Source organism: Pantherophis guttatus, chromosome 8 (genome assembly GCF_059756535.1).
Source record: "Pantherophis guttatus breed Tessera chromosome 8, ASM5975653v1, whole genome shotgun sequence".
Classification (NCBI taxonomy): domain Eukaryota; kingdom Metazoa; phylum Chordata; class Lepidosauria; order Squamata; family Colubridae; genus Pantherophis; species Pantherophis guttatus.
Window position 1 is genome coordinate 58,277,153 of NC_142070.1, and position 214,209 is coordinate 58,491,361.

A 214,209-nucleotide genomic window follows, 5' to 3' on the forward strand; every position below is an offset into this window, starting at 1 on the left:
CTAAACAATTGGGCAAACATTTCAATTTAAAAATATTAGGAAAAGTAAACAAGTATTTAGGAGTCCAAATTGATAAAACGGATAAGGGTTTCAAATTGTCCCAGAAAGATAAAATTATAGAACTCATACAAAAGTGTAATATGGTTAACTCAAAAATTTGTGAAACTCCCATGTCAACTGATTTTTATAGAAATGTGCATAATGAATACGAGCCATTCAAAGATAACACTTTATATCGATCAATTATTGGATCCTTATTATACATATCTAATTGGACTAGGCCTGATATCACCCTTGCCGTAAATTTGTTATCAAGACATGTAAGCAATCCTAACTTATACCATTGGGAAGGGATCAAGAGAATTTTGAGATACTTGAAATCTAGCATTAATGTATGTCTATACTTAGAACCATTCATTTCTGAAAAACCAACGTTGACCTGCTACGCTGATGCAGACTGGGCTGCTGATTCAAAAAGCAGAAAAAGTACCTCTGGATATGTTTTTCTTATAAACGGTTGTACGGTGCACTGGTACACTGGCAAACAGAACTTAATTGCCACCTCTACAGCAGAAGCCGAGTACGTTTGTTTATCCAAAGCGGTCAATAATCTAACCTGGTTCGATGATTTGTTATCTAATGTATGGGATGAACCTATTTATCCAATTATCATCAATGAAGATAATAAAGCAGCAATAGACATATCAGCTTCCGAGGCAATAGGCCAACGATCTCAACATATCGATATCAAGTATAAACATGTAAGGCAACTGTCAAGTATAGGGTTCATTAAAGCTGTTCATTGCGATACTAATGAACAAATTGCTGACATCCTCACTAAGCCATTAGCAACCAAACAACATGTATATTTGACTTCTAAGCTTAATGTACATATATAATCTTAATAACCCACCATTGGTTAGGTATTTTAGAGGGGGATTTGTTACAATTGAAAATATCTAACCTGCTCTCTGTAAATATGTGTGCTTGTATATATATGTCATTGTGTGATGTCATTGTGTCCCTTGTCATTGGTTATTACTTACCATTCACCCCGCCTCCTCTGTATATAAGCCTTCTCTTATCTCAGACTGTGAGCTGTCTAAAAAGTGTTCCTGAGGAAGATGAGAAATAAACATTACTGATACAAGAAAGTCTACAGTCTCTTATATTGGGCCTAACCAGAAAAACCAAACTAGCAACAAATTTTAAAGAAAAAGATTAAATTTACACCACAGGTTTTTTTTGTTGGGAATAGTTACGGATTGTACTGTAATAGAAACTAAGCTGGTTTTGAATTTAATAACAGCTGCCAGGTTACTGGTGGCATAGTATTGGAAGAAGGAAGATCCACCTACTATTGAGGAATGGACACTAAAAGTCGTGCATTTGGCAGAGATGGCAAAAATTTCAGCATATCTTAAAGACCATTCAAACGAAAGATACATAACGGAATGGAGAAGATGGATTGACTATATTCAAAACAAGTATCAGACTAAGAAGATTCATATAGCTTATGAGTGAAACATTTTTAACTTTTAGCTTATGTTTATAGTGTTTTGAGTTATAAGGAGTTAAAGACCTAGAAAGAATTTGAAGTCAACAATTTGTTAGCATATTTTAGTTTTATGTTTGTGGATGCTATACCCTGTGCTTGTTCTGGGAAGTCAAGGGAGGGGGTGGGGGGAAGGTTGAGGGGGGATGGATGGGAGGGCAAGGGGGGAGGGAAGGGTTGAGGGGGGAAAGGCGGGGGGGGGAAATATTTGTATTTCTTATAAAACTTTTCAATAAAAAAAAAAACTTAAAACTAAAGAAGCTAGGACCTAAATTCATAGGCCCTTTTCCCATAGAGAAGATAATTAAATGCACAATGCAATTTATACTCCCTTGACTGCTAGGGAAAGTGCATCCAATCTTTCACAGTAGCTTGTTAAAGCCGGCAGTAGGCTCCCTAATCAGGCCAGTAGATTGGGCAGCCCTGTCATGCAGGGGGAGATGCATTATGAGGTGAAGAAGATTTTAAATTCAAGGCTGCACAGGGGTCGGTTACAATACCTTGTACATTGGAAGGGGAACCCCCTTTCTGAGGCCACATTGGTCAAGAGTTGGGAAGTAAAGGCAGACAGGTTGATTAAACAGTTTCATTATGATTTCCCTCAAAAGCCTAAGGGGACTCTGGGGGGAGAAAGAGGGGGTTGAGGTGAGACTTAACTAATTTCTTCTGTGTGTCTTGCAGGAAATCCTCTTCAACTGAGGGGGGAGGGCAGCCTGTAAACCCCGAAGCTGACCTGGCTGAAGCCATCTTGGAGTTTCAGTGTTGCCACACTAGAGCAAGGAATAGGGAGGGGGGGATTAGAGATAGCTGGGATTGTGTAGTCAAAATAAAATACTTTCTCCTGGGAACCAAGAACATTCTCACACCTGGCCGGAGGAAGGAGGAGTGATATCACCAGACCAGTGGATGCTGCATTGATTGGACCATGTGACTGATTATTTGGGACTGGGGGGAAAACTTTTACTTTTAATTAGGTGAAAACCAAGAGGCCCTTCAGAGTTGGCTTTCACCAGATACGTGCCAATTTGATATTTCCAATAAAGATATTCTTTGAGGAATCTATCTGCCTTGGAGTTCTTGCTTGCAATGGATATATTACTAGCTGCTACACCAGAGACATGACCAGGAAGCCCCCAGATCCCCAGAGAATACCGGGACCTGGCAGAAGTGTTCAGTGAGGAACAATGTAATGCCCTCCCACCTCATCACCCCACAGACTGTGCCATAGAGTTCGTACCAGGGGCCAAACTGCTCAAACCAAAGATGTACTCCATGACCCCAAAAGAGATGACTGAATTAAGGTAATACATCAACACTAACCTGGCCTGAGGATTTATACAACCTGCCAAATCCAGAATCCAACCCTTTGTCATCCAAGCCGACACCAGCAACTTGGCTGTCATGGCAGTCCTTCTCCAGAAAAATGCCAACGGTGATTTGCAACCCTGCGCATACACCTCCCAAAAACTGATGGAGACCGATGGCTGTGTTGCACAAAAGCTCTTTTGAGCACTACCATTTTTTGCCCCATCACATACATCTTTTGAACCAGCCTTAGTCATAAGAACCCCAAACAGCTATTTCTCTGGGTTTATGTAAATCAAGCTTCTTAAGGGGCCTTTTTGGCTTAGCAGGAAAACATTTGAGAACATTCTTAGAGAAAGATGAAAATACAAATATTTGTAAAAGCAATAGTTTTAGTCCTAGAAACATTCTTCTTCCCCTACATTAACTGCTGTTTACTTTTCCCCATGTTATGACTCTTCTGCATTTTAAAATGTAACATTTTGATAATGAATTTTAGTATCCTCCCCCAGAAGAAACAAACTACAAGACACTATTGGAAGAAATATCCTTCTGGGTTCAGTTCCAAATGGGGAAAAAGACACTGGATTCACGGAAGTTGCTTGGAAAGAAGGTTTATTGATGAACAGGATCACATGGCTTGAGATCCTGAGCAGATTTATATAGCTTGAGTTCCTGAGCAGAAAAAAGGACCGAGATGCTGAGAGTGCCTTGGTTTTATGCCCTCTGTTGGGCTTTGAATTTGAGCTTGTATTCTGATTAGTTGTCAGACTGCCATGGGGCCATGCAGGGGCAATTCTGTAGTTTCTCCTGAGTCCCAAGCTTGGTGGAGCCTTGCTGGATGATGCAATCTCCCCAGGTGCCATGTGGTGAGTTCTGTTGCTAGATGGGTAGAGGGCTAATCCTATCTTCCTTGGATCTTGGTTGAGGGCATTTACCTATGCATAGACCTAGCTATCTCTTTATCTCTTCAGTGTGGATATCTGCTGTGGGCTATTGAGGGTGGTGGGGGCTATTAAGAGTGAGTCTGTTTTCTGCCTAAAAACATGTTTCTACATTTCTTATCCAGGGAAATAAAATATTCTGCCTTTTTAATATTTCCTAGAATATTTCATTTTCCTAGGAGAGGGTGGGTACTAACTTCCTACAACACAAAGCAGAATTAAAACCGGAGTGACAAGTCTCCACCGGTGACCATTCAATGAGACAGAATCTGAGTCAAGCTGGTGCTGTCCAACTTCAAGTGAAGCTTTTCCCTTGAGCCAATAGAAATGCATATCAGGCTTCTCTGCAAGTGTGTCTTTACAAGTGTGAGCCAGTAAGCCAGCAGAGAAAAATAGGAGGAGGAGGGGCAGGAGCAGGAACCGCATGAAAGCTACACTGCTGCCAGAAGTGAAGGAGGCAGAAAGTTCAGCTGTTGCTGCTTTTCAGAATCTTTTACTAAGATGCCCTTTCAAAACAGTTCTTCCTGGACAAGGAAACAGAAACTGATTTTGACAGGGGTGGTAGTGGTGCTTTTGGGCACCATGACTGTTTTTGTGGTTTTGGGACTGCTCAGGGTTGGAAGGAAGAAGACCCCCACTGCAGAAGAACAGCAGTGGAAAGGCAGAGGGACCACTGAACACCTGGTGGAAATTGTCCTGGGAAGATGTTACAACTTCATTACTACAATAAATTCTGAACTCAGGTGAGTGGCAGGATATTCTTGCAAAAACTGAAAGCAGGACTGATCCAAAGGGTATGCAAAAAGGAAATAAGTAGGAAAAGGAAATGTCTGAAGCTTTTTTTCCAGAAAAATATTTTCTAGCAGTTGGAAATAATTTTATTCCGAAATGTATCATACTTAGGCTTGTTATTTTCTTCTGAGGAGTGCTCTATTTTATTACAAAAACATATTTAATAAAATAATATAAAAATGTATGTTCTGCCTTCAAATGCATCTGCATCCTTCAGGGCTGATCATATCAGAATTTCAATTATCCCAGCAAACTATTTCAATTAATGGAAAATCCATATACATAGACATTTTCACATTTCTTCCACAGCAAGTAGTATAGGCATGTCTGTTGTCTCTAACATTAGAAATAATACCTGACAATTGATTACCTTCTCTGAAAATCCCCCCCCCTTTTTTTTCTGAAAATTCCAGCTATGTCTGAAATGGTGCAGGATCTCCTGCTTGAGTAAGGGGTTGGACTAGAAGACCTCCAAGATCCTTTCCAACTCTGTTATTCTGTTCTGTTTAAAATTACCTATTACTAGAGCAAAATCAGAAGGAGAAAGGAGAGTTTATTAGTACGAGTGAGGGATACCTCTGTCATATTCCCACTTAACCTTCCTTTCTCTTGAACTACAAAGCCAAAGTGTTGCAACCTTGCTCCAGCAGCTTGACCCTTTGATTGTTTCTTTCACAATCCTCTGAATGTGGCATGTTCCAAAAAGCATACCTTTTCTCTGATAAGAGTGATTCATGGGTGCTCGTGGTTCTGGTGTTACAAACTAAGGATTTGTTTTAGCATGCTATGGCATTTCAGACTGGAAACGAGACATTTCAATGACTTCTTGAGGAGTGGAAGGTGTAATATATAAGATGGCTAATGAAGGGGTGTAATACAAGAGAGCGATGAGGACAGATCGATCTGAGAGGTGATCTTCAAAAATAAGATTGCATTAATTGTTCAAACTATAGGTAATCCTCAATTTACAACCACAATTGAGCCCAAAATTTATGTTGCTAAGTAAGATAGTTAAGTGAATTTTGCCCCAATTTACAACCTTTCTCGCCACAGTCATTGCAGCTATTAGGTTAGTCATACAGTTGTTAAATGAATTCGGCTTCCCCATTGACTTTACTTGTCAGAAAGTTGTCGTAAATATGAATCAATTGCCAAGCATTCAAATGTTGATCACGTGACTATGGGGATGCTTCAATGATCATGTGAAAAATGGTCATAAATCACTTTTTCCAGTATTGTTGTAAGTCTGAATGGTCACTAAATGTACTGTTGTAAGTCAAGGACTACCTGTAGATTATCTCTGTGTTTCAGGTATGAATTTGGAGAGAGAAAAATTCTGGAGCTTAATGATTTTACTTTGTCTTGAATCATGGATTTGCATTTCAGGGCTCTCTCTATAAAGTTTACTCAGAAGTAAATCTAATTATATTCTGTTGGGTTTCCTGCCCACTAATGCAAACAGAATTGTAGTTCTAGTAGGAATATTAACTCATGAGTAAACCTTGTGTGCCTCGTTGTTAAGTAAATATCCCATGGTTATAAAAAAAAAGTCCTGTTAATTTACATTAAAGGAAATCAGGATTTTAAATCAGGAAACAGAGAAATGTGATTGAATTTGGAAATGCATGGCTGATTGAATTAGACACTATTTTTTAAAACTGGTTTGTAATTATTAATGCAATGGAGGTGGTAATCTGCAAAACTCAATGGTAAAGGAATGTATTGTTATCTTTGTGTAAGCAAAATGCTTCCGGAATTTTATCAAGGCATTGCAATTTTAGTGCATTAGTGTGAGCTTGAAAGGGAGATGTTATTGCTCTAAAATGAGTCAATTCTTCAAAATAAATGTAACTCTTAACAGAGTAGCACTATTTCTTTCTAGGCTCATTTGGAAATCAGAAAAAGTTCCAAACCTTACTTAAATACTATTCCCTGAGAGCAACTTCTAAATGCATACCATTTTAAAATTGCCTTTAATTTTTCTTGAAATTGTTGAATTCTTTAGAGAATCATACTCTTAGAGGATTTGAGGAGATATATTAATATTAATCCACATCCTTTTCTTTCTGGGTTGCTAATGGTTTTAAATGATAACTGATCTTTTCTATAAAGACAAACACATCAAAGTTTGATCATACTACTTTAAACAGAGAGATGCTACATTCATGTTCACTCTCATTCCAAAGTATTTCTTCCATATTTTTGTGAAGTGTACTCATCCTGTATTTATGGATTAATTTTCTTTTTAAATCCAGTTTATACAAATCAGCATTTGTTGTGTCAAGGAGGCAGGCTAGATTGGGAACTATATACTATTCAGCCTCCATTTCTTCATCTCTTAGGCATTATTTCTGTTTCTGTAATATTTAAATTTTGTAAGTCATTAACTGGTGGAGTGGTTGTGCTAGTCTCACATTCAGACTTTCAAAAATTATAGGTTGATAAATTGTTATTATTTTTGTTAATGTTAATGCCATATGTCTATTTTTATTATGTTTATAAATAGGTGGTTTAATCCCATATACATATAGTAAAATTGTAAGATAGATGGCAAATGCTACATAAATCTGGTTATAAAATAGAATAGAATAACAGAGTTGGAAGGGACCTTGGAAGTCTTCTAGTCCAACCCCCTGCCCAGGCAGGAAACCCTGCACCACTTCAGACAAATGGTTATCCAATATCTTCTTTAAAATTTCCAGTGTTGGGGCATTCACAATTCCTGCAGTCAAGTTGTTCTACTTATTAATTGTTCTAACTGTCAGGAAATTTCTCCTTAGTTCTAAATTGCTTCTCTCCTTGATTAGTTTCCACCCATTGCTTCTTCTTCTACCCTCAGGTGCTTTGGAAAATAGTTTGACTCCCTCTTCTTTGTGGCAACCCCTGAGATATTGGAACACTGCTATCATGTCTCCCCTAGTCCTTCTCTTCATCAAACAAGACATACCCAGTTCCTGCAACCATTCTTCATGTTTTAACCTCCAGTCCCCTAATCATCTTTGTTGCTCTTCTCTGCACTCTTTCTAGAGTCTCAACATCTTTTTTACATCGTGGCGACCAAAACTGAATGCAATATTCCAAGTGTGGCCTTACCAAGGCATTATAAAGTGGTATTAACACTTCACGTGATCTTGATTCTATCCCTCTGTTTATGCAGTCCAGAACTGTGTTGGCTTTTTTTGGCACCTGCTGCACACTGCTGGCTCATACAGATAGTCTTCAAAATATAACTGTAATGGAACCTGCCCATTACAGTGGCATGTCACAATGGTCGTTAGGTGAAGTATCTCACCTTCTCACATCTGTTCTCCCTAATGAAGCATTAAACATCTAGGTTATTAAGTGGAGCAAGGGATGCTACATTTAGGTCACTGCTATGTGGCCCAGTAACCTGAATGTTTTGCTGCCTTAACAGGATCTACACAATGATTCTGAGTGCTTCAGAAAGCATCTGCAGCACTGTGCAGATTGTCGAGCCCAAAATCCTCCGAAATGGTGGAGTCGGGAGAAACACATGAGGAGATATAGATACGCACACGATAGGTGGTGGTGACACGGTAGGCAGGCGGTCGATCCTGGGACTGCCAGACACCAGGTGTAGGACAGGACCTGAGGGGCTGCGGAATGAAACCGGACAGAATGGAGCGCGCAAACGAAACCAAGATGCGCTACGCCCGCCAGAGCAAACTGCTGGGAAGCTGACAGCCCGGAGAGAAGGGGCCGGAGCAGAAGTAATCCAGCTGAGGGCGTTCGCCCAATTACACTAAACTACGGAAGGGAGGGGTAATAAACCTACGGAAGGGAGGAGTAATAAAAGGTGCTATGAGGCGAACGCTCGTAGCGCCAATTTTGATACGCTTGGGCTCAGTGTCTTTTTGATGTTACAGTCAGCATTAAACCAGCATTGCCTCTTATCTACATGCTTGCTGTGTTTTCTTGTTGTTTTTGATTGATTTGAGAGATAGAGCTGAGAGAGAACTCTTTAAGGCAACAAAATGAAGTAGTTTGTCAGGCAGCCACCATTTTGTCCCCACCAACAAGTGGGTGGCAGCCACATTCAAATCACCTCTGTGCAGCCCAGGAACATGTGGCCTACCCTTTCCCAACATAAGCTCCAGAGGATTTCAAAAGGAAAGTGCAGTGGTTGATGGGCATGTGAGGAACAGGCCCAACCATTGAGTGATCTCAGATTGGGATGCGGGGGGGGGGGAGGGGAAGGTGGAGGTGCTGCAGCAGCTTTGTGGTTGGTTGTAAGGACAAATGACTGCAGGGGTGCTGCAGCCACTGTAAATTTGAAACAGGGTCATAGGTAATTTTGGGGTGTCTAATTTTGAATGTTTGTTAAGTAATCTGTTGTACAGTAGAACCTCTGGTCATGAACGCTTCTGACCACTGCCAAATCGGGTTCTGACCAAAAAATTCACATTTTTTTTTCATGGCCGATTTCCCCTTCTGCATCATTTTTTTGTAAGCACCAATTTCCAAAATTAGGTACAAGTCACAACCAAATTGGGTTGTGACCAAAGTAATGGAACAAATTATGGTCGTGACCAGAGGTTCTACTGTATCTCAAGGACTACCTGTAAGCCAACATGCTATCTTTGTCTTTTCTTCATTCAGGAAAACAAAACAGCTAGTTCTTGCTTAACAGTGGCAGTTGGGACCAAAATTTCTGTTGCCAAGCGATACGGTTGTAAAATGTTGTGTGACCACACAGCTCAGAAATGGCAATTTCAGCAGTCCTGATTGCCATTGTTAAACAAGGATTGTACAGGTTGTTAAGTGGGGATTTCTTAATCAAAGACCACCTCCATGTCAAAATAAGTGACAAAATCAGAAAGAGATCACTACCACACTTTAAACTGAGTTTTTAAGGTGAATGTTGAACTGTATAAATGTTTGACCTACATTACACCATGTTTTAGATGTTGGGAGAAAGAGCTGATTTCTTGCTTAATCACATATGCTTAACCCCATTCCTGCTAAAAGAGTAATAAATTGTGTGCAATCTTTTTGAAATTAGAGCACGTAAAAAGTTACTAGGAATATATGTTCTGATTCTGAGAAACTGAAATTTCTCTTTGTTCTGAAAATAGGTTTAAGCTTCTTGTCCCCTCTCTTTTAATTACAGTGTATTTATTAAGACCCCTATTAACTTTATATTTTCTATACATTGACATATTCATTCTTTCCTTTTTTACATTTCACCCCTATTATTCTTCTCCATTATTCCTATTCCTATTCTCCAGCCACTTATATCATTTGTGCCAGATTATATACTATTCCGTATCCTCTTTTTCTTTAAGCTCTTTTGTTAATTTATCCATCTCGGTGCACTCTAAGATTTTTTTTATCAACTCTTCTTTTGTTGGTATATTTTCTTTTTTCCAATTTTGTGCGTATACTATACGGGCAGCTGTTATAATGTGTAAGATCAAATATTTTATTTCCTTGGAGTATTTTTCCATAAATATCCCTAATAAGAATGTCTCTGGACTTCCAGTTTGATGTCGCGGTGAGACAGTTGGGGAAATAGCGGGCTCTGATGAGCCCTGCGAAAACCCCGACTGCCGAACCGCCGCCGATGGGTCTTCGGACCGGAACCATCCTGCAGGGACGGGGATGCAAGAGAGGTGCCTTGGATGACCAGAGGAACAGGCAAGTTCCTCAGAGGTCAGAGGGAGCTCTCTGTGAGTCGTTGGTGGGGGGCGGCAGCCATGGCGGCTGCCACGAAGCTGGGACAAACCGGGCAAATGATGTGAAGGAGGAAAGCGGAAAAGAGTGATGCCTTTTGAAGCCGGGTGAGTGACAACCAACCCAGGCTTGAAACAACGTTTGGAGTAATGGCTTTTTTTTTTTGTAAGACCCCTAGCCTTAAATCAGCAGCTGCGGAGCTAAGGGGCATAGAAGATTTTAAGATGAAATTTTTAAAAGAAAAGAAAAAGACCCAATTGAAAATTGATATTTGAATAGACTAAATTTGAAAAATAAACATTGAGACTTGGTTCAAAATTGAACAACTTTAAAATTTGAATTAGACTTTTAAAGAAAAGAAGATAAAGAAGAATTATTACTTTTAAAACACAGAAGGAGAGAATTGGGCTGGAATGTTATATAATTGAAACAAAATGGTGATTTGCATGACTAAAGGAAATTGTGGATTGTAGAGGGACACCTTCTGGTCTAAAAAGAAACATTGTAACTGGCTTCTTGTTTGGGAACATTGTGAATACTTCAGATAACAATTGGGATTTTGGAGATGGAGCTGTTTTTTCTTTGTCTGCAGATGATTTGACTTTGTTGAAAAAAAAGGGAAAGTATGATGGAACTCTTATAATTGGACTAATTGGCGCAGGAACAAAAGAAGTTAAATGGCGCAGGAACAAAAGAAGAAAATTGATGTGATTTGTTTGAAATAGAAGTAAGAAAAAGAACTAAATTGATATATGGAGAATTAAATTGTGAACATTGAAACTGAAATGGAATTATGTTACAGACAAGGAAATGAGGAATGATATACACACGGCTGGAAAAAAGAAGATAGAAACAATGTGATTAAAAATAAAGCAATGTATAGATGGATAGTAATAATAAAAAGGAGGTTTTTATAGATTAATAAAAATGAATATGAATATGAGAAGAATTTGATATAATATGTAAAAAACTGAAATAAAGAAAAAAGTAAGAATATGAGAGGAATAGAATATATTAACAGAAATTTACTAATTTATATAAGGAAGGGTTTGAAGTAAGATCTAAGCCTCAATGTTAAATTGTTATAAAGATAATAATGATAATGTGATTGAATATTAACAAGTAATGTATTGATGGTAAAATTAAAAAGGGTGATTATGCTGGGATAAGCAGCAAACTAAGATGATTATGCTGGGATAGACAGCAAAACATAGAGAATTATACTGGGTATAACAGTTAAATATAAAGAAAATTATGCTGGGTTTGACAGCAAAAATGATGATTATACTAGGAATAACAGTAAAACCTAAGAAGAATATGCTGTGATTAACATCCAAAAGAGGATGAGTAAGAGGAAGATTATATACTGGGATAAACTTTTAGAAATAAAGATGACCATGTGGAATTTATTTTTTATTTTATTTTATTTCAAATTTATATACCACACCTTCTCCCGAGGGACTCAGGGCGGTGTACAGCCAGATAAAAACATACAATACAAACATTAAAAACAATTAAAATAATATATATTTATTTTGGCCCAATTTAAAAAGACAAACCAATTAAAATATTTAAAAATATGTTAAGCCAGCCCGGCTTGCTGAAAAAAGAAAGTTTTAAGGGCACGGCGGAAGGCACCGAGGTCTTGGATTCTCCTTATCTCTGGGGGCAGCTGGTTCCATAAGGTAGGTGCCCCCACAGAGAAGGCCCTCCCCCTGGGGGTCACCAGCCTACATTGTTTGGCTGATGGCACCCCGAGGAGGCCCTCTCTGTGGGAGCGCACGGGTCGATGGGAGTCTCTTGAAGATAACTAGGTCCTATGCCATGGAGCGCTTTAAAGGTGGTAACCAACACCTTGAAGCACATTCGGAAGACCACTGGGAGCCAGTGCAGCTCACACAGGAGCGGTGTTGTGTGGGAGCGCCATGCAGCTCCCGTAATTACCCGCGCGGCCACATTCTGGACCAGTTGGAGCCTCCGAGTGCTCTTCAAGGGAAGCCCCATGTAGAGAGCATTGCAGTAGTCCAGGCGAGAGGTGACGAGGGCATGAGTGACTGTGCACATGGAATCCCGATCAAGAAAGGGTCTCAACTGGCGAATCAGGCGAACCTGACAAAAGGTCCCCCTGGCTACAGCCGTCAGATGTTCCTCCAAGGACAGCTGTGTATCCAGGAGGACTCCCAGATTGCGTGCCCTCTCCGAGGGGGCCAAAGACTCGCCCCCAATAGTCAGCGATGGAGTCAGCTGACTATATCGGGATGCCGGGAACCACAGCCACTCAGTCTTGGAAGGGTTGAGCCTGAGCCTGTTCCTCCCCATCCAGATCCGCACAGCCTCCACGCACTGAGACATCACTTCAAGGGCATTGTTGGGGTGGCCTGGGGTGAAGATGTACAGCTGGGTGTCATCAGCGTACTGGTGGTACTTCACCCCAAAGCCACGGATGATCTCACCCAGCGACTTCACATAAATGTTGAACAGAAGGGGTGAGAGGACTGACCCCTGAGGCATTCCACAAGTGAGAGGCCTCAAGGTCGACCTCTGCCCCCCTGCCAACACAGACTGCGACCGGTCAGAGAGAAAGGAGGAGAACCACCATAACACAGTGCCCCCCATCCCCAACTTTTCCAACCGGTGCAGCATGATACCATGGTTGATGATATCAAAAGCCGCTGAGAGGTCTAACAGGGCTAGAACAGAGGAGCAACCCCTGTCCCGAGCCCTCCAGAGATCATCTACCAATGCGACCAATGCCATTTCCGTGCTGTGCCCAGGCCTGAAACCCGACTGAAACAGATCTAGATAAGACGTTTCCTCCAGGAATTGCGGAAACTGTCGCACGACCACACTCTCAACAACCTTCGCCACGAAGCGAAGGTTGGAGACAGGACGGTAGTTGGCCAATACTGCCGGGTCCAGGGAGGGCTTCTTGAGGAGAGGCCTCACCACCGCCTCTTTCAAGGCAGTGAGGAAGTGGCCCTCACTCAATGAAGCGTTAATAATTCCCTGGAGCCAGCCTCGTGTAACCTCCCGGGAAGCCAGTACTAACCAGGGTCCAATAAACATGTGGCCACACTGAGTCTCCCCAAGATCCTGTCCACGTCATCTGGAGTCACAGAGTCAAACTCTTCCCAGATAACATTCTCAAGACTGTTCCTCATCACCCTGCCTGAAACTACCCAGTCAGAGTCCAAATCCCCCCAGATCTGAGCGATTTTGTCATACAGATATTGTCCGAAATCCTCAGCCCTGCCTTCCAGGGGGTCCTCCCGCACTCCCGGATGGAGCAGGGAGTGGGTCACCCTGAACAGGGCGGCCGGACGATTCTCTGATGATGCAATAAGAGCAAAAAAGTAATTAAACTTTGCTGCTTTTATCACCACTAGGTAGGTCTTAATATGCGACCTTACCAGTGTTCGGTCAGATTCAGGGAGACTGGCCCTCCAACTGCTCTCCAGGCGTCTTTTCTGGCGCTTCATCTCCCTCAGCTCCTCGGTAAACCAAGGAGCCATGAGGGATCGGCACCAGGTCAGAGGCCGCAGAGGCACGACTCGATCCAAGGCCCCACCAGCCGCCCAATCCCAGGCAGCCCCCAGGTCCTCGGTCAAGTCATGTGCCAGATCCTCAGGAAGTGGCCCAAGTTCCATCTGGAACCTATCAGGATCCATCAGGCGCCTGGGGCGGACCCATCTTATTGGCTCCGCCTCCCTGCGGCGGGGTGTAGCGGTTCGAAGGTCCAGGCGAAGGAGTGAGTGATCTGACCATGACAAGGGTTCCATGCCTATATCCCCTATAACAAGACCACTCAACCACTGGCCAGAGACAAAAATCAAGTCCAGAGTGTGATCCCCCTGTGGGTGGGGCCATGAACTAGCTGGGTCAGGTCCATGGCCATCATGGAAGCCATTAACTCCCGAGCCGTCTCGGACGTTTCACCAATGGACGGCAAGTTGAAATCACCCATGACCATAAGCCTGGGTGTATCAACTGCCATCGTGGCTATCACGTCGAGGAGCTCAGGCAGGGCCATTGCTACATGGCAGGGAGCCAGGTACGCAAGCAACAAGCCCATCTGAACCCAATGACCCCATCTCACAAAGAGGGATTCACATCTGGCAGTCTGTGGCACAGTGGTCTCCCTCAGACCAAGACCTTCGTTAATAATAACCGCCCCCCCACCCCTCCCCTGGGCCCTTGGCTGATGGAATGCTCTGAAGCCTGGTGGGCACATCTCAACCAGGGGGACCCCTCCCTCCGGGCCCAACCATATCTCCGTAATACCCGCCAGGTCCGCTCCTCCCTCCTGTATAAAATCATGGATGAGGGGGGCCTTATTTACCACGGACCTGGCATTGCACAGCATCAGCCGAAGGCCCAGATCCTGAGTATCTGAGCCACCTAGTATCCGAGAGGAGCCTTGGGGACCGGGGCGCGCAATAGCTCTCAAACAGCGAGTGCGCTCCCCCAACACATGATGTGGTCTCCTGCTCCTGCCATATCTGCCCCTCCCATCCACCATGCTAATGGTAGAACCCTCATTGGTATAGTCCTCCATCCCCTCCCCAATTCCTCGTCCAGCACCCTCCAAACCATTACCCCGTGCTGGGCTCAGCTCCGACCTTAGTGGATTTCCCCCCCATCCCCTTTGGTTGTCCTCCCAGTTCCCCTTAAAAGATTGTTAAAAACTCCCCTCCCCGAACCTTTTAAAATCTTATTAAAAAACTTCCCCAAAAAACCCCACAAACCCTTCCTCGTGCCATGCCATCTCTCAGGATTCCAAAATCCGTCATCGAGATAGGTCCTCGATAAAGTGGAGGGCCAAACCTGCAAGAGGGGGGAATCTCGCAGGGCAAGGAGTTCAGACACTGAATACATCAAATCGTTAGGGGTGAGAAAAGTCCATGGTCGGGAGACCACCATGATGTTATAATACAGGGGGAAAAGTTCCAGTCCATGGCACAGACAACCGGACTCCATTGTCCTCTCACAGCAGTGGAGAGGGAGATATATGCCATTAATTGATACTAATAATGAAATGATTATGTTGTGATTAAAAGGGTTAAGATGAGATAAATAGTAAAATGAAGATGATAAATGCTAACAGTTAAAATACTGCATAAATATTTTGTTGATTTATATCTTTAAGATATATCCATCCATGTTAAAAGGAAAAAGAAATTGAAATGATACTGAATTAAGGATTTTAAGATTAGTGTAATGGGTTTAAGAATTTTTTCTGCTTTCAGATAGAATTTATGGCAATAATGTTAGAGAAAATTAAGTTGTGTTATTTGAAAACTAAGATTTGTGGTGAAATAATAGAAGGTAATTGATTTGTGTAAAATGATATAAGTTAGGGAATTTTTTTTTCTTTTTTTCTTTTTTTTATGGTAATTAGCGGGGATTCGGGAAAAGCTTTTGTTAAAGAGGAATTAGTAATTGTACCTACTTATGACTGGATCAATGGCTCATTCTGAAAAGATTTTTGTATGTTTATGTGTTTTTTAAAAATAATGTTCAAAAAAAAGGCATGTCTCTGGTTTTCCGCTCATAGGTTGTTCTATTATTTTCTCTAGCCATTCTTTAATTTTAGCCCAGAACTTCTTTGAAGCTGGACATGTCCACCAAAGGTGGTAGTATGTTCCGTAGCTCTTGTTATATTTCCAACACACTGGAGATTTACTCGGAAACATCTTTGCAAGTCTAGCCGGGGGTAGATGCCATCTATGAAACATCTTCAACTGGTTTTCCTTGTATGCTGTGGACATTGTTAGTTTTGTATTTATTTCCCACATTTTTTCCCATTTCTCCAATTCTATTGTGTGGTTAAAGTTTTTTGCCCATTTAATCATTGTATCCTTAACTATTTCTTCTTCCATTTTATATTGCAGCAAAAATTTGTATATTCTACTGATTAATTTCTCCTCCGTCCCTTGTGTAATTTTGTCCAATTCATTTTGTTCAGTGTGTATTGCATTTAATTTTGTGTCTTCTTTATATTTTGACCAAATTTGCGTATATGTCCACCAATCAATTTCGCTATTTAGATCTTGTTCCAATTCCTGTTTTGTTTTCAGATTTCCTTGTTCTTTTAATATATTTCTATATCTTATTATTTTGTCCCACTCAGTTAAATTTGGATGTTTTAATGTTTCTGTAGGTGAAATCCAAATTGGTATTTTTGTATAATGTTGTTTTTTAATCTTGATCCAAATTTGTAGCAATGCATTCCTTAGTATGTGTCTTCTAAAGTAGCCATGTATTTTATATTTTTCGTCCCAAAGGAATGCATGCCATCCCACTTGCAAGTTGTGCCCTTCAATCACTAATGTTCTTTTGTCCCTTAACTCCATCCATTCTTTCAGCCAGGTTATACAAGATGCTTGGTAATATATTTCTCATTCTGGGAGTACTACTACTCCTCTATCTTTTGTGTCTTGCAATGTTTTTAATCTAATTCTCGGTCTTTTTACAATCTGCACATTTTCATTGCTTGTTTCTACTCTGCACAACTCTCTTCTAAGCCTTAACTTTTTGACAATAGCCAATATGTTGCTTTTCTTACTTTTAACCAGTAACTTCCAGCTGTTTGCAGCTATATCTATTCTTAAAAGAGATCCACATAAAATACATTTCTCCCATAGTCCTACAAAAAGGAATTCATAGGAGCATAGGTGGGAAGAGACCCTGGAAGTGTTCTAATACAATTCTGTCCTTAACTTTGACAGCATTCACATTTCTGTTGCAGGAAAAACTATCTATTGCTGACATAGTCAATTGTAGACATTTTTAATAATAACTTAAATGATTTTTTTCTACCAGCATTTATGATTATCATTTTTTATCTTCAGTACTATGAATTCATCATTTTCTCACCATTAGCATTGTAATATAATAAACATTGACTGATTTGAACCTTAGGTGAAGAGAACACAAAATCACCATGATTTCTGAAGCTTTTTTGTCACAAAACATAATCTTGCTGAACTTCAGCATCATCAGGATGTCTAGCAGTGGTAATTTCTTCATGTACCAGTATTACAGGAGGAATATCTCATGATCCATCCACCAATCTCCATTCTCCTTTCATTATTTTTCCTTGATTTTTTCAAGTCCAGGAGAAGGTCAATACTGCACGTTCTGGAATAATTCAAAGGCGGTGTTTGTGTAGAGAAAAAGGCTCCTTTGTTCTATTTCCTGACTTGCTTCAGATGTTAAAGACTCTGAGTCATACATTCTTAGCCAAGTTCCTCTAGTATTCTGACCTTCTCTCCATTTTATTTTTCTCTGTGTGACACTCAGCATTTCAAATATGTCTAGACTCTTCAAAAGATTTTGTTGCACTGAAAAAATACCACTGAGTCACTTGCTTTTTAAGTTAGAAAATATGTTTTTCATTGTTCCAATTGTTTGTATTTAAATTCAGCATAAGATGTATGCTAACATACTTTAGTATACCACACCCATGTTGAACTACCTTTGCTTCTGAAAGGTAGTTTCTGTAGTCAAACAAGACCAAGTAATAAGCCTTCTAGATTCTGGATTTTACCATATTTATGTTTTGAAGATCCTCTACAATCTCTCTCTCTTGGGCTGTCTGTGTTTGGAAGACAGACTGATATAACTCCCTGCTCTGCACTGCTTTTAGACTGGCCAACCATTGAAAGGTTCTCTCTGTCTATGAAACAGACTAGCCATAGAAATACTGTACTCTAACCCAGTAGTGGGATATAGATAATTTAACAACTGGTTCTTTGCCCTAATGACCATTTTAAGTATAAAAAAATAATATACCAAAAGGGTTAGCGCAAGGGAGTCAAACTCGCAGCCTGCAGGCTGGATGCGTCATGCATTGGCCATGCCCATCTCCAATTTAGCGAAGGGGGGAAAAGTAATGATACATCATGTGATGATGTGACGACACAAGTTTGACACTCCTGGGTTAGGCTTAGGGCCTGAATATTTTTTGATCACCCTAGAACTTTGAAACAGATTCCTGTATGTGGCTCAGTTGGCTTCCTTTCTCGCTGAGTTCCAGGTACAAAGTTTTTCTTTTGTTTTGCTTTTCAAAATTTGTCACTGCTTTGTGAGTTTCTTCTATTTTCCTGGCTGGTTATTTGGGTTACATTTGATATGATGATACTCTGCACACTTTTTTTTTATTGGAGCTGAAGTAGTAGAGCTCCCAGATTAAATTCATTAATTTGGACCCTGTAATGAAATCAAAATATGTCTGCAAGTGTTGCTAACTAGGCCAGAAGTGCATTTTGCCAATGCTGGAACAGCTGCACTGGTTTCACCTGACTAATTTCTCTAACATAGAGATAGACAACCTGCTTTACTCCAGGTGCTTTGGATTACAATTCTCAGAATCCATGACATTGCTCACATTGGCTGGAGTTAATGGGATTTGTAGTACAAAATATGAGGAGGTGCAATATGCTTTATGTGCACTGCACAAATCACACTACCTTTCTTGCATTGCTTGAGTGGACAAATAATTCAAAGCCATCTCCATGTTTACAAAACCAATTCCTGAAAAGGATTGTATAGAAAACATCCTGATTGGCAGAAGCTATTGATCCCTCAACCCATATGAGAGGAATTGCAATCAGAGATGAAATGAAGACAATCAGAAATATACAAACTGAGTCCTAGATGAAAGATTGGATTCAGAATTCATTTGTTGCTTTTAAGGATACTGTCTTATTAGTTCTCTTATGTCAGAGGAATTTTAAAATGCTTCACTGACAGGTCTATAATTCTCAATTATTTGAGTAAAGGTCAACTTTTCTCCTCTGCCTTGGATTTGGACTCTACTTTTCTGATAGAATTCTGGAGTCACAGGAGGCAGGAGCTCTTTCCCAGAGAGCAAAAAGACAGTGGAGCTTGGAATGTCAGATGGGCAGGAAGAGAGCAAGGTTGGACTCTCCTTAGCAATTCACAGGGTCTATTTATAATTATTGCAGATAATTGCTTTAGTCTGGTAAGATGTTTGTTTGTTTGTAAGTGAATAAGAATAAAGGAACTACTCAGGAGTAATTCCACATGTCATTCTTAGTTCTTTGGGCCAGACATTTTTTCATCCATTGTTCAGTCAGACAATCTTCATTTAGCAGTTGAAGGAGTTCATCCAGGGGTGGGATTCAAAAATTTTAGCAACCGGTTCTCTGCCTGGTTGCTGGGTCGGCGTGGCCATGGTGGGTGTGGCCAACTCAGCCTCCTGCACCATGGTGAGAGGGCATTTTTGCCTTCCCCAGGCTCTGGACGTTTTCCTCAAGCCTCTGGGAGGGCAAAAACAGCCTCCCCCGGGCTCTGGAGGCCCTCCAGAGGCTAGAAATGGGCCCGTTTCTGGACTTCCGGAACTTCCAAGAGGCCAATTTTCAGAGCCTCCGTGTGGGCCCTGCACTTACCTGGCATCCAAAACGGGCCACAGGGAAACTCCTGGGAGGGGAGGGGCATGGTGGGTGGGGCCAGCCAGTCCTTGCAACTACTGGTTTGGCAAACCAGATGCAAAATTAGCATCCGGTTCACCCAAACTGGTCCGAACCAGCTGAATCCCACCCGAGTTCATTCTCAAAGCACTTATAGTACTGGCTTGTAAGGCCATCTGGGTCTGGGGCTTTACCTGATTTCATTTTTTTAATGGCTTTTGATATCTCAAGAGTAGTTATTGGGTCACTCATAAATTGTCTCTGGATTTGTGATAGTTTAGGCAGCTATTGTCTTAAAATATATTCATCTGTTTTTGACATATCTAACTCCTGTCTTCTATACAAATTTGAATAGAAGTTATGAAAGGACTTCTCAATGAGTTCATTATCTGCTGCCTTCACAATTTTTTTCAATCATTATCTTTTCCCTTTTCTTTCTTAATTTGTATGCCAACCATCTCCCTGGTGTCAGGGTTTCAAGTAATGCACCCATAGAAAGCAGAACTCTGAGTCAGGCAAATTCCTCAAAGAACAATTTATTGGATACATCATATTGGCACAACTGGTGAAAGACGACTCTGAAAGTTCCTGCAGCTTTCACCCAATAAAAAGTAAAAGTTTCCCCTTTCCCTCAAGTCACTGGTCACACTGTCCAATCAAGGTCCTGGCCGGTTGCTTGGTTATTTCACTCCTCCCCTGGCCAGCCACCTGTCAGAATGTTCTTGGTTCCCACAGGAAAAATTTCTTGTTTTGGCTACAAAACCCCATCTCAGTTCTCCTTTGGTTGGGGAACTGGGGCAAGCATTTGGTCACTTGGTGGCCTTGTTGGCCATAGCAAAAGCATTTGATGGACTGCCTGAAGGTTCCCCTTGGTTGCTGTTCAGCTTGGCGGGGGTTGGACAATGGCCGGAACGACTCCTGGTCTACTTTTTCAAGGAAGGGCACAACTCAGAGCTGCTTCACACATGTGTCTGCTGAGGAATCCCTGACTACATCCATGAGTAGTACCAATGACCCAGATGGGACCGTCTGAAGAAGTACCCCACATGACACCTTGGGGAGATTGGATTGGACACTCAACCTGGGTTCTTGGGGAGAGGGATTTGGGGATGCTTTCAATATGTAATTTTTATGCCTATTGCCTCAGACTTTGCTTTTCTTTCACTGCATTCAGTTCATACTCAGTAAAAGTACCTTTCTCTACAAACATGGAGTTGGGGTTTTTCTTTCTTGAATTTTGAATGGAGGCACACCTGACAGGGCCATAGTTGTTGATGTGAGCCCACACCTGGTTCAGGAAGAACGCCAGTTTATCCGGGTCCCCTTCGAAGGTGGCTTTAATCTGTGGCAAATGGGCCAGGCGGTGAGGTTGAGGAGCAGGCGCAAGAACTGGCAGTGGTGGTGGCAGTGCAGGAGTCCACTACACTTGGATCCAACCATGACCGGGGTAGTATGCCCATCTGGGAGGTGCCTGCAATCCCAGCTGGTGGTGTGGATGGCCAGGTGGGCTCCCTCCCTGCATTGCCTTGGCAAACTTCACCACAGCCCAGGGCTGGACTGCACTGATGAGGCTGGCAGAGGGCTGGCAGCTTGAGCCATGGGAGTGGAGGGGAGGGAGGGAATCTCAAGGTTGGCTGGCTCAGGATCACCCTGGTCCACTTGACCCTGCTCCACTTGACCTGCTCCAGGCTCTCAAGGCTCAACCTGTCAAACCACTCCAGCAGGCCTTCTAAGGTTTGGCTACAGACTGCTGTTCGATACCTCCAGTCCCCAGACGTGTCCAACTCTAGAGGTCCCTTCACCCTCCATTGGTGAATGGTGGTCATTGATTCCCATGTTAAAGTCATAGAGAGGTCTCTCACCAGCCCATAAATCAAGCTCCGGCATCTGAAATCCTCCTCTACCTTGTACAGGTCCCCGGTGGTTGGCCATTCTGTGCTGACCTTCAGCCAAGTTGCCATTTGAAAGGTGTTTTCAGCCACTGCTTCCACCACCCACTGGCTTTCAGTGGGGTCTGCAAGGTGTCCAGGAAGGGCAGCACCAGTGCCTTTGACTTCCTCCCCTTGCTTTTACATCTCTACAATCTACCCTGAGTCTTTGCTGCTCTTTTGATAGATTGGGTGAGCAGCCGTGGTTCAGGATTCCAGAGAGCAGCTCCAATTAGAGCTGAAAGCAGAGTTGGCTTGATATCAGCATTCCAAGTAATGCACCCATAGAAAGCAGAACTCTGAGTCAGGCAAATTCTTCAAAGAACAATTTATTGGATACATCGTATTGGCATAACTGGTGAAAGCTGACTCTGAAAGTTCCTGTGGCTTTCACTTAATTAAAAAATAAACATTTCACCTTTCTCCCAATCATTGGTCATGCTGCCCAATCAAGGTGCTGGCCAGTTGCTTGGTTACTTCACTCCTCCCCGGCCAGCCACCTGTTGGAATGTCCTTGGTTCTCACAAGAAACTTTTCTTGTCTTGGCTACAAATCCCATCTAACTATTTCTCCCTTCCCTGCCCCTTCTGCTTTGCGGCAACCCTGAAACCTCCAAGACAGCCTCAGCCAGGCTCACTTCAGGGTTGACACCTAGTTTTTGTCTTTGTTTTGCGTAGTTCAATTTTTATTTCTAGTACCATAAAAATAGACAGTTATTGCTGTAACAGCTTAATTTGATGTAAAGTTTTAAGATTCATATGTGTCTTTTGCAATTCAATTTCTTTCTGTCTGAAATTATCCAGTATCCTTTGTGTCCTTTCCTGGGATTTTTTTTCTTCTCTAAATGCTTGTACTGTATAAAATAGCCCCTCATGGCCACTTTTCTAATATCCCATACAGTCATTAAACTTGTCCCTTTACCTAGATTATTATCAAAGTATTCACATAGTTTCTTTTTACAGTCTCTTACAATCCTTTCCTTTTGCAAAATAGATTCATTTAGTTTCCATCTAAAGCTCATCTTAAAACCTCTTAAAACCAAAAGCACAGGATTATGATCAGAAAAAGATTTGGCTAAAATATCCATTTTTGAAATTTTATTTGCAAGATTTTTAGATGTCCATATCATGTCAATCCTTGAAAAAGATTTATGTCTTTCTGAGAAAAAGGTATATTCTCTGGCATCACCATTTTTATATCTCCATGAATCTAATAATACTAGATTATTCATCATCTCGGAAAAAAAAATGGTAATTGTGAGGGTTTAATCCCCTTAGTGAATGTTCTATCCAGCTCTGGTGTTGTCATTCCATTTCAATCCCCAAACATAAGCCAGTTTTCATACAAAAAGTACTGATCCACTAAATTCAAAAAATTGCTTTTATCATCATTTGGCCTGTACATGCCAACTACTATTGATTTTATTCTATTAAGTTCAGCTTTCACTACTACAAAGCTACCATATTCATCTGCTATAAGTAGCTTAGATTTAAATTGAGGTTTTATATATAGGATAACTCCATTAATCTTTTTTACACCCGCAGATATAAATTCCTTCCCTAGTCGTTAATTTATCAAATATTTCTTATCTTGTTCCTTTATGTGTGTTACTTGAAAACAAGCTATGTCAACATTAATTTTCCTCAGGTATTGAAATATTTTTTACTCTTAGATGGGGCATTTGCCCCATTAATATTCCATGAAATGGACTAATCTCTATCTTGACAAAGTAATAGGTACTTTTAGGTACTACAGCGATCCCCCACTAGCTTCTTTTCTATATCTATTTCTTCAACTGGCTCTATAATTAATTTGTGTCTAATCAAAAAATCCTTGGCTTTTTTTTATAGAGTTCAGTCTAAATCTTTGCTCTTGGTAAATAATACTCCTTTCAGTTTGTCCCAATGGAATAAAATTTTTCTCTGCTTCAAAATGTCAGTAAGGAAAGCATAAGAATGAGTTTCCCTTTTTCTCAAAATTCTAACCAGAATTTCCTTCAAAACTATTATATCCATATTCTCCATTGTCAGTTTATGTTTAAAATGGCAATCCAAAACATGATCTCTTGTTATTCTTCTTGAAAAATGGACTATCACATCCTTGGTAACTTTCTTTTGGCGGCAAACCTGGAGTTTACTCTATAAGTCTTATATAAATCTATATCAATATTTCTTCCTCTTTCTTAGTTAGCTGAGCCAAAGTCTTCACCATCCTTAGTGTAATACCTTCTGATTGTTCAGGAATTCCTCAAAATCTTAATTGGAATTCTTTAATCTGAGCTTCCAAACTTGTTATCCCATCCAGTTCAGCTTCACATAAAGAACTTGTCTTTTCCAATTTGTGTTCCATAATATCCACTCTACCTTTCACCTATTTCATATCTCCCTTTATACATTGGATTTCCTCCTGGAGTTCCCTTGCTAAAGCATTGAACTTTGATTCAAGCTTTGTTCCAATGGATTGGATCAACTCATGTGTCTTAGTTATATATTCATCAATAAAAGGCCTTAGGAGTTCTATATCTCTGGATAATCTTTCAAGTCGCTCTGTCTTCTTATGGGTGGCCATGGATAGAGCACTACTGAAATTTTTAGATTTAAAGTTTTGAAATTTAAATTTTAAAGTTAAAAGTTTTAGAGTTATAGGTTTGTAGCATAGACTCCACTGGGTTTAATAATACTAGTGAAATGTTAGAAGGAATTAGAAGTAGTATAGTCTTTTAGCTTCCTCTTTTGGTTAAAGAAAAAAAAAGCCAAAAAACTTAAGTTCAGCCTTTTATTTGAACCCCACACCAATCATCCAATCAAAAGCAGTTAAAATAGAAACTGTTTAACCCCCTCCTCATAGCAAGCATTAATCTCCATTCAGACCAGTCTTATTTTAAACTCAAGAATAAAGTTCTGTACTGTAGAGTTGTCTAATAGTATAAAATCCTCTGGAAAATTTAAGTCAAAAATTTCAAAAATAGTTTTAGAAATAGTTTCCACAATACTTTAGGTTCTAGTGGTTTCCATCTTCTTTATATTGGCTTAGATAGTCCAGCTCCTCCCTCCTCTCCATCTTAAAGTCACAAAGCCTCAACAATGACGATAGTTCCACAAAATAGGAAATGGCAAGCTGCAACTAGAGAAAGACTGTTTCAGTATGAAAGGTAAATATGCAGAAAAAACTAATGCCTAAGAAGCAGTGGCACCCTTTATTGTCCATTGAAAGTGGTGATTCTTCCACAGTGAACTTGCTTGGTTGACCCTGGCTGCGGTGGTCCTAAGGTAAGCGGGTAAGACATCCCCCCCCAAAAAGAAAATAAGACTGCTCTTATTTTGGGGAAACATGGTATATAGAGCAGAGTTATCAATCACCTGAAATTGAGGCTAGTTTAGCAAATCATTTATGGGTAATGGACCTCTTTACATGAAGTTCAACAGAACATTTGATTTAAACATTGAGGTTGTTATGTCTAGGCATGATTTCTGCTGTCTGCTGTAAAGCAACTTTGTTGTCAAGTCTTCCAAACATCAGTTCTTAAGCACAGTAAGTTTGGTTTCTGGAACATAGAGATATTTCACTATCCTTGTATGAAGTCTGACACTCTCAAACTGCCAGATTAAACAGATTTCAAGAGACAAGAATTGGGTATGTCTGGTGAAAAGAAGGACTAGGGGTGACATGATAGCAGCATTCCAATATTTAAGGGGCTGTCACAAAAAAGAGGGGGTCAGTCTATTCTCCAAAGCACCTAAAGGCAGGACATGAAGCAATGAATGGAAACTAATCAAGGAGAGAACCAACATAGAATTAAGGAGAAATTTCCTAAGGGTGAGAACAATTAATCACTGGAATAGCTTGCTTTCAGAAGTTGGAAATTTTAAAGAGATTTGACAGTCCGACATATGAAATGATTATAGGGTCTACTGTTTGAGCAAGGAGTTGGACTAGAAAACCTCCAAGGCAACTTCCAACTCAGTTATTCTCTTATTTTGGTCTCAATATGCCACCAATACTGGTACTTCTAATAAAGGCCTCTGAGATGCAAGAAAATGCCCAGGATAATGATACCGGGATGTTGGTGGATTTTGACATTTTTTAGAGGGACACAGACTTCATTTATCATGTAATTTTGATTGATTTGGTTCTTGTGAACATGAAGAAGATATGTGATACCAAATAAAGATGTTTAATAAGTTGCTGACAAATTCTATATTTGCATCCTGACATATTCCAAAAGTGAAGCATTTTTGAAATAAAATCTGAGAGGTCAAATGATGATGGTGACGATGAAGATGACATTGGGGATCAGAAGAATGGGTCCTTCAATTACATGTCTTTGACACAGCCATTTGGTACCATTGTGATTTAACAACAATGAAGCTATATTGCAGCCATTCTTTAAACTCCATGTTTGTCTCTCTCTGCAGAAATAAAGATTGTCTCAGAGTATGGAAACTATTTGAACAGGCTTTTCTCTACAAGGACCCATGCAGCATGACCAAAGAAGATTACCAGCCTCTAATGGACCTGGCAAGATATTCCATACCATGCAACAAGGTGTGTTGTGCCAGTAGATTTCCAGAAAAAGGATTATATCTGGGGTTCCCAGTTTGCTATGGCTTCAAAAAAATACATTAAATTGTTTTGTTTTTCAAGGACTAATTAAAAGAAGAAACTGTCCATTATTCACAAGTGTCTGATAAATGTGAAAGTACTTTATCAGAGTGATTGTGATGTGCAGTTAAAGTTCAACTGGTTTTTATATCCATATGAAACTTTGATCTTCCCATTGCAGTCATCATCTTGCCCATATCCCATGGACTCCTCTGTAAGTGATTGAAATATATGTCCTAGCATTAGATCATCAGCTTCTATAGAAGACCAGTGATTTTCAACTCAGGCAGCAAAATATCCTGAATGTACTCCTAAGAAGTATTTACAGGAATATTTGCAATCTCTGGCAAAATGCAGTATATGTGCAATTGTTAGGAAAATGTCAAGGTTCTGACTGACAAACCCAACCAAGTCAGCACTCCGAGACAATCAGACTTCTCAAAGAACTGTTTTATTGAGTACATCATTTTGGCACGCATGAAAGCAAAACCAACTCTAACTATTTCCCGTGATTTTTGTATAACTAAGAAATAGATATCTCCCTCCCTCCTTGTCACAGGTCACATTGTCCAAGCATCTCCTTCTAGTCTTTGGCCAGCACCTGTTGAGATGGTTCCCATAGGATGATGAGATGTTATTGTCTGGTCTGACATTCCAAACCTCTCCCTCTCCCCATACTGTGTGGCAAGCTGAGAAACAAAAAGATGGCTGTGGCAGCATGAATCCATTTTGAAATTGATAGTTGGACCCACCTAGAAAGTGAGAAGCACCTGGAAAACATTAAGCACACATACATTAATGGAGTTCAGGGATTCCTAAGTCCCTAGGGAGGGTCTTTGGATTTCTGAATGTATTTCTTGTGAAACTTCTTTGTTAATCTGTCTGCCTTCATATTCTGTGCTTTTATCTGTCTAGCTTCTGACATTGGGTATCCCTTGCAATGGACTAAGTACTGAGGTTTTCCTTGTACAACCTAGAATCCAGGACCCTTTTAGTGTTTCTCCCCTTCTACTACCATTGGACCTGGAGCTATTGTTGCTACTAGCTTTAGATCTGAACCTACCACTGGCTAAAGTAGACTGCAGTGGAACATCGGATGCACTTTTCCCAGTAGGGTGGCAACTTTAACTCTACTTTAACTGGGTTTATGATTTTCACTATGGGGAAAGGTTCTATAAACTTTGGACCCAGCTTTTGGCAGGGCAATTTCAGTTTCAGATACTTGGTGGATAAATACACTTTCTCTCCTATGTGAAATGGTTTCTGGGGTGACCATCTCTTATCTACCATGTTTCCCTGAATATACGACATGTCCTGAAAATAAGGCCAAGCCTGATTTTTGGGGTGGGCGTAAATATACTCTCTCCCCTGAAAATAAGCCCTAGTGAAGGGATGGGTGTGGCCAGCATAGGAGATAGCCCTTCCCTTCTCCCATCATCTCAGGGCTTCTCGGCCCCTTAATGGGATCAGCTGAGGCGATCTGGCTGCCATTCAAGAAACAGCTGATTCACGGGTGCTGCTCAGGCCCCCGCCTCCAGCAAGAACAGCCGCTTTTACTGGCAATTGTGGTTGCAAAAGAAGCGGAGGCCAAGCGACCCACCCCACATGCCTCGTGTTCTCCTTAACTAATGGTGACAATCACAGGAGGTAATTCCGTCCACAGAACAGGAAAGGAAGGCATGGAAATCCATACACCTGGGATATTGGAAGAAGCCCTGTGAGGAGACACCACTGCTGATGTGCAGGAAATCTGCACATTTCCTGCATATTGGCAGCACACTCCCTTTTTAATATTGGACTTTGTTTTACTTTAGCTTTTAATTGATCAAATCTGGGGGACTTTTTTAGAAGTCTTTGTGCAGGAGGGAAAGGAAAAGGAACTTCCCTTTTTAGAAAATCCAGACTACGTGGCAGGATGGCTTCAAAGAAGCAGGAAGGGAAGGCAGCAGGGGGGGGATCCCCCACACATAAACAAGAAACGCAGCTTCCCTCTGCACAGCAGTTACAGACCCAGAAAAAAGAATTTGATGTGGGAGATTTAAAACAATTTATTTCTAAAACTTTGGATGATAAATTTCTAAAATCTCAACAGGAGATAGATGATAAACTTCAAAAATCACATCAGGAATTTATGCAGGAAATTAATGAAGTTAAAGATATGGTGAAACAGAATCAAAATAAGGTGACCAAAAAAATATCAGAAGTGGCGTCTGGCCTGGCAGAATTTATTGGGAAAGTTGATTTTAAAGTTGAAGAATTTAAATCAGAAGTGAATGTCAAGATGAAAGACAATGATTATAAAATTGATGAAGTTGACAATAAAATGCAGAGAATTGAAGATGAGATTGTTATGATACAATTCCGGGCGATGGAATTCGCCATACGGCTTCGGGGAATTCGAGAGGGGGAGAGACAGGATTTGAGACAAGTTTGTTCTGAAGCCTTGGCCAAGATTCTACAAGTTAATCCTGATGTGGTATTTCACAAAATAGATAAAATCTACAGAGTGAACTTTTGGGTGGCCAGACAAAGACAACTGCCTAGAGATGTGGTCATATACTTTACAGATAGAGGAATTAGAAATGATATCCTGCAAAAATCTTTTCATACTTCTGTACAAGTGGGGGGTTCACGACTTGAAATCTTTAAAGAATTACCTCCTAAAATGCTGAAAGCCAGAAAAGAATTTGGTTTTCTTGTTAAGGAACTGAGAAATTTACAGATACCCTTCCGGTGGGACGCACCAGCTGGGATAATTTTTAGATATAAGGGAGAAGGATATCGGTTGAATACCGTGGAGAAGGCACAACACTTTTACACTACTATTCTTAAGGAAAGAACACCATCTCCACGTACATCCACAGTTTTGGAGATTAAAGAGAGTGAAGAGAGGCAATTGCAAGAACAGTCCAAGCAGGAATTAGAAGTAGTGCAAGGTGCAGAAGGAGGTTTTCTGAGTGAGCCCTTGTTTGATTCTTCTCCAATTTTGGACTTGATTCAGTTGACTGAAGTTAAAGATCAACGTATAACTAGAGCTCAATCTAAGCTACTTAAACAAAAGCAACAACAACAACAGGAAAGACAAGACAAGAAGGCAGTTAAGAGTACTGTACAAGAGAGTGGAGCTATGGGAGGAGCGAGATCGAAGCTTTCGGATGATCTTCAAGCATTTTGCTCTGTGCTCCAGAAAGAGGCTGATGACCTTTAAGTGTTTATCTTGGAATGTCAATGGGTTGAACTCAGCACAGAAAAGGAAGAAACTATTTACATATTTGAAACAATTTAATAATGATATAATATGTTTACAAGAAACGCATATTACAACTCAAGATCAAAAATATTTGATAAACTCAAAACTAGGAGCACATTTTATATCTTCAACTTCGCAGAAAAAGAATGGTGTGGTTATTTATGTAAATAAAAAGTTAACAGCTAAAGTTATAGAAGCAGATCAAGATGGTAGGTTTGTAGCAATTGAATTGTTTACAGCAAATGGCCAAATTCTTTTGATTGGAATTTATGCTCCCAATCAACAACAGGACTATTTTTATAAGATGTTACATACTAAAATATTGCAATGGGACTATAGATCTATTTTAATTATGGGAGACTGGAACGGAGTAATTGATTCTAAACTAGATAAAAAGAGTTTGGCAAAGTCTAGAATTAGACTACCACAGACTTTTTTTGATATGAAAGAAGATATGGAACTAAAAGATGTTTGGAGAATACATAACCCAAAAGAATTGGATTACACTTTCTTTTCCGATAGACATAGATCCTTTTCTAGGATTGATTTTATCCTGTTGTCAAATGATCTACTTGTTAAGACAAAAAGAACAAAGATTTTTCCAAGAACTTTGACTGACCATAGCCCTGTATGGATAGAAATTGAGATGGATAAGGTTGAGAGACGTTCTTGGAGATTAAATGAGAACTTGTTTAGATATGAAAAAAATACAATAGAACTTAAAAAGCATTTGAAAGAATTTTTTGAAACAAATTTGAATAAAGGTACCCCAATTGAAATTGTTTGGGACGCAAGTAAAGCTTATATGAGAGGGGTACTTATCTACATGAACTCTAAACATAGACTGTTCCGACAAAAGAAAAGATCTGAATTGGAAACGGAAATAAAGAACAAAGAACAGTTACTTATTAAAAACCCAACAGATGAAAGAATACGAAGTGCTATAAAACTTTTGAAAGACCAATTTCAAATGCTTATGGCGGAACAAGTTGCAACAAACTTACAATATGCGAAGCATAATACATTTTGCAACGCTAACAAACCGGGCAGATGGTTGGCTTACACATTGAGGAAAAAACAAAGTATACGGACTATTGATAGTATTGATATTGGAGGGAAAGAAATTTTTCAACAAAAATTAATTAAAGAAGCTTTTGTGGACTATTATACCAAACTATATGCCAAAGAGGAGGTGCAGAATGGACTTATAGAAAAATATTTAAATGACAAGAGAGTTACAAAAATTACTGATCAACAAAAGAAAAGAATGAATTACCCTATAACAGAGGAGGAGATAATAGCAGCAATTAAACAGTTAAAAACAGCTAAAGCTCCTGGTACAGATGGTTTGACCGCAGTGTATTACAAAACTTTACAAGCTGAAATGGTGGGACAACTTAGAGATTTATTTTGCAATATTCAACAAGGGGGTAAAATACCCCCATCATGGACAACTGCTTATATATCTTTGATACCAAAAGAACAAGTTGGTCCTAAAAAACCAGAGAATTATAGACCAATATCTCTTTTGAATACAGACTATAAAATCTATGCGAAAGTATTAGCCAACAGGTTGATGCCAGTAATCCAAAAGGTGATTCATGAGGATCAAGCGGGATTTATTGAGGGCAGATATATGAAGGATAATGTAAGGCAAGTAATAGATTTATTGGAATATCTTGATAAGAATAAACAGATTCCTGCAGTGCTGGTTTTTTTGGATGCAGAGAAGGCCTTTGATAGAGTGGATTGGAATTTTCTACTAAAGACTTTAAAAAAGATGGACTTTGGGGACCAATTTATACAGGCGATTTCAGCAATTTATCAAGAGCAAAAGGCACAGATTATTATTAATGGAAGTCTGACGACAGTGTTTAAAATTGAAAAAGGAACAAGACAGGGATGTCCGTTGTCCCCACTTTTATTTATTTTAACATTGGAAGTCTTGCTAAATACAATACGGGACTCTAAAATTTTGAAAGGCATAATGATAAGGCAAGAGGATTATAGAATAAAGGCATTTGCAGATGATCTGGTTGTTACCCTATCACAACCAATGGAATCAACAATCCTGATGAAGGACATTATACAAGACTATGGTAGAGTTTCAGGTTTTAGACTGAATTCAAAAAAGACTAAAATGATAGTTAAAAATATGACACAAGATCGTAAACATGAGCTTGAAAGGAGGGCAGGTTTTGAAATTGTACCTAAGGTAAAATATCTTGGAGTTCAGGTTGCAGAATCAAACATGAAATTGTTTCAAAATAATTATGAGGTGTTGTGGCGAGAGGTTCAGAAAGACATGGAGACTTGGAAAAAGCTGCAACTGTCTTTACTTGGAAGAATAGCAGCAGTTAAGATGAACATTTTGCCAAGATTTCTGTTTTTGTTTCAAATGATTCCGGTGCTTAAAAGTGATAAACAACTGAAAGTTTGGCAGTCTGGTGTGAATAAGTTTGTCTGGAACGAGAAGAAGCCGAGAGTGAAATTGAAAATTATGCAAGATGTTCCAGAAAGAGGAGGCCTTAAACTCCCAAACCTACAGTTATATTATGATGCAGCAGCTTTAACTTTAACAAGTGATTGGTTTGGAAGTAAAAAGACTGGAATATTGAATGCAGAAAGTTTTGATCTTGAATTTGGATGGCATGCTTATTTATTTTACGACGATAAAGTAGATAAAGTATTTAAAAGTCATATACTTAGAGACTCTTTGATGAGAGTTTGGAAGAAGCACCGACTCAAATGGGATTACAAAATACCGCTATGGCTGGATCTTGGTCATACTTTGTGGAATACAAATATAATGTCACTCGGGGGGTTTTTATATAAAGAGGTTCTTTTCACAGATGCGGGCAGATGGCAGCTGAAGACATTACAGACACTGTTGGATGAAGGGTTTAATTTAACTTGGTTACAATATAATCAACTACAACTGAGATGGAAAGAGGACCAAAAAACTGGTATTATGTTGCATGAGGAAGAATTGGTTAGACATATAAGAGAGAAAGGTCCAATGCATATTAAAAGGCTTTATAATGTTTTGTTAGAAAGAGATTCAGAAACGGAATTAGTTAAAGATTGTATGATTAAGTGGGCACAGAATTTTGAAGAACCAGTGATGCTGGAAACTTGGGAAAAAATTTGGGTTCAGAATGTTAAATTTACACAGTCGCAAAACCTGAGAGAAAATTTTTATAAAATGTTTTATAGATGGCATTTAGATCCTAAAAAGTTGTCATGTATGTACCCTAATGTTCAGCCAAAATGTTGGAGATGCGAATGTTTGGATGCTACGTATTATCATGTTTGGTGGACCTGTAGGAAAGTTAAGGCTTTTTGGATAAAAATTTGGTGGGTCATGCAGAATGTTTTGAGGAAAAAAATTCAATTTTCTCCACAGTTGTTTTTATTGGGTATAGTTAAGGGTTTTACACGGGGTGAAACAAAACTGATATTGTATATGATAACAGCAGCAAGATTGTTGATAGGTAAATACTGGAAGAATGAAGCTTTGCCCACTATCGAGGAATGGACTTTGAAGATGGCTAGTTTTGCAGAGATGGCGAAGATTTCAGCATATTTAAAAGACTGTTCACAAGAGACTTATGAATGGGAATGGAAAAGGTGGATAGAATATGTTCAGAACAAATACCAAACTAGAAAGTATCAAATAGCTTTTATTTGAAAATAATGTATTAGAAATATTTTAATGTAAAGAGACAAAGAGGAAAAATTATACAGGGGGAGGGATGGGTTCAAGCTTATATATCAGTGTCATTAGTTATGAGTACATAATAGGGAAGTCTGGGGGGGAGGGTTAGGGAGGGTTAGGGAGGATGGGAAGTTTGGGGAGGGGGGGTGAAAAAAGGGGTGAAAATGTAATTGTAAAACTTTTGCAATAAAAAAATAATAATAATAATAACACCTGCCCAAAAATAAGGCCAAGGCCTTATTTCGGGGGGGGGGGTATCAAAAGAAAATAAGACCCTGTCTTATTTTTGGGGAAACATGGTACTTGCACTTTCTGAGTCTCCGTTGACTTAACCAGTGCTTGTTTCACATTCCCCCAAGTATTTTGTGAAGAACCCACCCACTCATGAGTCCATTTTGAAGTTGACAGAAGAAATGTATAGGGCAGGAGTCTGCAGTCTTAAACAGTCAAAAAGCCATTTGGACCCATTTCCCACAGAAAAGAAAACATCGGGAGCCACAAAACCCTTCCGTGCCTGACTATTTCTTGAGCAGCCACAAAACTAGCATATGTAGTTGAATTAAACATTCTGTTTTCTTCTGAAACTTTTCTTTTCTTGGATTTATCCATGGTTGGCCTACCGGGGGTTGAAAAGCTCAGTAAATCGCATGCCAGCAGGTGTCTCACATTGGTGGTTGTGATGCATATTTTGAGTGATAGGGAGCCACAGCAGAGGGGTGAGAGAGCCACATGCGGCTCCAGAGCCACGGGTTGCTGACCCCTGGTATAGGGGAAAATGCCAATAGCTATGGATCCAGTATATTTATTGATACATCTATTTATTTATCTTTGAAATGGACATGCTACTCTTTAAAGAACATTTTTCCCATGACAATTTTGGAAGAAAAATTCTAATTTTTTTCAAGATGAAAAGTAAACAGCAGAAACAAATTTTGGAAAAGCTCAATCAATACAAAACATTTTTTAAAAAGAAGTGTGAGCATACTGTATAAAAACATTTGGTTAATGCTGAAAAATGACAAATGTTTGTTCCTCTTATTTGCAGTCCTTATTTTGGAGCAAAACATATGACCTGGCACATCATTACACGAAAACAAATCATGATTTCCTCACCTTAGAAGATACTTTGCTAGGCTACATAGCAGATGGGATTACCTGGTGTGGAAATCCCTCTGATTCAGGTAGAAAAAGCAGAATTCTTACCTCAATACATGGTTGGAGGGATGGTGGGAGGAAGAAATTGTACAGCATTTGGCTCTTAAAAAATGACTGGAAAGAGAATTAACCCCATGAAACTAAGAGGATTATTTCACTGAAAATGTCAATGAAAATACAGCTTTTATTTAGTCTATAAATGCCTTTTAAACAAAGCATTTGTTCCAATTTAAGGATAAAAGAGAACTGTGGTGGATCCCATGGGACATTTATAAAAGGAGGTAACATTAAATGTTAATATATCTCATCCTTTCTACATTATATTTATGTCCAAACATCTTTCTTTTAGGAGTCAATTATGAATCTTGTCCAAAGTGGACTGAGTGTGAAAATAATCCCAGTTCAGTTTATTGGAAATTGGCCTCTAAAATGGTATGTTTTACTTATCTCTTTTCAGCCCCGATGCTAAGTGTGCATAATGTATCAGTGTTATATACTTTAATGCAATGAACCCAAATCACCAATCTAGAAAATAACTCCTATTGATCATTAAATATGGGTAGTTTCATTTTCTCATTGGGAGAAATAGATTTTTTTTAGTGGACTCAAGGTGCTGATACTGAAAGCTGTGCTGAACAGGCTTGTGTTCTGCAGGGTCTCCATCTAGATCTGCTTGGGGGCTAATTAATGATTCTGCATTAAGAAATAGGGTCTGGTATGCTTGCACCCCAACAGCAGCAATTCTATTTTCCACCAGTTCAGTTTTTAAGTTTTCTTCAGCACTCAATAGCTGCAAACTAGCTAATTAGTGTACAGTTAGTCCTCAATTTACAACCATTCAGTTAGCAACAGTTACAACAACACCAACAAAATTAAGGTACCATCTCATACTTTCAACCATTGAAAGTATGAGGTGGTAGCACCCCTGCAGTCACAAAATTCAGGTGCTTGGCAACTGGCATGTACGGTATTTACAATAGTTGCAATATTCCAGGATCATGTCGTTACAATTTAGACCTTTTCAGCCAGCCACTGTGAAGCAAAATCAGTGGGGTGAGCTGGATTCGTTTAAAGGCTTTATTTAACAACAGTGATTCACATAACCATGGCAAAAAAAAGTTGTAAAATATGGTGCAACTCATGTTGCTTAGTGACTCCCTTGGTTTAGTAACAGAAATTCTGGCCCCAATTGTGATTGCAAGTCAAAGACTACCTGTATTGATGCGATGATCTGTATCCACCGGAGGGTAAAAAGTGTCAGGATAAGCAGCCACAACTATGCAATTGAAGTTCTGCTCCTCTTTATCATGCATCAAGTTATGTAAAAAGAGGCAGAGCTTCAACTGTGTAGAGCTTCAATCAAGCCTTGATATTTTCAATCATTTTGGTATCATTCTGATATTTTCAAACATATTGGTATTTTTTACTCTTCCCTGGATGCTGCTGCCTGCTGACATTGTGACAAAGCTGTTGAAGTTGAGTTACAATCAGAGCCAATAGGCATGGGTGGTATAAAAATATTAGTGATAAATAAATATATAAAGCACAGAACTAAAATGGAACCCAGCAATCATGCAGAGGGAGAAGTATTATTTTTGCATCCACAAAAACAATAAATGGGGCAGGTTTGCAAAAACAAAAACCCACTCTACTGAATTGTCCTCTCTCTTCCCCCATTTTGACATTCTAACTCTTCATTATGTAAACATTATCCTCAATTTACACCCATAAGTGAGCCCACAATTTCTGTCATAAGTCATGACAGTTGTAAAACAGGTCACCATGTGACCAGACCTGATTTTACAACTAGATTAGATTAGATTAGATTAGATTAGATTAGATTAAACAGAGTTGGAAGGGACCTTGTAGGTCATCTAGTTAGCAAATGCCATGGCCATTGTTTGCTATGAGGTGGTTTTTGCCAGAAATCAGAACTATATGAATGCAGCCAATTGCCAAGTGCCATAATGTGACTGTGTGGGGTAGGGGAGGGCAGACATGAGAACTTCAAATTGGTTGTAAGTACCATGTTTTCCTGAAAACAAGATCCGGTCTTATTTTCTTTTTGGCCCCAAAATAAGCACCAAGTCTTATTTTGGGGGGATATCTTACCCACTTACGTTAGGATCACTGCAGCCATGCCTTCGATGCCCCAACATGTATGTGCCGCTGCCCGACTTCTGCAGCCACTCGCGGCTAGATGCCATGTGGCTCATTGCACCACTGCTACCACTTGCAGCAGGATGCCGCGAGGTTCATTGTGCCACTGTCGCTGCTTGCGGCAGGAAGCTATGTGGTGTGTTGTGCTGTCGCGTTTGTGAGCAGCAGCACTGGCATGATGAGCCTTGCAGCATTCTGCTGCAAGCAGGGGCACCAGTGAGATGAACCTCATGGCATTCTGCTGTGAGCGACTGCACCAGCGCAATGCACCAGGTGGCATCTGGCTGTGAGCAGTGGCACTTGCACAATGCCGTGATGCAGCATCCAACTGCAAATGGCCACAAGCGGCTGCAGTAGAAGTCGGGCAGTGGTGCGACAGGTGTCAGGACATGGAAGGCCTAGCTGTGGTGGTCCTAAGGTAAGCGGGTATGGTGTGTGGGGGGCAGCTCCAACCCACACCCCTGCCCTAGCTTGATTTTTACGCATGCGCCTCACCCCACCTCCAACAACCAGATCCTGGTCGGGGCTTAACTAGGGCTTTTTTGGGGGGCAAGGCTTATATTAGGGGCAGGTGTGAAAATCAGGTTAGGGCTTGTTTTTGGGATAGGTTGTATTTTGAGGGAAACACAGTAGATTTTAGGGATCCATTGTAACTTTGAACAATTGTTAAGCAACCAATCATAAGTTGAGGACTATCTGTATTTGTTGGATTTATTATTACAATTACCATTAAAGTTTTTCCTCTTCCATGAATTTTGTGAAAAACTGAAACCATTTTCAGACAGCTTTGATCTAGGTGGGCATGTCTTTTTATGAGTACATATTTTTGAAATTGTGGCAGGGAAATTAATCCTGTAGAAATAAGGGGTTCAAACATCTATTGTATTTTTGGAAACACAAAATAGTAACCAAATATAAAATAGATGGTAGTAAGAAATTATGTTCCTCCTTGTTTTAGTTTGCAGAAACATCCTGTGGAACAGTCCAAGTGATGCTCAATGGGTCAACAGCGACTGGAGCATTTAGAAAAAGCAGGTATTCTCTTTCCTTTCATGTGCTTAAAATGTTCCTAAAATAAACAAAGAAAGTTCTTCACTATTTATTTGTGGATATTTCTGACCAAGCATCTATATGTTAGCCATTGGTATCTGCAAGATATGGAATAAAGATGGCAGCCACAATGATATGATTGAAGTATTACTGTAGGAGATGACCAGGCTGAGCCCGAGGAGGGGTCAAATGCATCAGGAATCCCTTCATGCCCATAAGAGGTCTACTGTAAGTTCTATCTTGAATTCCTTATCTACCACCAAATTGCTTTGACTGTTAGTAGTTCAGACTCTTGAAGAGAGTTTAAGATTGCAATAAATCATTGTATCCATTTGAACTGCCTGGATCTCCTGATATCTCTGGTGCTTGACAACTATCAATTTTAATCTGCATCTCACACATGACACACATTAAAGAGGGTGGAGCTTTAATTGCACCATTGTGCTACCATCTTGATTTTTTCAACTGTACCCTTGCAGATACCCCAAGGGCCAGTATGGCTTTTCTAGCACTGGACTAGCAAGTGGGCTGTGGCTTCCAGTTCTCAGCCTGGTTGATGATAAATGATAAGTTCTGATGCATTTCAAAAATGATTTGCCTTTTCCCTTGGAAGGAAAAGAAAAAAGAAAGAAGTGAAAGAATGAAGAAACCAAAAAAGTAAAGGATTTTTTTTTAAAAAAGGAGAGCAAAAACATAGCTCAATTTACCATTTACTTCAGTAGCAGCCACCATGGGTGTGCAGGTCCCAAGTAGGTTCCTTCCGCTGAAATACTCTTGAAAATAAAGCCCCTCCTTTTAACCTTTTAAGCCCCAACCTTTTAAGGTGTCAAAACAAATGCAAGGCCTTCTTAATAATAATAATAAAAAAAACAGTGTTAATATTTATTTATTTATTAAATTCATTGGCTGGCCATCTTACCACAAGATAACTCTAGGAGGCTTACAATCATAATAATATTTGCATGAAAATTCATCACAGCATGGTTAAGAGGATAGATCCGTGATGGCGAACCTATGGCATGCATGCTGGAAGTAGTAAACAGAGCCATCTCTCCAGGCACGTAGAGCCATCGCCCGTTGCTCTTCTGGGTTCTGGCATGCCAGCCAGCTGGTCTTCACGCACGTGGGAGCACCAGAAACCAAAAGAGCAGTTGCGCAGTGTGCATTCAACAAAAATTCAACAAAGTCCTTTTTGGTTATGTCATCTTGTGGTTCCTTTTCTTTTCTTCCTGGTTTTCTTTGTGAACTTGTCCCCATGGCTGAGAATTTTATTATGAATAGCAGACAAGGCTCATCCACCATTCACTGAGTATGGAAAGCACAGATCCACCTATTGAAGAGTCAGAATGTATAAGGATCCAGAAAGATCAAATTAGGTCTTTTTTTTCCTCTTCTGAAAATAGAAGTATACATCCAGTAACAAAGGAGTTATATTTTAACATTTTGGCCTGATATATTTGTTTAACTGAAGCAGTAGGCATGAGCTTAAATGGACTCCAGAGGATGGTAGAGGACAGGAAGGCCTGGAGGAATGTTGTCCATGGGGTCGCAATGGGTTGGACATGACTTCGCAACTAACAACAACAAAATTTGTTTAACCAAGAAAAAGTTTTGAATGTGTTTTTCTGCTTCTGCTCTTTTAGCATTTTTGGCAGTGTTGAAATTGTTAACTTAAACCCAGAGAAAGTTTCCAAGATGCAGATTTGGCTAATGCATGACATTGGTGGACTTCAGAGGTATGTATGGTTAGCCCGTGCAGAATATAGCACTGCTTTATTGCCAGATGTCAGCACTTCAACCTGAATTTACTCTAGTGCTGACATAAGAAGGAGAAGAGGGGGCAGCTGGCAAGAGGACGCTTGACTTCTCACCTACTTATTTTCCCTGAAGATAATATCCCCTAGGAGATGAGATGGGAGGGGGGACATTCCTGGGAGCTGAAGTAGTAGATATGGGGAGAGTGATTTGGAAGAGGGCCAATGAGACTCAGAGAATTGGGGAACGGAAAAGGAAGGTTTGGGGTCAGGAAGTCAGTATTGGCTACGCCACAATCGGGGACAGGTTGTTGTGCTTAATAAAATGAAAGATTTCTTCAAAGACTATTTGTTGGAAATGCAATTTATTTTATTTGAGACGACATCGAAACCTGACACCACCATTCTGGATAACACATATAGGCAGCTATATAAATTTAATAAATAAAACAGTGTATATCAAAATGACTTCTTGTGTCTCTTGAATGTTTCCCTAAAAATGAGTCCTTCATCCTTAGATGTAGTGACCTGTCTTTAGAAATATAGTGGAAACATCATTTAAAAAGAATTTTCATTTCATTTATTTATTTATTAAATTTATTGACTGCCCATCTTAACACAGATTATTGGTTATACATTCATACCTACCCATTACACTTTCCTTTTAGCATAAGCAACATCATTAAAATAGAAAATAGGGAATGATGAACAACATGCCACCCCAAATTAAAGGCAAGAGATAAGAAAAAAAGAAAAGGAAATAGAACTGCATTTACTGTAGCTGACCCCAATACCACCAACAGGCTACCCTTTATCTTCCTAACGTCGCAAATAAGCCTCACTTCCATCACTACAATGGACATTTTCTTCTTAAATTTCTCACCTCCCTCCTTCTCTGGATTTCCTTCATTCCATCTAGTGGTGGGATTCAGCCGCTTCACACTGGTTCAGCTGAACCGATTGTTAATGTTGTGTGCAGTTCGGTGAACTGGCTGAATCACCATGCTTGGGTCAGCATCACAGCTCACTCTCCCCTCCCAGCCACTACTCAGCTTGCCTGACCTCACCTGAGGCCATTTTGGTATCTCAGCACTCCTCTACCACCCCCCTCCCCCCTCCGAGAAAGCAACATCTGCACAGGCAAAAGCACAAGGCAGCTCTGACAAGGCACTCAGAGGGAGGGGCTGCAGCTACTAAACAGGTGGCCAAGCTAAGTGCCTGAAGGACCCCATCTGTCACCAAGTGCCTCAGTGGGTGGTGAGCGAGTCCTTGGCTGGGCTCCTCAGCAGATAACGGTCTTTGCGGGGGCCGATCTAGCGCCCAGAGCTGGCTCTGCCCTAAGGAGGCCACGGGCATCATTGGGGCTCCTGCAAAGAAAAGTTCAGGTCCAGTTTCCACACGGCACCATGATCCATGAGCTGCTGCTGGCACTGTATGGCTACCCAGGTGGCCTCTTCATGGGCGGTGGCCTGCAGGTGGATGCCCCTCCCCCCTCCCCTCCCAGCCAGTCCTCACCTGGCCTGAGAAGATAAGGCCAACATCAGGGGAGGGAGATCAGTTCTGGGCCCACTGCACTCAGCCAAAGGGCCGTCTTGGGGTGGGGGGGAAACATGGTGAAGCTCAGCTGTCTTTCGGGCCTGGCTCTGGGAGGGAAGCCCAAGAAAAAGTGCCTGATCCAGGCACATAGCACCCCAGTGTGGCACTCTCCCCGAGCCCACCTGCTTGTCCACCACCCGGAAGCGGCGAGTACCCCCATCGTGGGTTGGATGCGGGACCTGAGGTGGAGGGGAGGGTGACAGCCAAGACCTGAGCCCAAAAGGAGGCCAAGCCCTGCAATGTCACCCCCAAGGCAAATGCAGCAGGTCCAGAGGGGGTCTCCCACTATGCTGCTTTCCACATTTAAGTTTGGAACTGCTAGATGCTGTCCTCTTCTCCCTCCCCCTCCCCGCTGCTGGGTGATCCTGTGTGAAGAAGGGGGTGGCCACTAGCAAAGAGGGGAGAGTGCAAGGTTGGTGCTTCTGGGACAAGGAGACCTGGGAAGCATCTGGGTCCGGCTCACCTGGCCTCTCTTCTGTGTGTGCTTCCACTGCTGTTCCAGAGGGCTATCTCAGGAGTGAGGGGGAATAAAGAGGCCAGCCAATTAGCTAAAGGTTCACTTCCTTGCTTTGCTCTCCTGCCTCCACTCTTGCAAGTTTTGCTGCCTTTTCTCTTCCCACCCGGCCTTCCCGATCTTTGAGACTGCGGCTCCCTAAATGGGAAAGATGGCTGTGAAAGGAAAAGAAGCCAGGTGAGCCAGACCCAGACACTTCCCAGGTCCCCTCATCCCAGAAGCACCAACATCGCACTCTCCCCTCTCTGCTAGCGGCCATCTCCTTCTTCACACGGGATTGCCTGGCAGCAGGGAGGGAGAGGGAGAAGGGGGTGGTGGCAGCCACTAGTAGAGAGGGGAGAGTGCGAGGTTGCTGCTACTGGGATGAGGGGAGCCTCTTCCTTTCGCAACCACATGTGCTGCCACTGCCGTTCCAGAGGGCTGCCTCGGGAGCGAGGGGTAAGAAAGAAGCCAGCCGGCAGGCCTAAGGTTCACTCACTTGCTTTGCTCTCCTGCCTCTGCTCTTGCAAGTTTCACCTCCTTTTCTCTTCTTACATGGCCCTCCCGATCTTTGAGACTGTGGCTCCCTAAATGGGAAAGCTGGCCGAGAGGAAGAGAAGCCAGGTGAGCTGGACCCAGATGCTTCCTGGGTCCCCTTGTCCCAGAAGCACCAACATCGCACTCTCCTCTCTCTCTGCTAGCAGCCACCCCCTTCTTCACACGGGATCACCCAGCAGTGGGAAGGGAGAGGGAGAAGGGGGAATATTCCCCATATTTACAATATTTGGATATGTCAAAGCTTCTATTGTTGAAAGCCACATCGGTATGTTCAAATAATGTTTTTCTTTCACTCTCTCCCACACTAATAACAAGCCATTTCTTACATAATGTCTCTGGAAATATCCATGTATCCTTTGTTTCCCATTCCATAGGAAAGCGTGTCAACCTAGTTGTAAATCATGTCCCTCCAAAGTCTTGTGCTTTTCAATAAAATCCATTCCTTAATCCAAGTTAACACTGCCGCTTGGTAATATAGTTCCCAGTTCGGTAGTCCAAACCCACCTCTAGTTCTTGCATCTTGTAGCATTTTTATATTAATTCTTGCTCTTTTTCCTTGCCATACATATTTCCATATTATTCTCTTCAAATTTTCAAAGTACTTTTTCTCCAATTTTATGGTATCATTTGAAAGAGAAATAACAGTTTTGGTAATATGTTCATCTTTATTAATGCTATTATTCCCATTAATGATATTTGCAGATTTCTTAATTTCTCCAAGTCTGTTTCAATTTGTTTTTTCAATTTATAGTAATTATCTTCCTTGATAGTTATACATCTTGATGTTAAATGAATACCTAAATATTTCACTTTCTTCACTATTTGAATGTCCAGTTTCTCCATTATTTCCTTTTTTAAAATTTTCTCTCATATTTTTTACTAATATTTTTGTTTTATCCTTATTGGTTTTCAATCCTGCTACTTCTCCATATTCTTCTATTTGCTCAAGCAGCTTTGGGGCTGTCTCTATTGGATCTTCCATAATAAACACCAAATCATCCACAAATGCTTGCAATTTATATTCCTCTTTTTAAATTTTCATTCCTTTTATATCCTTGTCCTGTCTCACTTTTCTATTTAAAATCTCTAGTATCAAGATGAATAACAGTGGCGATAATGGGCAACCCTGTCTTGTTCCTTTTCTAATATCCACTTTTCCTGTCATTTCACCATTTACCATCACCTTTGCCGATTGATCTTTGTATATGGTTTTAATCATATTTATAAATCTATCCCCAAAGTCCATCATTTTTAACTGTATTGTCATAAATTGCCAATTCACGTTATCAAACGCTTTCTGTGCATCTAAAAACAGCAACGCTATTTGCTTCTCTGAATGTGCTTCATAATATTCCAAAGTATTTAATATAATCTGCATATTGTCTCTAATCTGCCTTTTTGGTAAGAAACCATTTTGGTCCAAATGTATAAACTCATTTAAGAGTTTTTTCAATCTTTCAGCCATAATTGATACAAAAATTTTATTATCCGCATTTAATAGGGATATTGGCCTATAATTCTATACTTGTTGTAAATCCGACTCTTCTTTTGGTATCAAGGTTATATATGCCTCCATCCATGAGTCTGGAATTTTGGCTTTTAGTAGTAATTCATTAAATACCTGCAACATCACATTACTTAATACATCTTGTAGCATTTTATATATCTCTGCTAGTAATCCATCCGGACCTGGTGTTTTCCCATTCTTTTGTCTTTTAATTCCCTCTACTAACTCCATCATTGATATTCTTTCTTCTAACATTTTTTAAAAAAATTTCTGGAATCTTATGTATTTTGGCTTTTTCTAAGTATTGTTCTATTTTTTCCTCTGCAACTATCTCTTGTTTATACAGTCCATTATAATATTTCTCAATTATTCTTTTCTTTTCCTCATTTTTGTAACATACATTTCCATCTTGGTCTAATAATGGACTTATTAGCTTCTTTTCTTTCTCTTTTTTCATTTTATATGCTAGCCACCGTCCTGGTTTATTTGCATTTTCAAAAAAGTTTTGCTTTGTAGATTTTATTTTGTTTGCTAACTCTTTATTTTCCATTAAATTCAACTTGTGTTTTTTCAAGTCCATCAGATTCTTAATCTTTTTATCTTGTGTATTTTTCTGTAACTCCATCTTCTTGTACTCCTCCTTTAATTTCTTATGCATTTGTTTATTTTGCTTATTCCGTTTTCCTAAATATGTCATTGTCAATATATGCTTTCTTAGTGTCCCACACATTTTGTAGTGATGTATCTTCAAGGGTGAAATCTAAAATTTGTTACTACCAATAGTAACAAATGAGGGCGTGGCTTGGGTAATGTGAGTGGGTGGGCATGGCCAACTTTTTTTTTTAACTTTTAAAAGCATTTTTTCTACAACCTTAAGAGTTTGCAGAAAAAATGCTTTTAGAAGCCTCTGACGATCAAGCACTCAGCTGGGATCGTCAGAGGCTTTTAAAGGCTTTTTTTTTTTCTACAACCTCTTTGGCCGAAGAGTTTGCAGAAAAAAATGCTTTTAGAAGCCTCTGATGATCAAGCAACTCAGCTGGGATTGCCAGAGGCTTTTAAAGGCATTTTTTTTCCTACAACCTCTTTGGCTGAAGAGGTTGTAGAAAAAATGCTTTTAAAAGCCTCTGACGATCCCAGCTGAGCCGCACAAGCATCAGAGGCTTTTTTTTTACTTTTTTTCGGCCAAAGAGGTTGTGGAAAAAATGCTTTTAAAAGTAAAAAAAAAACAGCCTCTGATGATCACATGACTCAACTGGGCATTGGGGGGGGCGGCGCAGGGATTTTTGCTACCGATTCTCCAAACCACCCACCTGGATCGGGCGATCCGGTCCGAACCAGGAGCATTTCACCCCTGTGTATCTTCTTTCCTCTTCTCTTTAAAGAAAAAAGTCAATTCTTTTTCCATGTATTTTTGAAAGCTCTTTTCACTTAATATTTTTGATTTAATGTCCATCTCATTTTTTTCTTGCATCCCTTCCATGTCATTGTTATTGGATTGTGGTCTGCCCATGTACATGTTTCTATATCAATCTTTTGTATTTTAGATATTAATTCTGTTGACATCCACATCATATCTATTCTTGACCACGACAAGTGTCTATTTGAATAGAATGTGTACTGCTTTTCTTTTGGGTATCTTTATCTCCATGCATCTTGCAAACTTAATTCATCTATCATTGTAAAAAATGTTTTTGGAAGAGTCTTTTTTAATTTCTTGTTCACTTTTGTGGATTTGTAATCCAATTCATTATCTATAATCGCATTGAAATCCCCCGTTATACATAAGTCTTCATATTCATATTCTATTATTTTTTTATGCAATTTCACATAGAATTCTTCTTGGTTATCATTTGGGGCATATATTGCCACTAATAATATTTTATTTTGGTTCATTCTTATTTCAACCATTAATATTTTTTTTTTATTTTTTATTTTATTTTGAATTTGTATACCGCCCTTCTCCCTGAGGACTCAGGGCGGTGAACAGCCAAGTAAAAACATCAAATACAAATATTAAAATACAGTTAAAATATACATATATAAATTTGGCCCCATTAATTAAAAACAATAAACAAAACCCTTCCTTCCTCATCTTCAAAGATTTACTTAGATTAGATTTTTTTTTTTAAATTTGATTTATATGCCGCCCTTCTCCGAAGACTCAGGGCGGCTTACAATGTGCTCAGCAATAGCCTTCATCCTTTTGTATATTTATACAAAGTCAGCTTATTGCCCCCACAACTGGGTCCTCAATTTACCTACCTTAGAAAGGATGGAAGGCTGAGTCAACCTTGAGCCTTGGCGAGATTCGAACCCTGCAGTAATTGCAGGCAGCTGGTCTTAATAACCAGCTTAATAACAGGGTGCCTTAAACCCCTGTACTACCAAGGCTCTTATTGTCTTTTTAATGTATAGTGCTACCCCTTTTTTACTTTTATTAGCAAGCGTTGTATATAATGTTCCCAATTTTGTCTGCTCCAACAACTGTTTATGTTGTTTCCTAATGTGAACTTCTTCTAAGCATATGATCTCTAGTTTTAGTTTTTCTAATTTGTTAAATATTCCTCTTCTTTTTATTACTGAGTTTAGTCCATTTATGTTTATTGATATTATTTTTAATTCTTCTTCCATATTTTACTTATTTGTTTGCTTAGTTTATTTATTTTTATTTATTTATTATTATATTTCTATACCGCCTTTCTCCCGTAAGACTCAAGGCGGTGTACAACCAAGAAGAATATAGACATACAAACATCATAAAATTGCTAATTAAATTATTACTTAGTTTGGTAATTAAATAAACCCAGAATTAGATAACATTTAAAAATCATTCATATGTTCATATGTTTAGCCCCGCCTGTTGGAACATCAGGTCTTGAGGGCATGGCGGAAAGCAAGGAGATTAGGGATATTCCGTAGCTCCGGGGGCAGTTCATTCCAAAGGGTTGGAGCCATCACAGAGAAGGCCCTTCCCCTGGGAGTTGCCAGTCAGCATAATTTGATTGACGGTACCCTGAGTAGTCCCTCCCTGTGAGAACGAACTGGTCGGTGGGAGGCTATTGGTGGCAAAAGACGGTCTCGTAGGTACCCAGGTCTTAAGCCATGGAGCACTTTAAAGGTGATGACTAACACCTTGAATCGCACCTGGAAGACCACCGGGAGCCAGTGCAGCTCGCGCAGGAGAGGTGTTACGTGGGCGCAACGAGTTGTGCCCATAATCACCCGCGCGGCTACATTCTGGACCAGCTGGAGCCTCCGGGTGCTTTTCAAGGGGAGCCCCATGTAGAGAGCATTACAGTAGTCCATACGGAGGTGACTAGGGCATGAGTGACTGTGCGTAAGGCATCCTGATCCAGAAAGGACGCAATTGGCGGATCAGGCGAACCTGATAACAGGCCCCCCTGGCCATGGCCGTTATGTGCTCTTCTAAAGATAGCCGTGAATCCAGGAGGACACCCAAGTTGCGAGCCCTCTCTGTGGGAAGTAAGGTCTCATCCCCAATTGTCAGTGATGGTACCAGCTGACTATGCCGGGACGCCGGAAGCCACAGCCCCTCGGTCTTGGAGGGGTTGAGTCTGAGCTTGTTTCTCCCCATCCAAATCCGCATGGCCTCCAGGCAACAGGACATCACAGCAAGGGCATCATTGGGGTGGTCCGGGGTGGAGATGTATAGTTGTGTGTCATCAGCATACTGATGAACACTCACCCCGAAACCACGGATGATCTCGCCTAGTGGTTTTACATAAATGTTGAACAGAAGGAGTGAGAGGACTGACCCCTGTGGCACCCCACAAATAAGGTGCCTCGAGGTCGACCTCTGCCCCCCTGCCAACACAAACTGCGAACGGTCAGAGAGGAAGGAGGAGAACCACCGAAGCACGGTGCCCCCTATTCCTAACCTCTCCAGCCGGTGCAGTAAGATACCATGGTCGATGGTATCAAAAGCCACTGAGAGATCTAATAGGACCAGGACAGAGGAACAACCTCTGTCCCGAGCTCTCCAGAGATCATCAACCAATGCAACCAATGCCATTTCTGTGCTGTATCGTGGCCTGAAGCCCGACTGGTACGGATCCAGATAGACAGCTTCATCCAGGTTTCGGGGTAGTTGTCGTGCCACCACACTCTCAACAACCTTCACAATGAAGCGAAGATTGGAGACTGGACGATAATTTGATAATATATTTGATAATATATATATTCCAGGGAAGGCTTCTTGAGGAGGGGCTTCACAACCGCCTCTTTCAAGGTGGTGGGAAAGACACCCTCACTCAGAGAAGCATTTATAATCCCCTGGAGCCAGCCTCGTGTAACCTCCCGGGAGGCCAGTACCAACCAGGAGGGACACGGGTCCAATAAACATGTGGCAGCACTAAGCTTGCCCAGAATCCTGTCCACATCTTCAGGAGCCACAGAGTCAAACTCTTCCCAGATAACACTCTCAGGACCTACCCCTGTCTCCTCCCCTGGATCTACCCAATCAGAGTCCAGGCCTTCCCGAATCTGAGCGATTTTATCATGCAGGAATTGCACAAAATCCTCAGCTCGACTCTGTAAGGGGTCTTCACGCACCCCTACCTGGAGCAGGGAGCGAGTCACCCTAAACAGCGCAGCTGGGCGGTTCTCTGCAGATGCAATAAGAGTGGAGAAGTAGCTAGACTTCGCCGCTTTTATCGCCACTAGGTAGGTCTTAATATAAGTTCTCACCTGTGTTCGGTCAGATTCAGATCGGCTTGTCCTCCAATTGCTCTCCAGGCGTCTTTTCCGACGCTTCATCTCTCTCAGCTCCTCAGAGAACCAAGGAGCTAGTCGAGATTGGCATCGGGTCAGAGGCCGTAAAGGCACGACACGATCCAAGGCCCCAGTAAACGCCCTTTCCCAGGCCACCACTAGGTCCTCAGTCAAGTCGTGAGCCAGAGTCTCAGGAAATGGCCCAAGCTCCGTCAGGAACCTCTCGGGGTCCATCAGGCGCCTGGGACGGAACCACTTGGTTGGTTCCATCTCCCTGCGGTTGGTGAAAGTGACTTGAAAGTCCATGTGAAGGAGAGAATGATCAGACCATGACAAGGGCTTGATGTCTAGATCCCCTATTCTTAGATCATTCAGCCACTGATCCGAGACAAAAATCAAGTCCAGAGTGTGATTCCCCAAGTGGGTGGCGCCTTGAACTACTTGGGTCAGTTCCATGGCCATCATGGAAGCCATGAACTCCCGAGCCACCTCCGACATCTCAGCAGCAGATGGCAGGTTAAAATCCCCCGTGACAATAAGTCTGGGGGTTTCCACCGCCACCCTGGCTATAATGTCAAGCAGCTCAGGCAGGACCGCCGTCACGTGGCAGGGAGCCAGGTACGTGATCAGTAGGCCCATCTGTATCCCCTGACCCCACTTCACAAGGAGGGACTCACATCCAGCTATCTGAGGAACAGTGGCCTCCCTCAGGCAAAGACCTTCTCTAATAATTGCTGCCACTCCCCCTTCCCTGAGCCCTTGGCTGATGGAAGGCATGGAAACCTGGCGGGCACATTTCCACAAGGGGAACTCCTCCCTCCTGGCCTAACCAGGTCTCTGTAATCCCTGCCAGGTCAGCACCCCCCTCTGAAATAAGATCGTGAATGAGGGGGGCTTTATTTACCACTGACCTGGCATTACATAACATCAGCCGTAGACTCAGGGCCTGAGACTCTGAACAACCTGGGAAACGAGTAATGCTTTGGGGGTCGGAGTGCGCAATCGCTTGGAAACAGCAAGTGCGCACTCCCGAAACATAATATGGCCCCCTGCTACCATCATATCTGCCCCTCCCACTTATTATACTAATGCCCATTGTTTCGTCGCCCTGTATCCTTGTCAAATTTCTGTCCCTGTCCTCCCCGCCATGATCATCAGACCCATTACCCCATTCAGTGGATTTATGGATCCCCCCAGATCCATTCCCACAATCCCTCCCAGAACCCCTTGAAATAGAAGTTAAAAATTTATCTAAAAAAACCCAAAGCCGTCGGTTTTTTGCAAACCACCTCTCGGGGTTCCAAAACCCGTCCTCAAGGGCAGCCCTCGATAACTGAGAGGGCCAGACATGTGAGAGGGGGGAATCTCGCAGTGCAAGAAGCTCCGCAGTTGAATACATCAAAGATAGGAGCGAGCTGAAGGAGATGCAGGATCATTAAGACAGGTAAATTAAAATAAGGGAGGGAATAGATGTTAAAGGAAGACCAGTATGTTACAAGTGTCAATACATTGGAACATCATCGCCCTCTCACGACGATGGGAAGTCTTATGGTTGTAGTAAGTCCATCCAAAAAAGGAGGTGGGGGTAGAAGTCTCAAAGGGTCGCTCTCTCATGGTGACCAAACCAGTATCATACAAACAAAGAGAAGGTTATCTATCTCCCCATAATCCAAGACTCTCGATGTCTGTATCTCCTCCAGTCCTGACACCAGCGATGGCCGAGGATTAGATCAAAGAAAAGTAAGGTGGAACCACTGGACAGAGTACATAGGATTGAATGATCAGGGTAATTTTGGAGGATAGGTGTTTAAATAAAGCTGCAGATCGATCCAAGATTGCAAGTTAATGTTGAGTGGTCATAATAGATCTAGATCAAATAAGGGGAGAGAGGGACAGTCGAGGGGGAGAATAAGTCACCATCCCCAGTTTGTAATCATCAGTCCCTATCCCACTACTTTGCTCTTCAGGTTATTTAGCTTATTAGTTTAATAAGTCCCCCAGTGTTTCAAGAAAGGGGAGTGTCCAGATCCCCCAGAGGTTGAAGGGATCCTAATATTTGCAGCCTTTGCAGCATTGCTCTCTCCTCTACTAACGAGGGCTTCCTCGCAGCCTCCAGGTGTTGCCGGTGCCGTCGCTGTCATTAGCACTATTCCTCTCGCCATTATGGTAACCCCCCTTGTCGTAGCCATCATCGCCGCCGTGTTGCCATCCGCAGCGTCTATTAGCCCAGGCATCATTGTCAGCACCATTTCCATTGCGTCACTGTCTCCCCCGTCTCACCAACCATTTCATCAGCCATATCAGCCTCAGTGGCCGACCCGGTCTTGACAGCCAGGCTTTGATGTTGACGTCCTCCGCGCCACCCTCAACCTTCCCACCGACGATCAGCTGATCTTCGGGCTCGGCTCGGGTTTTATCCTTGGGCTCCATCCACGGCTCTATCGAGCCGACAATACCTCAGCTGGCTGGGAGGGGGGTCTATGGATGTTTAATTGACCCCCACACTCTTGAAAATGCCGAAACATCTCCCTCTTAGCCTCGGAGCTTCAGCTTGGAGCTGCCATTTTGATTTGCAACCATTAACGGTCCTCTAGGTTGATCTAGTCACTCTTATTTCCATTTGTTCTTTTGCCTTCTTCATTCTTGCTTCCTCTCTTATTGCCCTTTCTTCTTGTTCTTTGGTTGTCTCTTTTAGTTGCTCTCTTTTCTCTTCCTGGTAGCCTGCTCCTCCTCCTTCTCTCCTCTATATATTGTTGATAGAATAATTCTGCCTTTTCTACTGTATCTAATCTGTGTCTTTGTTCTTGCCAGTTCACTGAAATTCCTTCTGTTACCAACCATCTAAAACTCACTTCTTTTTTAATCAAGCATTTTGTCTTGGTATTCTTTTCTTAAATCTCTAACCCTTCTTGGGACTTGTTTTAACACCATTATCTCTCTACCTTTATATTTTATCATCGTGTTCCTCATAAACTGCAAAAACTCTGTTCTCGTGTTCCTCATAAACTGTTCGTCATGTTCCTCATAAACTGCAAACTCTGTTCTCAGTGGGGTGTTTTGGTAAATCTGACCTGTATTTCTCTGGGTAGATTATTTTTCATTGCGTATCTTTTATGTACTCTAAAACTTTCATCTATCCCATTTAATATCTTTTCTGCGCTCTCTTCCATTGTTTCTACTAGTATTCCAGCAATTTTTTCGGGTAAATTCTCTCCTTTTTCTTCTTCTATGTTTTAGAATCTTAAATAATAATCAGCCTTATCCATTTCCAGAGATATAATTGTTCTTTCCTGATTTTTGTCTATTGTAGTGAGTCTATAGTTCATCTCCTCCACCTTTTTCTCTGTTGAGTCTGCTTTCTCTTCCACTACTTTCAATTGTTGTTCATTTTCCCCATCATTTCTTTCATCTCTTTTACTTCTTCTTCTACTTCGTTTATTCATTCCTTAAGATCTTCATGCATTGCCTGCAAAATACTTTTTAATTCCATGTTAGTTTTCTCTTGTGTTGTTTTTTGTGCTGTGGAGCTAGATACTGTTGTTATTGATGGTGATGATAAGTATGCTATTAGTTTCTTCATCTTGATCTTTGTTTTTAAACCACATAATTTATAATCCAAATATCGAGTATAGATATAATTCACATTTGTTATTTTAGTGTCCACAAATCTTCAGGTTCTTGTTACCCTAATCCATTTAGTTGAAGGCAATGGTAGAAAATACCCAACAAGATATTCCACACAAAGAAAAGAGGCGTCTACCAAAAAGAAAAAGAAAAAAGAAAAAAGGAAGAGAGAGAGAGAGAAAAAGAAAAGAAAATCCCAAAAATGGAAAATTTAAAAAAGAATGAAAAGGGGAGCAAAAAAGAAGGAAAAAATAAGCACAAAAAATAAAAATGATAAAAAACAAAAAATAAAAATTAACAAAGTACTTAATCCCAAAAATTTCCAATGTTAGGAAAAAATCCAAAAATCCACAGTCATAAATCCCCCCCCCCCCCAAAAAAGTAAAAAAGAATAATAAAGCAGTGGGTAATAAACAATAAGGCTAAAACAGTAAAGTATTTAATCTATTATGCACTGGTGACTTTTTTCTTTCTTCTTACTCCCACCAAGTCAGAAGGTATTTATCTTCAGAGTCTATTTCACAGTTTATAAACATTTGTTCAAGGTCATTCTTTATTCTTTTACTCTGTTGATTTTCCAATATTCCCTTTTACACCACTAGATGGCACTAGATGACTCTGCATTCTCTCCCATTGATCATAAGTCTGTTTAGTTCGACATAGATCTTTCCACTATAAATTTTAACTTCAAAGTTCATCCATATTTAACAAAAACAAAAAACACTCTACCCAATCTGCTTTCCATTTATTTCCAAATCAATTTTCATATTTCTTAAAAATTGTCTTTTATTTTCTGGCCACCACTCTTTCACTGCTAGCACTGGAAATGGAGAGGTAGCCAAACGTCTGCTTCCTCCCCTTTCACTTTTGCTGTTCTTCTTCAGCTATAATTCTTTTTTAAAAATCAGGGAGTATAGTAAAAATAGGAGTCTTGTTTCCAAGACAATAGATTCAATCTCACCCAGATGATCTAGCTCACTTTCTTCTTTCTTTGTGCACGGCTGCCCCAGCTTTAAGACAGCTCCCAATGGCTGTCTTTCCAGTCATTGAGTCAAAGACTCTTCCCCGTCGCTACAGGGAATTTGCAACTTCCCTGTTCATACCAGCCCATATCCCCATTCTTCACCATCCCTACGAGACGGTTACGGTCCTTTCTGGACATTGGCTGGAATGTTGACTCTTTTCCGGAGCTCCAAAGTTTGTTGTATCACTGCAATGCTGGCCCCGCCCCCTCTCCAAAATTTTCATTGCTAAGCAAGATTTAAGTGAGTTTTGCTCTGTTTTGTGATTTTTCCTTGCTAAGTGATGTTCAGTAGTAGTAAATAAATAGAGAGGGAAATTGTATCTTATTGAGGCCTTTGAGGTGAGTGGCCAGGAGGCAGGGATGGGCATGGTGAGTGACATTGAGTTGGCCATGCCCGCCCAGTCACATGACCACCCAGCCATGCCTACCCAGCTGGTCATTAGGGCAGAGAACCGGTTGTTAAATTATTTGAATCCCATCACTTATTCCATAAGAGTTGAGAGTTCAATCCTAGTTAGCAGCAGATGTTTCTCTCCTACGGCACAAAGAAAAAATTATCTGCTGCAAACTCTCCATGGTACCAAGAACAGCATCTGGCAAGTAAACACTCAGCTCCACTCAGTTGCTTGACTCTACCCTGAATTAAGAGATTACAGGGTGATAAAAAAAAAGAGTTATTGTCAGTATTTGTTTACCGGTATGAGCACACACATGCTCACAACACTTATTATTTAAGAATCACTTTTTATGCAGGTTGCCTTGTAACAATGTCTGTGCCAATTTAAACTCTCCAGCAAACTATTGTTTATTTTGAGTCAATCTCCACTTTGTAAAAAATCTAGATTGATTTTTATTGCATTCTTAGCTTCTACCATTAGAGGACTCTGTCCCCCATGAATACACTAGACCTTGCTCATCTTAAAATGCAGCAGTGATTTACAGTATAGGTTGATAGCACAGTTAGCCAGATGTTTAGCTTGGATTTAGCTTTTTTTTTTCACCTATCTGGTGCATCCCAAGGACCTTGGATAGGCAGAGGTTGTTATTTATTAAGGGTATATAATTATATAAATATAATATATTTATATTATATATAAATATGTAATTATAGAAATAATTAATAAATATAAAATATAAATATATAAAACAATATAAACAACAATATATTTAATAAATATAAATAATATAAATAATATTAAAAATAATAGAAAATAATTAATTATATATAAACTCAATCCAGCTCAATATCACTGAAAAAGAAAACCAAGGAAAAAAACAGGATGGATGCATAAAGAACTCTCTGACCAACTGAAGAAAAAAAGATAAGTACAAAAAATGGAAAGAGGGACAAATAACTAAAGCAGAATACTGACAAATAGCCTGAATCTGCAAAGATGACGTTAGAAAAGCTAAGGCTCAGAACAAAGTAAGACTTGCAACAAATGTCAAAAGCAATTTTAAAAAGTGTTTTCAACATGTATAAAACAAGAAAAAAGTCAAAGAAACAATCAGTTCACTAATGGCAAGGAAGTAAGGTAGATAAAATGAGGACCCAGACTGTGGGTGCAATAAGCTGAGTTTGTATAAATATACAAAAGTATGAAGGCTATTGCTTAACGCATTGTAAGCCACCCTGAGTCTCCGGAGAAGGGGGGCATATAAATCAACCCCCCCCAAAAGTAAAGGACAGTAGAGAGATATCAGAACTGTTTAATTCATTCTTTGCATCTATCTTCATGCAAAAAGGAAATACAAACCAGTTTACCAAAAACAAAACTGTAAAAAGACCCTAGGAATGCAAATTAAAATAAGCAAAAATAAGGAAAGAGAACATCTAGATGGATTGAAAACTCAAGGTCCTGACTGATTACATCCCAGGGTTTTGAAGGAACTGGCAGATGTAATCTCAGAACCTTTCAACACCATCTTTCAAAGTTCTTGGAGTGCTGGGGAACTACATGAGGACTGAAAAAAAAACTGATGAACTCCATCAAAAAAAGAAAAAAAAGGGGGGGGGACACAGATCCAGGAAATTACAGCCGGACATCAATACCTGGGAAGATCTTGGAAAAAATATTCAAGCAACAAATCTGCAAATACTTAGAAGCAAATGAAGTTATAACTAGAAGCCAACATGGGTTTGTCAAAAACAGATCATGCCAAACAAATCTTATTTCATTCTTTGACAAAGTGACTAAATTAGTGGATCAGTGAAATGCTGTGGACATAGTAAACTTAGATTTCAGTAAGACATGTGACAAAGACCACAATCTACTTCTTGGTAAGCTAAAAATACGTGGGATAGGCAGCATCACCAACAGATGGATTTGTAGCTAGCTAACAAACCGTACTCAACATGTAGTCCTCAAAGGAACTACATCCACATGGAAGAAAGAAAGCAGTAAGGTATCCCAAGGTTCCATTCTAGGCCTAGTACTTTTTAATATCTTCATAAATGATCCAGATGAAGGAATAGAAGGGCAACTCATCAAATTTACAAATGATCCCAAGCTAACAGGAATAGCGAACATCTCAGGTTCAAAATCCAAAAGGATCTTGACAGACTTGAACACTGGGCCTTATCTAAGAAAATGAAATTCAATGTAGATAAAAATAAGGTTGTACAACTTGGGCAAGATAAACCTGTACAAGTACAGATTAGGTCAAATTTAGCTCAATGCCAATGCCAGACAGATCTTGGAGCCCAAGTGGACAATCACTTAAATATGAACAATAGTGTGCAGCAGCAGCCAAAAAAGCCAATGCAGTCCTAGGCTGCATTAATAGAGGGATAAAATCAAGACCATGTAAAGTTTTAGAACCACTTAACAAAGCCTTAGTATGACCACACTTGGAATACTGCATCCAGTTTTGGTTACCACAATATAAAAGAGATGTTGAGACTCTGGAAAGAGTACAAAGAGCCACAAAGATGATTGGGGGCTAAAGGCTAAGACATATGAAGAATTGTTGCAGGAATTGGGTATGTCTAGTCCAGTGAAAAAAAAGACTAGGGGTGGACATGATAGCAGTGTCACAGTATTTGAGGGGCTGCCACAAAAATGAGGGGGTCAACCTATTTTCCAAAGCACCAGAAGGCAAGATAAAAATCAATGGATGGAAACTAATCTAGGAGAGAAGCAACTTAGAATTAAGGATAAATTTCCTAACAGTGAGAACAATCAATAGCTTGCCTTCAGAAGTTGTGGGTGCCCCATCACTGGAGGCTTTCAGGAAGAGGTTGGACAGCCATTTGTGTCACGGTTCCAAGTAACAACCCCAACAAAGTAAGACTCCGAGACAGGCATTTCCCCAAATTTCCATTTTATTAGAGATATTATATTGGCACATCTGGGAAAACCCAAATCTGAAAGTCCCCAGGGTTTTCCACACCTAAAGGAAAGTCAAAGTCCCTTCCCTTGCACCCACATGTCCATCACATGGTCCAATCAGGTTACCATCCCGACTTGAGTTGTTTCCAAATCACGCCTCTCCAGGTGCAGGCTGAATGTCTATGACTCCCAGGGGAAAGAATGTTGTTATGGTTATACATCTCACCCCGTCTCCATCCAACCCCCTCCCCGTTTCCCACAGCATGTCCATCCACCAAGTATGGCAACCCTGAAGATCCAAAGAAAAAGATGGCCTCCAGGGCTGACAATTTGTCTGAAATACTCAGGCAGGGAGTTGGACTAGATGACCTCCAAGTTCCATCCAACTTTTATTCTATGTTCTATGTTCTATATATATAATTAATAATATATACAGGTATATTATTATGTATGGATAATCTACAATTAAATTCATAGTGTAAGACTGGTGGAAATTTAACAATTCAAGTACTAAGCAAGGACTTAAAAAGAATTAAGATAGTGCCCAAGAATATAGGTAGTTCAAAGTAGGATGGTTATTGTAAAATTAGGGTGTTCAGGTTTGATAAATGCAATATTTCCAGATGTGAAAGCCTTTTAGATGATTGGATCGGTCTGAGGGCATCATTGCATATTGGTATAACAGCAGATTTCTTTTTCCATCAGTGTTCAGCTTTGATTTGCAAGTCCCAATATTTTGTAATTTTTTCCAATTGTTTTTCCTCAATCATCAACCACCAATGAACCAAACTTCTTTCCTTTAAGTCACTTATATCAGACCTGAACAAAATGCCTGTTTGTTTGGATCTTAAAGTCTCATAAGATCTTAGCTTGTTAATTTTCCAAAACTTGCTCAGCTTGATGGTTCCAGCAGCTTTATTACATTCAAATACAAATCTTCTGCAAAGTATTCAATGAATAATTCTGGCAACCAGAGGTGGGTTTCAGCAGGTTCTGATCAGTTCCAGAGAACTGGTAGTGGAAATTTTGAGTAGTTCGGAGAACCGGTAGTAAAAATTCTGACTGGCCCCACCCCCATCTATTTTCTGCCTCCCAAGTCCCAGCTGATTGGGAGGAAATGGGGATTTTGCAGTAACCTTCCCCTGGATTAGGGTGGGAATGGAGATTTTACAGTATCCTTCCCCTGGATTGGGGTGGGAATGGAAATTTTACAGTATCCTTTCCCTGGAATGGGGTGGGAATGGAGATTTTACAGTATCCTTCCCCTGCCATGCCCACCAAGCCACACCCACAGACCTGGTAGTAAAAAATTTTGAAACCCACCACTGCTGGTAACTACTGTAAATCATGATGCTGCTTGTAGTCAGTTTGTGAAATATTGCAGGATCCAATCTGGGTCAGTCAGTGGGACTAAAGGCTTAGTCTTCGCAGCTTTTGGACTTGTGCTGGAGCCCCTCCTCAAGGAACTTCTCTCTAGAAAGCACACACTCTGCTACAAAGAAATTTCCTGTGGATGGGCTCCAGCACAATTCCAAAAAATAAACCTCTGGTATTGCTGACTGACCCAGATTGGATCTTGCAATACTGTCCTGGGACACGTATATTCACTTTCATTTGTGAAATATTGCTGCAGCTACTGATCAATTGTTTCATCATTTTTTCTACAAAGACATTTGCTAGTTGTTTTATTATTGGTTTTTCAAAATATAAAATACAAAAAAAAATAGTGGAAAACTAAGAAGAGGGGGAGGGAAAACAAAAGAAATATAGTGTAAAGGGAGAAAAGTTAAGAAAAAGGCACCAATTTCCTACTCTCTTTAGCACAGTAGAAGATAACATTATGACCACAATGTTTTGCTTTTACACAACAGTATGTACAAGCCATTTCTGTATCAATTAGCCTATCTAGTTAACAAAAAGACAAGGCTCTGAAAGGGGGTAGCCTTTCCACTGTACTAAATAACATAACCTCCTCTTGTACAGTCTAGAATTCAGAATTCGTTTTACTTCATAATGGGTCTCTCCTTGCACTGCGATGGGATCTGGGGCTTCGCAAGCTACTGACCTTAGCTCCGAGCCTATTACCAACTTTAATAGACTACTGGGGAAAACCTGGGTGCCATATATTCCAATACAAATGAAACTGATCAGATTAAACATTATTACTACATTCAATCAACTTATGTATATCTAATAACAATACACATCTATATTAGGTTACAGTCTATCATACAGTCTCCATCTATATCTATTTCTTGGATGTCCAATTTAAGTGTTCCTCCCACCTCTACCCTCTTCCACTGCGTAGTTTCTAAAATTTCTACCGAGGCCCTTGCCTCCATTTCAAACATATCTTCCAACACTCTTAATATGTTTCCGCCCTGGTTTAATTCATCAATCACTATTATTTTAATTGTTATCTCCTCTTTGTCTTCTTCCTTCTTCCTTTCTTCTTTTGACTCCTCCCTTTCCTGGGCATCTTGGTCTGTATTCATCATCCCTTGTATAGTATTTTCCATTTTTTTCCATAATGTCCTTAAATCCATTATCCATAATGTCTTTTGTATTTTGAAAAGTAAATCCATCTCCTGCACAATTCCACTCCTTTCTCCTTCTTAAGTATCTTATTTTATTTTTTAAAGAAAGTTGATTTTTATCCAACAGTCCAAAAACTATTTATTTAGTCTTTGAATTACCCTTCAAGGAATACACTAGTTCCAGTTCTTTATGTCTCATAGGTTAACACTCAGTTCCATTTGAGTAGTCCCAGAGGTTATCAAAAGCCCCTTTATGATTGCAAATTCAATCCTCTAATATAATGTTCAAATGTCTCTTTGGTTGAATCACTTCCTTGTCGTTTCCCTTTTTGTCAGCAGGTGGCACTCTCCACTTAACTTTCAGTTTACTAGTCCAGCATCATTTTGATTACACAACAAATGTAAAAGCAGAATAAGTTTTGTACATAGATAATTCCAATATTTAAAAATGCCTTTCCAGTGCCGCTTCTTCCCAGTTTAGGAGTCAATTTTCTGTTTATTTCAAAATCTGTTATTTATTCTGTACCTTTCATTTCCAGTTAGGTATTTCTTCAGGGCACCCCAAAATGCTTAGGTGCCACTTTAACAAATAGTTCTGGGCAAATGGTTCTGAATTATTTCTTGGGGTAAAATTTAAAACAAAGGAAAAATCCTCTCCCCCAGTTCCACCATGGCTCACCTTCTTCTCTCCAGCACCAGTCTTAGCTTTTATTCTTTGGTTGTCCCAGCTTTGTAGTGGCCATCATTAGGCTGCTTCTTCTACTTGCCGTGGCTGAGAGGGAAAAAAAGACCCCTATGTGAAATGGCTTCTGTGGGGATTGCCTTTTGTCTGCCTGCTCTTTTTGCATTTCAGTGGATTTGGTGAGTGCCTGTTTCACATTCCCCCAAGACTCCTGCAGGGAGTCTACCCATTTAGTCAGGCTTACTGAGGAAGGGGGCTCCTGAGGGAACTCAGGCATTGGGACAAACTCCACCTTGTGACCACCTTGAAAGGCATGAAACCCATGCTGCTATGTACAGTGTTGTTGTATGCCACCTCAGCGAAAGGTAGCAGATCAGCCCAATTGGTTTGTTGGCAGTTTACATAACACCTCAAGTACTGCTCTATCATTGCATTCGCACATTCTGCCAATCCATTAGTACTCAGATGAAAAGCTGAGCTAAACCCCTGGGAAGACCCAATTGATTTTACAAACTCCCTCCAGAATTTGTCCATAAACTGGATTATCCGATCAGATATGATCCTCTTTGGAACTCCATACAGTCGATAAATGTGCTTCAGGAACAGCTTAGCCAGTTTATGGGCTGAAGGGAGGCCACAGTAGGCAAAGAAGTGAGCCTGTTTGGAAAAAAATCACTATCCAAATTATGGTGTCTCCTCCACTTTCTGGGAGTTCCATGATAAAGTCCATTGCTATTTCCTCCCATGGTTGTGACAGTTCAGCCACTTGTAATAATCCTGGGGTTTTCCCAGGTCTTTTCTTCATCACTGCACATGTCACAGTTTTTTACATAGCTTTCAATGTCCTTTTTCATTACTGGCCACCAAAATTGTCTTCGCACCAGATGCCATGTCTTTAGGAATCCAAAGTAGCTGGCATGCTTGGAGTTGTGGCTTCTTTGCAGAACTTGGACCAGGAGGGTGCTCGGGATGGACAATTTTGAACCTTTCCATGCCAATCCATTTTAGGAGGTCAGGAGTTGTTGGTTGTTCCTGAACTAGGGGTCGGTTTGCAGCTTGGCTCTCAGCTTTTGAGTTAGAATTTATCCCGGCTCATTCGATCGCCTCCGAGTCTGATGCTTCATAGTGACTTGTGCTGCCTTCTGGGGGATGGGAATGATGGCATTGACCATCTCTTCATGGTTACTCTTGTACTGGGGCATTTGGGACAAGGCATCCACTAGGAAGTTTTTCCCTCCTGGGATATATTTCAATGTGAAGTTGAATCAGTTAAAATATTGCATCCATTGAACTTGTTTGGGAGAGAGCTTCTGAGGGGTCCTAAGGGCCTCCAGATTTTTGTGATCAGTCCATACTTCAAATGGCACTTGGCTACCTTCTAGGAAGTGCCGCCAGGTTAATAATGTCCAACAGACTGTGAAAGCCTCTTTCTCCCACACTGCCCACCTTCTTTCAGTGTCAGCGAGTTTTCTGGAGGTGTAGGCACATGGTTGGAGGTTCCCCTCCTTGTTCTTCTAGAGGAGGACTGCCCTATGGCTACATCATTGGCATCTGCCTGAATGATGAATGGCTCCTCGGGGTTTGGGTGCTGTGGGACCAGTTCCTCTGCGAATAGCCATTTGAGTTTTTTAAATGCTCCCTGGCACTCCATGGTCCACTCTAGCAGCTGGTTGGGTCGTGGTCCCCCCCTATTTCCTTGTTTTTAGCAGTTTGGTGATGGGCAAGGCTGTTTTGGTGAAAGAGGGGATGAACTATCAGTAGAAGTTTGCGAACCCTAAAAAGCTCTGCAGTTGCTTGTGGGTTTTGCGGGGATGGCAAAGGGGTGGATAGTTTCACTTACCATTGGGTCATTTTTACCCTCATCATCACTGTCATAGGGGGAAGGCTGCTGGTCCCTCTGAACCAGAGTTCCCTCTCCCTCACATGAAGACCTTGACTGCCTGGCACACCAAGACTGACTTCCATGGTGGCTTTTTTGGCTTAGACGATGTGGCTGGGGTTGCTCTCAACTGGGATGCTGGTGCCAGGCACTCAGTGGCTTTATGGCCCTGCTGGCCTCATCGGAAGCACTTGATGGGGGCTTGGGCTGGAGTTGGAGGAGGGTAAGTGGGCAGAGTGATGACAGGTTGGTGACTGAACTGGCAACCCTCTTGCGTCTGCTTGGGCTTCATTTTGGGTTCACTGTGTTTCTTACACTGCTTGAGCTCGAGGTCCATCGCTATGGCCATCTTGTACCAGTCATACATTCACTTGAGGACCCCTCAGTAAATGCAGGCCTGGGTAGTAATTCTCAGTCCAGGCCCTACTTAAAGTAGTACACCAATAGTTGATCCAGTCAATCTCTCAGTTTGTTGACTACTCTGCAGAACTTCCACATATACTCCTTTGCCAGATGGCCTCTCTGCTTTAGGTCTCAGATTTCAGCTTCTGCTTGCAAGACTTGGGATTCATCCTCAAATCTGGCTCTCAGCTCCCCCACGAAGGCTTTGACTTTCTCCAACACTGGCACATCTTCATTGTGGAGTTTCATCATCCACTCTGCAGCTTCCCCTCTAGGTTGGTGGTCACGGCATTCACCATTGCCACATGCTGGGGTGTAGCAGTCCAGGTGGATACACACCTAGTTGAGGAAGAACACCAATTTTTCTGGGTCTCTGTCAAACGTGGTCTTCATGGGTAGTGGGGTCTGCCAGCCATGGAGGAGGAGAGGGTGCTCATGGCCTGGGGAACCTGCCTTCCCCCAGATAGTAAGGTCATGGTGGATACCCGTGGCATCCAGAAGGAGGCTGAGGTTGCCCTGCTAGACCTGCTGCCAGTTGCTGCCTTGGGGGGCTCTGCCTTCAGCTTGGACTCGTTGCCCTGGTTGGTTGGGAAGGTGGGCTCTGCCTTCAGCTTGGACTCATTGCCCTGGCTGGTTAGGAAGGTGGGCTGGCTGCTCATGCCATCAGGATTGGGCTCTGACTCTGGTGGGTCAGCAGCAGCTGAGCTGGTCAAGCCACTGTCACCATGGACGACCCAATTCAGCACATCGGTTCTACTCCTTGGATCTCCATGTGGTCAAACCTCTCTCTCAGCAGTTCTAGTGATGGGCTGTGAAGGGCAGTCAGGTACTTCCATTCTCTGTGCTCATCCCACTCGGTGGTTCTCTTTGCTTTCCATCTTGGGATGAGAGTGGCCAGCGACTGAGGGCACCTCAGGAGAAATTCCCCTTCAGTGACCTTTGGCATACACTTTCACCCCGCACCCACCTCTGCTTGGTAAAGGTCCTCAGTGACTAGGGCTTCCTCCTGCATTGCTGGCTTCTCAATCTTTTCCACATGAACCTTTGGCCTGGCCCCAGTGGAAGGGCCTCCTCACCAGAGCAACTTGCCTGCAGTGTGACCCCAGGAAGCACTAGGTTTAGTGGTTGCTTCCCCCGTCTTCTCCATCTTTGATCTTCCCTTTTCCACCCATCCGGTGTTGTTGGAAGGACAGTCGGGTCTCAGGACCCTGGGGTAGGTTTATGAGATTTGATTTAAAGTCAAGGTTCCAACTAACAAACTCAAGCAAATCAGAACTCTGAGACTTGGCTCCTTCTCAAAGGTCTTCTTTAATGAGTACATCATATCGGCACAGCTTCAATGCAAAACCAACTCTAAATTTTTCCCGCAGTTACAGTATAATTAAACTAGGAAATAACCCCATCCCCAAGTGTCACAGATCACATTGGCCAATTGGGTTGATTGGCGAGCTCTTCAGGCAATCCTTCCCCAACCTTATCTGTTGCCAGTAGAGATGACCTTGGTTCTCATGAGAAAACTCCTTGTTGTGTCTAATAATGCATTCCAACCTCCTTCCCTCTTTCTCCTCTGTGTGGAACTGAGGAACAGAAAGATGGCTGTAGCCAGGTTCAGTTCAAAGTTGACACAAAAACAAAATCAAAATTTCATTTTTTTTTCATTGCAAGCACAAAATCTAGAAGCAACTTCAGAATAGAAACAAAGTTAGATATATTCTTCTTTGGATAAAAGAATTAATTTGACCATCTCTGTTTCGCTTTGCTGTGAGGAATAATATATGCTTCCGTTAACTCATTAAACTTTATCATAATTTATATTTATAAAATCCTCTATATTATTTCAATTTTTTTTAACCCTAAACAGGAGAAAATACTTGTTTTAGTTTTGATATTTTATTAATTTTAAAAAAGTACTCAAATATTATATATAAAGGAGAAAAAAGAAGAACCCAGAACCCAAAACACAATATTACATTAGGACTTTCATTCAATTATATATCTATCACACCAATATAAGTCCAATTAACTCCAATTAGCTCATTGAATTCAAGTCTCTTCCTTGAGTTTCTCCTCATTGAATGGATCTTTTTCTTCTCTTATTTTCAAATTTAATCAATAGTATTTTGCAACTTTGGGAATTATTCAGCATTATGGAAAAAGACAGAGGACATACATTTCCAGACTCATTTTATACATACAAAAACTATCTTAAAGCTTTGTATCAAACTTGTAAAAGTCCATCCTAACTAATTAAGTCATTAAATTTAAGTCACTCCCTCAAACTTATCATCATAGAATGAAGTTTTTTTGTTCTCAGGGGAGTCTATCAAGTCTTTTTTATTCAAGATGTTCTCAGTCTAATTTATATCTATGAAAAAATTTTCCCAAAGTTTTTCTGTTAAATGTTGTAAATTAACTTGGAGCAAATCCTTGAAGATTAAAGCTTCCTTCTTTAACATGACTATCATATCTTTTTTTCTCAAAGTAGTCTCAACCTTGTTAGTATCCATGAAGAAAAAGTCCCAGATTTGACCTCTTGAGAGTTGTGAATTTACTTGACACTCTTGTTTCAGTTGCACTGGGAGGATTATATTCATCATCATAAAAAAATCTAATAACAGTTAGGTTATTTACAATGTCCAGCATTTGTAGAGTTGACACAGTGAGTTGATAATTTCTACACCTAGTTGTGTCTCTTGTTCTTTTTTAATATCCTGTGTATAATTAATATCTTCTATTTTATTTATGAAAAGAGCAATTTTCTGTGTGGACTTATCAAAGATTTTCTTAATGGCAGACTCCAGCTCAGAGTTAAACATCTTCGTAGCTCCCTCTGGTGGTCAAAAATGTTATTTATTTATTTATTTTTCCTTTTTCTAACCAATCAGAGTTCATGAAAATCGGCAAATTTCAATCACCCACAACAAAACAGTACAGGGATACAAATTATTTAAAAAATAGTAGATTAAAATCACAACTTTTATCCTTGTTGCAATATTTTCAGGATCAGACTCAATAAAGATAATAGAAGTTAGAGCTTTAAATATATTTCTTTTTAATTATGATAGGCATTCTATATTCACTGAATATTCAAGGTAGAAGCGACGAGAATGGTGAGGGTGGCTCCTTATATATACAAGGGGTGGAGCTAGGAATGGGAGTGGTAAGTTATGAATACATTAAAGTCCAAAGAATAAGTTAACCTCTGATGTTCCATATATACATTATTTACACATTGGAGAATAAGGCATTTACATCTGACAAATCCCCCTCTAAATGCCGGTTCGTTACACAACACCAATTACATTCTGATTCAGGACAATATAATACATATAATTTAGAAGTTAAATATTTGTGTTGTTTAGAAGGTAAGGGTTTTGTTAATATGTCAGCTAATTGTTCAGAAGTATCGCAATGTATTGCTTTAATGAATCCGTCTTGAGACAGTTGTCTCACATGCTTAAACTTTATATCAATATGCCTGGACCTTTGTCCAATTGCATCGGATCTGGATATTTCAATGGCCGCTTTATTGTCTTCATGCATAATAAATGGTAAAGTGGGTTTCAGCATTAAACAAAAATCTAATGTACCCTTCAGATATCTTAGAATTCTTTTGACAGCTTCCCAATGATACAAGGTTGGTTTACTAACATATCTTGACAATAGATTGAGAGGTAATGCAATATCTGGCCTAGTCCAATTAGATATATAAAGGAGTGAACCTATAACTGATCTGTAAAATGTGTTGTCTTTAAACTCAGGGGAAGATTCATCAGTGTTTCTAAGAAAATCAGTTTGCATAGGGGTGTCACAGGTTTTGGCATTATTTAAGTTACATTTGTTTAGGAGTTCGATGATTTTATCTTTCTGTGTAAGTTTGAATCCCCTTTTAGTTTTGTTAATTTGCACACCAAGGTATTTATTCACTTTACCCAGAGATTTCAGTGAGAAGTGTTCATTTAACTTATTTACAAAGATTTCCCTGCTCTCTTTATGCTTTCCAATGTATAAAATATCGTCCACGTAAATTAATACAAATTCAATATGATCATTACTCTTTTTTACAAAGAAACAATTATCAGCAGTGGTGGCGTTGAAATCCATGGTCTTAAGTACTTTTACCAAGCAATCGTACCATCTTTTGCCGGATTGCTTTAATCCGTACAGACTCTTATTTAATAACCAAATTTCGTTCTTATTAGTGTATTGACTGTGTGGTGCTCTTACATATATTTCCTTATCTAATTTTGCATGTAAGTATGCGGTCTGTATGTCATATTGGAATACGTCCAGATTGAGTGCAGATGCTACTACAAGGGCTGTTTTGACACTCTCTGTTCTCACTGTGGGTGAATATGTATCAGTATAGTCTTCTGGATATTTTTGTGCATAGCCTTGTGCAACTAGTCTAGCCTTGTATAAGGTATTGCCTCCTTCTAAGTTCTTAATTTTATAAATCCACCTGGTACCTATAATTGTTTTATCCTTAGGTGCGATCGCAGGTGTGAATACATTTAATCCTTGTAAACTTTCCATCTCTTTTTCCATAGCTAGTTCCCATTTTTCTCTTTCTTCATGTGGAAGTTTCAATACTTCTTCATATGTATTAGGTGTTATTTGTTCTCCATTCATATGCATTATGTAATCTTTGTATTTATTTGGTATTTGGTTTCTATTGTTTCTAATAGTTCTTTCAGGCTTGCTATGGTTATCATGCAAATATCTAGCTTCCTTTTTTGTTAATGTGTCTGTCTTTATTTTATGCTGACTATTAGTCCAAGTTTTGGTTTTGTTCTTACTTTTGTTAATATTTTGATTTTCTGTTGTTCCTTCCTCGCAAGATATCGTATCTTTACATTTATTAGGAAATATTTCATTAAGGTGCAATTTTGACCAATTGGCCTGTTCATGGAACACAGCTGTTCTGGATACTATAAATTTGTTATTACTATCAATAAATCTGTACCCTTTGGTTCCAGTTTCGTATCCCATGAATCTTAATCTCCTGGATACGTTTTCTCCCTTTCTCCTCAATTGTTTAGGTATGTGTACGTCTGCAGTGACTCCAAATATGTGCATGTGTGATAATTTGGGTTTTCTATTGTACATCACCTCATATGGTGTCTTATTCACAATACTGGACCAGGTTCTATTTTGAGTGTAATTCGAATAATGTAATGCCTCTGACCAAAATTGTTTGCCTAAACCAGCATCCTCTAATGTGCACCTAATCATGGTTTGTAGTGTGGAATTTTTCCTCTCTGCAACTCCATTTTGAAATGCAGAAAAAGGATTGGACGTGAAATGTAACATTCCTCTATCCTTTAACCATTGGGAGAATTCTTTAGACATGAACTCACATCCCCTATCTGTCATAATTTGCTTTATTCTGATATTATGTTGTGTTTCTATACGTTTGTAGAATTCCTTAAATTTCTGAAATGTTTCATCCTTGTGCTTTAATGTGTAAACAAAACCATATCGGCTGTAGTCATCCACTATTGTTAGGAAGTAACGTTTTCTATAGGTAATTGAGGGACTTAATGGACCAACTAAGTCCATATGTACCAAATCAAAAATATTGTTAGTTGATCTGTTAGATTTTTTTGGTCTGGGACTGGTTTTTAGTTTGGTGGATTTACATACTGAGCATTCCAAATAATTTTCACAATTTTTTATTTTGACACCTTCTGCGTGTTCAGTCATTTTTTGTACTACAGGAAAGCTTGCATGTCCTAACTTCCTGTGTAAGATGTGAGCACACTCATCATGAATTGGTTTACCTATTTTTGGTTTCTTTTCCTTGTATGTATTTTTGTGATCATGAGTTATTCTACACTCATCATTGTCACTGTTACTGACATTTTCATCATCTGCTTCAATATAATCTTCCATATTTGAATCAATGTTATGTAAACATCTTTCTTTAGTTATCAGATAGGGTAGACCTCCTTTTATCATTACAGTACCTACATTTGTTTTGTTCTTTTCTATAGTTGCTTTCCCTTTTGAGAAAACTATATTGATATCAGATTCTCTGCTTAATTTTATGGCACTTAGTATGTTGTGAGGTATTTCTGGGATTAATAATACCCCCTCTATTTTCCCTAGACCAGGCAAGGTCACATTTCCTTTGCCTAGTACTTGAACCTTTTCTTGATTAGCTACCTTTATCACAAACTTATCTTCTATAAATGAAGATAATATACTTTTGTTGTTGGTGGTGTGATTTGTTGCACCAGAATCAATAAGCCAATTGTTATTCTCATCCTGCTGTGTTCTGGTGCTGTCTTGTTTATTTAGCCCATTCAGTGACCCAGATTTCCTCTCTTTTGAATTTTCTCTACCCCCTCTACCTTCTTTGTAATTTGGTGGACTTCTATATTTGTGTCTATCTGTGGAAGATTGTCTGTAATTATATTTGCTCCTATATTCTGGCCTATGTCTCTCTCTTGAGACTTTGGGACAGTCTCTTCTACTATGTTCCCTGGATCCACAATTGTAGCATCTAAAGGCCTCATTATGTTTATCTTGAAAGACTACTTTCCTAAAAGGTTTGTGGTCTGTTTGGTTACTGGATCGATTTTTTCTTGAATTGTCTTCTGCTATCAATTTGTTAGATAGACTTTCTATGGATAAATATCCCAAATTAATGGTATCTAAGTGTGACATAAAGCTATCCCATGATGGATCAAGTGAATTGATAATAACACTTTTCATTGTTTGATCTGAAATCACTTCCCCCCTCAATTGTAGCTCAGCTCTTATTTTGTTTAGATTTATCAAATGCTCACTTATAGAAACCCCTGGTTTTACTCTAGAGGAAAAGAAATCCTTAGACATTCTTGTGGTTGTAGCTACGCTATCGCTGTGAAATAGATTAAACATGCATTGAATTATTTCTGATACAGTTAGGTTTGGTTTGATGCTATGATACATTGCAGGAGACACGCTAGATATTATTATGAAAAATGCTCTATGATGTAAACAATCTATTTTTAAAGTCCAAGGTCTTCTTGGAGGGCTAGTTATAAAGAATAGTAAATTTTCTTTCATGAAAATAACCTGTAGCTGTTGATACCACTCTTGTAAATTAATGCCATCAATTCTAAGTTTTGGGAAGTCACTGGGTAAGTTACCTACATTATTCTGTTCATTACTTACAACCTGGGGCAGTCCGTGATCTCTCAAGTGCAGGAAATTACAGAACGGCATTGGGATGCTTGCAATGAGTCTGCGCGGTTCTCTGGCCAGTTCAAGTCCTTCTGGGTCGTCTACGTAGTTTCGCACATGCGCGTTGCTCATTTCTTCTTTGGTGGCGTCGTGGAAGGTTCTCTCCCTTTCAGCTCTCTCGATCCGCTCCTCCTCAGATGAGTCGGTCTCTGGCTCGGTTTTTGGGGTTCTGGTGGTGGCGACGGTTCTTTTCTTCTTTTTGTGTGCGTTGGTATTCGATCTTGTCTGTGGTGTAGGGCGAAATCGGCATGGCTCTCTGGGCTCGGGCGTCGTCGCTTTCGAAGTCAGGATGGGAGCGTGCAGGTCTTGAGTCGCCGGTTTGATTTCTTGCTTCTTCGTAGATGTCTTGGTAATTTTTAGTCTTGGCCCAAAAGCAGCAAAAAGTGTTTTCATTGCTGATTTTACTTGAGATTTTGTTAAATCGTCTTCACTTTCTGATTTTGGATCATCTGAAGAGTTTGAGACTTCTTTCTCACTTTCTTCGTCTGATAGTGTTTTTCGCGCCAGAAATTTTGAACTGAGCGTTTTGATTGGCTCTGCTCCATTCTCTTTTGAAGTTCGTTGAAACCAAGATGGCTGCCATTCAAAATTTCGCGCGGGATCACATCTTTTCTTTTTAACAACTATTTTCTCAGTAGTCATCTCACTTACGGTTTTTTGATCTTTGGGTTTTTCTTTAATGACGTTTTTCTCTCTCGCTGCTCCGCTGTTCTTCAGCATCTCCTGGAGGTCCGCGATGAGACTTTCATCATTCTTTTGGCTTTTTAGTATCTTTAATATCTCTGACCTGAGTTCGTTATTTTCTATTTCGATTTCTTTCTGGTCATTATTTTCACTCATTAGTTCTTCTTCTTCAGTGGTGTATTCTTCGGATTCTCTCGAAATCGCATTGGTGGATTCGTTGATCATCTCTTGATCAGTTTCTATTTCTTTGCTGTAGGCCCTGGTGTTGGGCCTATCTTTCTTGGACATTTTTAATTACTTATTGAGTCAATTAACCATCCTCTGCTACCAGATTGTTGCAATATTTTCAGGATCAGACTCAATAAAGATAATAGAAGTTAGAGCTTTAAATATATTTCTTTTTAATTATGATAGGCATTCTATATTCACTGAATATTCAAGGTAGAAGCGACGAGAATGGTGAGGGTGGCTCCTTATATATACAAGGGGTGGAGCTAGGAATGGGAGTGGTAAGTTATGAATACATTAAAGTCCAAAGAATAAGTTAACCTCTGATGTTCCATATATACATTATTTACACATTGGAGAATAAGGCATTTACATCTGACAATCCTTATATTTCAAGTGAGAAAATTCTCCATGCTTCCTTCTTTTGACTGCCTTTAACAACTCTCTTCCTTGTTTAACAATAAAGAAGACTCAAAAATGGTGTTCAGATCTTCAAAAAGGAATTATAGGCTGTAACTAAAGAGAGCCTCTTTTAGCCAATAGAGATAATAGTCTCATGAATTGATTAAGAAATGAAGGGCACAGCTTATTGTCTATTTGAAAAATAAATTCCAAATGACTGTTTTATCCAACAACTTGATTTCAATCCCACCCCCCAGCTTCAGCTCATCAGCTATTTTGAAAACTTGGCTTCTAAAACTATTTGCAGACTGTTGCTGTTATTGGAGGATCTTGAGGAATGATTCTGAGACTCTCCTTAACACTGGGGAGTAAAACAAACAAAAGGAAGCCTATTCCTTCTGTTGTTAAGTTGGAAAAATGACAATCCAGAGAGAGGAGATTCTCTGGGCTTGTCTGCTGCTGGCCAAGTCTTTACCTGAAGGAGGAGATGGCAAAGCTTCTTGAGCTGCTGAAATAAAATCTTCAGTTTCTTCTTATTATTATTATTTCAAGGACAAAGTAATTCTGAGACATTAAAAAAAAAAAGGGGGGGGGGGCAAAACCAGGAAGAAAAATGGATGGCTGAGAAAAGGAATTAAGATTCTGTAAGGTCCCAGAAGTTTCCCTGAGCCACTGAGATGCCAAAGAGAGTGAGACTCAAGATGAGGCTTGCAAAAATAACAGCTTTTTATTCTTTGGCCAAAACAAAAGAGCTGGGTGATACTATTTCCAAAACACAAACAAAAGCATGTAAGGAATAGCCACACCCCTGCAAGAGTGGGTCAGAGTATTATATATATTTTACCCCATTAGAAACAAAGTTTACCCAATCAGAGACAAAGGTTCATTACCAATGTGGTCTTTAAAGCATTCTTTGTTCAGGCTCCTGTCTCTGTCCACCTTATCTATGGAGAATTCCTATAGCCTTATGTATTCAGCAGAATGCTTTCAGGATTCAGAATTTATGAGGCAGGAAAACTCCCTACTCTGGTTCCTTTATCTATGGGGCCTGATATTCTTGGGTAATAGTTTCTTCTATATTTTCAAGGATGTGCCTAGCTTTTGAAGCCAAAAACAGAAACGAGACACAGAAGCAAGATAACAAACTTTGCACTAATGCCAACCAGTATCAAGGCTACAATAAGCTAGAATTAGTTCCTAACAACTAATTTCTGACAGTATACAATAATATAAGCAGAAGCCAATAACAAAGCTTAATTCCTAATAAATGATTTCTAATAATTATATATTAGCAAAAGCAATTCATAATAAAAGCAAATAGTCAATATTAGTTTGATTCATATACTCCTTCATTCCCCCCATTTGTATTTTGACTGGATGCTTCCTGTCAACAATGAAGTAGGGGAGCATATTCTTTGGGGATGGTGTTAAGAACCATGATATTAGCTGGGGTACCAGGCAGTGGTGGGTTCCTCCCAGTTCCGCCCGGTTCCGCTGAGCCGGTAGCAGTGACAATATGATGTCACCAAACCGGTTCTGCCCCCCGCCCCCCCAGGGGTGGTAGAGGTCACCGAAGAGGTGTTGACAGTCATCCCAGTGATAGGAGATGTAACCATAAACTGGATTAGAGGGATGAAACAGGGGAGGAGAAGGAGACTTCCAAAGGCTAAGAAGATAAAAAACCCAATCCTTTTCCAGTCAGAGAAGATACTACCAAATCAGTTGAATTCAACTACCCCAGTCCAAGTATGCACTGGGACATCGGCAGTTTTTTCCCATCCTGGCAGCAATCTCCTCTATAAGTTTTTCTGGACCATCTATCTGAAAACAACAATTTGAGATAACATTTTCCACACACACCTTCTTCTGTTGGTAACAAAAGTTGTAAAGCAAGTCTATTTTGATAAAGTGCTGTTTTAAACTGAGTCTGCTATTTAGCTATTAAAGTTAAACCAATAGCAGCTTCATTAGTTATTATTTCAAGAACAGGCTGTAACTTTATAAGTCTATTCAGCATATAAATGGGAGTTCTATAACCTCACATTCCATCTTCTGCCCAGGTGGCTGGTCCATATACCTGAATTCTGGAGGCCACTCATTGTAGATCTGTGGCTTTATGTGTTACTTTCACATAAACAGGTACACCCAGTGTGACACCTTGTTGCATGGACAGTAGGGGGGAAAATACACATGCTCCATACCAACGGCTAGGCAATTACACATAGGGAAACTTTCCACATATCCAATATAAGCCATCTGTAGCATGCCAGTTAAGAATTTCATTACCGGACTTCCGGTTGGTGCCACGGGGATACAGACGGGGAAATGGCGAGCTCAGTGGAGCTCTGCCAAAACCCCGTCTGCCAAGCTGCCGCCGACAGGTCTTCGGACCTCCCCTGTCTTGAAGGGACAGGGGGACAAGAAGGGACCCCTTGGGCGGCCGAGAGGAATGGGCAGGTTCCTTGGGGCTGGAGGCTTTCCCTTCACGCCGGCGGCAGTGGAACGACAGCCATGGCGGCTGTCCCGAAACCGCAGCAACCGGGAACAAAGATCGTGCTGGAGGAGAGGAGGAGAAGCGGAGAAGAACAGGGAGCTTGTATGCCGGGTGAGTTTAACAATTGCCCAGGCAGGACCTGCCCCCAGATGTGGATTGCAACAAGTACGCCCCTGTTTTAATAGCGGCTAACAACTACTGGGGCTAAAAGACAAAGGACCTGTTTGATAGAAAGCACTTATTATGACTGTGGAAATGGCTTAGTTACAATTTTTTAAACTATTTTTATTTTTATTTTTCCTGTGGATACATGAAGCTAGATTTTGTGGAGTGAGACTGGATTATATCTGGGAGAGAGGAAGGAGAAGAGGAAACAACTATGTAAAGACAAAAGACAAACGGTGATGGATAAAATGGCTCCTAGCTCTGAAGTGAAAGTATGAATCCCAGACTATTTGTTAATTGAAAAGAGAAACTATGTTGCTTGTTACTTGTACTGAATTGACACTGAGAAAAGACTTAGAGACCTTGGTTTCTGATACATAATCTGTTCACTGGAGGATTTATGGAAGATTTGAAAGAAGAAATTAAATGGAATAATGGAAACTGAACTAAATAAAAGTGATTATAAGAAAAAGGTGTGGCAACAAAAGGAAGACATGATGATACCATATATGGAATAGTTCCAGAATTAACTTTGCAGAACTTATAACTTTGATGACATTGAAAGGGAAAAGAAATACATTTGGACAGATTGGAGGGGAAAAAAACAATGGAATAAATCAAGTAACAAGATAACAAAATATCACATTTTGATTCAAATGGATGTAATGGTTATTGGGTGAATGATTAATATTAGGAGATACTTTTATTTCTTCTCCATGCTTTCTTTTTATTTCTTATCTTTCTTTTTTCTCTTTGTTTTACTCTTTTCTCATCTGCTTTTTTTCCCCCTCTTTATTTTTTCTCTCTTTTAGAGAGAGAAAATTAAACAATATAATTGTTTATTTTTTTTGTTATTTTTAAACTCCCCTTTCTCTTTTTACTGATGTCTCTATTACTTCCTTATTTTTTATTGTAATTACTATTGTTATTATTTTCCCACCTTGTTTATATATATATATATATATATATATATATATATATATATATATATATATATATATATATATATATATATATATATATATATATATAAATACACAAATAATTTAATTAAGAAATAAGAGCACAAATGATCTAAGAAAAATACGATCTCTGGAGGCTTTAACTTTTTCTTAAACTTTGAATTTTCCATAGATTCAACAATTTAGAAGAAAAGGTTTTTTAAGACATTGGAAGATATTTGTTAAAATATATTTTTATTTTAAATTAGAAATATGGAGGAGAATAAATGGAAAAACAATATGGGTAATACATTGTGAAGTAATTTGAAGCTAACAGATTGAATAAGAGAAGTTGGAAGGGAGGAAAATGCAAGCAAGATAATAATTAAAACAAAATGTTATTAATCAATTAAATATGTGAAATTAGGAGTAATGTGAAATATGATTTTGGAAATTAGCTAAAGTAGAGTTTTGCTCCAGGTTAATAAATATGGTAGGAGTGGAGGAAGGTATTATATTAGAAAACAGTTGAAACAAAGCTTGGAATTAGTTAAAAATTAAAATAAGAGTTAGGAGTGGAGATAAGCATGAGCTGGAAAACAGTGAAAGCAATGCTGTGGACCAGCCAATAAACAGAGTTAGGAGTGGAGGAAAGCATACGCTGGGTAACAGTTTATATGAACTGTGAACCAGTTAAAAATAAAAAGGTAGGAGTGGAGGAGACTATACCTGGGGATCAATTGAAATATAATTGTGAACCAGTTAAAAATAAGGGTAGGAGCGGAGGAAAATATGCACTAGAAGACAGTTAAAGTAAAGCTGCGAACCAATTAATATATAGGTTAGGAGTGGAGGAAAGCATATATTGGGTAACAGCTAAAGCTAAACTGTGAACTAGCCAAAAAATATAAAGTTAGGAGTGGAGGAGACTATATCTGGGAAACAATTGAAATATAGTTGTGAACCAGTTAAAAATAAAGGTGGGAGTGGAGGAAAGCACTGCTGGAAAGCAACTATTTAAGTTGCAAACCAGTTATAAAATAAATATAGGAGGAGTAAAGGAGATAAGGTTGGTGTGTAGTTAAAATCATACTGTGAACCAGCCAAAATAATTTAAGGTCAGGAGTGGAGGTAAGTCTTGCTGGAAAGCAGCAGATCAAGATGTGAACCAGCTAAAAAATAAAATTAGGAGGAAGTGGAAAAAACTTTACAGGAGAATAATAATATAACTGTGAACCAGTTAAATAACCAGATTGGAGTTATATAAACTATGAATTAGCCAAAATAATTTTAATAGTATAAGAGAATAACTATAGAGTAACTAAATCAAAATAAAATACTTTGGAACTACAGAGCGAAATGTTGATTGATTTTGTAAAAATTCTAAGAGAAAAGGGAAATAAATTTTTGATAAGATTTGGATATTAGTTGTGATCAAGAAGAGGTGAAATATAGATTTGGCGTAATGGGTCTTAAATTGAGAAATGTATATGAAATATTGATTGTTTAAAATGATAGAGATTTAGAATGGTGTTTATAGTCTAGAATGTTGGGCGAAATAATTGAATGATAAATGTTTAGAATAAGATTTTTTTTCTTTTTTCTTTTTTTTTTAAAAAAGAGGTAATTGGATAAAAATGGGAACAAAATTGATTGTGGGAATCTTAATAATTGTACTTATTATATGACGGAACAAGCACCTGCTCTAAAAAGATGTATTTTATGTTTTGTGTTTTGAAAAATAAAAAAAAATTGGGAAAAAAAAAGAATTTCATTACCCACATCCGTCCATAACCCACTCAGTCAAGGTGCATTTTCAAATGGGTTACTAGGTTGTGTAAATCCAGACTAAAAGGTTACATTAAGCAAAGAAAAGACCCTTGCTTGTAATATATGGTCTTTCAGATTAATCGTTGCATTATATTCTCCTACTATTAGTTCTTCTCATAAGAAAATTATAACCAGGACTTCCGGCGGTGACGTCATTGCAAAGTGGGAGAGGAAACAAAGTGTCGTCCCCGAAATCCCAAATATTCTCTGCTAGGAGCTCTTTATGAGCAGTTCCAATCCCAGAGAGATTGGAAAACAAAAGGGGAAGGTCTGAAGACCTTGGGGTGAACAGCAATCGACCGGGAGAACAAAGACAAACCTCTTAATCCAGTGGAGAAAGAGTCAGCCTCCAGGGCAGACCAAAAGCGATGGCGGCCGCATAGTGGGGAAGCAGAAAGTGAAAACAGCTTCGGATGGTGGCCGAGGAGAATCCGGAAGGAGAGATGAAAGTTTGCTGATCAGAGGCATGAGAGGAGAAAGCTGTTTGATTGATAACTAAACCCAAATAATGCCTAATATTTCCTAAATTTCTGATTTTAGATTTGGTTTGTAACTGTTTAACAATATCTATGGCTTCTTTGTCAGTTTTAGTTATTATGGCTATATCATCTGTAAACAATAACAAAAATGATACTAACCCGTTATTCTCTCTTTTAAAGAGACACTTATCCGCTACACCTTCATGAAAACCGATCTTATTTAGCTCTTTAACTATACATTGGTTCCACTCAAACCCTGATTGTTTCAAACCATAAAGGCTTTTATTTAACTTCCAACAATCAGTGTGATTTTGTGTTTCAACTCCTAAAGGCTTCCTCATATAGATGGTGTGTCTCAATGGAGCATGTAAGTATGCTATCTCTACATCTATATGGTTTATACTATATTTATGCTTAGCCGCCCACACTAGCATTGTTCTTAAAGTACTAGCACGTAAACTAGGAGCAAAAACTTAATCGAAATCCTTTTCGGTCTGAGAAAAACCTTGAGCTACAAGGCGAGCTTTATGGGTTACTGTCCTATCTATGCTTTTCTTAATTTTGTAAACCCATCTACAACCTATTAATTTTTCACCAGGTGGCAATTTCACAGTTTCGTAAACACCTAACTTAATTAAAGAATTAATTTCCTTACTCATTGCCTCCTTCCAAGCCTTCTGCTCCTTTTCAGGATAAAGCTTGATATCTTCATAACTTGAAGGTTCAATGTTAATCTGGCAAACTACGGTTGCTTTATAATGATCAGGTGGATGCCTTTCCCTAGTAGATCTCCTAGGTAAAACAGGACTTTCATCAGATGGTTCATCTGACTCCTCCCCTAAAACTACCTCATCTAAACCTACTTCCTGTTCTTCATCCTTGATAGAGTATTTTACATCATCTAAATCCTCAGGAATATTATCAGGAATATGATGCTCTATACTAACAGTATTATTATCATGTCTATAATCTGCATGCTCTAGTTTATCCCATCCTTCGTGCTCTAGAAATTTAGCACTTGCACTACAGTAAACACTAGTAGTTCCCTGTGCCCAAAATCTAAAAGATCTATGATTTGATTCATAGCCAACAAAAAACATTTTTCTGGCTCTCTGTTGATCTTTTTTCCTTAAATTAGATGGAATATGTACCCAAGCTGGGGTTCCAAATGTGTGTAGTAACTAAGATTTGGTTTCCTCCCATGCCATAAGGTGAATGGTATTTCAACTGTAGAGGAATGAGCCACGTTGTTTAACACATGGTTAGCACACATAACAGCCTCACCCCATAAATTTTCAGGCAAACCAGAATCTGCCAACATAGTTCTAGTCATGGCTTGTAATGTTTGATCTCTTCTCTTGATATACAAATTGTGCTCTGGTCTGTACGGAGCAGACCGTTTATGCTGGATCCCTGCATCCTGTAAAAACTTTTCCAACCTTTGGTTGGTAAATTCTGTACCATTATCAGTCACTAAGCATTTAACCTTAAATTTCTGTTTCCTTTCCACAAAACGTAGCCAGTTGTTAATATGCTGGAATGTTTCACTTTTTGTTTTCATTAGATAACAGAATCCGTATCTTGAATAATGGTCTACTATGCTCAGAATATAGCAGGCACTTCCTATGCTGAGTTTTTTGGGTCCAATTAGGTCTACAAACACTACTTCTAATGGCTTTTTTGTTTTAAAACCATTAACACGGTTTGCTGGTGTTACCCTACTTTTTTGCTGACTACAGGCATTGCAATTTAGATATTTACTACATGCTTGTAATTTTATCCCTTCAGATAACTGAACTGTTTTCTTTAACATTCTGAAATTTAAATGCCCAAGTCTCCGGTGTAACAGATGAATACATTCATCATGTGGTTTAACATTCTTATAAACAGATAATAATAATAATAATAATAATAATAATAATAATAATAATAATAATAATAATAATAATAATAATAATAATTTTATTTCTATACCGCCCTTCTCCCGAAGGACTCAGGGCGGTGTACAGCCAATTTAAAAACACAAAACACAACAATGATTAAAAATTAAAATAATTAAATAGATTTGGCCAATTTAAAACCCCAAAAATTTAAAATACCCCAATTTAAAATTATTATGTTGATAGCCCGGCCTGGCGGAACAACAGGGTCTTCAGTGCGCAGCGAAACACCCGGAGGTCGGAGATCTTATGTATTTCCGGGGGCAGTTCATTCCACAGGGCTGGGGCTTCCACAGAGAAGGCCCTCCCCCTGGGTATCGCCAGCCGACATAACTTGGCTGATGGCACCCTGAGGAGACCCTCTCTGTGGGAGCGGACTGGTCGGTGGGAGGCTATTGATGGCAGAAGACGGTCTCGAAGGTACCCGGGTCCTATGTGATGGGTATAGACTTAGACTTAGCCACCAATACTGGGTTATCCCTTAAAACAAATAAATCATTTTCTAAACTTGCAGTAACAACCTTGCCATCTTTCTCAATAAAACACTTATCCTTTTTAAATGTTACTGTAAACCCAGATTGCAATAATGATTTAACAGATAATAAATTGAATTTTAACCCAGGAATATATAGCATAGGCAATGGTTTATTGCTAAATGACCAACGAGCAACACCCTCTCCTTAACAACACCTAGCTACCTTAACTTTCCAGCCATTAGCTAGTTTAACATGTTGGTTACTCTTCTCCATTTTAACAAAAACTTTTCTATTCCTAGAAATAGACTGAGAAGCACCACTGTCAACAACCCAACAATCCTGGTTAACATCAGTAGTTGAACTGGATATAGCTAAATTACAATCCCTCTTGGGTCTAGTATTGTCTCTAACAGACATTTTCTTATTCTTACAATACTTAGCTATATGCCCTATAGCCCCACAAGCAAAACAATGTTTTACAAAATAGGCAGTTGAATACATTTTTTCTTCTTTTGGTTGTTGCAGTCTCAACTGATCCCTTTCTTTTCTTCTTTTGGATTCTTCTAATAACCTACTGGTTATGCCAGCCAATGTCAGTTCATCTTTGGACAAAACCTCTAACGAAGAAACATAGTCATCATAACTATCATCCAATGAAGAAAGAATTATATAAACTTGTTGTAGTTCTGAGAAAATAAGTTCCTTTTCATGCAGCTCCTGGAAAATTCTGGTCATGGATTCCAAATGAGCCATCATATCTCCACCTTTAAGAAGATGTTGTTTAAATAATCTCCGTGTGAGATAAATATGAGCACCCACAGAGTCACGAACATATAGTCAACTTGGTCCAACACCTAGCAGCAGACTCTTCGCCACGAATATGGACAAGCTGCTGGTCACCCAGTGTTAGTCCAATAATGCAAAGAGCTCGTTCATTGTCTCTGTTAATCTTGGCTATTTTCTTCGCATCTTCTTCATCAGCAGGATTCCATGCTGTTACATCCAGTGGATTATTAACTATGTCCCACAGTCCTTCTTTACGCAAAAGTAGATTACATTTTGCAGACCAGGATACATAGTGTCAGCGTTCCAAATTAGGCTCTCTTCCAGCGCTGACATAACAAGATGAACTTTTACCTAGTTTTGTATGTACAGATAGTGTTTCCTGGGAGACGAAGGTGGGGGCTACATTCCTGTGAAAAGAACGTGCCGGGAGGTAGAGATGGATTTGCATGATGGCCAATGGGACATTGGGGTTGGAGAGCAGAAGAGGAGGGGGTTGGAAGGAGGGGCCAGTTTGGCTGCAAAAATGAAATCAGGATTGTCGGCTTTTTATGTTCTTAAATAAAAATGTTTCATTAGAGAGATTGCGCTTGAAAATGAAACTCATTTAACCTGACACATAGTTTGTTCCATCCAGCCGGGTTATCATGGAAAAATTTGCTGCTTGTTCTAGTGGCATCTTCACTTGGATTGTATATCACAAACACAGTTTGTTCTATTCACATTAACTCTCAGTTTAGCTTTTAACAATGCTAGTTAGTTCTGGTTGGCTCTGGGCCCATAACCAATGTTAAGGATATTGGTGTTGTGTTACCAACCAGCAGAGTAAATGCACAAGGAAACGTTGCTGAGAGCAATGAATAAGAGATATGCAAACTGGTTTATCAAAAGCTTACTTTATAGTAGAAAAAACAGTCTCATAGTCTTTAAACAAATTCCAAGTCTTTGCCAGGAAAATAAGTCCAGTAGTTACAGATATCTTCTTACCAAACAAACATTAGTTGGTTAGAATAACAAACTCACTCTGGTTCACAAACCATGATGGTAACAGATCCATCCAACGATGATTACACAATGGTTGCAATTCCACACACACTATGGTAGCTTATCATACTCTGATAGCATATCACATCAGCTTCATACACAATGGCAGCATATCATAGCAGCAACTGAACACGTTACAATACCTTGCTTAAATACTCTCACAACCAGTGATTACCTAATTACAGCATGACTCAGCATTAAAGTCACATAATACATTTACAGATTAAAGTTACAGTACACATATATTGCCTGGATAACTTGTTAGGCTCAAACCATATCCTAACAGAGAAGGAAAGGCGGCGACTAAAAGGAAACAGAGCGCAGAATGAATTGGAGAAGATGTTAGTGCGAAAGAAGAAAGATCCCATAAGGTGGATTTAAATAGGCTGAGAGGATAACTGGAACAGAGATAAGAACTTAAAAATAAAAAGAAGTGGAGAGGGTGCCAGAAGAAAAGAAGAGAGGGGAAAATATATTGGAAAATATTCTAAGGGACTTACAATATTGGAAAAAACATTTAAGGATTAATAACTGATTAGTGAGTGACAATATAAATATAAACTGTGCAATTATAATAACAGAAATATAAATTCAAAAATACAAGTAAGTGGACAGGGGAAAAAACATTAATTACTGTTATGAGAGATAAAGATACTAAGAGAGACTGTCTTGGAAGACTGTGGATATAGTAAATAGGAATTACAGAGATACATGTATAAACATAATTAGAGAGTATTGGTTATATGATATTGTGGAAAAATTTTACCCGAGGCTTAAAAATGTCAAACATGGCAACAGTAGTTAAAACAGGGAAAAAACCAGCTACAATTCCCACTCCAATAGCTGTCTCCCCATCAAACCAAAGAACAATGGAAAACATGTTGGGGAAAGACAAAGAGAAAACAGATTTGACAGCAAACAATATGCAGAGTATGGTGCAGATGATACAGGAAATATTAATGAAAACACAAGAGAAAATTGCTGATAATCATGAAGAGGAAAAAATATTCTTAAAGAAATTAAGAATGAAATAGGACAGGTAAAAGAAGATATTAAAAATATGAACGATAAAATAGAGACCATACAACAAGCAATGTTGGAGAATGACCAAAGAATAAAAAAAATGGAAACAAAAATGGACCAAATAGATGTCAAAATAAAAATGGTGGAACAGAAGTCATTACAACTAAATAAGGAGCTGTCAGACTCAATTGCGTTTTTAGAAATGGAGAAAGCTTCATATTTCCTACGGTTCCAAAATATCGCGGAAGAGAAAGAGGAGGATTTGGGAGAAAAAATGGCAGAAATTTTGGCAAAATTAACACAAAGAAACAATAAGGGGACAGATAGACGAAATTTACCGTGTGCACACCAACTATATATGAAGACACAGGCTGGCAAGGGAAGTACCTGTAAGATTTACAAAAAAAGCAGTGAGAGATGAAATTTATAAGAAATCAAGAGAAGAAACATTAACATACAAAGGTAAAGAAATTATAATTTTGAAGCAGATACCACGAAGAATCCGGAATCAACGACAACAATACCAATTTTTGACAACTCAACTGACCAAATATAAAATGATGTTTAGATGGTTAATACCACATGACATACTTATTACATGGCAAGACAGAAAATACAGAGTGGGCATGGTAGAGAAAGCACAAGAATTTTATAAACGTTGTCTTTCACAGGAAGAAGAACAAGAAATCAAGGAAGAATCAGAGAACAAAAGCCAGGAGGAAGATCAAATAGAAGAAATGGAAAGAGAAAGAGAAATAAGAAAAATACAGGACAAAGAACAAGAAGAAAAAGAGGGAGCAAGAGGGAGAATAAAAAGAGAGACAAGAAACACCAAAAACCAACTTCAGTAAGAAATGGCAGAGGCAATAAATCTCTTCTCTGTGAACATAAATGGTTTGAATGCACCAAAAAAAAAGAACACAAATTTTTACTAAATTAAAAAAACTTGAAACGGACATAATATGCCTTCAAGAGGCACACATTAAAAAAGGATACCAGAAACTATTAGAGAACCCAAAATTAGGAAGACTATATACATCACTAATACAAAAGAAAAAAAGAGGAATTTCTATATATGTAAAAGAAAGAATAAAATCAAAATTAATTCATTCAGACGAAGAAGGTAGAATGTCAAGAGCCTTGGTGGTGCAGCGGACTAAAGTGCTGTTAAGTAGCACTTAGCTGCCAGCTGCCTGCAATTACTGCGAGTTCAAATCTCACTAGGCTCAAGGTTGACTCAGCCTTCCATCCTTCCGAGGTAGATAAAATGAGGACCCGGATTGTGGGGGCAATAAGCGGACTTTGTATATAAAAGAACACCGCTTAGGGGGGGCCAAAAGCCCTACTAAGCAGGTATATACAAAAGTATGAAGGCTATTGCTTAATGCATTGTAAGCCACCCTGAGTCTCCGGAGAAGGGCGGCATATAAATCAAACAAACAAACAAACAAACAAATAAATAAATAAATAAATAAATAAATAAATAAATAAATAAATAAATGTTAATGGTAGAATTAGAAATCGAACAAAAACAACTGTTATTAATAGTAATATATGCTCCCAATAAAAATCAACACGAATTTTTTTTTAAAATGCACAATAAAATAATAGAACTAGGATATGATAATATTTGTTTAATTGGGGACTATAACACAATAGTGGATATAAAAAAAGATTACAAGAGTAATAAAAAATAAAATAAAAAAAGAAAGATATATTACCAAAAGAATTCTTGAATATGACAACAGAACTAAAATTGCGAGATGTATGGAGAAAAATGCATAGTGAAGAGAGCCAATATACATTTTATTCACACCCACTCAATTCTGGTCCAGGATTGATATGGTTTGGATGACAGTGGAAATATGGACATGAGTGGAAGAAGTAGAAATAGGAGTAAACGAGTGGGCAGACCATAACCCAATAACTATAAAATGGAAAAGACAAAAAGATCTAAAAGATGGACATTGAATCAAAATATATGCAAAGACAAAGAATACAAACAGATATTGGAAAAGGAGTTGAAGATATTCTTTAGGGTGAATAAAAAAAAAGATACATCAATACAAAACCTTTGGGACATGCTAAAGGCATACATCCGTGGACTGACAATGGCTTATAACGTAAGGAAGAAGAAACAAAGGAAATGTCAACAAGAAAAAGTACAGGAAGAACTTAAAAAGTTAGAAAGAAAATTACAGGAAGATCCCCAAAATAAAAAAAATAAAAGAGGAATGGAATATAGTTAGACATAAAATAAATTTAACAATCCAAAAGGAAATAGTGCAGAAAATAAAGATGTCAAAACAAAAAAATTTTGAACATGCGAATAAAATGGGTAGATGGTTGGCCTATAAATTAAAAAAAGAAAAAGATAAAAGAATGATATATCAATTGAAAGATGAAAATGGAATAACCCAACACAAAAGGGAGGACAAAAAGGAAATTATACAAAAGTTTTTCTCAAATCTGTCAGGAAGAGATAGCAGAAGAAAAAGTTAAGGGAGGGAACAAATATAGAGGGAACAAACTTGTGTAAAATTGTGGAGGAACAACAGGAAATACTAAATAGACCGATAACTGAAACAGAATTTGATATGGCAATGAAAAAACAACAAAACAACAAAACACCGGGCCCGGACGGACTCCCAGTAGAGTTATATAAAAACACTCAAGAAATGCTGGGGGGGATGATGTTGGAAATATTCAATGAGGCTCTAGAACAGGCAAATATACCTAAAACATGGACAGAAGCAATAATCACCCTTATTCCCAAAGAGGATACAGATCATTAACAAATATAGAACTACAGACCAATATCATTGTTAAATACTGATTACAAGATATTTATGTCAATCATAGCTGAAAGAACAAAAAAAATCTTGAACAAACATATACATTCAGATCAAAATGGTTTCCTGCCAGGTGGACCAATTAAAAACAATACGAGAACAATAATAAATACCCTAGAGTTTTATGAAGTACATCCAGAAAAACAAGCTTCACTGGTTTTCCTTGATGCCCAAAGCATTTGATAATATGAACTGGAAATTTATTGAACTGAAATTTATTGAATTTATTGAATATGAACTGGAAATCAATTGAAACTTATGGAATTTGGGACTAAATTTGAAAATATGATTGGAAAAATTTACACAAAACAAACGGCGAGGGTAATCATGAATGTGACAGGGAAATTCGATATAACAAAAGGGGTGAGACAAGGATGCCCACTTTCTCCACTACTATTTATATGAACTTTAGAAACACTTTTGAAGAGAATTAGAGAGGATCAAGAAATAAAAGGGTTAAAGATAAAGACAGAAGAATATAAGCTTCAGGCTTTTGCTGATGATCTGGTGTTTATAATGGAGAAACCATTAGAATCAGGCCCAAAATTGATTAAAAAAAAATAGAAGAATTTGGCGAAGTAGTGGGACTTAAAATTAATAAAAATAATTCTAAATTATTAACTAAAAATCTTACAAAGATACAAGAGAAGGAATTAGAATGCAGTACAAAAATTCAAATAACCAAGAAAATAAAATACTAATAAAATACTAGGGATTTGGCTTACTGCAAGATGCTCCTCAATTAAGGAAGACAATTATGACAAATTACTACTGCAAATTAAAAAAGATTTAGATAATTGGAAAAATTTACAAATTTCATTTATGGGAAGGATCGCTATGATCAAAATGAATATTTTGCCCAAAATACTATTTCTCTTCCAAGTTATACCAGTAAATTTGAGAAGACTTTCTTTGAAACATTAAATAGAACAATTACCAAATTTATATGGCAAGGAAAAAGACCAAGAATTAGATTAAAAACATTGCAAGACACAAAAGATAGAGGAGGAGTAGCACTCCCAGATTGGGAAATATATTATCAAGCATCTTGTATAACCTGGCTGAAAGAATGGATGGAGTTAAGGGACAAAAGAACATTAGTGATTGAAGGGCACAACTTGCAAGTGGGATGGCATGCATTCCTTTGGGACGAAAGAATAAAATATATGGCTACTTTAGAAGACACATACTAAGGAAAGCATTGCTACAAATTTGGATCAAGATTAAAAAAAAAATTACACAAAAATACCAATTTGGATTTCACCTACAGAAACATTAAAACATCCAAATTTACTGAGTGGGACAAGATAATAAGATATAGAAATATATTAAAAGAACAAGGAAATCTGAAAACAAAACAGGATTTGGAACAAGATCTAAATAGAGAAATCGATTGGGGGACATATACGCAAATTCGGTCAAAATATAAAGAAGATACAAAATTAAATGCAATACACACTGAACAAAATGAATTGGATAAAATTATACAAGGGACGGAGGAGAAATTAATCAGTAGAATATACAATTTTTTGCTGCAATATAAAATGGAAGAAGAAATAGTTAAGGATACAATGATTAAATGGGCAAAAAACTTTAACCACACAATAGAATTGGAGAAATGGGAAAAATGCGGCCAATAAATACAAAACTAACAATGTCCACGGCATACAAGGAAAACCAGTTGATGATGTTTCATAGATGGCATCTACATACTTGCAAAGATGTTTCTGAGTAAATCTCCAGTGTGTTGGAAATGTAAGAAGAGCTATGGAACATACTACCACCTTTGGTGGACATGTCCAGTTGCAAAGAGTTCTGGGTTAAAATTAAAGAATGGCTAGAGAAAATAATAGAACAACCTATGAGCGGAAAACCAGAGACATTCTTATTAGGGATATTTACGGAAAAATACTCCAAGGAAATAAAATATTTGATCTTACACATTATAACAGCTGCCTGTATAGTATACGCACAAAATTGGAAAAAAGAAAATATACCAACAGAAGAAGAGTTGATAAAAAAAATCTTAAGAGTGTGCCGAGATGGATAAATTAACAAAAGAGTTTAAAGAAAAAGAGGATACGGAATATTATATAATCTGGCACAAATGGTATAAGTGGCTGGAGAATAGGAATAGGAATAACAGAGAAGAAAAATAGGGGTGAAATGTAAAAAAGGAAAGAATGAATATGTCAATGTATAGAAAATATAAAGTTAATAGGCATCTTAATAAATACACTGTAATTAAAAGAGAGGGGACAAGAAGAAACTGGAATAATATAAAGGGAAAAGGGAGAAAATGTAAATACTAGAAGATCATCACGAAATAGCTGTTAAGAGAGTATATATATAAATGTTGTATGTCTTGTAATGTCATTTTATGTTATAATAAAAAATTAAAAATTAAAAAAAAAGAAAATTATAACCATTGCATTAAATCAAAACATCCTATATCTTCAGGGATTATGATATCGCTATTTCCTAGAACTACTGTGTACAAGGCAGGTTGATCTGGTTAAATGCTCCAATTCTTACACATTTAATCTACCAAGTCTTCCACTATTACTATATCACAAGGTTCTTCACAAGGACATACTGGTCCATGATCACAACAATGGTAACAACAACAATATTCAGTGAAACAATTACAATCACAGAACCAACACATCTTGTAGGGTGCTTAAGTCCCACAGTTTATTTTGGGATCTTCAGATGGAATAACAGAGGGCATCACTCAGGCAGGAAAAATCAAAAAGTTGGTACTCCTGCAACGAGAAAAATCACAAACAAAACCCATGCATACCACAATGACCACATAAGTTTTTGGTAATGTTTATTTTCAGCGGGTCTTCTCCAGGAACTACTTTCCACTCTTTAAGTTTGTCAACTGGTTCTTTTACTTGTGTGTAGTAGGTCCACCTTTTGTTGTTGTCCAGACTGCTGTTTCAGTGGTCAACAGAAGTTGGTAGGACCTGTCCTGGGCTTGCCTAAGTTTTTCCTCACGTCAGCTTTTTATCAGGACCCAATCACCAGGCTGGAACTTACGGACAGCAAATTTGTGAGGTAGGATTTGAGCTAGTAGTAGTCTTTTGTTTCTGAGGCAAGATAAAGGAGAGTATATGGTATACAGTTCTTTACAAAATATATTTAATTTCATATTGGCTTTGGCTTTTTTGACTTCTCCTAACCCGTATGGGGAATGGGATCTGGGGACACAAGTCCGGAGGGAGTTGGTGTATGGCTGCCCTTCACTACCGGTTTCCATCAATTTTAAGATTATTTCAACTGGTCGGCCTTCGTGAGAGGACGGTTGGGCCAAGAAATTTCTGGGTGTCAAATGGCATGTATCTCCCCTCCACTGCTGTGAGAAGGCAATGGAGTCCGGTTGCTTGTGCCATGGATTGGAACTTTTCCCCTGTGGACTTATAACATCATGGTGGTCTCCCGACCATGGACTATTTTCACCCCTAATGATCAGATGTATTCAGTGTCTGAGCTCCTTACCCTGCAAGACTTCCCCCTCTCACAGGTTTGGCCCTCCACTCTATCGAGGGCCTATCTTGATGACGGATTTTGGAATCCTGAGAGATGGCATGTTGCGAGGAGAGGGCTGTGGTGTTTTTTGGGGAAGTTTTTAAACAAGATTTTAAAGGGTTCTGGGAAGGGGGTGGGTTGTGTGGGTATGGGGGAGAACCCACAGGGGAGGGGGCTTGGTCCGGCTGAGGAGCGCGGCATGGGAGGTGCGGGAATCAGGGTCAAGGAGGGGGTTTGAGCTTGTGTTGTTGATGGACATTATATCAGTACTGTGGGTGGGAGGGGCAGATATGGCAGGAACGGGGGGTCATATCATGTTATGGGAGTGCGCGCTTGCTGTCTTCGAGCGGTCGTGCGCTCCGGCCTCCAACGCTTCTCTCGTTCCCCAGGTTGCACAGACCCTCAGGCCCTGGGCCTTCGGCTGATGCTATGCAACGTCAGGTCCGTGGTAAATAAAGCTCCTGTCAGGTTTGTGATCTTGTTCAGGAGGGGGGAGCGGACCTGGCGGGTATTACGGAGACCTGGTTGGGCCAGGAGGGGGTCCCCCTTGTTGAAATGTGCCCAACCGGTTTTCGTGCATTTCATCAGCCGATGTCACAGGGGAGGGGAGGGGGTGGCGGTTGTTATTAAAGAAGGTCTTGGTCCAAGGGAGGCCACTATTCCTCAGACGGCCGGATGTGAGTCCCTCCTTGTGAAGTGGGGTCATGGGGTGCAGATGGGCTTGTTGGTTACATACCTGGCTTCCTGCCACGTGGCAGTGACCCTGCCCGAGCTGCTCAATGTTATAGCCATGGTGGCAGTTGATACCCCCAGGCTTATGGTCATGGGGGATTTTAACCTGCCATCTGTCGGTGAGGCATCTGAGGTGGCTCGGGAGTTCATGGCTTCCATGACAGCAATGGATCTGACCCAGTTAGTTCATGGCCCTACTCACACGGGGGGAAAGACACTGGTCTTGGTTTTTGTCTCTGGTCAGTGGTTGAGTGATTTTGAGATGGGGATATAGCGATCAAGCCCTTGTCATGGTCGGATCACTCCCTCCTTCGCTTTGACCTTCGAACCTCCACACCCCACCACAGGGACCGATGAGGTGGTTCCGTCCCAGGTGCCTGATGGATCCGGATAGGTTCCAGACGGAGCTTGGGCCATTTCCTGAGGCTCTGGCTCATGGCTCGACTGAAGACCTAGTGGCCGCCTGGGATAGGGCGGCCGCTGGAGCTTTGGACTGGGTCGTGCTTTTGCGGCCTCTGACCTGGCACCAGTCTCACCTGGCTCCTTGGTTCACCGAGGAGCTGAGGGAGATGAAGCGCTGGAAAAGATGCCTGGAGAGCAGTTGGAGGGCCAGCCATTCTGAATCCAACCGAACACTGGTAAGGTCTCATATTAAGACCTAACTGGTGGCGATAAAAGTGGCAAAATACAATTATTTTTCCGCTCTTATTGCATCATCTGATAATTGCCCAGCTGCCCTATTTAAGGTGACCTGCTCCCTGCTCCACCAGAAAGCGCGGGAGGACCCCTTGGAGGGTAGCGCCGAGGACTTTGTACAGTATCTGTATGACAAAATCACTCAGATTCGGGAACATTTGGACTCTGACTGGGTAGATTCAGGGGGGATGATGGAGGCAGGTCTTGAGAATATTATCTGGGGAGAGTTTGATTCTGTGACTCCCGAAGATGTGGACAGGATACTGGGCAGACTGAATGCGGCCACATGTTTATTGGACCGGTGTCCCTCCTGGTTGGTGCTGGCCTCCCGGGAGGTTACACGAGGCTGGCTCCAGGAGATTATTAATGCTTCTTTTTTTTAAATTTATTTATTTATTTATTTTTTAATTTGATTTATATGCCGCCCTTCTCCGAAGACTCAGGGCGGCTTACAATGTGCTCAGCAATAGCCTTCATCCTTTTGTATATTTATACAAAGTCAGCTTATTGCTCCCACAAACTGGGTCCTCATTTCACCTACCTTAGAAAGGATGGAAGGCTGAGTCAACCTTGAGCCTTGGCGAGATTTGAACCCTGCAGTAATTGCAGGCAGCTGGTCTTAATAACCAGCTTAATAACAGGGTGCCTTAAACCCCTGTACTACCAAGTCTCTTGAGTGAGGGTGTCTTCCCTGCCGCCTTGAAGGAGGCAATGTGAGGCCTCTCCTCAAGAAGCCTTCTCTGGACCTGGCAGTGTTGGCTAATTATCGTCCAGTCTCCAACCTTCGCTTTGTTGCGAAGGTTGTTGAGAGTGTGGTAGCGCGACAGCTTCCTCAGTACCTGGATGAATCAGCTTATCTAGATCCGTTCCAGTCGGGCTTCAGGCCTGGGTACAGCATGGAAACGGCATTGGTTGCATTGGTGGATGATCTCTGGAGGGCTCGGGACAGGGGGTGCTCCTCTGTCCTGGTCCTGTTAGATCTCTCAGCGGCTTTTGATACCATCGACTGCACCGGTTGGAAGAGTTGGGGGTAGGAGGCACTGTACTACGGTGGTTCTCCTCCTTTCTCTCCAACTGGTCGCAGTCTGTGTTGACAGGGGGGCAGATGTCGACCCCGAGGCCCCTTATATGTGGGGTGCCACAAGGATCGGTCCTCTTGCCCCTTTTGTTCAACATTTATGTAAAGCTGCTGGGCGAGATCATCCATGGTTTCGGGGTGGAGTACCACCAGTATGCTGATGACACCCAGCTGTACATCTCCACCCCAGACCACCCTTGAAGTGATGTCCCAGTGCCTGGAGGCCGTACAGATCTGGATGGGGAGAAACAGGCTCAGGCTCAACCCATCCAAGACCGAGTGGCTGTGGTTTCCAACGTCCCGATATAGTCAGCTGGTGCCATCGCTGACTATTGGGGGCAAATCATTGGCCCCCACGGAAAGGGCTCGCAACTTGGGTGTCTTTAGAAGAGCATTTGATGGCCATGACCGGGAGGATTTTTCATCAGGTTTGCCTGATCCGCCAGTTGCGTCCCTTTCTAGATCGGGACTCCTTACGCACGGTCACTCATGCCCTTGTCACCTCCCGTCTGGACTATTGTAACACTCTCTACATGGGGCTCCCCTTGAGGAGCACTCGGAGGCTCCAACTGGTGCAGAGTGCGGCCGCGCGGGTGGTGACGGGAGCGATGTGGCGCTCCCATGTAACGCCTCTCCTGCGCGAGCTGCACTGGCTCCCGGTGGTCTTCCGAGTGCGCTTCAAGGTTTTGGTTATCACCTTTAGAGTGCTCCATGGCTTAGGACCTGGTTATTTACGGGACCGCCTGCTACCACCAATAGCCTCCCACCGACCAGTACGCTCCCATAGAGAGGGGCTCCTCCAAGTGCCGTCGGCCAAACAATGTCGACTGGTGGCCCCCAGGGGGAGAGCCTTCTCTGTGGGGGCACCTACTATCTGGAACGAGCTCCCCCCCCGAGATACGGAGGATCCCGGATCTGTGTACCTTCCGTCGCGCACTCAAGACTTTTTTATTTCATCAAGCTGGCCTGACCTAAGTTTTTTCCCCTTTTTAAATGGAAATTTTAAATTTAGTTTTAAATTATTGGGGTTTTAAATGCAGCCAAATTATTTAATTCGTTTTATTCTATTTTAAATTTTGTATTTATATGTTTTATTCTATGGCTGTTCACCGCCCTGAGTCCTTCAGGAGTAGGGCGGTATACAAATTCAATAAAATAAATAAATAAATAAATAAAAACAAAGCTTAAGAACTATATGTTTATATGACTACTAATATTATTGTAAAGTGACAGAAGATGTATGGAACCAGTGATGTCATATCTATGTCCAATGTTTTTTAAATTTTGTATTATTAATAAAAAACTTTTTATATTAAAAAAAAGAAAGAAACCTCAAACATTTCCAGAAAAAAAAAATCAAAATTGTATTCAGAGCAGAAAAGAAAATATATCCGCATAGCTTTTATATGCAGATGAAAGAGACCAAAACAGTGAAAGGCCAGGCTGCAAGAGCAGGTCACCCATTTGCCCGGCCTTTCTCAGACAGGCTTGGAGGGGGGGGAGAAAAATGGTTAAAATGAGCAGAAAAACTGCATTCCCTCCTTTCCTGCTTCTCTCGCTCTTTCAAGGCAAAATATCCTCGAATTAATAACCAGTGAGGACAGGAAAAAATTTAAAAGACTACACAGAAATCTCATTCCCTTTCTCCACTCAGCATACTTTTGACAAAATAAGTTTCTTTATTTCTTTTCCTTGCAAACACTTGCTATTGCCTTTCCTCTTACTTCACAACAACAACAACAAACATCTTGCAACTTACTGTTTCTTTCTACGAAAGGGAATCAAAGTACATTCACACCAGCTTTTACCATCAACATACTCACATTTGCAAACTGCAGTCAGACTGCAATTGGACTGCTTGTGTACACCAATTTCACATGCAAAAATCCCATTTCATGCTTTCTCCATGCAAAGCAAGAGAAAGGGAGGTGGCTTAGAAAAGAGGGCAGCATGGAAAAAACAAAAATAGAGTAATGAGGAAAAGGTGAACCTTCAAAAAAAAAAAAGACACAGAGGGAGAATCTAAAGCATATTTACAGCAACCTCTTTTGTATTCTGAAATTGTATAAAACTTCTGGTGGGCCCTTTGTTATTAGAATAGAATAGAATAGAATAGAATAGAATAGAATAGAATAGAATAGAATAGAATAGAATAGAATAGAATAGAATTTTTTATTGGCCAAGTGTGATTGGACACACAAGGAATTTGTCTTGGTGCATATGCTCTCGGTATACATAAAAGAAAAGATACGTTCATCAAGAATCATAAGGTACAACACTTAATGATAGTCATAGGGTACAAATAAGCAATATAAATTGTAAGGATACAAGCAACAAAGTTAAAGTCATACAGTCATAAGTGGAAGGAGATGGGTGATGGGAACGATGAGAAGATTAATAGTGCAGTCTTAGTAAATAGTTTCACAGTGTTGAGGGAATTATTTGTTTAGCAGAGTGATGGCATTTGGGATCTATAGTTTTTTCATGCATTGCTCTTTAGTTTTTCCTGTTTCTTGTTTTGGATCTCGACCCTCCCTCCCCCATCCCCCAGACGAGCCTGATTTTACATTTTCTTTAATTGTAATGATGATACTGCGAAACCCCTTCCAAATATGCTATCTATATGTGCAATGTGGTATAAGAAGAAAAAAAAAAAGCTTGCTATAAAAAAAAAACCCCTCTGTGTACTGATGCCTCTTTTGGTCTGCTTAAATGGTGGATGCTGGGGGCAAGACTGATTATGCTGATTTGGGTGTTTAGGACTGAGGTTACCTTGAAAACACTAGAGTGATTTTTAAACTATTGGAAAAATATTTATTCAGGCATCAGGCATCACGTTTTTATTTTCTGGAAGGATTTAGCACAGAGACAATATATACCTGGAACTAACATGTGATGGGCTTCTATTACCAGGGAATCTTGCACAGGACATTCCATTGCACAATTGAGAGAGATCTTGGAAAACCGAAATATAAGTGTCTCCTGCGAAGACAATTACAGGTAATTTCTGTGCAGCAGAATAATAAAAATTACAGAAATAATGCGACATTATCATCTTCAAAAACCTCAACACAGTTTCTGCCTTATCACTTAATAGATATTATTGTTATTTTAATCAAGTATCAATCATTGTAATTTTTAAGGATACTGTTTAAACTAGAGTTAATATAATAAAAGAAAAGGAATGAATTGATAAAGGTTATATCCATGGCTCCCTCCTCATAAGTCAACCTTTCCAGAGGTTACAATAAAACTTATAAAAATGATTCCATTATATAGTTATAATGTGAACATATGCAGAATCAGATAAGCAAAATATAGATTGAGAATCAGAGCTTTTGTAAACAGCTTTTTCATCAGTTTATTAAAGTGGCGTTATCAAGATCAAAAATTAAAGATTCAAATGTATTTTTGAACAATGTGTCTCAAACTAGAAGCTTCCAATCACATAAAGAATAAAAGGATGATTTGGGAGGAAAGGGACAGCCAAATAAATCACTATTCATACAAATCATTCAAAGATAGTGTGACCCCAAACTAAACCTTGTATGCAGTGAACTCTCTATTGATGTGATGGAAAGACGTACCATATTTTTCAGTCTATAAGACACACTTCTCCCCCGAAAAAAGTGGGTGGAAATGTCTGTACGTCTTATAAAATGAATGTTGCTGAAACCCTGCCCACCTGCCAGCACCCACCCTTCGGCCGTTTTCGGCCTCCACATGCCCCATTTTCAGCCTCTGCATGCCCCATTTTTGGCCTCCATGCACACCATTTTTGGCCTCTGCACACCTTGTTTTTGGCTTCTGTGTATCCCATTTTCAGCCCATTCCAGGCAGAAAGGAATTGCCACTGCCGCTGATTGCCGCCTATCACCGCCAATTGCCAGCAATAGGCAGAGGTGATCCCCACTGCCTGGAACAGGCTTAAAACAGTATGCACGGAGGCTGAAAACATGATGCACGGAGGCGGTGATAGGCAGCAGCAATCCCCTCAGCCTGGAACAGCTGATTGGCGGTATTCTGGGAGGCCTATCCAGCCACCAATCAGCTGCTAGTGCTAAATCAGGCTGCCATAACATGCTGAAGCTGACCAGGATGTTTGCTGTTTGCTGCAAGGACACTAGCCAGATGAATATCGATGGGAGGCAGAGGCAGATTTTTTTTTCTTGTTTTCCTCTCCAAGAGCTAGGTGCATCTTATGGTCTGGAATGTCTTATAGTGCAAAAAATATGGTAATTAATTTTATGTCTTTGGTGAAGGCTTAATGCTACATTCAAAAGTAGTTTGAATTATTTTTCTCATGCAAAGTAGTAGGTTTTCCTGATTGTTCTGTATTTTTTCTTTGTTTCTTGTTTGCTCTTTGTCTATTAAAGTGGAAATTTTGACAAAATTAAACTTTCATAAACTGTGTTCAGTAAGGGTGCCTAAAGTGTTATTTAGGCACCCTTACTGAACACAGTTTATGAAGGTTTAATTCTACTTATATCAATAACTAGAAACTCTTCTACTATTACATATACATTGATAAATTAGATCTATACATCTTCTGGATGGATGTAGACCTGCCATATTTATTTATTTTATTTTATTTATTAAATTTGCCACGGTATATGTGGATTTATATGTATATTTTATTACTGTTTTACAACAGGCCGGCACAGTTACTTCAGTGTACGAGAAACCCCAACCACACCGCCTGCACAGTTTGTTCCTAAAATCATGGTATTGTTGTTAACTAAATATAATATGGAATGGAGTATAGCATATAATTTATAAAGCAGAAACTAGAGAAGTAGAAGATAGTAATAAGAAAAATCTTAGCTAATATTTGGTTTGCATTTGTATAGGGATATTGCATATGCTGTGTGCATTTACAAAATAAGAAGGAAATGGTTAGAAGTGATTTATATCTTTCAAAAAATAATCAAAATATTCTTATCAGAGGCCACTTCAAAATCTGAGGGCTATGTCTATCAGAGATCAGAGCCACCACAAGTCTTCCATTTGATAATATGACTCGTTGCCATCTAAATCAATTAACATCTGAGTTTATTTATTTATTTATTTAATTTATATACTGCCCTTCTCCCAAAGGACTCAGAGCGGTGAACAACCGTAATAAAAACAATGTACAAAATAGAATTTAAAAGCAGATTAAAATAATTAAATCATAGGCCGAATTTAAAACTCTCATTTTAAAACCAATTTTAAAACCCCATTAAAACCAAATTAAAATCATTTATCCCATCAGAGGGGCTTGCTGGAATAACAGGGTCTTCACTGCACAACGGAAGGCGCGGAGGTCGGGGATCCTTCGTATGTCCGGGGGTAATTCATTCCAGAGGGCAGGGGCCCCCACAGAGAAGGCTCTCCCTCTGGGGGTCACCAGTCTACATTGTTTGGCTGACGGCACCCTGAGGAGGCCCTCTCTGTGGGAGCGTATTGGTCAGTGGGAGGCAATCGGTGGCAGAATGCGGTCTTGTAGATAGCCAGATCCTAAGCCATGGAGCGTTTTAAAGATGGTAACCAACACCTTGAAGCACACCCAGAAGACCACTGGGAGACAGTGCAGCTCATGCAAGAGGGGTGTTACATGGGAGCAATGGGTCACCTCCATTATTACTCGCGCAGCTACATTCTGGACCAGTTGGAGCCTCCGGGTGCTCCTCAAGGGGAGCCCCATGTAGAGAGCGTTACAATAGTCCAGATGGGAAGTGACAAGAGCATGAGTGACTGTGTGCAAGGCATCCCGATCCAGAAAGGGGCGCAACTGGAAAATCAGGCGAACCTGATAAAAAGCCCCCCTGGCCACGGCCGTCATATGATCATCCGTGAGTCCAGGAGGACGCCCAAGTTGTGAGCCCTCTCTGAGGGGGTAAGATCTCATCCCCAATAGTCAGCGATGGTGTGAGCTGGCTATATCGGGATGCCAGAAACCACAGCCACTCAGTCTTGGAAGGGTTGAGTCTGAGCCTGTTCCTCCCCATCCAGATCCGCACGGCCTCCAGGCAATGGGACATCATGTCAAGGGCATCATTGGGGTGGCCTGGGGTTGAAATGTACAACTGTGTGTCATCGGCATACAGTTGATACTTCACCCCAAAGCCACAGATGATCTCGCCCAGCGGCTTCACATAAATGTTAAACAGGAGGGGCGAGAGAACCAATCCCTGTGGCACCCCACAAGTGAGGAACCTTGAGGTCAACCTCTGCCCTCCCATCAACACAGACTGCATATGGTCAGAGAGGAAGGAGGAGAACCACTGTAAAACGGTGCCCCCCACTCCCAACCCCTCTAGCCAACGCAGCATGATACCATGATCGATGGTATCAAAAGCTGCTGAGAGGTCTAGGAGGACCAGAACAGAGGAGCAACCCCTGTCCTGAGCCCTCCAGAGATCATCAACCAATGCGATCAATGCCATTTCCATGCTGTAACCCGCCCTGAAGCCCGACTGGCACTGATCTAGATAGACAGCTTCATCCAGGAATCGAGGAAGTTGCCTCACCACCACACTCTCGACAACCTTCGCCGTGAAGCGAAGGTTGGAGACAGGATGATAATTAGCTAAAACAGCCAGGTCCAGGGAAGGCTTCTTGAGGAGGGGCCTCACCACCGCCTCTTTCAGGGCAGCTGGGAAGACACCCACACCCAGCAAAGCGTTGGTAATCTCCTGAAACCAGCCTCGTGTAACCTCCTGGGAGGCCAGTACCAACCAGGAGGGACACGGGTCTAGTAAACATGTGGTAGCGTTAAGCCTCCCCAAAATCCTGTCCATGTCCTCAGGAGTCACAGGGTCAAACTCCTCCCAGATAACAGTCTCAAGACTTGCCTCCGTCATCCCGTCTGAAACTATCCAATCAGAGTCCAGGCTGTGCCGAATCTGAGCGATTTTATCATGCAGATACTGCCCAAAATCCTCAGCTCTACCCTGCAAGGGGTCCTCCCTCGCTCCCACCTGGAGTAGAGAGTGGGTCATCCTGAACAGGGCGGCTGGGCGGTTCTCTGCAGATGCAATAAGAGTGGAAAAATAGTTAGATTTTGCCACTCTTATTGCCACTAGGTAGGTCTTGATTCGGCACGGCTGGTCCTCCAATCGCTCTCTAGGCGTCTTTTCTGGTGCTTCATCTCTCTCAGCTCCTCGGAGAACCAAGGAGCCAATTGAGAATGGCACTGGGTCAGAGGTCGCAAAGGCGCGATGCGGTCCAAGGCTCCGGCGGCTGCCCTATCCCAGGCGGCCGCCAGCTCCTCAGCCAAAGCTGTGGGAGCCTCTGGGAATGGCCCAAGCTCTGTCAGGAACCTCTCGGGGTCCATCAGGCACCTGGGAGGGCACCACCTGGTCGGTTCCATCTCCGTGCAGCGAGGGGGAGCAGTACGAAAGTCCAGCTGAAGGAGTGAATGATCTGTCCATGACAAGGGCTTGATGACTAGATCCCCTATTGTGAGATCATTCAGCCACTGACCAGAGACAAAAATCAAGTCTAGTGTGTGTCCCCCTATGTGGGTAGGGTCATGAACTAACTGGGTCAGGTCCATGGCCATCATGGAAGCCATGAACTCCTGAGCCACTTCCGACGTTTCACCAACGGATGGCAGGTTGAAATCCCCCATGACCATAAGCCTGGGGGTATCCACCGCCACCCCGGCTGTTACGTTGAGCAGCTCAGGCAGGGCAGCTGCCACGCGGCAGGGAGCCAGGTACATGGTCAGCAAACCCTTCTGCACCCCATGACCCCGCTTCACAAAGAGGGTCTCACAGCCAGCTATCTGAGGAACAGTGGCCTCCCTTGGACTAAGACTTTCTTTAATAATCACCGCTACCCCTCCGCCCCTCCCCTGGGCTGATGAAATGCGTGGAAGCCTGGTGGGCACATCTCCACGAGGGGAACCCCCCCTCGTGGCCCAGCCAGGTCTGCACCCCCCTCTTGAACTAAATCATGAATGAGGGGGGCTTTATTAGTCACAGACCTGGCATTGCACAACAACAACCGAAGGCCCGGGCCCTAAGACTCTGCACAACCTGGAATACAAGAAGCGCCTTGGGGGCCGGAGCATGCCATCGCTCGCAACCAGCGAATGCGTACTCCCTGTACATGATACGGCCCCCTGCGCCCACCATATCTGCCCCTCCCACTCACTGTTTTGATGGAATGGCCCTTCGTCTCATCCCTATCTAACCCCCTCCCTCTCTCCTCCCGCCATGACCCTCAGACCCACTCTGCCACTCTGTGGTTCTACAGACCCCCCCAGGTCCTTCCCACCCCTTCCTAAAACTCCGTAAAAACTTTGTATATGTATTAATCAAAAATCCCCTCACTTTCCTTTTTGCTGCAAGCTCAGCTTTTGATTCTGAGGGACCATGATGAAAATAGGCTGCCTTTCATCTGTGGACATCAGTAGTTGGATCTTAGGAGACTCCTGACTTTTTGCCCCTGGGATATCTGCAGAGGACATTCTGACACAAAAAAGTCTAAGGTTGCACATAAAAAATTCTCTGCCTCCTAATACAGCCAGTAACCACAACGACCTTGGGAGAGGGGGAAAAACAATGGCCAATGATGGGGGCCATATTTTAGAAAAGAACATACATTATCAAGTGGCAGTAAAAACTGGAGTCCTACTAGACAATTACTTAAATATGAGCCATATTTGTGTGCGGCTGCCAAAAAAGCCAATGCAGTCCTAGGCTGCATTAACAGAGGGTTAGAATCAAGATCATGCGAAGTGTTAGTACCGGTTTATAAGGCCTTAGTAAGATCACACTTCGAATACTGCATCCAGTTCTGGTCACTACAATATAAAAAAGTTGTTGACACTCTGAAAAAGTGTAGACAACAGCCACAAAGCTGATTAGGGGGCTGGAGGCTAAAACATATGAAGAAAGGTTGCAGGAATTGGGTATGTCTAGTCTAGTGGAAGGAAGGACTCAGAGTGTTCCAATATTTGAGGGGCTGCCACAAAGAAGAGTGGGTCAACCTATTTTCAAAAGCATTAGAAGGCAAGACAAGAAGCAATGGATAGAAATTAATCAAGGAGTGAAGCAACCTAGAATTAAGGAGAAATTTCCTAACAGTGAGAACAATTATCCAGTGGAATGGGTTGCCTTTAGAAGTTGTGGGTCTCCATCAGTGGAGGCTATTAAGTAGAGACTGGGGAGCCACTTCCCTGGAATGGTATAGGGCAGTGATGGCGAACCTTTTAGGGACCGAGTGCCCAAACTGCAACCCAAAACCCACTTATTTATCACAAAGTGCCAATATGGCAATTTAACCTGAATAATGAGGTTTTGTGAGGAATTTCAATCACTCTTTCACAACTTGACTTCTCCCTGGTGGCACTGGATTTCTTTAACAGCACAACTCAGGAATGATGGGAGTGTAGTACAGTAGCCTCTTCCTTCCTTCCTTCCTTCCTTCCTTCCTTCCTTCCTTCCTTCCTTCCTTCCTTCCTTCCTTCCTTCCTTCCTTCCACCTCCTCTGATTTCACCTTAGGAATACATTTAACTTCAAGATGTGTAACAATAAAAGAAGATAACTATTACAAATTAAAAAGACAAATTGAGGAAGATTTGGAGAAATTGAAAAATGTACAGTTAACATTAATGGGAAAGATTCCGATAATTAAGATGAATATATTACCGAGACTATTGTTTTTATTTCAGACAATGCCGATAAAAGTGGAAAAGACATATTTTGAACAGCTTAACAAAACAGTAAGGAAATTTATATGGCAAGGGAAGAAAGTGAGAATCAACATAAAAATGTTACAAGATGTGAGACTATGTGGAGGATTTGAACTGCCGAATTGGGAACTATACTACCAGGCAGCAGCATTGACTTGGATGAGAGAATGGATTGGACTAAGAAATATAAGACTATTAAATTTGGAAGGACATGATTTACAATTGGGATGGCACGCCTTTTTATAATATGGCAGAAGCAAGATGCATACTTATTTTCTATGTAAGAAATGCATTATTACTAGTGTGGGAGAAGATCAGAGATAAATATTATTTGAAAATACCAACATGGTTATCAACAATGGAAGCGTTAATACACTCAAATATTATTAATATTAAAAATATTCTTAGATACAAGAATATATTAACAGATAAGGGGGAATTGAAAGGGAAACAAGAAATAGAAGAACAAGGGATTGAGATGGACAGATATACTGTACTCATATTCAAATACAAACAAGATATGAAAAAGACTACATAGTTTTTATTTAGAAATGACAGAACTGGATAAGATACAGGAACAGATGAAAAAATAATTAATATATATATAATTACCTACTTACCATTGAATTAGAAGAAGAACAAGTAAAAGAAACAATGATAGCTTGGGCAAAAAAAATTGGATATTCAATTGAGTTAAATAAATAGCAGCAGCTATGGGAAAGGAATTTTTAAATTCCACAGCATATAAGAAGAATCAATACAAAATGTTTTACAGATGGCACATGCCAACTGAAAAATTGGCAAAAACATTTAAAGATAAATCAGCTAAATGTTGGAAATGCCATCAGACACCAGGATTGTATTATCATATGTGGTGGACATGTCCAAAAGTGAGAAATTATTGGATTAAAATTAAAACATGGGTAGAAGAAATGATACAACAACATATGGATTTAAAACCTGAACTGTTCCTATTGGGTATCTTACCAGTGAAATTTAGTAAAGAAAATACATATTTGATTATGCACGTTATAACCGCAGTGAGGATAGTATTTGCACAAAGATGGAAAGCAGAGAAAATCCCTACAGAGGGAGAAGTAATTAAGAAAATACTGGATTGTGCAGAAATGAATAGATTGACTTTGACAATTAAAGAAAGAGAGGAATCGGAATATTTTAAGGTATGGGGCAATTTTATCATTGGTTAAAGAATATATATATATATATATATATATATATATATATATATATATATATATATATATATTTGTTTATGTAAGTTTTCACGGGTATGTATGTATATATATATGGTAATGTAATAAAATGAGCGAAGAAGAAAGAAGAGAAAGAAGATAGATAAATGTATTAATAGAAAAGCAAGAAATGTGAGAGAAATGGATAAAAGTGGAGGAGTAGGAAGAAGACACAAAAGATGTACTCAGATGATACACTGATTGATTGATTATGTATTGTATGTTTGTTTGTCTATAAAATAAAAAACTTTTATAAAAAAAACATGTGGATAGAACAAACAAGTAGAAGTTGGTTCCTGAAATTCCTGAGATTTGTGTCATTTGATAATGCACTGGTAAATATAATAGGTGTCATCAGTAAATGACCTAGAACCGTGATGGCGAACCTATGGCATGTGTGCCACAGGTGGCACATGGAGCCATATCTGTGGGCACGCGAGCGTTGCCCTAGCTCAGCTCCAGCGTGCATGTATGCACCGGCCAGCTGATTTTTGGGCCTCTCGGGCCCACTGGAAGTTGGGAAATGGGCTGTTTCCAGCCTCCAGAGGGTCTCTGGGTGGGGTGGGGAAGGCTGTTTTCACCCTCCCCAGGCTCCAAGAAAGCCTCTGGAGCCTGGGGTTGAAAAAAATGGGCCTACTGGGCTCACTATGCCATCACGTGCCAAAAGCGGGGGGAACATGGGGGGGGTGTCGCGCATGCATGAGGGGCGAGGCGCATTGAATTATGGGTGTGGGCACACATGCGTGCAACCCCCCCCACACTCCCCACGCTTTTGCACACGACAGCAAAAAGGTTAGCCATCACTGACCTAGAAAGACCATAAGAGCAATCACTGTTTCTAAATACCGTGTTTCCCCAAAAACATGACCTACCCCAAAAGTAAGTCCTAGCTTGACTTTTACATGTGTACCCAATATAAGCCCTTCCCCCAAAATAAGCCCTAATTAACACCCCACCAACTCCAGGGTTAAAATTAAGCTAGGGTGGGGATGGGGGGTGGAGCTGCCCTACTACTTACCTTCGGACAGTTGCAGCCAGACCTCGCACACCCCGACACTTGCCTTGCCAGCCCATTTCTTCTGCAGCCAGCAAAGCCGGTAAGGCTTTCCTGAAGGCCTCTGCAGCTGATAACAAAGATCTGGATCAATCATTTTGATTTTCACTCAAATCTTCTCAAGACTGTGAGGGGTACTTAAGGCAAAATATGTTACCCTGGCTCATATTTATATTCCCAAATTCACTCACAGGAGCAAGGCTTGCAAGGCAGAGTATCTGGCAATTTCTCTTCCTAGCACTCTTAACATCCATACCATAACAATCAACCTTATTTGGGGTCTCAGGTTTTGGCTGGGGAAATCCATGGGAAATACTCTGAAGGGACTTGCCTGGAGAGCAAATGGGGTAGGGTTGTGAGAGAAAAAGTCAAATATGACCATTAGATGGCAGCAGGCAAGGGAAACTCAGTTTATTGGCACAAATTGAGGACCAGTAAATAATACAGTGGTACCTCAGTACTCATCATTAATTGGTTCCAGGAGCCGTGATGAGCACCAAAAAGATGAGTAATAAACAATTTTTCCCATAGACTCATGTAGTGAGTCACAAGGCAGCCAACAATGACAAATCTAGCTTGTGTGTTGAGTACCAAATGAATGATGATTACCAGGACAAAATTTTCATGTCAAAATACAATACATTGAGTACCAAATTTGATGAGTTTCAAAGCAGTTGAATGCCAAGCTACCCTTCTACATGATTTGTTTCACTTCTCACCTCACTTCTCTGAAACTTGGGAAAGTTGCAACACATACATTGTTTCAGTGAAAACAAGAAATATAAAATACTATATTTACATGGATGGAAGATAGAAAAAGATCATTATTTGGCAATGAACCAATTGACCTATATATAAAGAAGTTTCTTATATAAATGAATCCTGCTGAATTATTTACTTGTGTGCTGGTTGGATTGCTACAAACTCTAACATAATTCCTTTTAAGAGCAGCTCAGCTAATGACAGTTGTGATCAAGAGATATATCGGTCTGCAATAGGGAGCTTGTTATATCTGTCACAGTGGTCCAAAACAGGCATAGCTTGTGTGGTAAGCATCTTAAGTCACTTTACTGCTGCACCAACACAATTGCATTGGATGGGTATAAAAAGGATTCTCAGGTATTTGAAGGGAACTGTGAACTTGGGTCTTCAATATGTTTCCCAGTCTGGGAGTGCTAATCCTCCTCTCTCCCTCGTGTCTTGTAAATGTTTTATTTTGATCCTTGCTTTCTTTCCCTGCCAAATATTTGATATGGATTAAAGGGGATGGCATGCTTTCTTGTGGGAGGGAAAAAGTAGACAGCACGAATATTTTCAAAGGCAAATATTTGATCAGGGAAGCATTGCTACAGACATGGCAGGGGATAAAAAAGAACCATTATGATAAAATTCCAGAATGGCTATCCACTATGGAGGCACAAATCTACCCAAATGCTCTAGATATTGGTAAAATGAAAACTTACAAAGATCTTTTGAATAATCAAGGGGAATTAAGAACAAGACAGGAATTGAAAGAATTGGGTACAGACATTGATTGGTGGCCCTATATGCAAATAAAATCTAGATACAGGACAGAGTTGGCACAATTTGGATTTCAAAAGAGAACATACGAATTAGATAAAATTCTTCATGGAACAGAGGATAAATTGATAAAAAAAAAAAACCCTATAATTATTTATTAAGATACAAATTGGAAGAAGAAGTAGTTAAAGAAAATATGATAATTTGGGAGAAACATTTTGGATACAATATTGAATTAGATAAATGGGAGAAATTATGGAATATAAATTACAAACTAACAATGTTTGTACCCTATAAAGAAAATATGTATAAAATGTTTTATAGGTGGCATCTCCCACCCGCCAGATTGGCAAAGATGTTTCCAAATACCTCCCCGCTATGTTGGAAATCTAAACATCAAAAAGGAACTTATATCACATGTGGTGGTCCTGCCAGAAGGCAAAACAATTTTGGCAAACAATTAAAACACAAATAGAAGAAATTATAAATCAACAAATAGAAATGAGGCCAGAAACGTTTTTACTGGGAATAATTACCGGGCCATATGAAAAAGAAATAAGATACTTAATTATTCACATAATGACAGCAGCACGAATAGTTTTCGCCCAAAATTGAAAAAACAATGACATACCATCAGAAGATAAGGTGATTAGAAAAATTATGGAGTGTGCTGAAATGGATAAACTCACAAAGGAGATACAAGAAAAAGGTGAAACAGAATACTACTTAGTCTCGAGAAATGGTATAAATGGTTGAAGGAGAAAGGAGAAAAAAGAGGACAAAAGAAAACTAAACAATTGTTAAATTAGGTGGAGAAATATGGAAACAAATGGGAAGATATATATTGTGAAAAGGAAACTAGGTGCCTGTTTATGTTAAATGTAAATAAAATATTTAGAATAAGAGAATATATGATATACTAGAAATATATGTATAAAAGATAGATTAAGATAAAAAAAATAAAATGTATAAATATAGATTACTGATGCGAAGATGTTGAAAAGAAGAAGATGTAAATATCAGTTTTTATTTGTTTTTTTGTCTGTTTTAAAAAAACTGTTCAATAAAAATTATTTTTTTAAAAAAAGAACTTGGATCTTCAAATACAGATCTCTGAAGAATTGAAATTAAAATGTTATGTTGACAGTAATTATGCCAATGATGTAAAAACCAAAAAGTCTAATTCTGGGATTGTTGTATTGTTTGGAGGGACTTTAATTGGTTGGAAGTCCAGAAAACAAACAACTGTAGCCATTTCTATGGCAGAGGCAGAATTTATTGCTCTGTCTGAGCTTTGCTCAGAGGTGACTTGGTACGTATAGCTGTTATAGGATTTAAACATAAAAGTAACTGAAGCTGTAATGGTGTTTGAAGATAATGTTGCTTGCATTAAAATGGCAACAGGTGACAGAGTAAAGAATAGAAGAAAGCATGTGGATATTAAATAGTGAAATGTAAGAGAATGTTAGGTGTTTTGTGCCAGCCATGGCAGTCTCTTCAAAGGCCACCAGATGGGGGCAAAGAGGCACCTTTGATCCCACTGGTGGGTCAAGGGGCTCCAGCCCCTGAAGCCCCATTGGGGAGAGTTAATGGCCCTCCAGCCCCCTCACACACATGGGTAAGGGAGGGGCCAGGGGCCCCTATAAGAACCCCTGTACAGGGGCTGCTTCCTGATTTTCCCTGCTTTCCCTGCTCTTGTTCTACTCTCTTATGGGACTGACCCATGGGCTCAATCCAGGCATGGATGCCTCCATGCCTGGGAACTTATTTTACTCTACTTTTACTTCTAAATAAAGACTTAATTTGATTGCATCCTTGCGTGCTGACCTTTTCTTGGAAGCACCCTCAACGAACCATCATTCTTCGTGAGATCCCTCACAAAGTGGTAGCCAAGGATGGTTTGAGGCAACGCTTCCAAGCCAGCAGAAGCAAGATGCCAGGAGATTCCAGCAAGAACTCCCAAGAGATGGATGGTAGGACTTCCCCGGTTATGACCAGGAGTCTCCAAGCAAGGTTGGCAACCCTGCATCCAGTCCCTGATGCGAGCTTCAATCCAGAGGAGGCTGCAGATGATCTCTATGCCCCCAGAGGACCCAGCGGAACGCAAGGGACCCCTTCGCATGCTTCCTTGCAGCTGCAAGCCACAAAGGAAGGCATGGAAGACCAGCAGTCCATCCAGGACTGCCAGGACACCGGGGAGGAGGCCAGAGACCAGAGATCAGTGTAGACCAGCTCACTAGCGAGGAATGCAGAGAGCTGCTACGAACGCTCCTAGCAACCCGAGGGATGTCAGGAGCCCAGCCACATGGGACACCAGCGCAGGGGGCCTCTGGACACCGGGTAAGTCCTTCCCCAGCACCCAGAAGGCTCCCCAACATGGTGCTGGCCACCCTGGGGGACTCCGGGGACCCAGAGCTTTTGGCGGGAAAGTTCCCGCCAAATTGCGACCTGCAGCTTCCGGGGCCAACTGGAAGCAACATGGCGGCCCCCAGGCCACCTACTCCAGCGAGGCTTGGTAGGCCTCAGCTAGGCCACGAGGCCCAGTAACGGATGGCAGCCAACCAAAGCAGCATGCAAACTGCTCGGCCCCCCCACCGGCAAGCCTCAAAGTCTGCCCAGCCGCTCCTGCTGCAGCGGGCATCAGGGCTGCAATCCAAGTCCTGGTTGCAGCCCTGGAGGCCACGATGACTGCGGCCTCAACCTCGGGGGCAGCTAGCCTCCCTCAACACCCCCAGGGGATCAGCAAGGGGGGGCGCCCAGTCCGGAGCCCCCAAGCCAGGACCCAGGCCTCCAGAGAGCCCCAGAAGAACCCCTGGGGGCTCCAGCCCCACCAAGGCAATGGAGGACTCATCTGGATGACTTCAGGGGGCCTCCAGCTGAGCCTCCCACCTCCCAAGATGGCTGCCTCCTCTGGAGTCTTCAGGACCAGCGGTGGGCCCCTCCATTTCCCAAACGTTCCATGTTATCTTCGGCTATCCATTCTTAGTAACCATGACTATCCTGTTCCGAATGGTGTCCCATGATGTAACCCAGCCCGTGAAACCCTCTATCCTTCCACTAAAAGCACACAGTCCCGCTTCTCACGTCCGTATATTGTAATTCCTCCCTTGATGTTTTTTCCAAGGCCTCTGGTTACACTCTCAAGATCATCTCAATGCTCCGGAACCACCCCGCCCTACTTGCTTTTTAAGAGGCATTTGGTTGCACCCTTTATATTGGTACATTCACCCTCATGTTCTTTTCACGTATGCTCGCTCCACCCCTGGTTGTCCTTTTTTTCTCTACCTGTCACCTGACACCCATATATGCTTGATACCGTTCCCCTCACCGGGGTATACCATCTAGTCTGGGTGGACTAGTCCGGGTGGACTAGAGCATGTAATACACCTTTGACATTGCCCAGCCTCCAGCATTTTCGGGCTTTTCCAGCCCCATCCTGCAGCCTTCGCCCCCTGGTAAGAGGGGCTTCCAGAAGACTCTTCAGAGCTCCACAGGCCTGGGCCTAGGCCTGGCCCTGAAGTACAGAGGGAGAGATCCGCTCTCGTCGGCTCCTGGGCTGGAATGAGTTCTGAGCATGCTCAGTTGGTCCCATCTGAAAAGGAGAAAAATAATCAGAGAAAAATACTTACACCATCCAGCAGAGGGATCCCTCTCCCATTTACTTTAATGGAACCAAAGCAGAGATACCAAGGACAGCAAAATACATCAGCATTTTCTGCCCCAGCTGTGTCTGTTCTCCCAAATAACTTTGGAAAATTACATCTGGGAGGGGAAAATTTTAACATATGGAATAAAGAGATACAGGTATGTCTCTTAAATGAGGGGACCCTAGAAATGGTTTTAAACCCCCCACCTTTCCCTTGGGGACCTCAAGAAGAGTGGTACCACAGGAGAGCCTATACCACTCTACTGAGCTCACTGGATGCTAAATTGTACCCTAGCATTCCAGATGGGCTCACAGCTGGTGAAATTTGGGGGTTGTTATATAGCTTATTTAATAGTGATAGCTTGGGCTCCACCACAAGACTCACAACGGAGTTCTATAACACCAAGCTAAAATTTGGGGCTAGCATGGCTGAGCACCTGGGAAAGTTGAAGGCACTCAGGGCAGAACTGGTGCTCAGGGACTACCCTGTGACTGAGGCCAACATGATCGCTGTCATTCTGGCATCCCTGGACAAAAGTTGGGGCAATTTTATTGTCTCACTAGAGGGAACCAGAAAGGAAGCCATGACTCTGTCCTACCTCACAGGGAGGCTCAATGAGGAAGACAGGAGGCGTAGAGATGCGGGAGAGTACACCAGGGCCACAACTCATCACATCAACAGAAGGCACCAGAGTTCAGAGCAGGTTAACGCTCTACCCAAGTGTTTCATCTGTGGTTCTGAGGAGCATCTGAAGAAGGACTGCCCCCATTACCAGCAAGGACCTAAGCATGGTTCCAAACAAGGAAGGGGCAGGGGGCAGAGAAGGGGGCCTGGCGGGGGCAAAGGTGGTGCTAAGGGCAATTTTGTGCAGCCTGATTGTGGATGCTGGGGTTGCAGAATCGTACTGGGTGGAGGCGGTACACTACGCCAACTACACCCTGAACCGCACCTGGAGCAGCGTTGTGAACCAGACCCCATATTTTCTGGTCCATGGTAGGAAGCCAAGTTTGGGACACTTGCATGTGTTTGGCTCCTATGCTTGGCTGCACATCCCCAAGCAGCTGCAGAAGAAGGGGAGATCCATCTCCCAGAGACTGAGGTTCTTGGGCTATGCCCCTGGCTCCAAGGCCTACTGATTCCTTGGAGAAGGGGGCAGGACTGTGACCTCCCACTCTGCCTCCTTCGAAGAAGACTCCAATTGGACCCAGATCCACTCAAATGATCTGGGTCCATACATTAAACGGCCCAGCAAAGCTGCACCAACCATGACACCACCTGAGACAACCACAGATCCTGCCACCGATGCAAGCGAGGAACAGGATGAAGAGGTCAGCCTACCTGGTCCAGATGAGAAGGATGAGCCTGTCACTGCGTTATTTTATTTGCCAGCTGAACTCATTATTTCTGGACTGTCAGACTCTCCGTAGCTTTGCCAACTTCTTATCAGTAAGCTACGTGTTTCCGTATCCACCCACATTCCTTCACACACTCTTTCCTTTGTTCTCTTTCCAGCAAGGTCCGGCTGAAAGATAGCCGGCCCGAATTACCTTCAAAAATGTAACAATTAACTTTTCTTAGTTAGTGAGGTGTTTTATTTTCTTTATAACAAATAAATGAGTTTTATTAGAAACCTTCCTTCGCGTTTCTTTATCAGAATAGTGCAACAAGGAATAAGCCTCGATTCATCTTCTCTAAACCAGGGTAATTAGTCCCAGAGCCAAACATGGGATTAATAACGGCCCCTGACATTCTGATAGCACGAGGATGGTCTGATTTATGGCTTTTTCCTTGTTTTTGTTACTTCTGATAAGAGCGCATAGGCAATTAGTTTTTAGCTACTGAGGTACACTAATTATATTGCTGAGATGCCGAAACAGAAGAAAAAAGGCAAAGTGAAACCAAGACCACTCTTCGTAAATGATTTGATTGATCTTTCCAACGAAGAGGTGGCAGACAGGAGGTTTCCAGATTTCCAGCCCCTTACTACAGCCACACGCTTGGAACGAGAAGAAGCCGTGGGAACAGAAATGGATGGAGATAAGACAGAAGCTGTTTTTGAAGATGATGATTTACGACTGAGGTCAGTAACATTTTCTTCTGATCTTCCAAGCTCTGAAAAAGTCTCCCCAGAACCTTCTGAATTTTTAACGCTCAGTGCAAGCACTGCTGAGCAAAATTACTCCCACGCAGAGAGAGAAACAATTCATTACTCTTCTCAAAGCCCTGAGCTCACCCAGCGTGAGATGGCCATCAAATCCTATCGTGAGCATGTAAAATATTATGAAAATGAACTGTCTCGATTTAAGAGAGATTTGTTTATGCTTGAGCATGATAAGGAAGACTCCCGTGACTTAAGATTTTCAAAAGAGGCCATCTTGTCTTCTTGCTCAGAGCCAAAGACACTCCCCCTGGTGGATTCTGTGTCAGGCCAATTAAGACAGAGGGCACTGCATACGTCACATGAAAGTCTCCCTGATCAAGTTACACATGTCTTACATAACCACTCCTACTCAAAAGCCCGAAGCTAAAGGTGCAGCACCATCTGCTGGCAAAAGTAATTTACTACAGGAAGCTGAAATGCCACAAGTGTTTCCACAGGCCCAAACTCAAACACCCCCTGGCGGTGTTGGTGTCCTTTTAGATGGAACAAAGCAAAGGCAAATGATTGCATCTCCAGCAGGTCATGCCAATATTGCAGATCAAGCACAAATGGCAACTGGAATACAGCAGATTCCAGTGCATCAGCCACAGCAGCTACAAATGCCTGCATACGTGCCCCAGCCACAAGTGCAAATAGGGCCACCTCCTGGCCCACCTCCAATGGCACAACCAAGACCATTTTTAGGTCCACAACAGGCACAGCAAATACCACAGGCATTCCTGCCAGCACAGCCAGCATACCAAGTGCAGGCTCCTTACCAGGCATTCAATTCATTTTCTGTCTCTCCACTAACTGGTGAGTCAAAACTAAAAATGTCTGAACTCCACGGTTCGAGATTGAAACCTGGTGAACAAATTGGAGGACATTTGACCAAACTGAAAGGTCTGAGAACAGAATTGAGAGAAAGAGGCCATAACATTGAAGATATTCAAATGATCAGCATCATTATTAACTCTTTGAACTATGAATGGAAAGATGCTGTTACAAAAATTAACCAAGTCCCTATTGCTCAACGCACAGTGGACAATGTCTGTAGACTTTTAATTGAAGAAGAGGCATTCATGTTAGCCACACCACATTTGAGAGGACCACCTGCATCAAGAGCTCCAGCTAGACGCCCCTTCCGAGGAAGGACCTACGCTCCAAGGACGCCAAGATGCAACACCTGTGATCGTGTGGGACATGCCACCCGGGATTGTCCCCAACGAGTTCCAGCTCCCGTCACATACCAGCCCAGAGGAACAGATTCCAGAGGCAGAGGCAGAGGCGGAAGACAAGGTCGTCGTGGTCCCCGGCGTGATCCACAAACTCCACTCGCCACATTGGCTTTAACCAATGATCCACAACCTCAACCAGAGTACGACAGACGACTCCTGTGGACTTTGGACAGTGGTGCAGCATTGCATGTTACCTACAGAAAGGAACTTTTCACAGAAATGCACGAGCCTGAACCAGAACTACGTGAACTTTATTCTTTTTCCAATCATCCTTGTCAGGTCAAAGGAAAAGGAACTGTTTATGTTGAAGAGCTCGATGCATTCATTCCTGATGTTTATTACATACCAACAGCAACCAGTAATTTGCTTAGTCAGTTTCACTTGTCTAGAATGTTAAAGTTCCAAGTTCACCACCTTGAAAAAGCAAGTTACATAGTTAAAGATGGAGATATTGTTGCTGAAACCATATTAATTGGTGGTGTTTATTACTTAAAGCCAAAGCCTAAAAAACAAACACAGGCAAGTATGCAACCTCCAAAAAGGCAGAGCACAGGCCCAGAGAGAGATGCTCCAGAGAGAGATCCTGTTGCTATTCCAAAGGCTCCTAAAGCCAACAAAAATAGAATTGGTAAACAGGTTGCCCAGAGCAAGCCTGAGGTTCCGCATAAAAATGTTAATGTTGAGAATTCACTAACAGGTAAACCTTTGCATTCCAGGTGTATCCACAAATGGCATAGAAGATTGGGGCATGCCAGTTTCCGTGTTCTTAGGAAGATGGCGGAATTCACAAAAGGTTTGGATCTAAAGGGGTGTAAGGTGTTTTTTGGATTGTGCTGTATGCAAAAAGGCCAAATCCAAAGCAGCAGCCATTCCCAAACACGCTACACGCCTGTCAACACGCATTTTTGATTTGGTTCACATTGACATATTTGGTCCATTCCCGCCATCATTTGGTGGTAGAAAATATTTTCTAACAATTGTTGATAATTACTCTAGATATGGATATGTATATCCTATGAAAGAAAAATCAGAGACTTTTCAGATCTTTAAAGACTTTGCAACCCTTGTTTCTACCCAACACCAAGTTCGCATCGCCAGAATCCAGAGTGATCGTGGTGCCGAGTTCATGTCTCAGCGTTTCCAGGACTGGATGCGTAAGAATAGAATTATTCATCAGACGTCGGCGCCTTACACATCGGCTCACAATGGAGAGGTACTGCAAACCATGATGCGTTGTCTCCTAGAAGACGCCAACCTTGATATGATATACTGGGGGGAAGCTATCAAGTATGCAAATTACATTGTCAACCGTACTTGGAGCAGTGTAATAAATCAGACTCCTTTCTTCATGTTGTATGGCTACAAGCCTGATCTTAAAAACATCCATATTTTTGGTTCATATGCTATGGTGAACATTCCCTTAGCTCAAAGAAGAAAAGGAGGTCCAGCAGCAAAGAGACTGAGATTTATGGGTATTGATGATAACTCAAAATGGAGCAAATTTATTGACTCTAAACATGTAATTGTGATTTCCCAATCTGCTAATTTTGAAGAAGATATTGACTGGTCCAGGATTCATTCCAATGATCCTGGAGTTTATTTTCCTAGAGATGATACTGCTGATGCTATGCAGATTGATGATCAAGATTCCACTGATTCTTCTCAACCCGATGTTCTGTCTTCGCAAGCCGCGGATGCTGACGCTAGCGACGAAAGTGAGGACGAGGACGAAGAAGAAGAAGATTGGACAGTTGTTCCGAGACGTTCCAAGAGGGCCACAAAAGGGATCCCTCCACAACGATATTCTTGGCAACTGACAAAAGCACCCTTGCCTCTGATTTGCAATGTTACACTTCCACCTGATAATTTCACGCAAATCAAGCAGCTCCCTGATTCAGAGCAAGACAAATGGTATGATGCAATGCAGGTTGAAATGGACAGTCTAAAGAAACTTAAGGTATTTACACCTGCAAAACCTCCAGCAAACAAAAAGGTCATTGGCACTCGATGGGTCTACAGAATCAAAAAGAAACCAAATGGTGAGTCATTGTACAAGGCCAGACTTGTAGCTCAGGGTTTCGCTCAACGTTATCCTGAGGACTACACAAATACTTACTCACCGACAGTCAGAACTGAGAGTGTAAAAATTGCTTTAGCAACTGCAACTATCCTTGGTTTAGAAGTTTTCCAATTTGATGTTGACACGGCTTATCTACCTGCAGACCTAGACGAAGAGATCTACTTGAGAAGTCCTCCAGGATTCCGACAGCAAGAAGGGGATACCTGGTTCCTAAACAAAAGTCTCTATGGTCTGAAACAATCTGGTTTAATGTGGTACTTATGTCTTACTGACAAACTAAATTCAATGGGCTTTATTAAGTCCGAAACTGATGAGTGCGTGTTCACAAAAAGATCTAACAATGCATATGAGATAGTTCTTGTTTATGTTGATGATATTGTTTATATTGGTCCAAATAAGCAAATGAGTGAAATTTTTGCCAAAGCTTTGCAGAGATACTTCACATTGAAATCATTGGGTCATATTAGCACTTATTTAGGTGTTCACATTGAAAAGACACAGAAGGGGTTTAGTCTTTCACAAGAAGATAAAATTGAACAAGTTTTGCATCATTGCAACATGAAAGATGCTAACACAACAAAGACACCCATGCAAACAGATTTTCACAACTTGACACAAGAAGAAAGTCCTGAGTTCGAGGATCAAACACTTTATCGTTCAGTCACTGTTATACATTAGTAGTTGGACCAGACCCGACATTGCACTTAGTGTTAATCTTTTATCTCGACACGTAGGTAAAGCAAAACAGTTTCATTGGACATGTATTAAGAAATTACTGAGATACCTAAAATACACCAAACACATGAAGTTATTGTTAGAACCAACACATACTGATTATGCAGAATTATGTTGTTATGCAGATTCTGATTGGGCAAGTGATAAGAAATCACGTAAAAGTACTTCAGGTTATATGATGTTCTTAAATGGATGTCCTGTTTATTGGCAAGTACGTAAACAGAATTTTGTTTCTTGTTCATCTACTGAAGCTGAATATGCTTGTGTTTCAGATGCATGTAATTCCCTAACTTGGTTTGATGCTTTAGTCACAGATATCTGGACACACCCGATCCGACCGATCACCATGATGGAAGACAATGAATCGGTGGTTTATATTTCTGAATCTCATTTCACAGGTTCTAGGTCCAGACACATTGACATCCGTTATCAAAACATAAAACATTTAGTGAAAAAAGGTTTTGTCAAAATGCAATATGTATCTACACATGATCAAATTGCTGATATGCTCAACAAACCACTTCCAGCAGCTCAACACGAGTATCTGCGTGAGAAGATGTGCCTTATTTGATGATGAACTGATATCCGCTCAACTCAACTCAAGAAGGGGAATGTCACTGCGTTATTTTATTTGCCAGCTGAACTCATTATTTCTGGACTGTCAGACTCTCCGTAGCTTTGCCAACTTCTTATCAGTAAGCTACGTGTTTCCATATCCACCCACATTCCTTCACACACTCTTTCCTTTGTTCTCTTTCCAGCAAGGTCCGGCTGAAAGATAGCCGGCCCGAATTACCTTCAAAAATGTAACAATTAACTTTTCTTAGTTAGTGAGGTGTTTTATTTTCTTTATAACAAATAAATGAGTTTTATTAGAAACCTTCCTTCGCGTTTCTTTATCAGAATAGTGCAACAAGGAATAAGCCTCGATTCATCTTCTCTAAACCAGGGTAATTAGTCCCAGAGCCAAACATGGGATTAATAACGGCCCCTGACAGAGCCGTCCAGTCCTGAGGGGGAAGACACGCCATCTTCACCCGACTATTCACCTCCAGTGACGCTCCAGAGGCCCATGATGCCCAACGCCTGGGACCGAGGGCCTCCACATCCTGGTCATGAACTGCCAGTCAGCAAAGAACCCGCAGAGGAAAAGGGTGGTGAGTGGCAGGAGGTCAGAAGGTCAAAATGGTCCATCAAGGGGGTCCCACCAAAGAGAATTGACATTGGGCACGTTGCATCTGTCAACAGCATCGTGGTCACCCCAAAGATTTTCTCTGACATCCAGGAGCTGCCCATCGAAGGAGAAGTGGCAGCTTGCGATGGAACAGGAGATGGAGAGCCTGAGAAAACTCAAGGTCTTCACCCCCAGGCAACCACCCAAGGAGAAAACCCACAAAGTGGGTTTTCAAGGCCAAACCATTTGCCAATGGCCACTACCTGTACAAGGCCCGCTTGGTAGCCCAGGGGTTTGCCCAACGCTACACGGAGGACTACATAGAGACCTACTCTTCAACTGTCCGGGCAGAAAGCGTCAAGGCCGCCCTCGTAACTGCAGCCGCTCTGGGGAAGGAAGTCTACCAATTCAACATCCAGACGGCCTACCTCCATGCCAACTTGGACAGGCAGATTTACGTGAGGGCCCCTCCTGGTTACCAGCAGCAGGGGGGAAACACATGGTTATGCCAAAAAGTATTATATGGCCTCAAGCAGTCGGGGAAACTCTTGTACGACTGCCTCAAAAAGGGTTTAGAGCGAATTGGCTTCAGGGCATCCCATGCCGATGAGTGCGTTTTTACACGTGACACCAAAGGTGACATAGAACGAGTGTTGGTTTACATGGATGACCTCCTATATGTAGGGCCTGGCAAGGAAAGCTGTGACGAATTTGCCAAGGCCCTGGGGGAAAAATTTACCCTAAAGTCCTTGGGGCGGGTTGACAGGTACCTGGGTGTACATATCTTGGCCACTAAAAAGGGATTTGCATTATCCCAGAAACAAAAAATTGAAGAATTGTTGGCCAAATGTAAAATGGCGGAGTCTAACCCAACGCGTAGCCCCATACAAAGTGATTACAATGGCCACGATCACAAAGACAGCCCTGACTTCACAGACAACAAATTATATAGATCTGTGATTGGCTCCTTGCTATACATTAGCAATTGGAGCAGGCCAAACATAGCTTTAGCCGTGAATCTATTGTCCAGGCATGTGGAAAACCCAAAGGAATTCCACTGGAATGTTGTCAAGAGGGTACTTAGTGTCACTGTGTTTTTTTTGTATTTGTCAGCTGGTCTCCCATTCTGAGATTTACGGTAGACAGACTCTTATCTCAGAAGCCACTGCGCATGTCCACATTCTTTCTTCCACATTCCTTCACTTTCTTCTAACTTTCTTTGTTTGCCTGCCAAGAGGTACGGCAGGAACGCTGCCAAGATGTAATCATTAGCTAGTAAGACTGTTTTTACTTCTTTATAATAAAATGTGTTTATTAGAATATATCTCAGTTTTATTTTCTTAAAGTGTACTTCAAGGAAAGGTCACGATCCATTCTCTAATCAAGGTGCAATTACCCAAAAGCAGAATGGGATTAATTGCCACCCTGACACGTGGTAGCAGGAGGTTGGCTTGGATTAAATTATGGCTTTTTCCTTGCTTGTTGCTTTGATGATTAGACCTCTAGGCAGGTTTAGTCAGATGATTCTCGCAGAAACGCATGCACAAGATGGCAGCGCTAGCTGAGATCGCGGCGTGAGGATGGGCACTGACTTACCTTTTGGGACCCTCTGAGGGTCGCCCTGAAGACCTGGCGACCCGGGTCCAGTTGGGGGAACTTCCTCCCATTCCGGGGATGGCTTTCTGCTCCCTCTTGAACATCATGGTGGGAGCAGAGAGCACAGCATCGGCGAGCCTCGGAAGCCTCGGAACAGCTGAGAGGCGGCGGGGCGGCATTTTTCCCCCCCAGCCGGGAGTGGGAGCGGCGGCGGTGGCATTGTGCTGAGGATGCCTACCATGTGGACATTGTCCCAGGCTCTGGCTTTGTTGAGGTGCTGTCGGGGCTGTTGGGGTTGCCAGTTCCCTGGAAAAATCTCAGGGACGCTGCCGGGATTTCAGTATGGCAGTGGGGGATGGCGACGAGGGCAGCAACCACGAAGACTTCCGGCTGGCTCTTGGCGGGGAGAGGAGCGCCCTATGGCCTTGATGAGGGGCGCTAATGTGGCCGAGGACCATCTTTTCGAGCCAGGATAGACGAGGACTGGGTGTGTTATTGAGGGGGGGTCTCCGCTGGGGTGTTTTAGAGTGCCCTCGGGGACTGGGGGGGTTAAAGTGTAATCCCCCCCTCTTTCCATCTCTCCCCCCTTGGAACACGCCCTTCTCGGACTTGCGCCCTCTTTTGGCTTCTTTTGGCTTCACCTCGCTGACATAAATAGCTCGCTTATTCCATCTGAGCCCTTCCCCTACTTGTGTGGAGGACTAATATCATCTGAGCAGGAGCTGGTATATGACTCCATCCCACCAGCTGAGAGGACCAGCCAAGAGCCTAACTACTGTGAGAGGGTGACTTGGGCTCTGAGCCCCACGGGCTGAGCTGGGATGGCATTAGCTATTTTGAACTTTGCACTTTGTACCTGCTGGCAGGGGAATGACCATCGGACAAACCGCTGTGAGAGGGCGGATTGGGGATTTATATCCTGGGTGCTGCACTGTCTCTGTTGTACCATCATTCGGCACCTGCACTTTACACTTTGCTGGCAGAGGGACGGATCATCGAATCCGCCATGAGAGGGCGGATTTTGGACCTATATTATGGGTGCCAAGTGCGTAAGTTGAACCATTACTTCCATCTCACCAGTAAAGGGGGCAGACCATCGAGCCAAGCCGCTGTGAGAGGGCGGTATGACTTATCCCTCCTCCCCCCTTGGACTGTGTCGACCTGGAGACGGACTTGGCCTCTGTTGTGAGAGAACAGCGGACTGGGTCTTGAATCCTTTTGTGGCTCCTGTCTTTTTTATGTTCTCCCTCGGACTTTTCTATATGAACCCTTTAGGGGACGGTCACCCCATCCCTGCAGCAAGATGTACACAGCAGCGGAGCTTCTTGGTCTGCGAGATTCCCCCCTCTCGCAGGCTTGGCCCTCCACGTTATCGAGGGCCTACCTCGATGACGGACTTTGGAATCCCGAGATTCGCATTGGTGGATGATCTCTGGAGGGCTTGGGATAGGGGTTATTCCTCTATCCTGGTCCTGTTAGACCTCTCAGCGGCTTTTGATACCATCGACCATGGTATCATGTTGCGCTGGCTGGAGGGATTGGGAGTGGGGGGGCACCGTTTTGCGGTGGTTCTCCTCCTATCTCTCCGACCGGTTGCAATCCGTGTTGACAGGGGGGCAGCGGTCGACCCCGAGGTGCCTTGTTTGTGGGGTGCCACAAGGGTCGGTCCTCTCGCCCCTCCTGTTCAACATTTATGTGAAGCCGCTGGGTGACATCATCCGTGGTTTTGGGGTGGAGTTCCATCAGTATGCTGATGATACTCAGCTGTACATCTCCACCCCAGACCATCCCAACGATGCCTTGGAAGTGATGTCCCAGTGCCTGGAGGCTGTGCGGGTCTGGATGGGGAGAAACAGGCTTCAACTCAACCCTTCCAAGACCGAGTGGCTGTGGCTGCCGGTGTCCCGGTATAGCCAGCTGACGCCATCGCTGGTTATTGGGGGTGAATCATTGGCCCCCACAGAAAGGGCCCGCAACTTGGGCGTCCTCCTGGACACACGGCTGTCTTTAGAAGGGCATATGACAGCCGTGGCCAGGGGGGCTTTTTATCAGGTTCGCCTGATACGCCAGTTGCGCCCCTTTCTGGATCGGGACTCCCTACACACAGTCACTCAAGCACTCGTCACCTCTCGTCTGGACTATTGTAACGCTCTCTACATGGGGCTACCCTTGGGGTACACCTGGAGGCTCCAACTGGTGCAGAATGCGGCCGCGTGGGGGATTATGGGAGTGACTGGGTGCTCCCATGTGACTCCTCTCCTGCGCGAGCTGCATTGGCTTCCGGTGGACTTCCGGGTGCGCTTCAAGGTGTTGGTGATCATCTTTAAAGCGCTCCATGGCTTAGGGCCAGGGTACTTACGGGACCGCCTTCTGCCACCAATAGCCTCCCACCGGCCAGTTCGCTCCCACAGAGAGGGCCTCCTCAGGGTGCCGTCGGCTAGACAATGCCGGCTGGCGACCCCCAGGAGGAGAGCCTTCTCTGTGGTGGCACCTACCCTTTGGAACAATCTACCCCCAGAGATACGAGTGATCTCCGACCTCCGGACTTTTCGTCGGGCCCTAAAAACTCATCTCTTTCAGTTAGCCGGTCTCTCTTGATTTTATGATTTTATGGTTGGTTTAAATTTTGATATGGATTTTAAATTGATAAATTTTAAACTATGGGCCAAATTTAATTATTTTAAATCTATTTTTAATCGTACTTTATGTATAAATGTTTTTATTTTGGCTGTTCACCACCCTGAGTCCGAAAGGAGTAGGGCGGTATAGAAATTCGAATAATAAATAAATAATAAAATAAATAAATGATTATTTTCAGTGACTGAGGAACGCTGATTATTTTTTGCAAATATGCCGAGAAAGAAAAAGATTAAAACAAAATACAGACAACAGTCTGCTGAAGATATAGATATCTCTGATGAAGCCGTGGAAAGAACCACAAATAGGTTTTCAATTCTTCAAACGCCACTTGCTTCACCAACCTGCCTGGAACAAGGAACCGTGGGAGGAACAGGAGAATCGGATGAAATGCTCTTACAGACGCTTCAGGAGGAAGATAACAGAAAAGCTGCTTTTGAAGGCAACGTGCTGCAACTGAGGTCAGTGACGTCTCCTTCTGAATATGCATGCTCTCAAACAGTCCTCCCAGAACCTTCTGAATTTGAAACGCTTGGTGCAAGGCCAAAGTTTTCACAAATTGCCGAGCATTTTTCCTCCCACGCAGAGAGAGAAATAACCTATTATTCTCCTCAAAGCTCTGAGCTCACTCAGCGTGAGAAAGCTATAAAAGGCTATCATGACCATATAAAACTTTTTGAACATGAGCTATCCCAGGCAAAAATGGCTTTATCTATGCTCGAGCAAGATAAGAGAGAATCTCGTGCTTTTAAAATTCCTGAAACCGCCATCTTAGCTTCTTCTTCAGAGCTAAAGACACACCCCCTAGAGGATATTGTGTCAGGCCAATCAGAACAGAGAGCTGTGTACAAGTCACAATTGTCACATGATGTTCTCTCTGATCAAATTACATATCATGCCATGAAGGCAGAAAAATTATCTGAGCTGCCTGAAACTAAAGGTGCAGCACCATCTGCTGGCAAAAGTAATTTCCTAGAGAAAGCTGAAATGCATCGCAGTTTACATGAACACTTTCAATTATTACATAAGACTTTATCAAACATGTCCTTAACTCACCCAGATATTCAGGCTGCAGTGCAACAAGTGTCTCCACAGTCTCAAACTTCAGCACAAATGCCTCCAGCCGTGCAACCAGGACCACAACAAGCACAGCAAATACCACAGGTATTTTTACCAGCACAGCCAGCATACCAAATGCATGTTCCTCACCAGGCATTTTCTGTTGCTCCACTAGCTGGTGAGTCGAAATTAAAGATGTCAGGACAAAATTATAAGGCCTGGGTCAGTGAGATTGGATTGTTACTTCTCAGAGAAGGTACTCACTGTATGGTTTTTAATCCTCCTGCTCAGCCATGGACTCCTGCAATAAGAGACTTAGAGACTAAAGCTTGCACAACATTATTGATGACCATGGATACTGAACTGCAGGTCACTTTTCCGCCTGATGCAACAGCCCAACAAATTTGGGCCCAATTGGAACATTGCTACAGGCCTGTTTCAATTGAATCTTCATGTTTGCTCATGTCTGAGTTCCATGGTTCCAGATTGAAACCTGGTGAACAAATTGGGGGACATTTAACCAAACTGAAAGGAATCAGAAGAGAATTGAGAGAAAGAGGCTATCTTATTGATGATATTCAAATGATCAGCATTATTATTAACTCATTGAATTATGAATGGAAAGATGCCATTACAAAGATTAATCTAGTGCCTATTGCTCAACACACAGTGGACCATGTATGCAGACTTTTAATTGAAGAAGAAGCACTCATGTTAACTACTCCACATTTGAGAGGACCACCTGCATCAAGAGCTCCAGCGAGGCATCCCTTCCGAGGAAGAGCCTACATTCCAAGGATGCCAAGATGCTACATCTGTAGTCGTGTGGGACATGCCACCCGGGATTGTCCCCAACGAGCTCCAGCTCCCATCTTGTACCAGCCCAGAGGAACAGTTTATGGCTTCCATGACAGCCATGGACCTGACACAATTAATTCATGGCCCTACTCACATGGGAGGACACACTCTGGACTTGGTTTTTATCTCTGGTCAGTGGCTGAGTGGTTTGGATATAGGGGATATAGTTACTGAACCCCTGTCATGGTCGGACCATTCTCTCCTGAGGCTGGACTTTTTGACCGCTGCACCCCACTGCAGGGAGGCGGAACCAACCAGGTGTGTTCCGCCCCAAGCGCCTGATGGATCCTGATAGGTTCCAGAGGAAGCTTGGGCCAGTTCCTGAAACTCTGCCTCACGACTCAGCTGAAGACCTGATGGCTGCCTGGGATAGGACAGCCGCCGGTGCTCTGGACTGAGTCGTGCCTTTGCGGCCTCTGACCCGACACCAAACCTGCCCGGCCCCTTGGTTCTCCGAGGAGCTGAGGGAGATGAAGCACCGGAAAAGACACCTAGAGAGTGGTTGGAGGGCTAGTCGCTCCGAATCCGACCGAACACTAGTTAGGTCTTTTCCGCCCAGCCACCTTGTTTAGGGTGACTCGCTCCCTCCTACATCAGGGAGCGCGGGAAGACCCCTTGCAAGGGCAGGCTGAGGATTTTGCACAGTATCTGCACGATAAAATCGCTCAGATTTGGGAAGGCTTGGACTCTGACTGGGTAGATCCTGGCGGGGTGACTGAGGCTGGTCTTGAGAATGTTATCTGGGATGAGTTCAACCCTGTGACTCCTTAGGACGTGGACAGGATCCTGGGGAGGTTAAACGCAACCACATGTTTATTGGCCCCGTGCCCCTCCTGGCTGGTATTGGCCACCCAGGAGGTTACACAAGGCTGGCTCCAGAGGATTATAAATGCTTCTTTGAGAGAGGGTTTCTTGCCTCCTGCCTTGAAAGAGGCGGTGGTGAGGCCCCTCCTCAAGAAGCCTTCTCTGGACCCGGCTGTTTTGGCAAACTACCGTCCGGTCTCCAACCTTCGCTTCATTGCGAAGGTTGTGGAGAGCTCCCACAGTACCTGGATGAAACCGTCTATCTAGATCCGTGCCAGTCCGGCTTCAGGCCTGGGTACAGCACGGAGACGGCATTGGTCGCATTGGTGGATGATCTCTGGAGGGCTCGGGACAGGGGTTGTTCCTCTGTTCTGGTCCTGTTAGACCTCTCAGCGGCTTTTGATACCATCAATCATGGTATCATGCTGCGCCAGCTGGGGGGTTTGGGGGTGGGAGGCACCGTGTTGTGGTGGTTTTCCTCCTATCTCTCTGACCGGTCGCAGTCTGTGTTGGCAGGGGGGCAGAGGTCGACCTCGAGGTGCCTTGCTTGCGGGGTGCCGCAAGGGTTGGTCCTCTCGCCGCTCCTGTTCAACATTTATGTGAAGCCGCTGGGTGAGATCAGCCGTGGTTTTGGGGTGCAATGCCATCTGTACGCTGATGACACTCAGCTGTACATCTCCACCCCAGACCACCCCAATGATGCCCTTGAAGTGATGTCCCAGTGTCTGGAGGCCGTGCGGGTCTGGATGGGGAGGAACAGGCTTCGACTCAACCCTTCCAAGACCGAGTGGCTGTGGATACCGGTGTGCCCATATAGCCAGCTGGTGCCATCGCTGGCTATTGGGGGCGAGTCACTGACCCCCACAGAGGGGGCTCGCAACTTGGGTGTCCTCCTGGACACACGGCTGTCTTTAGAATAGCGTATGACGGCCGTGGCCAGGGGGGCTTTTTATCAGGTCCGCCTGATACGCCAGTTGCACCCCTTTTTGGATCGGGACTCCTTGTGCACGGTCACTCATGCCCTCGTCATGTCATGCCTGGACTACTGCAACGCTCTCTACATGGGGCTCCCCTTGAGGAGCACCCGGAGGCTCCAGCTGGTGCAGAATGCGGCCGCGCGGGTGATTATGGGAGCGACATGGCACTCCCATGTAAGAACTCTCCTGTGCAAGCTGGTCTTCCGGGTGTGCTTTAAGGTGTTGGTTCTCATCTTTAAAGCACTCCATGGCTTAGGGCCAGGATATTTGCGAGACCGCCTGCAGCTACCGATAACCTCCCACCGGCCAACACGCTCTCACAGAGAAGGCCTCCTCAGGGTGCCGTCGGTCAGTCAATGTGGTGGCCCCCAGGGGGAGAGCCTTCTCTGTGGGGGCACCTGCCCTATGGAACGAGCTGCCTCCTGGAATACGACTGATCCCAGACCTCCGTAACTTCCGTAAAGCCCTGAAGACTTATTTATTCCACCAAGCCGGCCTAGCCTAAATGGTCCTTAATTGGGATTTTAAATTTTATGGACTTGGGAGTTTTAAATTGGGAAGCTAATGATTTAATTCTTTTTAATTATCTTAACTTTTGTATTTGTTTGTTTTTTTAATTTTGGCTGTTCACCACCCTGAGTCCCCTCTGGGAGAAGGGCGGTATACAAATTAAATAAATAAATAAACAAACAAACAAACAAACAAATAAATAAACAGATTCCAGAGGAGGCAGAGGTGGAAGACAAGGTCGTCGTGGTCCCAGGCATGATCCACAAGTTCCACTTGCCACATTGGCTTTAACCAACGATCCACAACCTCAACCAGAGTACAACAGATGACTCCTGTGGATTTGGACAGTGGTGCAGCGTTGCATGTTACTTACAGAAAGGAACTTTTCACAGAGATGCATGAGCCTGAACCTGAACTACGTGAACTTTATTCTTTTTCCAATCATCCTTATCAGGTCAAAGGAAAAGGAACTGTTTATGTTGAAGAGCTCAATGCATTCATTCCTGATGTTTATTATATACCAACAGCAAATAGTAATTTGCTTAGTCAGAGTCACTTGTCTAGAATGTTAAAGTTCCAGGTTCACCACCTTGAAAAAGCAAGTTACATAGTTAAAAATGGAGATATTGTTGCTGAAACCATGCTAATTGGTGATGTTTATTACTTAAAGCCAAAGCCTAAATCACAAACACAGGCAAGTATACCAAAGAGGGAGAGCATAGGCCCAGAGAGAGATGTTCCAGAGAGAGATCCTGTTGCTACTCCAAAGGCTCCTAAAGCCAACAAAAAGAAAATAAGGAAACAGCTTGCTCAGAGCAAGCCTGAGGTTCCTCATAAAACTGTTAATGTTGAGAATTCACTAACTGGTAAACCTTTGCATTCCAGGTGTATCCATAAATGGCATAGAAGATTGGGGCATGCCAGTTTCCATGTTCTTAGGAAGATGCCGGAGTTTGCAAAAGGTTTGGATCTAAAGGGGTGTAAGGTGTTTTTGGATTGTGCTGTATGCAAAAAGGCCAAATCCAAAGCAGCAGCCATTCCCAAACGTGCTACACGCCTGTCAACACGCATTTTTGATTTGGTTCACACTGACATAGTTGGTCCTTTTCTGCCAATGCTTGGTGGTAGAAAATATTTTTTAACAATTGTTGATAATTATTTTAGATATGGATATGTATATCCTATGAAAGAAAAATCTGAGACTTTTCAGATCTTTAAAGACTTTGCAGCTCTTGTTTCTACCCAACACCAAGTTTGCATCGCCAGAATCCAGAGTGATCGTGGTGCTGAATTCATGTCTGAGCGTTTCCAGGACTGGATGCGTAAGAATGGAATTCTTCATCAGACGTCGGCCCCTTACACACCAGCTCATAACGGAGTCATAGAACAACGACAAGGGATACTGCAAACCATGATGCATTGTCTCCTAGAAGACGCCAACCTTAGTATGCCATACTGGGGTGAAGCTATCAAATATGCAAAATACATTGTCAACCATACTTGGAGTAGTGTAATAAATCAGACTCCTTTCTTCATGTTGTATGGGTACAAGCCCGAACTCAAAAACATCCATATTTTTGGTTCATATGCTATGGTGAACATTCCCTTAGCTCAAAGAAGAAAAGGAGGTCCAGCAGCAAAGAGACTGAGATTTATGAGTATTGATGATAATTCAAAATGGAGCAAATTTATTGACTCTAAACATGTAATTGTGATTTCCCAATCTGCTAATTTTGAGGAAGATGTTGACTGGTCCAGGATTCATTCCAATGATCCTGGAGTTTATTTTCCTAGAGATGATGTTGCTGATGCCACACAGATTGATGATCAAGATTCCACTAGTTCTTCTCAACCTGATGTTCTGTCTTCGCAAGCCGCAGATGCTAATGCTAGCGACGAATGTGAGGACGAGGACGAAGCAGAAGAAGAATGGACAGTTGTTCCGAGACATTCCAAGTGGGTCACAAAGGGAATCCCTCCACAACGATATTCTTTTTTTTTTATTGAAAAAGTTTTACAAATACCAATTTTCCCCATTTCCCCCCATCCCTCCCTAACCCCCCCTAACCCTCCCCCCTCCTTCCCCAAGGTGAAATCCGTCCACATTGTATTATAATATACTTTACCACCCCTCTATTCTCCCCCCTGTGCACCATACATTTCTACATAACAATAAGCTATATTGCCCCCTATATACTATACATTTCTACACAACATTCAGCTAAAAGCTATCTGGTACTTCCTAGTTTGATATTTATTCTGCACATAATCTATCCATTTCTTCCATTCCCATACATAAGTCTCCTGAGTCCGGTCTTTTAAATATGCTGATATCTTCGCCATTTCTGCAAAACTGGCCATCTTCAAAGTCCATTCTTGAATTGTAGACATATCATCCCTTTTCCAATATTGACCAATCAATAACCTAGCTGCTGTCACCATATACAATATCAATTTTGTTTCACCCACTGAAAAGCCCTTAACTATATCCAATAAAAACAATTGAGGAGAAAATTGAATTTTTTTCTTCAAAACATTTTGCATAACCCACCAAATTTTTATCCAAAAAGCCTTTGCTTTCTTGCATGTCCACCATATATGATAATATGTAGCATCTAAGCAATCACATCTCCAGCATTTTGGTTGAACATTAGGATACATGCATGACAATTTCTTAGGATCTAAATGCCACTTATAAAACATTTTATAAAAATTTTCCCTCGAATTCTGCGACTGTGTGAATTTAACATTCTGAACCCATATTTTTTCCCACGTTTCCATCATAACTGGTTCTCCAAAATTTTGCGCCCATTTTATCATACAATCTTTAACCAATTCATTTTCTGAATCTCTTTCTAACAAAACATTATAAACCCTCTTTTTTTTTTATTGCAAAAGTTTTACAATTACATTTTCACCCCTTTCCCCCCCCACCACCCACCCCAAACTTCCCAACCTCCCTAACCCTCCTTAACCCTCCCCTCCCCCCAGACTTCTACACAATATACTCATATCTGATACAAAACCCCCCTTAATATAAAACTTGTATAAAACTTGAACCCCTCCCTCCCCCTTATAATTTCTCTTTTTATCTTCATTACATTAAAATATTTCTAATACATTATTTTCAAATAAAAGCTATTTGATATTTTCTAGTTTGATATTTGTTCTGAACATATTCTATCCACTTTTTCCATTCCCATTCATAAGTCTCTTGTGAACAATCTTTTAAGTATGCTGAAATCTTCGCCATCTCTGCAAAACTGGCCATCTTCAAAGTCCATTCCTCAATAGTGGGCAAAGCTTCATTTTTCCAATATTTACCTATCAACAATCTTGCTGCTGTCATATACAATATCAGTTTTGTTTCACCCAATGTAAAACCCTTAACTATACCCAATAAAAACAATTGTGGAGAGAATTGAATTTTTTTCTTCAAAACATTCTGCATGACCCACCAGATTTTTATCCAAAAAGCCTTAACTTTCCTTCAGGTCCACCAAACATGATAATACGTAGCATCCAAACATTCACATCTCCAACATTTTGGCTGAACATTAGGGTACATACATGACAACTTTTTGGGATCTAAATGCCATCTATAAAACATTTTATAGAAATTTTCCCTCAAATTCTGCGACTGAGTAAATTTAACATTCTGAACCCAAATTTTTTCCATGTTTCCAACATCACTGGTTCTTCAAAATTTTGTGCCCACTTAATCATACAATCTTTAACTAATTCAGTTTCTGAATCCCTTTCTAACAAAACATTATAAAGCCTTTTGATATGCATTGGACCTTTCTCTTTTATATGTCTAACCAGTTCTTCCTCGTGCAACATAATACCAGTTTTTTGGTCCTCTTTCCATCTCAATTGTAATTGATTATATTGTAACCAAGTTAGATTAATCCCTTCGTCCAACAGTGTCTGCAATGTCTTCAGCTGCCATCTGCCCGCATCTGTAAAAAGAACCTCTTTGTATAAAAACCCCCCGAGTGACATTATATTTGTATTCCACAAAATATGACCAAGATCCAGCCATAGCGGTATTTTATAATCCCATTTGAATCGGTGCTTCTTCCAAACTCTCATCAAAGAGTCTCTAAGTATATGGCTTTTAAATACTTTATCAACTTTGTCATCATAAAATAAGTAGGCATGCCATCCAAATTCAAGATCAAAACTTTCTGCATTCAATATTCCAGCCTTTTTCCTTCCAAACCAATCACTTGTTAAAGCTAAAGCTGCTGCATCATAATATAACTGTAGGTTTGGAAGTTTAAGACCTCCTCTTTCTGGAACATCTTGCATAATTTTCAATTTCACTCTCGGCTTTTTCTCGTGCCAGACGAACTTATTCACTCCAGTTTGCCAGACTTTCAATTGATTATCACTTTTAAGCACCGGAATCATTTGAAACAAAAACAGAAATCTTGGCAAAATGTTCATCTTAACTGCTGCTATTCTTCCAAGTAGAGACAGCTGCAGTTTTTTCCAAGTCTCCATGTCTTTCTGCACCTCTCGCCACAACACCTCATAATTATTTTGAAACAATTTCATGTTTGATTCTGCAACCTGAACTCCTAGATATTTTACCTTTGGTACAATCTCAAAACCTGCCCTCCTTTCAAGCTCATGTTTACGATCTTGTGTCATGTTTTTAGCTATCATTTTAGTCTTTTTTGGATTCAGTCTAAAACCTGAAACTTTACCATAGTCTTGTATAATGTCCTTCATCAGGATTATTGATTCCATTGGCTGTGATAGGGTAACAACCAGATCGTCTGCAAATGCCTTTATTCTGTAATCCTCTTGCCTAATCTTTATACCTTTCAGGATATTAGAGTCCCGTATTGTATTTAGCAAGACTTCTAGTGTTAAAGTAAATAAAAGTGGGGACAGCGGACATCCCTGTCTTGTTCCTTTTTCAATTTTGAACTCTGTTGTCAAACTTCCATTAATAATGATCTGTGCCTTTTGCTCTTGGTAAATTGCTGAAATCGCCTGTATAAATTGATCCCCAAAGTCCATCTTTTTAAAAGTCTTTAGTAGAAAATTCCAATCCACTCTATCAAAGGCCTTCTCTGCATCCAAAAAGACCAGCACTGCAGGAATCTGTTTATTCTTCTCAAGATATTCCAATAAATCTATTAAAACATTATAAACCCTCTTGATATGCATTGGGCCTCTATCTTTTATCTGTCTAACCAATTCTTCTTCATGCAACATTAAACCAGTTTTTTGATCTTCTCTCCATCTCAGTTGAAGTTGACTATACTGTAACCAAGTTAGATTAATCCCTTTTTCCAACAGTGTGTTTAATGAGTTCAATTGCCACCTGCCCCCATCATTAAAAAGTACTTCTTTGTATAAACCCCCCCCCGAGTGACTTTATATTTATATTCCGTATGATATGACCAAGATCCAACCACAACGGTATTTTATAATCCCATTTGAGTCGTTGCTTCTTCCAAACTCTCATCAAGGAGCTTCTAAGTATATGGCTGTTAAATATTTTATCCACCTTGTTTTCATAGAATAAATATGCATGCCAACCAAATTCAAGGTCATAGCTCTCAATATTCAATATTCCAGTCTTTGTCCTTCCAAACCAATCACTTGCTTGTGTAAATGCTGCTGCTTCATAATACAATCTCAGGTTTGGAAGTTTAAGACCACCCCTTTCACGAATATCTTGCATAATTTTCAGTTTAACTCTTGGCTTTTTCTCATTCCAAACAAACTTATTCACTCCTTTTTGCCATTCCATCAAGTGTTTATCATTTTTAAGCACCGGAATCATTTGAAACAAAAATAAAAATCTAGGTAGAACATTCATTTTAACTGCTGCTATTCTTCCAAGTAGAGACAGCTGCAGTTTTTTCCAGGTTTCTATATCCTTTTGTACCTTTCGCCACAACACCTCATAATTATTTTGAAACAGTTTTATATTTGAATCTGCAACTTGAACTCCTAGATATCTCACCTTTGATACTATTTCAAAGCCTGCCTTCCTCTCCAGTTCCTTCTTTTGATCAACTGTCATATTTTTAACTATCATCTTGGTTTTTTTCTGATTCAGTCTGAATCCTGATACCATACCATATTCTTCTATAATGTCTTTCATCTGAATTATTGATTCCATCGGCTGTGTTAGGGTAACAACCAGGTCATCTGCAAACGCCCTTGTTGTATAATCCTCTTGCCTTATCACTATTCCCTTCAAAGTGCTCGAGTCCCGTATTGTATTCAACAAGACTTCTAGAGTTAGAATAAACAACGAACAACTGACAAAAACACCCTTGCCTTTGATTTGCAATGTTACACTTCCACCTGATACATTCACACAAGTCAAACATCTTCCTGATTCAGAGCAAGAGAAATGGTATGAGGCAATGCAGGTTGAAATGGACAGTCTAAAGCAGCGGTTCTCAACCTGGGGGTCGCAACCCCTTTGGGGGTCGAACGGCCATTTCACAGGGGTTGCCAAAGCCCTCTCTTGCCCCCCCCCCATGCCTTCACTCACCCTCACCCTCTGCCTCTGTTGGATTCCCTGGTCGCCGTTCGCTTACCCCGCCCACTCCCAGTCTATTGCTGCCTCCGGAGTCCCAGCTGATGCCTAGAGGGAAAAAAAAACTTTAAATTCTTGCCACAGGGCTTCAAACAGCTAGCTGCAAAGAGGTAAATTTCTGGAGCAAATTTTTTTCCCCCTAGCTATTCTGAAAAACGAAATTGAAAGTAAGGAAGCAGGGTCTTTGCTGCAATGTGACAAAATGAGGCAGAGAGATTTCTTTTTCCTCAACAAAAAAGGTAGGTGCAAAACTGCAAACAATGGGAAATTTAGGGCAAGAGGAGGTTCAAGATTTTAAAAAACAAAAGAAAAAAAGCTCTATTTAACTAAGGAATTGTAATAATTGAGATACTATTAATTGTATATTGTGTTGAAAGCAGAAATGGTTAAGTTGTGGTTTGGAGGAATATATGGGGGAAATTATTTGGTTTATTATTATTGGTAAATATAATTAATTGATTTGTAAGAAATTGGATTGCATGGAAATAATTGGAATATTCATGTTCATATTGATTAATATATAAAAAAGATAGTTATATAACTAATTGATTTATATTAAATCAATATAGGGGGGGTATTCCACCTAGGTCAGGGCCCAGCCCGGCACAGGGTAACGGTTTGGAGGGCGCAGGATGAGGGATTGGGGATGTCATCAGCATGGTGGATGGGAGGGGCAGATATGGCGGGAGCAGAGGACCTTATCTTGTGCCGGGGGTGCGCACTCGCTACTTGAGAGCGATTGCGCGCCCCGGTCCTCAAGGCTCCCCTCGGATACTAGGCGGCTCAGATACTCAGGACCTGGGCCTCCGGCTGATGCTGTGCAACGCCAGGTCCGTGGTAAATAAGGCCCCCCTCATTTACGATCTTATTCAAGAGGGGGGAGCAGACCTGGCGGGTATTACGGAGACCTGGTTGGGCCCGGAGGGAGGGGTCCCTCTGGTTGAGATGTGCCCACCAGGCTTCAGAGCATTCCATCAGCCGAGGGCCCAGGGGAGGGGTGGGGGGGTGGCGGTTATTATTAACGAAGGTCTGGGTCCGAGGGAGACCACTGTGCCACAGATTGCCGGATGTGAGTCCCTCTTTGTGAGATGGGGTCATGGGGTTCAGATGGGCTTGCTGCTTACGTACCTGGCTCCCTGCCGCGTGGCAACGGCCCTGCCCGAGCTACTCGACGTGATAGCCATGGTGACAGTTAATACACCCAGGCTTATGGTCATGGGTGATTTCAATCTGCCGTCCGTTGGTGAAACGTCGGAGATGGCTCGGGAGTTCATGGCTTCCATGATGGCCATGGACCTGACCCAGTTAGTTCATGGCCCCACTCACAGGGGGCGACACACGCTGGACCTGATTTTTGTCTCTGGCCAGTGGTTGAGTGGTCTTATTATAGGGGATATAGACATGAAACCCTTGTCATGGTCAGATCACTCACTCCTTCGTCTGGACCTTCGAACCGCTATACCCCGCCGCAGGGAGGCGGACCCAATTAGATGGATCCGCCCCAGGCGCCTGATGGATTCCCCAGGTTCCAGATGGAGCTTGGGCCAATTCCTGAAGATCTGGCACACGACTCGGCCGAGGACCTGGTAGCTGCCTGGGATCGGGCGGCTGGTGGGGCCTTGGATCGAGTCGTGCCTTTGCAGCCTCTGACCCGGTGTTGATCCCTCGCGGCTCCTTGGTTCACTGAGTAGCTGAGGGAGATGAAACACCGGAAAAGACGCCTAGAGAGCGGTTGGAGGGCCAGTCTCGCTGAATCTGACCGAACACTTGTAAGGTCGCATATTAAGACCTACCTAGTGGCGATAAAGACGGCAAAGTTTAACTACTTTTCCGCCTCTATTGTGTCATCGGGGAATCGTCTGGCCACCCTGTTCAGGGTAACCCGCTCCCTGCTCCATCTGGGAGCGCGGGAGGATCCCTTGGAAGGCAGGGCGGAGGATTTCGGACAATACCTGTATGACAAAATCGCTCAGATCCGGGGGGATTTGGACTCTGACTGGGTAGATCAGGGCAGGGTGACGAGGAATAGTCTTGAGAATGTTACCTGGGAGGAGTTTGATGCTGTGACTCCCGATGATGTGGACAGGATTTTGGAAAGACTTAGTGCGGCCACATGTTTACTGGACCTGTGTCCCTCCTGGTTGGTACTGGCCTCCCGGGAGGTTACACGAGGCTGGCTCCAGGGTGTTATCAACGCTTCATTGAGTGAGGGTCACTTCCCCGCCGCCTTGAAAGAAGCGGTGGTGAGGCCTCTCCTCAAGAAGCCGTCCCTGGATCCAGCAATATTGGCCAACTATCGTCCTGTCTCCAACCTTCGCTTCCTGGCGAAGGTTGTTGAGAGTGTGGTCGCGCGACAGTTTCCACAATTCTTGGAGGAAACATCCTATCTAGATCCGTTCCAGTCGGGTTTCAGGCCTGGACACAGCATGGAAACGGCATTGGTCGCGTTGGTTGATGATCTCTGGAGGGCTCGGGACAGGGGTTGTTCCTCTGTTCTGGTCCTGTTAGACCTCTCAGCAGCTTTTGATACCATCGACCATGGTATCATGCTGCACCGGTTGGAAGAGTTGGGGATGGGGGCCACCGTATTACGGTGGTTCTCCTCCTTTCTCTCCGACCAGTTGCAGTTCGTGTGGGCAGGGGGGCAGAGGTCGACCTCAAGGCCTCTTATATGTGGAGTGCCTCAGGGGTCGGTCCTCTCGCCCCTCCTGTTCAACATTTATGTGAAGCCGCTGGGCGAGATCATCCGTGGCTTTGGGGTGAGATACCACCAGTACGCTGATGACACCCAGCTGTACATCTCCACCCCAGGCCACCCCAACGATGGCCTTGAAGTGATGTCCCAGTGCCTGGAGGCTGTGCGGATCTGGATGGGGAGGAACAGGCTCAGGCTCAACCCTTCCAAGACTGAGTGGCTGTGGCTCCCGGCATCCCGGTATAGTCAGTTGACTCCATCACTGACTATTGGGGGAGAGTCGTTGGCCCCCACAGAGAGGGCACGCAATCTGGGAGTCCTCCTGGATAGGCAGCTGTCCTTGGAGGAACATCTGACGGCTGTAACCAGGGGGACCTTTTTTCAGGTTCGCCTGATCCGACAGTTGCGGCCCTTTCTTGATCGGGATTCCCTGTGCACAGTCACTCATGCCCTCGTCACCTCTCACCTTGACTACTGCAACGCTCTCTACATGGGGCTCCCCTTGAGGAGCACCCGGAGGCTCCAACTGGTCCAGAATGCAGCAGCGCGGGTAGTGACGGGAGCAGCATGGCGCTCCCATGTAACACCGCTCCTGCGTGAGCTGCACTGGCTCCCAGTGGTCTTCCGGGTGCGCTTCAAGGTGTTGGTTATCACCTTTAAAGCGCTCCATGGCATAGGGCCTAGCTATCTTCGAGACCGCCTGCTGCCACCGACGACCTCCCATCGACCCGTGCGCTCCCACAGAGAGGGCCTCCTCGGGGTTCCATCAGCCAAACAGTGCAGGCTGGTGACCCCCAGGGGGAGGGCCTTCTCTGTGGGGGCACCTACCCTCTGGAATCAATTGCCTCCAGAGATAAGGAGAATCCAAGACCTCAGTGCCTTCCGCCGTGCCCTTAAAACCTTCCTTTTCCAGCAAGCCAGGCTGGCCTAATTTTTTAAGTGTTTTTAAGTGTTTTGTTTATTGTTTTTAATTAATGGGGCCAAATTTATATATATATATTTTAACTGTATTTTAATATTTGTACTTGATGTTTTTACTTGGCTGTTCACCGCCCTGAGTCCTCAGGGAGAAGGGCGGTATACAAATTCAAAATAAAATAAAATAAAATAAAATAAATATTAAAATGTTGAATTTGTATTAAACAACTGTATTACATAATTAAACAATGTGATGATGGATATAAAAATAGATGACAATGGGAAGGGGTATAATATAGAATAGAAGGGAAAAATTGAATTTGATTAAGATTAGAGATGAGGATGAAGGGTAATATTGGTTTTTTAAAAAAAAAGATGAGGAATAAATATGGTAAAAAGGAAATATAGAAATTGTAAATTTAATTGAAATGACTAAATACTGTGTTGGAAGAAATATCCTTCTGGGTTCTGCTCCAAGTGGGGAAAAAGACACTGGAAACATGGAGACTGCTTGGAAAGGTGGTTTAATGGTGGACAGGATCACATGGCTTGATGGGGCCCATTGTGTTAGTTTCTGTTGCTATTGTGTTGCAAATGTCCTTTGACAAAGGATTGACTTTCTGCCTCTGGCCCATTAACAAAGGGTGGGGGGCAGGAAGGTGGGTGCTTTGTCTGTAAAATATGCTTCTCCATTTCTCATCCAGGGAAATATAATATTCTGCCTTTTTAATATTTCCCAAAATATTTCATTCTTCTAGGAAAGGGGTGGGTGCTAACCTCCTACAACTGTTTAAATTTGTGAACCGGCCAAATACTCTGTTCAAAGAAAATATGTTGTATGTTTGTATGTGTGTTTCTAATTATTGCTATTTATTCCTATTTGTTCTCTTTTATTCTTTAAAGTTTAACATTCATTCTTTATCTTAATATCTTAATATTTGTTTGGGGTTGGCTTTCTTCCCTTTCATCTTTTTTATTGTACAGCAATCTTTCTCCTCAAACCTAACATCTTTGTCTTTTCTTTCCTTCTTACTTTCTCTTCCCCCCTCTTCTTCTTCTCCCTACTTCCTCTTTCTTTCTCCTTCTCCCCCTCTCTTCCTCCCTCTCTTACCTTCACTCCTACTCTAATTTCCCTTTCCTTCCTTCATCCCTCTCTATTGCTGTATCCTTTTATGCATATGGACTACTCAGAGGGCTGAAAAAGTTATTTTTGACTGGTCCTCGCACTTTTGACCAGTCCTCGAACTTACGACTGTCCTCACAATTTACGTTTTTGCCCTATCTTGTCACCATGGTGAAGAGAAGCAGTTGTGAAATGAGTGACACGGTTGTTAAGAATGGTACAATGGGGACTTCCGGTTTGCTAGCCTTCGGTGACGACGGTGCCTTTTTAAGGACCGCCAGCCCTGCCGCCTGTAGAGCCGCTTCGCGATCGAGAAGCAGCTCGAAAACTTCAAAATCCTGAGGATTGTTGGAGGAGAGATAGCAGGGCACAGGTCGAGCCCCTGTAACCCCCCAGGGAACTGTTTTTGGGGAGGAAGCAGGCATGGCTCCCTCCCAACCTGCTGAGACTCCGGGCGGCGTGGGACGATTCTGCTTTTGCAGAACAAGCCGGCTGCAGTAAACATTTAAAGCGAAAGGAACCAATCTTAACAAGCAGCGGATATACACTTGAACCCTGAAACTTGGAATCACAAGTATTAGCGCTTTGTTGACTTTTCAATTTAAGAAAAAATGCGAATGAGTGAAAGTGACTTGAAAAAATATGGCGCTCAGTATTAGAGTTAACGAGCCAGCAAGTGTGGATTGGTGAAGTCATCTTGCTTTGTTACAAAGTTACCAAGTTGCTACAAAGTTGCTTCTCTTGCAACAAGAGAATAAGAGAGAAATTTCTCCTTTTTCAATACTGGACTTTGCTTTACTTTAGTTTTCATTTGAATAAATCTGGGGGACTTTTTTAGAAGTCTTTGTGGAGGTGGGAGAGGAAGAAGAACTTCCTTTTTTAGTAAAACTAGCTTACGTGGCAGGATGGCCTCAAAGAAGCAGGAAGCGAAGGCAACAGGGGGTGGATCTCCCACACATAAAACATAGCCTCCCCCTGAACAACAGACACAGACTCAGAAAAAAGATTTTGATGTGGGAGATTTAAAAGAATTTATTTCTAAAATTCTGGATGATAAATTTCAAAAATCTCAACAGGAGATAGATGATAAACTTCAAAAGTCACACCAGGAATTTATGCAGGAAATTAATGAAGTTAAAGATATGGTGAAACAGAATCAAAATAAGGTGACCAAAAAAATATCAGAAGTGGCGTCTGGCCTGGCAGAATTTATTATTAAAGTTGATTCTAAAGTTGAAGAATTTAAATCAGAAGTTAATGTTAAGATGAAAGACAATGATTATAAAATTGCTGATGTTGACAATAAAATGCAGAGAGTTGAAAATGAAATAGTGATGGTACAATTCAGGGCAATGGAGTTTGCAATTCGGCTTCGAGGAATTCGAGAAGAGGATAGACAGGCTATGAGACAGGTTTGTTCTGAAGCTCTGGCCAAGATCTTACAAGTTAATCCTGATGTGGTTTTTCACAAAATAGATAAAATTTACAGAGCGAATTCTTGGGTGGCCAGACAAAGACAATTGCCCAGAGATGTGGTCATATATTTTACAGACAGAGAAATAAGAAATGACATCCTGCAAAAATCCTTTTATACCTCTGTGCAAGTGGGGGGCTCACGAATTGGAATTTATAAAGAATTACCTCCTAAAATGTTGAAAACCAGAAAAGAATTCGGTTTTCTTGTTAAAGAATTGCAAAATCTACAGATACCATTTCGGTGGGACGCCCCAGATGGTATAATTTTGAGATACAAGGGAGAAAGATATCGTTTGAACACCGTGGAGAAGGCAGAGCACTTCTACACTACTACTCTTAAGGAAAGAACACCATCCCCACGTACATCTACAGTTTTGGAGATTAAGGAGAATGATGAGACGAGACAACCTCAACGAGAATTGCAAGAACAGTCTAAGCAGGAACCAGAGGAAGTGCAAGGCGCAGAAGGAGGTTTTCTGGATGAGCCTTTGCTGGAATCTTCTCCAATCTTGGACCCGGTTCGGATGATCGAAGTTAAGGATCAACGTATAACTCGAGCTCAATCTAAATTACTTAAACAAAAGCAACAGCAACAACAGGAAAGACAAGACAAGAAGGGAGCTAAGACTACTACACAAGAGACTGGAGCCATGGGGGGAGCGACTCCGAAGATTTTGGATGATATTCGGTTATTCTGCTCTTTGCTCCAGAAAGATGAAGATGATGCTTAAGTGTTTATCTTGGAATGTGAATGGGTTGAATTCAGCACAGAAAAGGAAGAAATTATTTACATATTTGAAACAATTTAATAATGATATAATTTGTCTACAAGAAACGCATATTACAGTTCAAGATCAAAAATACTTGATAAACTCCAAATTAGGAATACATTTTATATCTTCAACGTTGCAAAAAAAGAATGGTGTGGTTATCTATGTAAATAAGAAATTTACGGCTAAAGTTATAGAAACAGATGAAGATGGTAGGTTTGTAGCAATTGAATTACTTACAACATATGGCCAAATTCTTTTGATAGGAATTTATGCTCCCAACCAACAACAGGATTATTTCTATAAAATGTTACATACTAAAATACTACAATGGGACTATAGATCTATTTTAATCATGGGAGACTGGAATGGAGTAATAGACTCTAAATTAGACAAAAGGAGTTCAGCGAAATCTAGGATTAGGTTACCTCAGACCTTTTTTGATATGAAAGAAGATTTGGAACTAAAAGATATTTGGAGAATACATAATCCAAAAGAACTGGACTATACTTTTTATTCAGATAGACATAGATCCTTCTCTAGGATTGATTTCATTTTGTTGTCAGATGACCTACTTGTCAAGACAAAAAGAACAAAGATTTTTCCAAGAACTTTGACTGACCATAGCCCAGTATGGATAGAAATTGAGATGGATAAGATTGAGAGACGTTCTTGGAGATTAAATGAGAACTTGTTCAGATATGAAAAAAACACAACAGAACTTAAAAAGCACTTGAAAGAATTTTTTAAAATAAACTTGAATAAAGGTACCCCAATAGAAATTGTGTGGGATGCAAGTAAAGCCTATATGAGAGGGGTGCTTATCCACATGAACTCTAAACATAGACTGTTTCGACAAAAGAAAAGATCTGAATTGGAAATAGAAATAAAGAATAAAGAACAGTTACTTATTAAAAATCCAACAGATGAAAGAATATGCGGTGCTATAAAACTTTTGAAAGACCAATTCCAAATGCTTATGGCGGAACAAGTTGCAACAAACTTACAATATGCGAAGCACAATACATTTTGTAACGCTAATAAACCGGGCAGATGGTTGGCTTACACATTGAGGAAAAAACAAAGTATACGGACTATTGATAGTATTGATATTGGAGGGAAAGAAATTTTTCAACAAAAATTAATTAAAGAAGCTTTTGTGGACTATTATACCAAACTATATGCCAAAGAGGAGGTGCAGAATGGACTTATAGAAAAATATTTAAACGATAAAAGAGTTACAAAAATTACTGTTCAACAAAAGGAAAGAATGAATTATCCTATAACAGAGGAGGAGATAATAGTAGCAATTAAACAGTTAAAAACAGCCAAAGCTCCTGGCACGGATGGTTTGACCGCAGTGTATTACAAAATTTTGCAAGCTGAAATGGTGGAACAACTCAGAGATTTATTTTGCAATATTCAACAAGGGGGTAAAATACCCCCATCATGGACAACAGCTTACATATCTTTGATACCAAAAGAACAAGTCAGTCCTAAAAAACCAGAGAACTACAGACCAATATCTCTTTTGAATACAGATTATAAAATCTATGCGAAAGTATTAGCCAACAGGTTGATGCCAGTAATCCAAAAGGTGATTCATGATGATCAAGCGGGATTTATCGAGGGCAGACACATGAAGGACAATGTAAGGCAAGTAATAGATTTATTGGAATATCTTGAGAAGAATAAACAGATTCCTGCAGTGCTGGTCTTTTTGGATGCAGAGAAGGCCTTTGATAGAGTGGATTGGAATTTTCTACTAAAGACTTTAATAAAGATGGATTTTGGGGATCAATTTATACAGGCGATTTCAGCAATTTACCAAGAGCAAAAGGCACAGATCATTATTAATGGAAGTTTGACAACAGAGTTCAAAATTGAAAAAGGAACAAGACAGGGATGTCCGTTGTCCCCATTTTTATTTATTTTAACACTAGAAGTCTTGCTAAATACAATACAGGACTCTAATATCTTGAAAGGTATAATGGTTAGGCAAGAGGATTACAGAATAAAGGCATTTGCAGACGATCTGGTTGTTACCCTATCACAACCAATGGAATCAATAATCCTGATGAAGGACATTATACAAGACTATGGTAAAGTTTCAGGTTTTAGACTGAATCCAAAAAAGACTAAAATGATAGCTAAAAACATGACACAAGATCGTAAACATGAGCTTGAAAGGAGGGCAGGTTTTGAGATTGTACCAAAGGTAAAATATCTAGGAGTTCAGGTTGCAGACTCAAACATGAAATTGTTTCAAAATAATTACGAGGTGTTGTGGCGAGAGGTGCAGAAAGACATGGAGACTTGGAAAAAACTGCAGCTGTCTCTACTTGGAAGAATAGCAGCAGTTAAGATGAACATTTTGCCAAGATTTCTGTTTTTGTTTCAAATGATTCCGGTGCTTAAAAGTGATAAACAATTGAAAGTTTGGCAAACTGGAGTGAATAAGTTTGTCTGGAACGAGAAAAAGCCGAGAGTGAAATTGAAAATTATGCAAGATGTTCCAGAAAGAGGAGGTCTTAAACTTCCAAACCTACAGTTATATTATGATGCAGCAGCTTTAACTTTAACAAGTGATTGGTTTGGAAGGAAAAAGGCTGGAATACTGAATGCAGAAAGTTTTGATCTTGAATTTGGATGGCATGCTTACTTATTTTATGATGACAAAGTTGATAAAGTATTTAAAAGTCATATACTTAGAGACTCCTTGATGAGAGTTTGGAAGAAGCACCGATTCAAATGGGATTATAAAATACCGCTATGGCTGGATCTTGGTCATATTTTGTGGAATACAAATATAATGTCACTCGGGGGGTTTTTATACAAAGAGGTTCTTTTTACAGATGCGGGCAGATGGCAGCTGAAGACATTGCAGACACTGTTGGACGAAGGGATTAATTTAACTTGGTTACAATATAATCAATTACAATTGAGATGGAAAGAGGACCAAAAAACTGGTATTATGTTGCATGAGGAAGAATTGGTTAGACATATAAAAGAGAAAGGTCCAATGCATATTAAAAGGCTTTATAATGTTTTGTTAGAAAGGGATTCAGAAACTGAATTAGTTAAAGATTGTATGATTAAGTGGGCACAAAATTTTGAAGAACCAGTGATGTTGGAAACATGGGAAAAAATTTGGGTTCAGAATGTTAAATTTACACAGTCGCAGAACCTGAGGGAAAACTTCTATAAAATGTTTTATAGATGGCATTTAGATCCCAAAAAGTTGTCATGTATGTACCCTAATGTTCAGCCAAAATGTTGGAGATGTGAATGTTTGGATGCTACGTATTATCATGTTTGGTGGACCTGTAGGAAAGTTAAGGCTTTTTGGATAAAAATTTGGTGGGTCATGCAGAATGTTTTGAAGAAAAAAATTCAATTCTCTCCACAATTGTTTTTATTGGGTATAGTTAAGGGTTTTACATCGGGTGAAACAAAACTGATATTGTATATGATAACAGCAGCAAGATTGTTGATAGGTAAATATTGGAAAAATGAAGCTTTGCCCACTATTGAGGAATGGACTTTGAAGATGGCCAGTTTTGCAGAGATGGCGAAGATTTCAGCATACTTAAAAGACTGTTCACAAGAGACTTATGAATGGGAATGAAAAAGGTGGATAGAATATGTTCAGAACAAATATCAAACTAGAAAGTATCAAATAGCTTTTATTTGAAAATAATGTATTAGAAATATTTTAATGGAACGAAGGTAAAAAGAAAAATTATAAAGGGGAGGCAGGGGTTCAAGTTTTTACACAAGTTTTATATTAAGGGGTTTTTTTTTTCTTTTTTTTCATCTTTCTTTACCAGATATGAGTATAATATAGGGAAGTCTGGGGGGAGGGGAGGGTTAGGGAGGGTTAGGGAGGTTGGGAAGTTTGGGGTGGGTGGTGGGGGGGGAAAAGGGGTGAAAATGTAATTGTAAAACTTTTGCAATAAAAAAAAAAGAATGGTACAATGGGCATAAATGATGATCAGTCATAACTGCGAAGACCGGTCAAAAGTGCGAGGACCTGTCAGAAATCACATTTTTCAGCCCTCTGGGTAGTCCTTTTGTGCACAGGGACTACTCAGAGGGCTGAAAAAGTTATTTTTGACTGGTCCTCGCACTTTTGACCAATCCTCGAATTTACGACTGTCCTCACATTTTACGGTTTTTTGCCCTATCTTATACCATGTTGAAGAGAAGCAGTTGTGAAATGAGTGACATGGTTGTTAAGAATGCTGCACAGGCATAAATGTGGTCATAAGTGTGAGGACCAGTCAAAAGTGCGAGGACCTGTCAGAAATGACTTTTTTCAGCACTCTGAGTAGTCCCTATACACATAGCCATGGCCACCCGGTCACATGACCAGCTAGCCATGCCCACCCAGTCACATGACCTCCAAGCCATGCCCACAAAATAAGCCATGCCCACAGAACCGGTAGTAAAAAAATGTAGAACCCACCCCTGGTTGGGGGTCACCACAACATGAGGAACTGTATTAAAGGGTTGCGGCATTAGGAAGGTTGAGAACCACTTTTGCAAATTTGAGCATGCGCAAGATGGCAGCCGCTCCCTGAGTGCTGCGGTCAGATGGGGGCGTTTTTGGACGTTTCGGGGAGTCGAGGGGGGTCCTGACCATCAACGACCCCCCGTTTGGCTGGATGAGACTGGGGTGAGCGTGTTGAGACCTTTCTCACCCCTCAGGATTCACCCGGAGTCGACCGAATGGAGAACTGCAGCCGTGCTGCAACCGCGCTGCTGCCGCGTCCCAGCTGAGAAGGGAGAAAGGTGGCTTACCGGCTGTGAGAGAACGACGGCAGCGGCAGCAGCGGCGTTGCTAGCAGCGTTGCTAGAGGCGTTGTGAGAGATGAAGGCAATGGTGGCCTTGATGGCGGGGCTAGTGACGGAGGGGATTCCAGCAGCCTGTTTCTGGCTTTGGGTAGTGAGTGAGAGACCCCTTCAGGAAGATCCTGGCGGCTGCAGAGGACCTGGAGGCCTCCGAGGAAAGTACTGGAGGCTGGGACATGGCATTGGGTTATGCTACCAGGAAGAACTGGGGGTTTTTACCTGGAAGAACTGGGGGAGAAAGGGCTGGTGGCCGGCGGAGGGGTTTCTCTTCCTGTTGCATTGATGCCAGCCCTTCTCTCCCCCCGCCCCCGCTCCCTCCCGGACCTTGTTTAGGCCGTGAAATGGGCTACCATCTGGCCCCAGGTAAAGGGGAGAATAGAATATATGTTCCAGAACATTTACGGAATGTAGTGTTATGCAGGTGCCATGATGCCAAATCAGCAGGCCATTTTGGGTATTTAAAAACTCTACACCTTGTGAGGAGGCAATTCTGGTGGCCACGAATGCGTAAGGACATAGAAACATACGTAAAAGGTTGCACAACCTGTGCAACCGCCAAACCCTGGTCTGGACGACCGTTAGGACTATTACAGACAGTCGCGAATCCTAGCAGGCCTTGGGAAGAGATCGCTATGGATTTCATAGTCGATCTCCCCCCTAGCCATGGCCACACTGTAATTTGGACGGTGGTAGATCTGTTTTCGAAACAGGCCCACTTTGTGCCATGTAAAAGCATACCATCCGTGCGACAATTAACCGAACTCTTTTTGCAACGTATCTATCGTCTCCATGGAGCACCTAAGAGGATTATATCCGACCGCGGTGTTCAATTCACCTCTAAGTTTTGGAGACGATTTGTCCGTTTAATTGGGTCCTCTCAAGGGTTAAGTTCAGCATTCCACCCGAGCACTAACGGGGCGGCTGAACGGGCCAATGCCATGGTTGAAAGATATATCAGATGCTACGTTTCGTACCAGCAGACGAATTGGTCAGGACTCCTGCCTTTCGCCGAAGTGGCATATAACAACATACCCCACCGCAGTACTGGGTTCTCCCCTTTCCAAGTAATATATGGCCGAGAGTTTTCAGCCATTCCAGAGTTAGATCCCCCTATGACAGACGGTGACATGCCACGCGGTTGGGCCGATAAAATTAGTCATGTATGGCCAAGTGTAAAAACAGCATTACAAAAGGCAGCAGACGAGTACAAAAAATATGCAGACAAGAAAAGAGCTGATCCAAAACCATTCCGGATAGGAGACAAAGTATACTTATCTACAAAATACCTTAAACTCCGACTGCCCAGTAAAAAATTATGACCTAAATATATAGGACCATTTCCCATAACACAAGTCATCAATCCCGTAACCGTAGCTCTTAAACTTCCCCCTCTGTTCAGTAGGATACATCCCATATTCCATAGCAGTTTGGTGAAACCGGTGACGATAGAAAGGCCAGGTACCTCGACTACTCCACCGGGTCCCGTGCACACCAACCAATATGAGATAGACCGAATATTGGATTCCAGGGTTCGTAGGGGGATGTTACAATATCTTGTGCGGTGGAAAGGATACCCTGTAACACAGGCCTCGTGGGTGGCAGCACCCGATGTTCACGCTGCCCGATTGATACAATGGTTCCATCGGAAATACCCAGACAAACCTAATGCAGGATCGTAACAGTGACTAACATTTGTATGCTTTCTATTTATAGGTGAGCTCCTGGTAGGGGGGGGCCGCCTGTCGAGTCCTACCGGAGCTCGCCATCGATGGGGGGTGTGGGAGACGAAGGAGTGGAGATAAGCAGCCGCAGCGAACACACAAACAGTTCCTGGATAGCAGCATTCAGGGTGATGATTGATGACGTTGCTGGGCCTCTCCGATTCTGCTGTCCTCGCTGCTCTGGTGCTCGCAGCTGTTACTGTTAAGGGAGTGGGGGGGGTGCTTGATTGATAATCACCGGATGTATGTTTAAGGGGCTGAGTTTTTGTTAAATAGCGCTGTGGTGTGATTACACCCAGCACTGACTTTGAACCAAAACACCGACTTGTACTTTACTTTTGACTGCAAGCTTATCTTTGCCAAAGTAAACCCTGATTCTCTGTGCGTTACTGGTGATTATTTCCTATCGCAGTTCTGAACGAACGACAAGCCGAGAGACACATTGGTATTTCCATATAATGTTTTTCTTTCACTCTCTTCCATACTGTTAATAAGCCATTCCTTACACAATGTCTCTGGAAGCATCCATGTATCCTGTTTTTCTCATACCATAGAAGGACAGACCATAAAAATCTGAAAGCATTGAAACCCCCTCCTCCCAAAATTGTCACCTAAGTAAATCTGGTAGGCTCAATACTTCAACCATTTCAACTTGACCCTCCACAACCTACTGGGGGAGGGGGAAATTTTCCTAGTGGACACTCTTTCTTGGAGGCCACAGTACAACAGTGCCCAAGAGGAGGTTGTTAACTCCATCATCCTATCCAGACAGTTTGCAGCTCCAGCCCTCATGAGGCAGCAGAGGACACCACCGTTGCAACCAGCCAAAGATCTATCACAACCATTGAGAGATGCTTTGGCAGGCGATGAATGGGGCCAACAGCATAGAGGTGATCTGGCATGGGACTGGCATGGATGAGGAGTAAGGTGTATGTCCCAGCTAGCCAGAGGACTCTAATCCTACAGCAGAGTCTTGAGCAGCAGGACATTTTGGATTTGTAAAAACTCTTCACCTAGTGAAGAGGCAATTTTGGTAGCCAAAGATGAAGAAGGACATAGAGGCTTATGTAGTCAGCCGCCCCATGAAATGAAATGGTTTCCGGGCAAGTCCCCAGGACTGCTACAGCCAGTGGTCAACTCCATGAACCCCTGGGAAGAAATCTCTATGGAGTTTATTGTGGACTTGCCAGACGGTGCTGGGAAACACCTATTACTGACTTGTTTTCCAAACAAACCCATTTTTTTTAATTAAAGAGTTTTACAAAAAGAAAAAAAAGAAAAAAAATTACAAGTATTTCCCCATTCCCCCTTCCTTACCCCCACCCCCACCCCCACCCTGAACTTTCCAGACCAAAATACAGGGTATAACAATTAACAATCATATGCTAAACTAAGCATATATACCATGATGAACTAAGGATTCCTATCCCCCCCTTCACACTTTAACTCCCCTTTTACTTAACTAAACATAAATACTCTTAATTTTTCTATTCATTCATAAGCTATTTGATACTTTTTAGTCCGATATTTGTTTTGAATATAATCAATCCATCTTCTCCATTCCGATATATATCTTTCTTGTGAGTGATCTTTCAAATATGCTGAAATCTTCGCCATTTCTGCCAGATTCGCTACTTTTTTTTTAAACTTTTATTTCATAGTCAATATACATCTTAAACAAAAAATCATATATATTTATGTAGGTCTTTGGTTATTCGGGTCTTCTCCCACGTAAAATTGGAAGTGTCTTGGCGACGTTTCGACGAAGTCTCATTCGTCATCTTCAGGCTGGTGTTCTCAGCCTGAAGATGACAAATGAGACTTCGTCGAAACATCGCCAAGACACTTCCAATTTTACGTGGGAGAAGACCCGAATAACCAAAGACCTACATACAAACACCCGCGAAAACCTGAGAAAGCATATATATTTATCTATCACTTGTACTTTAACTCTCCTTGTTCAAAACAAAATATAACTTTTCTTGCTTAAAGGTAGTTAATCCCAATTAGTTCAACAATAAACAAACAATTTAAAGCCCTTGAAAATATATTGAAAAATCTATAGCCTTGAATTTAACATCCAAAAGGAAATTTCTCCTTTAATCCATTATTTAAAATAATTTTTAGATATAATCCATCCAATCATAACCAAAGGATCATATCCTTGTTCACGTTTATATAACAGTTGAAACCTCCAATCATTTAACATCCAAAAGAAAATTTCTTTTTTAAAAATCCGTTTTTATAACAGTTGAAACACCCAGTCATAAGTAAAGAAAAAAATTTTTTTCAAAACCAAACAAATCATATCCTTAGTAAAAATCTTGAGTACCAATACAATCGTTCACCGTGTTATCCTGCCTAACAAAGAGGAATAAAATTCTTCCACTTCCATTTCCCCCTGGTTTTTTTCCGAGCCTTCTTCTTCCGCTTTATTCCACCATCTTTTATTTTTACAAGCTTTTGTGTATTCAACTGTAATTTTATCTTCCAGTCCTGTGCAGCTCGCAAAGTAATTCCTTTTAAGCAACACACCTCTTTAAATAGGATTAAAAATCCATTTTTGTAGAGAAATTGTAATGTTCCATTTCTAATCCTTCTTGATATCTTGAAAATCCAAGCTTCTCCGATTCACTTCTGACTTCCGCTTGGCTCTGCAAGCTTTGAAGACGCTCTTTTATGAGCGCCCAATCCCTGGTTCTGTAAAAGCCCCAGAACAGCCGAAAAACAGCTGTCTGGAGGCTTGGAACCCTCTCCCCGGGCAAAGGGGAGAGAGAAGAGTCAACAGACAGAGGTAGAGCCCCGCAAGTGCGCTAGGAGAAATCCTGGGGCGCAAAGGGCGAGGGCTCCCTATAGAAGCCTGTCAAGCTGCTCCGGACCAGGGACGACTCCACAAAAGCAGAGCTAGAAGCTGCGACCAAAATCTGCTGAAAATCAATGGGGGGGGGCTTTTAACATCTTTACTTTGATAACAGACAGAGCAAATCAGGAGAAAACAAAAAGGAAAACTTGCAAGTAACACTTTAACTCAGTTTTAAAATGCAGAAAATGGCGCCTGAGGGCGGGAGGAGGAAACTACCAGGGAAAGTGCTTGTTAAGGCTTGTTAACATTTGCAACAGTGATATAGCTACTGGATTACACCCTAAGAGAAAGTTTTAAAGTGGAAGCGTCCATGGAAAGAATTTGGTATTGAGGAAAAGAATTTGGTACTGACTTTAACTAAAATCTGGTTTTTATACTGTGTGGAAAAGAGTTGAATTGTTGTTCTGATAGCTGGATGAATACAAAGTGGCTGAAATATGGCTGACAACAGGGCTGGTGAATCAGCAAATTCCCAAGCCGTGACTGTCCAGGCTTTTCAAGAACTTTTAGACTCTTTTACTTCAGCCCTGTTGAATACAATTGAAAGGGCTTTTTCAAAAAACAGCTTGGGAAAATATAAGCAGTTGTTAGAGGGACAGCAGGAAATTATTCAGAGGAATTTGTTTTTGGAAGATCAAGAGATGGACAGGATTAAGAGACTGGCTGGCACAGTTGAAACAAAGATTTTGGTGGATGTTTCCATTCAAATGACAGAAAAGCAACAAATAGTTTCTTTATTGCAAGCTGACAATTTTTATGCCAACAAATTTTGGCTATATGGACAAAGAAATGGACTGAATGATTATACAAGCAAGAAGAGACGAAATGGGGATTTCAAGTTAGAAAACGTGACCTCAAGAAGAGAGCGAGTATTTCAGAAACATCAACCTCAAATCACCATTTTAAAAGTTTCAAGAATAAAATTGGGGGGACTGTTGAAAGAATTTATAAAAAAAAGGATTGGAAAAAATATAGAAAGAAGAGAAGAACAGAAGATTAAGAAAGATATCTTCCTGTGGATTTTGAAATTGGCATCGGGCAAATATGTGTTTTAATGGTATTAAGAGATTTTTAAAATGTTTAACATAAGGTTATATTATTTTAAAAGATATATGAGATAAATTGTATAAGCTTTTAAGATGCCTAACCCTTTGAAATGAAGAGGATTAATGTTAGTTCAGAATTTTATTGCAAAATGATGATTAGTTTTGGATAGTAAAGGGCTGCTCTCTAAAAAGTTAGAGGTATTAAGACGGTTAATTGAAAATTTGAAAGACATCCTCCTGTAGATTCTGAAATTTATATTTGGTAAATAAGTGTTTCAAAGGTATTAAGAGATTTTTAAAATGCTTAACATAAGACTATATTATTTTAAAAGATATATGAGATAAAATGTGTAAGATTTTAAGATGAAAATTTTTTCTTTCTTTTTTTTCTTTCTTTTCTCTCTTTGAAGGAAGAGGATTAATGTTAAACTCAGAATTTCACTAGGGAGTAATGTTCAAAAAGAATGATGTTCGAGGGTATAGAAATGGAATTTATTCATGATTTTTACTGTTTGTAAGACTGCTAAAGTATCGGATTATACATCAAGAAAAAAAATTTATAAGTAGGAAGAATGAATTTAATTTAATTGGTTTTGAGAATTTATAAAAGGGAGGTTGATGAATTGGAGCAAGGGAGTTAAAGAACATGTGGGAGTTTTGAACTTTATAATTTGTTAGTTTATTTTAGCATATGTTTGTTAGATGCTATACCCTATTTTTGCTCTGGGAAGTCAGGGGTGGGTGGGGAGGGTGGGATAAGGGATGGGGGGGAAAGTGGTGAATAGAGAAATGTTTTAGCAGAAGAAAGTACCGTATTTTCTGGCGTATAAGACGACTGGGCGTATAAGACGACCCCCAACTTTTCCTGTTAAAATATAGGGTTTGGGCTATACTCGCCATATAAGACTACCCCTCTTCCAATGCACACCAAATAAAAATTAAAAAACATCAACTGGTTCACCCACAATGTAAAAGCAGCTGTGCTAGTCCCAAAATGGCCCCTGCAACAAGCAGGAACCTCACACAGCCACAAAAAGCCCCCCAAAAAACTTTCACACTCTACACACACACAACACAACTGGCTCACCCACAATGTAAAAGCAGCTGTGCTAGACCCAAAATGGCCCCTGCAACAAGCAGGAACCTCACACAGCCACAAAAAGCCCCCCAAAAAAACTTTCACACTCTAAACACACACAACACAACACAACTGGCTCACCCACAATGTAAAAGCAGCTGTGCTAGACCTAGAATGGCCCCTGCAACAAGCAGGAACCTCACACAGCCACAAAAAGTCCAAAAAACCAACTTTCACACTTTACACACACAAAATTCCACATACAGCTTTGTGAGATTTTGTGTGTTTGTGTAGTTAGAGTGAAACACTACAGAAACACACTAAATCTCAGAAAGCTGCACAAATATTATTTTATTTTATTTTATTTTTATTTTTATATGAAAGCTAAATTTAAAACTTCCTAAACTTTAAATGGCTAGGTCTAAAAAAGAACAACTAAAAAAAAACCCAATTGACTATTTTTTTTAAAGCTCCCAAAGGGGAAAAAAACTTACCCAATAGAACAGGGGTCTCTAACCTTGGCAACTTTAAGACTTGTAGACTTCAACTCCCAGAATTCCTCAGCCAGCTTTGCTTTGCTGGCTGAGGAATTCTGGGAGTTGAAGTCCACAACTCCCTGCTTGCTTGATTGCTGATTGCTGATGGAATAGATTCAGGCAAGCGAAGCAAGGCAAGCCTTGGGACTAGCAGCTGAGGTAAGCAAGCTGGAGGGGGAAAACTTTTTATCTTTTACATGGCTCTGGCCATCCCAGCTGAGTTGCAGGGAACTCAGGTGGGATGGGATCGACCGTCAGAGCTGGGACCGTCAGAGCCATGGTTCTGGCGATCCCAGCTGAGTTCCCTGCAACTCAGCTGGGATCCTCAGAGCTTGGATCGTCAGAGTAAAAGGGAAAAAACTTTTTTCCTTTTACATGGTTTCTGGCGATCCCAGCTGAGTTGCAGGGAACTCAGCTGGGATCCTCAGAGCTGGGATCGTCAGAGTAAAAGGGAAAAGACTTTTTTTCTTTTACATGGTTTCTGGCGATCCCAGCTGAGTTGCAGGGAACTCAGCTGGGATCCTCAGAGCTGGGATCGTCAGAGTAAAAGGGAAAAAACTTTTTTCTTTTACATGGTTTCTGGCGATTCCCTGAGTTGCAGGGAACTCAGCTGGGATCGTCAGAGCTGGGATCGACTGTCAGAGCTGGGACCGTCAGAGCCATGGTTCTGGCGATCCCAGCTGAGTTGCAGGGAACTCAGCTGGGATCGTCAGAGCTGGGATCGCCAGAGCTGGGATCGCCAGAGCCATTTAAGGCTCGTCTGAGCCTTTCGGGCTGGTCTGCCTGGTTACAGGAGAACGACACCTGGCGTATAAGACGACCCCCGACTTTTGAGAAGATTTTCATGTGTTAAAAAGTCGTCTTATACGCCGGAAAATACGGTATATTCTATGAGTAGAATACAGGAGTTGCTCAGACACTAAAGGAGGAAAACATTTCACAGTAAAGAAGTTAGAAAGGAGAGAGGAGGAGGGGGTAGGAAGAGGAGAGGAAGGGTGAGGAATGGAAGAAAGGAGAGGAGGAAAGAAAGGGAAGGGGACAGGAGTAGGAGTGAAGGCGAGAAGGGGGGAAAGAAGAGAGAAGTGGGGGAAAGGGAAAGGAAGTAGGATGAGGTGGGAGAGGAGGCAGGAGAAAGTAGGAGAGAAGAGGAGGGAGGGAAGGGAAAGAAAGGAGGAGGAGGAGAAGGTTTGTTGTGGAATGAGGGAAGAAAGAGAAGAAGAGCAACTCCGAATGTAATTAAAATGTCTTATTTTAACGCTTTCTTTAAGGGAAACATGTATATGTAGGATTTCTTATGTATAAGAAAATGTACAATTTCTATTATGTGGGGAAGGAGAAAGGGTGGGGGGGAGAAAATTGTTTGTATTTCTTATAAAACTTTTCAATAAAAAAAAAATCCAAACTTCTCCCAGCATTTTTCCTCTCATCTGCGTCAAAATCTCTGGATAGATCTCTCTCCATATCTCCGGATTAACCTCCTTCAAGCCCATCAGTTTATTCATTGTTTGAAAAACATCCTTTCCATGTTCCTCAGGCGCTTTTTGTTCTTCCTCCTCTTTCAACATTGCAACTTTATTAGCAATTTGAGTAATAAACTTCTCAAGAAGTACACATTAGAAAACAGCATATAATAGAATATCCAAAATTAGGAGTCTTATTTGCTTCATTGATACAGCAAAGTAAAAAAGGAGTAGCTCTGTATATTAAAGAAAAATTAGAACTTAAACTACTTTTTGAGGATGAAGAAGGTAGGATTCTGATGGTGGAAAGAAAATGAACTTTAAACAAATACTTTTGATAGCGGTATATGCACCAAATGAAAAACAAGAAGAATTTTATGGGAAATTACACAGGAAATTTTTAGAATTGGACTATGAATATATATATATATAATGGGTGATTTCAATGCTGTAATGGATTTGGATTTGGACTATAAAACAATGAAGACAAACAAAAAATCTAGAAAAATACTGCCGAAATCCTTTTTTACAATGATAGAAGAATTGAGTATTCAAGATATTTGGAGACAAAAACATATGAAAGAAAAACAATAAACCTTTTATTCAAATAGATATTTATCATGGTCAAGGATAGATATGATTTGGATGTCAACAGATCTTATAGATAATATACAAGAAGTAAATATTTGCTCAAATATTTGGGTGGATCATAATCCAATGACAGTAATATGGAAAGGACAAAAGAAAAAGACAAGATGGACTTTGAATGCAACAATATTAAATGAAAAGGACTTTCAACAGTTTATAGAAAAGAATTAGAGTTTTTCTTTAAAGCAAATAAAAACATCACTTCAAAATGTATGGGACATGATGAAAGCCTATATTAGGAGTCTGGCAATAACGTATTTGGGAAAAAAGAATAAAAGGAAAAGACAAAAACAGAAAGAATTGGAAGAGGATTATAAGAGTTTAGAGAAAGAGCTCCAAAAAGATATTCAAAATAAAACAATTAAGAAGCTAATGGAATTGAAAAAACATGAAATAAATTTAAATGAACAAGAATTTTTAGCAAATAAAGTAAGAGCATTAAAACAGAACTTCTTTGAAAATGCAAATAAACCAGGAAGATGGTTAGCATACAACGTAAAAAAAGAAAAGAAGAAAATAATAAAACACTTACAAGATGAAGAGGGGAACCTACACTATAGAAATGAAGAAAAGAAGATAATAATTCAAAAATATTATGAAAAACTTTATTACCAAGAGGAAATTTTGGAGGAAGAGATAGCAAAATATTTAGAAAAATCAGATTTACCTAAAATAACTGAACAATACAAGGGAATGTTAGAAGAAAAAATAACAATGATGGAATTAACAGAAGCGATTAAAGGACAAAAAAATGGGAAAGCACCAGGCCCGGATGGTCTACCAGTGGAACTATATAAAACATTACAAGAAGTGATGAGCAACATAATGCTGGAATTATTTAATGAACTTCTAATGAAGGCAAGAATGCCAAACTCATGGAGGGAGGCTTACGTAACACTTATATCTAAAGAAGATGCAGATCTACAACTGATAAAAAACTACAGACCGATTTCGGTCTGTAATGATAGAACAATTGCAGATAATGGATTTTGGGGAGAGAGTTATAAATACTATAAAAACAATTTATGATAGACAATCTGCTAAGATAATGATGAATGGAGAAATGACAGAAAATGTTACTATTATGAAGGGTACAAGACAAGGATGTTCTTTATCCCCATTGTTGTTTATTTTGACTTTAGAAGTCTTAAATAGAAGTATGAGGTGGAATGAAGAGATAAAAGGGATGAAAATTAAAAAAGAAGACTACAAATTGCAAGCTTTTGCAGACAACTTAGTATTTATCTTAGAAGAACCTCAAATAACAGGCCCTAAATTATTAGAACAAATAGAGAGTTATGGAAAGGTGTCTGGCCTAAAAATAAACAAAGAAAAAACAAAAATCTTGGTGAAAAATATGACAGAAAAACAAAAAAAGAGAGATAAAAGAGAAATTAGATATACAAGTTGCTAAAAAAGTTAAATATTTAGGAGTATACTTAACGTCAAGATCTGCAACAATAAAAGAAGATAATTATTATAAATTAAAAGATCAAATTGAGAAAGACTTGGAGAAATGGAAAAACCTTCAATTGTCATTTATGGGAAGTATTGCAATAATAAAGATGAACATATTACTAAGACTATTATTTCTATTCCAGACAGTACCGATAAAAATTGAAAAGACTTATTTTCAACACCGTAATAAGATAATAAGGAAATTTATATGGCAAGGGAAAAAAGCAAGAATAAGTATAAAAATGTTACAGGATACGAGATTACATGGAGAATTTGGACTGCCGAATTGGGAATTATATTACCAGGCAGCAGCATTGATGTGGATGAAGGAATGGGTTGAATTAAGAAATATAAGATTATTAACATTAGCAGGCCATGATTTACAATTGGGATGGCATGCATTCTTATGGTATGGTAGAAGTAAGATACGTACATACTTTCATAGACATTATATAAGGAACGCATTGTTATTGGTATGGGAGAAAGTTAGAGAGAAATACTATGTGAAAATACCAACTTGTTTATCAACAATGGAAGCTTTAATACACCCAAATATTTTTAATTTTAGAAACATTGTTAGATACAAGGAGTTATTAACAGATAAGGGGGAACTGAAGGGGAAATGAGAAGTGGAAGAACAGGGGATTGAGATGGATTGGTATATGTACATGCAAATACAAACAAGATATGAAAAAGATGCTAAATTACATGGTTTTTACTTAGAAAAGACAGTTGGATAGGATACTCACAGGAACAGAGGACAAATTAATTTTAAAAAATTATAATTTTTTACTTGGGATTGAGTTAAAGGAAGAACAAGTAAAAGAAACAATGATAGCTTGGGCAAAGAATTTTGGATATTCAATTGATTTAGATAAATGGCAACAGTTATGGGAAAGGAATTATAAACTAACAGTGTCCACTGCATATAAAGAAAACCAATATAAAATGTTTTACAGATGGCATATGCCCCCAGAGAAACTGGCAAAAATGTTTAAACGGGCCTGGTGGCTCAGCAGACTAATAGCATTGTGATTAACACCAGCTGTCTGCAATTACTGTAAGTTCAAATCTCACCAGGCTCAAGGTTGACTCAGCCTTCCATCCTTTCTAAGGTAGGTAAATTGAGGACCCAGTTTGTGGGGGCAATAAGCTGACTTTGTATAAATATACAAAAGTATGAAGGCTATTGCTTAACGCATTGTAAGCTGCCCTGAGTCTCCGGAGAAGGCATATAAATCAAAAAAAAAATTTTTTTTTAAATTACTAAAATAAATTATAAATCTTAATTATTAAATTAAGAAAATATTTATTTGATTATACATGTATATATACAGCTGCAAGGTTTTTCTTTTGCACAAAATTGGAAAGCAGAAAATATACCTTTGGAAGGAGAACTAATTAAAAAAATTTTAGACTGTGCAGAAATGAATAGATTAACTTTGATGATCAAAGAAAGAGAGGATTTAGATTATTTTAACATATGGGATCAATTTTACGATTGGTTAGAAAAGAGATATAGATAAGCAAATTAATAGTTATGTAAGAAAATGGTATAACTAGAATACTGTACTGAAATGCTTTAATAGATTTGGTAAAAATGAAGACAGAAGAAACAACAAAAAGATGAAGCCATGCAGAAAACACCGAGCTGTCACATGGAAGGAATGACTGATGTATTAAATGTTCGTTTGTGTAATATATGTGTGTGTGTGTGTGTGTGTATGTATATGTATATTATATACATATACATATACATATACATATACATATACATATACATATACATATACATATGTATATCTCCAAAACCTTTCTTGCAGGGAAGAGCATTTTTCAGCCCTTTGCTCAGAGCCAATCCTGCCCATCCAATGCTTCTGGAGCAGATGGAGACTCAGCCATCCTCTAAGGGAAGGGAGAATTTCAGATCAACAACCAGCCTTCCATTTTTCAGGGTCTTTCCAGCAACCAAGCCTCTTGGACTTGGGGTGCACTCAGTGCCTAATTAGTTTTCAGACAATGGAGAAATTGATGCTGAGGAAGTTAAGGCAGCCCATGGGATTCTCTGACTTACATGGCTCACTTATGGGAGGGACACCAGCAACTTGCCTGATGGAGCAATGAGCTGGGACCTATGTAGAGACTATTTGTTTTATTGTGGCTCCTGGAATGACTGAGACCATGGTCCTACAACTAGCCTGGTTGAAGAAATGGAATCCCTAAGTAGATTGGGACAGCAACAAGTGGCGACTTAGGCAGAAAGTGACTAGTTAGCAGGAGCCAGTGAAAATGCCAAATGCCAGGCACAAATTGAAAGCTAGGAAAGTGAAAGTGGAGTCAATGAATACACTAAAAGGGAGCGAGGATTTAAAGCCACTCATTCCATTTGAGTACTGTGATCTAGCAGAGGCATTCATTGAAAGGGAATCAGACATGCTCCTGTCCCCATCACCCACACACTCTGCTATTGAAATCCTGCTGGGGCTAAATTACCCAAGCTGATGGTGTATTCCATGACACCAAGGAAGATGGAGGAACTTCAGGGGTTCATAGACAAAAACTTAGCAGGGGATTTATCCAGCCTGCAAAGTCAAGGATGGCTGCCCCTGTACTTTTCAAAGAGAAGATGGGTATCTCAGATTATGCATGGATTACAGGGGATTAAATTGCATCTCTGTTTTAGAATATGTATCCCCTCCCCCTCATGAAGGACATGTTGGGCTACCTAGCCAAGTGGAAGATCTTTATTAAGATGGACTTGAGGGAAGCCTATCACTGAATGAGGATTAAAGAGGAGGATGAGTGAAAAACTGCATTCAACTGCCCTCTGGGTTGCTACAAATTTCAGGAAATGCCATTTGGTCCTGTATGAACACCTGTATAAAGGGGTGCTGGTATACCCAAATGACAACCTAATTTATACCGAGACCATGGAAGAGCAAATCAGGCTAGTGAGACCAGTACTTGAGAAGTTGTGCAAAGCCTAGCTATATGCAAAGCTATCTAAATGTGATTTCCATAAGACCAGTCTAGACTATCTAGGATATCGCATCCCCAAGGATTGGGTGGAAATGGACACGGCCAAGATGAGAGTAATCCTGGAGTGGGAGGCCCTTCAAATCAGGAGACAGTTACAGAGCTGCCTGGGATTCATGAACTTTTACCAGCAGTTCATCCCCACATTTGCCCAGATAGCCTTGCCCATCATCAACTTGCTCAAGATGGGAGGGGGAGTAAAGCCCAAACTGAGTCAGTCACTAAATTGATCCATTGAATGCCAGTGGGCCTTTGAAAAGCTGAAGCGGCTCTGCTGCTGAGCCAGCCTTGAAGCACCCAAACACAGATGAGCCTATCCCCTGAGACAGCAGCTGAGCTGGTGTTAATTGGCTGAGTGAGGGCCACACAGGCCCTTTGTAATATTTGAAACATAATTTTTGTAGTAGTATTGCACAGGCTAACTAAAATGGGGTGTCTTGTACTTTAAATTTGCTTTTTCAAATGTATTGCTAGTAATTTGCCATAAGCCTTAACCTTCAGAAAAGCCTCTCTTTCAGAAAACAGTGCTGGCAATAAAGCATTCAATACAATGGTAGATAACAGTTTCATTTTTAGCTGTTCTCAAGCTTCCATGAACAAAGCAAATATTTAAGCTCAATCTTGGGAAGCACTGAGAATGTATCTTACCTATATCCATTTTGATGTTTTTTCTTTGTAAATGGTTTTGTCAGGGTAAATGTCTAATTCTCCCAGGCAGGGGGCTGGCACCTCCCCATATCCCATCATACCCACTTACCTCAGACTCCTCCCCTGGTGTATAAAAGGGTCCTACACGTGGGCATCCAGCAGTTCCAGATGTGTACCTGCAAAGACAAGTCAGAGGTCAGGGACCTTTACCCTGAATTGGGCCTAGGAGGACTCCAGGCGTAGAATAAAGAATCAATGAAGAGATACCATTGTCTCCTGTGAGTTATTGGGTTAGATCCATCCAGCATTAACAAATTGGCAGCAGAGGATGGTTGCCCATAACTCTAAAGAATGACCGAACAAGCCGCTTACTCTGGTAAGAAGAGCAGAGTAAACACCAGGGCATTCACCAAGAGGATGGCTGCTCAACTGACACCCAAAGGTGCCATGCCAAGAGCCACCCCAGCTGAAAGTGGACAGGACATCGAGCCAGGCCCATTCCTCTGTAAAGAGAGACCACGGGAGGAAGCAGATGATCATGAAAGAGAAGAGCCATGAGAAGAAGACGAACTGAGAATGGCCCTGCTGAAAATGATGGAAGCGCCCATCAGCAATGGAGAGCTCATCACGAAACTCCAAGGCCTCCTAGAAACCCATGGAGCAGCGATGACACCCAAGAACAGACCCAAGAAGACACCAGCCCAGTAAGGGATAAGGGATTCCCTCGCAGAGGCCCTGGACATAGAGGGGCTCATTTTCGTGCCAATTTCCCGGTGGCCATCTTGGAATGGCCAGCAACCAATGGGAAGCCAGGATTTAAACCTAATGGCGCGAAACCACCAAGACCCCAAAACAAATGGGGAGCATCCAGAAAACAACTGCAATAGACAAATCCAAGTAAATCAGAACTTGCCTAGCATGCTCGAGATAGAGAAAGCAATAGAGACTCTAGCGGCAGCCTTTGGCTCCACATTCAAGCCTCCCGCACCAACAGCAAGCTGCAAGGAAAACCTTGAAGGCCAAGAAGGCACCAGAGTGACCACCGGCTACGAGACACCAACCCTATCACTACAAAAGGGGCCAACGTGCTTCCACGACGAACAAGAAACCCCAACCGCCTATGGAGCAGAACAAAGGCAGGACTCGAACTCACCACCTACCTCACTAACTACGAGGGATCCAAGAGAAGAAAGACATGCCAGCTACTTACCTGCTCCACGACCCCCACCAGGCTTCTCCAACTGACCAGGGGCCAGCACATCCGGATCAGGACCAGCCATCGCTGCCATCGCCGCCGCCGCCGTGCCACCGATCCTCAAAAGTCCTTGACTTAAGACTGCTTCGATCCCGAGCCTCCAGCCATTCTTCACCGGGGACTACACAGCCCAGCAGCGACTTCCAGGGTCCTACGATGCATCCAGACCCACCAGGGGTGAGTCAAGCGCTCCACCAGCAGGCCTAGGCCTAGGCCTGAGACCTGCAGCCATGAGCTCCTCTCCGGACGGCCTCCAGCATGAAATGGGCCTCGCACATGCCCAGACGCCACCTGCAGGAAGAGAAGGGAGGAACATAGAGATAAGTCAGTACAGAATAGCATCTACCATTCCCATGCCATATTGTGAGTTCCCTCGCTCACAAAACCATGGACAGCTACCCTCTGTAAGTAACCATTCTAACAATTCTGGGGCTTTACCTGTCAACTTTCCCAAACTGCAAATAGATGGAAAAAATCTTCTAGAGTGGAGTCAACAGCTGCAGATAGTTTTTATGAAAGAAAACTTACTTTTCCTAATATCAGATCCACCCCAAAACCCTGGACTTTTGAAATTGGCTGTAACCACCACAGGGCTTTTTGTATTTTGTTAACCAGTATTTCTCCAACTATGTACCCAAGCATAGGGAATCACATGACAGTGCATGAAGTGATACAAAAACTTTATAACCTTTTTTACAGCAGAAGTAGAGCAACCACAACTAGGATTTCCAGAGAATTCCATTCTGCCAGACTTAGACCAGGGGTCCCCATGAGTGAACACCTGTTAAAACTTAACGCAACCAGGACTGAATTAATACATAGGGGTGAAGCAATCACTGAGGAGAGTATGATGAGTATAGTCATAAACTCTTTAGACAGTAGCTGGGACACCTTTGTGATGCAATTGGACAGCCTCAGTCTAGAACACTTAACATTAGACACACTCACTAACCACCTTATTGCAGAGGATAATTTAAGGAGGGACCGCCACATGTCAAGAAGGGACCCCAGACCCACCAAAAGGGTTGAGTTCCAGGACAGGGGAAAGGTTGCCCCAGAGTGTTTCTCCTGTGGGTCCAGGAATCATTTAAGGAGGGATTGCCCCAGAGGTGATAGGGACAGGGGATATAGAGAGAGATGGTCACCAGACCGCAGACATTTCAGGGAACGGGGACGTGGGTGGTCACCCAACCCTAGAAAAAGCAGTGAACACAGGGATGCTTCCAGAGATAGCAACCCAGGGACTATGTACAGCTTCAGGCATGGTAAAGCAGACCCCAAGCAGGGGACAGATGAGAACATGTGGCTTCTGGATTCAGGAGCCATTAATCATACAACACACAACCCCAATCTATTCACCTCCCTCGTAGAGACAGACTTCAAGATCAGAATGGCTAACCAGAGCACAGCCAAGGTCATAGGGAGAGGGAATGTACATATACCAGGGGTTGGGAAAATAGAGGGGGTACTGTACATACCAGAAATACCCCACAATGTCTTAGCCATCGCAAAGCTCACAACAGACACAGACACAGAGGTAACATTCAAGGAAGGCAGGGTACAGATACTCAACCAAGGAAAAAGGGTTGGCAAGGTAACCACACATGATGGATTACCGTACTTTACACCCAGTGAGAACAGCGAGGGAAGTATAAACACAAGCATCACCCATGAGCAGGAGGGAGACACTGAAACTAGAGGGGGACCCCAGGAGGAAACAAACACTGTGTCACCAGGCAAAACAAGGTATCCGTGGAAAACCCACAACAATTGTGCCCACCTCCTTCACTAGGACATGATTTACTTACTGACATCTGGGCCGAACCAACATACCCCATAGTCATACATGAAGACAACAAGGCAGCTATAGAAATATCAAAAGCAGATGCCGTGGGACAGAGATCAAGGCACATAGACATAAAATATAAACACGTTAGGCAATTCTCAGAAATGGGGTTCATTAAAGCCATATACTGTGACACTGAACAACAAACAGCAGACATACTCACAAAGCCACTACCTCAAAAACAACACGCATATCTCACATTAAAAATATGTGTATATATGTAGATCATGTGTTTTATGTACCTAACATGTATGTTCACAGATATCATATGTCCGCCGTTAATTAGACATTTAGAGGGGGATTTGTCAGGGTAAATGTCTAATTCTCCCAGGCAGGGGGCTGGCACCTCCCCATATCCCATCATACCCACTTACCTCAGACTCCTCCCCTGGTGTATAAAAGGGTCCTACACGTGGGCATCCAGCAGTTCCAGATGTGTACCTGCAAAGACAAGTCAGAGGTCAGTGACCTTTACCCTGAATTGGGCCTAGGAGGACTCCAGGCCTAGAATAAAGAATCAATGAAGAGATACCATTGTCTCCTATGAGTTATTGGGTTAGATCCATCCAGCATTAACATGTTTCTTTTACTTTTACTTAGAATACAATTATCTTTTCTATGGCATATTATTGGATGCTTTAATTTGTGTGATGTAACTGGACAGATGACTATTTCTAAACCAATCAAATTTTTATTTGAAGTTCTTTCTTGTTCTAACTGTAAAAGTAAATGTAAGCCATTTATCTTGATTCTCCTTTTTTATATGAAGACCCCACTTTTATCAGAGTAATAAACTGCTTTTAAACAATCTTCTGATTCAGTTATTTATTGGAAAAGGTAAAGCTGAGGCAGAACCTAGAGCCAGATTTGGCCATCATCAGTCAAGCAAAGACACTTGGAAATACTGTTGGGTCATGGAGGCCTTTCCATTCTCCTGTACAGTGCAGAAGTCATGATTAAAACGTAGATGAATCATGCATTATTAGCATGTGGAGAAATGAATGGATTTCCAGTCATTTTAAAAGCTTCCCCAGTGCAGAGTAATCCAAGACTTCCTTATTACCACAAAATCAAGAGCCACTCTTGGAGGAAGCCTGGAGGAAGCCAATAACTCTGTTATCTCCATGAAGCCAAACTGAAAGAGAACAGCAAATACATAGCTATTATGCCTTTGGCAGCAACAGCCAACCCTGAACCCAATTGAGGGTGTGGAGTTTTGTGATCTGAACACATTCACCATCCCTATGAATGAACAGAATGCATAAAACACATGCAGCAGCTCATCATTCATGGGCCCTATGGTTGGCTAAAGACAGTGAGGAGATATCGGATGGTTGCTGTTCATTGGCCCTGCCTGAAAAGGAGGAGTTGGCTCACCCTGTATCCCCAGGAGCTCTTATGCAATTCAGATAGGTGTGGAGTTTGAACTGGGGCCAAGCAGGTGAGTTAGTAAAGTTGAGCAGGAAAGCAATGGAAATGTACACACTGAGTTTCCATGAGAGAAGAAGAAGAGGGGAAGTTGTAGATGGATTTGGTCACAGTTTGCCAAGAACCACAAAGCTTGCAGTTGGGCTGCCAGAAAATCAAGGCAGCAGCAACCTCATCTTGGAAACTGGGAGCACAGAGTGTAGGTAATATCTCATCTGGCATTATGCAAACTGCTACATATTACATATCATCATGACTAAGGCACCTTTTTCGGAAACCCAACAAGTGCATTGAATAAGTGTGGGGCTTTGTTGAAGAAAACAACAACAGCAATCTATCCAACTCCCTAACTTCAGCCTCTACTTATTGGCTGCTGTGGAGTAAATCTAAAGCCAGTAAAATTGAAGAGTCAAACCCTAAAATGTTAACATTACACATAGCCATAGAGTGAACAGTCCAGTAGCGCAGAAGAGACTTTCCTACCATGGAAAGAGAGGAAGGCAGTACTGCAAATCAACATAGCCTCTCTCAGAGACTTATGGGGCAGATCCTTTGCATATTCAAGAGTGTCCTTGGGTTATGATAAAAAAGTGAAGATGATGGTCATGGCAATGCAATCAAAAGTACACCTGTTTGGTATGTGTTGAGCTTCACTCAAACTATTGCAGTCATCATCTTGACCTTTTTTAAAATCACATCCTGTAGACATTCCTGACATATCTTAGAATGCTTGAAGAAGACATTGCAGGTGTCTTGCAATTTCTACAAAATCTTGAATTACAATGGGAAGTGGGGGCAGGGAAGTTAATCCAAGCAAACTTAATGTGCCTTACAAAACCAGTTTCTACATTTGGCAGAAGCTGTTTCCAAAAACAAAGTCAAAGGTACTTCTCAATGAGAGGTGATGAAGTCTTGAATCAGCAGCCAGATGTTTTTTACCTCAAAGACAGTGCACTGGTCAAAGGCATTGGTGACCATTGCTATCAACTGAAAACAACCTCTGAACCCAGAATATCCCAAATAAGTTCAAATTAGGTTCATTCACAAGATTGAAGCAGAGAGAAGAACGTTTCTATTGTTAGAATTTTAATGTGATTCAACCCCAGAATGGCCTCTCCCAAGAACCATGTAGATATGTAGAAAATGGGACAAAATAGGAAGCAAATATTAGAAGAAATTGCATTATGTTGCCTACAGACATAACCCAAAGAGCTTTGCCCTATTATACTAAAAAAAATCATTCGAATGCAGTTGGAATTAGATGTTGGACAGCTGAGGCTACTTCAGGATGAAGCTTTTTCTTCTAATGGTGAGCTTTATTCCTCTGTATGTTTCTGATTTCATATGGACAGTGTGGGTAGACAGCAGTTGTTTCTTTGAGATGTTCCAAGGAAGGAAGGAAGGAAGGAAGGAAGGAAGGAAGGAAGGAAGGAAGGAAGGAAGGAAGGAAGGCAGGCAGGCAGGCAGGAAGGAAGGAGAGAGAGAGAAAGAGAGAGAGAGAGAGAGAGAGAGAGAGAGAGAGAGAAAGAAAGAAAGAAAGAAAGAAAGAAAGAAAGAAAGAAAGAAAGAAAGAAAGAAAGAAAGAAAGAAAGAAAGAAAGAAGAAATGGAGGTAGGTAACTTGGAACAGTTTGGGGCAGTGATTAAGACAGCAAGCTAGAAACTGGGAGACTATGATTTCTAGTCTGACCTTGGGCATGAAGTCAACTAGGTAACCTTGGCCCACTCTGTTTCAGCCCTAGGAAGAAGGCAAAGGCAAATCATTTTCAAAATCTTGCCAAGAAAACTGCAGTGACTTGCACAGCCATGAGTCAACAAGGAGTCAAAGGCATACATTCCTACCCATCCACCCACACATGTACACACACATACACACACAACCCTTGTGTGTGTATGCAGGAGGGGGCAAAGAACCTTTTGCTTGGGGTGACCAAAAGGAAAAAAAAACAAGGTCTGTGTTAGGACCTGAAGCTTCATGGAGATTATCTGGAGGAGAGGAATATTGGATCTTAATTTATTTATTTTATTTTATTATTCAAACTTCTATACCGCCCTTCTCCTTTCGGACTCAGGGCGGTGAACAGCCAAAATAAAAACATTTATACATAACATTACAATTAAAAACAGATTTAAAATAATTAATAAATTTGGCCCATAATTTAAAATTTGTCAATTTAAAATCAGTATCAAAATTTTAAAAACCAACCCTAAAATCAAGACAGACCGGCTAACTGAAAAAAGTAAGATTTAGGGCCCGACGAAAAGTCCTGAGGTCGGAGATCACTCGTATCTCTGGGGGTAGATTGTTCCAAAGGGTAGGTGCCACCACAGGAGAAGGCTCTCCTCCTGGAGGTCGCCAGCCGGCATTGTCTGGCCGACGGCACGCTGAGGAGGCCCTCTCCCGCTCTGTGGGAGCGAACTGGCCGGTGGGAGGCTATTGGTGGCAGAAGGCGGTCCCGTAAGTACCCCAGCCCCAAGCCATGGAGCGCTTTAAAGGTGATCACCAACACCTTGAAGCGCACCCGGAAGTCCACTGGAAGCCAATGCAGCTCGCGCAGGAGAGGAGTCACATGGGAGCGCCCTGTCGCTCCCATAATCCCCCGCATGGCCGCATTCTGCACCAGTTGGAGCCTCCGGGTGTACCCCAAGTGGAGCCCCATGTAGAGAGCATTACAATAGTCCAGACGAGAGGTGACGAGTGCTTGAGTGACCGTGCATAGGGAGTCCTGGTCCAGAAAGGGGCGCAACTGGCGTATCAGGCGAACCTGATAAAAAGCCCCCCTGGCCACGGCCGTCATGTGCCCTTCTAAAGACAGCCGTGCATCCAGGAGGACACCCAAGTTGCGGGCCCTCTCCGTGGGGGCCAATGATTCGCCCCCAATAACCAGCGATGGTGTCAGCTGGCTATACCGGGACGCCGGCAGCCACAGCCACTCAGTCTTGGAAGGGTTGAGTCGAAGCCTGTTTCTCCCCATCCAGACCCGCACGGCCTCCAGGCACTGGGACATCACTTCCAAGGCATCGTTGGGATGGTCTGGGGTGGAAATGTATAGCTGAGTATCATCAGCATACTGATGGAACTCCACCCCAAAACCACGGATGATGTCACCCAGCGGCTTCACATAAATGTTGAACAGGAGGGGTGAGAGGACTGACCCTTGTGGCACCCCACAGACAAGGCGCCTTGGGGTCGACCGCTGCCCCCCTGTCAACATGGATTGCGACCGGTCGGAGAGATAGGAGGAGAACCACCGCAAAACGGTGCCCCCCACTCCCAGTCCCTCCAGCCGGCGCAACATGATACCATGGTCGATGGTATCAAAAGCCACTGAGAGGTCTAATAGGACCAGGATAGAGGAATAACCCCTATCCTGGGCCCTCCAGAGATCATCCACCAACGCGACCCATGCCGTTTCCGTGCTATACCCAGGTCTGAAGCCGGACTGGAGCGGATCCAAATAGACAGCTTCATCTAGGTACTGGGGAAGCTGTCGTGCCACCACACTCTCAACAACCTTCGCAATAAAATGAAGGTTGGAGACTGGACGATAGTTAGCCAAAACAGCCGGATCCAGGGATGGCTTCTTGAGGAGAGGCCTCACCACCGCCTCTTTCAAGGCGGCCGGCAGGACACCCTCACTCAAAGAAGCATTGATAATCCCCTGGAGCCAGCCTCGTGTAACCTCCCGGGAAGCCAGCACCAACCAGGAAGGACACGGGTCCAATAAACATGTGGTCGCGTTCAGCCATCCCAAGATCCTGTCCACATCCTCGGGAGCCACAGGATCGAACTCCTCCCAGATAACACTCTCAAGGCCTGCCTCAGTCATCTCATCTGAACTAACCCAGTCGGCGGCCAAGTCTTCCCGAATCTGAGTTATTTTATCATCCAGATACTGTACAAAGTCCTCAGCTTGGCCCTCCAAGGGGTCCTCCCGCGCTCCCAGATGGAGAAGGGAGCGGGTCACCCTAAACAGGGTGGCTGGGCGGTTATCTGATGATGCGATAAGAGTGGCAAAATAGCTAGATTTCGCCGCTTTTATCGCCACTAGGTAGGTCTTAATATGAGACCTTACCAGTGTCAAGTCAGATTCGGAACGACTGGCCCTCCAACCGCTCTCTAGGCGTCCTTTCCGGCGCTTCATCTCTCTCAGCTCCTCGGAGAACCAAGAAGCTAAGTGAGTTCGGTGCCGGGTCAGAGGCTGCAAAGGCACGACCCAGTCCAAAGCCCCGGCAGCTGCCCTATCCCAGGCGGCCACCAGGTCATCAGCCGAGTCATGAGCTAGAGTCTCAGGAAATGGCCCAAGCTCCATCTGGAACCTATCAGGGTCCATCAGGCGCCTAGGGCGGAACCACCTGGTCGGCTCCACCTCCCTGCGATGGGGTGCAGCGGTCAGAAAGTCAAGTTGAAGGAGCGAGTGGTCAGACCATGACAAGGGTTCAATATCTACATCCCCTATAGCAAGGCCACTCAACCACTGATCAGAGATAAAAACTAAGTCCAGAGTGTGTCCCCCCATATGAGTAGGGCCGTGAATTACTTGGGTCAGGTCCATGGCCGTCATGGAAGCCATGAACTCCCGAGCTACCTCAGATGTTTCACCGATGGATGGCAGGTTGAAATCCCCCATGACCACAAGTCTGGGGGTATCAGCCGCCACCTCGGCTATAACATTGAGGAGTTCGGGCAGGGTCGTTGCCATGTGGCAGGGTGCCAGGTATGTGATCAACAGACCCATCTGCACCCCACGACCCCACTTCACAAAAAGGGACTCACATCCGGCTATCTGAGGTACAGTGGTCTCCCTCGGATCAAGACCTTCTCTTAGAATGACCGCCACCCCCCCCCGCCCCTGCCCTGAGCTCTCGGCTGATGAAATGCACAGAAGCCTGATGGGCACATCTCCACAAGGGGAACTCCCCCCTCATGGCCCAACCAGGTCTCCGTGATACCTGCCAGGTCCGCTCCCCCCTCCTGAATAAAATCACAAATGAGGGGGGCTTTATTTACTACGGACCTGGCATTACACAACATCAGCCGGAGACTCGGGCCCTGAGACTCTGAGCAGCCTGGGGAACGGGAAGAGCTAAGGGGACCGGGGCACGCAATCGCTCGGAGATAGCGAGCGCGTGTCCCCACCACATGATACGGCCCCCTGCTCCCGCCATACCTGCCCCTCCCACTCAGCGTATTAATGGAGAAGCCCTCACTAGAGGGCATTCTAACAGTCCCCTTTCCCCCAGAGGCCGTACCCCCTATGGCACCATTAATAGCAGCCGGACTAGTCTCCAACCCCCGTGGGTTTTTTTCCCCCAAACCCACATAACCTCCCCACCCCTCAGAGCCCCTTAAAAGTCTATTTAAAAATGTCTTTAAAAAACCCCTCAATCCCCTTTTTGCGACATGCCACCTCTCGGGGTCCCAAGATCTGTCATTAAGGTGGGCCCTCAATAACATAGAGGACCAGGCCTGCGAGAGGGGGGAATCTCACAGCGCAAGAAGCTTTGCCCTAGAATACATTTAAAACACTAGAGTGATAATACAAATTTGGCCTAGACATGGCCTAGGGGTCTATAAGGATGGTTTCCAATGTCCAGGAAGCAAGACTAAGTTAATCGGAAGAGTCACCACTACCCTCTCACGGTAATGGGTAGGAGTCCTCACGTTCTGTCCAGCTGGGGGAACTGTTAATGAGAAATCTTGGGTGAAAACAAAGGAGGGAGGTCTGCGATTGTATCTGGGAGATAAGAAAGCAGAGACCAATGCTCTCACCAGGGAATAAGTGCCAGAGACAGAGGGAGAAAGAATCTGCATGGCATGCAAGTGAGATGATCCTGAGAGGTGGGGATATCAGCATTGTTTGTAAGAATTTTATTTATTATGGTTGAAAACAAAAACCAAACTACATCATCTGCTTCAATTACAAAACACATCACTTACTCCATTTGCTTGATGCTATCAATGCAAAGGATAGCATTGCAGTGTATACCAGTCATCATGTGTCTATAATCAGAAGAAATCCAAAACGTGATGTCTGAGTTACATCTAATTTATTCCTTAGTATGTTCAATATATGCAATCAGCATTTTGTGTCAACCTGAGTAACCAGCTGCTCAGCCATTGGATGGACAAGCATTGGATGGATCTTCTACCTGCTGCTCAGCCAGAGAGGATGAAAAATGTCTAGAGGGCAGGCTTGACCACAGGTGGAAGTTGCTGTGTGATTATTTTTGAACTTCCCTGAACTTAATGCAAAAGTGGAAGACAAGGGAAGAAAGGCGAGGCCAGTCATTTTGTGAAAATGCTCTGTGTCCCAAGAAATGACAACCCATGACAAAATGTTATAGGACCAGGATTACAACCTCCCCAAAAAATATTTATGGAGCTTTTTCGTCTTACCTCTCTACCTCTAACATTGAAAGCCATGGGTCTTTGAGTTTGGGGAAACAGGCTGATAGAATAACTCCACCTTGCAGAGACTGGAAATCTGAATTGGTAGCTGAAGGTGTTCTAAAATTAGTTTGCACTAGCAAAATTTATTTGAAATCACATACTGTTGTATCAAACCCACATGGCTCTTGCTTGTTAGAGTAGAAGAATGACTAAACATGTTTTAAATCTTCAAAAGAGCTTATACTTCTGACTGCCTGTGGGTGCTAAATGTTGACATTAAAATGATATTCAAAAAAACAAATGATTAAATGAGGTGAATTTAGAGTACTCAGATCAAAGGCAAATAAGAACAACTTAACATACGTAGGTAAAACCGGGCTAGAAAGAATATGCACATAAAAGCCTATGAAAAAGGAAAAAAGACACATTGTACCTTTACAGGGAGGATATCTGAGAAGTGGGTGTGGCTCACTGATGACGCCTTAATAGGCAGAAATAGCTATCTGAGTCTCCCAGAGAGCAACACAGAGTTGCAGTTTGTCAGCAGAAAAAAGGCCCAGAAACTTGTGAATGAGATTTCACAGAACCAGGGCTGTAGAACAACTTAACATACGTAGATAAAACCTGACTTTTTTCTGAAGGCTTGGTATACAGTTTCCTGCTTGAGGAGTGGGTTGGATTAGAATACCTCCAAGGTCCTTCCAACTCTGTTATTCTGTTCTGTTCCCTCCACCCCCCAGTCTTGAATATATCCAAGACTATGGGCCTCTCAGAACCTCCAATTTGCCCTCCCCATTAAAATAGTGATTCCATTTGACAAAATTTAACACCCTTGCCTCATTAGGATGGAGGACAAATTTTGCAGACAGTTAGAGCAGTTCATTTCTACATTACTATTGCCAATTCTGTCCCATGGATTTCTCTTCCCCCAAATTCTCTATGCTGCTCAATTCTATTTGCTAGACTGAAATGCTGGTGAATAGATGGTGGCCATCAGACTTACTAAAAATTTAGTTAGGGCATTTTGGACTACATACAAATTATGCACACATAGGAAAGAAAATTGGGACAAGCAGAAGACAGAACCACAGAAAACAATTTCAAAAGGCTTTATTTTTAGCAATGTACATTCAAAAGTAAAAAAAGTGCATAGCACTGAAATAATCACTTTTGACTAGAAATATACAGGAAAAAATGAAGCAATACATGGAACTTTTCACATCTTTGTAACTTTTGCATAGCTCACTATACAAATACATTTTTATCCAAGCCTGGCACTCTTTTACCTGTGCCACAATGGGAATGAGACTTTGATTGAATGGCTGTAGCCTCCATCTTGACTTTTTTAATACTTTCCCACCACCAGACACCCCTGAGATCCATTGAAAAATAGTGTTATTGTATCTTTGATGAAAAGATACAATAACACTATTGTAATACAATAAAAGATGAAAAGCTCATTTTTACTCTTCCTTTCCTAAATACAATATATCACCCCCACCACCCAGACTTCCTTTTCTTCTCATCTTGCTTGATAAAGTGTTCTTAGACATCTTGGGCACTGATGTGCAAACATTAAATTGACCTAATAAAAATGTGCCTTTGTATTCGTATTACATATTATGACATAGAAAGCAATTGCTGGCAGCCCTTTCATCAGATTTATCCCTTTCATTTGATACTTTTCTCCCAAGTTACACAGAGGAAGGAAGGATCAGGTGACAGATGGAGAGGATTAATAGTTACAATCACATTTTTTAAGCAAAAGAACAAAACACATTGCATTTACTTTTACAAGTGGAGTTTGACTGGATGCACCAGAAAATAATTCAGATTGTTTGCTCTTGATACTGTTTGCAAGACAGTTGTGCCCATAACTCAAGGCTTTTGGTCCACCTCCCTTGCATTTCTAATTGCACTTTTTATCTTGTATCATTGAAATGATGAAGTAGCAAAGATTTTGCCACATCTCAGAGCAGTACTCTTCAGCCACCTTTCTCTGATCCACATAATCAATATCTTCCACACAATCACTGGATTCTTTCTTTGGCTGTTGGGGTGTTGGTGTCTCTGGCTTGGCTTCCATAACCAGTCTAAGATGGGCAGTAGGTGGCCCGGTCTTACAGACTTTAGATTTTAAAAGAGTCTTGGGGTCCTTACAGAGATTCTTCTGCTTCTTTAGAGATCGAGTGATTTCCTTCCAGAAGACCTTCTGGTTTTCTGCATACCATGGGCAGGTAGGTGGGCTGCCAGAAAAAGCACAGGAAAAGGCATCTTTCCCTTTTTTGCAGTCTACCTTTAGCAGAGTGGTCTCTTTCTCATTTACAATCCAGGAACATTCAGCCTTCTCTTTATTTATAAACTTCCCTTTTGTGGGAGAGCCTCTTTGTCCTCTGTTTCTCTGGCTCTTGGCATTCCTATTATGTACAGCCTGGGCTCTTCCCCCTCTGCCATTATTCAGTCTCTCTCTTTTTCTCTCTTTCACTGTTTCACTATCAGCTTGTAGCAGTTGACAGAACATCATGAGGATACACAGCAGAGCAAAATATTTGGTCTTCATGTTTCCTAGTGCTTTTTGAAACCTGTTTTAGAAACAAAAGTCCCTTGTAAAAAATATGTATCTACCCTTATGTATGCTAGACATGCCCTAAAATAATCAATTATCTATTATCAGCAAAGATTGTAAAATAGGACATCAGTGCTACTCATAATGATATTTTTGAGCATGAACTCTTAAGACTGCTTAAGATAAATGGTGAAACTATTTCTTTTCCTCCTTCTAAGAAAGCCATAACATGATCACAATGTTCCTAAGTGGAGATACATGGGGCAATCTGAAGGGTTAATTGATATGAATTTGGTGACCTCCATTACTAATCTGGTGCTGAAGTTGGATGACATTTGGGAATGGTGTACACTAGATGTTTTTTCCTAACCTCTATTCAAGCAGATAATCAGCAGCAAGTGAATGGGGTTAGATGAAATTATTAGCCCAGTTTATAGCTGCTTTCTACTGAAATGAACTGAAAAAACATCATTTGAATGAAAAGTATTATTTATAACCATATCAATTCTTTATCAGCTAAAGAATTGCCAAAAGTAGGGATATCATACCCTAGAGAAATGGAGAAATGTTAAAAATGTAAAGAGAATAATATAACAAAGAAAATAATCAACAACTAAGGAAACCTATTTTGCTGTAGAATTTGAGGGATTCTATAGCATCTAAGCAGGGATTCAATTAGATTGTCAGTTAATGCAAAACTCTCATTGTGGAATAAACCTCATGTGGCAGGGTTATTGTGAGTTCCAGAGAGGAAAGACTGATAAAACAGCAAATATATGTTTAAACAGTTATGATGCCATAGCATTGGAAAATTCTATTTAAAAAGAACCCTACAACTCTTCACTCTTCTTATTTTAAAGTAATCATCTCAGCCATGAGTCACATCTTCTTTACTCCTTTCTAGTTCTGACAATTCAGATCATGGAACAAAATCTCCTCCAGTCAATCTGCAACTTTTTTAATATACGTGAAATGCAATTCTATTTCCCTTACAAATCTGTCCCATATTTCCTTCATTAGAACTATTCACATAAGTGAACTCAATCAATTTAAAACTACATTTACTGTGTAAAAGTACAGTAAACCAATTCATTCACATCGCAAAAAGTGAAGTCTACTTAGAGGGAAGACTCTCTATTTCATCAGAGGATTGGTCATCCAAAGTCTGACTTTCCTGGTAAGGGAAATAGCAAATTGACTTTCTGCAACTCAACTTTCCTGCCTTGCTAAAGATGGAAATCTAATACCATAATCCTCAGTCCACAGACTTCAAAGAGTTGAATCTGCACAGTTATATTAAGACTGTAATCTTACACAGACCTACCTGGGATTAAATATCACAATGAATTCTCAAGGGACATGCAATGCGCAAAGGCATTGGAATTCAGGTATTTTATGCTATGGTATAGTCCCACAGATTTATTACAAAGAGCCAAAGTTCATCTTGATATACTTGTGTTGGTTACCACTAATTACTGATAAGAAATCTTGGAAGCTGCAATCAGGAGCTGACATGATGGAGACTCAATACTTTTAATACTTTCCTACTAACTATCCACCCACCTATAGAAATCCCTACAATTTCCTATTTGTTGGGGAAAAGATACTATACCTTTCTGTTCTGGGGGGCAGTGGAAAATTGACTTGGTAACTTTTACAGAAAGAGAGATGGTGAGGAATGGATGAAGCAACGACTGGTTGGGGATAACTGTCAATAACAGCTCAGAAACAAACAACTACATGTAATATGTAGTTTGGTCTTCAGAAGGCAAGCAGGAAATCTAGTCTTGCAGTTCTGAGCAGTTTTTCACTGCTGATTAAAAAGCGCAAGAATACATACCTTTTGCTGTCTTATAAAAATCACGCTGGCACGCCTTTGAAGCATGGCACATTTCTGCTTATTTATATACTCAAGAGACACACCTACATGACTCCAGAATCCTATAGCTTCATGGTAGCAGATTTGTGTGGTTTACTCACTTACCAAGACACACCTTCTGAACAGACCAAATCAAATTTGCAATAGTAGAAAAAACAGGTGAGTACAATGCAGTGAAAGGTGTAGATTTGAGAAAGGGAAGGTATATATTAAGCTCTCCCATGCCCTGCCTGAGGCTGAGAGTAGAAACTTCCAATGGATAGTTGAATAGAAAGGTAAGAGCAGGGAAAGGTTTGCCAATGGATAGAAGGATAAAGTGATGGCATGAGTTGCCATGAAATGCAGCTAAGTCCTTGTCATCACCTTTTCTAAGTATAATGAACAGAAGTCCCATTCATTGCAGTGGAGTTTGCTTTTTCCTGCCAATCACCTTGTAGCAACACTGATTGAACACAGAAATAGACTTTGCCTTCGGTGATGAGGTCTTTAATCTGGGCAAATTGCCACAAAAAAGCTAGGCAGTGGCCCAAAAGAAAAAGCTTAAAGGCTATGGTGAAAATATCAACTGGCTTACCATGAACTTTAGTAGACCACAACAAACAAAATCTTTTGTCTGAGATTTCCTGTGTCATGTCTATGGGCACACTGGTGATGGAAATAACTTTCTTCCTAGGCTGAACCTCCTGGTCTTGTCTGGCTAAGCCATCTTGGCAACCATTTTGCAAACAAGCAACAGCTTCCCTATGGTGACTATGGCTTCTGCTCCAAGTTCTCCACTGGGCAAAATCTTTGAGATGCCAGCTAATTCCACAACACATGTGTTTGAGTTTAAGGTCTTGTGCTGGAACTGATGTTTTCAGAAGCAAAGTTGATTCCTGCAGCCATTTCCTTATCTCTTGTTCTTATTGTGTAGAAATTTAATGTTTCATCTCCCCCAAGGATGTAATGGTATGTGGAAAAGGCCTTGGGACACTGGGCAAAGAGATCTGCCAAGTGATAAGATAATAGAGAGCATAGCCTCAGCTAGATAGTGGGTGGGGCAAGAGGTTCAAGAAGGATCCTCCTTAGCTTCTCAGTATGTAAAGGAGATGGGGGGGAACGACAACTGGATTTTCATACTTGCAAAATTGATGTTGGCCTCATGGAATAAACTAGATAAAAATCACAACCATATGAACTAATTTGAGTTCCGGGCATGACGTCACTGATGACTACAACTAAGGTGGATCGCTCCTGGTCCCTTAGCTGGATTTTACCCACCGAGCGGCATGAATTGGCCACTGCCCACCTTGTTGAGGTGGGTATAGAAGAAGGGAAGCTCTAGCAATCCCACCGAAGTGCGATCAGCGGGGTTTTGCAAAGGGAAATCCCCCCCTCAAGATGCCAGCGGAGGAAGAGGGCTTCAGATGGTAGCCCCGAAACCAGGCTCGCGCCCAATGGAAGAAGATTTGCCCACAACACAGAGATAAGTGAAGCGGAGGAACCCATGCTGGGATCGGACTGCTTGGAAAGGTGTGTGTACAAGGGAAAGCCGACGAGAGGGAGCGTGGGAGGCTCCATTGAAAGCGGCAAGTCGACTGACTCCAGCAAGGCTGGAGTGATTAAGTGGCGGCAGAGGCTGTACTTGTTAAGATTGCCTTTTGAGAAGATCTGTGTGGGTGTTTTCAAGAGTGCTGTGACTGAAGTGTTTTGTGGAAAATCCTGGGACTTTCTATATTCTTGAATCAAACTTAGCTGGACTTACCTGGGCTTGATAGTGAGTAAGGAGCCATTGTGACTAGCATTTTTGAGTTTCTCCGGAAGTGCTGAATAGTAAGAGCTTCGCTGGGACAAGAGGTAGGAAGAACTGATCTAACTGAGACTGAGGCAATAGCACCACCTTGTGGTGGCTTGGAAATTTACTGTGCAAGAAAAGAGGAGAAAGTTTCTTTTCTTTCTTTCTTTTTTTTGGCTGATTCACTTTCAAACATTGCACTCGATTTCTGGTTCTTGGGGATTGAATTGAGTAGAAAATTGGATTTCTGGCTCTTGACTTTGAAATTACTTTGCAATCCTTTTGGATAAAAGGATACCAAGAGCCTTGGTGGCGCAGCAGACTAATGCACTGTTAAGTAACACCAGCTGTCTGCAATTACTGCAAGTTCAAATCTCACCAGGCTCAAGGTTGACTCAGCCTTCCATCCTTTCGAGGTAGGTAAAATGAGGACCCGGTTTGTGGGGGCAAGAAGATGACTTTGTATAAAAAAGAACACCACTTAGAGGGGCCAAAAGCCCCACTAAGCAGGTATATACAAAAGTATGAAGTCTATTGCTTAACGCATTGTAAGCTGCCCTGAGTCTCCAGAAAAGGGCGGCATATAAATTGAACCAATAAATAAATAAATAAATAAATAAATAAATAGCCAGTACATGCAAGAGTGGGGTAGGCGGTGGAAGCTTGCAATTATGTCAACAGTGACGAAGAAGAAGGTCTTAACCCTTTCAACGGTGCCCACCCACATGGCAACATCTCCAGCATTAAGAGGATTGGCGGATGATGTAAGACCCCCAGAAAAAGGGGTCGGAGGACAGGAACTTCAAAATATGCTACAGATGATACAAAACACTATTACAAAGAATTGGGAACAGACAATGAAAAAGTTTGAAGATGTGCAGGAGGAAATGGCAAGTATCAAACAGGAAATCATGCACATCCACTCAAAATATGAGGAAATTCAAGAAATATTAGTGGCTCATGAACAAAGATTTGACCGAATAGAAACAAAAGTGGAGAAATCAGAGAATAAAATGGACAGATGTGAAGCATGATTAATGCAAGTAAATTGAGAGTTGGAAGGAGAGATAATTCATTTGGAGATGGATCGCGCTGCCTTCTATCTTAGATTTCAGAATGTGACGGAAGCGAAAGACGAGCAGCTTGAAGATATAATCGGGGAAATAGTAGCTGGTGCGCTTGGGAGAGAGAAGGAATTGGTACAGCACAATATAGACGAGGTCTACCAAGTCTATACAAATTATACCAGGCAGAATAAATTACCTCATGAAATGTCCGATTTAGTAAAAAATCATTAAGAGAAGAATTATATCAGAGCACTGAGGATCAAAAGATTACTTATAAGGACCGAGAAATTGTGATATTAAAGCAGGTCCCGTGACGTGTTCGTGAGCAAAGACAGAAATACCAGTTCTTGACAGAACAATTAAGGAAATATAGGGTTCCTTATCAGGAAGGTGTCTTCTGAGCCTCTTGCCTCACCCATTATCTAGTTGTGGGCTATGCTGCCTCTTTCTGACCATTCCCTTGGCAGTATGTCTTGGTCCAGTCTTCTAAGGTCTTTCTCACACCCATTACAAATAAGCTATTGTGTCATGCTCATGAAAGAATATTATCATGTTTAGCAAGAATTTGTAATACTCCTATATCCACATATTTTCCTTCTTGGTATTCCCTTTCACGGCCCTTTTTATGTCATTCTTCTTGTAGTGAAGGGAACAGCTAGCTAGGCAAGAACCATCATACTGTATGTGTAATTATAGCCTTTCCATTCAGTCTATGTCTTATAGCATCTAGAAAACCTGCCATGACTTATGAGTGAAGATGTCATAACTTACTAAAATGCAAGTGTCAGGGTTCCAAGGAACACCCCCAATGAAATAAAGCTCTGAGGCCTGAGGTCCCTCAAAGTTCCAATTTATTAGAGATGTCATGTTAGCACATCTGGGAAAACCCAAATCTGAAAGCTTCCAGATTTTCCTCTCCCAGCTAGCAGTTCACAGCCCTGCCCCATACCCACAAGTTCATCGCATTGTCCAATCAACTCTTCACACTCCACTGCATACAATCTTCAGGCAGTCTCCATCAGATGCAGGTTAAAGTCCTTGAATACGGAATATTGTTATGACTAACTTTCTACCGCTCCAACAACAACCCCCTCCCAACTTCCCCAGGTAGTTAAGAAGCAAAGAAGAAAATTGTCTTCCAAACCTGACAGGCCTCTCCCCCCTCAGGAAAGGAACACAACCTGGGACAAGACTGGTGTCAGGGGTTAACACAATTAGCATGTTAATCACCTCTCCCCCCCCCAGGAGGACCCTTAGGTTTATCAAGGAATTTATCATGAAATTGCCTAACTAAGGTGTCTGCCTAAACATCCCGACTCTTCACCCATGTGGCTTCAGACAAGGGGTATCCCTTCCAATGAACCAAATATTGCAGACGTCCCCTCTGCAATCTAGAGTCCAAAATCTTCTTGACCTCATAATGAGTCTCACCTTGCACCACAATCGGCTTTGGGGGAGCAGCAGGTTCAGGTCTCAATTTAGATCCCACAGCAGGCTTTAACAGGCTGCAATGGAAAACAGGATAAATTTTTCCCAGTATGCGGGGGAGATTTAACTGTACAGTCACTGGGTTAATCACTTTCACTATGGGGAAGGGATCTAAATATTTCAGTCCTAACTTCTTATTCTTCAACCTCAAACATAAGCATTTGGTGGAAAGATACACGTGATCTCCCACCCGAAAGGGGGGTTGGAGAGATCAGTATTTGTCTGCTTGCTTTTTGTATGCTTCAGCCACATCATTCAGGGCTTTCTTTAATGACTCCATCCATTCATTCAGAGTCATGGCAGAAGGCTGTTCTCTCGGCAGTTCTGGCATAGGGACAAATTCCATGCCGCTTGTAATCTGAACAGGCATCAGTCCCGTACTACTATGCCCCACATTATTGTAGGCCACTTCTACGAAAGGAAGCAAGTCAGCCCAATTATCTTGCTGGTAATCTACATAACATCTGATGTATTGTTCCACCATGGCATTACCGCATTCTACAGCTCCATTTGTACTCAGATGGAAAGCCAAGCTAGCCCCTGAGATTGTCAGGGTGTTGATTAATCCCATTCTGCTTTTGGGATAATCACACCTGATTACGAGGGGTGGATCGAGACATTTCCTTGCAAGTATACTTTAAGAAAACAAAACCCAAAGATATATTCTAAGAAAATTCATTTATTTGTTATAAAGAAAATAAAACAACTAACTGATCTAATTAGCTACATTTTGAAATAAAGTTCGTGCCAGCTGCTTCTCAGCAGCTGGACCTCTGGCAAGAGAACAAAGGAAAGGAGTGTGAAGGAATGTGGGGTGGACATGCGCAGTTTAGCTTACTGATAACAATTCTTGGCAAGCTACAGAAAGTCTGATAGTCCAGAAATGAGAGCTCAGCTGGTAAATAAAAAAACACAATGACATCCCCTTCTTTTGCCAGTTGAGCGAATATCAGGTACATCATCAAATAAGGCACATCTTCTTACACAGATACTCGTGTTGAGCTGCTGGAAGTGGTTTGTTGAGCATATCAGCAATTTGATCATGTGTAGATACATACTGCATTTTAACAAAACCTTTTTTCACTAAATGTTTTATGTTTTGATAACGGATGTCAATGTGTCTGGACCTAGAACCTGTGAAATGTGATTCAGAAATATAAACCACCAATTCATTGTCTTCCATCACTGTGATCAGTCTGATCGGCTGTGTCCAGATATCTGTGACTAAAGCATCAAACCAAGTTAGAGAATTACATGCATCTGAAACACAAGCATATTCAGCTTCAGTAGATGAACAAGAAACAAAATTCTGTTTACGTACTTGCCAATAAACATCCATTTAAGAATATCATATAACCTGAAGTACTTTTATGTGATTTCTTATCACTTGCCCAATCAGAATCTGTATAACAACATAATTCTGCATAATCAGTATGTGTTGGTTCTAACAATAACTTCATGTGTTTAGTGTATTTTAGGTATCTCAATAATTTCTTAACGCATGTCCAATGAAACTGTTTTGCCTTACCTACGTGTCGAGACAAGAGATTAACACTAAGTGCAATGTCGGGTCTGGTCCAATTACTAATGTATAACAGTGACCCAATAACTGAACGATAAAGTGTTTGATCCTCGAACTCAGGATTTGCTTCTTGTGTCAAGTTATGAAAATCTGTTTGCATGGGTGTCTTTGTTGTGTTAGCATCTTTCATGTTGCAATGATGCAAAATTTGTTCAATTTTATCTTCTTGTGAAAGACTAAACCCCTTCTGTGTTTTTTCAATCTGAACACCTAAATAAGCGCTAATGTGACCCAATGATTTCAATGTAAAGTATCTCTGCAAAGCTTTGGCAAAAATTTCACTCATTTGCTTATTTGGACCAATATAAACAATATCATCAACATAAACAAGAACTATCTCATATGCATTGTTAGATCTTTTTGTGAACATGCATTCATCAGTTTCGGACTTAATAAAGCCCATTGAATTTAGTTTGTCAGTAAGACATAAATACCACATTAAACCAGACTGTTTCAGACCATAAAGACTTTTGTTTAGAAACCAGGTATCCCCTTCTTGCTGTCGGAATCCTGGAGGACTTCTCACATAGATCTCTTCATTTAGGTCTGCATGTAGATAAGCTGTGTCAACATCGAATTGGAAAACTTCTAAACCAAGGATAGTTGCAGTTGCTAAAGCAATTTTTACACTCTCAGTTCGAACTGTCGGTGAGTAAGTATTTGTGTAGTCCTCAGGATAACGTTGAGCGAAACCCTGAGCTACAAGTCTGGCCTTGTACAGTGACTCACCATTTGGTTTCTTTTTGATTCTGTAGACCCATCGAGTGCCAATGACCTTTTTGTTTGCTGGAGGTTTTGCAGGTATAAACACTTTAAGTTTCTTTAGACTGTCCATTTCAACCTACATTGCTTCATACCATTTGTCTTGCTCTGAATCAGGAAGCTGCTTGATTTGTGTGAAATTATCAGGTGGAAGTGTAACATTGCAAATCAAAGGCAAGGGTGCTTTTGTCAGTTGCCAAGAATATCGTTGTGGAGGGATTCTTTTTGTGGCCCTCTTGGAACGTCTCGGAACAACTGTCCAGTATTCTTCTGCTTCGTCCTCATCCTCACTTTCGTCGCTAGAAGCTCTGGGCTTCATTTTGCCCTTTTTCTTCTTTCTCGGCATTTTGCAAAAAATAATTAGCGTACCTCAGTAGCTAAAAACTAATTGCCTATGCGCTTATCATCAAAAGTAACAAACAAGGAAAAAGCCATAAATTTCAACCGCCCTCTGCTACCAGATGTCAGGGCGTTGATTAATCCCATTCTGCTTTTGGGATAATCGCACCTGATTACGAGGGGTGGATCGAGACATTTCCTTGCAAGTATACTTTAAGAAAACAAAACCCAAAGATATATTCTAAGAAAACCCATTTATTTGTTATAAAGAAAATAAAACAACTAACTGATCTAATTAGCTACATTTTGAAATAAAATTCGTGCCAGCTGCTTCTCAGCAGCCGGACCTCTGGCAAGAGAACAAAGGAAAGGAGTGTGAAGGAATGTGGGGTGGACATGAGCAGTTTAGCTTACTGATAACAATTCTTGGCAAGCTACGGAAAGTCTGATAGTCCAGAAATGAGAGCTCAGCTGGTAAATAAAAAAACGCAGTGACAGAGATGACACAATGGATCTCAGGAACTCCCTCCAGAATTTAGCGGTTAACTGAACTCCTCAATCGGAGATCATCCATTGTGGAACTCCATGCAGCCGGTAGATCTGTTTGACAAATATCTTGGCTAATCTCTTAGCCAAGGCAAGTCCAGAACAAGGAATAAAATGGGCCTGTTTGGAGAACAGGTCTATCACAGTCCATATTACAGTATTTCCGCCACTTTCCGGGACCTCTACTATAAAGTCCATAGCTATGTCTTCCCATGGGCAGCTGGCCTCAGCTACCTGTTGAAGCAAACCGGGAGGCTTCCCTGTTCTTGTCTTATTGTTGGCACATATGGCAAAACTTTTTACATAGTCCTCCACATCAGCTTTCTGGGATTAAGCTCTGCCCACCACCCTCAAACTAATGGAATTTGTGAATGAACCAACTCAGTTCTGGAACAGTACTTTAGATCAGGGCTCACCAACCTTTCAGATCTCAGGGACCACTAAATTCATAATTTTAAAACCTGCGGACCACTAATATGAATCCAAGCGCACCACTTGCTGAAGCACCTGGACTCAATGTGACGGGATGGAGTTCTTCAGGCACTTAGCTTGGCTTCACCCCGTTCAAAATTGCTTCTGGTCAGAATTTCGTCCCCATACCGGAACTGTCTCAAGAGAAACCTCTGATCCTTTCCTTAGTGGATTGAACAATTGCAACACACTTCGCCAGTCATACCTAAGGCACTGGATGAGCACATCAGGCCCATAATAAGCAGGCTGATAAAAACAGGGCTAAACTGAAAGAGTTCCAAGTGGGGGATAAAGTGTATCTGTCCACTAAGTACTTACAAACTACCTAAAAATTGAACAAATTGGGATCTAAGTATGTTGGCCCCTTTCCAATAGTCAGAATCATTAACCCAGTTACTGTACAATTGGACCTACCAAAAAACCTTAGATGAATCTACCTTGTATTTCATGTTAGCCTACTCAGGCTTGAGAAAGTGTCTCCTTTTCACCCTGCCCAGCCTGCCCCTATGGTACCCCTCCTTATAGAAGGAGAGCAATACTTTGAAGTTATCCTTGATTCTAGAAAATGGAAAGGGAAATTGCTGTATTTCAGGAGTGTCAAACTCAAGGCCCGCAGTCCAGATGCAGCCCACAGGGTGCTTAAATACGGCCCGTGGTGCTGGCCTGGAAATAGCAAAGGACTGGCCCGTGGGGCCTCTGGCAGCCAAAATGGGGCATGTGAGGGCTGCTCGTGCTCCCCCCCCCCGCATCCCATTTTGGACAGCAGGGTGCTGCAGGAGGCCATAGGGGGCATGGGGGGCCTGCATGCCCCTCCATACATTGTTTCTGCTGGCCAGCAGAGTGCTGCAGGAGGTGTCCATCCTGTCTCCCCTGCCACCAGCCGGCCCACAGAGGAGAACTACAATGCTGATCCAGCCCTCAAAGAAATCCAATTTGACACCCCTGCTGTATTTGGAAACACTTGCCTCCTTCACAATCTGAATGGGTGGATGCTTGAAACGTTCAGGCTCCCAAACTCCTTCAGCTGTTTCTTCGGAAATATCCTGATAAACCTTAATGTTCATTAATTATCTTGAATCCTTTTGTACTATTTATGTCAGTTTATATTATGTTTTTAATTCTTTTCTTCTTTATAGGGCTGCAGGAGGGCTGAATGCCAGCTAAATCTCAAGCATGGGTTTCTGCAGCATGCTTGCTATCAGCTGCCATAGAAACGGGGAGGGGGGCATGGGCATTTGGGTTGGGGAAGCGAGCTGGTGTGTGGTAGTCCCAAGTGAACTGGAAGGGAGGTTTGTATTCATGAATTATGGTGCTGCTGACTAGAGTTGTTTATACTCCATCAAGGCCAACTGTCCTGAGACTCCAGATGTAAGGAATATCTGCAGAGGAGTTTTCCCATAACATCATACTGGACATTGATTAGATTCTCAGTGCTGGATGCTGGGGGGAGGGATTTGGGGTGTTTTTCAATGTATAACCTTTGTTTTTAATGAGGCCTTGCTTTCACTGGTATCATTTCAAACTTAGTAAAAGTACCCCTTCTCTAATTCAGTGGAGTTGGGAATTTTCTTTGTTGAGTTTTGAACAGAGGCAGGCCTGACATAAATCAAGGTCCCATGTCAAATTTTGCTTTACACTTTTGAAAATGGTTTTTAAGTTTGCAAATGGGGGCAGTTGGCCTCTGGAATGCCTTGTTTGCACACTGGACATCCTAATGGGATGTCCCACAGCTAATGGGACATGAAAAAATCAAGAAAGGCTGCTTCCTGTCTTATCCTCGACCACCCACTTGATTTCATTGTTTATTTTAATCCAGGCAGAGCAAGGAGAGCTTGTTCACCCTCTCCCCCAAACACATATAAAACATGGTACATTAATTTTTTTCTGGTCAGTCCTACTTGATTGCTAAGAGATGTGTAACCATTTCCGGAGGAAGTCACCAGACTTATATGTAACATTTTTTTTCAAATTGTTACAGACTCCCCATAGTTATATGCTTCATAAAGTTTTCTGAGGCAGAAGAAACTTCCCTGGGGAAAGGGGAAATTCTGGAATTCTTTTGCTCCTCTGGATAGCTGGATGCTCTCAGAAAGCTCCTGAAAGAAGAAGAAGTGATCTGATGAGTCTCTAGCTGGGGATTGAGTAACCAAGAAACAAGGGCAGGGGTGGGGGGGTGGCGGTCGTTATAAAGGAAGGTCTTGATCCGAGGGAGGCCACTGTACCTCAGATAGCCGGATGTGAGTCTCTCCTGGTGAAGTGGGGCCATGGGATGCAGGTGGGCCTGCTGATCGCGTACCTGGCTCCCTGCCACGTGACAGCGGCCCTGCCCGAGCTTCTCAACGTTATTGCCGGGGTGGCGGTTGATACCCCCAGACTTTTGGTCATGGGGGATTTCAACCTGCCATCTACCGGTGGGGCATCTGGGATGGCTCGGGAGTTTATGGCTTCCATGACAGCCATGGACCTGACACAATTAATTCATGGCCCCACTCACGTGGGAGGACACACTCTGGACTTGGTTTTTATCTCTGGTCAGTGGCGGAGTGGTCTGGATATAGGGGATATAGTTATTGAACCCCTGTCATGGTCGGACCATTCTCTCCTGAGACTGGACCTTTCGACCGCTGCACCCCACTGCAGGGAGGCAGAACCGACCAGGTGGTTCCACCCCAGGCGCCTGATGGATCCTGATAGGTTCCAGAGGGAGCTTGGGCCAGTTCCTGAAACTCTGGCTCACGACTCGGCTGAAGATCTGATGGCTGCCTGGGATAGGACAGCCGCCGGTGCTCTGGACCGAGTCGTGCCTTTGCGGCCTCTGACCCGACGCCGAACCTGCCCGGCCCCTTGGTTTTCCGAGGAGCTGAGGGAGATGAAGCGCCGGAAAAGACGCCTAGAGAGTGGTTGGAGGGCTAGTCGCTCCGAATCCGACCGAACACTAGTTAGGTCTCATATTAAGACCTATCTAGTGGCGATAAAAGCGGCAAAGCGTAACCACTTTTCCGCTCTTATTGCATCGGCAGATAACCACCCAGCCGCCTTGTTTAGGGTGACCCGCTCCCTCCTATATCAGGGAGCGCGGGAAGACCCCTTGCAAGGGCAGGCTGAGGATTTTGCACAGTATCTGCACGATAAAATCGCTCAGATTCGGGAAGGCTTGGACTCTGACTGGGTAGATCCCGGCGGGGTGACTGAGGCTGGTCTTGAGAATGTTACCTGGGATGAGTTCGACCCTGTGACTCCTGAGGACGTGGACAGGATCCTGGGGAGGTTAAACGCAACCACATGTTTATTGGACCCGTGCCCCTCCTGGCTGGTACTGGCCACCCGGGAGGTAACACAAGGCTGGCTCCAGAGGATCATAAATGCTTCTCTGAGAGAGGGTTTCTTGCCTCCCGCCTTGAAAGAGGCGGTGGTGAGGCCCCTCCTCAAGAAGCCTTCTCTGGACCCGGCCGTTTTGGCAAACTATCGTCCGGTCTCCAACCTTCGCTTTGTTGCGAAGGTTGTGGAGAGTGTGGTTGCGCGACAGCTCCCACAGTTCCTGGATGAAACCGTCTATCTAGATCCGTGCCAGTCCGGCTTCAGGCCTGGGTACAGCACGGAGACGGCATTGGTCGCATTGGTGGATGATCTCTGGAGGGCTCGGGACAGGGGTTGTTCCTCTGTTCTGGTCCTGTTAGACCTCTCAGCGGCTTTTGATACCATCGACCATGGTATCATGCTGCGCCGGCTGGAGGGACTGGGGGTGGGAGGCACCGTGTTGCGGTGGTTCTCCTCCTATCTCTCTGACCGGTCGCAGTCTGTGTTGGCAGGGGGGCAGAGGTCGACCTTGAGGCGCCTTGCTTGCGGGGTGCCGCAAGGGTCGGTCCTCTCGCCGCTCCTGTTCAACATTTATGTGAAGCCGCTGGGTGAGATCATCCATGGTTTTGGGGTGCGATGCCATCTGTACGCTGATGACACTCAGCTGTACATTTCCATCCCAGACCACCCCAATGATGACCTCGAAGTGATGTCCCAGTGTCTGGAGGCCGTGCGGGTCTGGATGGGGAGGAACAGGCTTCGGCTTAACCCTTCCAAGACCGAGTGGCTGTGGATGCCGGCGTCCCGGTATAGCCAGCTGGTGCCATCGCTGGCTATTGGGGGCGAGTCATTGACCCCCACAGATGGGGCTCGCAACTTGGGCGTCCTCCTGGACACACGGCTGTCTTTAGAAGAGCATATGACGGCCGTGGCCAGGGGGGCTTTTTATCAGGTTCGCCTGATACGCCAGTTGCGCCCCTTTCTGGATCGGGACTCCTTGTGCACAGTCACTCATGCCTTGGTTACATCACGCCTGGACTACTGTAACGCTCTCTACATGGGGCTCCCCCTGAGGAGCACCCGGAGGCTCCAGCTGGTGCAGAATGCGGCTGCGCGGGTGATTATGGGAGTGACGTGGTGCTCCCACGTAACACCTCTCCTGCGCGAGCTGCATTGGCTCCCGGTGGTCTTCCGGGTGCGCTTTAAGGTGTTGGTTCTCATCTTTAAAGCGCTCCATGGCTTAGGGCCAGGGTATTTGCGAGACCGCCTGCTGCTACCGATAACCTCCCACCGGCCAATACGCTCTCACAGACAGGGCCTCCTCGGGGTGCCGTCGGTCAGGCAATGTCAGCTGGTGGCCCCCAGGGGGCGAGCCTTCTCTGTGGGGGCACCCGCCCTGTGGAATGAGCTGCCTCCTGGAATACGATTGATCCCGGACCTCCGGACCTTCCATAAAGCCCTGAAGACATTTTTATTTCATCAAGCCGGCCTAGCCTAAATGGTTTTTTAATTGGGATTTTAAATTTTATGGATTTGGGGTTTTAAATTTGGGTAGCCAATGATTTAATTCTTTTAATTATCTTAACTTTTGCATTGGTATGTTTTTTAATTTTGGCTGTTCACCGCCCTGAGTCCCTTCTGGGAGAAGGGCGGTATACAAATTAAATTAAAAAAAAAAAAAGTTCACTGTGGAGGAACCAGCTGTTTTAAATGGACAATAAAGTCTGCCACCGCTTCTGAGACACTAGCTTTCACATATTTACCTTTCTTCTTTAAATAAGGCTTCCTCTGACTGCAGCATGCCCTTCCCTTTTTGTGGAATTATCCTTATTTCTGAGTCTTCGGGACTTTAAGATGGTGAGGAGGGCAGAGTTGGTGTATCCGAGCCAAATTAAAGAATCTGGAAAGCACTGTGGAAACTATTTTTGAAACTTTTGGATTTAAAATCCTTAGAGGTCTTTTTATTTAGTTTTCCTTTTCTCCAGCCATTGATACCACTTTTGCCAAACCAGATAGTAGTCAGATTCTTCCTTTTCTTGCATTTCTTTAGTGAGTTTGTCCATCTCGGCACATTCCATTACTTTCGATATTATTCTATCTTGTGTTGGGATTTCTTCCTATTTCCAATTTTGTGCAAAGATGATTCTTGCTGCGGTCAGAATGTGTGTAATTAAATATATTGTTTCTTTTTCGTAATTATTTGTAAATATACCTAATAAATATGTTTCCGGTTTTAATGGTATTTTTTGTGCTATTATTTCTTCCAGTTGGATTTTGATTTTATTCCAAAATTGTTTTGCTTTCGGGCACAACCACCACATGTGGTAGTGTCAGGCATAAATGCCCTACCCGTGCCAGGGATTAGCTATAGCTCGGTAGTGCAAGGGTTAACTCAGACACCCACCTGGTCAGCCACTCCCATAGACCCCTCCTTACCTGAATCCCCGCCCACAGGTATAAAAGGTGGGCACACTCCTCCATGTTTTTCATCCTAATGTGAACAGCGATGATGTGATGAACCTGTGAATAAAAGAGAGATATTTTACTTAATGACTCAAGTCTCCTTATTGGGCACGATCCACCAACCCTCGTAACAAGATGGTAGCAGAGGATGGTTGGTAAGGCCCAGCGATCCCAAGCCGCAAGACAAGGAACCATACCTACCTGCAGAATGGCGACATCCCCGAAGCAACGGGAAAGCAACCCATCGGATTCGCCAGGGAAGGCAGGAACCTCAACCACCCCCAAAACCACCGCAACGGAAGAAAAGGGGGAGATCGAGAAAAGGAAAAGGGCCCACCACGGTGACCAAGAAGAAGAGGAGCTGCGACTCGACGTCTTGCAGCTGTTGAAGGAGAGAGCCGGTGACAAAAACCTCCTTGCCGACCTGCGGAGCTTCATAATGGACCGCGAAGCAGCAAGGAGCGAAGAAGGCTCGGACTCAGAACTCGAGGAGCTGGACTCGGTGAGTGGATCGCCCAAAAGGGCACTTCCAACGGCCACCGAGACCCAAAGCCCCGCTCTAAATTTGAAATGGCGGCCATCTTTGTCCACGTGCTCGGACAAGATGGCCGACCTTCAACCAATCGGCAGCCAGGATTCAAAATGGCCGGCGCGCGAAAAATGCCGGACCATGAATTACGAAGAGAGTGACCGGGGAGAGGGGGCAGAATCGGACTCGGACCCCTGGTACACACCCAGCGAGCGGCAAGTCGATAGGGCCATGAAGACCCTTGCCGCGGCCTTCGGCCCGGGCCTCAAAATTACGAAGGAGAAACCGGGGAGGCCAAAACGGAAGGAGGGACAGGGAGAAGTGCAACGGAGCACCCACCGGAGAGCCACCGACGCCCATGCCAGCTCACCAGCCCACCTTCGCACCCCAGGGACACCGCGCCCCCGATCGCCCAAGCCGCGCACCCCGGATCGCGGGGACTGGGGCAGCTACTTACCGCCGTCGCCGGAGCACCAGCGCTGCCAGGATCTTCGCCTCGAGGAAGCAGCAGCAGGACGACACCTCCCGGACCACACCTGGACACCCAAGGCCAAAGCCGAGGCCTACCCGCCCAGCAGAGGCCTCTACAGCAGAGCCGCGATAAATAGATCCTTCCACGACGACGGCAGAGCTGAAATGGACTTCGCGCATGCGCTCTTCCGCCTAGAAGAAGAAAAAAGAAAAAAATTACAAAGCGGGACTTTTAAACTACCGGCAAGCGTTCCCATGCCTTACTGCTGCTATAGGCACATAAGGAACCATGGACAGCAGCCAGCAGTAAGTAATTTTACTAATAGTGCTGGGAACTTACCTGCTGACTTTCCCAAGTTGAGGATGGATGGGGGTAATATTCTAGAGTGGTCACAGCAACTCCAGGTGGTATTCCTAAAAGAGAATATGTCTCATTTTATTAATGACCCCCCAGAGAGACCATGGACTTTAGAGTTGGATTGCATGCATCATAGGGCATTCTATCTTTTAATTGCCAGCATATCCCCCACAATTTACCACTGTACTGGCCACAACCTCACAGTATCAGAAATTATAGGGAAAATGTTTGGATTGTTTTACAGTGAGAGTGTGTCCACCATCACCCAAATTTCCAAAGACTTCTTTTCTGCCAGACTTAAGCCAGGAACCCCCATGAGTGAGCACCTAGTGTCCTTAAGCGGTACCAGAGCAGAGCTACACCTTAGGGGAGAGGTTATTTCCGACCAGATCATGAAGAGTGTCATAATTAACTCTTTAGATCACTCATGGAATAACTTCTTGACACACTTAGACACCATTAGTCTAGGAATGCTATCCGTGGAGAAGCTATCCAACAAGCTTATCGCGGAAGATAATCTGAGGAGGAGCCGCCCCGGCCCTCCCAGAGAACATAAGGGTGAAAAAAGAGTAGTCTTCCAAGAGAAACAGCACAACATGCCAGAATGCTACATCTGTGGGTCAAGGGGACACATCAAAAGGGACTGCCCCAAGAACTATAGGGAGAGAGGCAGGCCAGAGCATAAGTACAGACAAATGGAAAGGCACACATCTGAGGAAAGGTATAGGCATAGGGACTCACCCAATCCCAGGGATAGAAGGGGGAACAGAGACAGCTCGCGCGACAGCAGGACAGGATCTCTATACGGAATAGGGGAGCACACACACACCACACACCAAGACAAAGACGCCAGCTCATGGCTCCTGGACTCGGGAGCCTCCAACCACACCACATACAACCAGAAACTACTCTCATCATTCAAGAGGGAAGACTTTTCCATCAAGGTTGCGGACCAAAACCAGGTTAGAGTGATGGGAAAAGGGACAGTTACACTGCCAGGCGTAGGGAAAATAGAGGGGGTACTGCTAGTCCCGGAAATACCCCACAACATCCTAGCCGCAGTAAAGCTTAGCAAAGAATCAGGAGTAGAGGTGACTTTTACAAAAGGTAATGTTAAAGTTAGCAGAGATGGGGAAGATATAGGAAGAGTAACCATCAGCCAAGGGTTTCCTTACATAAATTTCTGTGAGAATAACACCCACAGCGTGTACACCAGTTCAGAGAACACAGAGGACACTGGCCAAAACGAAACCAAGGGGAAACAGGCAGAAGGGGGAGAGATAGATAACGATGGTAACACGACACAAGAAACACAACACAACAGACACACCCAAAGGAGGCCCTCAATAGGCAAACCCATGCATGACGACTGTGCTCATCTGCTACACCGGAAGCTAGGGCACACCAGTTTTCCCGTGATCCAGAAAATGGCCAATTGTACCGAGGGCATCAGAATAAAGAACTGCGAACACTACCTCGAGTGCTCGGTGTGCAAATGTTCAAAATTAAAGGTAAAACCCAGACCCAAGAAGTCGTTACGTGCCGCCAAACAAATATTTGACTTAATCCACATGGACCTGGTAGGACCCCTAAGGCCATCCATAAATTATAAGAAAAGGTACTTCCTCACCATAGTAGACGACTATAGTCGATATGGCTTCGTCTACACCTTAAGAAAAAAGGATGAGGCCTTCCAAAAATTCAAAGAGTTTTATAAAAGAGTAGAAACCCAAAACAACACCAGAATCAAACAAATCATGACCGACAGAGGATCTGAGTTTCTATCTAAGGACTTCTCCCATTGGCTCAGGTCCAAAGGCGTGATCCACTTTACGTCGTCCCCGTTTTCTGCCTTTCAGAACGGGGTCGCAGAACGACGGAACTCCACGCTCCAAACGATGGTCAGGTGCGCCTTAGAGGACGCGGGCATTGGCCAACACTTCTGGTCCGAAGCCCTGGTCTATTCCAACTACACACTCAACAGAACATGGTCCAGTATGATAGACAAAACACCATACGAGATCATGTATCACAAGAAGCCACAGATAGCACACTTACATGTGTTCGGTGTGACTGCTGATGTACACATACCCAAGCAGTTGCGCAAGAAAGGGGACAAGGTATCCAGAAGACTGAGGTTTATGGGATACGAGCCAGGAACCAAGGGCTTCAGGTTTGTGGACAGCAACAACAGATTTGTGGTCTCTAGGACAGCGGCATTCCATGAGCAAGCCAACTGGTCCAGAATACACTTAAATGAGGTACCCACCAAGCGAGAGGGCAGTCAAATTGAGCAAGCTCAAAACGAAAGCGAGACAGTGGATAGACAGGAAGGGAGCAGGCCCAAACCCAACCTCCAAAACATTAAGATTGAGGGATGGAAAGAGAATCATCCCAAGATAAATATAGACTCACTGACGCAAAGAGAGGCCAGATACCTACATGACACTGAACAGACAGTAGACAGACCGGTCAGGTCAACCAGAAATCAGCTACCCAGGAGGCTAAATGATTACGTGATGCACGTGCACACGAATCACATTACACCAAATTCCTATGAAGAGGTATTGAGGCTACCCCAGGAAGAAAGGACAAAGTGGGAGCTAGCCATGACCAAAGAACTGGATAGCCTGAGGAAGCTAAAGGTCTACACCCCATCCAAAGTCCCAGAGGGCAAGAGCGCAATAGGCACCCGATGGATCTTCAAGGTCAAGAACTTAGAGGGTGGCCAAAGTCTATACAAAGCAAGATTAGTTGCCCAGGGGTTTGCTCAAAGGTTCCCAGAGGACTACACTGACACATATTCACCCACCGTAAGGACAGAGAGCGTCAAAAGTGCCCTGGTCATTGCATCCCTGCTAGGACTGGAGGTACACCAGTTTGACGTGCAGACCGCCTACTTGCACGCCAACCTAGATAAAGAAATATACATCAGAGCGCCCCACAGCAAAGAAACCAGCAGAGGAGACACCTGGTTACTTCACAAGAGCCTGTACGGGCTAAAACAATCAGGCAAGCGCTGGTACGAGTGCCTGGTGGAGGCCTTGAAGTCTATGGGATTCACGGCAACCATAGCTGACAACTGTTTCTTCACCAGGAAGGAGGGGGACTCACCAGAGTACATCCTAGTTTACGTGGATGACATACTATACATCAGCAAACACAAAGGGAACCGCGACACCTTCGCCAGCAGGCTGGGCGAACACTTCACCCTAAAATACCTTGGAAGGATAAATCGGTACCTGGGGGTACAGGTCAACCAAACACCAAAAGGCTTCCAACTGTCACAGAAAGAGAAAATAGAAGAGTTACTCCATAAGTGCAACATGGCAGACGCCAAGGGATGTGACTCACCAATGCAGGCAGACTTCCTAAGAAACATGCATGATGAATCACCCGGATTTGAAGACAACACGCTGTACAGGTCAGTCATAGGCTCCCTCCTGTATATCGCTAACTGGACAAGACCGGACATTGCCCTATCAGTTAACTTATTGTCCAGGCATGTGAGCAAACCCACCACATATCACTGGGACGCAGTGAAAAGAGTGCTAAGGTACCTAAAACAAAGTGTCAATGCATGCTTAACCCTAGAACCTGAAAAATCCAACGAACCCATCCTCTCCTGCTACGCCGATGCCGACTGGGCCGGAGATGCCAAAGGCCGGAAAAGCACGTCTGGGTACATATTCTACTTAAATAACAGTCCCGTGGATTGGTACACAGGCAAACAAATCTTGGTGGCAACCTCGACTACTGAAGCTGAGTACATATGCCTCTCCAAAGCCGCCAACAATCTCATCTGGTTCGACGACCTACTCGCCAGCGTGTGGAGAGAACCAGCCTACCCAATAAATATCTACGAAGATAACAAGGCCGCCATAGAAATATCCATGGCTGACGCTGTAGGGCAAAGATCAAGGCACATAGACATAAAGTATAAGCACGTTAGGCAGCTCTCCAGAATCGGCTTCATAAAAGCCATACACTGCGAGACAGAAGAACAGACGGCAGACATACTCACAAAACCTCTACAGGGCAAACAACACTCACACTTAGTTTCCAAACTCAACATCTGCCTCAGGGTACCAACCAGTCAGTCAGGCCTACAGACACGGGTCAGGCATTTAGAGGGGGATTTGTCAGGCATAAATGCCCTACCCGTGCCAGGGATTAGCTATAGCTCGGTAGTGCAAGGGTTAACTCAGACACCCACCTGGTCAGCCACTCCCATAGACCCCTCCTTACCTGAATCCCCGCCCACAGGTATAAAAGGTGGGCACACTCCTCCATGTTTTTCATCCTAATGTGAACAGCGATGATGTGATGAACCTGTGAATAAAAGAGAGATATTTTACTTAATGACTCAAGTCTCCTTATTGGGCACGATCCACCAACCCTCGTAACAAGAAGTATGTCCCTTTTTGTATTTTGCATTTCCAACAGAGAGGGGAAGTGTTGGGAAACATTTTTTAGATCCGTGCCAGGGGGAGATGCCATCTGTAAAACATCTTGTAAGCATTTTCTTTATATGGTACTGATAACGTCAATTTACTATTAATTTTCCATAGTTTTTCTCATTTACTTAGTTCAAAACTGTATCCAAAGTTCTTTGCCCATGTGATCATATTCTCTTTTACTATTTACTCTTTTAGTTTATATGTCAGTAGAAAGTTGTAAATTTTTGTTATTAGGGCCCAGTAGTATTCTATCCAGTCCATTTAATTCTTTTTGAATTCCATAATTTTCCATGTCTGTTTTGTATCTGGATTTTAATTGTAGATAAGGCCACTAATCAATTTCCACACCTTATATTTTTAGTTCCTCTCTTGTTTTTAATTTTCCTTCATTGTTTAAGAGATCCTAATACATTTTCATTTTATTTATGTTCATTGTATTTGGATATATTTGTGCTTCCATTGTTGAAATCCACCGTGGGATTCTATCATAATGGTTCTTCCTAATTTCAGTCCAGATCTTTAGCAAAGTGCCTCTCACGATATGTCTACAGAATTGTTCATGCTTTTTAGGTTTCTCTTCCCATAGGTATGCGTGCCATCCTTTCATCAGATCAAAGCTTTCTAATGTTAGTGTGCATCTATTTTTGATTCGATCCAGTCTTTAATCCATGTTAGTGATGATGCTTTGTGGTAAGTCTACCAGTCTGGAAGTCCCATTCCTCCTCTTTCTCATTTGTCCTGTAAATGCTTTAATTTAACTCTTGCCTTTTTCCCCTGCCAGATATACTTTAGTATTATCTTGTCCAAATCTTTGAAGTAAGTTTTGCCTGGATTTATTGGTATCACCTGAAATAAGTACAGCATCCTTGGCAGAATATTCATTTTGATGGAGGCAATTTTACCTAGAAATGATAGCTGAAGTTTAGTCCAAAATTCTAAATCTTTTTCTATTTGTTTGGCCAATTTATTATAATTATCTTCCTTAAGTGTTGATATTCTATTGGTAAGCCACACCCCTAGGTATTTCATTTTCTTTATTTTTTGTATCCCTAGCATATTTCCCAATTCTTTTTCTTGATTTTTGGTGAGGTTCTTCGTTAACGTTTTTGTTTTTTGGTTGATTTTCAGGCCCGCTACTTCCCCATATTGTTGTCAATAATTTTGATCCTGATTGTAATGATTTTTCTAGGATGAGTACTATATCATCCGCAAAAGCTTGCAGTTTATATTCCTGGTTCTTTTTCTTTAATTCCGTTATTTCTTTATCTTCTCTAATTTCTTCCAGTAATATTTCCAGTGTTAATATAAACAATATGGGGGATAGGGGGCATCCTTGCCTCACCAGTTTCTTTATATCAAATTGTTCTGTTGTCTCTCCATTAATCAGTATTTTTGCAGTTTGGGTGTTATATATCCTTTTGATCATCTTTATGAATCTTTCTCCAAATTTCATCCTTTCCAATTAAAAATGTCCAATCAAGATTATCAAATGTTTTTTGTGTGTCCAGGAAAATTAAAGCTAGCTGTTTATCTGGTCGTGGACTACAAACTATTCACATCCATCATAACACAGAGACTGAAAAATTTCATTCACATCCAGATCAAAATGGCTTCATTCCCGGATGACAAATCCAAAACAATACAAGGACAATTATCAATATTCTCAAATATTACGAACAACGACCAGATAAACAGCTAGCTTTAATTTGAGAAGGGATATTGGTCTGTAATTTTTAATTTCAGCAGGATCCGAATCTTGTTTTGGTATTAATATAATTATTGTTTCGTTCCATGATTGTGGGATTTCAGCTTCCAGAAGTGCGTCATTGAATACTTGTATTAGAATGTTGTCTAGTGATTGCTGCAATGTCTTATAAAACTCAGATGGTATACTATCTGTTCCCTGTGTCTTATTGTTTTTTTGTTTCTTTCTTGTTTCTTTTAATTCTGACATGGAAATCGGTCTATTCAATAATTCAATATGATCTTCTTTTAATTCCTGGATATTTATTTTGCTTAAATATTCTATAGTATCTTCTTCTCAAATTTCTTCTTTTGTGTATAGGTTTTGGAAAAATTCCCTTGCAATTCATTTTTTATCCTCATTATTATGGTGTATTTGTCCGTCTTCGTCTTTTAATTGCAATATCATTTTCTTCTCTTTTTCTTTTTTCAATTTGTAGGCCAACCACCGTCCAGTTTTATTTGCATGTTCGAATTGATTTTGTTTAGCCATTTTAATTTTCCTTGCTATCTCCGTTTTTGTATTTAAGTTTATTTTATGTCTTGTAAGGTTTATTTTCTCTTTGATTTCTTGATTATGTGGCTCTTTCTGTAGTTCTGATTCATATTGTTGCAGATGTGTCGCTAAATTCTCTTTTGTTTGTTGCTTGTCTTTATTTATTTTTTGCTGTATAAGCGATTGTGAGGCCTCTGATGTATGCTTTGGTTGTATCCCATACATTTTGAAGACTAGTGTGTTTTTTTACATTAATTTGAAAAAATATTTTCAGTTCTCTTTGGATCATTTCCACGTATTGTTTATCCTTTATGATGTCTTTATCCATCATCCATCTTCTCCATGTCTGGTGACCCTTCCATGTTATTTCAATCAGACTGTGATCTGCCCATGTGTTTGTTGCAATTTCTATTTGTTTGATGTCTAATCTGAGCTCTGCTGTCATCCAAGCCATGTCGATTCTGGACCAAGATTGGTGCTGATTCGAATAGAATGTGAATTGTTTTTTATTGTGGTTGATTTCCCTCCAAGCGTCTTGTAGTTGGAATTCTTGTACCATATCGTGAAATGTATCCGGAAGTATTTTTTTCCTGGATTTATTTTGTTTACTACTTCGATAATCTTTCTCTGCATTTACAATTGCATTGTAGTCTCCGATGAGACATATATTTTGGTAATCAAATTCCTTGATTATATTGTGTGTTTTTTTGAAGTAATCAGCTTGGCTTCCATTCGGCGCATAGGGTGACACTAATAGTATAGTTTTTGTTCCTGTTTTGATCTCAACCATCAGGGTCCTACCCTCCTCATCTGCAAATATTTGTTTTGCTCATATGTGATTTTTAATATACATTGCAATGCCTTTCTTTTTTTTTGTTCTGTTAGTGCAGTATAGAGTGTTCCCAAATGTTTATTTTCTAATAATCTTTGGTGTTGTTTTTTGATATGAACTTCTTGTAATGTTATAATATCTGTCTTCAATTTCTGTAAGTTTTTAAATACGCGAGTTCTCTTAGATGGGATATTTAGGCCATTTATGTTAATTGATATTAGTCTTAGTTTCTTCTCCATTCCGATCTTCTATCTCCTTACTGTCCTGAGTCTTCTTGTGTTTTTTGCAATAATTTGTATTTTTTCCCTTGCTCCCTCTCTTTCCCTCTTCTCTTTCTCCCTTCTTGTTCTTCTTTCTTGTTCTCTCTGTACTTCATCCACTGGGTCCTCCTTGTTTGTTAAGTCTTGTTGAACTTCAGATTCTTGTTCCTCTTCTAGTACAAAATAGCTATCAAAAAACTGTTGTTCCTTCTCTAAAGTGTCAAGTCTGTGTTTTTTATCTTGCCATGAAACAAGAATTCCCTCGGGTGTCAATCACCGGAACATTATTTTGTGTTTGTTCAATTCTGTGGTTAGAAAGTTATAATTTTTCCTTGTTTCTCTTATTCTTCTCAGTATTTGTTTTAATGTTATTATTTCTTTGCCTTTGTAAGTAATTGCTTCCTCTCTCATTTTTTTATATATTTCTTCTTTCACCGATTTCCTTGCGAATCTAATATGAATCTCTTTGGGTAATTTGTTTCTTCGGGCGTAATTTGTATATACTCTATAGACTTTGTTAATTTCTTTATTAATTTCCTTCTTATTTTTTGGGGTCGCCTCCGCTAAAATCTTCACCATTAAATCTCTCAGATTCTCTTCTCTATTTTCAGCGATGTTTTGGAATCTTAGGTAGAAGGATGCCTTCTCCATTTCTAAGTATGAGATTGAATCTTCCAATTCTTTATTCAATGCTATTTGGTCGTTTTCCATGTCATCCAATTTTTTCTCCGCTTGGTCCATTTTTGTTTCAACGTTTTGGATCCATTGTTCATTTTTTGCAATGTTTTGTTGAATCTTTTCCATCTTATCATCCATTTTTTTAAAGTTATCCTTTATTTCTCCTACGTCTGATTTCAGTTCTTCATGGTTCTTCCTGCTTTCTTCGTGATTATTGGCTATTGATTCCTGTGTTTTATTCATCCCCTCTTGTATCATTGCCAGGACTGAATGTATATTTTGAATATTGAAAGTTTGGGGAGTTTTCTCTTTTTCTGTAGCTAGCATTGTGTCTATCATTTTCTGTTGTATCGGTGATGCAGTGGTCGATGTTTGGTTGGAAATTATCCTTTTACTTGTTTTTGCTGTCGCAGATGGGCCAGTGGTTGTCATCTTAATTTTCTATTTTAGCGCTTCCCAAATTTCCATACATAGTCTATGTTATGAAGTGGGATTTCTTTTTTTTTATTATTGAAAAGTTTTACAAAAAAGAAATACAAAATTTTTTTCCCCCATGTTCCCCCCACCCTTTCCCCCCCTTCATCCCCCCTCCCCCCCAGACTTCCCAGAGCAAAATACAAGGTATTTCATTTAATCAATCATAAACTAGATTAATCTATTTATCCTCAAAGTACTAACTCCCCCCCGAAACCTTAACTCCACCATAGATAACCTAATACTTCTAATACTAACATTCATTCATAAGCTATTTGATATTTTCTTGTCTGATACTTATTTTGAATATAATCAATCCATCTTCTCCATTCCGATACATATCTTTCTTGCGTGTGGTCCTTCAACTACGCTGAAATTTTCGCCATTTCTGCTAGGTTTGTTACTTTCAATATCCACTCTTCAATAGTAGGCAAAGAGTCCTTCTTCCAATATTGAGCTACCAACAGCCTAGCTGCTGATATTAAGTTCAAAATCAATCTAGTCTCTGATACTGTACAGTCCGTTGTTATACCCAATAGGAACAATTGAGGAGTAAATTTCAACCTTCTTTTCAGAATATTCTGCATCACCCACCAAATTTTTATCCAAAATGCCTTGATTTTCTTGCAGGTCCACCATATATGATAATAGGTTGCATCATTACATTCACATCTCCAACATTTAGCTTGCAAATTTGAATACATACATGATAATTTTTTAGGATCTAAGTGCCATCTATAAAACATTTTATAAAAATTCTCTCTCAGATTTTGTGCTTGCGTAAATTTAACATTTCTGACCCAAATCTTTTCCCACGTTTCCATCATCACTGGTTCCTGAAAGTTTTGTGCCCATTTTATCATACAATCCTTAACCAATTCCGTTTCTGAATCTATTTCCAATAATGCATTATACAACCTTTTGATATGGCTTTGATCTCTAATCTGTTTCACCAGATTTTCCTCATTTTGCATAACACCAAATTTTTGATCTTCCCTCCATCTAGCTTGAAGCTGACCATACTGAATTATCCCTTCTTCTTTTAATTCATCTAAAGATTTCAATTGCAACTTACCCCTTTCCAAAAAAAGAAGCTCTTTATAAGTAATCACCTCTGTTTTTTGCTCTATACTTATATTTTCTATTGCATGTCTGGGATTTGCCCATATAGGTATCTTATAGTTCAGCTTATATTGATCCAAACCCACAACAATGCATTTATGAGTATATGACCCTTAAACACTTTATCCACTTTTTTTTCATATAACAAATAAGCATGCCATCCATATAACAAATCATAACCTTCTATATTTAGTATTCTCTCTTCAGTTAAATTAAACCAATCACTAATTTGTGATAACGCTGCTGCTTCATAATACAATCTTAAGTTAGGCATTTTAAGACCTCCTCTCTCATGTATATCCTGTATAATTTTCAGTTTCACTCTTGGTTTCTTCCCAGCCCAGATAAAAGTATTAACCCCTTTCTGCCATTCCATCAGATTTCCATCTTTTTTAAGCACTGGTATCATTTGGAACAAAAATAAAAACCTAGGTAGTACATTCATTTTTAATGCTGCTATCCTTCCCAGTAGTGATAGTTGTAACTTTTTCCATTTTTCCATTTCTTTCTGTACTTTTTGCCAAAGAATTTCATAATTATTTTTAAACAATTTCGTATTTAAGGCTGCAATATATACTCCTAGATACTTAACCTTTTTAACTACTTCAAACCCCATTATTCTCCCTAAATCTTCTCTTTGAGTTATGGTCATATTTTTAGTTATCATCTTTGTCTTGTGTAGATTTACTTTAAATCCAGATACTTTGCCATATTGAGCTACTATGTCCAGCATATAGGGAGCCGCCTCTATAGGTTGAGATAAAGTAAGAACCAGGTCATCTGCAAATGCTCTTAGTCTATAATCCTGCTGTCTAATTACAATTCCTTTTATTTTGTCAGAATCACGTAACTTATTCAACAAAACTTCTAGTTAAAATAAGCAACAATGGAGACAAAGGACAACCCTGCCTCGTACCTTTCTCAATTTTAAACACATCTGTTAAACATTAATTATTATTTGTGCTGTTTGTTCCTGATATATTGCTCTAATTGAATGTATGAAATACTCCCCAAAGTGCATTTTTTCTATTATTTTAAACAGGAATTGCCAGTTCAATCGATCAAATGCTTTCTCTGCATCCAAGAATATGAATGCTGCAGGGACCTGGTTATTTTTTTCCAAATATTCCAATAAGTTTATAATTTGCCTAACATTATATTTCATCTGCCTCCCTTTTATAAAACCTGATTGGTCATTGTGAATAACTTGTTGCATAACTGGCATTAATCTATTCGCTAATATCTTAGCAAAACTTTTATAATCCGTGTTCAGAAGTGAAATTGGCCTAAAATTTTCAGGTTTGATACAGTTTTGATCTTCCTTCTGAATCAATGAAACAAAAGCTGTTCTCCAAGAGGGTGGAACTCCTCCCCCTAATTGAATTTTACAAAGTAGAGTTCTAAGCGGCTCTACCATTTCAAGCTGTAAATTCTTATAATAAACAGCTGTTAGTCCATCCGTTCCTGGAGCTTTCCTTGTTTTTAACTGCTTAATTGCCGCAACAATCTCCTCAGAAGTTATTGGTTGATTCAATCCTTCCTTCTGTTCCAATGTTAATTCCAAAATATTCCCTTCCTTTAAATATCTATCTATATCTATACCTTGTATTGAATCCCTAGCATATAACTTCGTATAAAATTCCAAAAAAGCCTTTTTAATCATATTCTGTTGGTAAACTTCCTTACCTCTATATTCTATCTTACTAATGACTCGTGATTTCTGTTTTTTCCTCAACATGTAGGCCAACCACCTACCTGGTTTATTGGAATTACAAAATGTATTATGTTTAGCATATTGTAAACTAGTTGCCACCTGATCAGCCATTAACATATTAAATTGCCCTCTTAGTATATTTATTGTTTCTTTTACTTTCTTATCTCCTGGATTAGATATAAGTAATTGTTCTTTCTTTTTTATTTCTTCCTCTATCTCTTTACGCTTCTTTTGTTGTTTTAGTCTATATTTATTGTTCATATGTATTAAGATACCCCTCATATAAGCCTTGCTAGCATCCCAGACCATTTCCATAGGAGTACCCTTATTCATATTAATAACAAAAAATTCTTTCATTTGTTTTTTAAGCTCCTTTACATTTTCTTCATATCTAAATAAGTTTTCATTTAACCTCCAAGACCTCCTTTCCGCCCTCTCCTGTTCAAATTCAACCCAAACCGGACTATGATCAGTTAAAGTTCTTGGACATATCTTCGTCTTCTTCACCTTGGAAATAAAATCATTTGTGATTAATATAAAATCAATCCTGGAGAAGGATTGATGTCTATCAGAAAAAAAAGTAAAATCTTTTTCCTCCAGGTTACGTTCTCTCCAGATATCTCTCAATTCTATATCTTCCATCATATCAAAAAAAGATTTAGGTAGTTTTGCACGTGCTGAAGTCTTTGATAAGCTCTTTTTATCTTTCTGCATGTCAATTACTCCATTCCAGTCACCCATTAAAATAAAAGATTTATAGTCCCATTGTATTATTTTAGTATGTAAAAATTTATAAAATTTGTCTTGTTGCTGATTAGGGGCATATATTCCAATAAAAAGCATTTTTCCAGTCTGTGTTAATAATTCAATTGCAATATATCTTCCTTGATCATCTGCCTCAATTAAATTAGCTGATAGTCCTTTCCTTACATATATAACTAGTCCATTTTTCTTCTCTGGCGCTGATGCCACAAAATTTGTACCTAATCTTGAATTTATCAAATATTTTGGTCTGATAATCTAATATGTGTTTCTTGCAAGCAAATAACATCGTTGTTAAATTGTTTCAAGTAGTGAAATACTTTCTTTCTTTTTTGTGGTGAGTTTAGGCCATTGACATTTCAAGATAGGAATTTAGTTGCCATCTTTAGCCTTTCAAAGCCTTGTGAGCATCAGCTGAAGTTCCTCCTTCACCTTACTCTTCGGCCTAGCCCCCCCCACCACTGCTTCTGTTTTTTGGACTTCTTGAGATAAATCTTGAGATTGTTGTCTTTTTGATTGTTGTTGTTGCAATTTATAAGTTGATCAGGTCAGTCATTGTACTTTCGGCTCTCCCTTCTTAGGTGGTTCCAAAGTTGGGGGTAAGCCCCCAAGATCCAAATCTTCTTCCATGATAATTCCTCCCGCTGCAACTTCAGCATAGGTTTGTATCTGTTTTCCATCTTTTTCTTGTTGTAACATCTCCATTTTCTTCCTCCCCCCCCCAGTGAGGGTGGGTATCCAGTCTGTAAAACATTTACATAGAAATCTTTTGCCTTCCAAACTGTGTTTAGCCGGTATCTTTCTCCATTATAAGTCACTATTAGACCAATTGGAACGTCCCATCTGTATGCCACTTGTTGATTTCTCAACTCATTTACCAGAAAGCCAAAAAGTCTTTTCTACTTCTCAACATCTTTGGAGGAATCTCTTTCAAAACCACCACCTCTTGCCCAGCCACCTGAACTTTATTCTTGTAAGAAGCTTGTAGAATTTCATTTCTGATCCTCCTAGTTGTAAAATAAATCACCACATCTCTTGGCAGCTGTCTTTGTTTTGCCAACCAGGAATTAACCCTGTAAATTTTATCAATTTGGATTGCCACATCTTCTGGTCTTGCTTTAATTATCTCTGCCACAGCATCAGCACAAATGTCTTTTAATTTTTCTTTGCTATTTTCCTTCAGGCCTCTCAGTCTCAGAGCAAACTCCATAGATCTGTATTATAACATTACCAATTCATCATCCACTTTCTCTGTTCTGGTCATGACATCACCCATTTTGCTTTCCAAATCTAAGTTGGCTTCATTAATTTCTTCAACTTTCCCATCAAGCTGGATAACAAAGTTTGAGAGTCCTGATACAGCAAAAACAATATCCTCTCTTATTTTATCGTGTTCATCTGCAACTGCTTCCTTGATCGAGCTTATATCCTCCTCAATTTTCTTAAATTTCCCTTCAACAAGTAGTGTTAAATTATTCATTGCTTCACTCATTGCTGTTGCTTGATTATTCATGGCTTCTTTCATAACTTCCTTAAAATCATTAAGTGCTGCATCTTGACTCTGTGAGTCAGCCGGAAATTGTGCTTTCTGTGTCACCACTGACACAACTGGAGAACCTCCCCCTCCTTTAACAACTCCTGGTTTCACTTGTCTAGAAGCCATTTTTTCCCCTTTCACCCCCCTCTTTTCTTTAAAAGCCACAAAGTCTTTAAAGATGTTTATAATTTATAGTCTCTAATTTGCCAGGCAGAGTAGTTTTTTTTTCTCTTTCCTCCACAAACTCTCAGCTCCCAGCAGTTAATAGGCAGCTAATCCACTCTCCCAGCGCAAAGCTCTCAAACACTTTCATTTCTGGCTTTCACTTTCAAAACCATAACAAAGACGCCATCTTCCACCTCCAGCTTAAGATTCAGATTGAAACAAAGTAACTTCGGAGTTAAGCTCTGTACTTTTAAGGCTTGTTCTCCTGTTTTCCGCTCTGCCTGCGCTTGAAGTCAATCAAACTCATTTTTAAAAGCAGGATCAGATCGCGGCTTCTCGCTCTGCTTTTGCAGAGTCGTCCTGGCTCCGGAGCTTCTTGGCGGGCTGGCTGAGGAGCTCTCACCCTCCAAGCCTCTGGAAATGTTCCAGAGGGCTTTCGGGGAGCTCTACTCTTGCCCACCAGCTCTCCTCTCCTTCTTTTCGTGAAGGAGAGTTTTTCAGCCGCTAGACAGCCGATTTGCGCTGTCAAAGTGGCTTTTATGGAGACGCAGGGCTGGCGGTCATAAATGACCGTCCATGGAGCCTGCGGTGCCAACCGGAAGTCCTTGAAGTGGGATTTCTTGTTGATAAGTTATTTATATGGTTTATGTTAGTTATAGGAACTAAATATGCTTATTTAACTTTCAAATCAAATCAATTTTCCAGAGTTTACTTTGCAATATCGTTATATAGGGATCGAAAAAAAACTTGGATGGGGAGTAGGGAAAAAATCAAATATTTCAGCAAATCATGTGTCTATTTCTATATTAAATATTCTATTAAATTCTTAGTTGTATATTTATTGAATCTTACCAATAAGGTAAGAATCTTACCTTACTATTCTATCTTTCTTCCTTATGTATCTATAGGTAAATATATACTCTTTTCTTATTTCTGTATATTTATCAATTTAATTTGCTTAAAGTATGCATTTAAACTTAAAAATTATAATACAATATACTATAGGTATAGAAAGTTAGAAGGAGATAGAGAAAATTTGATTAGCTAAGTTTCAAAGGTTGTATTTAGCTTCCTGGATCGTGATCGTTGTAACTCTCAATTAGTCTTGCATCATTCAAACTGTCTCTCCTGTAAATTGTTACCAGAATCCTTCAGTTTACTTTCCAATAGTGTTGGTATCACAATTTCAAAGCCCCAATGTCGCGTAGTTATTTCAGGGTAAGTACTCTAATATAATTGTTTAAGTTCACTGTTCATTCGCTGATTCCAAATACTAAGATTCTGCGGCCACAGATACAAATTACAAAAGTTCCTCTAAGTCCGCTCTCACGTTCAGTAACTACCTTTGCTCCGTCGTCTCAGCTCCGCTTCCATTTATAATGAGTCCAATGTTTCCCCCCATATTCCTTTCGCAATCCAATTAATCTTCACCAAGTTTCGAATCCCAATCAGATCAAATTTGATAAGTTTTATAATTCACAACTCTCCAGTGTGTTCTTTTAAATCCACATTGGTTCCGTCACTTGTCAGCTCCGCTTAGTCACCCTCCGGTTTGTTTCTCCGCTTTGCTCCGTTCACTTTCACTTCGCCACTTCTTTATGGCTCTGTTTCGCCGATTGGTTTGGAGTCTCTCTCTTAATTATATTTTCCTCCACTCCACTTTGTACCTTTCAAAGTCTTACTTTCTTGTTGTTCTTTGCCGATATCTTCTTAATTTGATCTTCGCTTCCTTCTTAGACAGCTGTCAATGCTCTGGCCAGCCAGGGATGGCTGGGTTTTTTTCAGTCAGAATTAAGGGGTTTTCCCTGAATCTTCGGGGCATTTGCTGTCACCTCCGAGATCCTCAGGATTTCCCCTTTAATCTATTGACCTCTTTGTGGTCAATAGCACCAAAAAGCGGCTTCCAGATCGAAAATTTGGAACTTAGGGAACGGAGCTCAGTCCCCCTTGTTCCTAGCACGCTGACGTCACCGCCGGAACAGCAAATTGGTTTTTTTTATTTTTAAAACATAAAACATAAAACAACATCTTTTTGGAGGAAGAGTTTGGCCTGGTGTAACATAGGTATAAATTCCCAATTTCATCCATTAACATCTTAAGTCAGACAAAAAAACAAAAAAAAACAAATCTGAACCCAATTTTTATCATTCAGTCTAACATCTTATTCTAACATTTAAGTTTCTATTATGTAGTCACCCTAACTCTTAAACTTCAAATCCAAACAGCACTTTATAGTATTCATTTATCATTTTAACAATCAGTATTTCATATATTTTCTGTACTTCAAAGACCCAAATCAAGTCAAGTCTTCTTGCTGTGGCTCCCTGATGAACTGGATCCCATCACTGGCTGGTCGCACCCCTCACCCTGCCCTCCCAGTCACTCCTTGCCTGAGAAGGTAAGGGCAATGGCGGCAGATGGAGACTTGCTCCATATTCCAGAGTGGGAGTGAAGTGTCCCTGTACTTGCCTCTTCTTCCAGCCCTCATTGATGCTGCATGCACCTCGGTCGCTCGGGGATATGTGTAACTTTCTCTTTGTCCTGAGACACTGGCCTGGCCCAGCTGCAGCCAATGCTATAATGTGGCTCCAGGAGGAGCAGGGGCCATCTCCCCCATTGTGAAGTACACTAAATTTAAGTGTGCTGCACAAGGGACTGCAAGAGCACCGAGCAGGCCATGTAGGTGGTGAGAACACCGGCATCAGCCGCAGCTGGTCCAGGCCAGTGTCTCAGGGCAGAGAGAAAGTTGCATGTCTCCCTGAGCGACTGAGGTGCACACAGCACCGACAAGGGCCAGAAGAGGCAAATACAGGGCTGCTTTGCTCCCACTCTGGAATATGGAGCAAGTCTCCATCCATCACCCTTACTTTCTCAGGTGAGGAGTGACTGGGAGGGGCAGGGCCAGCAAATGGTGGGTTCAGCTGGCAGGAAGCCAAAGCAGGGAGATGAACGAGCTTCATTTATCTGGGAACCTGAAATGACTCTTGATTTAAATCATATGGTAAAAAGCACTCAAAGGAGAAGAAAGAACAAAATCAGCAAAACAAAAAATAAAAAAACCCAACCCTCGCCTGTTTTTGGAAATGGTTCAAGAGGGAACACACACATACACACACATACGAGAGAGAGAGGGAGAGGGAGAAAGGGCAGAGACAGAGACAGAGAAATGAGAGGGAGAGAGGGAAAGAGATGAGGGAGAGATATGAGAGAGAGAAAGAGACAGATGAGAGAGAGAGATGAGAGGGAGATAAGAGAGAGAGATGAGAGAAAAAGAGGGAGAAGGAGAGAGAGATATATATACCTGTTTCCAACAGAAAAGAAAACATCAGGAGCCACAAATCCTGGGCAGGCATGGCTGGGGGGGTCATGTGACTGGGTGGGAGTGAGTGACATCTTTGGCCATGCCCACCCAGGTTTTGTGGCTTGAGTGTTTTCTGTGGAAAACAGGTCCAAATAACTCTTTGAGTGCTTAAGGTTGCAGACCCCTGTACCAGAGGGTCATCATTGGAATTGGACTCACTCTCCTCTGGTGGGGCCAGAGTTCCTAGGTCCTGGGCAGGAGGGGCAAGCTCAATGACCTCCACCTCCTTCAGAGCTGTTTCGCGGTGCTTCTTTGGATGCTTCTAGGCTTCCTGCCCCCAGTACTTGCTGGTTTGGACCTTGGTTTCGCAAGGCAATCAATTGCTCAGTGTCCCTCGTTCCCACACTTGAAGCATGCCATGGACCTTGGTTTGGATGCTGGCCTGCCTTTGGCAGCTCTCAGGGCTTCTTTAGGAGTGGGGTGGGGGGGAGACTTACTTCAGCTGTGGTTTCCATGGTGCCAATCTCTAGCCAGGTGCCAATTTCTATCTTGTCTGACAACACATACCAGCGCTGGAGGTCTCAAGGGCTCCTCCAAGAGACACAGGAATCTTTAGGAATTAGGAATTAGGAATCTTTAACAAATCATACCCTAAAGATATCAAATATCTCACAATTCACATATTAACTGCTGCAAGAATAACCTATGCAAAAAATTGGAAGCAAGAAAAAACACCAAGTGAAACAGAAGTAATAGAAAATTTTTTAGAATGCGCTGAAATGGATAGGTTAACCAAAGAATTACAAGAAAGAGAAGAATCAGAGTATTACAAAATATGGAATAATTGGTATAATTGGTTAAAAACAAGAAATATACAAAAAAATATAGGGGGAAATATTACCGATTATATATTACCGATATATAAAAAAATGTTACTAGATTAAGGAGAGGTGAAGGAATATATTACAAGTATAATTGTAGAATGTCACTTTGAAAAAATGCTTAAGAAGAAATCATAATCTTTTTGTGTATATGTTGTATAAATGTTTGTTGTGTATATGTTATGTTTGTCTTTTTTAATATTTATACTAATAAAAATTATTTTTTTAAAAAACTGGTTGTAATCTCTTAGCTGGGGGGGCATTATTGCTGTGAAGAGTGACCATCCAGTTTTCTGCAGCCCCTTCCAGGGTCACGGTGACATATCTCACTTTGGCTGCCTCCAAAGGACTTTGGATCCAAAGTGTTAGATCGGCGCAGGGAAAGGAAGATGCGACCAGAGTTGGTCCATTCAGTACTTTTATTTCAGCTCTGAATGAAGGCGGACGGCTGTGCTGCTGGAGCTCTTTTATACGCTTCGGCAGACTCAGCCGTCCAATGACAGCTGTTTGAATTTCCCGCCGGTGGATTAGCCAATCCCCGGCGGATGTCCTTATAAGGACATAACACCCCTCCCCTCCTAGTTTGAAGTCTGTCTATCAACAGTAATGAATGTCACGCAGGTAGGCAGGATGTTTAATGGTCCTGGATGACCTGCGCAGCTCCATTTGGGTTTCGCTGCCGGCCAAAGCAGGCGGAGCTCCTGTCCCCTCCGGCTCTCAACCTGACCGTCGAGTGTGCGGGCCCTGTCCCAGCACCCCCGGCCACCTCGTCTGGATTTACCCGCTGGTGGCACTGGTCCTTCCCCTGACTGGGATCCCTGGACCTCGCGGCTGGGCATTGCTGCCGACCCGGGGGTGACGACTGAGGTCCGGTAAGTCCATTTTATTCTCCTTTGCCCCTTGTGGCTTCTGTTGGTGGCTCTGTTGTCTCAGTTGTTGTTGTTGCTGCTGCTGCTGCTGTTGTTGTGGTGGTGGTTGTGTGTTGGCTTGTCGTGGTGGGTGGCTGACCCTGCCGGGGGGTCGCCCATCTACCGTGTCGGGCTGGTGCAGGTCGACCTTGCTGGGGTGGTGTTGGTCGACCCTGCCGGTGTGGTGATTGTGGTTTCCCTCATGGGGGAGTCGTTGGCTGGCTCTGCAGGGTTGTTGTGGGCCTCTCTCCCTGGGTTGTCCCCGGTCTACTACCTTGCATCAGTGGTGGTCTCCCTCACCGGGGTGTGGCAGGTTGCCCTCGCCGGGGGGTTGCGGGTCTCCCTCTGTGCGTTGTCCCCGGTCTACTTCATTGTGGGGGTGGAGGTCTCCCTCGCTGGGGTGGTGAATGGCCCCTCCGTCGGTGTGGTGCTGACTCCCCTCAGGCTGTGGGTATCGGTCTACTCCCTTGGATTGGCGATGGCTTGACTTGCTGAGGTGGTGCGGGTCTACCTTGCCGTCCCTCCTCGCTGGGGTGTGGCAGGCCTACCTCGTAGGGGTGTTGTAAGCCTGCCTCTTCGGGGTGTGGTAGGCCTACCTTGTCAGGCTGGTTTCCTTCCGCTTCCCTCCACCTTTTCCGGAGCTGGTCGATGTGACATCTAAAGACCTGTCCATCTTCCAGCTCCACTCTATAAGACTTTGGGCCGGTTGTGCTCTCAATTCTTCCTTTCAGCCATTTCAGAAACCCGTGGAAATTGAGCGCGAAGACCGGGTCTCCTCTGGCAAAAGCGCAGGGGGGGGGGGAGCGACTGGCATCTGATGGCACCTCCGGGTTGTACAGGGGGTGTAGCCGGTCCAGATGTGACCTCAGTCTTCTGCCCATCAGCAGTTCGGCCAGGCTCTTGCGCATCATTGAGTGTGGCATGATATGTTGAGTGAGGAGGAATTGGTCGATCCTCTCTTGCCAGTCGCTGGTCCCCATCTTGGTGAGAGCTTCTTTGGTGAGCCTCACCTTCCTTTCAACTTGCCCATTTCCGGCTGGTCTGTAGGGGGCAATCAGGGCATGGTGGATGCCCAGCCCTGCCAGGAACGTTTCCATGGGCTTGGATGTGAGCTGTGGCCCATTATCTGAAACGAGGACATCTGGTAGCCCGTGCGTGGCAAATAGTCTCCGGAGCGCCTTGGTGGTTGCTTCTGTTGTTGTGGATGCCATGGGCACGACCTCCAGCCACTTCGAGAAGGCATCCACGATGCTGATGAGGTATCTTCCGCTCATCGGAAGTCTATGTGGATTCTCGACCATGGACTGCTGGGAGCCTCCCACTCTGTAGACTGGGCACGGGGTGGTGCTGGGCGGACTTCCTGGCACAGGTCACATCTGGCCACCCAGGTTTCTATATCCTTGTCCAGGTTTGGCCACCACACGTAGCTTCGTGCCAGCCCCTTCATGCGAACGATGCCTGTGTGCCCCCTATGCAGAGTCTCTAGAGTCTTATGTTGGAGTGATCTGGGACTCACAACTCTGTCACCCCACAGGAGGCAGACTTTCATAGTGGCTAGTTCTTGCTGTTTTCTGGCAAATGGGGCAAATTCTTCTGCCATCTTCCCCGTGGGCCACCCGCGCAGAACCCAAGACAGTACCTGTTTGAGGTTTGGTCCTTCTGGGTCTGTGATGCCACGTCTGTGGAGGTGACTGGGCAAGCAAGGTCATTGTCAATGTGGAATAGTCTGAGTGTGGGGGCTGGGTCTTCCACCGGCTCCTGGGATGGGCATCTGCTCAGGGCATCTGCGTTTCCGATGGTCTTGCCGGGTCTGTGGGTTAGAGTATATGAGTACCCGGCAAGGAAGATTGCCCAGCGTGTCATCCTGGGCGACATGTAGCTTGGTGTGGGTTTGTCGCCCACGAATAGTCCCAACAGTGGCTTATGGTCTGTGATAACTGTAAAGTTCCGACCATACAGGTACTCATGGAAGTGCTTGATGCCCGCGACGATGGCCAAGGCTTCCTTGTCCAGCTGACTATAGTTCCTTTCGGTGCTGGACATCGTTTTTGAGAAGTAGGCAATGGGTGCCTCTGTTCCATTTGGGAGTTGGTGACTGAGGACTGCTCCAATCCCGTATGGTGATGCGTCACAGGTCAGCAGGAGGGGCAGCGTCTCATGATATTGCATTAGGACGCTGTCTGAAGAGAGCAGTCCTTTGATGTTTTTGAAGGCTGTTTTCTCCTCTGTCCCCCATTTCCACGGAACCACTTTCCCCAACAGGCGATGGAGTGGTTCAGCAGCTGTGGCTTTCTGTTTTAAAAAGAGACTGTAAAAATTCAGTAGTCCCAAGAAAGCCTGAAGCTCTGCTTTGTTTTTGGGGGTTGGAGCTTCGTGGATAGCCTTAACTTTAGATTTGGTGGGGTGGATGCCAGTTCCATCAATGAGACTCAACCTCCTGGACCCCAATGATGCACTTATCTCTCCTGACTCTCAAACCCTTCTCCTTAAAGCGCTGCAGAACTAGCTTCAGTCACTCAAGTAGCTGGGTTTTAGAGTGGCCGGAGATTAAGGCATTGTTGAATTCGCAGTTTGCAGCGATTTGGCGCAGGGCGGCCACGAATTCTTTGATTGATTTGCCTTCACGTTGGTCCCTCTGATGGAAGGTGAATCGGTTGGCAACCGGGGTTCCTGTCGGTGCGTAGTGGTCTTGGAGCACTTGCTGCAGATCCATCCATGACATCTCTTCGATGTCCCTCGGTGCCACGAGGTCAACGGCCATCTCCAGGACTTTGGTGCCGCAGTGGGTCAGGAATAGGGCTCTTCTGCAGTCGTTGTCCACATCTCAGATGTTGTTACCCCTCAGGAACTGGCGAAATCGAATCTTATAGGATGTCCATTTCTCCTTTCCAGGTCGGAAAGGGGCTAATATCAGCAATGCGGTTTCTGGTGCCGCCATGCTTCGGGTGACTTCTAGTCAGTGACTTCAGCTCAGTGACTAGCTCTTTTGTGGTGTTGGCAGGGTGCCACGAGGTTCGTCGCTTTGGTCCTTGGTACTTTCGTCACCAGTGTTAGATCGGCGCAGGGAAAGGAAGACGCGACCAGAGTTGGTCCACTCAGTACCTTTATTTCAGCTCTGAATGAAGGCGGACGGCTGTGCTGCCAGAGCTCTTTTATACGCTTTGGCAGACTCAGCCGTCCAATGACAGCTGTTTGAATTTCCCGCCGGTGGATTAGCCAATCCCCAGCGGATGTCCTTAACATAACACAAAGTCCTCTCCATACTCCTGTATGTGATTCCAGACTTGAGCTAGGAAGAGTCCCAGGCCTTTGGGATCCCCTCAGTATTTTACTCCAAGCGAAGGAACCTTAGGAATTTGGCACCTCCAGGGACTGGCCCCCTTGGTGGGGGCCTGGGCTGCAGCAGCCACTGTTGCTGGGGCAGCGGCTGCCAAAGCTGCCCCATGCGGAGCGACGGGCAACCGCTAGGGTTGTGGAGATGTTGGCTCCCCCTGCTGCCTTGCCAACCTCTCTGTGTGCTGGCAGGGCATGCTCTCCAATTCTCGCTTCATGCAGTAATTGCAAGGCATGGGTCAGCAGGAGGTCCTCTTTGTCAGATTCTGGCAGGGCATAGTCTCCATGCTGGCCTCTGGTGAGAGTCACCTCCAGGGGGTGCTCCTCAGGGTCTACACCCAGTGACCATCTGGCTTGACCTGGAATCTCCTCAAGTCGCAGCTCCTCCAGCCTTTCTGTCTTTTTATGGCACTGGTGTGGCTGGGAGGAAGTTGACCCCAGCCATACCGGGGGCTCTGGACTCTTCCTGGTCATTCTCATGGGTCGACATTGTGTGCTCAGCCCCCTTGGTAGACTGGGGTCTTTGGGTTGGCTGATAAAGCAGATCTTGCCTAATGTCAGGCCTGCCTCCATTCAAAACCCAAGAAAGAAACCCCTCAACTCCACTGAGATAGAAAAGAGATACTTTTACTGAGTTTGAAATAATAGCAGTGAGAGCAAGGCAAGTTCTGATTCAAAACCCATGAAAGTTACAGATTGAAAGTTTCACAAATATCTCCTGCCCCCCCCCCCAGGGTCCAGCACTGAGAGTCCAATCAACATCCAGTATGATGTTGTGTGAAGCTCGTCTTCAGGTATTTCACCCATCTGGAGTCTTGACAGGATGTAAACAACTCCACGCAGCAGTGCAATAATTCTTGAGAGCAAACCTCCCTTCCTGTTCACATGGGACTTCACCTCACCAGCTCACTTCCCCAACCCAAATACCATGCCCCTCTTCCCCATTACTATGGCAGCCAATAGTAAGCATGCAACAAAACTGAACCCCATGCTGGAGATCTGGCTGTTATAATATATCTCCATCCTGTGAGGTCATATTCTTAATCAGTATTGATATTTTCTGCTTGTTTATTTTAAAACTAAAGAGCCAAATACATTCAATTTCTTCATCAAAAATATTCTATATTACTTTATGGGTCTTGCAGAAATATCACCAAATCGTCAGCAAAGGCCCTCAGTTTATAAACTTCCTTCTTAATACTTATACCTCTTATTTTCCTATCTTGTCTGATATCTCTATTCAAAACTTCCAACATCAGGATAAACAGCAAAGGAGACAAAGGACGTCCTTTTGGATTTTGCATGAGTTAGTTAGGTCATCAACAATTTTTGCTTGCTGTGATGTATAGACAGCTTTAACCCCTTGAATAAAGTTCTCACTGGTGATATGGTGTGGATTCTGGAGTCCAGGAGAACACCAATATCCTAGCCTATTTTGGGGATCCCCAGGGATCATAGCTGCCTTGTGGAGACAGTGAAGAAAGAAGACTCTGGCTGGCATGGATAGGGAATGAGCAAGTTCCCTGAAATGGCGGCATTAGTCTTCGACCCGTCGGTGAAGGAAGGTAGCCATTAAGGAGCTGTCACAAGCCAGAATGGCCACGATCAGAAAGAGGGAATGTAAGAGCGGTAATTGAGCGGAGTATTGTTACCGGGTGAGTAATAAGCCAACTCACAGGTAAAAGAAAAAAATCTTTGACTGCTTGAAAAAATTGTAGTGGAAGATTGGCGGCTAATTGGCACAGGACTAAAGCAGAGAGAGAAAAAAACCCAGAACTTTAAAAATCAAACCTTCCATTTGGATTAAAAACTGGATTTGGGGGAAAAAAATAAGACAAGGAAAAAAAGAGAAAAACATTTTAAAGAGCAGAAGAATTTAATGTGGAAAAGAGAAAGTGAAGCTTTTGTGTATTACAAGATGGCTACTTTGTTATGGAAAGGATTGTGAATCGGAGAAAGACAACTGCTGGCGGAGAGCGTGAGAAAGAGGTGTGAGAGAATTCATACAGCTCTACCAAGATAAGAGAACAAAGGACAAAGACTGAAACGGTGCTGGCTCAAGTGAAGATCTGAATTGGACATTATTTAAAGGGGAGGGGGGGAAGAACACTATATGGACTTGGAAATTTGAAATTTATGTAAAGGAAAATAATAAATTTAAAAATCTTAGCCTTTTAAATTGAAAATATGGAGAATTGGGAAGAGGAATATGAGACATTGAGGGAGATGTTTCAAAAAATAAGAGAAGCATTTAAGGGAAACAAAGAAGCAGAGGATTGGTTAGAATGCAAAAAAAAGAGAGAACAGAAGAATGAGACATAAAAGAAACAAAGAGATAATATTGGAGAAGAAATAATTGAAAATAAAGATAAAGATGATTACATTGGGTTTAGCAGTGACAGAATAAGAATGGATAAAGGAAAATACATCTCAAATAAGAAAAGAAGAGAAATAAATGGGGAAAGATTGAGAAAGAAAATTAATAGAGTTAAAATTAAAGAAAAGAGACTGAAGGGGAGATACAAGAAATGGAAAAAGAGGAAGGTAAGGGAATGGGAGAAAAGGAGGAAAATACCAAGAAATGGAGTTGTGGAGAGATTAAGGGAAAATGGTTAAGACTCAATGAAAATGTTAATTTGTTAAAAAAAAGAGATTGATGTTAGTGGTAGAAATTATATGTGAAAATGTTGTTAAATGAAATAGACCAGTAGGTGCAATGTGAAAGAAAGAATGATTTTGGAGAAAGCATTAAATGGAGAGAAATAAGTAACATAAGCATTAATTGAAATTATGATGGAAAATTGAAATTGAATGTAAAATTGAATGAAATTGAAACGTTAAAAAAATGATTTAAGTGTTATACTTGCAAGAAGTAAAGAAGAAAAAACATATTGTTAAAAGTAAAGAAAATAAAGGATTGGAAGATTGTCTGGGTAAAAATTTAAAGGGAAAAATGGAATAAGATGAAATATACTGTTTATAATTAAAAAGATAAGAGGAATTTTGTGAAATATACTTGATAAATGAAAGATTGGGGTTGCCTGGACTCCATAGTGGAAAATATTAAATTGAAGATGAATACAGCAATAGAGAGAGATGAAGGAGGAGAAGAGAGGTGGAAGGGAAGAGGAAGGAGAGAGAGGGAAGGAAGAATAGGAAGGAAGGGAGGGAAGGGAAATTAGAGTGGGAGAGAGGGGAAGAGAGGGGGGAAGAGAGGAGGAGAAGGGGAAGGAGAGGGGAAGTAGATAAGAGAAGAAGAGGAGGGGAAGAGAAAGTAAGAAGGAAAGAAGAGAGGGAGATGGCAGGATTGAGAAGAAAGATTGCTGTACAACAGAAAAGATGAAATGGCATTGGTGGCATTGGCATTGATGGCATCAATTGGCATTGATGTATTTTCTCAGCTCTTCAATTTCTTTGGGAGTCATGGAGTTTTTGGCTTGGGCAGCTTGGGTCTCAGCACAAATTCGATCGCACAATCTGTTGCGCAATGAGGGGGGTGAGGAAGTTGCAATCTTCCTCACTAAAGACTCGTGATAGGTCTCAGTACTCTCTTGGCACTTGTGGGCTGCTGGGCAATCCATCTCTGGTGGGGGCTGTGGCTTCAGGTTCACTGGTGTCATTGGGATTTGTGGCATTTTGGCACCAGTTTGATTTTATGGGCGGTAGTGGTCCGATGCTTATGCTTAGCTTTCTATAACTGTCCTCCCACGTGATGGTCGGTCCCCACTCATCTAGCCATGTGAGCTCTAATATGATTGATTCAGTCATTTTTGGAGCTATGACGAATCAGATGAGTTATTTTATTTTTATTTATTTATTATTTATTTATTTTATTTTATTTCTATACCGCCCTTCTCCTGCAGGACTCAGGGCGGTGTACAGCCGAGATAAAACATTGCATATAAAATTTAAAAACAGTTTAAAAAACAATTAAATAATTTTGGCCCAAGATTTAAAACAACCCAATTAAAACCAAATTCAATTAAAAACTGGGAGGATGGGATCAAGCCAGCCCGGCTAGATGGAATAAGTGTGCTTTCAGGGCCCGACGAAAAGTCTGGAGGTCTGATATCGTGCATATCTCAGGGGATAGGTCATTCCAGAGGGCAGGTGCTGCCACAGAGAAGGCTCTCCCCCTGGGGGTCGCCAGCCATCACTGTCTGGCCGACGGCACCCTTCTCTGTGCGAGCGAACTGGTCGGTGGGAGGCTATTGGCAGCAGAAGGCGGTCTTGCAGATACCCCGGCCCTAAGCCATGGAGCGCTTTAAAGGTGGTCACCAACACCTTGAAGCGCACCCGGAAGACCACAGGAAGGCAGTGTAGCCCGCGCAGGAGAGGTGTCATATGTGAGTGCCCCGTCGCTCCCATAATCCTCCACGCGGCCGCATTCTGGACTAACTGCAGCCTCCGGGTGCACCCCAAGGGGAGCCCCATGTAGAGAGCATTGCAGTAGTCCAGGCGGGAAGTGATGAGTGCTTGAGTGACCATGCGTAGGGAGTCCCGATCCAGAAAGGGGCGCAACTGGCGTATCAGGAGAACCTGATAAAAAGCACCCCTGGCCACGGCTGTCATGTGCTCTTCTAAAGACAGCCGTGCATCCAGGAGGACGCCTAAATTGCGAGCCCTCTCCATGGGGGCCAATGATTCGCCCCCAATAGCCAGCGATGGCACCAGCTGGCTATATCGGGACGCCGGAAGCCACAGCCACTCGGTCTTGGAAGGGTTGAGTCGGAGCCTGTTTCTCCCCATCCAGGCCCTCACGGCCTCCAGGCACTGGGACATCACTTCAAGGACATCGTTGGGGTGGCCTGGGGTGAAGATGTATAGCTGAGTGAC

General features: G+C 41.9%; 2 protein-coding genes and 1 long non-coding RNA gene across 4 annotated transcripts; 1 reads left to right on the top strand and 2 right to left on the bottom strand.

Moving 5' to 3' along the window:
- The first annotated feature begins 4,245 nt into the window (after window positions 1-4,245).
- Window positions 4,246-101,208, top strand: LOC117660712 (ADP-ribosyl cyclase/cyclic ADP-ribose hydrolase 1-like). The gene is made up of 9 exons (XM_034408880.3): window positions 4,246-4,547; window positions 26,068-26,197; window positions 34,268-34,403; window positions 34,727-34,809; window positions 37,496-37,572; window positions 39,231-39,323; window positions 93,234-93,320; window positions 94,975-95,045; window positions 99,986-101,208. Exons 1-8 carry the CDS (start codon window positions 4,306-4,308, stop codon window positions 95,036-95,038), a joined length of 912 nt encoding a protein of 303 aa, XP_034264771.1. The 5' UTR covers window positions 4,246-4,305; the 3' UTR covers window positions 95,039-95,045; window positions 99,986-101,208.
- A 44,045-nt stretch (window positions 101,209-145,253) lies between these two features.
- LOC117660718 (uncharacterized) lies at window positions 145,254-160,494 on the bottom strand. 2 transcript variants are annotated; one of them, XR_009622414.2, is made up of 5 exons: window positions 160,358-160,494; window positions 159,669-159,735; window positions 157,404-157,739; window positions 156,303-156,369; window positions 145,254-146,344 (listed from the first exon to the last, which is right to left on the bottom strand). It is a non-coding gene; the product is annotated as an uncharacterized LOC117660718 (long non-coding RNA). The 2 variants fall into 2 exon arrangements; XR_004589773.3 differs by having other exon boundaries at window positions 145,254-146,347.
- Window positions 160,495-168,892: 8,398 nt separating this feature from the next.
- LOC117660713 (fibroblast growth factor-binding protein 1) lies at window positions 168,893-171,649 on the bottom strand. Its single transcript, XM_034408882.3, has 2 exons — window positions 171,522-171,649; window positions 168,893-169,697 (listed from the first exon to the last, which is right to left on the bottom strand). The coding sequence occupies exon 2, from the start codon at window positions 169,673-169,675 to the stop codon at window positions 169,025-169,027; it is 651 nt and encodes a 216-aa protein (XP_034264773.2). The 5' UTR covers window positions 169,676-169,697; window positions 171,522-171,649; the 3' UTR covers window positions 168,893-169,024.
- Window positions 171,650-214,209: the final 42,560 nt, after the last annotated feature.

Coding starts and splice junctions, on each gene's coding strand:
- LOC117660712 (XM_034408880.3), top strand. CDS start 4,306: ATGCCCTTTCAAAACAGTTCTTCCTGGACAAGGAAACAGAAACTGATT. Junction 34,810..37,495: donor GGAAATTGGCCTCTAAAATG/GTATGTTTTACT, acceptor TCCTTGTTTTAG/TTTGCAGAAACATCCTGTGG. Junction 37,573..39,230: donor GGAGCATTTAGAAAAAGCAG/GTATTCTCTTTC, acceptor CTGCTCTTTTAG/CATTTTTGGCAGTGTTGAAA.
- LOC117660713 (XM_034408882.3), bottom strand. CDS start 169,675: ATGAAGACCAAATATTTTGCTCTGCTGTGTATCCTCATGATGTTCTGT.